This window comes from Ctenopharyngodon idella, chromosome 21 (assembly GCF_019924925.1).
Source record: "Ctenopharyngodon idella isolate HZGC_01 chromosome 21, HZGC01, whole genome shotgun sequence".
Taxonomy (NCBI): domain Eukaryota; kingdom Metazoa; phylum Chordata; class Actinopteri; order Cypriniformes; family Xenocyprididae; genus Ctenopharyngodon; species Ctenopharyngodon idella.
Window position 1 is genome coordinate 18551268 of NC_067240.1, and position 283733 is coordinate 18835000.

Below are 283733 nucleotides of genomic sequence, written 5' to 3' on the forward strand. Positions count from 1 at the left end.
TTCTTTTATGCCAAAAATCATTAGGATATTAAGTAAAGATCATGTTCCATGAAGAGATCTTATAAATTTCCTACCGTAAATATATCAAAAATGTATTTTTGTGAGTGGATATGCATTGCTAAGGACTTCATTTGGACAACTTTAAAGGCGATTTTCTCAATATTTTGATTTTTTTTTTTGCACCCTCAGATTCCAGATATTCAAATAGTTTTGTCCTATCCTAACAAACCATACATCAATAGAAATCTTATTTATTCAGCTTTCAGATTATGTATAAATCTCAATTTAAAAAAATTGACCCTTATTACCTTTTTTTGTGGTCCAGAGTCACAAATGCTCACCAAGGCTGTTTATTTGATTAAAAATACAGTAAAATATTATGTATTATTGGCTTAAATGTCTTCACTGTCACTTTTTATCAATTTAATGTGGCCTTGCTGAATAAAAGTTTTTCTTTAATAAAAAAAAAGAAGAAAAACTTTTGGAACTTTTGAATGATGGTACCAAAATTAAAAATAAAATTAACTGATTTGTTTCAGATTTTATTTTTGATAATGCATTGTCCTTATTAAATTAAAAAAGTGTAATTAATAATTTGACCTTTCACTTTCCTTACAAAGGCTGCCAAAATAAAAATAAAAAGTCAAACATGAAAAAGAAATAGCTAATAATAGTGACAATTTTAAAATGTTAAGTTTTGTGTTCTAGTGTCAAGAAAAGAAACTCCCCAGTTTATGTTGGCACTCAACGCTGTTTTTTATTTGCCGCAAAACATCCTCCCTTTTTATATCTTTTTTTTATTACTTCTCCAGTATGAAAGCACGTCAGAGGCATGTAGGATGAATGAAGTTCATGTAGGCATGTAGTTACACGATGAACATGAGATACAGAGACGAGAACTACAGTACATATCCTGTCTGTGACTCGCACACAGGCAGTTCACTGCAATAACATTTGGCAATGCTTAAAATGAAAGGCACCGATCTCCTCTAAGGGCGTAACAAGTTTAAAACATTTTAAAACAAATTTTGGTAACCACAGGAGAAATCAGAAGAGCCAGTCGGTCAATACACAAACGCTGCATACTCATACTGTGTCATATGGTGTTTTTTTTCAGCAAGGAGATTTGGATGGTAATATTTATGGCCAAATGTCTCCTCTAGCAACACAATGTTGGGCTGCATGTGAAAAGGGAAGAAGCCCAAGCAAATCCTATGTAAAACAACAGCATAGCCTTTGCATGCGCTTTGGCGTTTGTTTTGTAAGTGAAAGCCCCAAGCTCACGCTACCTACAATTAAAAACAAAAGAAACTTTCACACCAAAAATGGACATTATGTGCCCTTATTTGCTGAAGTAAATAAATAAATGTACAGTGATATCATACCTGTTCCCAACAAATAACTCTTTCTGTTCCCGTTGGTCAACACAGTTGTGAATTAAATCAAAAATTCCTTATAAATTACATGTTCTTAGTAAAACTCTTCTAGGTTAAAACGTACCATCTTTGTCCTTTCATACAAGACAATTTCCCAATACTGTTATTTCTTCGGCCTTCTGAAGATTTTGGTAAAGGTGTGTTTCTTGCGGCCCGTGCTGGAACCTTCAGTGTCTTCTCCAGTGGAGCCACTGTCCTCGTCCACCAGGATCTTCTTGCCTGTGATATGAGAGATTCGACTGGATCCCTTTCCTGACGGGCCGTCCTGCTCGAAGGTGTAGTTGAGAGAGCGCATCGAGTCGGCTGAGGTGAGGCTAGACGGCTGAGAGTGGATCTCTCCAAGACTGGCACATTTCTCCATGCCAAAGGTCTTTTTCTGCAGCAGAAGGTTGTCGGTAGAGGAACCACCATTGGTTTTGGACCGCGTACTGTAGAGTGGAGTTGAGGAGCAGAGCTGGGCGTCTCCGGAATGAGACATAGAGAGGGAGGAATCCGATTCCGACCGGTTCAGATCCCTAAATGATGGTACAATGAGAGAGGAGGATTTCAGAATCTACCCATTTAGTTTCAATTTTTAAACTAAGTCAACATGAAAAGGCAGTCACAATCCATTTTACTTCCATATAATGAATCGATTGGATCCCCGATTATGAATCCATACAGAATGGAGCCAAACCTGAATTCAGTTTGCAGTTGATTGTGGTAGACTACTTCCCTTCAGCGTTGGGGAAAGTTATTTTTAAAAGTAATGCATTACAATATTGCGTTACTCCCTGAAAAAGTAACTAATTGCGTTACTTTTTATGAAAATTAATGTTACATTACTTTTGCATTACTTTTTCTCACCTGGGCTGGGCTTTCTTGTTTGTTTTTCAATAACAACAAAAAAAAAGTTATATTTTTTGGCAAATGTAAAGGCCCTTTCACACCAAAATTGAAATCAGTAAGCCTCAGGCTGAAGGAAATGCATATTTACGCCTGTACAGTAGAGGGCGCAGCTCAAACAAACCTTTCAGCTGTGCTGCCATTCTGGATTAAAGAAGAATAGGATACAGGAGAAGGTTCACTCTTATTTCTAAATTTAATCTAAAGTAATTTTTGCTTATTAGTATGGTTGAAGTGGATCATTGAAGGTCAGCAGCAAAGACACTGGTTAATAAAGTGAGATAAAATACATAAAGCATATTTGTGCAATTTAATATAGTTAATTATTACAGGTTTGCGTAAAATTCTGAGATTGCATTTCACTATTGAATAAAATGTTAGCAACTGTTTTTAGAATAGGAAATATTTCAGTTCTTAATTAGTTAAGTATCAATTCATAACAGGGAGGTTGTGTACAACCTACACACATGCCATGTGTGTGCACAGCAAACAGTGTGTTTGTGGTACCCGATGCTTTCAGTACTCTGATTGCTGCGTGAACCAGTGAACCCTGTTGGTGGCAGACCTGAGACCGCCTCCACTGACGTGAAGTATGAGGAACGGTACTGAAGCGCAGCAAAACGTGAGGAAGAGAGGAGTGAGGAAGATAAGACAGAGGGATGAGACAGAGAAGAAGAGAGCGAAGGCACAGGGAGAAACTCCACGTGACCGATGGAGTGGCTGCGAGTCTGCCGCACATAAGGCCGGCCGGGGGGCCGCAGGGGCCCAGCTTCACTCTCGCTGCCCTCTACCAACCTCTGTGAGCTGAGGTTCAGCGTGGGGTCTCCGTGACGCGGCCGCAGGGACACCAGGCTGGGAGCTGAGGAGAGACACACACACAGATGTTTGTCATTCAAATCATCCAGTCTCTGTGAGATACTCTATGTACATGGGAGAGATAATAAAACAATTATATCTTATTGAGATAAGCCTAACCCGTATTGGTGTCTTGGACACCGTGAATCTCAGCTGATTCTCATTTGAAACGGAGTGGAGGCTTGGAACCGGAAACAGCATTCAATATGTCATGACTTAACTAGGGTACTATTACATATGGTATTAAGATGCGTTTGGTCGATCGGATCACAAGTAGACAAGGGAGAAACATACCCGTTTACGTGTTTTAATCCATCTCTTTTGTCCACTTTTAACTAACTGCTTTTGATTGAAAGTACTGATCGCTAAATGTCAATAGATGACGTCATAATGGTGATTTCACTGATTTATATAAATACAGATCAGTGAGTGAGATAAGAATCTAGATAAGGTTTGTCCAAGAAGTTCCTAGATTTGTTGCTAGGCTTTTGAAATGAGTGAGTCGCTAAATCTAGTGACAAAATTGCTAAATTGGCAACACTACTTTCAACCACTTTTAAGATGCGTTTTGGTTGATCGGATCACAAGTGGACGACGCTAAGTACAGGTATAAATGTTTTGAGCTTGTGCACTTTTGACCACTTCCAGAGGTAGTTGAAAATGCATTCGAACGGATTGCTTTCATAGTGTAAACGCTCATGCGTTCGAACTGCCACAAAAGACCACCTACTCTCCGCCTACTGACATAATGCGTAAACTTTATGGTAAGCGCTCTAGCCAGACGGGATTTAAACGAGAGCATCAGCTTTTGTTTCTGCTCCTGATTTCTTTGAGGGGAGGGTTTATGGGCGGGTAAATGTATGAGTTTCTATTAGATCTTTCGATCTAATAGACAAAATAAGCTTGTGCAATTTACATATGAATGCGCACGGATTGAGAGACCATGCTGAGAGAACATTGTGCTTGGTACATTTTTTTTGTCTTCAAACCAAACTTGGGTCTTCAGCCGACAAAGTTTAAATCCCATTTGACTAGCATGCTTCCCATAATGTTTACGCATTAAAGGGTTAGTTAACCCAAAAATGAAATTTCTGTCATTAAGTATGTGACTACAGTGGTTCAACCTTAATGTTATGAAGCGACGAGAATATTTTTTGTGTGCAAAAACTAAACAATAACTGAACTGAAAAATAACTTCATTCAACATTTTTTTTTTTTGGAATGTTTTTGCACACAAAAAGTGTTCTTGTCGCTTCATAACATTAAGGTTGAACCACTGTAGTCACGTTGACTATTTTAACAATGTCTTTACTACTTTTCTGGACCTTGAACGGATAATTTCTTTGCTTTCTATGGGAGATAAAAAACCTCTCGGATTTCATCAAAACATCTTAATTTGTGTTACGAAGATGAACGAAGGTCTTACGGGTGTGGAACGACATGAGGGTGAGTAATTAATGACAGAATTTTCATTTTTGGGTGAACTAACCCTTTAAGTCAGTAGGCAGAGAGTAGACAGTCTTTTGTGGCGGTTCGATCACATGAGAGTCTACACTATGAAGGCGATCAAGTCGAATGCATTTTTGACTACCTCTGAAAGTGGTCAAAAGTGGACAAGCTCAAAGCGTTTTAGAGCCCATTTACACCTGTATTTAGCGTCATCCACTTGTGATCCAATCGACCAAAACGCATCCTAACAGCAGGTGTAAACGGCCTAGAGGATTACATGTGGAACACTAAGCTGTAGTGCTAAATGATATCTGGTATAAAATTACTTATTCTGTTATGATGTTGATGAAGGCCTATCTTTGTTGCAAAAGACTGACCGTAATACAAACACATGACTGAAACACATTTTGAAAGGTTACAGATGGAAGGAGTGTGCGTGATGATGATAAAAGCACATTAACTGTGGTTAATGAAGGAAAACAGAGCTGGAAAGGAAACAGAGCTGATGATGTGGCACAGGAAGTGAACACATAAAAGTGTGAAAGCATTGCAAGACTGCAGTGCAAAGGAGATAAGTGTCCACAAAAACTGTATGATAACAGATACACGGTTTACAGCCTACACAAAAATACTGCCATGGTGCAGCTCTTGGTTAGTTGTATGAATCATTAAAATGTTCAACACGGATAATGACATTATCCAGCTTATTACACGGCTACTTAAGGAATAAATGGACATGAAATATTGTTTGGAGTCAAATTATTTTGTCAGAAGACCATAGAGTGATTTAAAAGACATGAAATTAGCACAGCAAGTAGGACACTGGGTCTCATTCAGCTGTGTATATATAATTCACAACAAGTGTGTAGGCACATGAATTTGTTCTTAACCTCATTGTAATGTTAATGAATTTAGTAGTATTCTAAATGAATGACTGCATGTCCAAGGTTAGTAATTTGCATAAAACATGCACAAATCATTTCTATTTCATCTTAACATTTATAGACCTTATGCGGCAGAGAAACAAGCACGCAGACGCAGCCATCTTTAGAATTTTGTGTTTGAACTTCCGTTTTTGCGGTAGCTCTGTACGTTTCTATGGCATCACTGTTGAAGAATAATTAGAAGGTGAAGTGGATTTACTTATTGTACAGTTAACTAAAGTTATCATGAGCTTTGTAATGTTTGAAGCAGATGTCATAACAACATGTCCTCCAACCAATACGCCCATATAGGTCGTTTGTCACTTCCCTGAAATACGACCCATAGGAGCGTTTACTAAAGTTGCGCCCCTATCGCCCCTATATTTCGCATTTCGTGTAGCTCAATTGGTAGAGCATTGCAATATACAACTATATGCAATCATACGATCGTGGGTTTGATCCCAGGGAAAGCATGTGTTCATAAAGTGTATGCACTATAAATCACTAAGGGTAGGTTTAGGGATGGGGTTGGTGTAGTCGTTAATAAAAAAATGAGTTTTGCTAAATGGAAATAGGACAAATAGTGGGTAAGAGACCATGTAAAAAGTCCACACTCTGCATTTAAATGAACACGCATTTTGATTGGTAAAGGCGGTCATACGTCATTTCATGACGACAGACGTAACACGTCGCTGTCATTATTTTTACGCCAGCTAGAGGGCGCATGACTTTAAAACATAAATATAGGTCGTAATAAGGTGCTTGAAAAAACAACCTATAAGGTCATTTTTTGGAGGAGGACAGTCTCCATAACAAATGTCAGTAGACCGGGAAGATTGTGAAATGAGTGGTTCATTCATAAACCTGTAAGATCTTACCTTCATGCTGTGGAAATACAAACTAAAAGACGGAAAACAATGAGTGCAGCGCTGAAAAGGGGCGGGGCTACATAAGGTCTATAAGGCCACCAAGATTTGTTGCATACATGTGGTTTCAGTTGTTCCTACATTTTTTGGGGGTAAATTTAGAATAAATTTTAGTATGAAATATTGGTAACACTTTATTTTAGGGTCTTTTAACTAGTTGCTTATTAGCATGCATATTACTAGAATATTGGCTACTTATTAGTACTATGTATTAAGCACATATGAATGCCTTATTCTGCATGACCATATTCTACATTCTTAATCCTACCCAATACCTAAACTTAACAACTAGCTTACTAATTTTTAATAAGCTGTAAGTTTATTGAGGGAAGTCGTAGTTAATAGTGAATATGTGTTCCCTGTACTGAAGCGTTACCGAAATATTTTGATCAATCATGATTTGTTAGTGAAAATGTTTGTATGCAGCTTTCATGCACAAATTTGCATGCATAAAAGGTTAGTGAATGAGACCCATTGTCTGCTTGGAACAACAGCCAATACAGTTTAACAGGCAATTTACAAAATGTTTATGCGCAGAATGCTGCCATCGTCCAATCAGAATATTACAAAAAGCCGTCTAATAAGTTTAAATATAGGCTTTGCACCCTGGGCTTAACACTGGGTTAACATTTCTTTTAACCCTAGATTAAAGGCACTTTTAATCCTTTCAAGCATCAGTTAAAATTCTAGCTGACCCCCCAGAGTGAGTTTTTTTAAGGCGACCGTTATTTTAGAACGTTTGCTCTTATTGTTTCCATGGCGACGTGTCATGCTTGTCACGTGACACACCGCAGCCACAATAACACTGTATGACAGATGTATTGCTATTATTTTGTTTTTCTTTTTTTATTTAAAATATTCATAAACTTGCTTACCATGTCATCAACTATCTGATATTCCGATTCTCAAATATGTGTAAGTGAGTGTGTTTTGTCATTTAAAAACCTTTATAAATGATCTTTATCTTGATCTATAATGCGAGATGGGCGCCGCCATCTTAGTTTGCACCGCAGATCAGAGACCTCTCAGTCGGATTTACAGCATGTGAATTCATCAGTTTCTCCCGAAGTACATGCAAGTTAGTAGCTGGTGAACTGGAAGAACAATAAACTTTATAGTTACTTAGGCCCACTATATGTGTCTGATATGAATAAACGCCTGCAAATTATAATTGAATGAACTGTTATTGCTGCTTCCACTGATGTCTAACATCAGTGTGTATTTTACAAACTCTAAATGTATTGTTTTACTGGTGCTTATGTGTATTTAAATGTCTGAAACCTTAAAAAAAAACATTATGTTGTTGAAACACTGCATTGTTGTGATATATGACAAGCGCTGAGCGTGTCCGTCTCTGGCACTACCACAAGGAGGGAGGGGGGTTTTTCGCAATGTTAACACCAAATGTTAAAAATAACCAAAGGTTAACAAATTCAGTGTGAAAAGCCGATATATATACATAATTCAAAAAGAAAGCTTTTCTAGCTTCTGTGCCTACAGAGCATTGCTTTGCAGCATTATTTTCAATATAAAAGTGTGGTCACATTTCAACGTAATTTCACGGGCAAAAAAGATCTTTTGTCAATAGTGTAGCGATGCATGAAGCACAGCTCACACAGCTTTCTTGTGGTCAGCATGGAGAATTCTAGTGAACAATCTGAACCAGTTGTGAAATCGCATGGATTCGTATTTGTAATAAAAGAATTTCGCCCTTGAAAATTCGCCAAACAACAGTAAATGTGACCCCACCTTAACACTGCATGTTAACTTTAGTGCAAATCAGTGCAAACATGGAATCAGTGGCTTCTAATTCATAATAACATCTTTAATAGTACAGTAATGATCACAGTAGACCAAGACAGACGAAGATTTCACCTGCTTTGGTGTTTATCCACAATGAGATGAATATAAACAGCAGCACTGATTCCACATCTGCACTTTAAAAGCCTAATAAAGGGTTAAAGGTGTTTTTTAAGAGATGGATGTAAAATTTCCATCTAGAAGGTCTTAATTGGCCAGTGGGAGGGACACAGAAGTGTTTGCTTAGTGTTAGCATTGGCTGAGAGAATAAAGGGGGTGCTGCCAACCAGAATGTTTCCACAGGGTTTGGCTCTCGGCGGCCACGGGCCAAAGGTCGCTCACTCGCCGATCCATCTGCCAGGCGGCATCTGCGGACATTAGCCAATGATATCACACCACAAAAAGGCAAAGCTCAACGGAAAGCTTAATTGCCATGTATTAGGGTTAGAAAACTACTGACCAGATCATTTTAAAATGGTTATAGAGGTCTGAGAACCTTTAAATTGTGACACAGATGAATATGATCAGATTTAACTCAATGTACCACACTTGTGTGCATGATAAACTCACATTGCAGTGTTCCTGGGGAAAGTATGTCCTCATCCATGTCGTCTAGGTCATCGGAGAGCAGTAGGTGTTGGGGTGTAGCAGAGCGAATGCCCAGGAAAGCAGGGTCCAGGTTGAGGGCAGAGGCCAGAGATGACATGCCAGGGTTATTGACAATGTTATAACCGGTCAGAATCTCAATTTGCTGCCACCGATGGAGCTTTTCTCTCAGAGCAGTGGTCACTTCTCCCAGAGCCTGTCTGCAGAAGTGAGAGAGAAAGAGAGGTGAGGCTTAGTTTGGTTGCTGTACACTCTTTAAAATAAAGGTTCATTATTGGCATTTATGGTTTCATGAAGAACCTTAAAATGTCCATGGAACCTGTCCAATTCACAAAAGAAATAAGGGGCTTTCGCACTGAATAGTTCTAGGAACTCAGTTTTAGGAACTAGCCACTAGAATAGTTCCCCAAGAACTAATTTCTCCCCCAGGCCATGTTTCTGGTTGCATTCGCACCGGGAATAGGAACTCAAAAGCGGCCGACAGCGGTGTCTCTAAGCGTGGCATTTACAAACGCTAAAAACTGGTGAATGGAGGATGCCGTGATCGGAGCTGTGTCATGGGTTTCATGATAACGGAGATTGAGTGTAAACGCATAACTGAACACGACTGAAAGAGCAAAAAGTGGGGCTAAAAGACGAAATCTGCTATGACAACTTTCAGTATTACATATCATAGAGGTGGGGAAAAGAACACAACCCTACAGACAACAGGCACAGTAAATGCCGTTATTGCTGTTTTCCATGTTCATGAAGTAAATATGTTTACACAGCTTTTTAAAATTTCCGTGTGCCGGTGTTTGACCAATCAATGTACATTTATGTCACGGATAGTTCCTATAGTGCTGGTTTAGACCCTACTCTGAAGTAGGAGCTAATTTAGGAGTTCTTAGAACTAAAATCGTTCCTAGTTCCTGCGGTGCGAACACGGCAAAATCCGGGTCCTTCAGCCAATAGTTCTAGGAACTATGAAAAGGTTCCTTCGGTGCAAAAGCCCCTATAGTCTTTATATTGGAAAAAGGTTCTTCAGATTATTAAAAAGTTCTTCACGCTAAGGGGCCGTTCACACAGAGCGTGTTTTTTCCATGGACGTGTTTAACCGTTGCACTTGCATTTTGCATCTTGTACATTCTAAAAACATGCCACACAAGTATAAAAAAAAAAAAAAAAAAAAAAAAAAAGGTTCAACTTTAAAAAAAACGTGAAACTTTTATTGATTATTTTCATGCTCACACGTTACAATTTCCGGTTACAGTCAAACCAAAAATTATTCAGACATTTTTTATATATTTTTACTAGTGGGTGCAGAACACTATAGTGCATTTATGTAAGAGAGGATAGCAAAATAAAGTAAACTGTGACACATTATACCCAAAAATTCTTCATACAGCGGACTACCAGCAAAATTGCTAAAAATTTTGGACCAAAAATTATTCAGACACTTTGACCTGACCATGTTTTGTCAAGTGTTATCTGACATAATTAAGATTCATTTTTTCTGACACAGTTTAACTCTGAGGTCATATTTTATTACCATTTTTTTTTTTAAACTATTCAACTATAGCGAATAAACTGTATTAATGAATGAAATGTTCAACGTGTCTGAATAAATTTTGGTTTGAATCTATACTGTCTGTAACATATTTCCTTTGTGCATCACTGCCATTTTATTATAAAGAATAGGAGAGTATGGATGCGCATTAATTAATAAAGATCTATTTGCTCAAAATGTGGCTTTTGTTAGGTCAGTATACCTCTAATATCATGGCCTTATGTCCGCTTTAAAAGCATCTCTGTGAAGGACAAGAAACCACGCGGTGAAATGGGCTGATGGCGCAATGCGGCTGTGTGCATTGTCCTATTTGCTAAGTTCAAGGGTCCATAAAAAGACTGATACAGTAAAAAGTGCTCAAAAATTGGCTTTTATTAGGGCAGTACATCATATTTTAAGGCCTCATGTCCACTTTCACGAATTTAACTCTGTGGCAGCCAAGAAACTGCGCCGCAAAATGGGCTGATGGCACAACATATGGCTCAGCGTGCATTGTCAAATCATATGCTAAGTTTAATGGTTTATAAAAAAACATTGGTACGATAAAAAGTGATGCAAATTTGGATTTCGTTGTCCCATATAAAATATATTGATAGAGTAAAATGTACTAAATGTTTGTATTTCACAAGATCAAAACATCCTTTATTAAACCACTTTGTTGGATTTAACGCAACATGGTGGAGAAATGCTTATTTTCTTCATTCAATTCTAACAGCACTTATTGTGAGCAGAGCCATAGACATAAAGGACTTTAGATATAAAGGGAGGCTCATGCTTCAAAAAAAATGACAAACATATAAGGAGCTGGATTCAGCCTCACCATTAAAGAGGACATAAGGCCGTGATATCGGAGGTATACTGCCCTAACGAAAGCCAAATTTTGAGTGGAACCTTTATTTTTAAGTGTAGGTTAAAATGCCTCTTTATTTCACCTTGTACACTGCATACAAAAATGGCAAGAGCTTTCTCAAAATGGCGACTCACCTGGCTGACAGGATTTTGTGATCGACATCGTCCAGTGAAGGGCTGTGGGCCAAGTGGAACGTCCCAAAGATAGTTCCTCTCTTCTTCTTGATCTTTTCTGCCTGTTATGGTGGTCACAACTTCATAGTTAACAGCAATACCAGTAATAAGCTAGCTGAACAAACAGATTTAATATTCAGTTAAAGCTTGTAATATGTGAGTATGTGACTTATGTATCTCACCCCTTCTTTAGCCACTGTGAGCTGTCTTTCTGCATTCTGTTTCTTAATGTTGTAGTACTGCACCTCCACCTCGTGTGTGAGCTGCAGCCACTTCTGCAGGGCTTCAGGAGGAGACCAGCCGCTCCTCAACTCCAGCTCCCTCTCAGCCTTCTTCAGAGCCATTCGCACCTAAAACAAACACACACGCTCATAAATATTGGCTGCATTTCAGTGTTTTGAGGAGGGAAGCCTCTTCACCAGTTCCCATGGTGATGGGACACCTGTAAGGTGAATCTGTGAGAGACTGCAAGGTTCTCCATATGTTGCTGATGAATGAATGATGAAAAGAGGCATGTGCCTTAGACATAATCATGCTATTATTTTACTAGGGTTTGGAAGATTGATAGAAAAAAAAAAAGGCGTCCTATTGAAATAAACAAAATGAAATAAATTTAAGGGGAGGTACTACACATATAAATATAACTTTACAATTTTGACTTTCTGCAATATTTTGCAATATAATAATAGCTCATTTTACAATTTGATTTTTATCTTATAAATAAAATTTATACTCCGCTCCATTTATACTCTGATCCACATCGTGCCTAACAACGCTCCTTAGCTGTTATAAATTCAATGTAAACCGAGGCTTCTTGGGGCTTATTGCTTTATTGTAATACTGTACCTGTTCCAGCTCCTGCTCTGCATATGTCTGTCTGCTCAGCTCATTCTCAGTTCCCTCACGCAGTTCTCGCAGTCTCTGAGCCTCCTGCTTGGCTTCGTCAATCTCTCTTTTCATCTGCCGCTCCAGGTTGACCTTCTCCACCTCCACCGAGTGGTGCTCTTCCTGTGCGATCTGCAGCCTGAACACAAACACATTATCAATCTCAATCTGAACCACTGTTAACTCGTTGAGGTTACCCTACAGTTAATAATACTAACAGTTATATTTCCCCTGAGCCACCATCAGGTGGAGCTCTGGAGAACTGAGTAGACATGAAAAGGGAACTGGATCTGCAACACTCTACCACACCTCTTCCTCAAGAAAAAAACAGTTGAACAAGATGTGGCCTGTTCAGTGTGGTAATTCTGTGGCAAAACTTCCTTACAGCTTTACAGGGAAATGCATCCTTATAGCTATACACTGGAAGACCATTTAGAAATTTTAGGACATGGATGACTAAATTTAGTTGTGTTAATGTGGCTAATGTGGTTTCGTGTTGACAAGAAGTCTTCGATTCCATTCAAAATAATTAAAATCTGTTTTGTTTGACATATCTGTGATATCACACAGTGTTATCTTTCCTAGGCTTTCAGCTGATGCACATGATATTCTTCTCTCGTGCTGACGTAGTCCAAGTTCAAACAGGAAGTAAGGTATAAATCAAACTGTCAATGATGTGACAGTGGCCAAGGCAGAAAGTTACACTCACTCATAACTGGGAGCGGGAGCAGAAGATAAATGCAAAGGAAGGAAATGAACAGCAGACAACAACTAGAAAAGAAAAAACAGACAGATAGACAGACAGTCAGTCAGTCAGATAGATAGATAGAAAGACAGACAGACAGATAGACAGACTAACAGACAGACAGATAGATAGATAGATAGATAGATAGATAGATAGATAGACAGACACAGACTAACAGACAGACTAACAGATAGACAGACAGACAAGATAGATAGATAGTAGATAGATAGACTAACAGACAGACAGACAGATACATAGATAGACAGATAGACAGACAGACAGATAGACAGACTAACAGACAGACGTCAGACAGACAGACAGACAAGATAGATAGACAGACAGACAGACAGATAAATAGATAGACAGATAAATAGACAGATAGATAGACAGACAGATAGACAGACTTACAGACAGACAGACAGACAGACAGACAAGATAGATAGATAGTAGATAGATAGACTAACAGATAGACAGACAGACAAATAGATATAGACAGATAGACAGACAGATAGACAGACTAACAGACAGACGTCAGACAGACAGATAAGATAGATAGACAGACAGACAGACAGACTGACAGATAGACAGACAGACAGACAGACACACAGACAAGATAGATAGATAGTAGATAGATAGACTAACAGACAGACAGACAGACAAATAGATATAGACAGATAGACAGACTAACAGACAGACGTCAGACAGACAGATAAGATAGATAGACAGACAGACAGACAGACAGACAGATAGACAGACAGACTAACAGAGAGACTAACAGACAGATAGACAGACAGACAGACAGACAGACAGATAGATAGACTAACAGACAGATAGATACAGACAGATAGACAGACAGGCTAACAGACAGACAGACAGACTTCAGACAGACAGACAGACAAATAGATAAGACAGATAGATAGATAGACAGACAGATAGATAAATAGATAGATAGAGATAGATAGATAGACAGACAGACAGACAGACAGATAGATAGATAGATAGATAGATAGATAGATAGATATAGACGGTTGCATCACAAGGGACAGACGTGGTGAGAACCAAAGTGGAAACGAGGTGTCCTGATCTCTGTTCCAAACGGGATTTAGAGTGAAGGACAGAAATGCCACAAACTCAGATCCATGTGCTGCTCTGTAACACCAGCCATACTTACACAGTGACTTAATCACATTACATTCAACAAACATTCCTCCGCAACAGCTTTTCCTTGAGTAAACTAATATAGATCACCAAACTGCATCTCTCTCCTTATAAGGGCACTGCTTTAAATTAATGCACCGTAAAGAAAAGATGTTTGAATCATGAACTTCTCCGAGACCTCTGACCTCTGAAAAAAGACAGAGACACATTCTCTGTTCTGCCTCAGCGCAGCGGGCGCCAACTGAACTGAGCATGCAGTATGATAGTGCGATTGTCTGAAACACTCTGAGCCGGATTCAGCACAGCACTGCCCGTCCTTTTGCCATTTAAGGAATTTTGAGGGATGCTTGCATCACTCTGAAAAGTCTTTTGACCTGAACAGACAAAGATAGTAGGAAATGAAATCATTTCCACCAGATAGAATGATTCCTCTTTTTGTCTTTAAATAACACATTAGTGTAGATCTGACATTGTTGCATTTTGCATTTATTTCAAGTCCCTTTAGACCTAATAAGCATGTATTCTTAAAGGGTTAGTCCACCTAAAAAATGAAAATTCTGTAATTAATTACTAACCTTCACGTCGTTCCAAACCAGTAAGATCCTTCGTTCATCTTCGGAACACAAATTAAGTTATTTTTAATGAAATCTGAGAGGTATATGACTCCATAGACAGCAATTTAACCAACACTTTCAATGTCCAGAAAGGTACTAAAGACATTGTTAAAATAGTCGAAGTGACTACAGTGGTTCAACCTTAATTTTATGAAGCGACAAGAATGCTTTTTGTGCACAAAAAACAACACAAAAAAAAGAATTTATTCAACAATCTCTTCTCTTCCCTGTCATCATCCTTACGCAGTTGCCACAGTAAGCACAGAGAAAGCTTCTGTGTTTACGTTCGAATGCCGACTCAGTATTGGCCAAAGCTGATCACATGAGCAGCACAACGCGTGTGATGCCGACGCAGGAGCCGGCCAATAATGAGTCAGCGTTCTGACATAGAACCTGGAAGCGCTGAACGTAAACAACGTAAGAAAATGAAACAGAAGAGAAGATATTGTTGAATAAAGTTTGTATTGTTTTTGCACAAAAAAGTATTCTCGTCACTTCATAAAATTAAGGTTGAACCACTGTAGTCACGTCGACGGTTTTAATGATGTCTTTAGTACCCTTCTGGACCTTGAAAGTGTTGATTATCTTGCTGTCTATGGACGAGTCATATACCTCTTGGATTTCATCAAAAATATCTTAATTTGTGTTCCGAAGACGAACAAAGGTCTTACGGGTTTGGAATGACATGAGGGTGAGTAATAAATGACACAATTTTTTATTTTTGGGTGAACTAACCCTTTAATAGTTTCTGTCTTCTGTATGTTAATGTTAGCATTTCAGTGAAGCATTAACTTTTCTTCAAGTATTATTTATCTAATTAAGACTATTTGCCATGGATAACACCAAATATATACCATTTTTGGTCATACAAAAATGTCTGACAGAAGAATTCTGTGAAACACAAATCAGAATCAAGTATTCCAGAGAGCTGTGTAATAAAGTAAACTAAAATAACAAAGTCTAAAGTAATATGCATTAGTGCTCATTAGCGTAACGGAAGGCTGTTGTTTACTAATGTAATATAATGCTCTGATGAATCATGCTATTAGAAGAGTGACGTAGCCTCCTGTGCTGTAAGCTGAATGTGATGCCACTATCCTAACTGGACAAAAACACTAAACAAAGATATTTCACATTCTCAAATCCTCTATCCTGTTTTTTTTTTTGCAGTGTCTGGAACTGTCTAGAATTTCAAATAAAAATAAAAGTTTGAAGACACTAATAAGTATAACTGCTCCAAATTGAAAAACCAGACTAAAATGTATGAGTAATAAACCATAAAGGTATTTTTCAGGTTATTTTCAACCTGATGTCTGGCATGCTGTCAATTACCTCAGACCATGATTAATATTCATCCCTCAGTGTGTATAAACAAATAAGAAATTTCTTTACGGTAACTACAGCAAACAGAATTTATCGTGGAAAAAAAAGGTTTAAAACTAATCACGCTGTTTTGAAAGCATACCCATAATAACTAAGCATGTGTTAGCATGAGACTAGACCTGACAGCATCGCTTAGCAATCCTGTGTGTACAAACTTACTAGCTAAAGAGTGAACCTTGGGTTGTTTCTTTGGCTTGGGGTGTGATATAACTATCCATGAAAGACTGTTTAAAATGCAGTTCTTCCAACTCCACCTACAGGAATTACATTGCTAACTTACAACCAGATATTCCTCCACCTAGAGAAGTAGTCCCGCCTCACAAAGATGATTTAGAAAACATTTTTTTTTCTCAACTGTGCATCATGAAATATGAGCTTGACAGTTCCTCTTTAAAGCCTTCCGGCCTTCTAGCTGCTATTTACTGTAAGTGTACTCAGGACAAAACCGAGTGCTTACTTCTGCTGCAGGTCCAGGAGGCTCTGCTCAGCTCTCTGAAGCCCTTCTAGGTCCTTCATCATCTGGCCCACGTGGTCCCTAGAATTTCGGTTCTGGATGTAGGCGAACCAGCAGCCCCCCACTGCAACCATGATGGACACCACCAGCATCAAGTCCTTCAAGAAACTGTTTTCGCTTGCTGCCAAAAAGAGCAAAAAACAACACTTGAGGAACAACAAAAGGAAAGTTCACCGCAAAATTATAATTCATCCAATATCCATGGACTGTCATATTATATACTTAGTTTAAAATATGTTTTTTTATGATTTGTGCCTTTGGCATGTACACTACAGTTAAAAAGTTTGGGGTCAGTAAGATTTTTTAATGTTTTTGAAAGAAGTATCATGAAGGCTGCACGTAAACTTCTGTCTGTTTGAATATATTTTAAAATGTAATTTATTCTGGGCAAAGCTGAATTTTCAGCATCATTACTCCAGTCTTCAGGGTCACATGATCCTTCAGAAATCATTCTAATATACTGATTTGCTGCTCAAGAAACATTTATTATTATTATCAATGTTGAAAACAGTTGTGCTGCTTGATTTTTTTTTTTTTTTTGTAAAAACTGTAATACATTTTTTCAAGATTCTTTGATGAACAGAAAGTTATATATATATATATATATATATATTTGAATGGTTGTGAATGAATGTACATAGTATTGTAATATACACTAATGAATGACATACTCAAAAGACAGTGATGTCATGTGAGAATTATGACTCTTTTTCAACACACATGCCATCTGTGACCCCAGCTGACCCTGAAATGGCAGGAGCAAATGAATGTTTTCTTTCAAATGCTTATGTCTGTAATCTTTTCTTAACGTCCATTACCAATGTTGTTTTTGAGACCAAAATAAAACAGTTAAAGTATCTGACTGATGAGTCGAGGACGCTTTCATCATGTTGATCAAAAATCCGAAATATATATCCGGAATATTCTTTTAAAAACAGACTGATTTTACCAGGATGTGCAATGTGGACTGACTTGACTTTCCATGAACTAGCAAAATCACAAGCCCAAGAGCATGAGAAAGGTAAATGGAAAAGAGCCAAGGATTTTTTGGCAGGAATAACGTAATACATCAAATCAGGGTCTGCTCAGCCTGATTGTCTTCCTGTCTCTACAACTGCAGCCTAACACATGTGAGGGTTGCACAACACTGTGACATAAAACACACGCACAGATCGCTTTTAACAAGAAGTAGTACGGTAATACAAACAAGTAGTAATCTACTTAGAAAAAGTCCCAAAAGTGATGAAAAGCTCCCAGTTTGGATCTAACCATGCAGGATGTATGAATACACACCAGTATTTCTCTGTCACATCTGTCTTATGCTACGTCTACATTAATCCGGATACATTTGAAAAATGTTTTTTTTTCTCTGCTTTGGCCTTCTGTTCACACTGAGATGGTGTTTTTGTCCTGCGAAAACTGAGCTTTTTGAAGACGCTCTCCCAAGTGGAAAATTCCCTTTGCGTTGTAGTCTGGACTGAGAAAACGGAGGTATTCGAAAAGGGTGATTCATATTTAGTCGTGACGCATATTGTATCCATAGATATCTATGTTTATACAGTTCTTGTGCCTGCTATTAATTTACAGTGTTGTTAAAAATAAATCTTCATATTACATTCCTGCAAAGATGACAGAAAATTGCTGTTCTGCGGCAAAAGGGCAATTGCATTTTAGACCATACATGGAATAGCGGTTTTGAGCGTGACCTATTCACGCCAGTAAGTGGTGGTATATTTTGCAGATAAAATGATTGTGACAGAAGAATAGTGTGAGAACTTTATTATGTCTGGTCTCTCTGTATCATCTCAGTCTGCTTTTATTACGTTTTATGCATGTGCAGTAAGATGATTTAAGCGTTTTCCGACGCTGCAGTGTGGACGAATGAAAATGCTAGTGTGAGCGGAACATTTTTGAAGCAAAACGCTGTTTTTAAATGTATCTGGATTAATATAGATGTAGCCTTAATCTATTTTGCATTGGAGTGCAGAAGTGAGTCCAGAGAGGTGTTCCCCACATCAGCTGGGTAACAGGAGGATTGGATAGATGACTGGATTAGCGAGTGCTATTTCCATCTGCGATTTCGCTGCTCACATCCTGCCCAGGAAAATGGCAGGTGATGGCACAAGTAGCGGTGCCAAAATATTTGTGCAGACGTTGTTGAATCCTTGACGCTCACTCATCTTAACCGGCTTGATTTGGGATCAGGTTAAATTTCCTGTGGGTTTACTGAGGCCGACATATGATAAACTTTCGTCTTGGATTTCCTTTTCAATTATAGCACTAGTGTTTGAATCTCTTTGAATGTATATAAGGGAGTGTTTTGTTTGCACACATAATCTTTGACCAGGTCCAGGGATGTTGGATGGCACAGCGTTCTCATTTCTTCATGTGTAAGTGCTGTGGCTGAAAACTGTACACAGATTTTCCATTAGTGATATAACACCTTGAGCCCCTTTAGTAAGATTGTCTAAAACAGTGAGGAACAGTATAAACAGTGACCGGAGAGGCAAATAACTGCCATAGCTGAGATTATTAAGAAACGAACAAACCAGATTTTGGAACCAGAAGGGATCAACCAATCAGATGACAGAACAAACAATTCACAGACGCACTGGTCTATGTATACACTATATAAAGTGATTACACCAAGTTCCTTCATATTTTTAACCAAAACCATAAAGGCTCCATTTTTTTTTTAAACAATATATTTTTAAACAAATTGTATTTCACGCAGGGAGTCTGACTTGGGTCAGTAAGCTACCACCTAGCAATCACTCAGAGCAAGGGTTTTGAATCTTTTAGATGCCATGTAACTCCAAATAAGATCATTCTTATGGTTAGGGACCTCCATTCTAAAATTTAAAAGGCATCTATATAGTTTCTTGTATAAAGACCAAATTTATACTGTGAATTAATATTATAAATATGTCTAAATATTATTTGGAAAATATTTTGTTTCCATTAAGTTACAATGTAGGGGTGGGTGATATGACCAAATTCTTATTTCACGATATGAGAAATTTTATTTCACAATAACGGTATTTTATCTCATTTCTGTTATTAAAAATAAGAAAAAAGAAGCAAATTACAAAAAATAGGACAAAAACAATGTAACAAAAAAATGAAGTAAACAAATTACATTTTTCAGGTACAATAGGTTTATTTAACATTTATCAAATGTAAAAATAAAATATTGCATACTTAGTCTTCACTGTATGAATTAAATATAAAACTATTCTTATTAAAGCTAAAAAAAAGTTATTCAGTCAAAAGCAGTAAGTTATTTTCTCTTTTGTTTGATACACATTAATGACACAGGGCAGCAGCATTAGGCTGCTGTCACTTTAAGACCAAACGCACGGATCCATTATACTGATACACATCCGGTTTACACCCAACTGTTTACTTTCACTTGAGACATAACCGGCTGTTTTTACATGAATACTCCACACGATGGGTATTTTGACATAACTGCGTGTGTATTCGACCATTTAAGCGCAATTAGATGTGAAAGAGAACCGAATTCGCAATTGCATGCTGAGAGACGTGGATTTCTGTGCTTACGCTGTGTGTCAGTCAGTACGTGCACCGCATTAAGTACTTTTTCACTGCCTATTGTGCTCAATAACTTTTTAACATCGAGCATGTCACAAATTCAATATCGCAGCTTTCTGAGCATTGCACAGAGTTCCTTTTCAGGATATATTGTGCTTATAACTCTTTTTAACATCAAGCATGTCCCGCTCTTTATATTCTCATTAATGCATTTCTTCACTCTGAAATGTCACTAGTGCAATATATTTACATACTGTGACATACACGATATAGCAAAATCTCTAACGATAGACATTTTATTCTGTGGTAACAATATACGTATATCGTCATACCGCCCAGCCCTATTACAATGTTATTACAATGTAATGCTAATTTTCTACTCATAGTACTGTAATATTATAGTACTATATTTATTTATTTATATAATCAGTGACATGCAGACATCGTATGAGCTGAAATTCCAGCAACAAACTCCAGCAACATGCAGTCTTCGACAGCCTTTGGGATTAAGATGGTGCTATTTCTAATGCAGTAAAAAAAACACTTTTCTTGCCACCAGCATCTTCGATACCTTTGACCCTGGCTGAAAGTAGGTTGCTCTAGGTAAAAACATTCACATGAACTATGAATCATATGATGGAATGCCCTCGGCCATTACATCCCCATCAATCTTTCTCTCACCTATTTATTAACAACATCCTTCTCTTTTCTGTTTCACCAGCTGAACTTGAGTATCACGCTGTAATGGCTGACATTAATGGGACATGCCTCTTCTGTCTGGCTCTTGTTCTCCAATAAGGCTGGCTATTTTCAGACGCACAAGATATTTGCTCACGAGAAAAGAAAACAGAATAAACTTTTACTTGATTTAAGCACATAATGAACAAATACTGCAATATGGACTTCATCCAGAAAACCCTCTGCAAACATCAATCCAGAAAAACTTGTTATGCTTTGCAGAACATGTCAATGCTAGTAGTTATCTAAAACATCTAAAACAGGAAGAAGAATCAAGAAAACAGTTCTAACAATTCAGTAGAATTGGTAAGCACTTCAGTCACACTAAAATATAGTCTGCAACAGCTATGAACAATATTGTCCAGAGACAGTAGTGATTATACTATGAATATTTCTGAGTGATGTTGCAAACAACTCATTTCATTTGTTTAAATGAACAGTTTAATTGAAATTAATCAAACTTACCAACTCTTACCAATGAATCAGAACTAATTAATGGACAGTTTGAACTGATTCACAGTAATAAATCAACTTTACTAACTCTTGCCAAAAAATTAGAATTAATTCATTCAAATGGACAGTTTGAACTGATTCACAGAAATGAATCAAACTTACTAAAGGTGTGTTCGACTTCATGCGGTGCTGCGCAGACCGATCTGCAAGATTTGCCACTTGCAGTCGGAGGCGGAATTGAAAATGGAGCCATCAAGTTGGACACTTTCCGCTTTCTGTAGTGACGCTCGAGCAGTGTTTGCGTACTTTATCACAGACGAGGTGGATTAGATGCGATAATTGTCAAATACACAGACATTTCAGACATTTTCATGAGGCAATAGAAACACTTTTCATGTACTTCTTAATACAGCACCATCTGTACAAAAATAAAGTTCAATATAAACCTATACTATTTAAATACCAATAAAGTGGGTCTATATTATTTTTATCAGTGTTATTTTGATAAACATGACACAATATATAAAAACACAGATTTGTGAGCATTAGCAGAATGCGCTGACTCTTGAATCACTCTCGAGGTACTTTGATGTCATACGTTGCAGTGACGTGGCGTCTGCACTGTCTCAAGTCGGACAAATACCGCCGTGATGAACACGATCCTCAATTGGATGGAACTGGAATAAATACTTTGAATGTTGCAATCCTGTCGGACTTATGATAGCTACCTGAATCGTAACAAAGCACTGTTGGCCAGAGGAGAACTGGCCCCCCGACTAAGCCTGGTTTCTCCCAAGGTTTTTTTCTCCATTTAAACACCTGTTTGCCACTTGTCTGCCACCTGATGTCACCTGATGGAGTTTGGGTTCCTTGCCGCTGTCGCCTTTGGCTTGCTTAGTTGGGGACACTTGACATTTGACTTGACATTTGATATTCAACAGTGCTTTGATCTGCCTGCATTGACACTATTCTTTTAAGAGCTGCTGTGCATCCAAATAATGTACCAGTTATCAATGTAAAGCTGCTTTGACACAATCTACATTGTAAAAAGCGCTATATAAATAAAGGTGACTTGACTTGACAAAATTTCTAACCGACACGCACTGCTTCAAGTCAGATACCGATCGATCTTCGCAGCGTGACATGAAGTTGCACACACCTTTTCTATTGCCAATGAAACAGAATTAAGTCATTCAAAAGGACAGTTTAAACTGATTCACAAAAATGAATCGATCTTACCAACTCTTGCCAGTGAATAAGAACTAAGTAATTCAAGTGGACAGGTTAAACTGATTCACATAAATTAACTCTTGCCAATGAATCAGAACTGATTCATTCAAATGGACAGTTTCAACTGATTTACAGAAATGAATCAAACTTATCAACTCTTGCCAATGAATCAGAACTGATTAATTCATATGGACATTTTTAACTGATTCACAGAAATGAAGCGATCTTACTAACTCTTGACAATGAATAAGAACTAATTAATTCAAGTGGACAGGTTGAACTGATTCACATAAATTAATCAGACTTACCAACTCTTGCCAATGAATCAGAACTGATTAATTCATATGGACATTTTTAACTGATTCACAGATATGAAGAACTCTTGCCAACAGAGACTATTAAAACATGTCAAACTCAAAAGTCATGAGACGATTTACGTATAATACAGTAGTCAACATTTGAAGTGGTTAAAAACCTTTCATCAAAGTTGTCCTAAAACCTTCTTCTTAGGACAACTTTGATGAACTTTTTTGATCCACTTCAAATGTTGACAACTATATATAACCACAAATGTATTGTGGATATTCAATAAGCCCAGCGCCACTCACGTGGTGGTCCAAAAAGCACTGTTTCCAGAGCCTTCAGCTGCAGTTTCTGTGCATGACTGCGGTCTGGTATCTTCAGCACAGACAGAAGAAGGGTGGCATTTTTCACTGCAAGTCTATGAATGGAACAGACACTGTGAGTCAGTAAGTGAATGAATGATCTTGATCCGTAAATTCATTTCAGTCCAAAAGCTGAAAAACGTTTTATACAAATTAAGGCAATAGAGATTTCTTACCTGGGCAGAGCTTTGCCACTGATGTCGTTCTTCCTGAAGGAATCAACATACTGAGGTAACTGCACACAGCTGGCAAGCCACTTCTCTGCTTCCTCTACTGACCAGTTATACACTATAAACAAAAAAACCCACAAGTGATGGTAGTGGTTTACATAAACATGGAAGATCAGACATTCTGAATGATGGAAGCTTAAGCCCAAAGTATACTTCAGCCGGCAGCATTCCGCGACAGTCTGCGCATGTGCGAGTGATTTGAGTGCTTGAAAACAAAGCTCACTAGATGCACACATGTCGAACGCATTTTTCAGTGCTCATGGCCAAAATTTGAAAGTCTTGTGTGCGAGACGAAGCGGAACGCAGAAAATGAAGTATTCCCAGGGCTTTAATGTTTTCAGTTCCACGAACAAAGTTTACATGCATTTAAAAATGATGTGAGTTAATGATGGGGCTAACAGGAACGACTTTGTTTACTGCTTTTTTTTAGTGTTGTATAATTGATATAAAATTAAAATAATCTGTGAAAACCTTCAGAGGCCTTCCAGGAGTTCCACATGTCCTCCACTGTGATCAGCAGATCTGCTCTATGGAATCTCTTGTGTTTTCCTTTAGGGTCGTTGTACTTTAAGTCTTCCCTTAGAAACTGTTTGAGGAAACAAAGACTGGATTTTAGCATCTGGTGTAGCAGTTCTCATCTGATATCATTTTCTGATAGGGTCACATGCAGCAGGTATACAATCATGTAAACATGCATAGTTAGGATTGTAAAAATAAACAGGCTGAACTATTTTTAGAGGAGAGGGGAAAATAAAATGAAAATCCAGCACCATGAAAATTGAATCTAAAATTAAACAGTGGTTTTCCAATTACACAGTCACAAGCTAGTCTAGACTTGATTATTTGTGTTTATAGGAGGAGTTTCTTTTTACAGCACTGTCTATTTGCATATATCAACATTTGGCAAGAGTTTAGATGTAAAACCACAGTAAAAAGTTTATTTAGCATATCCAACTTGCAATACTTGTAATGTCTTGAGGTTTTGAGATCCAGTAGTCTTACTGTAGAGCATCAGACAACCTATATAAATGCTGACAGTTTCATGGGTTCAGTCGCCTCACAATAACTGTGACTGTGGTAAAGGTTACACTCACAGGACTGTCTATGGCCTTGGTCAGGCTGCAGTCGGTCAGCAGTAACGCTGTTTACTCAGTGCTCAGATGTGGCATTCTCATGAAAAAGAATCACTTTGTGTGATTCAAAGAGAATACAGAGTGCTTTTTATAGCCTATGTTCGTAAACCATAATCATGGTTAATCACTTTTGAATACCGTGTCAGGTCCATTCAAAGGATATATATATATATATATATATATATATATATAGATAGATAGATAGATAGATATAGGCCTATACACACACACACATTTGGTATACCTATCATTGAGCACATTTACATGCACACCAATACGCTGATATCTACCAAAAATCAGTTCATTAAAATAACCTGATTTACCAGTTTACATGCAAATCAACAACCTGGCAATGCAAGTAAGCCACATTTGCAAGACTAAATAAAAAAAAACAGGTTATTCTCCAGTGGTGACGTCAAAACATAAGCATCCATTAATTTCACCCAGAGTATTCTATTTATTATGTGAGCTCTGAAGTTAAATAAAGCATTAAAAACCCCAGAGTATTTCAAAATGTCAGTGGGAAACTCATTCTCCTCTCAAATTTGACGTTTCTACAACTGTACCACTTGTCCTTTTGGCTACAGAGCTGCATAAGATGAGAACACATTTTTTATATTTCTGGTTGGATCAAACAAATATTTCTCCTCCCCTACTGTGAAACACTTGCTGTGGCTGGACGCGCTTTAATCTGCCGTGTAAGGACACTTTCCTGTCACATATCATGCGCACTTCAATAAGCAGACACGCAGGTTAAGGTGTTTACATGCGGGGCAAAATAGGGGTAATGGGCAACGATCTAGCTGTGTTAAAGTTTATTCTTAAGCCGATTATGACCTTACGCCGATAAAAGAAAACGGTTTAATGCGTTTACATGACCACACATGTTGTTGGCTTATTAAAGGGTTAGTTCACCCAAAAATTCTGTCATTACTCACCCTCATGTCGTTTCACACTCGTATGTCCTTCGTTCATCTTCGGAACACAAATTAAGATATTTTTGATAAAATCTGATAGTTCAGTGAGGCCTCCATTGACAGCAAGATAATTAACACTTTCAAATGCCCAGAAAGCTACTATATTTAAAACAGTTCATGTGACTACAGTGGTTAATGTTATGAAGCGACAAGAAACGAGAATACTTTTCGTGCACCGAAAAAACTAAATAACAACTTTATTCAACAATATCTAGTGATGGCTGATTTCAAAACACTGCTTCATGAAGCTTTACGAATCTTTTGTTTTAAATCAGTGGTTCCGAGCGCCAAAGTCACGTGATTTCAGTAAGCAAGGCTTCGATATGTCATAAGTGTTTCGAAATTTCAATGGTCCACGTGACTTTGGCAATTTGATACATGCTTCGAACCACTGATTCGAAACAAAAGATTCGTAAAGCTTCGAAGCTTCATGAAGCAGTGTTTTGAAATCGCACATCACTAGATATTGTTGAATAAAGTCGTTATTTTGTTTTTTTGGTGCACAAAAAGTATTCTCGTCGCTTCATAACATTCAGGTTGAACCACTGTAGTCACATGAACTGTTTTAAATATGTCTTTAGTAGTTTTCTGGGCATCTGTGAAAGTGTTAATTATCTTGCTGGCAATGGAGGCCTCACTGAGCCATCGGATTTTATCAAAAATATCTTAATTTGTGTTCCAGAGATGAACGAAGGTCTTACGGGTGTGGAACGAGATGAGGGTGAGTAATTAATGACAGAAATTTCATTTTTGGGTGAACTAACCCTTTAAGCATAATCGGTTTAAGAACATGCATGTAAACACACTATGTTTTTTTATTCTGAGCTAATTACATTTTCTAGCCCCTAACCCTAAACTAACCCCTAACACTATCCTTCACAGAAAACTTTTTAATAAAAAATTGTTTAGTATGTTCATTTAGTGATTTGAATTATAAGGACATCGGCATGTCCTCATAATGTAGGGTGGGGTGGGGTGGCCTGAAACCTGAATACACACCACAATATAAGGACTCCTCATAATGTAGGTCAAACCAGTACACCTACACACACATTATTTTTATCTCTACAAATTATGTGAAAATTAACAATTAAAAAGGATAATCTCGCAAAAAAAAAAGACATCTATATATCTCCACCTCAATGTATTTTATCATTCACGTTAGTTGAATGCTATGACAGATGAAAAACCCTATAACATGTGTAACTTGTGCTCCTTATCTCTGCAAAAGCTCTGCAACACACTCAGACTTAAACCAGTACAGCTGCATACCGCAAGCCATGTTATACTTCAATGCACTGCTCTGTTGTACTTCCAAGTCAAGTTTGTCTATTTGTAAAGCGTTTTTCTCAATACATACTTCAAAACAGCTTGACAGAAATCCAAGTCTCCAGTGAGCAAGCCAAAAGCGACTGTGTCTTTTCAAGCAAGCAAACTTAGCACTTGTTTTAACATTGGGCACCATGCACTGTGCAGCTACGTCAATCTCTCAACACAGCAGACCACAAAACCATACATGAATGCTGCAGCCCTCACCCCATCCGTTTCTGTCACGTCCACGCTGCCGTCTGCATCATCGTCCATGTCTTTATGAATGCTGCGGATGGCCTCAAAACTTAGCAGAGCGTTTTCATCCTGGCAAAGTAGCTCATCAATACCACATAGTTCTGAGGAAAGGAAAAAAACAATATATGAGATACGTTTAAGTCCACTTAACCTACACAATTGCTCTGTTACAAAACAGGCTGCTTACAGAGGCATCATTCTAGCTATGTATTCATGTAATCTATCACTTTACTCAATATATGTGTACTTTCATGCTTATAGAGAGCGACAGTGCCCACCCCTTTTTTCAGTGGCTTTGATTACAGAAGTATTTTTTCCTATAGGGATTAGGTGTGGGCGCTAAGACCAAATTCTTACCTCTCAAACTTACAGAAGACAAGTAAACAGTCAGTAATAAAATAAGAACAGAGAAACTACTTACAAGCATTAGGACAACAAACTGCAATAGAGCAAAGACACAAATGAAATAGACCTACCTGAAAAACTTTAAGCACTAGAAATCTGTTCATCTTCGCAACACAAATTAAGAAATTTTTGATGAAATCCATGAGCTTTTTGGTCTCCGATAGACTGCAACGTTATTATCACTTTCAAGGCCCAGAAAGGTAGGTTCTATGTCAGAATGCCAGCTCATTATTGGGTGGCTCCTGCGTCATCATCACATGCAAGCTTTGTGCTGCTCACATGAACAGCGTCGGCCAATACTGAGCCGGCGTTCTGATGTACAACCCGGAAGTGCTGCACTTTGTTTACTACGTGAACAACGTAGGAGACTGACATGGAAAAGAAGAAATTGTTGAATAAATTCGTTATTTTTGTTTGTTTATTGCACACAAAAAGTATTCTCGTCACTTCATAACAGTAAGGTTGAACCACTGTAGTCACATGAACTATTTTAATGATGTCTTTACTACCTTTCTGGGCCTTGAAAGTGGTAATAAGGTTGCAATCTATTAGAGGTCAGAAAGTCTTAATTTGTGTTCCAAAGATGAATGAAGGTCTTACAGATTTGGAACAACATGAGGGTTCATAATTAATGATAGAATTTTCATTTTTGGGTGAACTAACCCTTTAATGACACAGACGACAGCAGGATTATTAGGCTGAATGCACAGATCCAATATACTGTTAAACATGCATTTTCTTTCTCAACTGTTTACGTTCACTTAAGACATAAACGACTACGTTTACAAGGATACTGGCAAAGACGGGCATTTTGACACATAAGTATGTTTATTTAACAGTTCAAACCCAATTAGGTGGCAAAAAAAATTCAGTTCAGTACTCACATGCTTTATGAACAGGGGCTTTATGAGCAGCGGCTTAATGTGCGCGTCTCAGACCGCTCAGAAACAGTCTCTAAGACAGCGTGCGCATTTAGCAAAATGAGTTCTCTTTAGCTGTTTATTGCGCTTCAACAGTTTAAAATCACTTGTTTTTAAACCAAAAGCTTAAAAACGCATGTAAACGAAAAGCTTTCGTGACCACGCAGAACAGCAACATCACGTGAGCGTAACCACAGTAGAGATGACAGTCTAAAATTTCCTCCGGGTAATTGTGTCTACCTGTATATCGCTCACCCCAAATAGGGATTTTTAAAAAGTCTTTGTTAAAGAGTTAAAAGCCACACCAACCACCTAGAAGGTGAATCACAGCATTGCAAAATTTGATTTGAATTGTAAATGACATAAAACTATTGATTTAAAGATGTTGTTGTGTATATAAAAAGCTTATTTTATGTTTATTGCAAAATATTAATATGTACACAAATATTTATGTAGCTTAAGAGATAGTGTGCCTGTCCCAACAACCACACTAGCGGTCTTGGCCTTTTGACAGCACATGCATTTGACAGAAAGCAAGTGTGAAAGAAAAGTGATCATAGCACACTCTAAATCCACACCATCTCTAATAGTGCTTCGAAGTGGTATTTGAGGCTATTTAGTATTTCATCATGTTCAGAAACTCACATGCCCTGAAATCATGCATTGTTGAGGAAAACTCACCAGTGAAATTTAAATGAATGAGATATGACATATAATTTGGTAGTAAAATGTAAATTGTTGCACATTTTATTATTACATTTATTTGCAAATGCTTTTTATCTCTTAATTAGAAGTGCCACAATTAATAAATACATCTTAGGGACTACTGAACAAGTATTTAGAAGTTTTTTTGAAAGTGCAAACTACTTAAAATAAAAATGTGTAAATATAGCTCTCTAAATTTTTTTTTTTTGCATTTTTACAACACTATGTTATAAGTGTGTCCCACTGGGTAATCACAAGTTCTAAACACACACATGTGGTCTTATTGCTAACTTGAACACTTGGGCCAAATACAGGAAATATGTCATGTAAGCAGACAATCTAAACAGCACAAGTGTGGACACTGGGACAGGACCCTGACTCTATTACATCATTTGCAGTGCTTTATGGGAGCGCATGGGCGGGTGCTAAAAAGGTCTTCTGGCATGATTTGCTATTTCAACCCTCTGATTTGTAATTTTTTTTTTTTTTCTTTGACTCTCATGAGTAATGTAGTTTTTCACCTAGAATTTGACTGTTCAATGCAATTATTTAAAAAAAAAAAGTTGAAATAAATAATGAATGGGATTTTTTTCGTAACACGACTGTTGTACTCTTAAATTATCAAACTGTTAGCTAATCAATATGAGGAATAAGGGTCTTATCTAGCGAAATGATCGGTCATTTTCTAAAAAAATTAAAATTTATATACTTTTTAACCACAAATGCTCGTCTTGCACTGCTCTGTGATCCACACGCATGACGTAATCATGTTACAAAGGTCACGCGTGACATAGGCGGAAGTACCAATCCAGTGTCTACAAAGCGAACGTGCAAAGACTAGTCAAACGGCATTTACAAAAAAAAAAAAAAAAAAAAGGTAAGACACTGATATCGGACGATTTTGAAGTTGGAGGAGAAAATTAGATGAAGTTTTTCACCCTACTTCCGCCTACGTCACACGTGACCTTTCAAATTTTTATTTATTTTTTTAGAAAATGACCGATCCTTTCACTAGATAAGACCCTTATTCCTCGCCTGTGATCTGCAATTTGAAATCTGCACTGAAACTGCAATTTGGTCCTTCCACCCGGTGAACCCCACTGAAGTCCACTATATGGACAAAAATACTGTAATGTTTTCCTCAAAAACATCAATTTCTTTTTGACTGAAGAAAGAAAGACATGAACATCTTGGATGACATAGTGGTGAGTAAATTATCAGGAAATTTTCATTCAGAAGTGAACTAATCCTTTAATTGCAGGCAGTTCACTGTGTTTTGGAACATAGCTAATACAGGTGCTGGTCATATAATTAGAATATTGTAAAAAAGTTCATTTTTTTATTGTAAATTATTTTAAAAAATGAAACTTTCATATATTCTAGATTCCCTACATGTAAAGTAAAACATTTCAAAAGGTTTTTTTTTTTTTATTTGTTGATTAGAGCGTACAGCTAATGAAAGTCCAAAATCCAGTATCTCAAAATATTAGAATATTTACATTTGAGTTTCATTAAATGACCATCCCTACAGTATAAATTCCGGGTATCTTTTGTTCTTTGAAACCACACTAATGGGGAAGACTGCTGACTTGGCAATGGTCCAGGAGACAATCATTGACACCCTCCACAAAGAGAGTAAGTCACAGAAGGTCATTACTGAATGGGGTGGCTGTTTACAGAGTGATGTATCAAAGCATATTAAATGCAAAGTTGACTGGAAGGAAGAAATTGGGTAGGCAAAGGTGCACAAGCAACAGGGATGACCGCAAGCTTGAGAATACTGTCAAGTAAAGCCGATTCAAACACTTGGGAGAGCTTCACAATGAGTAGAATGAAGCCGGAGTCAGCGCATCAAGAGTCACCACACTCAGACATCTTCAGGAAAAGGACTACCAAGCCACTTCTGAACCAGAGACAACATCAGAAGCATCTTACCTGGGCTAAGGAGAAAAAGAACTGGACAGTGAACAGTGGCCGAAAGTCCTCTTTTCAGATAAAAGAAAATTTTGCATTTCATGTTGAAATCATGGTCCCAGAGTCTGAAGGAAGACTGGAGAGGCACAGAATCCAAGCTGCTTGAAGTCTAGTGTGAAGTTTCTGAAGTCAATAATGATTTGGGGGGGCCGTGACGTCTGCTGGTGTTGGTCCATTGTGTTTTATCAAGTGCAAAGTCAATGCAGCCATCTTCCAGGAGATTTTGGAGCACTTTATGCTTCCATCTGCTGACAAGCTTTATGGAGATGCTGATTTCCTTTTCCAGCAGGACTTTAGCACCTGCCCACAGTGCAAAAACCACTTCCAGGTGGTTTGCTGACCATGATATTACTGTGCTTTATTGGCCAGCCAATATGCCTGACCTGAATCTATGGGATATTTTCAAGAGAAAGATGAGAAACAGTCGATCCAACAATATACAGATGATCTGAAGGCTCAATAGTGCCTCAGCAGTGCCACAGGCTGATCACTTCCATGCCACACTTCACTGATGCAGTAATTTGTGCTAGGAGCAAGTCATTTGCTGTAATATGTCCTGCCGATCAAGTATTGAGTGCACAAAAGAACATACTTTAAAGAACTTGAACTTTTCTGTTTTGCAAATCCATTTTTTGATTGGTCTTAGGAAATATTCTAATATTTTGAAATACTGGATTTTGGACTTTCATGAGCTGTACGCTCTAATCATCAAAATTTAAAAAAAAAACTTTTGAAATGTTTTACTTTACATGTAGGGAATCTAGAATATATGAAAGTTTCATTTTTAAAAATAATTTATAATAAAAAAATGAACTTTTTGATGATATTCTAATTATATGACCAGCAACTGTATACACCATCATACTACAATGCATTCTGGGTAAACTTGCTCATTTTAAGCACATACAGTTACAGAAAAAAAATAAGTTGGAGCCTTGTATCTATTATAATTGCACAAAAAGGCAAGTTAAAAGCTTTCCTCAAGAGCACATAAATGCCTGAGACAAGAAAAGGCCTATTCAAACACAAATGACTTTGTGATGAAAATGACTTTGAGATTCAGTCCTGTCAGTGAAATTCATGCATCATCCACTCCTACATGGTAAATGGCCACTGTCATTTCACAGCAAAAATGCTAAATGTACTAGTATATTGAGTATGAATATTAATCAAGGCTGAGGAATTGATCACTTAGCAATGATGTATTGCTAAAAACAGGGCCAACAGCGGTGCCTTTGTAAGGGCCCAATGTTTGAGCCCATTGTTACAGGAGAGCTCAATCTGAGGATGACGCTAACACAGCCACGTATGAGCCATAGAGTGACTTTTAAACTATTTTTAGATGGAGACACAGGACAGCTGTTGAGGTATTGTGGATATTGCTGTAATATGGTAGTGGGGTGAGTGTGAATGTCCTGAACTTAACCTTTGTCTCATAGAATTAAAAGACTTCATTATGGAGCAGGTATTAACATAAGAAAAATAAATCGTCACTGTGATTAGATTCAGCGTCTTTTTTTAAATCCAGGGTAATCTGACATTGCACTTCTAAGGATGGATGTAATTAAAATGCTTATGTTATTCGTCCATTAGTGGACTGTGTTCTTTCAGGCAGATCTGTGTTGATACAATGAAATGTTTAACATCGTAAGATCTACATTGCTATTTTTGTCCCCATTTCATAGCCTGCAAAAAGGTAAAACATAGTGTCTGTACAAAACCACTAAACAAGCATGCCACAACCGCGCCCCTTAAAAAAAGGCTTGTCATCACACAAACACATATTTGCACTCACTGGGTTTCTGCATTACTTAGAAACATAATGAGAACTATTTACAAACATTGACATCACATCCAGTTTAGCTTGCTAACTAAACTGAGCTCACCAGACCCAGATCAAACGGTTGCACCTACAACCTGGTACAAGCATAGTTGAGGGTACATAAAAAGATTTACTAATTTAAGATACATGACAGGCAGATTTTTCCATTGATTCAACTGAGAAAAGGGCATCTGATGAGAAAAACAACAAAGTAGAAGGTCTCAGGAATTCCCTGGATGCATTCCCTCCACCCGATTCACTTAAGATATCATCTTTCGGTGTTAGTGTTTATTACTTAGCATCATCTATACTGCTTTCATGAAGATTTAAAATCTCAATGCATCAATGCAAATTTCAAATCATAAGAAGTGGGTATTTACTGTACAAGTAGTTGTTTCTGCGTTAATGTTTGTCTGACATATTAGCTAGATACAGTTCAAATAAGGTTCTGTTCTCATTTCTGTCATCACCAAACTTTTCTGTGAAACACAAAAGGTGAATTTCTGAAGTATTTCCTGTAGCAATCTGGGCCAACTTTAAGACACAAGCCTGCTATTTGCAGATTTTGCAGAACTCTTTTATTAAACCATGTTGTCATGAACCTCACCAATTTGAGAAACTAAATCCAGAAACTATTTTTGTCTAAGAGGCAAACACTATAACTTACAAACAAACATAACCGCTCAGTCAATGACATTAAACATCAGTGTACAATGTGTATTCAACTATGGAAAGCCAATAGGGTCAAAATTCTTTTTTAGAACCATGTTTTAAACTACTTGTAATGAGTTGGATTTTTCAGTTTTAGCTCCAGTAATTTCACAAAGTTATCACAAAATATTGTGATAAATACTGAATATGAGAATTGTTGTTTTATTGCATTTTACCAATTTATAATGAAAGTCGAATGGGTTTGGAATGGCATGAGGTGAGTAAATGATGACAGAGGTTCATTTTTGGGTGAACTTTCCAGGACATATTAAACAGCCAGGACATATTTAAGCAAGCTGCTGTTAGTATTTGATAAAATTCCACAGAGACATTGAAAGTTTTTTAAGACAGTCAATTTCCACCATTTCTTTTATCTCTGGCTACAGCATGTCTTGGTAGGACAATGAGGAAAACAGAGAGGCCTAGGATCAGGAGAGGAGAGGAAAAAAATGAAACGGGGTGATGTTTGGTCTGCTTCACCAGACCTTTAAAAAGATCTGAGAGGACCGTCAGTGTTTGCAGAGCCTTAAGGATTTACAGAGCTGTTGTAAAAAGATCCTTCAGTATCATCCTATGGCCCAGCTGCATGAAGTCATACACGGGTCAGGATCAAATAGGTAATTTACACAATGTACACTACAGGTTTGAATGCTTATACATCATTATACAAATGATACTAACTTTACAATGGTAATGCTGAAAATATTGTAGTTAACATTGATTTTTCTATTTAAAGGAGTATTTTGCATTCAATACCATTTAAGATCAATTGACAGCACAACACATAATGTTGATTACAACAAAATTAATTTTGACTAATTAATTAGCTAGGCTCTTATAATGGAAATGAATGAGGCCAATATGTAAATGTATAAATACTGTCATAACTGTCATACTGAAATAATTTCATTAGTATAGCCTCAAGAAGTAGACAATAGGTGTGTTAAAATTTTAGTGTGAAAAATTGCTTAGTAACCTTTTCTGTGTTAAGTTGTATCCAATTTTGTCCATGTCAACATAACACCTATAAACCCTAAAATTACTGTAAAAATAAAGATTTAAACAGCTTATAGCTCTACATTTAATGTAAATGCTTTTATAAAATTATACGCTTTACATTTATGCTTTCAAATCTTCCAAAAAAAAATAAAAATAAAAAAATAAAAAAATAAATTGCCCCCATTCCCTTCCATTATGTGTGCCTCACTGTAACTTAAATTTTTGGCTTTTTTTTCTTTAATTTTATTTTTTTAAGAAAAGAAGAGTTGCACCGATATGATTTTTTTGGGGCCGATACGATACCGATATTAACAAACAATTATTGGCCGATACCGATATTTGTCACTTCCTCTTTTATTTGAAATTTTGTCATCAAAATAGATATTTTGATCATGTTTTAAATAAGCAAAGTTCAAAAACACCTGCATTAAAATATACTAGCAGGTTTATTGCTGCATCATCAAATAATTTCGAATGAACATCGATTGGATCCGTTTAACATTCAGCAGGCCTACATAAAAACAACAGAACAAAGATACATGAAATAAACAGTGCTAATTTATTTTCAGGTACAGAAATAAATTAAACAAATGTAAAATAGCACTGCATATTCTTCACTGTATGAATTATATACATATTAATCCTTCTTTATTGTAACGGGCTTTATTGTGATTAATCTTCTAATTTGTTTTTGTATACATTTTAATATTTTTTGTAAGTTTAAGCATGTATGAGATCTGCACTATCTCCTTTACTAAGGAGGGACTCTTATTTTGACGGGTGTTCTCGAGAGCACGCAGTTCTTCAGAGTTATTTTGCAGATTTAAAGTTAGTCCGTTTATTAAGCATCCCCCGAAAAGGCATAAGATCTGTATGTATTTGTTAACTGTTAGTTGTAATTCGCTGTATGTTGATGATAATGCAACGGAGAGAGAGAGAGTTTAATGCGCACTTCTTGTGCTCTGTAATGTTTAGCTTTTGTGGTGATTTGTTTGGAGTGAAAATGGACGTAATAAACTTTATAAAACATCAGTAAAGGTTTGGTTATCATTCGGATGGGGTCTGCTACACTTTTGAAAGTTACAGAAGTTATTTAGTCAAGAATAGTGTGTGATTTTTTTGTTATTTGATTAACATTAAAGCACAGACAGCAGCGCTAGGATTACGCAGTCATTATACAGCTCAGTGCCTTCACGCAGTTAATTAATAAACCATCGGTTTGTTATATCGGCCTTTTTCCTCCTACAGCCGATATGCCGATGGTTGTAAATTGAGCAAAAATCGGCCGATACATCGGTGCATCCCTAGTCAAAATATTTTTGTGGTAATCAACATTATGCCCAAACATGGTGGATTGAGCGTAACTCGTATTAAACCTGGAATATCAAATGTAAAGTTTCATTTCGCATTCCAATAAAACATCTCCATAGTGGTCCAACTTCACAGCTCTCGACCTCAAAGGGAGATAACACTGAAAATCTAATTATTCCCACCATTTCCTATAAAAGGAGAAATGTTCTGGGGAATGCATTCCACCAGGCAATGAGATGCTAAGTCCTTCTCTAAAACAGTTGGATAAAGTTAACACAGCCCTGGACCTAATACAGTCAATTCAGAGCCTTTTCCAGATGCATACAAAGAGATCCACCTCAAAGACGTGGAGATGCTCCTTTTGAATTAACCTCAGTCAGGCAGAGGGCCTGGGAAAATAGATGGATGACCTCTGCACCCACTTTAAAGGCAGCTTGATTACAGCATTATCCAAGTGATTTACGGCAAACTAATAACTAGAAGAACAGAAATAGTAACAGAAAACCTCAGCAACTTCCCAGTTTATTGGTAACCCTTGTGATGTATCTGTAAATCTGGAACAGACGAGTAGAACTGAAGGGGTGCTACTAGAAAATGCGAGTCATTCCCAAAGTCAATACTGTGAAAAACCCACCTTACTCAAGTGGGCTTACTTTACGCAATAACCTGCCTGATGGTGAAGGTGCACCACAAGATGAGCATCAGTCTGTTAAAGGGATAGTACGGTCGTCCGCCGGAAGGTAGTAATTTGAATTTATAAAGTTTTAAATATGGATATTTTTCTTACAAAAACTCATCACTTCACTTCAGAAGGCCTTTATTAACCCCCTGGAGTCGTATGGATTACTTTTTTTATGGATGGATGCATTATTTTTGACTTCAAAACACAGCCCCCCCATTCACAACCATTATAAATCTTAGAGGACTAAAGATATTTTTAAACATATCTCTGATTGTGTTCATCTGAAAGAAGATAGTCATATACACCTAGGATGGCTTGAGGGTGAGTAAATCATGAGATAATTCCTATTTTTGGGTGAACTATCCCTTTAAGCGGAAACTGAACATTAGTGTCAAAGCACAAGAGGAGACTTTGATGGACACCAAACCTTGCGAGGGTGACATACACCAGCAGTCTTGCCTCATGGGAGACATTTATGTCACTAAACTAAACCTCCATTCTGCCACATATTTCAGTCAAGTCAATTCTTTCAGTTCTTGGTCAGGACATGTAAGTGCAGCATATGGGTTGTGAAAGATTGGTTTGACATCATCTCCCATGAGGCTCTGATTAAACAAGGGAAGCACTTTATCTTATCTAGCAGCACACATAAGAACGGCGTATCATGCACCATTTCTCAGAGTGAGACATCTCTTTCTACAACAAACACTATGTTCCATTGGGATTATGTAACACATAAAATGCACACTATACAGACACATAAAACTTGGGAAATAACACTGAGTGATCCAACTGAATGATGATTTCCTACCGGATAATCCATTGGCAGACTCTAGGTGGTCTGTCAGGCTGTGCTGATCTGCTGCACTCCTCCATAAGAAACCAAGCCATGCAATGAACATACAGTGTCTGGCAAATCTCAATAGATCCATGCTGAACTTAAAACAGAGAGAGAGAGAGAGCATTTAAGAAAAAAACAGTACTAATCTGCTGTTCAGGAACGCATTATGAAATATTCTGACATAAAAATAAATGTTGGGTATTACAGCTAGTCGTTTTCACATTTATTCCTTTCATATCTATTTTAAGGTTACTAGTATTTATTTTAATAGCTAGTAAATAATCTAAAAGCAACTAGCAGTTTTTTTTTTCTTGAATTTTACTACTACCAACTATTAAGTGCCAGTTCTTATTCAAATAGTGACTCAGTCACAAACTTACTCTTTTGCTGCTACCAATTATTATCCATGTAGTGACAAGTAGGCCTAACTATTCTATTGAATCTGTGGTAAATATTGCTGGTAACTATTCCAGGTTTACTTGTACTTATAGTATATTCATGTGTGCTCCAGTTATTACTAGTAAAAGTTTGGTTACAGTTTATTTTAAGGTGTCCATTTTACAGTGTAACTGTAGAAGTACTGAGTAATAATAATTAACTTCACGTACTTACTATAGGGTTAGGGTTAGGATTAGGGCACAGTTTAGGGTTAGATGCATGTAATTATGTAAAATTTATAGTCATTATTATAGTAACTATATGCAACGTGTAACAAGGACATTGTAAAATAAAGTGTTACCAGAATTTCTTATTGCAATAGTTACCATTCTTATAGTTGTCAAATGTAACGACAACAGTAACAAATACACACTAATAAACTGATAGTGTATATTCAATCTAGTACGGCAGTAAAGGTGGATTAGATACTAGTACCTGTTTGAATGTTTACAATTAACTGAAGAATAGGCCTACATACTAATACCAAACCAGTAAACTGGAAGTGGAATAACCACTAATAATTGTAATACATACTTTCAATAGAGAAAGTCTGGTCACTATATCTCTAATGAAACTTAAAAAAAGATACTTGACTGCTGGATTACTTAGTAATTAAAACAATAAGTACAAGTGACATAAACATAGAAACTTGTTTGTTTAAATGTTACCGTATGTTGCCATATGGCTATAGTTACAGTATATTTGGAGTGTACTGTATGTACATATCACATTTGTTTTGATATATAAAAAATAGCGGCAAATGCGCCTCCTGATACAATCAAGTTACGCCTTTGTGTATTTTGCCGCCTGGCTCATATCTGATGGCATATTAAATAAGCAAAAAAAGTAACACGGGCGCTGTTTTTAAGTTGTCTTCGTGATGCAAATGCACATGCAGCCTATAGCTACTCACTCATCGTGTTATTGTTTTAAAAATTCAGATTACCTGTCAAAATCCGAAGGTTGGGAACTGCTGGAGTCGCTTGTGAAAATCAGATGTAAAAGTTTCGTTTGATCTGACTGACATCCATTAGCTAACCGATATTTGTAGGATATTGTTTTAACTCAGATGAGAAAATGTTGTCGTTTTAACGGTCCAGCAAGTTTAAACAACACTTCAAATATGTTTGACATTCATTTTCCACATCTCCTATTCACAGTCTGCGCAATAACACCACCCACCCCGTCAATAATATCAAATATTGTCAAATGTGTCCATCACTCGTTAATACGCGCTTCGAACAAAACGTCCAAAATGAAGAAAGAGTTGTCCTCCAGATGTATGACACAAAAGTATGTCCCGGCTATATATCAAATTTCGAGGTTCATTACATTGTTTCAAAGTCCTCTGTCCTGTTATCCAAAACCCATCGATGTTAAGAATCCGTTTGGTGTTGCTTTTGGAGGATGTCTAATGGTAAAGCAAAGAGTTTCTTGGGATATAAATTGTCAGGTATTGAGGTTTGGTATAAAAAAAAAACTGAAAGACACAGCCATCTAGTGGTGTGATCCTCAACCATGCAGCTAAAAATGAAGAAACCACTCCCAGTTTTCTTGTCTGTTTACCAATACTCATAACCTCAGTTTGATGTGTTGAAATGTGATATCAGTTTATCCCAGGACTAAAATTATTTGTAGTAAAAATAATCTATAGTTGTTAAGACTTAGTTAGATTTGTTACCTGAATTCAAACTGAATGAATAAAATAAACTTAAAATCTTTGAGTTCACTCTAATGATTGGCTAAAACAACACTAAAATATAAGTGAATTTAACTCAATATGACTTTACAGTACTCATACTTATTGGTTTCAAAACTTAAATGGGTTATGACAATCGGTTTCCACAAATGGTTTGAGTTACCGTAACTATCTATCTATCTATCATGCTTTTTCATAGCCTACAATTCAAAACCTTTTCCATGCAATGATAAAGTCAACGTTTCAAACGATACATACAAGTTTTTTTTGTTTGGTTTTTAGTGCTTTTTGGAACTTGCATTAGTCTCCATCCTCTTTGATAGTATAAAAGAGAGCAGCCTGAACATTATTCACAACATATATTTTTGTTCTCCACAAAAGCAGCTATATTTGGGTTGTAACTACTTGGGTGAATAAATTAAAACAGAAATGTTCATTTTGGGTAACCTATTCCTTTACAACCTATTCCTTTACAACACTATCAGACATTTTGGTGAAAAAAATTTATACAACTAGCTAGCCTATGCTAACTTTTTTTTGCACGGGTCAACAACACCCACGGCTCTGTGTATGATTCAAGTCGATATTCTCACGGCTCCTTAGGTCAGGTAGTTTCAACATGAGTTTGAGGTTGTGATGGTACGGGATTTCCCTGTGAAGCATAAATTATACACTACAAGCGAACGACACGACGCGACAAAACCAGAGCGAAGCTATTATAATCAACGGAGCTGAGAGTGCACTAGAGGGTGGTTGATTTAAGTTGGGAGCGCGCGCGCATGCAGTGTAGACAGACTGTTACGCCCTCTTAAACATTGTCACAGCCACATTTACTTCGGTAAACTTCCTCAAATATGCCGTTAAGCCATTAACTTCCTCTCTAAGGGGTGAACACACTCACGTCCTACAGACCTCAACAACTAACTTCCACAGCAGCGGGATTACGGTCCTCAAGAGCATCTGATATGTTTGGTAAGACATGTTTATTTATTTAATAATAGTCATATATAGTCCTGTGATATATAACCTAGCTTGTTAGACAACATCTTTATGTGTTTAATTTCTGACTTCGCTAATTAAAGATAAATTACTCAGGTGCAGATTTATAATTCAGAACGTGTGATATTATGCTTAATATCCTGTTCTCGCTTTCGACCGCGGCTCGATGATTAAGCAGTGAATTGGGTGTTTTAAATCAGAGAGCAGGAATAGGGGCCACTCCCATAGCGTACCGTTGTATACGAATACATATCAATACAGTATACGCTCATTAATATTAAAACCTGAGGACCTGTCTTCGATTTTAAAGGTAATTCATAATAATGCCAAAGATAACCTGAAGTGATAAGTTTATTTCATGGCACTTTTGACCACTTTCAATTAAATTACAGTTGAGTTGACACTCTGAAAACACATAAAACAGAGTAGAAATGACTAATTACTGCGACAAATTAAATGAATGAAAGCAAAGTTGTTATAACAATGCTTTTAGTGTACAATATAGAAACTTTTCTGAAAGACTGTTCTGTGAAAGTTTGGTTGTGCATGCTGAAACATAACATAGAAAATGAATGGGAAATTATGCAAATTTGAAAAAAAAAAAAAAACAAAGCAAAAAAAAAAGGCAGTTGGGTTTTCCAGAGGGAATGAGGAACTGAGAAACATCCTCATTTTAAGCAATCCAAAAGAGCCATGCAGAAGTTGGGATATTTATCTATTTCAGAACCATATAGCAGCTTTTATTAGGGAAGTCATATTTGCTTTTGCATATTTTACTAACCAACCACTGTCATTCTAGTTACTAAAGATAATAGAATATCTGTGCGAGGATCTTCCACATTCATCTGTCAACCTACACGCAGTTGTAGGCCGTTATTGTCGACTTCTTAATATGAAAATACCATTACAAAACAGCTGAATATCTTGAATGACACAAGGGGCTTACTGAGACGCGCTTTTCTGCTGTGAGTCACTGGAAAGACGGTGACTTGCTGTGTCATAAATTGTGGTGACAGTTCCCATGATAATTTTTTCCCTCATTTTCACATATTTAAGTGTGCAACTATAGATGACTAAGTGTGCAATTACAGTCCATCTGACAGTTACACTTTCAGTTTTAACTGAACTGACTGGGGTTTATGATGAAAGACTCTAAATTCTAGGTTCAGTATAGTGTGCAAAGGATGGATAAATGTAACTCACCACTTCTAGTTTTGATTTCTTTCTGCAATCTATAGCGCAAGTTCCTTTTTCTGCCAAAACTTGTAGCCATTAGGATCGTCTGTTCCTCTGCTGGCTTAGGCCTACACATGATTTGCGTAATTCGGTTCAGTGATAAAGTGCGATAAACTCACATAACACTTGAACAAATACCATAGACAATATTCAGATTAGTGGTCGACCATTATGGGATTTTCCAATGGTTGAATCTTAAAATATTACATTTAGTCAGCTACATTCCTGAACAGTGTTGGGGGTAACGCATTACAAGTAACTTGAGTTATGTAATCAGATTACTTTTTCAAGTAACTAGTAAAGTAACAACCATACTTTTTCAATTTACAACAAAATCCTATTCTATTCTATTCTGCGCACCCTCTACTGTACAGGCATAAATTTGCATTTCCCTTAGCCTGAGGTTTATTCATTTCACTTTTGGTGTGAAAGGACCTTTACATTAGCCAAAAATAGAGCTTTTTTGTTGTTATTAAAAAAACAAACAAGCAAGCCCAGATGAGAAAAAGTAACGCAAAAATAATGTAATGCATTACTTTTCATAAAAAGTAACTAAGTAACACAATTAGTTACTTTTTTAGGGAGTAACGCAATATTATAATGCATTAGTTTTAAAAGTAGTAACTTTCCCCAACACTGCTCCTGAATGTCATCATTGATGACTTGAGCAGTACTCCAAATATGAGTTCAGCATAGTAAAACTAGACACAGTAAAAAAATGTCAATGGCATTCTACTGCACTTGATTTTCTCCATTTTATATAGCACTGAGCACTTCTGCTAAATATGGGTATAGTGATATGACAATGCTGTGTTGTAAATGACAGGACAGACTCCACCCAGACTGAACTGTCAGTGCTGTTTCTTTGAGTTCTTGGTTCACTAACCACATTGGCTAACGCCTTGCAGAGGAGGGTAGGGCTCAGAGTATTTCTCTCTCTGAGCGTCTCTGGAGATTGGGCAGAGTCCGTCTCACTCCTTTCTCCTGGGGTCAAACATCTGCCAGACTCTTGGAATAAGTGAGAAAGTAAGAGAGAACTGAGAGTTTTTGGTCATAACTCCACAGCTCTCAGTTTCTTGTTGATGTGCGAGGACACAAATCGTTCTCAAAATTGCTACAAGCAAGATGGCCAGCATGTCATGATCAAACTATTGTGAAAACAGCTTATCATGACACAAAAATGTTAATTAATAACAGAAAATAACATGAAAACAGCTGTTGAATGATTTTAGAAAGTGCTTTGCTGACGGTACTTCACACTGGCCTCTAGTGTAACGGGTAAAACTCGTCAGTAAATCTACTTTCCAGCTTCTTTTTCCACAAAAACAGCAATTACCCATGTTGCCCTTGCACAGAATTTCCGAAATGTTGAAGAACTATAAATATATGTATTCAATCAGTCCCCTCACATCAAATGTCGACAGCATAAACCGAAACCTGTTTTGAAGTTTTCCAGCATGTACATGTTTATAAAATTTCACATTACGTGTCATATTTCCTACAGAAAGCCATTTGACTCATGACCCAAACTGATCATATTTCCATTGTAAATGACACAAATGGAGGGTAAAAAGAAAGATATGTTGTTTTTGTGCATTTCTGTGGAGATTAATGCATATAATCCCATCAAGTGGGAATTTATTTGTGTTATAATACATACACAGCTTACCGATTGAACTGCAAGGGGAAGTAGAAGGAACTGGAGGAGGCTGACTGTGTATTCAAAACATTGTTTCATAAAGGCCCAAATGACCTCAACACGCTGTGCATTTGCATGAAGAAACAATTAGATGTTCTCGTAACCTTTTTCCTTTGTCCTTCTTTTTGCATGTGTGTAAATGTTTTTTTCCACTAATGCATTCATACATCCTCACTTTTGAAATGTCTATGTTCGCCCATCAATGATCAAAGATTTAAAAAAAAAAAGTTTTATTTCACGCAAAAATGAAAATTCTGTCATTAATTACTCACCCTCATGTCGTTCCACACCCGTAAGACCTTCATTCATCTATGGAACACAAATTAAGATATTTTTCATAAAATCCGATGGTTCAGTGAGGCCTGCATTGCCAGCAAGATAATTAACACTTTCAATGCCCAGAAAGCTACTGAAGACGTATTTAAAACAGTTCATGTGACTACAGTGGTTCAACCTTAATGTTATGAAGCGACAAGAGTACTTTTTGTGTGCCAAAAAAACAAAATAATGACTTTATTCAACAATATCTAGTGATGGGTGATTTCAAAACACTGCTTCATGAAGCTTCGAAGCTTTACAAATCTTTTGTTTCAAATCAGTGGTTCGGAGCGCGTATCAAACTGCCAAAGTCACGCCCCCCAGTGGTGAACCATTGAAATTTCGAAACACTTATGACCTAACGAAGCCTCGTTTACTGAAATCACGTGACTTTGGCAGTTTGATACACGCTCCGAACCACTGATTCGAAACAAAAGATTCAGTGTTTTGAATCCCCATCACTAGATATTGTTGAATAAAGTCGTTATTTTGTTTTTTGGTGCACAAAAAGTATTCTCGTCACTTCATAACATTAAGGTTGAACCACTGTAGTCACATGAACTGTTTTAAATATGTCTTTAGTAGCTTTCTGGGCATTGAAAGTGGTAATTATCTTGCTGTTAATGCAGGCCTCACTGAGCCATCAGATTTTATCAAAAATATCTTAATTTGTGTTCTGAAGATGAACGAAGGTCTTACGGGTGTGGAACGACAAGAGGGTGAGTAATTAATGACAGAATTTTCATTTTTGGGTGAACTAACCCTTTAAGGCCTGTTCACACCAAGATGAATATGAGGTGCGAAAATTTGGAGCGGTAAACATTTTAATTTGAATGAACGATTGTTAATGCGTCTGCAACAGATTTCTTTTACAGAGAGGTGTTCTAATTTCTTGAATAGCAGAGAATGAATTCAGTTATTCAAGTTAACTAAAAATGTAAAAAAACATTTTCTTAACTTTAAATAAAATAAACGTTAACTGAAATAAAATATAAAATAATTAAACTGAGCTAGTTGCCAAAACAACATTTCTCATTTTCATTTAGTTTAACTTGATGTACTAAAATAACTAAAGCTAAAACAAAATAAAAAGTATAAAAACTATATAAAAATACCAAAAAACAATAACTAAAAAACACAACCGAATTAAAACTTTAACTAAAATTGAAATGAAAGCAGAAAATACAAGGGGATCTTTGTAGTCCTAAAATCCACTTTTTTTTTAGCAATGACTCAAAAGAGAAAAAAACAATGGATGTCAGTCTTGTATGAAGGAGAAAAATTCTGGGAAAATGGCCCCCCCGTGCTATGTTATATATGGCGTGTTCCCGCCCCTAATTCACACAGTTGAATGCCATTGGACATTGCGATGCAATGTCGTTTTGTCAATCAGGCGTCAGTATTCTAGTAAAACAGTGTTTCCCCATAGCGTAATCGATGACGCAACGTTGAGAGACCGATATCGAAAGGGAACTAAAATAGTATCATAAGCCACTCTTGTCTCTCTACTCCTTTATTTGGTGTTTTATGATAAACACCATAGCGAATACAAAAGTCTGAATGACTGTTTGAAAACATGTAAATATTGTTTGACTTCCATTCACTGGACCAAATTTTTGTGCCAAACATTCATGTTGGTGTGATCAGGCCTTTAGGCATGACAACATTATAATGTACAGTATAAAAATGTTAATATTAATTTTTAGATTTGCAAAAAATTGCATTAAACAATGTTATACCATGGTCTGTCTGAATACTCGATTCTGATTGGCTGGAAAGTGTGCATTAAAACCGTTTAATGCACAGGTAGTTCCAAGTCAGTTTAATCACCGTTCTATATTAATGCGCTGCTTTCATTGAAGCACACACACAGTAATAATCTAATCACCTGTCCTTCCATCTCTGGCCATCTAAACAGTGTGTCATGTTGTCCTCTAACAGAGAGCATGTGTCTTTTTCTGCAGACTGTTGAAGTCGAGTGGTCACCTTTCTATCATGCAGAGCATCAAGTGTGTGGTGGTGGGGGATGGAGCAGTGGGAAAAACCTGCCTGCTCATCTCGTACACGACTGGCGCGTTCCCCAAAGAGTACATTCCCACTGTGTTCGACAACTATAGCTCCCAAGTCAGCGTGGACAACCGCACTGTCAGCCTCAATCTGTGGGACACAGCGGGCCAGGAGGAGTATGATCGCCTTCGCACGCTGTCCTACCCTCAGACCAACGTCTTCATCATCTGCTTCTCCATCTCCAGCCCCCCGTCCTATGAGAACGTCAAGCACAAGTGGCATCCAGAGGTGACGCACCACTGTCCCAGTGTGCCCATCCTGCTGGTGGGGACCAAGAGCGATCTTCGCAATGACGCGGATGTGCTGAAGAAGCTAAAGGAGCAGAACCAGGCGCCCATCTCACAACAGCAGGGTCACGCTCTGGCTCGCCAAATCCACGCCGTCAAGTACATGGAGTGCTCGGCACTCAGCCAGGACGGCATCAAGGACGTGTTTGCAGACGCAGTGCGTGCCTTCCTCAGTCCTCAGCCTGTGGCTGCCAAGAAGCCCTGTATACTCCTCTGAAAATATAGAGAGCATAGAGGTATTTTAAATGAATTACACACAGGAATGCATAGAAATTGTGGGAATGTTATTGAATGTTTGGAGTAATAGGTTTTCGGTGAACGGTGACCAAGAAACACAGCCTTAATCTGTGAAATTAGAGAAATACAAGATCAACTTAAGTATCAAGTTTTACACTGTATTGAGATCCCTACTGAAGAAGTTTTTTTTTTTTTTTTTTTTTTTTGAAGGGGTGGGGGTTCATAAGACCACTAAACAGTTTGATACCATCTCATGGTATCTCAGGAATACATAAAACAATATACAGGAACTAAACACTTAAATATATTTCAGTGTAAATGGGTTTTAGTTCCTTTTTAATGTTTGGAGACTTAATAATGTTGGTTAATGAAGTTTTTTGTCTTTTATTATTAACAAAAACACAATCTGAGAATATATATATATAGTACTAATTATAGTTTTTATGCCCAAGGCATTTGTTCTATGATTGGGGTGTCCTTGAGGACAGGCCTTTTGTATCATTAGTGACATTATCTATAATATTGTATGAGCCGTTCACACAGAATGCGTTCTTGCTTTTAAAAACGCGAGGCATAGCTGAATGTAAAAGAAAGCAGGGTTGCGCTTTTAAAAGTTGAACTTCCTTTGACATGACATCTGTAAAACACGTGAGATTCTGTAACAGCAAAGACTATAGTGTACCAGTGTCTGCCCAAGTATTTTTCCCATATAGATTTTAAAAAAGTATTCATTAAAAAATAATAAGCCATGAACCAAACCAACTAGCAACAAGGTAAATGTTGTGAAATATTACAAATTTGAATTTGAAGCAAAAAAGTATTTGAAAATCAAGACAATTCATGGCTTTAATGAGGGAAAGAACTACAATCCCACGAAGCATTGCGAATGATGTAATCAAATTCAAACTGTCAGATAAATATAAAGATGTTGATTGTGTATATAGAAACAACATATTTTGCATTTATTGAAAAATATGCATATATGTACAAATATTGAAGTACTTTTAGAGCATATAAGGAAGTGTGTCAAGTCATTCGCAGTTCTTCATGGGAGTGGTGTAGGTATGATGTCAAAGCCCCGCCCCCTGGTTCCCTCGAGATTTTCCTATGGGGTTTTATAATCAATTTATGAGTAAGGTAAACATAATTTGACAATACTTTGACGTTTTCTTCTACAACGCAAATTACACATGCCCATACCGAAAACGCAAACTTTAAGAAGTTGTGCTCATTTTTGAAAACGTACATTTTTAATAAATAACTAGATAAGAAAGTTTGGGATGTGAGTATGTGCAGTTTACATTGTAGAAAAAAATTTCAAAATATCGTCAAGTTATGTTTACCACAGGCTTTATTTTACTCATGAATTGAAAAACCCCATTATAGGAAAATCTCGAAGGAACCAGCGGCGAATTTCTCTTCCAGATCCTTACGTCATACCTACACCACTTGATTTACTTGTCGAGATTCTCTGATTGGTGGAGATTTCTTCGCAGAATCAAGGGTAATGTAATTCCACTGTTGAACACGATTATTTAAAAAGTTTTGTTGGCTTCAACAAAAGCATATACCCTTGATTAACACCTCGCAGCTCACAGTTGGTCTGCCTTTAATGGTTTATAAGTTATCATTCAAAATCAATTCCCCTGTGGAGAAAATCAATGGGATGTTTACTTCCAGAGCCCTACTGTTCAAACGCGTTCTGTGTGAAGCGGCTCCTTAGACATACCTGATCTTGTATGTGCGATGAGGGGGTTGTTGCCTGGCAGCTTGACGGCTTTACTTCCTTGTGGTGTGGAAACTGTCTGGCAGACCCTTCAGGAAACAGAGGTCCCAGCATGCTATGCGTCACATTCAACTCTTCATTCTTTTCTTCCTCAGCGCTCCAGGGTGGGGCTTCAGAACCTTATTAGAAAACAAGGCACTTTCTTCACTTAGTGACTGATTTGGGAACAGCTTGTGTCGTTTTAAATGGCACAATCCTAAATGAGCCATTAATGTAAAGGAAGGAAGCTTTCAGTTGGCCAAAGATTCAGTTCAGTAGATTTCAAGGCTCAGGGATTCATCAACAAACTAAAATGATGTGTTAGGTTCAGATGAATGTATAACTTTACAGTGCCTTCCTATAATGGAGCTTAAATTTAAGATTGTTGTATGTCAAATTTAAAAGCTAAGGGCAAAAGTATACAATACAACTGTTGGTATTTTCATTTCAGCTATAAAAATTATGTTTTTTAATGATGTTTCCATTTTTAAAATGTTATGTTTAGCCCATTGGCATTAGATGAAATGTTAGCTGAAAGTCAAGAAGGTAATATTGTGGCTCATTAAGGACACATGCTGCTTTCTGAAGAGTGCTTGAGTTTCCTTAAAACATTCACAGCAAAAGGACAAACACTTCATTGTGCATGAATCATACGATGATGTTTAAGTCATAACATGTGTTGCTCAATCTGTATGTGTGCTTTTGGCCATTCATGTATGAGAAATCCCACAGTCATGTGAAAGCAATACTTTCTAAAGCATTTAATAATTCAGCTGAGAGTTTTGTGGAAGCAAGAAGAAATACAAATGTATCCACATCACTGACCGTGACTTTGTTTGGCTGACGTGACAATGACGTTCCTCATTCCTTCTAAAAACAGAGGAAATCATTTGCACTTCTACAGACTTTTCCAAAATGTCAATGTCTTGCCTCAGCTTCTCGAATAACTCATTTTATTTATTTTTTTTTTCCAGTTTTTAAAATAACTTTGTCTTATCTGCATTTTTGTTTTACTAAACCAAAGATACCCTGTGGCATCCTTTAAATACTCAAAGGTCTGTTTTGCCTGTCATTTCCCCATGCCAATTTTACATCAAATATTTATCAGTTTGTAATTTATATAACATATATAATTACATTTTGGTTTACAATGCGTTTTAATTCAAATTTTGTATCCCAATAAAATTTAAACAGCTTTATTTTAACATCCTACTACAGTTTTGAATTGTTGTCATTTCAAGCAATGTTACATATGTAATTGTAAATATATTTCTACGATAATTTTGTTACATGATTTTTAAGAATGTTCCTCTACAATTTCAGTGCCAGTTTTGTCCTATGCAGGCTTGTTGTCTACCTTCACTACCATTCAAAAGTTTGGGCTCAGTAAAATGTTTTTGAAAAAAGCATCATTACTGCAGTCTTCAGTGTCACATGATCCTTCAGATATCATTCTAACATGATGATTTGCTGCTTAAGGGTCTGTTTACGACACCGTTTTCAAATAAAAACGGAAAACTTTTGGTTTTGGTTACCTGAAAGCGCAAACTTTTGAAAACGGGTTTCAAAGTGCAAGTTTTTGAAAATGCTACCGCTGTCATCTCCGTGTAAACTGCAAAAACGCGAATGTGTGAAAAGGTCACGTCATGCACATGCGTATTACGTGTTTAGTACATTCACCTTAATTTTCAACGCGGAAGTAAGGTGTTTTCTGTGAATGTGCGAGACTTCCGATTTATTAGCCGCTATTGGGAAATAACGAGAAGAATATAGTGCAGTATGCTAAACTGTAAAAATAAGGTGGAAAGGCATGCGCGTTTGGCGCGAGTGCTCTGTAAAAGAATGCGTATGCGCAGGCGCGTAGTCTTTGTTTACAAAGTGACACCGCCAACTACTTGTCTGGCATGCGTAATACAGCATTTTTAGTCATTTTCGCGGATCCGTGAACGATAACGCTGTCATCTGTACAAAGAAAAAACTTTTCCGTTTTTAGCATGTTTTAAGTGTAAACTTACCCTAAGAAACATTTCTTATCAATGTTGAAAACAGCTGTGCTGCTTATATTTTTTTTATGGAAACCGTGATAAACAAATATTTTGTAATATTATAAATGTCTCTACTGTCACCATTCATAAATTTAATGCGTCCTTATTAAACAAGTTTAATTTATTAAAAAAAAAAAAAAAAACTGATCCCAAACTTTTGAATGGTCTATAAATATCAAATAATTCGCTCATAATACTTTTAGATACAATTGCATTAAATTATTATTATTATTAAAAACATTCAGTCATATTGATTTAAAAGAGGAAGCAGGTATAGTGTATTTAAATACAGTGTGCCAGATCATTTCCCTATCTGAGTTTGATAGTGAACATATAAAGGCAAAATAGAGTGAACCTGATATCTGGTTGTGCTCACACACACACACACACACACACACGCACACTCACAGAGAACCTTTTGCAGTAGGTAGTGATTACAGCAGAGGTGTTCAAGTCAAAGTTCATTGGAAGGTATTTTAAATATAGTGAAATGTCCTTTTCTTTATAATCTATAATTCTACCTGTCCAAGAAAGAAAGTAAAAGCCTTTTTGGCAAACAACAGATTCTGTAAAAAGTACATTTTACCAAAAATGTTATCATGTATTCATCCTCATGTTGTTCCAAATCTGTATGACTCCTTTCTTATCAAAATACATAAAAACTGATACAAAAACTGTTCTTCAAAATATCTTATTTTGTGTTCCACTGAAGAAAGAAAGTCATACTGGTTTGGAAAGACATGAGGTTGAATAAATGATGAGAGAGTTGTCATTTAAGGTCAACTATCCCTTTAATTTTCAGTGAGCTAGATTCTGTTTAAACTAACTTCTTAAAAAGGTCAGTGCTGGCCAGTGAATTTGGACAATCAGGAATGCTTCAGAAGGGATTTCCTTTAGTGCTCTTTAGCTTGCAAGCTTCCTTTATCTGTGAGTAAATAAACAACACTCCCAATTTGGCATCAGAATGATGTTCAGCTGTAACTCTTAGACATCCTATTTCTACCTGCATACTGAACATATCAGACCATATCAAGTTTTATGCACTGATCCTCTCTCAACTAGCAACTATTTCAATGCAACTGTAATATTTGCTATTTTTGTTCAAACTCATTATCGGTGCCTTTCCCTGCATGACCAGAATTTGCCCACTCTCTGCTGCCTAACCGCTCTTATTTGACTGTGAAATTAGCTCCTGGTACCTCTGTTTGTTTTCCAGGTGCTAACAGTGACTCTTTTGTCAGTTTAGCTTCATTCATTTGTTTGCTCATTCCTGTGAAAAGTTTTGACTCGAGCCACACTCACAGCTCCTCTGCTATATGATGACCATCTTCTTCTGACATATCTTAAATTATTTTGAAATGAAGAAGTGAAAATGAATGAAAAAAGTACACTTGTGAACAACATTACACTGCATTTCTTTCTACTCAAATGTAACCATCAAAACTGCAATCTACAACCCCCAAGCTCAAAGGCTCAATGTATCAAAATTATTATAAAATAATTATGGTAACACTTTACAATAAGGTCTCATTTGTTAACATTAGTCCAAGTATTAACTAACATCAGCTAACCGTTAATAATACAGTAGTTCATTGTTCATATGAATTGACAGTGCATTAACTAATGTTAACAAATACAATTTTCTATTTTAAAAATGTAGTAGTAAAAGTTGTAATTAACATTGACTAATATTAAAGCTGTAGAAGTATTGTTTTTAGTTCATGTTAACTAATGTAGTTATCTAATGTTAACAAATGAAACCTTATTGTAAAGCGTTACCATGATTATTATACTGCTGTCAAATCGATTAATCGTGATTAATCGCATCTAACATAAGTTTGTAAATATGTGTGTGTGTGTGTGTGTGTGTGTATATATATATATACACACACACACACACACACATATATGTATGTATGTGTGTATACACACACTTTATATTTACAAACATTTGTTAGATGCGATTAATCACGATTAATCGGTTTGACAGCACTATTGCTATTAAATATTCAATTACTATAAAATATATTAAAATAAATAAAAAGCATTCATTATAAATGCTACAAATGGATTTAGGCATCACAATAAAATTAATATTCCAATACCGATAAACAGAGGCAGACATTAGTGAAATATTTTTACTCTGCTTAAGTACATTTTTCAAGTGTCTGTACTTTATCAGAGTGTTTTTCTTTGGAAAACTTTTACTTCACAAAATTCCAAAGCATAATATTATACTTTTTACTGCACTATGTTTCATATTAAATTTCATTTGATACTCAATTTCATTAGAAATCTAGTACTTTCTTACTTTTACTCAAGTAAAAGTAATAAAAAGTTTTACCTGAGTACAAGTAAAAAGTAAAAAGTACGACATTATGCTTTGGAATGTAGTGAAGTAAAAGTTTTCCAAAGAAATGCATTGATAAAGTACAGATACTTTTTAAATTTACTTGAGTAAAGTAAAAATACTTCACTACTGTCCACCTATATAAAAATCTCTAATATCTCTAATATTGTACCAATGTATCTAGTAAATATGAAAGTGCTAATTACAGAAATGATCCACTTACTTTTCATGGAAATATTTATTTGACACTGATTTAAAAACAGTATTTTGGTACATCATAAAAAGCATTGTTATATATGAAATCATGTTCACAACATCATGCTGAACTCAACCACTGGTGATCTATGAAATATGGGTCACACGTCATAGTGTGCTTTACCAGTTTTCACGTTCAACTAATAGCAACATCATATTTGATATGTTTACTAAGGGCTCATGTTGTTCATGACCAATAACTGCACTATAGAAATATGTACAAAGTTCACAATGCTATTAAGCCACTAAATGCTGTGCAAAAGGCAGTTTACAATGACTTTTCACATGATTTACACTAGCGCTTACAAAGGAAGAGAGAAACGTATGGTGTGACTGAACTGAATGTCCTCCAGTCTGCGTGTATATGCTTGATGTGGCACTTGTGAAACAGCAGCTGCAAAAACCAACTGACACGACATCAAAATCTCCAAAGCTCAATTACTTTTACATTTGAAAATATTTCATAAACAATACGCATTTTTAACTTTACATTGTTTCGAGCGAAGCCAATACTGATCCTGACAACCAATTAGTAAGAGACAGACATACCACTTCACATTTTGGTTTATGAGGAGATTTGAACTAATGACAGTATGAATATTGGATAGATGACTAAAAGTTTTTGAGGACATAATCAGCCATTCCAGTTACACCTGAATAAAATAAATGTAATCGTTTAAAGTATAGTAAACCACTGACAATGATCTGATCAAACACCTGTATTAAATAAAACACTGCATGTGAAGATGTAAACAGTCGTACATGCTTCGATCAGTCAGTCTCGCCCTAGTGTCTCAAGTTTCAAGGAGATGATGCAAGTATTCACTTCCTGTGTCAGAAGCGCTTTCCCTCTGGAGGTGTTGCAACCATCACCTCCTTACCTCCAAAGTCCAAGTAGGCAGTCATGTGGAAGGCCATGTTGGACAGCACCACCAGATACTCACAGCCAGCAAAGAATGAGTAAACTGCCACAGACAGACAACAAGAAATGAATGAACATCAATGTAATTGAAATAGCAAAAGTAATAATTATTGTAATAATATTCTGGCTCAATACATTAACCATAAAACATTACAAATTCAAATAAATTATTTTAAATGATAAAAGTGAATTTTGACATCTGAACGCAATAATGTACAATATGAAAAATTACAGTGTTATTAAACTGTTAGTGTTTTTAAAGATGAACTTAAAATGAATGTTACAAAATAGGAAGATATGCATGCACAATTAAATATCCAATACTGTCTGATACAGATAAATAATCTCAAATATAAAATGACGAATGATTTGGTATGTATATCATATGCATCCCTATTTTAAAGTATATTTCTCCAGCTTTACAGTCTGTGTGATTATAGAAAAGATCAACATAAAGGGCCAGTAAGAGAATTTTTTTATATACACAAGTACTATAAGTACTATATATACATATATACAGAAAAATAACAGCATACTGGTTTTGAATAACATAAAGGTGATTATTTTTGGGTGGACTATTCAAAAACATCAAACAGATAATTCATTATCATTGGTAAGAATTTGTGAGTTTATGCTAAGCATGTAAAATCACCAAAAAGGAACAACTGCTGAGAGGAACATGGGTGGGGTGAATGACAGAATGGCCAAGATGTTGCACTCACTTCCTGCTTCACAGTAGTTGTTGTGCCGCCTGTAGAAATAGAGAGCCAACAGACAGAAGCAACAGTTGAAGAGGAAGAGGCGGCGCTTCAGGCGGTATGACATCATCTCCTGATGTCAGAGAGGGTTTGGGTAGATGCAGTGAAGAAAGAAGAGGAAAAAAGAGAAAGAAGACACACAATGGCATCAGTTCTCTTCTGCAAAGTGATGTGGGGCAAGCAGGTGGGACGAGGTTCTGTGAAAGCACAGAGTACTGCAACCACTTCCCCCGAAACACACAAACACTGCTGCATTCACACAGCAATAGAAATATAAAGATACACTGTGGTCTCTGACACATGAACTCCTTTAATTCTCACCCAGCAGCACAAGCAACACCTTTTATTAGAGCTGTGCTCGTGGTGTCAAGATCACTGGCGTGTTAAGAGTCTATCTAAATAATTACAGCGAGTAAATATATTCGCTGAATGTAAAATGGTCATACACGCTCATTTCATCCAATTAAAAATAGATTGTGTGTATGGATTGTTTAAAAGCTAAACTTAAGCTGCATCTGAAACTGCATAGGGTCTGAAGAGTAGCTACATGATTTAGAACTTACTTTAACTTAGTTAAAAAATAGTATGTTTTATATAGTTTGGACTAGGGCTGTCACTGATGATTATTTTGGTAATTGAGTAATAGAATGATTATTTTGACGATTAATCAAGTAATCTGATATTTATTTTTTTTTTTTTTTTTTTGTGGTGGTAATAAAAAATGACTTAAAAAACATATATAATAACAATGAGGCTATAATATTTGGTTCAAAATAAAAGGGCTTTTCACACTGTGCTTAACCCCAGGTTATCATCGTTCTAAACACCTCTTTTAACACCAGGTAAAGGAACATTTCACACTTGTAATTTAGAAGCGGGGGTTAGCACCGGGGTTATAAAACCCTGCTTCGGAGCACTTGCTTTTGTGGTGTTAACCCCGCATTGCGGTGCCAAACTTGTACAGTGTGAAACGATGCAGTGTTAGAATGTTATGACTAGATGCTTAGCAACGGATAACCAATAGCGTGCCTCATATTCACATGCTTTAGACAGTCACAGAGACACTGCGCATTGTATTTAAACAGTAAATTCAGCGTTTGAGAGGAAAAGTGTCAAATGCGGACTGAAAACGCAACAATTTAAGTGAAGAAGAGACCGTTTCATTCTTACCTTTATAGTCCGAAATGACTATTCAGTATTAACTCGATAGTACAGTCGGAAATATGAGAATGTGCAATGCTAGAGCTATGTAGGTCACATGCTGCGTTTATCCAATCAATGACACTGACAGCGCAAATATGCAAGAACATTAACCCAGGGTTTAGGAATGTACAATGTGAAACGTCATCTTATGAATAACCAGGATTAATTGTTCACCCCGGGTAAATTATGAGCAGTGTGAAACGTGAAGAGAGATAACCCGGGATTCCATTTACCCGGGGTTTACAATGACCCAGGGTGAACTATTTCAAGTGTGAAAAGCCCTAAAGTGCCAGAAGCAAGTAATCATATATAGGGCTTTTCACACTGCGCTTAACCCCGGGTTATCGGCGTTCTAAACATCGCTTTTAACCCCGAGTATAGGAACTTTTTTACACTTGTAATTTAGATGCGAGGTTAGCACCGCTTTTTACCCTAGGTTATATAAGTTTTTGCATATATATATATATATATATATATATATATATATATATATTTGCATATATAAGGTTTTGCAGTGTTAACTCCGCATTGCGGTGCCAAACTTGTACAGTGTGAAACAATGCGTTGTTTGAATGTTACAACTAGATGCTTAGCAACCAATCACGTGCCTTATATTCACTTGCTTTGGGCAGTCATGGAAACACCATGCGATGTATAAACAGTTGTTTCTGTGTATGATAGGAAAATGTCAAACGGGGATGGAAAACGCGTGAAGTGAAGAAGAGACTGTCATTCTTACCTTTATAGCTCGAAAAGTTCATTCAGAAAAAAAAACTTGATATTACAGTCAGCAATGAGGACACACAATGCTAGAAGCTAAACAGGTCACGTGCTGTGTTTGTCCAGTCAGTAACACTGACACCACAAATAAGGACTTTAACCCGGGGTTTAGGAATGTGCAGTGTGAAACGGCAGTTTATGAATACCCAGGATTAACTGTTAACCCCGGGTATAGTATGAGCAGTGTGAAACGTGAATAAAGATAACCCAGGATTCCATTTACCCGGGGTTTACAATGACCCAGGGTGAACTATTTCAAGTGTGAAAAGCCCTATGGTTTTATAGAATAATACACGCGCTTCACGCATGTAAATGTAACAGTTTGTGTAGCGCAGCACTTACTGTGGATGGAGCCGCTCTGAGACGCACGTAACCTACCCGCATGTAAACAAATAAAGCGCTTATATTAAACCCACAGCGCATATATTTATTTAATTGAATCGCAGCCTTTGTACTATTATGAATTCACAAAGGCTGCGATTCAATTAAATAAATATATAGTATGTTTTTAAATGGTTTTAATACGCCATGCAGCCTTAGAAAATGGTTTCATAATGCAGGTCATGGATTCTCGTCCGTGGAATGCGCCACTTCCGGTATTTTCCCGGTTACTCAAAACGGGTAAATAAATCGTAACAGCCATAGTTTGGACATACTACATCAATAACTGTCATTTTTTCTTAAGGCATCAGTTACAGCGCTTCACTGCTATTCGCAACTCCTCTCCCATGGGGTAGTAATGTGTCCATCAGAAGCGCACTTCAGAATCTCGCAGGAATTAGTACGTCATCCGGGTACTTTTCGCTTACTGTTTTATGAATACTTTGAATTTGGACGTACTACACTTTGCACATAAAGTGTTTTTCCTACTATGTAGTAGTAAAGTATGTATATTCAGACACAGGGATAGTGTTTTGTAAGATATATATATTAAATAAATAACACCTAATTTACATTTACCCTAACACTCCATTTCTAACAGGGCTTGCAATATAATTCACTATTTTGTTTTTTTAAAAGGACGAACAGGAAATTTCAACTTAAAACCAGGGCAGGGCAGCTGACATTACACATTTATTTATAGTTTTTATGCATATTACTACAGAAAATTGTATGTGCTTATGAGAAAGGCTTATATCGCCCTCTGCTGGTCTGTTTATAACAGATGTTGGCAAATATGTACAAGTCAAGAATATAGAAAACTCATTACCTCTGCACTAACGGAATAGTTCGCAATCATCGACCACAGCTTGCAGGTGCACAACATGTGGAACAGAGAACTGCCAATAAACACGATGAAGCCGCTCTTATGGAGACCTGTGGACAATATATAAATTAAATTAAATTCAACATAAATTAAATGCTGATCTGAATATACACAACTGTTCAAAAATTTTGAAGAAGTTTATTTTGAAAGAAATTAATACTTTTATTCAGCAAGGATGCAGTAAATTGATTAAAAGTGACAGTAAAGACACTGATAAAGTTACAAAAGAATTTTTTGACTTTTAAACTTTCTATTCATCAAAAGATTACTGCATCCTGAAAAAAAATTCACAGTTTCCACAAAAATATAAAGCAGTACAACTGTTTGCAACATTGATAATTAAATTTTTTTTTTCTTAAATATCAAATCAGCATCTTAGAATGATTTCTGAGGGATTATATTGTCATAATATTTCACAATATTTCTGTTTTCACTGTATTTTTGATCAAATAAATGCAGCCTGGGTGAGCAAAAAGACTTATTTCAAAAACAAATACTATTATGATGTATACTTAAAACTGTGCTTCACAAATTTATTTTTTATCTCATGAATTTTTTTTGCATTACAATACAGAAAGATTTTTTTGGACTAGAATACACAATACAGAGAACTGGGAGGGGAAGAGTGCGCTTTAAATAAAAATTCTAAACGAAAAAAAAAATTAAAAGAAAAAATCAGTTATATTCTGCATGAACAAAAATTTTTTATGGGTCTCAAAAAATATACTCTCATCATACAATTATAACACAGGTAAAACCTGAAGCACTCTTGCATCTCCAACAATTTACAAATATGCCACATTTAACTAATCAATAACAATATAATAAAAACCACATTTTGTGATCCAGCAGGAGCTCTCAGCATCCCTGCATCTGCGTGCGTGTTGAAACAGGACTCAGGGCTTCAGTCCAAAAAAGCACTTACTGTAGGTCTCGGTGGAGGAGACGTAGGTGAGCAGAAGCAGGCCTACATTTTCACTTAAAGCTAAGAGGAATGTGAGGCCACTCAAAAGCTGCTCCGTCAGCCTGCTGGTAAAGCGTCCGCGGTAAAAGCTGAAATAGGCTGCTGCTACCAGGAAGCGTGGGGCAGAATGCAGGCCGATGCTGAAACGCCAGATGTAGCGCTCCGGTGTCAGACTGATGGCTGCGCTGATTGACGGGAGGTAGTTAGGAACCTGTGAAGGATTTTTAAAAGTTCATTATTACAATGTCGCTGCATTTTCTTTTTATGGTCTCTGAAGCTTTTCTTCAGAATTTATAAAAACCTGCTTTTTTCATATTCTCACAAAATGTTTTTCCGCTGCTCTCAGTATGGGTCAAATATATCAGACAAAAAATAATGTGAAAATTAATTTTAAACAAGATTCACTTGAATTAATTAAATGAGACTACAGTTTCATGCAGATTCTGTCTGTTGAATTGTTTGATTACACAGTTGTGACACTGAATTCCTTTGTCATGAAACAGAAATTGCCATAGTTTTTCCTATTGTAATGTATATCTGAGTGAAGCGATTTCTCAAACAAGAAAAAATGTAGGACGGGACTTGATTTTGTCCATCGGAAATCGATTGGATGGTTGTGGTTTGCTGTTGCTGTGATCTCATGTGAGTGACAGGTTGTCCCGCCCTCGCGCCAGTAAACACGTCATCAGAAGAGATGTAAAGAGGGAGGGGACATTATTTTGATTAAAGATTACGAGGGCATGTTATTTTTTTTAAATAATGATATGCATGGATAAATCATTTATAATACTGCAATATTCAATAAAAAAAAAAAGACTTAAGACTTGTCAATTCTGATTTAAAGGGGGCTTAAAACTATATTATAAAATATATATATACACACACACACACACACCTATCAGGCATAACATTATGACCACCTTCCTAATATTGTGTTGGTCCCCCTTTTGCTGCCAAAACAGTCCTGACCCATCGAGGCACAGACTCCTCTAGACCCCTGAAGGTGTGCTGTGGTATCTGGCACCAAGATGTTAGCAGCAGATCCTTTAAGTCCTGTAAGTTGCGAGGTGGGGCCTCCATGGATCGGACTTGTTTGTTCAGCACATCCCACAGATGCTCGATTGGATTGAGATCTGGGGAATTTGGAGGCCAAGTCAACACCTGAAACTCGTTGTTGTGCTCCTCAAACCATTCCTGAACCATTTTTGCTTTGTGGCTGGGCGCATTATCCTGCTGAAAGAAAACGTGATTCATCAGACCAGGCCACCTTCTTCCATTGCTCTGTGGTCCAGTTCTGATGCTCACGTTCCCACTGTTGGTGGTTTTAACGATGGACAGGGGTTGACTGGTCTGCGGCTGCGTATTCTGCACTGTGTATTCTGACACCTTACTATCAGAACCAGCATTAACTTCTTGAGCAATTTGAGCTACAGTAGCTCGTCTGTTGGATCGGACCACACGGGCCAGCCTTCGCTCCCCACGTGCATCAATGAGCCTTGGCCGCCCATGACCCTGTCGCCAGTTCACCACTGTTCCTTCCTTGGACCACTTTTGATAGATACTGACCACTGCAGACCAGGAACACCCCAAAAGAGCTGCAGTTTTGGAGATGCTCTGACCCAGTCATCTAGCCATCACAATTTGACCCTTGTCAAACTCACTCAAATCCTTACATTTACCCATTTTTCTTGCTTCTAACATCAACTTTGAGGACAAAATGTTCACTTACTACTTCACCTGTCAGTGGTCATGATGTTATATAATATATATATATATATATATATATGTATATGTATATATGTAAAGTATTACAAATATAATATTTTACTTAAATTTATATATATATATATATATATATATATATATATATATATATATATATATATATGTAAACTACCGTTGAAGTTTGGGTCAATTTTAAAAAAGCACAAAATAATATTAATATTAGGATATTAGAAAAGCAAAATATATGTGGTCTGAGGACGTGATAATGTAACGTCACATGTCGAGTGAGTATATGTGAGTCTAGCAGTGATGGACTGGTTCTCACCTGGCAGTGTGTGTAGGTAGCATCATTGTAATGGTAGAGTAGAGCCAGCACGATGCAGGCGATGAGGCCGAGCAGCGGCAGACACACTGTGATCACCGCTAACTGCGTGAAAGGCACACGGATTAGAGGCTTGTCTCGATCCACAGATCCGTACGGGACCTGTTGCATCTTCCCTGAACCAGTTACAGCTCCAGATGTGTCAACGGCTACAAACCGATGCTATGCAGTCCATTGCGAGTGCAGTGATGTGTTGACAGTGTCTCTAGACTGTCTAATAATCAGCCGGAGCTGAAGGTGCGGATTTAAAGAGGCTGTGGATCAGGATTTGAAATACATTCTCAGCGACGTTTCGCTCACCTCCGGCTCTCTGTCGTTCGGTTTAATAGCAGACCACCTCTAAATGAAGCGACGTTCAAACCAGTAACGGTACTAAAGTCGTTAATCATTTAATTCGACCAAAAGGTTGTTAAAAAGTGTTAGATAGGTTGTTAGAAGTGTTTAGTGTTAGATTCTCCGAGTGCTATTCTGGATGTCCAAGTGCACTTCGCGAACACTTCCGGTTCCGCGAAGCCAGATTTCAAAATAAAAGTCGTTGTGATGCGGAATTCCTCCCCCACCCCACAGAAATAAAATTTATATTTTAAAACGGACATTCATTTTACAAATTAAAAATTACATTAATTCGCAAACATATTACTCTATTATTTTAAATAATGATTTTCATTTGCTGTTTTTGTAATTTTACAATCTTTACAATCAATTTCTAGACCCGATCCAATGTAAAAAACAAATGACTTTTATTCAACACACAATGCGTATTCTTGTATGTTTCACTGACCACATATATTTAGGGAATGTAGGCCATTCCTTTGGGAAAAATTATCATTACATTGGCTACATTATTTGTCCCTATCATAGGACTGTGTATACAATGAAGCACTGATCCATAATGCTTGCACCAGATGGGGGAAAAAAAACAGACCAGCCTTATGTTCTCGACATCAAATCCACAGTGATATTTCAATCTTAATAATGTAACATGAACAAACCAACCACTGACAAAATTAAGAAAATGTATTGCTAATAGACATCTGATAACATTGCTTCCAAGCAACTGTTTGACAACATGGTGCATCTCTGTATATTTAAAATGGGCCCCTTAATGTGTGTTAAATACAATCCATTAATTTTCTTTTGAAGAAAAAAAAAAAAAAAAAGGGACTCATCCACTGCCCTTTCTTTGAAATGACAAAAACAAAAAAATCTGCCCTCTCTTACTCCAAATAGCACCCTCAAAATCAGTTTCTAGAGAGAGGGCAAAACAGAACATCTGCAAAGTCTGAAGACAAGCAAGAGGTGGGAGTGTGGGAATGTTTAGGGTCTCTTGGCCCAGTCTATTAGAGATGACCTCCAGCTCTCTTCCACAGCATTCACCATTTCTCCGATTCCCACACTTCCTACAGTAGTAGTCAGTCAGGAGTCACTGTCCGAGCCGTTGCTGCTGTCTCGACTGATCTCGATCTGCAGCGAGGGCAGGTTGTCCAGCCGGCTTTTCTTCATCTTGTTGGACTGCTGCTCTTTTTGCTTGATCATTGCTCCCCACACCTTCTGCAGCTGAGAATCATCCTCTTCATCTTCAACTCCGTCAGATTCCTCGTCATCTCGTCGCCTTATTCCTCTTGAGGAAGACGCTCGGGAAGAAGACTTGTCATCGTCTCCACTGTCCTTGTGAGATGGGCCGAGACGGCTCCACAAGCCCCCTGAAAACATAAATAATATTAGTATCAGAAAATAAATGTGAAGAGAACCAAAAGAGTGCAGACTTCACGTGTACCTGTTTTCTTGTCTTTCGAGGACTCTGAGAACAGGCTACGGCTGTCATGTTTGGCTACACCAAGTCGGCTGCGCACGTCAGTCAAAGGCTCTCTCCGAGATACTGCGTTTCTAGAGATGACGGGAGAGACGGAGCGACGTCTCTCCGGAGAGTGTGGTCTCTTGCCTAATCTCTGTCTCACATCTGTGGAGAGTAAAACAAACAAATGCAACATTTTTATATTGTAATAATTTCACAGTTACTCTCCAAATTAATGTAGAAACATCTTAAAAACTGTTTTAAATATTTGTTTACTGGCATCTTTTTATGAATGCTATCAATTTCAACATTTTTTAGCCCTGATTCATTTTTAATTTAAGTGAACTTAAAACAATCTTTACATAAACCCATTATAATAAATGTCATATTTACCTGTGGCCTTTCTACCTGTCTAACAGGTAGGAAGTATACAGAAACTGCATAAATTATAAATTAAATATTGATTAATCCTTATTAAAGCTAGAATTTTCTCTGTTACCTTTGTTCTTTGATCAACATTAAATGACAGACCTCACAGCTACTGGTTTATTAGGCTGCTGTGACTTTAAGTGCTGCCGCTGCTGAACATGCAGATCTGACGCCCATCTCATTTTCTCACAACTCTTTAAGTTCATTTAAGACGTTATATAACTCATTTAAGACTGCTCTTATGAGAATACTCGACAAGACAGGCATTTATGCATAATTATGTGTGTTATTGTTTGTTCAAGCACGAAAGAGAAAAATTAATTGCATGCATTAACGCATTAATTTTGACACCCCTAATATAAATACATCTGAATTATATGTTAATCATTATTGTATTTTACTGATATTATAATGCTTTTAAAGCCAATAAAAAGATTATTGTGCCAATACTAGTAAAATCTGAATGAAATTGAATACAATTTTTCTTTCCTTCCTGTGATAGAGCGGCCCAGAGAGAAGCCACAAGAGTTTACGTTGAATTAAATTCCACATACAGTTTATTGTGTAACCAAAATAACAATATCAAGAATTTTTTTTTTTTTTTTTAAACATAATGTGGGATGTTTTAATATAAACAAGCCCAAAATACACGGGAACTCTTATTTTGAAATGTCTTTGCTTTACTACTTTACTATCAGCTACTCATTCAAAATGATGAGGGAGATAACGTCAGAACGCCAACTCGGTGTCGGCCAGCTCTTGCGTCAGCGTAACACGCATGCGTCGTGCTGCTCATGTGAACATCGTCAGCCAATACAGAGTTGGCGGAAGCCTGCACTGTCTATACAACGTAAACAGCATAGGAGAATGACAGGGAAGAGACGAAATTGTTGAATGAAGTCGTTATTTTTGTTTTGTTTTTGCGCACAAAAAGTATTCTCGTTGCTTCATAACATTAAGGTTGAACCACTGTAGTCACGCTGACTATTTTAACGATGTTTTTACTACTTTTCTGGACCTTGAATGTGGTAATTACATTGCTTTCTATAGGAGATTAAAAAACCCTTGGATTTCATCAAAAATATCTTAATTTGTGTTTCGAAGGTGAACAAAGGTCTTGCGGGTTTGGAACGACATGACGGTAAGTAATTAATGACAGAAATTTCATTTTTGGGTGAACTAACCCTTTAATACTTTTTAAGGGCTCTTGGAAAACCTGTAGATCAGTGGTTCTCAATTAGGGGTTCAAGGCCCACTAGGGGGCCTCAGCAAACTCCCAAGGAAGCTGCAGAATGACTTAAATGTATTTAAAACAAATATATATATATATATATATATATATACACACACAGTGGGTACGGAAAGTATTCAGACCCCCTTAAATTTTTCACTCTTTGTTATATTGCAGCCATTTGCTAAAATCATTTAAGTTCATTTTTTTTCCTCATTAATGTACACACAGAAAAAACACAGAATTGTTGAAATTTTTGCAGATTTATTAAAAAAGAAAAACTGAAATATCACATGGTCCTAAGTATTCAGACGCTTTGCTCAGTATTTAGTAGAAGCACCCTTTTGATCTAATACAGCCATGAGTCTTTTTGGGAAAGATGGAACAAGTTTTTCACACCTGGATTTGGGGATCCTCTGCCATTCCTCCTTGCAGATCCTCTCCAGTTCTGTCAGGTTGGATGGTAAACGTTGGTGGACAGCCATTTTTAGGTCTCTCCAGAGATGCTCAATTGGGTTTAAGTCAGGGCTCTGGCTGGGCCATTCAAGAACAGTCATGGAGTTGTTGTGAAGCCACTCCTTCGTTATTTTAGCTGTGTGCTTAGGGTCATTGTCTTGTTGGAAGGTAAACCTTCGGCCCAGTCTGAGGTCCTGAAGACTCTGGAGAAGGTTTTCGTCCAGGATATCCCTGTACTTGGCCGCATTCATCTTTCCCTCGATTGCAACCAGTCGTCCTGTCCCTGCAGCTGAAAAACACCCCCACAGCATGATGCTGCCACCACCATGCTTCACTGTTGGGACTGTATTGGACAGGTGATGAGCAGTGCCTGGTTTTCTTCACACATACCGCTTAGAATTAAGGCCAAAAAGTTCTATCTTGGTCTCATCAGACCAGAGAATCTTATTTCTCACCATCTTTAGCAAACTCCATGCGGGCTTTCATGTGTCTTGCACTGAGGAGAGGCTTCTGTCGGGCCACTCTGCCATAAAGCCCAGTGCAGTGATGGTTGACTTTCTACAACTTTCTCCCATCTCCCGACTGCATCTCTGGAGCTCAGCCACAGTGATCTTTGGGTTCTTCTTTACCTCTCTCACCAAGGCTCTTCTCCCCCGATAGCTCAGTTTGGCCGGACGGCCAGCTCTAGGAAGGGTTCTGGTCGTCCCAAACGTCTTCCATTTAAGGATTATGGAGGCCACTGTACTCTTAGGAACCTTAAGTGCAGCAGAATTTTGTAACCTTGGCCAGATCTGTGCCTTGCCACAATTCTGTCTCTGAGCTCTTCAGGCAGTTCCTCTGACCTCATGATTCTCATTTGCTCTGACATGCACTGTGAGCTGTAAGGTCTTATATAGACAGGTGTGTGGCTTTCCTAATCAAGTCCAATCAGTATAATCAAACACAGCTGGACTCAAATGAAGGTGTAGAACCATTTCAAGGATGATCAGAAGAAATGGACAGCACCTGAGTTAAATATATGAGTGTCAAAGCAAAGGGTCTGAATACTTAGGACCATGTGATATTTCAGTTTTTCTTTTTTAATAAATCTGCAAAAATGTCAATAATTCTGTTTTTCTGTCAATATGGGGTGCTGTGTGTACATTAATGAGGAAAAAAAATGAACTTAAATGATTTTAGCAAATGGCTGCAATATAACAAAGAGTGAAAAATTTAAGGGGGTCTGAATACTTTCCGTACCCACTGTGTATATATATATATATATTTTACGGGTGGAACGGTTTAGATTTCTCACAGTTCAGTTCGTATCACAGTTTTAGGGTCAGGTTTTGGTACAGGTCGGTATGTGCTATGTTCAGTAAAAAAAATAGGACAATTGTCAAATAAAGATAAAGAAAATAAAAACAAATATTCTAACTACAAGAAACAGGACAAATAAATACATGAGAGCTAAGATATAAATAAAATAAATACTTTACAGGTTTTTCAGGTATCTAACAGCTTTCAGGTACAGAAATTGAATAAAGTAATCAAATATAAAATAACACCATATAAACTTCTTTGAATAATTAAATAAAGATAAAACATTATTTAAGTTACAAAAGCTATTCAGTCAAGAATGATTTCTATATATAAATAAATCTGAAAATAAAACATTAAGATTTTTATGTTTTTTTCATCTCTCAATAACTAACCAGTCTTGCCAGTTGTAGCCACTGGGGGACGTGATCTCGGTTGAGAGAGTCCCTGCCTCTTCTCCTCCAGTAACTGCCTCACATCAATCACTTTGTCTGATGTAGATTTGGACGAGCCTCCTCCTCCTCCTCCTCCTCCTCCTCCACCACCACCAATGCGACTCTTAACACTGCTACTTGTTTCGGTCCGTATGGAGTTCCTAGTGGAAAGTAGAAGGGACAAAATGTGCAATTACTATCAAGACAATCAAACTCATCATGAATCTTTTCAGCACGAAGATAACATTTACATCCAAAGGATAAAACTCAAATCCCAAAATGTAGCAAATGCTTGATCATTTGGACTCAAAAGAAATCTTGACTTACCGGAGACTGCGAAGGTTGGTTTCTACCTCGTCGGCATACATGGTCATCTTCATGCTCTTTTTAGGAGAAGGCGTTGAGATCATTTTCAGTTCCAGATCGTAGTCCATCTCATCTGAATCTGAAGATGCGGGCGACGGGCTTTCTAAGCGATTACGCAGGCCTCCTTCCCCAAGCCGTGGCCCCCGTTCCCTGTCTCCCCGATCGCGGTACTCCACCACTCTATCATCAGCATCCATGTCTTCTTCTCCATCCTCCTCCTCTTCTTCCTCTTCCTCTATAGGCTCTTCTGGCAGATTCACCAGGTCAGCTGATAAAAGAGAAAGAGCTCAACTGACAGACCCAAAAACAAAAAAAACCCCCACAAGACAAGGATGTTTATTATTTAAAAGAGATTTACCAGAGTGTCGATGAGTGTAAGGTGGGGTGTGTCCCATACTGTCTCCAATCAGAGGCTTTTTGGTCTTCAGAATGTCACGCTGGATTCTCCGTGTGTGATACCTCCGTTTCCTACAGAAATAGACAATTCCAGAAAATGATTAAAGGGATAGTTCACATCGTCCATTTAAAAGGCAGTGAATAGTGACCAGCACCAAGCTTTTTAAAAAAGACGCAAAAGTATTACAGAATGATCCCATGCAACATGTGCCATATATTCCAAGTGTTATGGGGGTGTACGATAGGGTTTGGTAAAAAACAAATGTTGATCATGGCCGTTGGTTTCTCTGCTGCACGAGGTGCGTGTTCGTGAGACTGGTATTACCACCACGCAGCTCACTTCCTCTAGCGCAAAAAAAGCACACAAGTTGTGAGAAATCAAGATTAACAAAAAGACAACATGAAATACAATGCCTAGAAATCCCAAAAAAGTATGTGTACTTTCTTCACTGAGTCAAATATCACAGGACCGGATATCTGTTTGTCTGATGACAGTCAGAATGATAGTTGACAGATGTGATGTGATACATTCTTGTTACTACGAACACAATGGATATATTGACCTCAGAGAAGATGGTACATGGGTTGTATTTCATGTTGCGATTTTGTTAATCTTAATTTCTCACAATTAGTGTGCTTTTTCTGGGTGAGACTGAGAAAACTGAGGTGCTAATAGAGTCTCACAAAAAAGCACATTGTGGAGCCATGCAGAGAAGAACAACGGCTACGGCCAAGAATTTCATTAAAGGAACACTCCATTTTTTTGAAAATAGGCTCATTTTTCAACTCCCCTAGAGTTAAACAGTTGAGTTTTACCGTTTTCGAATCCATTCAGCCGATCTCCGGGTCTGGCAGTACCACTTTTAGCATAGCTTAGCATAGTTCATTGAATCTGATTAGACCGTTAGCATCTCGCTCAAAAATGACCAAAGAGTTTCGATATTTTTCCTATTTAAAACTTGACTCTTCTGTAGTTACATCGTGTACTAAGACCGACGGAAAATGCCGTACCATGGGTGCAGCTGCGTAATATCATTGCGCCTGCTGCACCCATGGTACGGCAGCAAAGTTCCTTGATCATTACGCTGGAATGAGAGTATAGTTCCTAGCCATATCGGCCTAGAAAATCGCAACTTTTCATTTTCCGTTGGTCTTAGTACACAATGTAACTACAGAAGAGTCAAGTTTTAAATAGGAAAAATATTGGAACTCTTTGGTCATTTTTGAGCGAGATGCTAACGGTCTAATCAGATTCAATGAACTATGCTAAGCTATGCTAAAAGTGGTACCGCCAGACCCGGAGATCGGCTGAATGGATTCGAAAACGGTAAAACTCAACTGTTTAACTCTAGGGGAGTTGGAAAATGAGCCTATTTTCAAAAAAAGTGGAGTGTTCCTTTAAATAATGCATCAAATTTCTGTTGGTTTTTTACCAAATCCTATCGAATACCCCCAGAACACTTATGGTACACAATATGGCACGTGTTGCATAGGATCATTCTGTGATACTTCTGTTTCTTTTTTTAAACAGCTTGTTGCCGGTCGCTATTCACTGCTATTATACTGATGATCAATTTAATGCGTCCTTGCTAGTGCTGTCAATCGATTAAAAAAAAAAAAAAAAAAAAACTAAATCGCACATTTTTTTCTGTAATTAATTGCTATTAAAAATATTGGAGTTTAATATTTTTATATATTGTAATGCTTTCACAGTTACTCTCCAAATTAATGTAGAAACAACTTAAAGACAGTATATTTTAAATATTTGTTTAATGGCATCTTTTTATGAATGAAGCCCAGTATTACTGATACTGGCACTGATGAAAATTATTTTTTTTAAAACATTAATTATAGACATTCAACCTTACAGTATAACTGAAAGCTATCAATTTCAGCATTTATTAGACTTTAAAAAATAACTTCATTTAAGTGAACTTCACATAAACCCACTATAACAAAAGTCATATTTACCTGTGGCCTGTCTGTATATTTCCTATCTGTCTAACAGGTAGGAAATATACAGAAATTGAACAAAGTTTTCAAACACTTTACAGTCTGCACTGCAGAAATTATAAATTAAATATAGATTAATCCTTATTAAAGCTACAATTTTCTCTGTTACCTTTGTTCTTTGATTAACATTGATTACAGACATCACAGCAACAGGTTTATTAGGCTGCTGTGACTTTAAGAGCTGCCGCTGCCAAACATGATGTGGATCTGACGCACATCTCATTTTCTCACAACTCTTCGTTCATTTAAGATGTTTTAACTCGTGAACTTGATACTGGCGCGTGTCTTTCTGTGCACACGAGTTGCGTGTGTGTCACACAGACGCGACATTCACAGACAGCGCGGCCTCATTTGTCTTGTGTGCCGCTTGAATGGTTTAAAAGCATTTGCGTGAATAAGAGCGTGATCATATAATGTAATGCTAGCCAAATTATAATGGAAAAACGGATGCTGCGTTAATTGTGTTAAATATTTTTAACGCGTTAAACTGAAAAAATGTAATCGCACATGTTAATTTTGAAACCACTAGTCCTTGCTAAATAAAAGTATTTTTTCTAAAAAAACAAAAACAAAACCTTTGAGTAGTATATGTCTATGAAAATCTCTAGCAGCGTTTGTTTGCAGGCAAGTTCTTCTTACCAAGAGTTACTTAGAATGCCTTTCATGCCGCCATAGTTTGGATTCCCATATTTCATGTAGTACCGACTTCTCCTGGCCGCACCCATCTCCTTTTTGTCATCTGAAGGAAAATAACACAGTTAAGAGTGTTAACATGCAGGTATCTTTTTTGCGGTTGTGAACAGCCTGTTCTTTATCAACGTAATCAGCATTAGGGGCTTTCACACTGGGTAGTTATAAAAAATAAGTTAATGTTATACAGCTGTGGTCAGAATTATTGGCATCCTTGGTAAATATGATCAAAGATGACTGTAAAAATAAATCTGCATCATTTATCCTTTTGATTTTTAATTCATAAAATGAGCAAAAATCTAACCTTTCACTGAAGGAAAAGAATTGAAAGTAGAGTGGAAAATACATTATGAAATAAATGTTTTTCTCCAAAACATTTTTTATGAGTAAAATATCTCTGAAGTATATTCCCATTCATATTTACATTTTTTTAGTACACCAGGATGATCATGAACATGAAATTGTCCAGCCATGACTTCCTGTTCCACAGGAGTATAAACAAGAGGAAACACAAAGGCCAATTTCCCATAATCATTCATCACAATGAGAAAAACCAAAGAATATAGTTCTGATGTGCAGCAAAAGATTGTTGAGCTTCACAAAATAGAAAGTGGCTGTAAGAAAATAGCTAAAGCATTGAAAATCCCCATTTCCACTATCAGGGCAATAATTAACAAGTTCCAATCAACTAAAGATGTTACAAATCTGCCTGGAAGAGGACCTGTGTCTAAATCGTCCTAACGCGCAGTGAGGAGGAAAGTTTGAGTGGCCAAAGACTCTCCAAGGATCACAGCTGGAGAATTGCAGAGATTAGTTGAGTCTTGAGTCTCAGAAAGCCTAAAAAAAAATTATCAAACAGCACCTACATCCCCACAAGTTGTTCGGGAGGGTTTCAAGAAAAATCCTCTGCTCTCATCCAGAAACAATCCCCTGCATATTCAGTTGTCAGACAAGATTAGAACTTCAAACGGGACCGGCTTCTATGGTCAGATGAAACTAAAAAAAAAAGAGCTTTTTGGCAGCAAACCCACCAGATGGGTTTGGTGCAGACAGGGTAAAAAGTACCCCATGCCCACGGTTAAATATACTGCTGGATCTTTAATGTTGTGGGCCTATTTTCCTGCTGGAGGTCCTGGACATCTTGTTCAGATACATGGTATCATGGATTCTATCAAATACTAACAGATAAAAATCAAAACCTGACCGCTTCTGCTAGAAATCCAATAATGGGCCGTGGTTGGATCTTCCATCAGGACAATGATCCAAAACAAACATCAAAACCAACACAAAAATGTGTCACTGAGCACAAAATGAAGCTTCTGCCATTGTCGTCACAGTCCCCTGACCTGAACCCTAAAGAAAATGAGTGGAGTGAACTGAAGAGAAGAAGCACCAACATGGAGCTGGAAATCTGAAGGATCTGGAGAGATTCTGCATGAAGGAATGGTCTCTGATCTCTTGTCAGGTGTTCTCCAAACTCATCAGGCATTATAGGTGAAGACTCAGAGCTGTTATCTTGGCAAAAGGAATTTGCAAAAAGTATTGAATAAAGGGCTGCCAATAATTGTGGCCAACGTGTTTTGGAGAAAAACATTTATTTTATATTTAGATTTTCCCCCCACTTTCAATTCTTTTCCGTCAATGAAAGGTTAGATTTTTGAATTTTATGAATTAAAGATCAAAAGGATAAACAATGCAGATTTATTTTTACAGTCATCTTTGATCATATTTATCAAGGGTGCCAATAATTCTGACCACAACTGTATATATAACTGGTCACCAGGGCAGTCCCCAGAGAACTTTCCTGGTTGCATTCGCACCGCCAGTTGGAACTGTGAAGTGACGTAAGCCGTCATTTACATCTTGCCGCTCTAGTTGTTGTACGGGACTTTCATTTACGATCTGTTTAACAGTCCTAACTTGTACATCATTAGATAGAACTGTTATACAAAGAAAGTAAACTGTATACGAAAAAGTATTAGCATTTGCCATGTAGTTCATGCCAATGTTGCTAGTTGAGCAGAAATACATAATCATGTTTCGCTTGGTCCCTTCCAAAGTCGTTTGGATTTCCTATTTAGTGTAAAGGTTGAGAAGTGCCTGGACTACAGCGATGGTCCATCTATCGCTATTTTCCATGTTCGTGGAGTAAATATATAGGCTATAAACTGTGTTTACACAGCTTTTTAAAAATGTCAAGTGCCGGTGTTTTGCTTGTGTTCGGCCAATCAGCGTACACTTACGTCACTGCTAGTTCCTATTGTGCTGGATTAGACCCTACTCTGAAGTAGGAGATAATTTAGTTTTCCCTAAAAGTCGTTCCTAGAATAAAATCTTTCCCAGTTCCGGTGGCGCGAACACGCCAAAAAACAGGTACTTCCGCCATTAGTTATAGGAACTATAAAAAGGTTCCTCTGGTGCGAAAGCCCCTCTCGACTAATGAAGAGCTCTTGACAAAATTCCTTATATTTGTAGGTGACACTCAAGTATGTTTCTCACCTTGGGTGGCAAAGCGCAAGAACAGCTTGTTGCCTTTGAAGGGCTTGGTTGTAGGCCGCAGATCATTCCGGAGGAGAGATTCTCGCTCTGCTTGGGACAGGAGGCTTGTCTAGGATCAAAATATGAAATATAAGGTACATCCCTTCTCAAGAATAAATAAATAAATAAAAAAAATAAATGACAATTACTATTAAGAATCTAACTAAAGGATGTGACCAGTTTACCTCTGCAGGGTCCGGTGTTTTCTTTTCTGTCTCTTCCTCAATGTCGCTAGCTTTACCCTCACTGCCATCACTGCTCCTGCTCTTATCCACTTTCACCACCTCATCTTCATCGTCATCATCTACCTCACCTTCCTCCTCATCCTCCTCCTCCTCATCATCAGAGCCACGGCTTCGCCGAGCTGTTGAGCAACAGTGTGACAGTTTTGTTTTGCAAAACTTGGTGGAACATAGTGTCTATTTCAAGGTGACGAGGTAATGAGAAGACAAACCTTTCTGCGGCTGGACTGGAAGTTCAGAGGGTTTCAAGCAGTCTGTGTTTGTGACCTCTTCTTTGTCTGGTATTCGACTCAAGTTAATGAGAGCTCTGGTTGAAGTGATGTCGTCTAGCCACACCACGTTGCCTGGAAACAGTGTGATTTGACTATGAGCCTCACAATCCAGTCTTAAACAAAACTGTTTCCATTTCAGATTTGGATGCATTCAACATGTATAATTATGAGAGCGGGGTAATAATATCCGTGAGGCTGTACTTACAGGAAGCGTCATCTATCCACTCAATGTGGGCAGGTGGATACTCTTTAAAGTAGCCAAAAACATCCTGAGTGCTCATGTCATCAACTCCACTCATGTGTAGGGCTTCCAGACGCACCTTTGGGATTGCTAAAGAGAGTACACAGTACACAAGAGTGCGAGAGATGAGCTTAAGTTCCTTTAAAAGGATAGTTTACTAAAAATGAGTAAGAGTTTTTTGTTAATTTTTGCCTTCTGCCATAGCTCTCAAATCTTATTTGCATTCCTACACATTCAATGTTGAAAGAGCACTGTGAGGATTTTTTTGGGTTCCACAGAAAAAATCTGAATGGCAAAATTCTGGATTAAACGTTATATTATGTTAAAAATCTATGTACAACTAATTAAAAAAACTTTAACATTAATACTTCTCAGTTCTCACAAATTACAAAAAAATAGCACGAGTACAATTTTTAACAACTAGTTTTAAACTTTTTTTCATAAACTGTCAATATCATAAACACTATTGTAAACTTTTTTAAAAAACATTTTTAAATTGTTTTTAACGTGGGGCAGTTGTGGCCTAACTGTTAGAGCGTCTTGTCTTTTGAGTCTTGTAACCCAAAAATTGTGTATTCGACTCTCAGTACCACCAGGAAATGTAGGTTTCCACTCTCATTACCCACAACTGAGGTGCCCTTGAGCAAAGTACCTAACCCCCAATCACTCCCCAGGCGCTGGAGCAAAAACGGCTGCCCACTGCTCAGGGTGTGTGTGCTCTTGGATGGATGAAATGCAGAGCACAAATTCCAAGTACGACACCATACTTGGCCACACGTCGTATCACATTCATCAAACATTTTAACATGTGAAGGCATTTTGCCATTTTCGCCAGGAGATCCATTATGACATTGCGATTAAACATTACAAGGTCAAAAAAAGAAACGTGCACGGATTAATTATTTACAATAAGATCTATAACATGCATTTAGTAAATGAAAAGGATTAAATTTAATTTCATGTCGACTTTAAATCAATTGTTGTGCTCTAGCTGTTTAAGATTTCTTACCTTTCTTCAACAAATCCCGGTCCAGAATAACGTTCCTCTGGGCCAGATTTTCCTCAGCACTAAAATGAAATCTTCTTGCTCGCTTCTCCTTCTTCTCAATGGCCTCCTGAAAACGTACAAATGTGGTGAACAACAGGTACATTACTAGCACGGCTAATATATTCACACATCCAACTGGCACTTACCTTAGACGTGACATCGATTCCAGTGATAAAGGTGCCAGCCTTATTTTCATAGCGTCGACTGGTGTCCTGTGGAAACAGTTAACGTAACGTTAATCATACAGATATGCATGTGAGCAGCAAATACAGAAGAATGTCTTCACTTGGTACTTTTTGATTCAAGATGGTCACATATCTACAATACAGTTTTGTACGGTCATATACAATCAATATAATTTATCAGTATAGAAATAACTGCACCAAATGAAGTCTGTCAGTCTCAGGAAACTTGGGCCAGAGATTTTACATGACTTTCACAAGTTCCTACGAAAACACAGACTATCCCTATACTTTATGCAAATATTGTATAACCCACCATAAACCCATTACAATAACCTGTTCAGAAGCAGGCTAAGCGCTGCGACGAACCCTCGCTCTGAACCAAACACCGCATTATGATCATCAACGGCCGGCTTCCTACACTACGCGAGGCCGTGGTTTGAAAGAGGCCTACGGACTAACTCACCGGCAACAGCTCCTTTAAACTTCGGCGAACAGGTATGGACTCCAGCTCTCCCTCCTCCACCTCCATGGGTTCCGCTTCCCGAGCATCTCGATCCGAGTCTGATTCGGAGTCTGACTCTGACCGATCGGACGCGCTTTCGGACTTCACAGACACCCGCAGGCTGCGCACCGCCGCCATGTTCACTCAATCTAAAAGCGAGCTAACGGCTAACTCTCAATGAAGTGAATGGAGCCTCGCGCTAGCAGTGCTAACACTGCGCTTGAGCCTCGCGACACACACACACACGCCGCCCAGCAGACGGTCGCTGCTAGAGTGTGACCCGCCCTCTTTCACTAAAGCAAAAGCAGATTATACATGCACTAACATTCATATTTAGGATGTAATGTATTTATATGCGATACACAGAAACAGCATCCTGGGATTAAAGAGTAGAATCGATATATAAGTCTGCTTAGGTTAATTAATCACCTAAACTAAATTACATTTAGTGTCATTAGAAGTCATTTTACAGGTAAGCCCTGCTTGTATATTAAAAGTGCATTCAGAAAAGCTTTTCTGTCACATATTCTCACAAATTGTTAATAGAATGATTTCAGGGACCATCAGGAACTGATATAATAATCAAGTTAATAGATTTTACATCAAAATAAGCCATAAAAAAAAATAATTCATCCACAAACCATGATTTTGTGATGCAACAAGTTTTATTTCTTTGATGAAAAACAGTGACACCCAAAAGTATTTGGATACTTTAAAAAAAAATTATAAATAATTTTAATAAAGCATTTAAACTATATATATATATATATATATATATATATATATATATAAAGAGAGGTCCATCATGGGCCTCAACAGGGTTCTAGGGGGTCTGTGGAAAAGTTCAGAGAAAAATGTAAATAATTGAATCTAGTTCTCTAGTAAAGTTTGTTTGCAGTTTCCATTTTATTTATTTTATTATTATTATTATTATTATTATTTCTACCCTACCTAATGACATTCATACCATTATAAATGTGGCTTAAGCATCCAAATCATTTTTGGGGACACTATGTCCGTACATACTGTCATAGATCAGTTTTCATCACATTGTAAGTCCCTGCCGTACATTGTTAAAAAAAAAAAAAAAGACGTAAGAGTGCATTGTACAGTCAGGAGACCGAGAAGCTACGGCCTGGCTCACAAATAGAACAGAGGCTACAATATAAATCAACACCACTGTAAAATACAGTATTTTATTTAACAAAATCAACATTGCCATACATAAACCTTTACACGTGTAGCAATATAATCATAGAGAAATAAATTAACACAGCTCATTTTGTTAAGCAGGGAAACAAAAAATAATTTGACTAAAGAACAGAATGGAAAAGTCTTTCTTAAAGTGTCACATCTGAGCGATTTTTGTGACAATATAGATTTATTCTACTGCATTTCCTTCCATGAATATACACAATAAATATACACATAAAGTGTGATCAGTGATTTTCTAATATGTACACATAGGCATCAGTCATGGAAGTACCCATTTAAAAATAAGAGTTTAGTACTACAATTTTTTTTTTCTAATAATATATATTACAAATAAACCTTCAGGGGACACAGTAATTTTACATCTCCAAACAATTCTAGGGCATATTTTTTAAGGTATTGCACAAGTTTGAGATTTACAGAGGAAGGCAATGCTGTGCTAACATTTTATTTCTCGAAGACTATAGTTATTGATTTGGTAATGAAATGAATTTGTATAATGAATATCTGCTGTGGTCAGTTTCATCAAGCTATATCCAGTCTGTTAGTCACAGAGCCGGTCAAGTGCAGTTATGTGAGTCTCAAAATACTGTGGAATGTTTCAGGTGCTTGGAATTTTAATTCAAATAAAATGTGTCATTTTATTATTATTGAACTGCTAATCCAGTTTGTAAAAGTATTTTATTAACTCACAAAATATTTGATTATTTTCTTTTAAAGTGAAAGACTTTCTGAAAATGTGCAAAATCAATAAATGTGCCAAGTCAGTACCAGATGACAACCTGCAGATACTAAAGGAGATATGTGCTTCTTCCTGTGATGTTCAGATTGGAGCACAGGATTGAGTGATGTGCCCCTTTTTAATTTCCCTCCTTCCATCCGACAGTGTCTAATCTTCAGTGCTGATCCATTGCTTTTCTAATTAAATGGAGAGTTTATGGTGTTAGTAAATACCAAATAAGAAATATAATTATAACCATAACTTAGATTATGACTTATGAAAGTGATTTTATACTGCCCATTACAGATATACACAGAGGATGTGGTACAAATAACCATCATCCATCACTCCGATGGACCAGATTATACATTTTCAGTCGCACTCTATTTCCATCCATCAGTAAAATAAAGCAGGTGTTTTTAATGTGACTTTGAAAATCACAAGACCTTCTGTGGCAAGAGCTCTTTTAGTTTTACCAAGTCCTGTTTTTTTTTTTTTTTTTTTGTATTCTTTTTATGCATTTTCTTGTATTATTTCCAGTATTTCTGCTGAGAAATATGCTTCTTTTCCAACATCCACTGGGAGTATTGATAGGCTATATTAACCACAATTCATTTTGTGATTCCAGAAGTTTCTTCAGTAAAAATATTTCAGTTTAACATTTTAATTCAGATTAAATTTAAAGTATTTTAATATATTAAAAACCATCCTTCAGCCCTATTGAAAGTTTGCTTAAGCCACTTAGTGGGCCCTGACCTCCTGTTTGAGAACCACTGATTTATTGAAAAATATTCCATGAATTATTCCACTGGAATCCAATAGGAATCTCTTGTTTTTCTTCCACCAAATCTTTACTCATGTGTCTCGTCTGGTCTAATTTTGCAGGGGTGTTTTAAAACCCCCTTTCACTTCTGATTCCTATCACCTTAAAAAAATTAATAAAAAAATCTGTCAAAATGACAAAAAGCATGTTGAACAAAACCATGTAGGCTATCTGTAAATGTTTCAACATTTCATTTTGAAAAAAAAAAAAAAAAAATCAAAACTGGGTCCAGGGACCAACATGGGCCACAGGTCCATGGAAAATTTTAGAGAAAAATGAAATAAAATATTTTAATATTTAAACAATTATTATTATTATATTTTAAAGAAAATTACATTTAAACTAAATCTAAAAAACTAAAATATTGTCTTAAGTATTTAAGATTTCAGAAAAATAAGGTTTAGAAATAACTAATATAGATAATGCTTTAACATTTTTTAATCCATTATTTTGAACTCAATACAACCTCACTTCAAAAACTGGACATCAAGGCAATGTCAAGCAAATTAAAACATAAATATTTGTGTCAGACTATAGTATGCTTTCCTTTCTCCTAATGGATAAAATATATTTCTGAAGAAAATTGTTAGAAAAATATAATTATCATCAACTGAAGTGTACCGAAAATTATAGAAAATAATCTATGTAGATAGATAGAAATTTTACAAAATTAGTAAAAAATGTAAAAAAAGAAAACATTATTACAGCCTTTACTCTTCCAACAAGACTATCCCCCGGTTTCAGAGACAAGGCTTAAGCTAGTCCCAGACTAAAAAGCATGTTTGAGCTGTTTTAACTGAAAGCAACTTACACTGACATATCTTAAATTTAGGGGTGGGACGGTTCGCTGTAAAAAATCGAACCGTTTGGTTCTCCACCCACGGTTCGGCACGCGCTTGCACCGCGGTTCATTCCAAATCTGACGACGCATCTATAATGTGGTTTGTTGAAAACAACGTGCAAAACAGACAGACTGATTCTGCTAACGTATGTTTCAGTCGATGGATATGCATTCTAGTTTCCCAATACGTTACAACAGCGATGATCAAAAGAACATGGACAAAACAGTCACTCGTTGTAAACAAATGTTCAATGACGTGCCGAAAGCTCTATGACCAGTTATTTACGCCGTCATCACCCGAGTATTGATAGCGCGCGACGCGAGCGCAGGTGAGACCTGAACATCTCACGTTGCTATCTGTGTTTAAACTAAACTCATTTAAACCTTGCCAGTTTAAACATTCATCCGTAAGACAGGAAAGAGAACGGGCGCGCGCTGTGAGGAGATTTGTGTGTACTCATCCGAAGCGCGTACATGGAGAGCCGCGTCACAGCGCAAATTCTCTTTCAAGTCTTGCACCTTATTCACACAAAAATTATGACAACATGCCCATCTTAGCGAGTATCCTAACAAACATAGTGGGTTATGTCTTAGGAGAAAAACGAGACAGACAATGCATGTGAATCAGTGTCAGTGAACTGGATCTTTGAATTATGTCTTAAAGAGACAGCAGTCTAATATTCCTGCTCTCTGTGTTTTAATGTTAATCGAACGACAAAGTATGAAGAAATTACTCTTGATTGAATAGCTTTTGTAGCTTCAATAATGTTTCATCTTTATTTAACAATTCAAAGAAGTTTATATGCAGTGTTATTTTATATTTGATTACTTTATTCAATTTCTGTACCTGAAAGCTGTTAGATACCTGAAAAACTGGTAAAGCATTGTTTATTTTATTTGTATCTTAGCTCTCATGTATTTATTTGTGCCGTTTCTTGTAGTTAGATTATTTGTTTTTATTTTCTTTATCTTTATTTGACAATTGTCCTATTTTTTACTGAAAATAGCACATACCGAACTGTACAGAAACCGTGACCCTAAACCGTGATACAAACCGAACTGTGAGAAATCTGAACCGTCCCACCCCTACTTAAAATATGTCAGAGCGATTGTTTTGTCTCAAGTAATGTTTTTTTAAGGCACGTTTATAAAAGCCACTTAAATGCCCTAATTGAACTAAGGCCTAATCCTGACTTAATCTAAGCCCTGTCTGTAAAAACCGGGCCACTATGTGTTAATTATTAATTTCAATAGTAACATACATACTCACAATGATTCTGGTGGTCTTTGACATTCCCTTTGCTAATGTCCCTGTGAAATGAGAGTTCTAAGTTACCTTTCAGTGGTAAAACGTCTCACACTAAAACACACAACCAAATGGAAAAACATGCAGAGGATGACAAAGAATGAAAGAGCAACACCAAAGTCATAAAAGAATAAAGTCTTACAGCAGCGGACTGGCTCAGTCTGTCAAAGCGAAACTTCACATTGGATCTGGGTGAGTTCTTATTCCTAAAATCTTTGAATAGGGAGATATGTAGAAAATTATTCATTAAGCTGTAAATAATACATTCAAAGTTTGAATTTGAGAAAAGAGTCTTGGATACCTGTTGGACTCCGGCACATAATCACTGGCGTTCCTGAACCCTGGCCCTCTGTGCTCACAGAGCCAAATACAGGCGAGAGACTGGGAGATATCTGGAGGCTGCTCTGAACACGAGACAACAGACATAAAGTCGACATGAAATGGAAGTGATTTTGTCTATTGGGGATATTGTTGTGGTTTGCTATTGGGCACATAAATTTAAACAGAAATAATGTGCACAGATAAATCATTTCTAACAAATACTGCAATATTCCAAAAAAATAAGAATTGTCAATTTCTACTTCATGGTGACTTCAGGATACTGAACATGTTAGTCTGCCTGAAGACACATTTACTTACAGGCTCTTTCTCCTCCAGAGTCTCTGGGTCTCCTGCAGCACTACTGAAGCTGCTGGTGCTTGAGGAGGAACGAGAAATATCTGGTTTTCCACTGACCTCCTTCAGCTTGAGAGGCGACCTGTAAAAACCGAGAGAGAAAAGAAAGAATTATTAGCTATTAAGAGTATACATTTACTGAGTACCAGTGGCGAAATATACCTCTCATTGTTTAGGATCTCTGGAGAGCTAGGATTGGACGACGTCTCTGATCTCACTTCCTGTGAGAGATGACCGCTATCTAGACTTCTCTGATCACATAGGACACTAAAATGACAGAACGAAAAACTTTCAAGGGGGGCTCAAGATGACTTAAAATTATTTAAAATAAGCAAAAACAAGCATTAAAATAAGTTAAAACAACAAGATATTTCTTAGTATTTTGTGATTTTTATAATGAATATACATCTTCATATATATATATAATATATATATATATATATCTCTGCGTATTTGTCAGACCTGCGTGTGTGGCGCTCTGACTGTCCGTCCATACTGGTGTGCAGCCGCGGGAACAGCCCTGAGCGTCTCTTCACCGGGCTCTTCAAAGGAGACTTAGCGCTCGACGTCACTGGAGACTGAAAAAAAAAAATATATATATTAATAATAATATAAATATATATATATACATTTTTTTTTTATCAAATGCAGGGTTAAAGGGTTAGTTCACCCAAAAAATGAAAATTCTGTCATTAATTACTCACCCTCGTGCCGTTTTACACCCGTAAGACCTTCGTTGGTCTTCGGAACACAAATTAAGATATTTTTGTTGAAATCCGATGGCTCCGTGAGGCCTACATAGGGAGCAATGACATTTCCTCTCTCAAGATCCATAAAGGTACTAAAAACATATTTAAATCAGTTCATGTGAGTACATTGGTTCAATATTAATATTATAAAGCGACGAGAATATTTTTGGTGCGCCAAAAAAAAAAAAAAAAAACGACTTATGTAGTGATGGCCGATTTCAAAACACTGCTTCAGGAAGCTTCGGAGCGTTATGAATCAGCGTATAATGAATCAGCGTCATGATTCGGATGGCGTGTCAAACCGCCAAACTGCTGAAATCACGTGACTTTGGCGCTCCGAACTGCGGATTCGACACGCTGATTCATTACGCTCCGAAGCTTCCTGAAGCAGTGTTTTGAAATCGGCCATCACTAAATAATTCGGTTTTTTTTTTTTTTTTTTTGGCGCACCAAAAATATTCTCGTCGCTTTATAATATTAATATTGAACCACTGTACTCATATGAACTGATTTAAATATGTTTTTAGTACCTTTATGGATATTGAGAGAGGAAATGTCATTACTCCCTATGTAGGCCTCACGGAGCCATCGGATTTAAACAAAAATATCTCAATTTGCGTTCCGAAGATTAACGAAGGTCTTAGGGGTGTAAAACGGCATGAGGGTGAGTAATAAATCACAGAATTTTCATTTTTGGGTGAACTAACCCTTTAATTAAACAAAACAAGATATATTAAAATAATTAAATTGAACTATAATGTAAAGTCACTTTATTACACTGTGGCTGTTACCATACTAATTCAGCCTATCCAGTTTATTTCATGTGAACAATAAGATGCTCACAGAGTTCTTGGCAGCCTCAGTGTTGCTGTGGGTCAGGCCTACCCCGCTCAGGCTGGTGGGAACGCCTCCTCCCGCCGAAGAACAGCGGCCATGTTTCTGGGAGCCCACCATTGTCTCCATAGAGTGACTGCGCACACGCATCGCCCGCTGAGACAGACAAAAAGACGTCAAAGGGACAGTCTACCCATGCGAATATGATGGTTGATCTTTTTGACGTTATACCTTAATAGACTCCAGTATTCCTCCATGTCCTCCGTTCTCCATCCTCTCTTCATCTGCATTGAGCGGATGACCCAGCATTGTCTGTGTGCGCTTGTGTAACTCATTATGAAGGTTATCTAGCAGTTCTGTTCGTGTTCTTTCCTGTTGCACAAACACAAACCATAACACGTGTTCTATTGTGATCGACTCTTTACATTTGGGGTCCCAGAGGCCCTTATTTGGAACACTACTGTTCAAAAGTTTGGGGTCAGTAAGATAGAAATTAATACTTTTAGTCCACAAGGATGCATAAAATTAATCAAAAGTGACTATAAAGACCTTTATAAGGTTACAAAAGATTTCTATTTCAAATAACTGCTGTTGTTTTGAACTTTTTATTCATCAAAGAATTCTGAAAAATGTGTTTCCATAAAAATACTAAGCAGCACAACTGTTTTCAACATTGATAATATTGAGAAATGTTTATTGAGCAGCAAATCAGTATATTAAAATGATTTCTGAAGGATCATATGACGCTGAAGACTGGAGTAATGATGCTGAAAAATCAGCTTTGCCAACACAAGAATAAATTACATTTTAAAATATATTAAAATAGAAAACTTTTTGATCAAATTAATGCAGCCTTGGTGAGCATAAAAGACTCCTTTCAAAAACATTAACAGACCTTACCAACTGCAAAACTTTTGAATGGTAGTGTACATGTAAACAAATTTATTTATTTGTTTTCCCTTCTAATTCTTGTAGTATGTGAAAATTCACTGTATTTATTCATGTTTTATATTTGAAGTCTCTATGACCCCAAATATAAGTAATGTAACACTTTTAAAGAAGGTCATTTGAAAAGAGTTATCATGCTTGGTTTATAATCAGTTCTTATATGATTAGGAAAAGAAAAGAAGGATCAAGCTATTTAAGTATTTTTCTTCTTAAGCTATTAAAAAATGGCCTTGGGGTCTCTGAGACCCCCAATACAACATAATGATTAAATATTCAGAGATTGTGGCAAAGCAGAAACTTATCAGGCTTCTGCTGTTCATATGTACATCAGGACTATATTGCGGTAATAAAAGGTGCTCTATTGTTTCCTCACCTCAAGCTTGGCAAATCGGTTTGACCTGTAGCATGCCAACTCTGCATTGATCAGCTTGGTCAGCAGAAACTCTCTGAATTCTGGACCCTAAGAGAGAATAGAATGACACAGCAAATATAACAAAGATGCAATAACCATCTTAAAAGACAATGACGTGACAAAATCCTGCCTGCAATAACCAAATGTGACCTTCAGATAAACAATAACACAGCAAACTCTCTGCCCTGCAAAAGATCATTTTCTTAATCAGTATTTGCTTTGCTTTCCCATAAAAATATCACATCATCCTTAAAACGAGATCAATTTAGTTGATTTTCAAAGAATATACTTGGAATTAAGCTTAAAAAAGATAGTCTTTTCTTCAAGTAAACATGTTTAGATATTTTAAATAGAAAACAAGACAAAAATACTGATTAAATACATGTAGGGCCCTATTTTAACGATCTAAGTGCATGGTCTGAAGCGCATGGCGCAGGTCCGCTTTTGGTAGTTTATTGATGGAAAAAATGTTTGGTGTGCCCTTGTGCACCCACCTATAGTTACTTACGCGCCCTTTAAATAACAAAAAATAAAGAAATACTGCGCCATTGACTTTAGACCAGGTTTCAGTTGGTCAATGGCACAGTCGTTTTCAGTTACCTCAAAATAGCAACACGCCAACAATGCGCCTGAACACACCTCGTTTTCAGACCAGCACGCCCATGGGCGAACAGATGGGCGCGAGTGCATTTGCTATTTAAAAAAACGTGAGTGCTGGATGTGAAAACGATAACTGCGTCGGGCTGAAACTAGCAAAAAACACTTGTGTTGCGCCTGGCATTGCATTGTGCCGGGTGTATAATAGGGCCTGTAGTGTGGCAGCTGTAGTGGTGCACTTATTTACCTTTTTGAAGATGGGCGGATTGGGAAGCGGAGGGCCGAACTGTGGCACATCTTCACGAGCTGTGACAGACACCTGCTCCATATAAATACAAATCAACATTCAGTTAGAATTATCACAAATACTGTCCACAATCTGCAAACACACCAGAGACATTTTAAATAACCACATTATCTTTTGCTCAAACATTTTACAGAATAAATTGGTAACACTTAACAATAATGCTTCATTTGTTAACATTAGTTAACATGAGCAATGAAAAATACTTCTAAAGCATTATTTATTCTTAGTTAATGTTAAGCTCAGCATTCACCAATACATTATTAAAATCAAAAGTTGTACCTGTTAAAATTATTTAATGGACCTGAGCTAACTTAAACTAACAATGAACAGATGTATTTTTTAACTAACATTAACAAAGATTAAAGGGTTAGTTCACCCAAAAATGAAAATTCTGTCATTATTTACTCATTTACTCATATTTTGATGAAATATGAGAAATTTCTGTCCCTTCACTGACAGTCCACTCAACTACCACTCTGTCGCTTCAAAATGTTCATAGATCGTAAAACTAATCCATATGAATTGAGCTGTTTAGTCCAAATTTTCTGAAGAGGCATGATGAACAGATTTAATTTAGTCTTTAATTCACATTTAAACATTCATCAACTCACACATCAGTTGTGGTAAATGGAAACTCAAGCATGTTTGCTTGACGTGCGAGAACCAATGAGGTTCATTTTCGTGTGTTACGCAGCACATTTGAGCTTCCACAAGAACCAATGAGGTTCATTCTAATGTTACACCACACGTTTGAGCTTCTGCAAGAACCAATGAGGTTCATTCTTGTGTTACACCACACGTTTGATCTTCTGCAAGAACCAATGAGGTTCATTCTTGTGTTAAGCAGCACATTTGAGCTTCCGCAAGAACAAATGAGGTTCATTCTAATGTTACACCACACATTTGAGTTTCTGCAAGAACAATGAGGTTCATTCTTGTGTGTTACTCAGCACATTTGAGCTTCAGCAAGAACCAATGAGGTTCATTCTCGTGTTACTCAGCACATTTGAGCTTCTGCAAGAACCAATGAGGTTCATTCTCGTGTGTTATGCAGAACGTTTGAGCTTTTGCAAGAACCAATGAGGTTCATTCTCATGTTTCACAGCACGTTTGAGCTTACGCAAGAACAATGAGGTTCATTCTCATGTTTCACAGCACGTTTGAGCTTACGCAAGAACCAGTGAGGTTTGTTCTCATGTGTTACGCAGCACATTTGGGCTTCCGCAAGAACCAGTGAGGTTTGTTCTCATGTGTCAAGCAAGAATGGTTGACCTTCTATTTATGTTTGCTGGTCAATGTTAACATGTGAATAAAAGCCTAAATTCAATCTGTTTATCATATAAAGCCAATTTTCTATAGAAAATTTGGACTAAACCTTAAGATCTCTTTATGAACTTTTTGAAGCGTCAAAGTGGTAGTTGCGTAGACTGTCAATGGAGGGACAGAAATCTCTTGGATTTCATTTAAAATATTTTCAATTGTGCTTCAAAGATGAACAAACGTTTTACATGTTTGGAATGACATGATGGTGAGTAATTAATGACATTTTTATTTTCATTTTTGGATGAACTAAACATTTAATAAATACTGTAACAAATTAATTGCTCATTGTTAGTTAATTATAGTTAATGCATTATGGGACCTTATTGTAAAGTGTTACCAAGAAATTCTGATGACAAACCTTGTATGTGGTGTCATCTGTTCCAGGGTTTTCCACTTGAACCAGAATGTAGGCATGGAGGAAATTGGAAGCGATCATGTCAGGCACAAACGGCGTGGCCTCCTCTTGAAAAACTGCAGCCACAATGTCATTCCCAATATGCCGCTTTCTTTGGACCTATGTGTAGGAAAAAGAAACGTATAATGATCTCTAGGACAGCATACCAATTGTCCCTGGATTTCAATCATAGTCATAATAAGCACCTGCTGCATGTCTCCCTCTGTGTAGGGTAGTTTGGTGGAGATGTGAAACATAAGTTCCTGCCCTCTGAACACAGTGTAGACCGACTGAGACCCCGTCTGACCATGAGACACATCCAAACCTCCTCGAAACCTGAATATATGTCATAGAGTGAAAACTGAGGTAGACTATTAAAAGCACAAGTATTTGTGATGCAGAGAAATCACATGCTGTCCTTTTCAAGCCATTTATATATTTACACATCCTAACTTTTTCAGCCTTTCTTTAATGTTTTTTTTTACCCTTTAAAGTCCTGCAGCTCTACACAGTCTCCCAGCACTCGGAGGAACTCTGTGAAGGCTGGAGTCTCCTCATTGTTCCCAAACAACTGCTCCTCTGAGGTCTGCAGGCAGCAGAGAGTATCAGAAGACATCAGTGAATGGCAAACGATGAAGAAAACAGCAGGAAGCGAAGGCAGAGTGGAAAGATAACGGGACATAATAGATAAAATACTTCACATACGGCAACAACATATTGATTTATTGCTTTGGTGATTCAGATCGAAGCAGCTTGATAAGAAAGCTGTTAAAGTGTCCTTGAGAACCTCAGCCTGATTGGGAACCAGACTGTTTTTTTGATACTTATAATGAACTGCAAGCAAATAACATTCATTTTCTCACCTGCCCAAATTTTTGGTAGATGACGCCAAACTTAAAGGTGTTGCTTAACTCATGTTCATCATAATTCACTATTAATTGAGAGCCCTGCAAAAAAACAAGAATAATCAAAGATAGTTGTCAAACAATTAATATGCTCTTCATCAATACAGCTTTGACAGGCTCCTGTATTTAATTTCACAAAGACTCTCATGCAAAACATGGTTTTTATCTCTTAAACCATCTCACTTTGCTTTATTAAACAATCTGCCAAAACAGTTACAGTCTATTGCAAAACATTCTGGTAATTTTAAAATTTGTAATAGGTTTTTATTTGACAAATTAAATGCTTGGCCAAAAGAAACATTGTGTTTATGGAATATGCAATATTTAATTTCCCTCACAGACTTATTTATAAAAACAAATAAGGATAAACATCATGTAATTATAAAAAGTAAAAAAAATATATATATTTTACACTGAAGTAAAAACAATAATATTGTGAAATATTATTAAAAATTGTTTTCTATTGTAATATTTTATTATTTCTACTGTAATATTTTATGATTATTTATTCCTTTGATGGCAAAGCTGAATTTTTGGCAGCCATTATTCCAAGTCTTCAGTGTCACATGATCCTACAGAAATCATTCTAATATGCTGATTTGCTGCTCAAGAAACATTTCTTATCAATGTTTAAAACACAGTAGAGCTGCTTAATATTTTTGTGGAAACCGTGATATTTTTCAGGATTCTTTGGTGAATAGAAACCAGCAAAATCGGACGAACCGCCTAGGACGAGTTAAAAAAAGTAGCTTTTTTCAAAAAATTCAAAAAGGTGGAAAAATTTTTATGACGGAAAATCACATCTTAGGGTACATTCCAATCGTCTTGAGCCAAGGAATCACAGAAAAAGTTTTTCGTTTCTTGTCCTTACAGTTCAAAAATTATTAGCATAAACGTAAGTCCAAATTTGGACTGTTGGTGGCACTAGAGGGATTAAGTTAGAGACTTCAAATTTGTTGTGGTTAATATTCAAACTATCCTCTATCTCTGTGCCAAATTTCATAATTTTCCCGCAAGCGGTTCTATGGGCTTTGCGGAAGAAGAAGAAGAAGGAAGAATAATAACAAAACTAATGTATGTACCTAGGCATGCTTGCCCCCTAATTATATTACAATATTAATAATAAAAACATAATATTAATCTTGCGCTTACCTTTGGGTATAGCACAGGACTAAATCTCAGACCTACAATGTCTTCACATAGTAGCTATAGTGGGGAAAACAAAGACAAAACAGCCACTTAGTCAACAGTAAGACTTTTATGGTTCACAAATTTAATTCTTCAAAGAGGTCATATCATACATTTCATAAATATTGTAATGATATTTCACTTATAATGTTATTATTTTTTGTGACAAACACACTCCAAAAAATCATATAATGTAGTTTTTAGAAATATTTTCCACCCTCTGTCTGAATCTTACAAATAAATGGTCTGTTTTTTGTGTTGTTGTTAATGTGTCTGTAAGAAATGCCACATTTGCATGCAAAATGAGAAACTCTGGGTTTACTGTCATATCCAATTTATTTTTTTAATATAATATACTTTGACCTCCTCCATCCTTCAATAACAGCCTCGTTGCAAAGCTGCATTTCATAGAGACAGATTCACAAAACAATGGACCCATTTCAGAAACAAGTTGTCATAAAGGGAGATGACACCAAACAATTTTTATATTTGCATGTGCTCTAAAAGCAAAAGAAGAAGTCTGTGATAGAGTTCAACGACTTTCCAAAAGAGGGAAAAAATATAGAGAGATTGATTACAGCAGTCAGAAGAGAGAAAGATGTCAAATTTGTTGTTACTCCCTCAGCTGTTGTGCTTGCAGCAACATTAATTCATTTTTTTTGTCATTTACTGCCAAGGTAATATAAAACAAAGTACAGCGTTATAAATGTGTCTGTATTTTTTAAAATGAAAATATTAAAAACTTGATTAGATTTGCAATGTTGATAACTGTGGAAATGCGTCATCACAGTCTGTGAAAAGGGTCCATGGGGTGAGCAAAATTAATAAGTATATTTAACTTGGATTTTTAGATATATTTACTGGAAAACAAGACAGAAATAATGATTAAGAAAACGATTTTTTTCAGTGCACATACACATCAAACTAACCCTTTAAAGACATTCTGGTAAATAACAGTGCTTACAATTTAGCAATGAAGTTAATCAATAAGACTTTAGGGACTGTCAGGGCGATTTTAAGTGGATAAAAACTGTGAGCCATCACTGCAGGGCACAATCATTACCTTTGCTAACTGAGGGACACTGGGGAGCTCAGTCAAGCCCGCCAAAGAGATCCTGTCATAGACTGTCTTTGATGGTGCCCTAAGCGAGGCAGAATTTGATAGAAAAATGCAATCAAACGTTTCAAAATGTGCCAATCATGTAATTACACATAGAGGGTTTGAAAGGGCTGTTATTACCTGAGAATGATGTGCAGGTACTCTTGCTCCTTCACCTCCTCGTGTCTGAGGGACAGTACGAGGTTGCCATGGTTACTGGCTGTGCAGTAGAAGTTCAGATGTTCCTGAGACCCGCAGATAAGAGAAAGCGGTTTAATTGTGAACAAATCCATTACCAACATAAAGAACACTGCGTTAAATTGCACCGACTGCTGATTATCACAGCTCTGACATTGAATGATCCATTTAAAGTGATCTTACACGAATATTTGCCAAAAGCCTTTGCCTGACGGTCCATTTAAGTATAACACCACTATATTAATGCGAGTTCTCACCCTGCCAATAAAGTGCTTGCGGTACGCACGAATGGCGAAGTTACTCTCCAGTGTGTAGCCAAACTCTCCTAAATTCCTTCCTTCTCCGTCTTCATCATCATAAAAGCCATTCATCCAGTTCGGAATGGCGGCAGGGGCGTCAGGATCTTCAATCCAGTAACCGCCGAACTGAGGCAGGATGACCTGAGGGTATGGCTCACCCCTCTGTAACACCTTTGAAAGAGAAATCAAACGATTAGAAAGAAAATGACGTCTGAAACACACTCCATAGACCTCACATAAAGTGCTTTAAGAAACATTTATTAGTAACAGATTTAAATTGCTGTACCTCCTCTATCCGTGGGTGTGGAATGTAATCATCCTGGAGGGGTAAAAAATATACATATGTAAATATAAGATAATGCTGTAAATGGACATCTTCACAGTGCTTTGGAAAGACTCTTGTGCCATGACAGGAAGTGTGTTATGATGCATATGTTTTGCTCATGCAAACCCATTATATGAGAAATTACATGCAGTCCACACAATGCTTCACAGTCATGCTTACAACAAACATTTTATGTGGCTGTCTGGACAATCTGAATGAACACATGCATCTGAGGGTAGGATTATTTCTTCAGTGGTTGCCTTTGTTGTTATTTTGCCTGGAAGCCATTTAAAAAACGCTAAATCCAGCATTTCATTTTAAACTATATGTATAAAATGGGGTCCAAATGTCTGAGTCCACAAGTAAAAAATGCTTCTATTTATAAATTATAAGCATAATAATTGTTTAAAAATTTGATTAGTGACTTAGAAATAACACAGAATCTGCAACATTTCTTCTTCATTCTACCTCATTCTATTTCTATGCTTTATTTATTTATTTCAAAATCCTAAAAAATGTATGTCCTTTTCAAGACTTTTGGAGCCCACTGTACATATATAATATTGCATACATAGATGAAGAATGGCAACCTCATGCATTGAAAAAACAACAGTTCCGAAACACAGACAAGCACTGAGCTGAGGTGTAACCTTGTAGATTTTTCACACCCTCTGACCTTTACTCTTTGTGGCCTCATTTCCTCCACCTCAGAAACCTGCTAAAAGGTCAGGGTCAAAAGGTTGCAGTGTTAGCAACTGACAGTGGAGGAGTTGTGAGCATAAGAGGCACAGAACGAATCAAAGTCTCATTTGAGGAAAGTCTGTTCACTCAGCGGCTATTTCGGACATCCAAGGCCAAGCCCTATCTACTTTAATGGGGAAATCCAGAAATCTTTATATAAATTATACTATCAAAAGGATTTCACTTACTTCCATCTTGTCTAGCACGTCAAAAAACTGAGTAGACTGTTGAAAAAGAAACAGAGGTCAATTTTTAGGCTAACATATAACGTGGCAAGTATTTCACCCCATATTACAGGTCAACAACAAGTCTCGTAATACCTCATGTATTAATACAGAAAGCTCCGCTCACTGTCAGTTCAGAGTACTCAATATCAAAATCTGCTATTTTAGTTGCTGAGTTTACAATGTGTCAGAAGACCTCACAATAGAAACACAATTTAATATGACAATCTATCTTTGTTATATTCATACACCTGCTTTTGTAGTTGCCGATTTCACACAATGTCAAAGGATCTTGTCTGACCAACCCAAGATAATTATAAACATGCACATATAAAAAAAAATCTAATTTAATCTAACATTTAATGTAATAAATTCAAAAAGGACATTTCGAGGTTCCTCAGGGTTCTGTATTGGTACCCTTAATGTTATATATATATATATATATATATACACACAGTAGGTAATAGTCTAGTTGTTTTTGTGAGGCAAAGTTGGAACATATATCCCCGGTTTCACAGACAAGGCTTAAGCTAGTCTTAGACTAAAATGCATGTTTGAGCTGTTTTAACTTAAAGTAACTTGCTCTGACATATCTTAAAATACTGTATGTCAGAGCCATTGTTTTGTCTCAAGATGCACACCAGTAATGTTTTTTCTAGGATACGTTTATAAAAGCTACTTAAATGCCCTAATTGAACTAAGGACTAATCATGGCTTTGTCTAAGCCTTGTCTGTGAAACCAGGATGTAATTTATGTTCACATCAGAACACAACAAAAATTATTCTCAATATACATGCGACTAGTGTACATTTAGTGCCTTTTTCAAAAACTTCTCCATTCCGATAAAATGTGATGGGCATTTTGAGAGTTTACTCTTTCTTTCTTCCACCTTTGAGGAACATATAGACTACCTAGAGGATGACGTCTGAAGTCATGGTCTACTGAGTAAGCAGGGCACATCACCAGCTACAGGTTTATGCTGGAGTCTTGTCTCCAGGAGAGAGGGAAAATAGACGGTTTTATCTGCATGAACCAAATGAGTCAATAATTGCTGCTTTATAATAAACAATTTATGAAATGTTATCTGGAGGCTTGACTCCATGCCTTTTTGCAGCTGTAAGGTCCCTGAACAAATCCCCTTTTAGTGCTGATTCATAACAGGCCCTGAGAGCAGACGTGCTGCTTACCTTCATGGTGGGAGGGGCGGTTCTGGGGGGCGAGGGAGGGCAGTCTGCCAGGGGCACATTGGAGATAGTCAGCATCTCCTGCTTCCTGCAACACAGTGACATCATCTCCGTCATTCCACATTTTTAAAATAACATTAAAACATCAAATATACAGTCACTAATATACGGAAATACACATAAAATATCTAAATCTACTAATCTTAAAGGTGCGCTCATTATTTTTTCCTCATTAAGATATTTAAATATGAAGAAAAATAATTTTTCGTTATTATTATTTATTTTTATTTTTATAGAGCAATAATTTAACCGCGATTGACTTTACATGATGCTGAATACACACATAAATGCCAGTATAATAGCCATATTGGCTAACAAAACAAATAATACTGAGTGCACTGAATTTTGAATTGAATTTTGTAGGGTGGTCTGCAGTGTCATCTTCACACAGAAAAGATCCTCACTGAAAGCCTTTCTATTGCCTCAGTCTTTGGGAATGCAGCCCTCCTATTTGACCCTCATATGATTTCAAGATCATCAATAAAAAATGGGCCAAAGATGGGCAATCTGTTCTTTAAATGAGCTCTCTTGATAGGGGGCTGACAGGTGGAGGATCTAGAGGCTCCTGCTCAAGATTAATATTCCTTCGCTTTCCACCTTCCTCTTCATAAGTGAGGTACGAATAGAGAAGCAGAAAGAAAGGGGGAGCAAGGGGAGGTTGGAGAGAGAAATGAACAAGGCTCTAAAAATACCCACCCAATCCTTCATAAGTTTTCTGTAAATAGATCCCATAAATCCATCAATATATTCGTATTAGGCAGTAAGTGACATATTGTTCATTATATGCTTGACAAGGTATTTCTCTCACATAGCCTACTCAACACTCACAAAACTAGCCAAATGAATCCAGTATGGATGTACATATAAAATAAAAACTTCTGATAGTTTAGCTCATATTTGGACCAAAAATCTACTTGAAATATACTGAATAATTGGCACCAAATGAAATAAACAACACCTTATCTTCACACCTCTGGATGGATGTGAACAGCTTATTGTCACATTGTCTGTCATTTTAGTCAACATGAAAACGGCTTTCCTGGACAACTCATTAGTTTGTTTGTTCAATCAATCAATCAATCAATCTATCTATCTATCTATCTATCTATCTATCTATCTATCTATCTATCTATCTGTCTATCTATCTATCTATCTATCTATCTATCTATCTATCTATCTATCTATCGAGTCACAGAAGGGCACATTTCCCCTCAAAAATATTCATTAATCATTTTCTGGGAAATTAACTTTGGTCCTGAAATCAAGATGTTACAAATTATGTTGAAATATATTTTACAAATCAATATTTTAAAATGTCAAAATGACTGAATCATGTACAGTACTGACACAAAATATGACTTCTGTACAACACTGAACAATTTGCATACATTAATCATCATTAAGGATTATTTCTATTAATTATATTATTTATAAAATCATGAAGTTATTCAAAACATAAAGTGTGCAGGACATGTAGGCCTAGAATTACTTGAGCTCAAGTTAAACATTCTCCTGGAGTTTCAATTTCCAGCCAAACTTTGTGTTACAGAATCCAAAAACTGATCTGTGAACCATAGTGTTGATTCGACTACAAACTTAAATAATGAACGTTCTGACCTCTCTCTCACACACACACACACACACACACACACACTGGTCCCTCTTCACTACATAGGCTACAGACATATACAACCTAAAATGACGTTCACCCACCACTGGTTGTCCATCTCCGTCAGTCTCTGTCTCTCACACCGTTTGCGGGAGCGGTGGAGGAGTCCGATAAGAGCAGCGGCAGCACGGACACCTGCCCTCCGACAGCGCACTCTGGACCTGAACTCAGACATGGCTAAACCTCAGGTTCAGTCTCAGTCCTAGTCTCCTGTCACATCACACTGACACCAGCTACAGCTGAATCTGCATCGTCACAATCTCCAAAGATGAGGTGCCGTCCTCGCCAGCACAGACTGTATGTGTGCATCCTTCACCGTAAATAACTCTCATTCTCCCCTCTCTCTCTCTCTCTCTCTCCCTCTCTCACCCGCCCTCTCAAATGGCATTTCACTTTGACACCTTATTCTCAATTAAAGAGCTTTGATTGCTTAACCTCTGCTATTCTGCTTTTTTTCTCAAGACATTTCCACTATTTAACACTCTTTTTCTCACCACATATATGTTTACTTAGATATGCTGTTGTGTTTTTTTCTTGCATATTTTTTTCCCTGTTTATCACCTTTCGTTTTATATATCTTGAAAGCTCACAGTATGGAATTATTGCTATTCCAGCTCTTTTCCTCCATTCGATACAGCGATTACATGGTGTGTGTGTGTGTGGATTTTTTTACTGCCCTGTAGGCACATTTTTATCTGTGACAAGACTTTCAATCTCTTTAATGTTGAGTTAACCTTTCTCAATATCTCAAAAGACACCAAATCCTGAACAAAATACCAAAGATTAACTGATATTCCTTAACATTACATTCATATGGTTCCAGATAAGAATTCTAACTTAAGGAATCTTTATTATAATTTGTATAATTGATGTATGTTACTATTATATTTTGAAGCTGTGTTGTTATAGACTCTACAGAAGGATTTTTGAGGGCTATGTTTATACTCACTGCAATTACGAGCCCATTTTCATCATTTAATTTCACCTGCTGTGCAAATCCGCTCCTACTTGTTATGATTTTGAGCAACAAGAGAGCATGTGCGTGTGAGCAAAATGTTTCCGCAACATAAAGAGCATTAAATGCTTCAGGGGATTTGCTATAGTTGAAGGAAATCGCTCTATGATGAGGCATTCAGACTCATCAAGAACTGTGTCACAGACTAATGGCTGCCAGACAGATATTTCAATACAACAAGGGTAACAATATGTAGTGTGCAATATGATGAGCAAATAGGCTCATTCCAAAAACAGTCATGAAACATATCAGCTCTTGAGATGTGGTGAAATGATACTGAATCATATGAGGGATATTGAGGGTGTTATTAGGTAAAAACAGGAGATTTCAGTTGTTTCATGTAAGCAGCCAGACAGAGCTAAAGTGTTATAGAGTGGTTTTCACAGGAGTAACACACTGTGTTGAGGTGGGTGACAGACGCTGAGGTGGGAATGGGTGAGAAGAGGGATGTTGGGCGGGAGTGGAGATGATATTTTCACGTGAGCAAATTATAAAATGCAGCAATTTTTAGGTTTAGATGTCATCAGGATGAAATTTCTGAAAGTGGATTCGTTTTGCATGTCCTTACAGTTTATTTATTTATTACAATTGCTAGGACATTTCTCAGGATTTCTCAATACTTTGGTCACTTTTCAAAACTCTTCACACAGTTCTCATAACCACCTTTCAACTTGGCACAGCAGTTATTTTCACATTTAAAATGCACTAAAAAAGGTCATTCCTCACAAGATTTTCAACCAACAAACTCACTTTGTCACTCATAAATCAATGCCTTAAAAAACATTAACAACAGGCAGCATTATACAATGTTTGCTTTTGTAAAATTTCCTTACAAAACAAGAATGACACTCTCTGCTGCTTATAATTCACTGTAGTTTGTTATATAGTCCATGTTTACATTACAGTACAAAATTATTTCCTAAATTTTCCCTTTTGTATAGATTACATTTTTTCTTTTTAAATTTCAAGGAATGTTTATTTTTCATGCACTAACAGGATTGTGAGCAAAATGATGGACACAGCTAAATATGCTTCAAAATAATGCTTTTGGGCATCGAATAACAAAATATTTTTAATAAAATGTATTGAATATCAAAATTTTCATGTTTTCTTATTGTCATGCTAAGTTTATTTTATGTCAGATATTTCACACAGCCCAAAAAAAAAAGGGAAAAAAAGGATTTGTCACAAATGTTTTAAAAAAACTAATTTAACGCCAAGGTATACCACATTTGTGCAAAGTGCCAGATACAGATTAGAAATTATGCACATTCACAACTGCATCAGATAAACATTAACCTACACATTTCAATATAATGAATATGCCTTTCTCCACTGACGTTCTGAGTTGTTCAAAGCGTTTCTAATGATACTGATTGTTAGAAGGCAGCTGTTTGACTCAAATGGCGAACGGGAACATGGTTTGTGTAACATTAGCAACACATTATTAGCAGCTGTTTGATAATGTAGTCGAGCAAAAGGCTAATCATATTACCGACATTGTAAAAAGCGATACCGATAGACACCATTGTGCAGCGTTTACCTCAGTAAGTTGACCGAGTGGATCTCGTCTGAGCTTGTGCGAGTGAGTGGAGGCGGGGCTAATTAGCATATTCATATATCCGCATATATTATAAGAAGCAAAGGTGTAGAGTTACATTCAAGCTATTTTAAGGCATGAATACATTTTTTTCACAGGAAAAAATGTTTAAATACGTCACTTTGGTGATCAAAGGTGAGTTTTAAGGGATACAATTATTGACTACAGGGGACTGATTTATTTTGTAATATTTTTGTAGTTGGAAATGTGTGAAGAAGTGGACTGTGTCTTTCCATCATCAGAGTTGTTACCACAATTGAAAATACATAAGATGTTCCAGTGAGCCATGATAACTGACAGCTAATGGACAGGAAGATACACAACCAGAGCTGCGTGCTTAGTATTCAAGGCCACTGATCTGCCGGGCGCACACGCGTTGGGAGAACTGGCCCCCTGCTGCCTTCATGTCTGATACACACATGCAATCACAGATAAGATCCTGCAGACTGTCACGGTCATGTTGAGGGGCCGTTTAAATGACACCGTTTTCAACTAAAAACGGAAAAATGCGTTTTGGCCGTTCATTTACACATGTAAATTACAAAAATGTCAATCAATGCTTCAATGCTTCATTTAGTATACGCGGATCTATGAATATGCTTATTAGCCCCGCCTCCACTCACTCGCACGAGCTCAGAGATCCACTCGGTCAACTTACTGAGGTAAATGCTGCACAATGGTATCATTTTTTACATCATCTGACACATAAATTTAATTAATATGATTAGCCTTTTGCTTGACTATGGTATCAAACAGCTGATAATGTGTTGCTAATGTTACACAAACCATGTTCCCGTTCACCATGTCAGAGTCAGACAGCTGCTTTCTGAAAATCATTATCCTTAGAAACACTTTGAACAACTCAGACATCAGTGGAGAAAGTTCATCATAACATCGTAATATACATCATATACCCGCTATATTGCCGCAATATTGCTACCCGATTTTTCATATCAACAGAAAAATATACTGGGAATCGGGATAACCTGGCTTCTTGAGACTCACTTGCTTCAGAGCGGTAATTGTTAATAATGTGCTAAAGCCCGTCGGCACGTTAAGCATATTAAAAACACCACATAGACATATAAACAATATTAAAAACTTGATTTTCACCACAGGGGGACTTTAATTGTTTTGGCGGATCAGTGTGAACGGGGATCGTTTTGACCATGTTGTCGTCTGTATGTGAAAAACGCAAAGGAAAAATATTTCTGTTTTTAGTACATCATTGTCGTGTAAACATAACCTAAGTTTTCATTCATTCCTTGTGTTTATTAAAAGATATTTCTTCGTTCATTCTGCATCACACATCTCTCTTATTGGATTATCTACACAAACGCCTGACACAGTACAAGAGCACTTCATCCTAAAACGTGACAACAGCAGCTGAGATTTCAGTGGGTAAATATCTGAAGTCTACAGGTTTCTGTCTGCCCTTCTCTTCTCAGCAGGGATGCCACACAGTCTGGCATTGGCTTCTCAGTGTAGTTCATGCACGGCCCCCTCCTTTTCATTGCTTCTTTTCATTAAAACCCTACAACATACTGCTCTAGCACAAGCACAAAGGCTAAAGGTATAAGGCTGATCTAGAAGTCTCTCTCTGTGTTGCTTTTGAAGTGTTTTCTGAGCACGTGCCCTCTATTATGACACTGTGGACCAAAACGCATTCAGTTTATCAGCTTGGTAGCAACAGGCAGCTTGTGTTCCCAGAGGCCAGATGAAGTTTGATATTTCATATATCACATCACATGATGCTTAATACAGCTCTTTGTCCCTTCATGACCATTATAAATGGACAAAGAAATATAACTATTTTGATAATATTGGGGTCCACACCAAATGTTTCCCAGAAGACAAATTAATACAATTTACCCTGATCTTCAAATTCAAAAAGTTTTCACCCCCCGGCTCTTAATGCATGTTTCTTTCTGGAGCATCAGTGAATGTTTGAACCTTTTTTAATAGTTGTGTTTGAGTCTCTCAGTTGTCCTCAGTGTGAAAAGATGGATCTCAAAATCATTCAGTCACTGCTGGAAAGGGTTCAAATATGCAAAAAATCCTTGAAAACTGAAGAATCTGCAGGACCTGGAGGATTTTTTCCGAAGAACAGAGCTCAGTTTAACTGCTCAGGACAAACAAGGGACTTGTGAACAACCATCACAAAACAAAAAAAAAAAACAGTCGTAAAACATCAAGGTAACCACACACAGTATTAAGAACCAATGGTTCTCAAACTTTTGAATGGGGTTATTTTAATAAATTCAGCTATTTTTTTTTGTCTTGTGGACTATATGTAAACATCTTTTATGTAAAATATCTTACTCAGGACGTTAAATTAATAAATATCCTGATGCATCCAAGCTTTATAATGGCAGTGAACGGGACCAACGAGTATGAAGTTCAAGAAAGCTCTGCATCTATCCATCATAAACTTACTCCACATCACTCTGAGGGGTTAATAAAGGCCTTCTGAAGGGAAGCGATGCATTTGTGTAAGAAAAATATCCATATTTATTTATAAAAAAAATCTAGCTTCCGCCAGACCTCCTTTCATATTCAATTTACGGAAAAAGCGTAAGCGTTACAGAAGGTGTAGGATGTAGTGTAAGCGTTTTAAACTGCCAGAGGCGTTACAATTTTTTCATAGGTTGAATACAGAAGGCAGTCTGCTTAATATTTTATGGAAGCTAGATATTTTACTTTATAACTAACTTTATAACTTGTTAAATATGAGGGTTTTTTTTTTACACAAACACATCGTTTCACTTCAGAAGGACTTTATTAACCCCCCGGAGCTGTGTGGAGCACGTTTTGCTTTGGATGGATGCACTTCTTGAGCATCATACTCATTGGTCCTGTTCACTGCCAATTTAAAGCTTGAATGCGTCAGGATATTTATTAATATAACTCAGATTGTGTTCATCAGAAAGAAGAAAGTCATATACACCTAGGATGGCTTGAGGGTGAGTAAAGCTTGGAGTAATTTTCATTTTAAAGTGAACTAATCCTTTAAAACCAAATATCATTAGTATGACTAGAGGGTTGTTGTACGACAACGAACCACTGTACTCAAAGTCCCCATGAAATCAAAATGGAAGTTTTGTATGAATATGTTAGACTTATTGTTATCTATAAGCAAGTGTGCTCCAAAACAATGACAAAATTCACATTTAGAAAATATAAGCATTCAAAACTTAGTCTCTCACTTCCGACAACATGGATCAATGATTTTGATGACAGCATACTTTAACTTCTCATCAGATTTTCTGTCCAGTCAAATGCTCTCAAGAATCTACAGCGTCCCGCCCCCAAACAGACTCTGAAGCTGCGGCTATCAGTCACTTGTTCACACATTTACAACCCGAATTCTGGAAATGTTGGGACGTTTTTTAAATTTGAATAAAATGAAAACTAAAAGACATGAGCCAATATTTTATTCACAATAGAAAATAGATAACATAACAAATGTTTAAACTGAAAAATTTTACACTTTTATCCACTAAATGAGCTCATTTCAAATTTGATGCCTGTTACAGAGATACAACAGCACAGAGCGGATTATATGCGCGAGTCGGCGCAGACCACAAAACGTATCGGACTTATTTGAATTCTGCACAGAATGCTATATTTTTAAGCAATATGGAGGAGATTAGGAGGAAACTGCGGTTTTACCAAGTTTAACAGCTCTGGCCAAGCTGTGATATAAACGAAATGCTACTGGCTATTTTAAACACAGAGAGGAGCTGTTCGATATGTCCCGCCCTGTTTCAGTGGAAATTACGTCAACACAATGAATAATGCTATGCATTTCAAGGTACTTCAGTGGGTCTTTAATACTGTAGGCTTTTTGAAATGCACAACCCCTTTGGTACGTGCTGTTTCACCACACCTCCATCTGTTCACTCACTCTCCTCCTGACCTTTTCTCTGGTCTTTACCTCTGTCTTTTTATCTTTTCCGTCTCTGTTGCACCGTGTCTGTCCCCCACTGCTCTGATGTACACTGTCCTGCTTTGATCTGTAGCCGGGAGGCAAGAAACATTTCAAAATAAGACGCATCTGTTGACTTCTGTCAAAAATGAGTTTGCATCTTTTCTAAGGGTAAGAAAGCGAACTTGACGTGTTGCAGTCATCTCAACTGTGACAAGTAGAAAATATAGATGGACAAAGATAGAGAGAGACAAATGAGAGCAACAAAAAGGCATAAAAACAAAGGAAAGCAAATCAAGAGGTAAAATTAGAAAGAAAAATGATATGCGGCACTATATCCACCGACACAGTACTGCAGCAAACACAATAGCTTCTAATTGAAATGCTGTTCATTTACATCAGCTGTCTGTACCAGAGAGGTTGGGACGCTACACTGCACATCCTTCTGTCAGGAAGTGCACAATGCGTGTCCTGATTAACACGCCACTCCACTTAATGATACTATGATGACACACAAAGAGTTTGAATCTAATCATACACAGCTGTTGAAATGCCTTCAGAAGCTCAGGCCAATGCAAGACACTGTCTGCACACGTACAAATACTAAAGACCAGTTTGTGAATATACTTACATTATAAGTCAAGGAAACCTTTTAGATGTAGCAAATTTAGAGTATTTGTATTTTTACAGGTCTTATCCTATTGAGATATTTAAATTTGTTCTGATAAAATTGAATTGAACTCAGGATACAGTACACACTTCCTGATTTTGCTGAGTTAGACGCGTTTCTGGGTCAACATATTTTGTTGATCCTGGAACAACATTCCTATCTGAAAATTTAATCCTAACCATATAGCTACCCCTAAACCTAACCTTACCCATAATGTATCCCTAAAATTAGAGTGAAATAATAGATTAGTAACACTGATGTAGAAGCACCTAACCCTGGTTGTGAGCCTAAACTTGACATAAACTGTAAACTTGTCCCTCAAATCTAATTGGTTGATTGGAATGTTGTTCCAGGATCAACAAAGATGTGGTACATGTTGTACTTGGTGAAATCAGGTTCTGCATACAGTACAGTATAATGTGAATGTAAGGCCCTCTAGTGGTTATATTTTGATAAAAGATGGTGCTGTTAAATATGTTGCATAAATTGTTTTATAGTATTTATTTTCATACTGTATAGACAAACTACGTCCTCATTGTAGCCAACAGGTATTTACATGACCAGGAAAAAATAAGAGGTTTAAAATATTCCATGTGCAGGGGGAAAATCCATTTTGTTTAGATCTGATCAGTCAAATAATGTGGTTGGACATTGGCTGCCACAGGCTGTGCTGCATGTGAAACAGCTAATATTTTGCAATCCGCCATTTAAATGCTATGAAATGAAGAGTACTGCAGAGTTAAGTTCCCTATCGAGGAAAGTCTGTCCACTTGAAGGCCAAATTTGCAACACCTCAGCTATTTCAAGCATCCAAGTCCAACTATCTTGAATGGGGAAATCCTGAAATCTCAAAAATGCTTACACACTGACATTTAAATGACATGTTTCAAATCCTTGTAACTTGTTAAACGTGTATGTTTTTCTTACACAAACGCATCGCTTCGCTTCAGAAGGCCTTTATTAACCCCCCGTAGCCGTGTGAAGTACATTTATGATGGATGGATGCACTTTCTTGAGCTTCATACTCGTTGGTCCTGTTCTCTGCCAATATAAAGCTTGGATGCGTCAGGATATTTATTAATATAACTCTGAATGTGTTCATCAGAAAGAAGAAAGTCATATACACCTAGGATGGCTTGAGGGTGAGTAAAGCTTGGGGTAATTTTCATTTTAAGGTGAACTAATCCTTTAAACAAGGATAAGGACCCTGCTGTAAACCAGTGATTTTGGGATTTTTTGCTACAGTTAAGAAGTCTGATGTGAACCATCATCTAAAACAAAACATATGCTGACCAGTCATGCTTGTCTTTTTTTTTTAGCAGAGCAGGGTTCAGTTTGTGATAAGTCTAATTGCTATTCTTTTAAAACAGTTTTGCAACATGACAATGAGATTTCACAGCAGGAGCTGTCATTACCACTGTTCCTCTTTCACATACTGATTTTGAATTGTTGCTGTCTTTAGCCTAACTGCCTCCAGCAGAAATGAGCTTCAGTCACAATAGGGCCATGTGAAACTGAGGTGTAGAGGGAATGAAACTTAACTAGATCACACACACAATATGCTTGCAAACATACAGGCACACTTAGTGCTGCATGAGTTTTAAAGGTTACTAAAAAAAACAAAATATGAAACAAATCTAAACAACTTATATCCAGAAAATCAAGTTTTTGTCTACACTATAAGCGGTGAAGTTGTGTAACTGTTTTTTCTCTATGAAAAGATCTAAATCTTCCAGCTACGCATTTATTTTTCATCAGATGAGCACAGCTCCTGTAGGGGATGATGGAGGGATAGAGAGAGGAAGAGGAGGAATGAGCAGTGATGTGGAAGAGGCTCTGTCTAAGGACCAGCAGTCAAAGGATAAATAAAGTGTCAAGTGCTCTAAAAGTGAGGATGAACTCTGATTGAATACCAGAAGCTCAGTGAACGCACTTAAAGTAGAGAACAGACTGAAATACAAAGAAATGAAAAAAGGTTTAATTTTATATGAGGCTTGTATATATATATAATGCATTTTAAGTGCTAAAATATCCCTGACGATCACTTGTATGTTCCTGTAATCAATACATTTACATTACATCCTAATATTTACCTGGTTATATCTTTAAAAAGTATAAATAACATTAGTTTAACCCTCTGATGCTGTTCGGTCACTTTTGACCAAAAATGTTTACTTTTTTTAAGATTTTTTCACTTCATCGGAATGGTACGAAACTTGGTAAAGGATTTGCCGCTTGCTATGTGAAAACACAAAAAAATCATGGACATGATTTGAAAAGGTCAAATAGTCCTTAGCGAATAGTAAAAGTCAAACTTGTACTGTTCACAGTCAAAAATGTCTGCATTGGAAACAAATGGTAAGTAATTTTCATCTAGTGGAAACGTTTGGTACTGCGTCCAAACAAAATCTTACTGAAAGCTCATTTTTTGAGATATCAACCTTCAAGATTTACGACAGTTTAAGTTTAAATTTCATTTTCAGGTCTATGCTCAAAAAGTGATTAAGAGGTAATAAATGGATCATAACTATTCCATATATATAATTTAATACCATAAAATCCCCTAAAAATACAAAATATTAAATAAAAACATTATCAAACTAAAATATAGTACATTACTTTTATTAAAAAAGGTCATTTTTGACCGCCACACAAGCAGCACCAGAGGGTTAATTAAATAAAATGTGCAATCAAGACCAAAATCAAAATGCATGCCTGCCTTATAACATTGTATAGGCTAATGCGTGATTTTTTTTTAAGTTGTAACCATGAAGTGTAATTTCTGTGCCACTAGCGTCACAAAACAGAACTGCAAAAACACATTTCATACAGGTTTCCTGAACACTCCCTTGGTCTGTCATTGGTCCAACAAACATATAGTCCCGCCCCCAAACTCCCACCATTGGCTCAGTTAGTGTTTCTGTAGGCTAGTTGAGTTTTGTTTTGAAAGTGCCATAAGTCTGCATATTATTTAAGTATAGTTGCTAGGAAAGGAGAAAGAAGTATACTAAATGAAACACTTTATCTTAGTAGGCTATTATAATTTATTTTAAAGGGGTCATGAAATAAAATTTTCCTTGAGCTTTTGACATGTATAAATAATATAGTATAGTCATACTATAAATCATCATACTATAATCATAGTATCATCATACTATAAAAATATCCTGCAAGTTTCAGAACTGAAAACTTCCTTGTTAATCCAAAAACAGCTTTTATTGTAACCAAGTCCAGATAACAACTTGTAACAAGTGGTACTCACTGCAGAGTCTATGAGGGCCAGCTCCGCCTCTCTGGACATCCAGTGGGGTGGAGGGATAGAACTCTCCACCTCTCTGGATGTCGAATGGGGTGGCAAGATGGAGTTGTGGGTAGGGTTAGGGTAGGATTAGGGTGTGGTTGTACATTTGCTCCTCCTCGCTGGACGTCTAGCGAGGGGGAGCTAACGTAAGCTCCACCCATTTGCTCTGCAGCGAGTACCTTCTCACTTGTACGTTGAAAGACTCTGCAGAAGAAAATCAACGCCTACTTCATTCCAAGGTTAGCCCCGCCCACTGGTGTGTTAGTGAGATGACAAGGAGAGAAGAGCGATACTGGACTAAAAATAACATTACCTTTCAAAGGATCCTAATGCTAGGAATATGGTTATTTATTTTCAACAATGTGAATGTCTCAGTTGAGCTTTATTTATTTGTATTCGGTACATTTCACTGTGGATTCTCTGGTAAATCAGTCACAATTTTGGCGTAGGCTTTGCAAACAGACTTTTACGTTATGGACTCGACAGTAATGCAACAACATGTAAGTAACTGTGTTAATTCTAATGCCTGATCTGATATGTAATGTTTTATGTACAGTCAAATGTTCTTTGTGTGTCAGTAAATCAAACCAGTGACTAAACGGTCAACTTCATGTTGTTTCTCTTAGTAGGAGGAAAACAATCTGTTATTCAAACTGTGAGTAAATTGCAATGAAAGAACGCTCCCTTTACAATCGCTAGAGCTGTCAATCAAACAGTGCAACGAATTCAATGAATCTCTTATTTAAAGGACACTACAATTAGCCTGCCTTTATGATGTATTATACTAGGGGTGTAACGGTACACAAAAATGACGGTTCGGTACGTACCTCGGTTTTGAAGTCACGGTTCGGTACGGGTTCGGTACAGCAGGGTGAGAAAACAAAACAATTTTTTCTCTTTTTTTATTAAACAATGTTTTACTGAACAAACTGTGTTTTTGTCTTTAAATTATAATTAAAAAATTTCTTAAAGATAAAAAAATCTATCTTTGCTAATGCTGTAAACTGTCTATTTATTTTAAGATATAATCATCAACACTCAAATAATAATAAAAATGTATGTATTGTAAGCATGTAAATTACACATAAGGCAGTTTTTGCATTAACTTCTGTTTCTCCAATTCGTTGTTGAATATAATCATTTACACAGTGACTGTCATAACTTGTTTTCATCACGGATTTATTTAGGCCTTACATTAACTAAAAGGTTAAGTAAAATATAATTAATATATAGGCTAATATAGTGCATATACAGTATTTAGTGAAACATTTTATTTCTCTAGCGAACTAACAAGCTGTTGACACTGAATGGCTTTTCTGAGGTAAATGTAATACTACCTGACATATTGTTTACAAACTTTTACTGACATCTTTCCGCGGTTGAAACACTGATTGAGCGATTACACAAGATATGGTACGTTTCAGTAAGTTGTACTGTATCTTTCAACATACCTTCATGTTCATTCTGTAGTAGTGAAGAGGAAGGGATGATCGCGTTCACTCGTGCTCAAGCCACATCAAAAAGCGTCAAAATGGCATTTATTGTTTGAATTTCGTGATAAAATGGACAGAATTTGAAAGATGGCACTTTGTTTCTAATCGAAAGTAACAAAACACAGAGCTTATTGTGATTATTGGTGGTTAATGCTGGTTAAAAGTGGTTAGGCTAAAAAGCATTACTGTTGCGCACCCCCTTTTGGATTGGAGTGTGGATTGCCTGTGACTGACTGACTGTTTAAGTGCATGGACCGAACCGTGACGTCCGTACCGTGACGGTTCGGGACGAATACATGTACCGTTACACCCCTATATTATACATTCATATTTCATAGAAAAAAAGAAAAAAAATTAATAACAATAATAAGAAATCAGAAAACTTTAATATTATTATTATTATTTATTGATATTAATTATTATTATTATTATCAGTTATTTGTGTTTCCTTTTTGTCCCCAGAATATTTCCATTTTTCTTTTCCCATATCATTATTTTTATATTAATTTATTATATTATATTATTAATATATAAAAATAGCAAACAAAAAACTGCTTTACAAAAAATTGTCTTCTCAAACGCACACCATCAGAATAAATGATTATCTTGAGCAACATTTTAAATCATGCTAAATCTACACCTTCAAAATCCAGAAAAAAAAAAAATGCTTTATCTCTTCCTCATGGCTAGGGTAAGGAAGTTGTTCCCTGTTTGGATTTGCAGAGCAGGGAGAACCAGAGTGTGTGACAAGCTTTGCGGTGAGTAACGGATTATACTTTCATCACTGGAAACTGAGCTGAATGACACCCAAAGAAACACCAGCAGCACTGAGCCACTTACTGAAACTGTCAGGATATGCCGTCAGCTTATGTAATACTTCCATAATCCTTTGAAAATGACATGCATTGAATACTTCCCAACCTCCTCTTGTGCAAAGCGAAGCCACATCATATAAACATCACCCAAAGTGCTTTGCTCTGACATTTCAGTATTGTAAAATCACAGTTTGAATGGATCACATTACACACAGATTCTATGCAAAACAAGATGTTAGAGTTTGCTCCTCCTACACAAAAATAACTCTCCTTTTATGAATTATATTTATCTAGTGCCATAAAGACTTTTTATGCTGCTAAGTAACAAGAACCACTATAGAAATATACATATTTTTGCTACATGCATCAAAAAATATCACAAACGCAAATATTCTAAATTGAGAGCTGAACTCACCAGAGTCTCCGAGGCATTTTGAAGGTAACGTGAAGTTAATGAGTCTCCAGTTCTTACCAACAGTTGAAATAATAGTCAGAACGAGAAGCACACACTTGCTACAGATTGCACAACCACACTCTTAGGGTTTAGATGCTCCACAAGTACAAAGCATTACACTTTATCATGAGAGAGAGAGAGAGAGAGAGAGAGGGAGAGTGAAAGAGCAAGATAGAGGTAGGGAGGGAGGGAGGGGAGGGGGATGAAATCCTCCCAGACACCCTAGTATCCCTGTCTGCTTTGTTCACTCATTTTGATTATGCGCCACACACACATACACACACAGAGATATGTCAGCAGGTTTAGGGAAGAAGGAAATAAATGGACTGATGTAACATACATTACACAAACCGCCATGAGCTTCTGAATAAATCATATGGCATCAAAGGTTGAATATTTAACATACTTTAATATTTAATATGACTCGCATCAATCAATTCTGAGCAAAACTAACATCAAGACAATAATAATACACATCGTCGTGACACCAAAACCTCCCATCAGAGATCAGATCTGGCATGCACATCAAGTGCTCTGAGACTAACTTCATGTGTCAAATACACTTGCATGTGTCTGTATTAATATAACGTGACTGACAGGCACGTCAACACAGAGGTACAAAAATACACAGATCATCCCTTGAAGATGTGCTTAAGGTGATAAAAGCAACTCAAACGATCTTGACACCATGTGTGAACTTCAAATGTTGCCATGCGTATTACAATTCAATTCCAAATCATAGCAAATGTAGCGAACAGCTTGTAAATGATGTCCTAGGGCAGGTTGCATAAGTAGGGGTGGGCGAAATGACCAAATTCTTATTTCACAATATGAGAATATTATTTTTCATGATAACGATATATATCACAGACTAGTTATTTTGTGCTATTTTATCTCATTTCTGTTATTAAATATATATATAAAAAATGAGAATAAAACAAATTAAGTTTTTTCAGGCACAATAGGTTTATTTAACATGTAGTTAGAATTAGTACAGAAATGTAATAATCAAATGAAAAAATAAAATATTTCATATTCTTCACTGTATGAATTAAATATAAATGTATTCATATTAAAGTTTAAAAAAATGTTATTCAGTCAAGAGCAGTAAGTTATTTTCTCTTTTGTTTGAATCAAATTAATGACACAGATCAGCAGCATTAGGCTGCTGTCACTTTAAGACCAAACGCACGTTTTACACGATTTACACCCAACTGTTTACTTTCACTTGAGTCATAACCTGCTACATGAATACTCCACGTGATGGGCATTTTGACAAAACTGCGTGTGTATTTGACCATTCAAGCGAAATTAGACCCGAAAGAGAACTGAATTCGTGATTCGTGAGAGAGGCGGCTTTCTGTGAGCATGCTTCAGCTGTGTGTCGGTCAGCGCATACACCGCATTGAGTTCTTTTTCACTGCTTATTGTGCTTAATAACACTTTTTAACATCGAGCGCGTACCAAATTCGCGAGCACCTTCTGAGAGGCAGCTTTCTGTGCGCGCACTTTGGCAGTGTGCCAGTCAGCACGAACACTGCACCGAGTTACTTTTCAGGATATATTGCGCTTAAACGTCAGGCACGTCCTGCTCTTTATATTCTTATATATCGTCATACCACCCAGCCCTACTGCTAAGACTAGTCTTAAAGGCTGATTTATACTTCTGCGTCGAGTGTACGCCGTAGCTACGGCGTAGGCTGTGTGTAGCACGCGTAGCCTACGACGTAGCCTGACGTGCACCTCTTCAAAAATGTAATTCTACGCGGACCGCAAGCGCTGTGATTGGTCTGCTAGAACCCCTCCCTCAGGTCAAAAAACTGGCGTGGAGCAATCGGAGAAGAGCGAGCATTTTCAACTTCCATAGGAATGAAAAACACTCTGTTTCAGGGGACACATGCAGTCAAACTGCAACAAAAGTCGTTACCTATTTGCCGCTTCTCTGCCATTTCTATTTGTAAGCTTCTCTGACAACGTACATGACCAGCTGCTTCTTCTTCGGCTTTTACCTTGATACTCATCATTACCGCGGACACTGCCTACTAGTGGTCTGCATGCACGTTGACGCGGACGACGACGCAGAAGTATAAATGAAAACAGACGCATCGCCTACGGCGCAGAGGCTCTGGCGTAGGTCCGACGCAGAAGTATAAATCAGCCTTTAAAAGCAGGGTTGCCAGGTTTTCACAACAAAATCCACCCAATTGCTAGCCTAAAACTGATTCGGGGATTCAGGAATTGTGATTCCCCTGGTAAAAATCGCGATCCAGGGATAAAATCCACATTTTTGGTGGGGTTCTCCTGGTAAAATTCGCATTCCAGGGGCTAAATATCATGTTATTTGGGGTCGCTTCAACCTGCGGACATGAAAAACAACTTGCGGCGACAGTGTTAAAGTAGCCCAATTCCGTGGGAAAACTGCGGACTTGACAACACTGCTTACAAGTTAGTCATCACATTTTTTAAAGACTGTTCATAACTGTTTTAAGTCAATTACATAAAAATGTAGATTGGTCTAATTTTATACTAAGACCGATTGCCCCTTGACTAACTGCTAGTTGGCCAAAAATAAGACACAGTCTGTCTATGTTTAATGGAAATGTTTATGCAATTGGCCCCCTGATATCAAACTGTGCATAAAACCTATTAATCAATGCCTCAATGAGCATGCAAAGTCCTGTTTAGTTCTGTTTACCCATGGCTGGGGTGTTTTGTGTCGTTTTTCATGAGGAAGAAATACACACTGGCTCTCTTGTTAGCTTATCGTGCATAAACAACACTTGCAAACAGCTAATGCATGTGGTTTGCATTGCATAAGCGCAAGTTTCCCCATCTCACCAGGTCTTATGTGTGAAACATATGTGTGTATGCTCACAAACATTCGTCCACACCCTTCCAAGCAGGACTGAACAGTGGGTGATTGGTTAGATGTGGAGATCCCACCTGTTACCTTTCCACCTGGTTGCTAGCATAATCCATCACATTAGATTGTGGCTCCTAAAGTTAGACAGCATTGCTGAAAATACCAGCCCATGACAGACCTCCATCCAATATTTTCAGTGGTGGTCTTTGCATGGGAGGCTTGTGCACTGGTTTTCCACAAGGCCTCTTAACTAGCTTCCTTCTACAGTCCATCAGTTTCACAAGAAACAACATGTTGGTTGACCAGTGTCAAATGCAAAGCTTTTGCAGTTGAGTATAAACCAAAATTAATCAGCAAATCTAAGATTTGATAATCTTTTTTTAATGAATTATTATCGGTCGATATTGGATATTTAATTGTTCATGCATTTTTTTAATTATTGGCTTGTCAGTATTGGCCAGAAAATGAATATTGGTGAATAAAATAAAACTGTATAAACTTGTATAAACTGAACATTCTTTGAAATTGAGCAATATTTTCTAGGGGTGTAACAATATATTGTGTCACAATAGATCCCAATACAAAATTGCAACAATATCGTATAAATGAAAATTACTGTGTGAGAAAAAATTCAAGTTTTATTGTCAGTACTACATTAAACTACTATATATAATGTTGAATATAATGTATAATAATGCAATGGGGGAATATTTGTAGATCCTGATAATGCCAAATGTCTTATGTTACCAGAAAAAAAGTGGCCTACATTATTTTAAATATATCTAGTCAGTGACAGAGTGAAACATATTCATCTAAAATAAATCTGTGTTTCAGCATTAGAATCATGAATATTTTTATTCTGGTGTCACCACTGTCCTGTGCATTGGGTTACCAGCACCAAGTCCAAGCCTGTTCATTTCCACTCCCAATGTAATACCAAATTTAGCATTTTAATCAACAGTACATTTTTTGTTATACTTTTACCATATGTCTTGAAGTATCGCAATAATATTGTATCATGAGTTCAGTTTTGTGATATGTATCGAATCGTGACATGATGTACTGTTACACCCTAATATTTTCCTGTTTGACTTGAATGCGTTGATGGTGTGATTTTCGTTGTCACTGATGATCTGATTCTTTCGATAGACAATTAACAGTCATAAACTCACGAAGGAAAGAATCATTCTGAAACCATCAGTTTTGTTTACTTTCCCCTCCATTCTGGCCTTTGCAGCATAGACTGTGGTAGAAAATAGTAAAATTACAATAATGAAGTTGCAGAAATTTGTGTCATTCTTCATTATATTTAAAAAAATTAGTCCTTTAGGGTTTGCTAATTCAGATAAATTATATAATACCAGATGGTCTACAGACATTAAAGGACCCTGGTTTTGTCCTTGCCAGTGGGATATCTAAAAATAGATACGTGGTTCACAACATCCTTCAAACACTTACAAATACAATGGAAATATTAATGACCCTTGCCTTTCATCAATTCACCTCAAAGCAAACCATGAATTGGCCCTGTGAAGGCTGATATCAGGCAGAACCGGATCATTTCCATGTGTATGATCTGCAGTCACGACCCTATTCAGGGTTATGCGGTGATACTCTCAAGCAGAGTGAAGCTTCTTTCCACTCTGATGCTCTGAACACTTTACCAAACCACTTCATCAAGGCCTTTCAGGATCTTAAAGCCCTGTTTGTTTGTGTGTGTGAGGATGATAATGCTAGAGTTGCACGTGCACCCATGAATAATAAGCTATGAATGAGCGGATGGTTGGTAAGCAGGTGGAGGACAAATTTGAAAATATGGCAAGACAGGACAGATTAAAGGGTCAGTTCACCCAAAAATGAAAATTCTGTCTTTAATTACTCACCCTCATATCGTTCCACACCCGTAAGACCATCTTAGGAACACAAATGAAGATGTTTTTGATAAAATCCGATGGCTCAGTGAGGCCTCCATTGACAGCGAGTTGATTTACATTTTGTTTTTTTGGTGCACAAAAAGTATTCTCGTCGCTTTATAATATTAATGTTAAACCACTGTAGTCACATGAACTGTTTTAAATATGTCTTTAGTAACTTACTGGGTGTTTGAAAGTGTTAATTATCTTGCTGTCAATGCAGGCCTCACTGAGCCATCAGATTTTATCAAAAATATCTTAATTTGTGTTCCGAAGATGAACGAAGGTCTTACAGGTTTGGAACGGCATGAGGGTGAGTAATTAATGGCAGAATTTTCATTTTTGAGTGAACTAACCCTTTAAACCTTCCATGCTCTTATTAATGATGATCCTGCTGTTACTGGGGAAAAATTGACCCTACATGACAAAACACAAGTTGAGTGTATGTGTATAAGTATTTTACATTGCCTGTGGAGGATGCCACGAATTTCAGGATGAAAAGTTGATGTTAAACTGAAAAAAATCTGTGTTAAAGTGAAAAACAACAGCATGAAACAACAGCACGAAAGGTTTGAAAGTAGGGGTGTAAAAGATTATTACTTGATTATGATTATGATTTATGATTGTGATGCATCTTGAAATATGAAATTGTGCTACGATTTGATACGATCTGATTAGATCAACAGTTAACCACAATTTTGTTGTTCCAAAAGTTAAAAGAACTGTGTTTTGCTAACAAGAATCAGTCAATACTGAAACCACTTTTTCAAAACTCTTCACACATTCAGCGAAGCAGAAGTCTATGCAGACCAAACTGTGAATAATTTTTCATTGCCTTCACACAAAATGCATTCAATGAGCACATTTTCCAAAATCCATGAACACTTTGTCATTCACACTTCACCATCTGCAAAACACTATTTGCAGCACATTTTTTGAATGCTAACATTCGAAGCTTGTTAGCAATTGAAAGACAAAATAGGTCACTTTTTCAAAACTCTCCACACATTTCTCATTACCAACTTTCCGCTTAGCACAGCAGTTGATTTCACATTCAAAATGCATTGCATCTGTCTCAGATCAAATTCTTCCATAACAAAAGCAAAGTTTTTCAGCCAACAAACTTTGTCACTCACAAAAAGAGTAAAGAGTAAAACAAAAAAGTGCAAATTGGCCTGTATGTTCAGAGAGTGTTTGTGTCTAAGTGAGAAAAGGATTCATGTAATTTGTAGTCAATGAATGCATTTTGTGCCAAAGCAATGTTAAATAATCTTCAGTTTAGCCCACATAGACTGCTGTTGTGCTCACTGTGTGAAGAGTTTTGAAAAAGTGATTGAAAAATTTGAATCGTAAAAAAATAAATAAACTGTAAATCAAGCAGATTGATAGTCCGATTCAAATGACTCTTTTGAATCAAATCCGATTCAAATTATTAACCAAACTGAGTTGGTTAATAATTAACATCTGATTTACTCACTGAACCAGAAGTCATAACATTTGTGACCCTGGACCACAAAACCAGTCATAAGTCGCACAGGTATATTTGTAGTAATAGCCAACAATACATTGTATGGGTCAAAATGATCAGTTTTTCTTTTATGCCAAAAATCATTATATATATTAAGTAAAGATCATGTTCCATTAAGATATCTTGTAAATTTCCTACCGTTAATATATCAAAAATTTATTTTTGTGAGTGGATATGCATTGCTAAGGACTTCATTTGAGCAACTTTAAAGGCGATTTTCTCAATATTCACATTTTTCTGCACCCTCAGATTCCAGATTTTCAAATAGTTGTATCTCGACTAAATATTGTCCTATCCTAACAAACCATACATCAATGGAAATCTTATTTATTCAGCTTTCAGATTATGTATAAATCTCAATTTCAAAAAATTGATCCTTATGACTCGTTTTGTGGTCCAGAGTCACATTTGTTCATCTTCAACTCGAAAAGAACCGAGAACTAGTACTTTACAATCCATGACTGGTGGTTCACATGATAAAGTGTTTAAAATACACGTTCACACATAAGAGTTTTGTTGAGATATTGGGAAAACAAATGCAAGGAGAGATATTCCAGTGAATAAATGGGCCACAATGTGAAACAAAAAAGGTTGATCTAAATCCTAAAAGTGGCCAAAAGAAGCATAGTTTATGTCCACTGAAAGACAAAATGGTAAAAAGCCACAAACAGATGCTGCTTTTCGCACAGGAACTAAGCACTTTGGTCAGGCAAACCTTTACACTGCAGTTTTCGTCAGGCCTCTCATTTACCACTTTTCATGAAACAGATAAGAGGATACAGGGCTGTCAGGTTTTATGGGAGATGGAGAGGAAAGAGAGGGGGTCGGCGGTGCAGACAGTACTCACCGAGCTCGAAGGGCGCTAATGGTAGACTTGTCAACCCTGCATTTGAAGAGAAAAGACAAGAAAGCATTTAGGATCAAGGAACAAATGTAGATGGCTGTAATTTGCTCAGCTCAAATGGCAGGACTAAAGGAACAAAAGGGGTTAAAATAGGACATTTCTGTTATGTATCATCCCTGTATGTTTTTCTTGTCACAGATAGGTGTGCTGAATGCTCAATTAATGTTGACATGCAGAAAAGGTCACCCACCAGCACTGACTACCCACAAAACATAACAGGGTTGAGTGTGTGGAAGGGTGTGGCCGTTTATTTTTATCCAGCTTGTTTTCGATATATCTCACACATTTGCGTGTCACACACAGAGTTTCCTTTTATCTTTAGGGTGAAGTTATAGTATTATATAAGGACTTGTCATCTTTAAAGCATTTTCTGATTCACAAAAACATCCCTTATTTCAGTTTTTACCTAATATGTATTATCATATGACAGGTTTTGTCAGGAAAAGCCATATTTTTGTTGTAGATGAGTTAACGGAATATGTCAGGTTTAAAACAAGTTATAATTTTTATACTTTTTTTTTTTTAATCATGCACTTATAAACAGTGATGCACTTATAATGGCCAATCCACAAACATTAAAATACTGTTTCATCAGTAAAGCCACACAACATAAACAATTTGTGTGTTAAAATGATTTTAGTGTGGAGAAATCTTACTAACCTTTCCTGTGTAATGTTATATCCAGCTTTAGAATGAAAATCTTACGCTATAAACCCTAAAACTATTGTAAAAATGCTACAAGTTTTACACATTTTAACAGAAGAATTCATGTAAGCGACTTCAGATTTTTGCTTTTACAAACTAACCCCATTTACTTCCATTGTAAGAAATTAGAGTTTAAATGACGGCATTTTATTGTGTTGAACCTGAAATATTCCTTTAATAGAGGCTATCTTTGACATTTCTAACCATGTGAGTGGTTATGTGCACCAGTCCGTGAGGGCGCTGCTGTCAACTCCCGTTACTGTAAGTAACTGCAATTATTGTGTCTTATTTTCTTTATAATATCAGACTGATTCCCTAAAACACATAATGACAGGGAATGAAACATCCCATTCAGTGAGATGATTTAGTGAGACAATTTGTTCGCCACTTGGTATGACATTTTGCTAAGACATTTTAGGGAGAACTTTAAGTTTTCAAATTCGAGCATATTGAGACTGTGGTTGCCAACTGACCCTCACTGAGTGCCTGTGTGGTTCATATGTCAATGCTATAAAGAAAAAAAGAGACATTTCCAGCTGCTTAAGTGCATATGCCTTGGAGCGTCAGACTTAAAATGAATGTCAAAGTGAGGACTGAGTCAAGATGGAAAACACACAGCTGCATGAGCATGGCTTCTTTCTGGTGCTGTGAAGTAGAGCAATCCATCATCCCATCTTCCACCGTAGCTTTCAGAGCTTAAAGGTGTAAAAATCAGATTAAATGTGTAAGTGTATCTCGTACATGGGTTACTGGGTAGAAAACCAGCACCTCTTATGATTTATGTGTGTGTGTGTGTGACCATCTGTTTGTGTGGGGTTACTGTTGAGGTGTCACTATTAAAAGCATGGTGTGATGGAGACTGGGTGTGGTGGGGATGTGGGTAAATTGTGTGAGAGGAAGGGTGTGGACAAGTGTGTGTGTGTGTGTGTGTGTGTGTGAGCGTGCACATGCAAACTAATTTCCCACAGTAAAAAGCTGACACATAATAAGTTCTCATTTCTTTGTAACACTAGTTAATTAGAACAGCATATGAAATATGGTGAGATGAGATTATATCACATTATCACATTATTGAGACATTTTTGGTGTATTTGCTCTTACAAATAATACAACAGGGGTGGCAATGTTGCTTCATAGCAAGAAAGCAAGATATCTAAACTGAACATGAAACCTAAACCTTACCTTAAGCCTAATACTAAGACTAAATGTAACCCTAAGGCTAATGCTAAGGTTAAACAAACCTAATCCTTAGTCTAATGCTAAAACAAAAAATGATTCACAGCCTAACACTAAGACAAAATCTAGCCTTCAACCTAATGCAAAGCCTAAATCTAACCCTCAGCCTAATTCTAAGAATAAAACTAACTGTAATGCTGAGGCTAAACCTAAACCTACACTTCAGCCTAATGCTAAATGAGCTTAAACGCCAGCCTAACACAAAGCCTAAACATAACTCTCAGTTCAACAGTAAAGCTAAATAAACCTCGTAAATTGCTCTCGTAAATATCGTAAAAAAATGAGTTTCCTAGGTAAAAAATTGCACATGAAGGCCCTCTCATGTTGAAACATGAATGCGATAAGCTCGTAATTACGACTTCAGAAGTGGGAATTATCAAATTTTCTATAGCATGTGAAGGCAGCATAAGTCTAAACCTAAATCTAAGTGTAGATCCTCAGGCTAATGCTAAGGTTAAACCTAAACATTCGGCCTAATGCTAAATGAGCCTAAACTCCAGCCTAACACAAAGCTTAAACATAACTCTCAGTTCAACACTAAGACTAAATAAACCCAATCCTCAGCCTAACGCTAAGCCAAAACCTAATCATCAATCTAACACTAAGCCTAAACCTAAATCTAAGTGTAGATCCTCAGGCTAATGCTAAACAAACATAGCTTAACACTAAGACAAAGTCTAATTCCCAGCCTAACACTAAGCCGAAATCTAACGTTCAGCCTAATTTTTAGGGTAAAACTAACTCTGTGTTTAATGAAGCTAACTTTCAGCCTAATACTAAGAATAAGCGTAACCCTCAGCCTAATGCTAAGACTAAATAAACCCAATCCTCAGCCTAATGCTAAGGCTAAATAAACCCGATCCTCAGGCTAATGCTAAGGCTAAATAAACCAAATCCTCAGCCTAACGCTAAGGCTAAATAAACCCAATCCTCAGCCTAATGCTAAGGCTAAATAAACCCAATCCACAGGCTAATGCTAAGGCTAAATAAACCTAATCCTCAGGCTAATGCTAAGGCTAAATAAACCCAATCCTCAGGCTAATGCTAAGGCTAAATAAACCCAATCCTCAGCCTAAAGTTAAGGCTAAATAAACTCAATCCTCAGCCTAAAGTTAAAGCTAAATAAACCCAATCCTCAGCCTAACGCTAAGGTTAAATAAACCAAATTCTCAGGCTAATGCTAAGGCTAAATAAACCCAATCCTCAGGCTAATGCTAAGGCTAAATAAACCCAATGCTCAGCCTAAAGTTAAGGCTAAATAAACTCAATCCTCAGCCTAAAGTTAAAGCTAAATAAACCCAATCCTCAGCCTAACGCTAAGGTTAAATAAACCCAATCCTCAGCCTAAAGCTAAGGCTATAAACCCAATCCTCAGCCTAATGCTAAGGCTAAATAAACCCAATCCTCAGCCTAATGCTAAGGCTAAATAAACCCAATCCTCAGGCTAATGCTAAGGCTAAATAAACCCAATCCTCAGGCTAATGCTAAGGCTAAATAAACCTAATCCTCAGGCTAATGCTAAAGCTAAATAAACCCAATCCTCAGCCTAAAGTTAAGGCTAAATAAACCCAATCCTCAGCCTAACGCTAAGGTTAAATGAACCAAATTCTCAGGCTAAAGTTAAGGCTAAATAAACCCAATCCTCAGCCTAACGCTAAGGTTAAATGAACCAAATTCTCAGGCTAATGCTAAGGCTAAATAAACCCAATCCTCAGGCTAATGCTAAGGCTAAATAAACCCAATCCTCAGCCTAAAGCTAAGGCTATAAACCCAATATTCAGCCTAATGCTAAGGCTAAATAAACCCAATCCTCAGCCTAATGCTAAGGCTAAATAAGCCCAATCCTCAGGCTAATGCTAAGGTTAAATAAACCCAATCCTCAGGCTAATGCTAAGGCTAAATTAACCCAATCCTCAGCCTAATGCTAAGCTGAACACATACAGTAAGCCTTAGCCTAAGGCTAAACCAAAACCTAATGATCAACATAAAGCTAAGTCTAAATCTAAATGTAGACCCAAGCCTAAATCTAAGAACCCAAGCACCTTTTGAATGTTGTCACACTGTAGTGAACACATCAAACCACAAAAATGGCCAAATGGCATTAAAAACAGGTAAAAATAGCCTTAAAAGGAAACTTCAGGTAGAGATGACATGATATAGAGGAGGAGCAAGGGAGAAAGTAAAACAAGAGTGCTGAAAGCTGTAAAAGCCTCAGTGGAAATCTGAAGCTGTAGCATCATAAATAAAGCATTCACTTGCTCTGACCCCTTATAACCATCGCCTTCATATTCACTGTTTTCCTGTGTGGTGACATACACACACAAAACAAAGAAAACACAACAGCCTGTAATGATAAACATCCATGTACAAAACAAAATCACACACCCTCACTTAAACTATTTAACTCCACACTTACTCACCATGTGTGAGATCAAGGTTTCAAGAGGGAAACGAGAAAGGAAATGTGAAATGCTCACAAATCAGGACAACAGTGAGAAACAATGCTAATGTGCACTCTAATACGTCTACGACTGCTTATAAATGATTTAGCATTATGGAAAATATTCAGCATCGTATATATAGAAGCTCAGCTGGTCTCTGTATTTTTATTCTTGTCTTTACAATATAAGTCATTGGGGTTCAAGTTTTGGACCCCATTGACTTTCATTGTATGGACAAGAAAAAAAGTTTACATGGAATACAGGTGAGATTTCAGATTTAATGTGTCTCTACTGCAACTTTTGAAAAGTCCTAGTCCATACAAGTGAACGGTGAGGAAAACGGACACTTGAACAATGCCCTCTGATACATTTGCATACATGCAGCCATTACTATCAACTATCATGACACTCCTAATATATTCTCCCTTAGATTTGTTATGTCACATAGAACTATTACAAATCAATATTGTGATATTTCCGACTAAATTACAGCACATTCAACTTATAAATCAACGTAAAGTGAGAGTGCAAATGAATGCAGATTAAAAACAGCCCATGCAAGCATGCTGACAACCATAAATAAACACCAGTGAGCACATCACGGACCCTCTCGCACACAGGGCATCTGGCAGACATTTCCACACAGCTGACAGCTGATGCTGTTCCACATGACCAACGTACCATCCGAATCCACCGAAGGATACGCTCCTCTTCCTCCTCAGCATGGTCCCTCTTTATTCACCTCTAACTCCAATTCGTCTTCCTCTCTCTCCTCACCCACTCTCTTGTATCGTCCCTCTGTGCTTGTGTTTCAGTATCTCACAATCACTCTTTCTGTTTCCTCACTCTCTCGTGTGCATCTCTCTCTCTCTTTGAAATGATTTCATTCTCCACCCTGTTTCTCACGCTTTGTGCATGTGTATGTGTATGACAGTTTGGGGTTCTAGCACCTGCTGTGTCACTCCCTCTCACTTCAGCACACAACTCCACACGTTAAGAGTAGAAGAGAGGGTGGTGGAGGAAAAGAGGAGGGGGGAGAGAGGAGTGGCTGAAAGCAATATTTTTTTAATCTCATTCTCTCTAGAGACCCTCTGGGCCTTCTGTCTGTTGGAATATAAAAAATATGAGATATTGCTGCCTGATAAGGCCATAGTGAAAGTGATTTTAAAAATAATACAATAGAACTATATCACAATTTCTTGCCTTTTAATCTGTTATCTGTCTTTACCATTTTTATGCCTGCTGCAACCCAGCAAACTCATCTTGTTCTAAATTAATAATAGGATAGTAGATTGTATAAAGAAGGATTGTGCAAAATGAAGGATGTATTAGAATGAATGGATTATGAACTATTCTGCATTTGTTCTCACAATACAACATTATCATAAAAGGACTGGCAGTGATGTAATAAGTGGCTCTAAACTGTGGCCATCAAGAAAGCAGCAATTGTGCCTAGATTTGCACTAATACGCATTACATTAGCGCCCCCTCCTGGAAAGATTAATTAAGATCAACGCATCTTACAGTTCATTTAAACGGTCAGCCACTGAAAAGTTGAGGCTTTCAAAGGAGATCATTTAAGACGTCAGGCTTTAATTAATTTAGTTGAACATAATGTACTCATTATGATCCCTAAAAAAGAAATTCCGTTCTGGAAATAATTTTTCACACAACTGTTTTAAGAAAACGTGCACTTTAAATGGTCTGTTGTCGTGCATTAACTGTGTCTTTTAAATTAATATACACAAAAAGTATTTAATAGATGTGTATGTCCCAAGGGAAAGAAGAAAGGAAATTCCGCTGCGAGCAGGGTTCGAACCTGCGCGGGGAGACCCCATTGGATTTCAAGTCCAACGCCTTAACCACTCGGCCATCGCAGCTCATTATTAAACCACAAACGTGTGGTATAGAACCTTAGATATTACCGCAACCTCATTTTATTTACTTGGTTGCTTGCTCTTTTAAATGTCTTCCTGTTCTTCACTATTATTTTTTTTCTTGCGTTCGTGAAGAAAAAAAAAAAAAAAAATACTGCAAAATTAACAAACATACATAATGCTAATGTTGTACGAGACGCACTTTTAATAAACCCGGAAGTTAGCATCACATGGTTTCCGCCACATAGGTTAATTTACAAAATAAGTGTAACCAACAAAAGCCGCTAGATGGCGCCGCCAGCAGTGGGAATATGTATTTGAAAAAGATGGCAGTTTGTTTTGTAACTGTTTACTCTTGTTGCTTTAGTCCAATCAAGACTATCTTAGAACAATCGCGTGCTGGTGGGAAAAAAACTGTGAGCCGGTTTAGTTATTTATTTAGCTTTATTATTGTTATTTGGCTTGTGTTTTAGTTGGGTGGCATGATAAACTGCTCTAAGTGCTGCATAAAATAGATCTTGCAGGTAAAGCTGAAAAACAGCACCATTACTCTGTCGAGCAGTATACTAGTGTTCTGATATTTTCAGGGGAAAATAACACGGTATCTTACGTCACGTGGGGATGTAGCTCAGTGGTAGAGCGCATGCTTCGCATGTATGAGGTCCCGGGTTCAATCCCCGGCATCTCCACTTTTTCGGCAATACATTAATAGTAAAATAATGCATTTTTATCTTTATTTTATATTTATAATATATCACCTAGAAAGCGCACAAAGAGCGATCCCTTTATAATCACTAAAAAGCTGTCACTCATCTCAATTCATCACGATCTCACAAAGTTCCACTATCATCAGTGAAGCTGACTGCACAATGAATCTCTTATTTTGCCAACATAATTTATAGACTTTGTTATAAGTTAAATTAAAATGAGAGGATTTGCGAGTGTGCAGAACTCAGCACTGGACAAAAACTCTGGCGTTTTGACCTGTGAGTGGATTCTAACTTAAACACGTCTGATTGGCCATTGTGTTCAAGAAATCAACAGATATGTTTGTGATTGGTTACACTGCTCAACGCTGCAAAACACGTTGTAAATAGAAAAACAGATGCTCTCAAAAACGCAAACACCAAATCTTACACACGACCCACGAACAAAACCTAGTGTGTAAAAAGACATACGTAGATCAAAAATCATTGGAATCACCTGAGCATTTTATATTGACATTAAGAGTATCAACATACTATGCTGGTCATTAGTTAAAATTGGTTATTAGATAGGCATATTAGTTTTGCATTTTGTCCAAAACCCTGATACAGAAACTATTCTGTTCAAAGAAACTACAGGTGCTGCTCATATAATTAGAATATCATCAAAAAGTTGATTTATTTCACTAATTCCATTCAAAAAGTGAAACTTGTATATTATAATCATTCATTACACACAGACTGATATGTTTATTTCTTTTAATTTTGATGATTATAACTGACAACTAAGGAAAATCCCAAATTCAGTATCTCAGAAAATTAGAATATTGTGAAAAGGTTCAATATTGAAGACACCTGGTGCCACACTCTAATCAGCTAATTAACTCAAAACACCTGCAAAGGCCTTTAAATGGTCTCTCAGTCTAGTTCTGTAGGCTACACAATCATGGGGAAGACTGCTGACTTGACAGTTGTCCAAAAGACGACCATTGACACATTGAATATATACATCCTACAACATCATAAAACTATCACACCATCCTAATTGCGAAAAGATTGGTTCCACTGGGGCTCGAACCCAGGACCTTCTGCGTGTAAAGCAGACGTGATAACCGCTACACTATGGAACCAGTATGCATGCGTTTCTCAACCACGTTACTAAAGAAAGATGATTCACGTGAAATTTAATTTAATTTAATCCAACACAGAAGTTAAAAGAATATGTAATCAAATCACGATATTACACGGACAACATGTAGGCATATATCTACTGCAGTGTTTTTAGCAAAACTATTCATAATGCAACGTTATGCGCCTGACCGCTTTAAATTAAGAATGGGTAATCTAAAGGTAGAAAACAAGTGAAATAATATTTTTTCCCTTTCAATTTATTTATTTTAGCAACCAACGCAATGTGTTCATTTGTACGGAGCCCCGCACATGACATGCAAGAAAAAAATTCGTTCCCTCGATTTACTAAAAAGTGCGCACGACTTACTAATTTGTTCCCTCGATTTTATAAATCATGCGCATGATTTATAAATCTCGGGAACGAAATAGTAAAGTGTGCGCACGATTTAGCAAATCGAGGGAACGAATTAGTAAATTGTGCGCACGATTTAGCCTACTATTTTTTCCTGCATGTCATGTCCGGGGCTCCGTACATTTGTGTTTGTTTGATGTCAGAAGCACATATATAAGTAGCAATAGGAGAAAAAAATAATCCGCAGAATCCGCTGCATTCACAGCCGCAGTCGATAAGAAGGGCACAGACCGCTCTCGTCCGCTAGAGACATCAGACTGAACCATCAAACCCACAAGCTTCGAGTCTGTCCATATTATTATGCAGTATATAAACATGGCGGTTTATCAACATGCATCAGCTCGAAAAGATCTATATTTAGATGTCATGTTGTAGATCATATCTTCGGAAGTAAAAGAGGAAAAAGCCTTGTCGCGATTTAGGTTATTATACTAAGGGATTATACAATATAGCTTTCCTGTATGCATAATTTGTATGCATAAAATATCTAACAAAATGCCAAGACCGGGCACTGGAGAAAACTGATTGAACTAACCAAAAGAAAAACATCAGAAAAATATGGGATACAAGGTAGGCGTGCATATCATATTTGTCTCATCCACGCAGCATCATTTCGCTCCACTTTTCTTCAGTGTCTCAATGCATTTAGACGGGGTTTGGGATTCTTTATTAAAAATAACATTGGTGTTGTTTATCCATTAAATGTTCGGAGCATGCATTTAAAAATCAACAAACACAAATCTGAATCAACCACCAGGTACAGAAGATATACCTGAGTTTAGATTATTATTACGGTTTTTATCGCCTATTACTCTGCGTGTTATGTAAAACAGAATGCGGTTTCATTAATCAGGCCTATGCATAGCTTATTTTAAATGGACACCCTCATGTCCCATCCAAACTTACGAAGGCTAGTGTCTTGATAGCCATATTTATTATTTGTACACAATTTTTATGCATTTACAATTAAAGATGGCACAATACAATACAAACACAAAACAACTAGGCTATATGGCAATTCCAGCGTTATGGACATGACGTTTGCAGTCAAAACTTGAAATATAAATTCTCAGAGAATGCATTTAATACCAACATATTGAACCGTCTGTTTAGCCTATATATTCTTAATCCCTTACTAAAGGAGTCCAGACATTAGAAAAATGTCAGTATACAATCGTTTTATATTTTAGATGAGGGAAATATAGCCTACATGCGTTACAAAAAAGTCACTATAAGTTTTGGGGGACAACATTTTTAGGAATTCTGTGAATTACACTGCGCAAAAATACACAAACTTGTGCGTTTCATATAGCAGTTTAAAATCGCAGCTTTCTCCCATAGTCAGGTGAACCAATTGACACTATTGTCACTCGTAATCATGTCAGTTTTATGTTTTGTGTCTAAATGATTGCACGGTTTTCTATGGAAGCCTGTTTTCGCCACTAAATAAAAAAATAAAAACAGTAATTGCGACTTTTTATCTCAGAATTCTTACTTTTTTTCCTCACAATTGCGAGTTATAAAGTCAGAATTGCGAGATATAAACTCGCAACTGCATGATATAAAGTCAGAATTCTGACTTTTTTTTCTCGCAATTCTGACTTTTTTCTCACAATTGCGAATTATAATGTACGGAGCCCCGCACATGACATGCAAGAAAAAAAATTAAATCGTGCGCACGATTTACTAATTCGTTCCCTCGATTTACTAATTCGTTAGCTCGATTTACTAAATTGTGCGCAAGATTTACTAAAACGTGCGCACAATTTACTATTTCATTCCCTCGATTTATAAATCATGCGCATGATTTATAAATCGAGGGAACGAAATAAGAAATCGTACGCACGTTTTAGTAAATCGAGGGAATGAAATAGTACATAATTCTGATATAATCTTGCAATTGCTTGATATAAAGTCACAATTCTGACTTTTTTTTCTCGCAAATCTGACTTTTTCTCGCAATTGCATAATATAAAGTCACAATTCTGACTTTTTTTCTCGCAATTCTGACTTGATAACTCGCAATTGTGAGAAAAAGTCAGAATTCTGAGATATAGTAAACTAGCAATTGCGTGATATAAAGTCACAATTCTGACTTTTGTTTCTGTTTTTGCGAATTCTAAAGTCAGAATTCCAACATGTTCTCCAACCAATACGGTGTTCTGAAATATTCGGTGTCTGAGATTTTCGGTGACACTGGGCGGAGCTTACATGAATATTCATGAGTTTCCTGTTTTGTGTTAAAGCGCCACTGAAAATTTTAGTTGCGCATGATTTATAAATCGAGGGAACAAATTAGTAAATCGTGCGCATGATTTAGCCTACTATTTTTTTCCTGCATGTCATGTCTGGGGCTCCGTAGAGAACTGTTTTCGGTAGCGTAATTGTGTTTCAGCGTCAAATGAAGTTAAGATTCTTTTTTATTAATAACTGTTTATGTATGCTCAATAGTTTGTAGGCTACACTGTGTCATGAGATTAGTGATTACAGCCACTGATTTGCCAGTGGTCTATCGTTAGGATTGGCTAAGAGTAAACGAGCCAACAGCCATCGAGATTGTTTATTTGTTTTAATATAGGCTACTTTGCTTTGATTGTCTTTTAGTTTGTTTGATAAGATAACTTGTATAATAAATGTATATCTGTGGTGGCATAATAAAGTTTCAGCATAACTTCAACCAGACATTATTATTATTAAATAGCAATGAATGTTAGGTTTATGTTATGTTTTTGACATGCATGAATTAATGCATGTAAACCTTCTTTTTCTTTTTCTGCAAAACACACAATGCTCTATATGATTATAAATGTGATAAAATGGTGATATTAGCTTCCCTGCAGCATTTTCACACAGTTTAAGTTCAATTCTACAAGTTTTCCACAACAATTAAAATGTTAAAATTGAATTAGTAGTTAAATTGATCAACTACAAAACTAAAAGTTACTAATGGGAGGTTTATTTACAAATGTTTATATGGAATTGGCAAAAGTATGAGGATTATTATTATGGGGATAATTAGACATACTGCTCTGATTGTTCTGTCATTTCTTAACTGCTTGCTTGTTGGTAAATAATTTCAAAGATACTTTATTAAATCCTAAAGTGCAGTGTTATTTTTTTCATATTATTAGGAAACAATCTCAATCTTTTTTCCCACAAAATTATGCATTTAGTTGACAAAACATCTTAAATGTGAAAAAACTGTGAATCGGGATTCAATTTAACACAGTGGTGATATGGAACTATATGAAATTAAGCTGTGAAATGAGCAAACCTGCAGTATATTCACAATGAAATGTTTTAGTTCTAAGCTTTCCATAACAACTAAAATGTTTAAATTTTAATGACATTTATTTAATGGCTAAAATAACAGACCACATAGTACTTTGCATATCTGTAATATCAAAGATGAAAGTAAATAATGAGAGTTTTTTAATTTTTAATAAAAAAAGAGCAACTGATTCTGTGTTGAAATTTTATTCACTAACAAGAAGTCATGACATATAATTAGCAAAAACACTTTTATTTAAACACACACACATTAACACACTTTACACATCCAGACAAATGAAAGCTTGGTCTGCTCATGTAATACCAGTGATACCAGCCTACTAACACATTCAATCTAAACAATAAAATAAAATGGGATTTACAAAAACAAACAAACAAAAAAAACCTGTATTTTTAAAATTTTACACTGTCATGTTCAAAACAAAGTGAAATATTGCGAGTTTATATCTCAGAATTGTGACTTTATATCACGCAATTGCGAGTTTATATCTCAGAATTGTGACTATAACTCGCAATTGTGAGAAAAAAAGTCAGAATTCTGAGGGAAAAAAAGTCAGAATTGTGAGATATAAACTCGCAATTGCGAGATAAAAAGTCAGAATTCTGAGATAAAAAGTCGCAATAACTGTTTTTATTTCTTTATTTAGTGGCAGAAACGGGCTTCCATAGTTTTCGGCTAGTTTGCACAGTTTAAAGCAAAGTCTTGAGTCAAAAAGATCAAATTTTATTTCAAGTCAAAATTATTGGAATCTTATTATTTTAATTTTGTCAGCTTGATCGTGGGATTGTGATCAATAGGCTATTAATGTTTTAACCAACAGGTAAAAACGCGACATCCCGAGGGAAGTGTCCTGTAGGGGAATTTTACAGTTAAAGACCCAAAAGACCAGATATGGTCTTTTCTCCGCCCCCAATCATAAAATAAGCGTTACCTCCGGTCTCTGGAATTGCCAGCTTCGGCAGAGAGTACCGTTCAGACATAATTTCTATTAAATGGAATATGATACATTTTACGCAGATTTCATTCAAGCCATGATTTAGACATAAATTAGAGATTTAAATGCATTCCAAACACGAAATACTTTCATTCAACCATTCAAAAGTCATCACATTTACATGAATTGTGGGTGTTCTAAAGCATAACTGGTCACAAGTAGCATGTATAGACATTGTATAAAATTTATGCAGTTGAAAGATGTTTGATAAGTCCATTTCAAGTTGTTTGAAACCATTCGATGCAGTTTTAGTTGTAGAAACAGTCTTTGTTGGTTTTTCTGTAAAGTTAGGTCACTCAGAGAAACAGGCCTGCATTGTCTCTGTCTCTTTTGATCTGGAGATCAAAGACTCTTTATCTTCTGATGACCATTTGGTTGCTACAAATAGCTTAAGTTTGTCACCTCTCCTTCAGTCAAGAAGCATGGGTGCAATAAAAGTACCTAGCAGAGGTGGTTCTGTAGACAGACTGGAGCCGAAAATTAGGTTCTCTAAGCTTGGGTTTCTGGAATTATGTTTTGAAAGAATCATCTGAATGATTCATTTGTCTGGTTCATCCACGGTTCCTACACATGGTAAGGATGACCTTTGCATGGAATTGCCCTATAACAGCTTAGGTCACTTCCTTATTGAAAAAATATAACATTTAATATACTTATCATTTATCTGTCAATTCAAATACAAGTGTTTGAGTAGGCTATGCAATCTCAGAAAGATGTTCCCATGCGAAGCTTATCATATCAGTCTGTCTGTCTGTCTATCTATCTATCTTCTCTCTCTCCAATAAGGCTTACTGGACATTCAAACTGATGTTACAGATGTTACAGTACAGGCTACAGTTGCCACATTATAAAATACACTAATTTATGCAATTGTCATAAAATCCATGATTTTTTATGAAATCAAGCAGCACTTCAGCTTCTCATCAGATTTTCTGACCACAAAACCACAAAATGTACCAGACCCATTTGAATTCTGCACAGAATGGTATATTATAAAGCGATATGGAGGAGATTAGGAGGAGAAACGGTTAGAGATTAGAAGGGAACTAAGGTTTTACCAAGCTCAACAGCTCTGCCGAGCTGGGATATAAACAAAACACTATTGGCTATTTAAAAAAAGGGGAGGAGCTGTTTGATATGTCCCGCCCTGTCTTTCTGTTTTATTTGAAATTGCGTCAACACATTGAATTATGCTGGGCGTTCCAAGGCACTTCAGTGGGCCTTTAAACTTCATTTACAAGGTCACATTGTAAAGTGTACAGTTACTAAGCACAGTATCAATTTTGCTTAACACCTTATTACCTTATCAAGCTGTCTGAATCAATAATAGTTTATTGAAACTTGTCTACTTACAGTCCCATAAACATATAGGCATACGTATTTATTATGACTATGTATATATTAGGCCTATAACAGATAGTGAGGGCTTTAAAACTGCTGTAAGCTAAATGAAGGAATAAGCTTTTGCTTTTAAAATGCAAACAAAATGGAAAAGTGCATGCACAGGGTGTTGAGATGTGTTTTCAAAAGTGGAACTTTCAACTTGACACAACGTTTTAAAAAGCAGGCGAGAAACTGAAAAAGCAGACGTGTCAAAGACACGTGTTAAACGCATCGTCTATATGGTTAGATAAAAAAAAAATCTCTTTTATTTTTTCATCACTTCTAGGCTAGTTAGGGCAAACAAAGTGCAAAAATTTATATTAACAGGGGTGCACATCATTTTTTTGGTCTGGTTCTCAAGGGAGCACCTGGAGATGCTTCTTGGTACTTGGTACACTTTACGCAGCACACTTACCCTACAAGTTCTCGTCATTACTTTGTTCCTGATTGCTCTTCTGACTATCTTCTTTTCTCTTGAACATGGTAAATGATGATGATGTTTTTTTATTTTAACATTAATGACACAAACAACAGCAGGAATATTAGGCTGCTGTCACTTTAAGACCGAATGCATGGACCGAATATACAGACACACATCCGGTTTCTTTCTCAACTGTTCACTTATGACACAGCTGAGAGAATACTTCCCAAGACGGGTATTTTGACATAATTTCGTGTGTATTGTTGTAGTACTCAAGACCGGTCTTACTGCAGGGCTATTGAGGCCACACCCCCTGCATGCACTGTGCATTCCCCCAGTCCATAACATACACATTTGATCAAAAATACAGAAAAAACAGTAATATTGTGAAATATAACCACAATTTAAAATAATGGTTTTCTATTTTAATATTTATGTATTTATAAATATTAATATATTTTTATATATATATTTATATATTAAAATATAATTTATTTCTGTGATCAAAGCTGAATTTTCAGCATCATTACTCCAGTCTTCAGTGTCACATGATCCTTCAGAAATCATTCTAATATGATGATTTGATACTCAATCTTTTGTAACAATATACACTACCGGTCAAAATTTTGGGGTCAGTAATTTTTTCCTTTTAGTTTTTGAAAAAAATTATTACTTTTTTTTTTTTCAGCAAGGATGTGTGAAATTGATAAAAAGTGATATTGTCAGAAAAGATTTATATTTTGAATAAATGCTGTTCTTTTTAACCTTTTACTCATCAATGAATCCTGAAAAAAGTATCACAGGTTCCAAAAAAATATTAAGCAACACAACTGTTTCAACACTGATAATAACTGAGTATCAAATCAGTATATTAGAATGATTTCTGAAGGATCATGTGACACTGAAATAAATAACACATAACAATTGCTGCAATAAAAATATTTATTTTACATATTTACTAAATTAAAATTAATTGAATGCGAAAAAGAAATTTCATGTTATGACCAAACAAAATATTTATATTTATGTTTGTATATGATACATTTTATGTAAATATACATTTATATAAATTTCCCAAAATTTCCAATTAATTCCCATAAATTCTCATAAATTCCTGTTAAGTTTCCAAATTGGAATATTTCCAAAATTCCCCAGGTTAAGTTCCCGTGGAAAGTTTCCGGAAATTTACCGGAAACTTTCCGCCCCTTTGCAACCCTAAAAATAAGACATTTCTAAGGCAGTAAATGTGGATCTTTCAAAAGAATTTGAGGAGTGCTAGTCTGGTCTTGTCTTGGTCTCAACCCCCCAAAGTCTTGGTCTTGTCTTGGTCTCGGTTTAGGTAGTCTTGACTACAACACTAATGTGTCCGTTCAAATGCAAGTAAATGTGAAAAAGGAAGTAATTCAGTGTTTGAGCGCTGTCTAAAAAGCGTTTCTCTCTCTCTCTCTCTCTCTCTCTCTCTGCAAGCGCACGCTTTGGGTGTGTGAGGCTGTGTGCACAAATAACAGCACGCAAGTCCTCATTTTCGCCTCTTCTTCCACGTTTAAAATCGCTTGAATGTGTGAACTGGCAAGACAAAACACGTTCAAATGATAAACTTTCACTCTATGACGGTTAAACTTAGCAGTTAATCCGCGAATCACATGCATGCCGAACTGTTGAGCCTGGTCCATACGAATCACGGATCAACGTTGCTATCAAATTATTAATGAACTTATCATCATGACTGCTATCTTATCAGAGATGGAGAAAAATCTTACTCCTGTAAGTAAACGTGTCCCTGTCCCCAAAAATGTTGGTACTCAAAAGCGCTTTCCTCCCTTTTCTGGTGTGCATCATTTATTTTTACCATGCACACCAGTTATGTGCACCCCTGTAAAAAATAAAATAAAATAAAATCTATATTATTTGATGTTTATAACATAAGTGAATCTTCAAAAAGATCAGGGTAACTACCCATCAATAGCAGATTACAAGAGGACAATATTTCTGTTGGTATCTTCTTAACTATTCCGAGATGTGTCTAAAGTCTGCGGCCTTTTGCTTCATATTTCATAGCTTTCCAATAGAGTGGTAGAACTATGACGTCACTTTGTAGGCCAATCAGCAGTTAGCATCATGCTGGTTCCCTCGACATAAACCCAACAGGATTGTCCCATAGGCTTTTGGATTATCGCAAAAAATAAGCTCTGTGTTCAACAAAAGTTTATGATACTTACATGTTTTGTCCATCAAGTTAATTTTCACAGATGAACACAACTTTTATGAATTTTGAAGCCTAAATGCAGTCGCCAGAAGCAAAAAGCTAAAGGTAGGCTATAAGCGAACTATACCACGGTCGCACAATTTCAATGTCACCAACACTAAGCTTCCGACAACTCTTTCAGTCTTTATCTAAAAACATTTTCCCTGAAAGTTTGAATTAGAATAGTTTGTAAGAACACAGTTATAAGTCTAACTAGGCTGTAAAAGTGGACTGAGCTTACCTGTTCGTTGTGAAGTTTAATGTTGCCGACAGCCTTTGTAGTCCCATTTAGCCCCTTGTTAGCAACCATCATTTTCAAGACATGTAACAGCTTAAAAAAAAAATCATGGGTAGGTTAATATTGATATATTTTATGTCGTAGAATAAAATGTGAAAGTATCTTGAGCTTGTGTTAACCATGGACCTTATTTCAGCCATTTAAACAAAAACCCATTCAAAAAACCCATTGAAGTTGGGAAGATGGAGCCGAAAGTGCTAAATTGCTAACTCACTTCCAGGTTTTGGCCTACAAAAATGCGTCATAGTTCCACCACTCTATATGATTGCTGTTGATGAGGAGCTTAATATGATCACGCTATTTGTGCGCGCCGAACCCGAGTGTGCAATTGACTCATCCTCCATTAAAACCATTGGTAATTGGCACATTTACAACATTAACCCTTTTTATTTTTTAGGTTTTTAATGACTTTTTTATTTTATAATGAAAGTGACACCGAGAGTAAAAAACAGGTAATTAGGAAAATCTTGGCGGGGATGCACCAGTGCTAAGCAAATTTCTGGTGAGGCAATAGCCCCAGCAATCCCAGGCCTAGTGCCGCCACTGGACATCACACCCTCGAGGCCCCACACAGCAAAAGTATTCCGCAGCGGATTGGCCGCGGAGGTATCGCGGCTTCCGGAACGTATCCGCGAACGGACCCTTATCGGCGTCCACTTGCGCGCAGTGACGGATCTGCAACGAAGGCGGATCGCGGACCCGCCCGTGGCTCCGCGCTGCATCCACTCCGATTCCACGATTAAAACCTTACCTCCACGGCGGGTCCGTTTGGGACCCGCAAATTGATACAACCGTTACAGTAAAGGCGCATGCACGTCCACGGATCCGACATGGATCCGCTGATTGACAGTAGAATTTACGGCACTGCCCGGAGGCGGAGCTGATCCTCTGGGCAGCACCAAAACGAATGTGACAGTCACGCGGGTTTGGCGACTTGAATGCGGATCCGCCTAGGAGTCTCCTGCTGTGTGGGGCCCCTATATGCTTCAAGTGAAATTGAAGAACAAACTGATGTGATGTCATTTCGACACAAAATCAGGCCAAACTTCGTTTGGAGTTCGTTTTGGGAGTTCGAAACAGCTTGCCAAAGAGAACTTTCCAGAAAAGTTTGCTTCGACTGGTAAACACTGGTACTACCATTAAGTCTGTGGTGGAGACTCTACCTTCTTTCACATGGAATTTTTTTACGCTTCATTTCTCCTGTTCAATCCATGGAGGTCAGACGTCCGCTAGTGAAAACATGAACACACTGGAGAGCTGCTTTATAGTAGAAAATGAAGTTGTATTTCTGATGAAATGAGACACTGACGCTGTTTTTCATGTTTAATAAGGTAAAGCTGATTGATTTTAAGCAATCTGTTGTATAAAGTGCTTTATAAATAAATGTGACGTGACTTTACTAGAGTGCCAAATTGCAGAGCTCGTGCAAACAAACATATCCACGTTGCTATGATCAGATGCTTTTCTTAAGCTTTATTAAAATGCTTGCTGTTTTCTTAATTTTGTTGAGTTTTTAATTTATTGAGAGGAAAGCGCACAGCACATATTTACATATTTATCTAATTGTCACTCTCAACAGTGTGCGTGGCGTCAGATATTTGATAACAGTATATCGCTGCTCACGTATTTCGAACTTCGTTTTTCCCCTAAACGAAGAATAAAAAGAACTTCGCCATGAGTATATCGTGGCCTTTATAGGAATGCCACCCTGGAGGACAAAACAAGGCTTTCCTCCATTGGTCCATTGGTCTCTGCGGCAGTCACATGACTGAAAACTATGAATAGTATCTCTTCAGTACATTATCAAAAGGTGTGATGTAGATGTAACACAGCCATTAGGTTTTTGTGCTTGAACAGAGTTTGCCGCTAAAACAGTAAATGTTCTCACTGTACCATATGACTAAATCAAGGTTTCCGAGGTTGACGCAGAGCCAGAGACAGACAAGACTGTGGAGGGGCTAGCTGAAGGGAACAGGAGCCAGAGTAAGACCCAGAGCCAGGATGGAACTAAAATGGAACTGACCAACAGAGGTGATGACGTGAAAGGTGGAGACCCAGGGTGACACAGAAGGCCTGGAGGGCCAAGGAGGGGCTGCAGGCATGCGTGATCAAGGTGGAGATGGGGGTGGTATGATGGAAGACAATGGCAGAACTGGAGGGAAGGAGGAGCCCAACAGAGCCAGAGGGTTGGAGGCAAAGCTGGAGATCTGGAATTCTGAAACGGAGCCAGAGTGACGATAGACCAAGGCAAAGTCAGAGGGATGAGAGAGCCAGGCAGAGCCTGAGGGATTTCAGACCATTGTGGAGCCAGGTGGAGTTGATGGGTTGAAAGGCCGAGGTGGAGTCTAGGGTTTGGTCCTCAGACCAAGGGGAAGCTGATGACCAAGAAGCTGTTTAAACTGTCTTTTCTAGGCCAACCTCAATGGAACTATCACAATTTATTACACCAATTTACATTTATTAATTTTGCAGACCCTTTTATCCAAAGCGACTTTTAAGTGAGGAATACGTAAAGCGATTCATTGTGAAGAGGCAAATAGACACAAGACGTGCTCAAAATACAAAGTTTCAGACATTGCTTAAGTAGTATATACTAGAATAGGAAGTAGGGCTGAAATCACGCTTAAATGATTTGGCTTAATGCGATTATAAAATCGCAAAGCTGCGATTTTTTTTTTTTTTTTTTTTTTATGCTTGGCTTGTCAATGAACTATGGCTCCAAATGCTAATCCATCTGAAAGCACTGCGAGTTTGAATCGCTTATAATGTGCATTTGAAAAAGCAACACGCGTCAAACATCTTTCCAGACATGAGAAGCATTTATTAACATCTTGTCCAACAAAAGACAACATTTAATAAAGTTTTTACTCCAAACTCACTTCATAACGACAGTTGAGCGTCCTTCTGTGAGATGATGTGGCTTCTTACACAGAATAAGGCAGTCGTGTGTTTATTAGTCATGTTTAATCAATTAAAACGTTTCAATCTTCTGTTTATTCAGCTACAGCGATAGTATGGGATTTCCTGGAATGACGCGTGTTCTACTTCGGCAGCAGGTATTAAGCAAACACTTCTCCCTTTATGGCCTTGGCTGCGAAAGCATCTAGAGGTTTCATATGTACTCCAGACAGCTGAACTGTATTACTAAACTCTTTTAGCTTAAATGTAGGTCAACTGAAGCAAACTTATTACAGCATGTTACATATTTACCACAACAGTTAAAGGTAGAGGCCTATTCAAAACAAAGGCGTAGCTTGATGACGCCAAGTTTGAGCGCGGAATCTTGGGACATGTCACTTTGGAGTTAGTTCCGCTTCCACTTTTCCGGTCATGAGTATGAGGTAACACAGCTCTTTTGATCATATTAGATACATTTGAGTGTGTTGAAAATGTTATAACGTTACTCTGTGCGTTCGCTCGGTGAGACACCTGTTGCACACTGCAGTAAACTAGATTGCTATTAGAATATCATGTTAAATGCTGGATGGCCTGTGTTGATAAATGGCATGCAATTCATTTTAAAATGTATTGTATGATGGAGAAAATGCTGTATTACTGTTACTAAAAATAAAGCTGCATCTGATTATGCTATGTTAGCTACTTCACAAAATAGTGTTTTTCTCTGAGGCATGGTAAGGCATGGTACTCGCAAAAAATCAAGAAAATTAGATTTAAACAATAAGACTAAACGTGTTGAGCTATATAACAATAATTCGTTTACTGTCTATATATATGTTCCCTTGTCTATTAAAAGATGTAAATATTAAAGAGTCTTTGGTAATTCCATGGTTTCTACAAAATAAAACTGTAAACCGAGGATAACGCGGGTATGACGCAATTGACAGGCGACTCCTCACACGTCCCGAAGCCTTGGTTAAAATTGCAATTTTACAAATAGTTGGAAACATTTGGGATATTGTAAGTACTCAAGTGAACAAATATATAACACTGGCCTAGTAGTTTTTGGATATTTTACTGCAAAATTCTTACATATTGCACCTTTAACCCAAGTTTTAACACCTCATAAAATTACATCAATAAAAGCCTATTTTTCAGTTGGGTTCCATATAATAAGCCAATGTGCAATATGTAGACATGCTGTTCAGTTGAAGCGGAGAAATGTTGTACATTCATTTTCTTTTACAAAAGTTGTCTATAGAAACATTTATATTATCTACACAAATCAGCAATTCTCTGGTGTATTGAACATGCTTCCCCCACACTAATTTCTAACATGAACTGTTCCTTTCAGTGAGATTGAGTTTACTAGAACTTCAAAGTAAATATTTGACAGTTTCAAACTATTTTCTAATATGTTTTCAATTCAGCTGAACCTATTAATATGCTTCTATGCAGCTGCCAACTTCTTTTTCTGAGGTCATCCTTTAATTTTCTAATATTTTATGCAATTCATTATCCAGATCCCAGGGGCTGCCATGGATCGTGTTAGCCTACTCTGGCGGTTGAGGCGTCGGGCTCGTCGAGGAGCCCTGTGCATGGCTCTGTTCTGTATGACTATGGCTCTCCTGTACACCTTTTGCGCTGAAAACAGCATACCTGTCACAGATGCCATTTTTGGTGTGAAGGCGAGAACTCGAGCTCAACCAAGAGCGCACTCAATTGTTAAGGTATGTCAAAAAGATTCCTTTCCTCAGTGCCTTCTGCTCTATCAAATCTGCACAATAGAGTGCTGTAGGAATGAGTCCTAAAACAATAAACAAAAATATATATATATTTTTTTTACCCATCTTTTTTTTTTTTTTTTTTTTTTTTTTACATCATCCCAAAGTCAGTCGGTATTTTAAATGTTTTTTTTTTGGTTAAATATACATTTAAATGTACAATTAAAATACATCAACAGTATGCCACTTGTGATTTTTTGATTGTATTTGTCTTTAAAAAGGCGGTTGCTAACAAGTGGCTAAATGGGACTACAGAGATTGTCGGGAACATTAACTCTTTCCCCCCCTATTGACAAGTTTTTCCCGGCAATCCATGTCTTAACTCTTATATGGTTGGGGGCACTGTTACAGTATAGCATCTAGGGATCCAAAAACAAGTGAAGAAGATCTGTGCAAACCAGAAGGATTGGATATTGCTTACGCACAAGTAAGCTAACATGATCAAACATTCAACAACATATAAATAAAAACTGTCTAACATTACCAAATGAAATATCGAATCCACAAAAGAGGTATATGACTGTGCAAGCTTTGGAGGTGTTGATGGACTGGATTTACACAATCTTTGTTTTCATTATCATTCTGAATCCGATCCAGACGAAATCTTTGACAAAAACAAGATTTTCAAAACAAGGTTTTTTGTTATGAAACCTATGAAATGTTGTTTTTTGTTATGAAGCAGAGGCTCTGTACTTTTGATATATTGACTGTTTACATATTCATACAACAAAATTTTCTGAGGTCCATTAAAGTTTTGTGAATATGATCAAAAATGCTGCTGCTGGAAAGAGTTAAACATCATCACGAAGAGAAAAAGTCATCAACACTAGTCTACTTTTACAGCTTTGTGGAATCGCGCTCTTGCAAACTATTCTAACTTAAACTTAAACTTTCCAATTTGTAGATTAAATAAAGTTTGAAAGAGCTCATTTTTGGCAATAATCCAAAAAAATCCTATTGGCTATTGGCCTACAAAATAATGTCATCCCTGCAGCACTCTATTAAGTAAAAAATGATAAATACATTCTTAATAAAAGTGATATTGATCTATCGAAGGTATTGCGGGGAACAGGAGGGTCGAAACCCATGTATACTGACCCTCAAAAGCTCCCAGGTGTCATTCCTGGAGATCCTCAGAAGCCTATTCCCATCCTGTCATCTTCTAACTACACAATGGAGAGCAGTTCTAAAGACCACAGCCTCAGGGGCAAAAGAAGAGAGCGTGGGCTATTTTACTGGCTTTTGGCGCAACCGCTGAGACGTGTTTTAGAGACTATTTTTGGAGGCAGACGGAGAGGAGATATGGGTGCTGCAAGTGGGGATGCTGTTGTTTTTGGGCCTAATGGAGCACTTGGAGAGGTCTGGAATGAGGAGATGTCAAGCACAATGCTGGGAAAAAGGTTGAGGAAGGTGGTGCAGAACTATCAGGTAAGCGAAACTAAGGGTGTACTCACACTAGGCGCTCTGAACCGTGCCCAAGCGCGTTTGACCCCCAAAGCCCGGTTCGTTTGACAAGTGTGATCGCTCCATTCCGTGCCCGGTTCGTTTAGCTGTCCCTGGCCCGCTTGGAAGAGGTGGGCTCTAACCGTGTTGGACAATCGCGTTCGGGCTCGGTTCAAGGCAACGGTGCCTAGTTTGAGTACACCCTAAGAGACATCTAAAAGTCTTTACTATATAAAAACAGTAAAAAACTGCAAGGACTGCTGATCAGCTAGGCATTAAGTCTCTTCAGTTAATCCATTTTTCATTATCCTCTGAGGAAGAAGCTCTACTGCTATCAGTGTATATGATTATATTTATTAAAATCATTAATAGATGTTGCCTTATTGTGTCATGCATCACATGTCCCTGTGCCTGAAGTCCGGAAAATGCTGGATTTGAACTTAGGTTGGTTGCGTCAAAAGCGAACGCTACCCATCTTACTCTCCACACCATCAGATGGGTTTCTTTTGTAATTTTGTCTGGCTCAACCAAACAATGTTAGGTGGAGTTAGTGTAAATAGCCTCTGACAACAAGGTGGGCTATTTGCAGTTGGTGTCCATAGACTCTCTGAGATATAAAACCCTACTACTTACTTAACTTTCCAACTGTTTTATCAGGTGTAATTTCATTAAATCATGAAGATAAATGTGTAATCAAAAACATGTCAAATAAATATATTAGAATGCATATTTTGACATACAAAGAACATTTTTACATATGTATATTTTGGCACTTTTTATCATGTACTGTAAGGTTATACTGACTAATGTATACTATATGGGTCATTGACGAATAAGGTTTTTAAAAGTGTAAAAAAAAACCATAATGGAAATATAATTAATTTTGAAGATTTATTAAGTGTTAACAATGAGATTATGTGGTTTTTATAATCAATTAACACTGCTTTTGTCATTTTTTACAAGATGGACAAAATTTGTCACCAAAAAAGTCATTCGGTTTAACCAAAATTTCAGTTATACCAAATGACACTTTTGGTTATACCGAATGACGATATTTTCAAACAATGCTAACAGTATATCTACCTAGCTAGCTAGTAAGCTTGCTGGCTAGATAGCAAAAGGACAAACATTTTATATTTAGTACAAGTTTTTAAAATTTGACAACATTTTCCATGTTTTATAGCGGTTGTACCGAATGACCTGATGTTATTTGCACTATGTTAATACATGATGTTATAAAATATAATCATGCCAGAATAAAAAATATATACATTTATTACATTTTAAGATATTTTAATTACAAATGAAATGGCTGTATTGGCTTTTGGACGGTTAAACCGAATGACCTTTTGACACTTCAAAATCTTCAAAATACCTTTTATATGTAGCAAAATATAATTAAAGCCTTTGGGATTCAATAAAAAAGATTTAGTTGTACTACCTTACGTACTTTGGATGTCATATCTTTTTTTTTTTTTATTATTATTATTAAGGCCTTTGGACAAAAAAATGACCTGTCACGTCATTGACCCATATACATTTAGTATTATATTACCCACTTTACAATTTTTCACCTTTTTCTATGTGTAAGAAGCAACACCTGAATTTCTTAAAGGCAGTTACAGTGTTATTTCAGGGACTGGTGTCCATTTAGGGGTTTTCATCAAGAGTTGTCACACCTTTTGTTGCATCTTGGGTTTTCAATACCTCATGTTTGTGTCTGATTTGACAAATGATTCAGTTTTGGGAACATTTATAGGTAACATGGTTAATAATAATAATAATAATAATAATAGTAATCAGTTACATTTGTATATAGTGCTTTTCTCTACACTCAAAGCGTTTTACATTTGGAAGGGGGGAATCTCCTCAACCACTATGTTATTATGAAAACATCTATAGAAGACACAGGGGATGTGACTTCTTGGTAAAGTCTGATAGATGAATAACTATGTTTAGCTGTTAAAACAAGCAAACGTAGTTATTCATCTATCAAACTTTACCAAGAAGTCACATCCCCTGTCTTCTATAGATGTTTTTTTTTTTTTTTTACCTTAACTACCTTACTTACTTGTAACAAATGTGATATACCCATCTATCACAGTCTAATTTGTTGTTTTTGTTTTTATTTTAGGCAATGAATAAATATGGAGTTAAGTACCGACCTGAGAGTGCAGCACATCGTTCCAAACTCAGTGGCCCTGAACTTCTCTGTCAAATCAAGGAGATGGTTCAAATTGCAACTTTAACACCAGATATGGAGCCATTTTCTGGGTTTCCCTGGGCTTCTCAGTTACCTCCGCACCAAATAACCACTGACATTGGCCCGTTTAAGACCTGCGCGGTGGTATCATCTGCAGGTTCTCTCAAAAACTCTGGATTAGGAAAGGAAATAGGTAATCCATCATAATTCATAACATAATCTATATCTCTATATCTCTCTTTAACCTAAATTGTTGTATGAAACACCTTTGTTTTACATTGCATTCATGACAGAATTTTTTGTTTTAAATAATCCTATATTGTTTTGCATCTATCAATTTAGAAAAAAAAAAAAAAAAATGTAATCTCTTTTTTTAAGTAATTTACATCACTAGACATTACTATATGGTTATATAATAAAGCATTTTTTAATATATATATATATATATACATATACAGTATATACTTACATATATATGTATATGTATATTTGATATATGTATACATATATGTATGTATGTATGTATATGTATATTTGATACGACATCATTCTTTGATACTATAAAAAATTGGTTGATTTTATGTATGAATGAGGCATTATTAATAAAAAAAAAAATCCTGAAATCTAGATACACATGATGCGGTGATACGGTTCAATGCCGCACCAACAACAGGCTTTGAGAAAGATGTGGGCTCTAAAACAACAGTGCGACTGATCAATTCCCAGGTAAATTGTTTGCTAACTGGTGAAAGGTTAAAATTACATGCTATAACAATCTCTTAAAAAACCATAATGTCTGTTTATTGCATAGGTAATGGCATCTGAAGACCACCATTTCCTCTCCAGTTCTTTGTACAGTGCAGGGATTTTAGTGAGCTGGGACCCTGGCCCTTATTCCTCTGATCTACAGGAGGTAAGACCTCACTATTCCACTTTCTAGCATTTAGCAAACTCGGAAAATTCCAGGAAATTTGCTTAATTAGAAGGTTTCACAACAAAGTCTTAGCTTTAGATGACGTATAGTTTTTTGTACAGCCTGAAGCATGTGACCAATAAGCCACTCCTCGTTAGTATAGTGGTAAGTATCCCCGCCTGTCACGCGGGAGACCGGGGTTCGATTCCCCGACGGGGAGATGCTATGCTTTTTTTCTTGCTAGCACACAGTCATTAATACATTTAGCTGGTACAAATGTTACAGCTGGACAAAATTAGTATCAGAACACCACTTATATAAATATATTTTTCATGACATAATCAAGTCCAGTCTTTCGCATTTTCTTGCTGAATATCCTTTTCCATTCCATTCCATTCCATACATCACAGATTACACAAGTAAAATGGGCTACAAACTATTTCATGTTGACTCTAAAATATACAGTATATTTTTAAATATTTGTAAACATTGCAGATTTCATAAATTCAATTTGGGTAAAATGAAATATTCCTTTTTTTTGTTTTAGTGGTTCAACAAGACAGATTACCCTATATTTAAACAATATCAGCGATATCGTCGCTTACACCCCCAACAGCCATTTTATATTCTACACCCACGGATGGAATGGCAGCTGTGGCAGCGAATACAAGACAATATGGGCGAGACTATACAAAAAAACCCACCCTCATCAGGCCTGCTGGGTAAGTTTTATTACTTTTTTAAAACGAAAAAAAAAAATCTTATCATAAATGGTTAAGAAACCACAAACTATGGCCAAACTGCAGCTAAATTTGGTTGTCAATTCACCTTTTAGTGTTTAATTCTGTACACACAAAGTTCAGTAATTTATGGAAGTGACAACCGTCAACCACATTCTACAACTGAATTAACTCCCAAAAATGCAGGTAGTGACAACCACATTAAAAAAAAATTCTACGCAGTGTGTATGGAATCAAGCTGAACAGCTAGTTGTTAATGACGTATTTAAATGCACATAAGAGATGTGCTTCTCTTCTGTATGTGCAGTGCAAGAAAACCACAGAGAAAGAGTTACGAGAGTTAAGAGTTACTTGCCGCTGTTGCCTCTGGCTTGCTTAGTTGGGGAAACTTGACATTCAACTTGATATTCAACAATGTTTTTGATCTGCCTGCACTGACAACATTCTATGCAAATTGAACTGAGCTGGATGATAACATCACTGTTTTCTCCAGAGCTGATGTATAGATAAATGAGCTAAATTAATAACTAATGATTTTTACAATGGAATAAATCAATACTGAACTTACGTAAGCTAGACAATGACACCATTTTCTTCTAGAGCTGCTGTGCAGCCAAAACTATTTTCCTGCTTTGACACAATCTGCATTGTAAAAAGCACTATATAAATAAAGGTAACTTAACAAGCCTTGACTCATTCAAGTTGCCAAATTGTGCTTAAAAGCAGCGAACAAGAACATGGCAAGCCCATAATAAACCAAAATAAATCCAAATGCTTTATACTGAAAACAAGATATTTTGGTCTTGTTTTCAATATGAACCATTTGGGCCCGCTCCTGCCTACCTGAATAACTCCATTAACTTGATCACTTTATGAGCTAAGCTCAAACAACAAGCCTAAAAAAACAACATGTTATAACATGTGGACATGGCAACACTGCAAGAATGCACTCTGTGAAGCAGCCTACTGAGTAGAGATGAAACAGTATGAAAATTTCATTTCACGATTATAGTAAAATGATCATGGTTATCAATATTATCACAGTATTGTGCTGGAATTGTTCAAGCACTGAAATAATACTGAAATAAAAACCACACACATAAATAAAATTAGTAGCACTATACACTTTTTGTTTGCATAAACATTAAAATAATGTAAGATAATGCCTGGATTTTAAACTAACAAAAATATTGGTTATTGGTTATCTACTAACATGTACTACATGTTCAAATAAAGTTTTAGAATCAGAAAGAGATTTATTGCCAAGTATGTTTTTGCACACACAAGGAATTTGTTTTGGTGATTTGTTTTGGTTTTGGAATTTGTTTTTGACAAGAATAAAAAATTAAAAAAAATTATAAAATGATAAATCTCAAATTTCAGTATATATTTTATCTGCTCCATAAACATTTCTACATCTGGATTAATTCAATTTGTAGAATGCACAATAGCTTATTTTCAACCAAAATTCGGTCAGATTTTCGCTTTGGTCTGAACAAAAACGGCAGACAAGCTGAATGAAAATATAAACTCATTCTCTGACAGTAGATTGCACTTTTGAAAAAGGTTGCAAAAAAAAGAGCTGTTTCTCTGGTAACCTCTGTAAACAAAGCAGCACTGTGCTTATTAACACTACTTTGAAAAGCAAATGCCATCGAACCGTCTGAAGACAATCGGCTCCTCTTAAGGTGATGATACACAGAGCAACTTTTTGAGCAATGTTACCGGGCAATTTTGCCGAGAAATGTTGCTTAGGCACTTTCCCATTGAAAATTGGCAACAAATTGCAATCTTAAGTATCCAGATAGAAATTTGTTGCCCATTCTCAATGGGAAAGTGCCTAAGCAACATCGTTCGACAACATTGCCCAGCAACATTGCTCAAAAAGTTGCCCCGTGTATCATCACCTTTAGAGATACATGAATAGAATTCATTCATACATTCTTTCATTTCATTTCTCTCAGCACTCTGCCTTCCGTCATGCTTTCACACAAAATTAAACCTACACTGCATGCTGCACCTGCATGAGACTGTATCTAATGCTGAACAGTATTTACCATGAGTTTTACAAATCGAGATAATCAAATATGGTTTAAACAATAATTAAAATGCAAAACAGTAATACTAACCATCAGGAATTTTTATCATGGTTTATCGTCAAACCGGTTTCATCCCTACTTCTAAGCATAAACAAAATATGACGCCTCCATCGATGGAGCTTGTGTGTGTTCCTTTAAATGCAAATGAGCTGCTGATCCCGGCCCGCTTTCCAGAAGAGGGCGGAGCTTAACAGCTTGTGCTTCGGTTGCTCAACAACAACAAAGCTGGAGAATCTCACGCAGCCAAAATGACGATTGTCAGTAATGGTGTTCAGCCTTACATTGTTCAAACCGGAGTCAACACTGATGGAGAGACTCAGGAAAAAGTTACAACTTTTATAATGCAGAACGTTTCTGAATGGTTAGTGGATAAATTTATGTAGCTGCTGTGGAGTTGATTCAATTCATCGATTAGCACTGTGCCATCATGTTAATCTTTTGTGAAAATCCAGCGTTGAACTGACCCTCGTTTGTGAAGCAGTCCGGCATAAAATGATGGCACGGCAATAACACTCTACTACAACTCTACCTCTTCTCTAAAGCAGCCCAACATGGCCTCACCCCCTTTGTTGCGTGTTCTTGGGGGCAGGGTTTATGTAAATTTCAGGGTTAGTGATGTCACTAACCCAGGAAGAAGCTCACTGTAGTCCCTACCAGCCGTTTGTTGTAGTCCTTAAACAGAGAATTCTTTAAAAGAAAATATCTCCCTTTGCATTGAGCGTTTTAACTTTTCCGATGTTGTTTATGCTCTAACAGCAGTATTACGCACTAACTAAAGTTAAAAAAGTGAAATCATAATTAACCACCCCTTTAACACGGTGTCATCTATATTTCTGGAGTGCATCATGTTCTGTACACACACGGAACAATAATTTAGGGGATTCACTCCTGTATTTAAATGCGGTTGTCATTCCTGAAACTTTACATTGTGTACCTATATTTTTCCTTCTACCTCCATAGGCACAGTTTTAATGATGTCCCTGTGTGAAGTGGTACATGTGTACGAGTTCCTGCCTTCGCGGCGGAAAACCGAGCTGTGCCACTACTACCAGCGCTTCAGTGATGCTGCCTGCACCCTAGGTGCCTACCACCCATTATTATATGAGAAGAACCTGGTAAAGAGGATGAACCAGGGGTCTGACCATGACATCTATACACATGGCAAGGTCACTCTCCCAGGGTTCACAACATTTAACTGCACTCATAGCTCCAATTCTAACACTCTGTCAAAGACATAATTTGAGGGTAAACTGATTTTCTTGGCACACTTTCAGAATGTAACAGTGAAGCGCATGATTTAGTCTACAACTGCAACAAGTATTCAGTCTGGTCTCTGAGATCAGAAGTCGGCTCACTGGTGGAGAATGAAAAACTAACTCACTTACTTAAAGGAACTTAATTCATATGGACACAAAATGTTGAATATAGTGGCAAGTTCTGTATATGTGTAAACTACTGTCCGTCGTTCCCTAACTAGTCCCATAGTGGTAAATTCATACTGTTTGCTGTTAATAGAAAAAAGATCTCAATACCACATATCTGCCTCTTATGTGAGATGCAAGCACTGACTTTCAAACACTGCCTAATAGGGGTGTAACGGTACACAAATGGTACGTACCTCAGTATTGAAGCTATGGTTCGGTACAGCAGGGGGAAGAAAACTAAAGATAAAGTTTCTTCTCTTTTATTAAACAGTGGTTTATTGAACAAATTCTCCCTCTCTCTTTAAATAAGTTCAATTATAATTAACATTTTCTTAACGATAAAAAAAATCTATCTCAGCTAATGCTGTATATATACAGGGAGCCCTTTCTTGCACATTACTATAATATTAAAGGTTACAATTAACAACAGAGCCCGAACTATTCATTTCAGTTGCTATTTATTTTTAGATATAATAATCAACGCTCAAAAAAAAAAAAAGTAAATTGGACACAAGGCAGGTTTTGCATTAACTTCTAAATCTAATTATAAAATAATTTTTCAATTATTTTTCTATTCTAATTCATTTTTGAAATATAATCATTTACACAGTTACTGTCATAACTTATTTTCATGACAAATTTATTATATATTAAAAAATTAAGACATTAATAACAGCTAATGTAAATATAATTAATATAGTAAAGCTGCAAGCAGCAATGAATGGGCCCTCGCACCCGTGCCACCGCCACCCGGTGGCTTTAGGAGTTCACAGTGTAAAACATGAATTTTCCTGTTGCCTGCAGGTGGCGCTATGACTGTATATGACTGGCATGTAGATGTCTTCAGGCCAGGACTCTAAGGCCGCCACGGACACGCCCTTCAGCCAAAGCTTGAGATCTTCGCAATTTAATGTCGGCCTTTAGATTAGACTGACCAAATATGATGTTTATCTGATAAAATCTATCAGATTTTTAAAATCTTAAAAGTACAATGTCTGGAAATGGCAGAAACTGCAAAAATTTTGCAGAGAAAATTCAAAATATCTCACGTCCTGTTGGGTTTTCAGATTTTGCTCCCAGGGACTTTTTTGTAGGTATTGGGCTGTCACATGTGTCTACCAAATTTCATACTTGTACGTGAAATGTAGCCTGAAGGGCGCTTAATTGAAATTTTGTAGGTGGTGCTATCGAGCCATTTTGCCACACCTAATTCTGAAAACCTTATCAGATGTAAATTTTTCACCACTTCTGATGCGTGTGCAAAGTTTCATGAGTTTTCAAAAATGTGATTCATTTTGAAAAAGAAGAATAATTGACTGAGCAATTACAATAGGGTCCTCACACCATCAGTGCTCGGGCCCTAATAAGCTAATATATTCCATATATTTAGTGAAATGCTCCCATCTAGAGTTAATTTCTCTAGTGAACTAACATGCTGTGGACACTAAATGACTTGCCTGAGGTAAATGTAATGCTACGTGAGATATTATTCTCAAGCCGATTTATTGATGTTTTTCCGCGGTTAAAACACTGGTTGAGAGATTACACGCAAACACAACTATGCATAGATCGTCTGTCTTTTGTCTTTTCCTGTTGTGGCGATTGACAAACATTGTTGCATTACTGCGCGCGACCCCTTCTGGATTGGAATGTGGATCGCCTGTGACTGTATTCGTCATCTGACTGTATGCACCGAACCGTGACGTCCGTACCGTGACCTTTCGGGACAAATACATGTACCGTTACACCCCTACTGCCTAATGTGACACATTAAACGATTAGTTCACTTTCAAATGAAAATTACCTCAAGCTTTACTCACCCTCAAGCCATCCTAGGTGTATATGATTTTTTTCTTTCTGATGAACACAGTCGGAGAAATATTAATAAATATCCTGATGCATCCGAGCTTTATAATGGCAGTAAACGTTACCAAACGAGTATGAGCTGAAGAAAGTGTCTCCATCCACATCCATCCATCATAAACATATTCCACACGGCTCTGGGGGGTAAATAAAGGCCTTGTGAAGCGAAACAATGCATTTGTGTAAAAAAAAAATCCATATTTAACAAGTTATGAAGTAAAATATCTAGCTTCCACCAAACCGCCTTCTGTATTCAAGTTACGAAGAAAGTGTAAACTGGCATCGCGTCAGTTCCACTTTTTCCGTAAGTTTAATAAGGAAAGCGTAGGATGTAGCGTAAGCTTCTTGAACTTCTAGAGTTTTACACTTTCTTTGTAAGTTGAACACGGAAGGCGGTCTGGCGAAAGTTTGATATTTTACTTCATAACTTGTTAAATATGGATATTTTTTTACACAAACGCATCGTTTTGCTTCAGAAGGCCTTTATTAACCCCCCGGAGCTGTGTGGAGCATGATTATGATGGATGGATGTGGATGGAGACACTTTCTTCAGTTTGGTAACGTTTACTGCCATTATAAAGCTCGGATGCGTCAGGATATTTAATATTTCTCAGATTGTGTTCATCAGAAAGAAGAATTCATATACACCTAGGATGACTTGAGTGAGAAATTTTTATTTGAAAGTGAACTAATCCTTTAAAGCACTGATGTCAAAAGAATTGATGAATGTCCTAGCGTTTTACAAGCACACTGAATCTACATCCAGATTATTAGACAAAATAAAGCTCTTTGTTAGAAAGTAGCCAAGATTCTGTCCATAAAAGTGTAGCGCGCAAAGCTCTATGTCCAAAGCCAGCCTGCCGCTTCCATAATGTGCAGGTTTTCGATTTATGCAACTGCAATCCTAACACATCATTCATGCAATATTGTACAATTACTTGCCAGCACACACGTCATTAGCAAAATAATGCTTTAATCAATGTGTTTTATGAAATTTATATTTCAAAGCCTGGAGATCTGTTTGCATTCAGTATTTACACTGTGACACCTTTCCTCTCATAGCACTCTGTAACCAGTCATAGGGCCGTGGAGAATGTCCTTGCATGCTTTACTGAAATTGCACTATCAGACCTTTGATAAACTTGTATTTAGTTGTATTTATGAACTTTGGTGAGAAGGAAAACACAGAAAGTGCATGTTTGTCCTGTTTTAAATTGGTTTGATTTCAATTACAGCCCTTAGAACAAGAAAGCAGATATACTTATGCATTTTGAGGAGGAAAAGGGCATTTATTTTTAGTAGTATTGTTTCTTGAATGTTTATCCAGAATGTGTCAATGTATCTCATCCATTTCTATATACTCAAACACATAGACTACAATATGTAAATACCGAAACACAAATACGGCTTCTAGCGATAGATGCTAGTATGAATCCTGAATGATGTTGGACAGGACCTTAAAGGAACACTCCACTTTTTTTGAAAATAGGCTAACTACAGAAGAGTCAAGTTTTAAATAGGAAAAATATCGAAACTCTTTGTTAATTTTTGAGCGAGATGCTAACGGTCTAATCAGATTCAATGAACTATGCTAAGCTATGCTAAAAGTGGTACCGCCAGACCCGGAGATCGGCTGAATGGATTCGAAAACGGTAAAACTCAACTGTTTAACTCTAGGGGAGTTGGAAAATGAGCCTATTTTCAAAAAAAGTGGAGTGTTTCCTTTAATATTCATATATTATTCATTTAGAAACAGACTTTCTATCTAATAAATAGGCTTTATTTTTGCCTTAAAGTTAACATGAAAATGAAATTGACTTTCTATGCTTCTGATACAACTTTTCAGCCAGCGCAAATGGTTTCATGTTGACTTAACAGTAGAATTGTAAAGTTGTATTGTGAATTGAATTGTTAAAATGTGGAATCATGCCTTTTTTCTCCCTTATAAACCTTATTTATATTGTTCTTAGTTTTTTTCTGACAGAGGAATCTTTATATGTGATTTGTAGCATACAGCAGATTAGTATTATAAATATATTTAGAAATGAAATATAACAGTTAGCATAGAATGTATTTTTGAATGGGTAACAAATAATTGTTAATTTATAAAATGTCTGCAGACTGAACTACTTCAAGTATAATTCAGATGCGTCTCTCGTAAATGAACTTTTTCATGTCCTGCATGGGTAAACCAATTCAAATTAATCAAACTAATCTGGGCTATGCACATGTGAACAACTGTGTCAAATGTATATATGTTTTATTTTTTTATTTGTATTTCATATGCTTCTCTAATGCAATGACAAATTTATTTTTATTTTTCAAGAATCTTCCCTTTAAGCATTCTGTCAGCATTAAGAAATTCTTTAAATTTGATTTACTCTTTGTTAATATAAAAATGCCAAAGTTGTTGTATACATACAACTAATTCTAATGAACAGTGGGACTTGATGGACTGTGATGAAGGTTGTAAAATGAAGCATGACTGAACAAAGCTTTTGTGCTTTTTGGATAGTATGTTGGACGACATCCAATGTCCTTTATATACAGAAGAATGGGAACAGCCACTTCACCTCACTCGCTATTTTAAGTTACTGGAACAGATACAGATTTAGATAAATCCAGATTAATACATGGTCCACAAGTTTGGGCTATTACTGGCTGAACAAGTGGAACATTGCGTGCTCTAAAAAGGCGAGCATGAACTTCTAGTTCTCCGTTAACTTGCTGGTGAAGACACTGTAACGAGACCTGGCTGACAAATCTCATCTTGAATAACATCGAAACATTTAGTGATAATTTTTACTGAAAATCTCTCAACATTGCAATCTTTACATTTGACTGGTTAACACTCACAAGTGTTCTTCCTATGTATAAATAATGTCACCTTAGTATTATTGTTTCAATGTATATACTGTATGCAGCACTGTACAGTAATGTGGTAAAGTCTATAATGTAATGTGATAAATCCTATTAACAGACTTTAACAAAGTTGGTTCTTAAAACGAAGCAATTTATAAAATAGACAATTCTGCCATTTGTATAAAGAATACTTCATGCAATAGTCAAGCACTGTTTTAAGAATATCAAGGAAATTCTATTAAAAGCTGAATAAATTTAAAGCTTCATTAAGACTCAACTTGTACATATTATTAAATTACATTATATTGGCTCCTGGCAAACTTACCAAAATAACCCTGCCTGTCATATTCACTGCAAGATGGCAGTTCACTGCAAGTATTAAAAGACTAATAAAACAACTACTGCTTACACTGTAATTTTGTCACTTTCTTCCAGAGTTTTCAAAATGACAAAAAAACTAATAGGCCCATACAAAATTCATGACTGTCATAGAAAGAAAAAGCTGTAGTCTCCCCGTCGGGGAATCGAACCCCGGTCTCCCGCGTGACAGGCGGGGATACTTACCACTATACTAACGAGGAACTCCATGACACAGCACAGCTGATTGGGCCTGAAATACACAGTGATAACATGATGATAATCATTATAACAGCAAATATATATTTTTTTATGAAATACAATACCATGATTTGTTGAAATTTAGGTCATTTATCTAGTTTAATATTTTATCTATGCTCTCAAAAGAACATGAAAGGCTTATCTATCTACCACAGCTTTACTCACTGTGTAAACGGAACAAAAACAGCTAAATGACTTTTCTAACAGCCATTACATTTTAGCACACAGGAAATTCATGGGAATTAGCTATTTTATTAGTTCTTCACTGTTTGATAGGTTTAACAAAATATACAAATTTGTATACAAACATTACTGAAACAGGCACTATTTACATTATTGTGACAGGTGACTGTATATTCACTTTGTTTTGTACATACTTCCATTTTTTTATTCTGTATATTCTTCAATGTTCACTTAATATTGTACATTTTATGTGTATATGTAGATTTCTGAGTCAGTTTTTTCTTGTAAATGCAAATGTATTTGGCCATATTATTCTGATGTTCGTAAAAGTTTTTTAAAAAGTGCTTCAAAAGCCTATGCTGTAGTAAAATAATATTATTACGGTATTATTACATGTTAATAATATCATATTAAATAGGCAAAAATATTTGCATCTCCCCGTCGGGGAATCGAACCCCGGTCTCCCGCGTGACAGGCGGGGATACTTACCACTATACTAACGAGGAGTGGCTTATTGGTCACATGTTTCAGGCTGTACAAGAACCATAACAAATCTGACTCTTGAGTCTTTATGGATTTTCAATGTCTAGTTAATGAACAATTAGAAGGATTTAATTACCTTTCCTGCACTGTCCAAAGAACTGGAAACAAAATAGTGGACTTCTGATGTCCTTTCCTGTACAATAAACAAACATCATAGTTTTTATGAGCTGTGGTTACGGTTTGTCATTTTAACCTTTTCTCAGTTAGAAAAGGTAAAGAAACAACTAGCAATTAATCACATTCAAATATGAGCAATGCCAAGCAGAGATACAACAATATGAGGATCTATTACACTGAAAATTAATAAGCAACCTGGCTCATTACTAAGTCACTGGCCCTTTTCTTTTATGCAAGCCTGTTTTAATAAATGGTATATAGTTATAAATAAACATATTATAATTTTTTATATTCTAAATATATTTTATATTGCAAGATTAACCACAACACCCCCAAAAAGTTACAATGTTGAATTTACCGTGTAAAGACGCTGTCACATTAGCGATATTTCAGATAGATTTCTCTAGCAAAAGTAAAGCACGGCTCACACAGAAGTTAGTTTCAAGCTAAGCAGCTTTCTGCTGGTCAGCAAGGCGAATTTGCTTGACCAGTCTGAACATGACTGAAACTTTTTCACCCTCATGCTAAACTCCTGAACGCCAGTGAAATGACTGTAGGTGCAACCATATGTTACCTGTAGTAGACATCACAGGGTATTGCGCCAAGTGAGATTCTAAACCGAAGTCAGGAAACATGAAAAGTAAAAAAATAAAATAAAGTAATTTAAAAAACAGAACGCCAGTTTCAATTTCAGAAATCTGGTCAGCTTAATATATAATATTTTTTAAATATATAAAAAAATGTAATTAATGCGTTTTGTTACATCATGTTTCTGGTGCATTTTTTGAGGACTATTGCGCCGCCCAGTGGTCAGTCAGTGCTTTGAAAAATGTAATAGGCCATGATTCTGATTTTATGACAGTTATATTTATTTATTCATTCATTTATTTAAACAACGGTTTTAGTGCTTTTTAAATTAGGGTTTTATGGATTTAAATAGGATCTGCTAAGTTTACGGGATGTCACACGGTGTAAATAGTACTCATTAGTGTGAAATGGCAACAAGGATAATTCTAAAGTCATCTTGAGAGGATGAAAGAATACTTGAAAGTTACGAAGTAGACCTTGATGTGCCTTACAGGTTTGAAATTTGACAGAAAACAGCTTACCTTTCATTAAAATTAAAAGAAAAACAGCTCACCTTATTATAGCCGCGATGGCGTCCTGAAACGGCTCCAATCTGTCGACTGTCGCTGAAATGCAACAATATGATTTTACATGACCTGCAAACGCTCAAAACTGATTATATTGTGGATTTTAAAAAGATTAGCTCTACTAATTATGCTTAATAATATTTCGAAGCATGCTAGCTCAAGAGTGTCAAGACCTTACTACAAATATTAATTACTCATAAACACTTTCACCTGTCGTGCGTTATTAAGTGGGTAGATCATCCAATGTAATAAAACATTTTGCAAAAACTGGTCTTCAAATTTTAGATATACGAACAGTTGTCAACAGTTGGATGACCGCTGGAAGCGTGACGCAGGAAAAAATTGATTCAAGTGCCTTTTGCGCCAATAGTGGCACCAAACAGAATTACATACTGACTGTTTCCATACAAGTCTCCTGAACACTACCACCCCTTGTGCCCTGGAAAACACCGCGCGACTTCAAGTTTTATGTATTTCAACTTATTGTACTTTACAAAAACAGCCATAATACTGAATACATCTCAATTAACATGTTTCCTCACTATTATGTACCAGGGGTTGCTTTTTTTATTTATTACAAATATCTACAAATTAACAGATTTGTAGATATTTTGAGGTCATATATATATATATATATATATATATATATATATATATATATATAAAACTAACGTATAACTTTATCATTTATTTTGTTACTTTTCAAATGTAATTTATGCATAGATTTTATTTTGTCCCATCCCCAGCGTTTAAGCTGAAAAGTATTAAGTCAGTGAAGAACATGTTTCAGATGAAATATGATACGTGATGTGTGAAGAAAACAAAGAAAAATCAAGGTAAACCTTACTTATGAACAGAATTTTTTTTTAATTGTGCATAATGTCCAACAATGTTGTAAATTTGTCAAATTAAGGAACAATGTGAACATATTACATGAGTGTTTGGCATGGTAATTAATATGACAATGTTGATATGTTTGGTCTTGACGGAATAGATCTGCTATGCTGCTGCTGTTATTTCTTCTGCAGAGCAAGTACAGAACTTGCTACTGCCAATACTTACACAACGCTGCTGTGAGCAAGTAAAGTAACATGCTGCAGCTGTATAATATACATGAATTACCTGTAGCAAATCTATAAAGGTGGAGCTGGGGAAGGTGGAGGGTTTCTGAAAGCGCACTGCAACTGCTACAACAAATGCTGACCAAGTATTTGAAGGTTGAGCAGCGAGCACATTGGCTACTGATACAGCAGGAACCAATCAGCTGTGCCCTATAGAGAATGATGGCTGTGTCTGAAATTGCATACTCTCTTGAGTAGCTATTTATTTTGAACAACTACTTCATGACAGCTAAAAAAGTACATTATATATAGTATGAATGTAAACCGGTCATACTACATTTGCCATGCTGCCATTATCATGTGACCTACCAGCGTCAGTTACACCACTTCTCTGTCATTCACAAAATCCTCTCCTGTGGCTTCATGGGATAGTAAAGTGTCCATCATATGTCCACTTCAGAATCTCGCCGGAAAAAGTAGGTCATTCAGGTACTTTTTGCCTAATATTTCATGAGTACTGTGAATGTGACAAACTTATTTTGTCATATACTGTTTTTCGCCTACTTTATATTAGGGAAGTGTGTGATTTTGGATGCAGCCGATGTGATCGCAAGAAGATTGTGTTAAGTACCTATCAGCCTGCGCCATCTAGAGTTTCATGACAGAACTTTATGTTTCCATTAGTGCCGAGATTATGGAAGCTTGTTTCCGCCACTTAAATAAAAAAGGTAATTGCGACTTTTTTCATCTCACAATTCTGACTTTTTGTCTCGCAATTGCGAGTTTTTAAAAGTCAGAATTGCGAGATACTATAAACTCACAATTGCAAGTTATAAAGTCAGAATTGCATGATATAAAGTCGCAATTGCATCTTATAGTCTTTTTTTCTCAAAATTTTGAGTTATAAAGTCAGAATTGTGAGATATAAACTTGCAATTCTGAGAAAAAAGTCAGTCTTTTTTTCCTCAGAATTGGACTTTATAACTCTCAATTATGAGTTGCAATTCTGACATTATAACTGTGAGTTTATATCTTGCAATTCTGACTAACTCAATTGTGAGTTTATATCATGTCTGAGAAGAAAAGTCAGAATTGCGAGATGTACAGGTGCTGGTCATATAATTAGAATATCATAGAATATCAGTCATAATTCTGAGCTAAAAAAAGTTTTTTAATTCAGTGGCATAAACAAGCTTCCATAGATAGCTGCACATTTTCTGTTATAGCAAGTTTTTAGAGTAAACTGATACATTTTAGGTTAATCAGTGAATGACAGACTAAAACCTTTTGGCATTATCTTACTTTTTATTTGTATTGCCTTTGGAAAATGAATGATGCATATATTCATCATAGGATCCTGTAATAAACACAGCACAGTTGATTTTTAATCAACATCAGCCTACTGTTGAAAGCAAGCCCAAAATATAAAACTTCAAACTTTTAATGCTGTAAATGTAAGTATAGTTTAAATTGAGACAAAACATCTACTCTGACTTAGATGCATACATTTAAAATGCAGACACAAATTGAATACATATCATTGAGGATACACTTTGTAACTGCAGTGGCAGATGAACAGTGGCAAAACACCAAGTTGTAGTACTGTAAACACGTGGCCTTACAGTTACACTCTGACTTTTTAATTCATGATTTAACTGGACAGTGAACTCAAATAGTCACGCTGTTCTCAATGTAATCTGGAGACAGGTACGGATAGGGCAACGCCAGCTGGCTGTTCCTGTTTGCGATGTCTTCAGCTATCATCTTCAGCTCTCTCTGGACCTCCTCCACAAGCTTGACGGTTGCACCACTGCAGAAGTACCACTCATTATATTGGCACAAGGGTACCTATAGAGGAAGTAATGGTTAGCTGAACATCACATCTGCATCCTACAGTAAATATAGCGTAAAGTCCATGCAGCGATACTCTGGAGGCCAGTGTTAACACTCACAAAGTCAATGGCAGGCTGTGACAGTAGAGCTAGGACACTTAGGACGTGGCAAGAGGAGTTCACCTCCGGAAGGAAGGAGAAAAGCTCCTCCTCAGACACTGAGTTTTTGGTCTGAGAAGGGGGGCGTGACATGGCAGCTGGAGTGTTCGGTATCCAAAGGTTAAAATCCAGCTAAACGTGGAGACGGGAAAATGAGTTAAGTACATTTGAATTTAAGTTGACATAAAATGCTGTTCCGGAGAACCTCTGTCCATTTATTAATAAGTGAACATATACCTGAGAGAAGTTCACAGCTGCATGAAGTGCTGAGCAGGAGAAGATCATCATGGTAACAAACTTGCACATTTCGGATGCGGTCTGAAATGACTGTGGAACTCCTGGAGAACATGATATGAAGGTAAAGATCATTTTATCCATTGTACATCTCTATGAAGAATAAATGGAGTAGATAGATAGTAAAAGTGTTCATGATAAAGAATCTTTAAAAAATCTAATTTAAAATATTTTAGGTTCTTAGAAGCCAAATCTTTGTATTCATGTTGGTTTCATATGATTTTGAACATTTATAAATTTAATTAAATTTAATGACTCTAATGTGGTGTAACCATCAAGTAAAACATAATAAAATATTTTCCTTATACCTTGAATACATGTGAGTTTACACATCTTAATTATTATTATTAATAAAAAACATATTATAAGTATATAAGCTATACATTTCATATACCATGAATTATTTATTCATAAAAATTATTATATTTTTGGAGTCGTACCACATGACATCTTACAACCTGAACTAATAAAAAGGTCAAATTATCTGATGTTTTTGAGACATTTGCAAAGAAAAAAACAATAAAAGATTATTACATACCTTACTTAAGGTTTTCTTTTCCAGAATTTCATTCTCATGAGGCTTTTTTTCTTCTTTCAAGACAGAATCACCCTGACATTTTTTGTACTTTACAACCCAGTTATTAATTCATAAATGACAATTTAGAAACTGAAGTAAGCTTGACTAAAAAGGTCAAATTATCTAATATTTTAAGAGATCTTTCTTAAGAAATAATAATAATAAAAGATCATTCCAAACTACTTAACTAACAAACTACTTTCTTTTTTAAGAATTTAATCTTAATGACACTTTTTGTCTTCATTATGATATCAGTACAGAATCTGCCTGACATTTTTGACTTTATGCCCCCCAAAATATCCAAAATTATTTTTATTTGAGAAATTTAAAACATGCTCATCATAAAAGAGGTGTGATCAAGTTATTGTATGTATGAATTGCATTTTTAATGTAATAATAATTTCTTGAATATATTAAAGGGTTAATTCACCCAAAAATTAAATTTTTGTCATTAATTACTCACCCTCATGTCGTTCCAAACCCATAAGACCTTCGTTCATCTTTGGAACACAAATTAAGATCTTTTTGATGAAATCCGAGAGGTTTTTTATCTTCCATAGAAAGCAACGTAATTACCGTATTCAAGGTCCAGAGAAGTAGTAAAGACATCGTTAAAATAGTCAGCGTTACTACAGTGGTTCAACCTTAAAGGATTAGTTCACTTTGAAATGAAAATTAGCCCAACCTTTACTCATCCTCAAGCGATCCTAGGTCTTCTTCTTCCTTTCTTATTTCTGATAAACACAGTTGCAGAAATATTAATAAATATCCTGACGCATCCAAGCTTTATAATACTGTAAAAGGCGGTCTGGCGGAAGCTCGATACTTGACTTCATTACGTTTAAATATGAATATTTTTTTTAAACAAACGCATCGCTTCGCTTCAGAAGGCCTTTATTAACACCCCGGAGTCATGTGGAGTACGTTTATGATGGATGGATGTGAATGGAAGCACTTTGTTCAGCTCATACTCATTGAACCCTATCACTGCCATTATAAAGCTCGGATGCGTCAGGATATTTATTAATATTTCTCCAATTGTCTTCGTCAGAAACAAGAAAGTCATATACACCTAGGATGGCTTGAGGGTGAGTAAAGGTTGGGCTAATTTTCATTTCAAAGTGAACTAATCAGCATTCGGATTTCATCAAAAATATCTTAATTTGTATTCTGAAGATGAACGAAGTTCTTACGGGTTTGGAACGACATGAGGGTGAGTAATTAATGACAGAAATTTCATTTTAGGGTGAACTATCCCTTTAAAACCAGTGTATCTATTCTGGTATGTTACAGGCAATGTCTGTATTTGGTATCTTAAAGGTGACTGAGGGTCTGACCCATGTGAGGAATACAGTAACAGTGTTTTCTCATTTAGCCTGGTTTAAAGAATTGTCAGTTTAATCTTTATTCTTATTCAATTTATTCTGCTGTTCTCATGTTAGCTGTATGAGACATGTAAGGCAACTGTGTCTAAGGTCATGAAGGTCAACAACACATTACATGTATCCACTAATGCATATGCATACTTAGCATGTGTAATTCTTTTTAGGATTTATAGCACCATTGATCACTATACTGTATGTTAAACTATGACAGTGAATTGTGTAGAAGTTTATATCAGAGCTCTGTGTGGACGTAGTTTTCATGTTCAGTTCGAGTGACCTGACAAAACTCAGCCTTGAAAGAAAAAGATATTGCCTATGTTTTATCTAATTGTGCTTGCAGGGGTTATTTATTATTATTAGAGGCATGTGACCATGCCAAAGGAATAGTCTCCAGGAAAGTTCAACAGGTTAGTTCGAGGCTGGATCCTCTTACTGTTTTTCTACGGCCTGTGAAGTGTGGGGAACTTTGCCTTCAGTAAACTCTTGTCAACTTGACTCATATCGGTCTCTTTTTGTGGTCTAACTGTCATTCCCATACAAACCTATGTGAGTGAGGCCGAGGAATCCCTCTGTGAAGATCTCTCTAATCCAGTTCTGTAGTTCACAGTCATGCTGCACGTCCTCATCGTTACAGTAATACAAACGAATCCAGCCTGCAACAAACCTGAATGGAAATGCAAATCATGTGCTCACTTCAAACCTAAAGACGCAGATTCAGATAATGCTGAATGCTGATGATGTACCTGTGTAGAGCGTCCCAGACCCTGAGAGCATCTTGTGCGTAATAGCAGATAGGTAGTGCATCCAGGCCTCTCTCTCTAATGTCATCTGGCACACACATTGAGCTGTAGCGGAGGCGTTGTGTTCCTCTAACAATCAGCAGTGGAATTGCCTCCAGGCCACAGGCTATTGACTATAGAAAACCGAAACAAAAACTGTGTAAAATAAAACTAAATCAGGAGGTAAAAAAATAGATTCTCTCTTTTACTCCCTTCACAGAGTAAATGGTAGATAATAAACACACCAACCTTGTCAAAAACACCTTTTGAGGCCAGAAGAGTGGCTCTAGCCTGAATGTTAATCTGAAGCGTACTGCGGATATGAGGCATCAGGAGCTGAAAAACAAAAGGCACAAGTTATAGGTTTAGCTAAAGAAATCAAACATTCACTCTCAAGTGCAATCATGTTGAGGACCAACTTTTTAAAGCATCAAAATTATCAATGAACCACAGAAGCCCCGGATTAAGGTGAAATAAAATCTATTTTAGATAAAATGTCAAAATTATGACATAAGTTGAAATGATGGCGAAAAGTCATATGGAAGCCCATTGCTGCCACATAAGAAAAAAATCATGCTTTGATAAACCATAATTATGAGATACTAAGTCATAATTATGAAATGAAAAGACGAAATTATGACATTCTAAATCACAATTATAAGAGTAAATCGCAATAATCGCAATAATGAGAGTAATAAGTCTAAATTAGCATAAAAAGTCCAAATCATGACATAAATAGTCATAATCATTACATAAAAAAGTCACACTTTTCGTGACATGACATTTTATTGCATAATTTTGCCAAAGCATGATATTTGTTTAGCATTGTGGCAGAAATGGGCTTCCATATAATTATGAAATAAAAGTTTACAAAAAATGATATTTTTTTTTGTGTTAAATTATGGATTTCATCTCATAACTTTGACTTTTTATGTCATAATTTTGACTTTGTAATCTCATAATTATGACTTAGTATCTCATAATTGACTTTTTAGGCAATAATTATGACTTTTATATCATAATTACGATTTATCAAAGCATGATTTTCTTGCCTATGTGGTGGAAATGGGCTTCCATATTTTTCCTTAAAAAAAAAAGCTTCTGTAAATAACTCTTCTGCAGAGAAGATGAAAACATTTGTACTGTATCTTTAGGTTGAGCACAGTCTGTTTCTACCTGGTGTAGAGGATGAATCTCCGGCAGCTGTCTGAGCGTGGCGGTACAGCACACCTCTCCTAAAAGATGAGTGCGCAAGAAATGGGAAAGTAGTTGATGGACCAAAAAATCTGAATTACGGACCCACATCTTTGCTAACAGCCAATCCGGTGCAGCATCAGACGGCAAGAAAACAGGATTCTGTGGACCAGGAGCCTGTTGAAGCTGAAATATTAAGTTTAAGATTTCAGCTTTCAATAAAATTCAGTCAAAAGAGTTTGCTGACTATTACAATATAAAACCATACTTGTATGGCAATAGGCTTTAGTTCTCCGTGTCTGTTGTAATGCAGCAAACATAAAGGAGCAGACAAGTAGGTCTGTTTCCCATTGACAATATTAGCAGGCAGCTGATCAAGCACTTCATAATCCAGAAGATACACATGTCCTCTCTGTGGAAAATACAAGTTATAAACAACAACAATTGTTACAAAGTCATAAATACAGATGCCCCCAAATTCACACAAACACACCTCCATCTCCTGCTCCAATGATGAGTCCTCTGGTAGAAAAGGTCTGACCATCTCTGAAGTGATAGACAGGTTAGGTGGCAGGTTATGGATCTTTCTGATATACAAAGGGTTGCAACCATTGAGGCACTGATATCCAAAGAACGCATCTTCGTGCCAGTGAGCCTGAACATATCCTACGAGAAAAATGAGAGATAAAAAAAAAAAAAAGAAAAATTCATATTTATTTTTGCATTTACCTCTGATTTGTTTTATGTATTGTAAAATGCAAATTATTTGTTTGCCATACCAGCAACTGTGTTCTCCCTTCCATTGAAAAGGAAGAATGTCTCAAGTTCCTGTAGGCTGCCCCAAGATGTTCTTCTTTCAATAAAACCCTTTATGTAGTGCACATTGTTAACTGGGCTGACAGAAAAAACAGAGTGACAATATCCCACTGTCAATTTTAGTTCAGATGACATAAGAATTAATTCATTAATATCAAACTAGTTTGTAGTGAAGCTTTAATAAAGTGAAACCATACCGTTTACGGATGTAAGTCAAGTTGAGTCCTAGAGATGTCACACTGGACATGTCTACACAGTGAGGACCACCTTCAACAAATGTGCCCCACCTACAGATAAAAAAACAAAGAACTTCTTTATTAACTAATAAAAAAGATGAAAGGACAAGTACAGCTGCACGATTAATTGTTGAAAGATCGCAATCTCGATTTAAACACCTACGCGATCACACAATAACTGACAGTGATTCGCATGTGTCTATTAAAACTTTTGAAAAAATCACACCAGAACGTTCAAATTTGTGTTCGCGCTGCCGTTGACCCAGATAGAGCATAGAGCAGTTATGATGTATGGGCAGTGTTAGGGGTAACACATTACAAGTAACTTCAGTCATGTAATCAGATTACTTTTTCAAGTAACGCGTTACTTTTAAATTTACAATAAAATATCTAAGATACTTTTTCAAATAAGTAACTTAAGTTACTTTGTTTTCACATTTATTGACTGACAGTTCTTCTGTCCCCATGTTGTGAGAAATCGAGAGTAAGTGCAGAGGCATTGTGTGTTAACATGATGGTTATTGTAGTTCTAGACTAAATCATCTCACTTGCACAAAAACAGAGTCAGTATTTATCAAAATGAATAAAAACGGTGAAATGCAATCTCAGAATATTGCACAAACCTGCAATAATTAAATATATTGAATTAAACTAATATACTTTATGTATTTAATCTCACTTTATTAACCAATGTCTTTGCTGCTGACCTTCAATGATCCAATTCAACCATACTAATAAGCAAAAAATGACTTTAGGAAAACATCACATTTGTGATCAGCCTGAGGCTTATTCATTTCACTTTTGGGGTGAAAGGGCCTTTACATTTGCCAAAAATAGAACATTTTTGTTATTAAAAAACAAACAAGCAAGCCCAGCCCATGTGAGAATAAGTAACGCAAAAGTAATGTAACGCAACTAAGTAAAAAGTAAGCAACACTAAGTAACACAATTAGATACTTTTTTTAGGGAGTAACGCAATACTGTAACGCATTACTTTTCATACAAAGTAACTAAGTAATGCAATTAGTTACTTTTTTTAGGGAGTAACGCAATATTGTAATGCATTACTTTTAAAAGTAACTTTCCTCAACACTGTGTATAGGTATGAAACAGCTTCAAAAACAGTCTTTTTAACCACACAGTATCGTTATTTCTGCGTTGTAAATTTTCAAATTATCAAAAAAAAAAGTTCAGTTATAGATCGGATATAAACACTGTTGTCTATGGAAGCGATTATAATAGAGCAAACCACATTTTGAAGTAACTTGGTGCTTCAAATAACGACTGTATTGATTACATCATTGCGTTACTAGGTGGTGACAAGTGATTGTAAAAAAATTTATTTGCCATTGAATCATTCTGTCAAGAGATTTGTTCAAAAAGGCTGATTTATCCAGTAAGGAAACAAGCAAAGTATTTATGAGTGAGTCGTTGAATCATTCATTCAAAATGATTTTTAAAAAATAATTCATTCAACTTAATTGAACATTTTAAATATAATGCAGCAATTAACATTTTGTCAGAACCTCTGGTAAATTACATGTTATTTTGTTTAGTTGTCTGTTCAGAATCATGGGAGATATTCTCTATTTGAAACAAAAAAATCGGGATTCTTAATTTATTCAGCTCTAACTGATGTATAAAAAAATGTTTTACCTGATTAACTGTTGTTTATGTTGGAGATCCCTCTCCCTGTGATCGGTTAGGATTGCTAATGTTTCCGCCTTTTTCAGACACGCTAAAAGCATTGTGGGAAAGATTGAGAGAATTTGCTATGAGGTAAAGAAAATAAATAAATAAAGAAAGAAAATAAACAGAAACAGCTCACCTTTCTCGTTCCGAAGCTCAACATAACCATCTGCCGTCCTTATCCATTTATGACAAGGAAAAACCTCCATCTCGGGATCCTCAGCACTCCGTCTCACCTGCACATCCTGACAGTGCCAGTCCAGGTCTGGAAAGCCAGGCTGCGCCTCAAGACGGAGTCTCAACAGAACCACTACGCCAACTTCCTCTTTAGGCTTGATGACAACTGTACAGGCCTGTCTCAAAAAGATAAACAGGAAATTTGCATGCATTCATGCTAGATTCATTTTCTATGGGGTCACAGTCCGAAAGAGCGCTGCCATAGTGAATGACTCTGTTAACAGTCAGCTGATATATTACAGTGCACAACATAAATGAGTACACCCCCTCTGAACAAATACAAAAGATGTAATTTCTTTATGATCACTAATACAATTCATGGAAAGATGGCAAAACTAAAATGTATTAAACATATACATAATAAAAACTGAGAAATATGTCATTAAAGAGTTAGTTCACCCAAAAATGAAAATAATGTCATTTATTACTCACCCTCATGTCGTTCCACACCCGTAAGGCCTTCATTCATCTTCGGAACACAAATTAAGATATTTTTGGTTAAATCCGATGGCTCAGTGAGGCCTGCATTCAAAGCAATGACATTTCCTCTTTCAAGATCCATAAAGCTACTAAAAACATATTTAAAACAGTTCATGTGAGTTCAGTGGTTCTGCCTTAATATTATAAAGCGACGAGAATACTTTTTGTGCGCCAAAAAAACAAAATAACGACTTTTCTACAATATAGTGATGGGCCGATTTCAAAACACTGCTTCGGAGCTTTGCGAATCGAATCAGTGACTCTGAACCTCCTATCGAACGGCTAAACTGCTGAAATCACGTGACTTTGGTACTCCGACACACTGATTCGATTCACAAAGCTCCAAAGCAGTGTTTTGAAATCGGCCCATCACTATATTGTTGAAAAGTCATTATTTTGTTTTTTTGGCGCACAAAAAATATTTTCGTCGCTTTATAATATTAAGGTAGAACCACTGAACTCACATGAACTGTTTTAAATATGTTTTTAGTAGCTTTATGGATCTTGAGAGAGGAAATGTCATTGCTGTGAATGCAGGCCTCCCTGAGCCATCGGATTTAACCAAAATATCTTAATTTGTGTTCCGAAGATGAATAAAGGTCTTACGGGTGTGGAATGACATGAGGGTGAGTAATAAATGACATTATTTTCAATTTTTGGGTGAACTAACCCTTTAATAGCCATAAAATAAGTAAATTAGCCAATTTTGTTTAAATTAAGGATTGCAGAAATGAGTACACCCTAGATTTAATTCAACAAATATAATATAATATAATATTTTAATAATATAATAGTAAATATTCTAGTACTTAGGATGCCCTCCATAACTTTGAATATACTGCTCTGACCCTTCTTGGCACGGAGTGTACAAGTTCATGACAAATTGTCACATCTGTCCTGTTTAACTCCTGGATGATGAGCTCCTTAAATGCCCTGGGGCCGTATTCACAAAACATTTTATCTTACCACTAAGAGTTCTCCTAAATCGCAGTAAAAGTTGCTAAGAGTTTTCTCTTAAAACCTACTCACAAAGCTGCTGAGACCAACTTTTACTAAGGAGTAGACAGAAGTCTTAAGCTGAGTAAGGGCGGGGTTGACCTCGTTGCTATGGATGATGTCAACACGCTTACTAACTATGCCCACAGTGATTGGCTGATGGGGGAGGAGTCTCTGTCACCGATCTAATCATAGAAATATTGTAGAATGAGGTATCATGTTTCCAAATTAAAATAAAGGTTTTAAAATACAAATGTTGCCCTATTCAAAAAGTTTTTTGTTTAATAAAAATGTTGCTATATTCAAATAAAGGTTTTAAAATGTACGCTAAGTGTCACTAAATAAACTAGTATATGTTCAGTTAATTGTCAGCCTCTTACATGTCTGCATCTCGAGAGATTCAGAATTCAAGCGACAAATTATGTTTTATAAACAAAGTTTGGGGGAGGAGCGCATTCAAATGGTCTATCTAATCAGCTCGAGTGGAGGTATATATAGCCTACACAGACGAGAACCGACTCACCTATAGTTACCTCGACAGTTTTCTGCATCCCCGCAACCCCGTTCCTTCCTCACTCTCGGCTGCGATACGAGGCAGAACTCTGGGTTTGGGCTAAATTCCAAGCTCGGAGCCCTCCATCCCCTTGGACAGTATGCCAAATACACTTATTATATTTTTTTTTACTCTATTGAATCATTTGTAAGTATGAACTGCCAGAGGTTATTTTTTTTTTTAATTATTATTAAATATTTATTTTTGGTGTCTGATCGTAAATTCAAATTTATAAATCAAAATATGTATTGCATTTATGAAGAAAAGGTTAAGCACCCAAGGCTCTATTGCTATTGCCTAATGGTGTACAGTGTCTTTGGGTGCATTAGGATTGTTTGCGATTTGGTCTTAGTGACTTAGTCCTCTTGACTGCTCCTAACGTTTCACAGATTTAGGAGCTAGTTTTAGTGCTAGAATGCTTTGTGAAATACTCTTAGAACAAAAATGTAGGACTGACACGCCTATTATTTTTAGGAATTTCTCCTAAATCGGCAAGTTAGGAGCTACTTTTAGCCTTAAGATGTTTTGTGAATACGGCCCCTGATCTTTAATGGGGAGTGTTGCTCAACTCATCTCTACAGAATATCCCACAGGTGCTCAGGAGTGTTAAGATTGAGTGCAATACATTTCTACAGAAGATTTTTCACCTTGGGAGAATGCATATTCTCATTGTCATGTTGAAAAAATGCCCAACAATGCAAGGGACGAGGAAAGGGTAACATATTCTGTTTCAAGTTTGTGTATTAAATTACACAGTGGTGTGGGAATTCATGACAGCATTGATAAAGCACAACTCCCTTATATAAGAGCTTTACTACCACTGAACTTTACTGTGGGAACCAGGCACTTCTCACTGTACTCCTCCTCTAGCAACACCATAACATTTTGTATGCTGTTAGATCCAAAATGATTGATTGTGTAGTCTACGTGATACGCAGGTATACGCCATATACCCACTAGGAATGTTCAAGGATTTCCATATATCCACTTAAAAAAGCGTGAGGATACGTAACCATCCAATAAATCACAAAATATGATTTGTGGTTTGTTGCTTTTGACATGAAACAAAGTCTCATATTTCTCAAAGTCTCAAGTTTCATATTTTGCCCATTTTACTTCGGAATAAAAAAAAACTGCTGGCGTAGAATTCTTAAACCCAGGACACCTGGCACCTGTGCCCAATCCTGCAAGAGCAAGAACAAAAACAGAACTCCACACACAACCCCCCAGTTAGCAAACAGACAGCCATTTTTATTCCCGCAGCCAGGTGTTCTTAACTACAAGCGGATGTCCACCGATAACGAACAAAACAAACAACAAGATCGTAACAGACGTTAATAACAGCTTGTAAACAATGTCACATAACGTCACATTTACCTCAGAACAAACATATTCAGTGACCATAAACTCGTTAGTCAGCTAGAAAAATGAACTCTAGGGAGGAGCATTTAGCTAAATATATACACCATATTACATATTAACTATAATTTTTTATGTTCTTCAATAGCCTCTATATTATGCATGTTTGAATAAATCCGTCAAGTTGACAGCCACCATTTAAATGTTTATATTTCAAAAAACAAATTGGAGTAGAAATAAATTTAATGTTAGTAGGCCTATTATAACTTTATTATTATAAAAAATTTCCTTAAGTGTAATTTAAGTTTGTATACAAATCAGTTCATTTTAACCTTCAATAACCAACTGATTCCCATGTATATTTTACAGCATTAGTTGAGATTTTTTTTCTTGAGAAAATTTGCCATGTACTGTACCTGATATACAGTATATCCAAAATAACTGATATCGAATCGAATTGCAAGTTAGTGAATTGAAATGCATAACTATGATGACAGACTGGCAGGAATTGGTGCAAAACAGAAAACAAAGTCCAGACAGGGTGATATTGTGACATACTGATAAGCTTCATCTTTCCATTATTGACACACTCTAAAAAATTGCTGAGTTGGGTTGAAAATGGACAAACCCAGCGACTGGGTTGTTTTAACCCAGCAGTTGGGTTAAATGCCCAACCTGCTGGGTAGTTTTATTTAACCCAACTATTGTTTAAAAATGACTATATGGCTGGCTTAAAATGAACTCAAAATAGGTTGGAATTTGAAAATCAGACACATAATTATAGAGGCAACAATAATAATCAAAAGGTGAACATTTATTACTAAACGATTTAATAAATGTTTATTGTTTAACTATTATATTTAATATTAATAAATGTTAATTTCCAACATATTTTGGGTTCATTTTAAGCAAGCAATACAGCAATTTTTACACAATAGTTGGGTTAAATAAAACTACCCAGCAGGTTGGGCAAACCGCTGGGTTTGTCCATTTTCAACCCAACCTGGGTTGTTTTTAACCAAACATTTTTTAGAGAGTAATAATAGTTGCAACTTGCACTCTTAAATGTGCATTGAAACTTGCCAGCTGATAAAATATGCTCCAGGGACCATATTCATACAACATCTCAGGCTATCTTAAGTGGCTGAGTTAGATGAGGATTGACACTAAACAGCAGAAAATCAGTCCAGAGTCTCTTCAGCTATAAATGCCATTGGCTGGTAAAGTCTTTTGTTGATTATAATAAATTGACATGTTGATAAAACACACATAAGCAGTCTTTCAGAATGCTCTCAATTACATGTAGCCTAGATCAGATGCATACTACATGCACTAGTGAGTGTGGCGGTGCTTATGGGGTGTCGCTCTGGGACAGGTAAGTATGAGGCTGGGAGGGAAAAATCACAGTATACTCAGTACAAAAAACTAGACTACACCACTGGTGCAGCCTTAATTTGGTCTCATGAGACCAGAGTATTGATTCCCAGAATCTATATTTTGTAAATATGGGCTTTGGATATGGCTAACTGACTTTATTGTGCTTTGGCTACAGTAGGTAGTTCCAGTGAGAACAACAACCATGCATGTCATTTCTGCAGGCTGCATCTTACTCTGTGAGATAAACAGCCACTCTTTTCATAGCTTTTGCTGGCTCTGAGACACTTGCTTGGTATTTCTCCTGCTCTTTGTCTAGCGAAAAAATCCCTCATCACTAAATGAAAGCTTAAAATGAAGGCCTGATTATTTCAGGGGCCTTGTCACAAGTCCATTGTTTTTGAATTTCTGTGTTACTTTTGCTATATTTTCACACTTAAAACAATGATTTGGTAATCCTCTTGTCCTCTTTTGTGCTAAGAAATAAGTCTCCTGACAGTTCTCTCCCAAGTGGTTCCATTGTTGTCAGCATTAAGTCTGAGAATGATTCAGTGGGCTATATAACACTTTTAATTGTCAAGAAATTACTTCTCTTTAAATGTTTTGGTTCAACATACTTGCCTGTTGATCAAACATTGTCTTAAACTTACACCAGAAATGTTTTATTTCATTTTATTTAGTAACTTTTAGGAGGGTGTACTCATTTTTGCTACACAGCATTTTATCACCTTAATAAGAAAATCTTATTTTCCTGAATAATTTTGACATGCTTCTTTGGTAATTGATTAAGCAGACTTGCTGGAACGTTATATCTCTAAAGAACCCTAACATGTCTTCTAAGTAATTGAGTAATTGCTGACTTTCAGAAGTTTCAGAGGGGGTGTACCAGAGATGTTCACGAGTCTTTTATATAAAGTCCGAGTCAAGTCTGAAGTCTTTATCACTTGAGTCAAGTCTGGAGACTTTTTTTCACAAGTCCAAGTCGAGTCATTAAAAAAAAAAAAAAAGAATTCTCATACTCAAATCCTTTTTTTTTTTTTTATCCTAGTTATATTATATAGACAAAATAATATGATCTTTCTATCATCTGTTTTGTTTGAAATTAAGGTCCTATGATGTAAGGGATAATGTACATCCAGCTTGTTACTTTATATTCCATTACAATGTACAAAACAATCATCCTGGCAACATGAGTAGTCATTTTTAATACATTATTAATAATTAACATACTAGAAACTAATAGTATTAGATGTCTATGCACCTGTGCATCCTCGTTCATAGCTCCTCAGGAAGTTTTTTCACTCCTCGTTCCTCACCTCCTCGCGGTGGATTTATAGAATTAAAAAAAAAAAAAAAAAAAAAAAAAGGTTTCCATGTCACAGGCTGGAGGATGGAGCAGCAAAGAAATAAGGAAGCATCCATTGGAGTTTTGAGAAGCACCCAGGGAAGCATATATGAGGGAGAAGGGCTTCCAGAAGCCGTGGAAAATATTACGCTACGCTCCAAATAAAGCACTCAGAAAGAAGTATCTATTAGAAAATTACTTATCGCGAGAGGAAAATTACTCATCGCGAGAGTTTTAGTCGCATAACATCGGTTAATGGAAACGCGTCATATCGCAATAGTTTTTTATCGACATTTAGAAAATATCGCAAAAGTTTTGCGCAAATCTGTAATGGAAACGTATAGTCATTATCAGAAAATATCAAACCTTGGAATGTTTGAATGTCAATAGAAAACTGTACGCATGCTGATTGCGATACGTTAAAATATGAGCTTTAAGTAATAAATGGATTAACATGTTCATCAGTGATTGTTTATCAAGAGCAGAGACACGTTTATGTGCATTTTGTTTGTGATTTCACCGGAACGAATAGAGTCTGCGGCCGCAACATCGATAGATTGAAGCGCTCGTCCGTGTGAAGACTGCGCACTGTGCACGAGCACAAAGAGAAAACTGTTGCGCCACTGTTAACAGCGGTAACGAGCACTCAACGTGATTTCAAAAACGACACATCCCAGCGCCAGATCGCCTATTATTTAACACAAACGAACGAATTGTTAATAAACTAGAGATGTTTCTTTTGTATTATTATACATCTGTGCCGCGAGATGTTTCAAAAAGTGGTGGGGACAATATCGACCCTGGCAAAAAGTGGTGGGGACATGTCCCACCCGCAAATTACGCCTATGGAAGCAGGTATTATAAAACCATTCAAACACAACACAAATTCTTTATTTATTATATCATTAGTTAAGGGTAAAAGACTTGAGTTGTTTTTAAAATATTCACAAGTGTTTTGTGTCGAGTCAAGTCTGAAGTCATTTCAGGTCGAGTCCGAGTCAAGTCTGAAGTCTATTAAAAATAAACTCAGAGTCGGAGTCACTAACTCGAGTGCCCATCTCATTTATGTTGTGCACTGTATATGCTAGGCATATCTAGTCGGGTTAAGAATGGGTTAAAGTGCCTCAGCATGTACTGGAGTGACCTGTAGCTGTTAGATACTATATGTTTTTTAGATTATTTACATTTAGGCATTCAGCAGATGCTTTTATCTAAACCTACTTACAACAAAAAGAATTTGTCAAAGAGCCAATGTTATTCGTAATATACAATGCCAGGTTTATTAGACATTTAGATTAGAAAGCAAGCTGCAGAAGAGGATGCAGAGAAAAAAAGAGAAGTTTTTTTTGTGCGGTGTGTGTGAATGTATGTGTGTAAATGCATTGGACACCCCTAAGGGTGTTGCTAAACATTGTTACATTGTCTGTGCTTAGTATGTTACCGTACAAAAGACAGTAAAAAGAAACTAATGCTTTTATTTATCAAGGATACATTAAATTAATCAAAAGTGACAGTAAAGAGATGATTTATATTTCAAATAAATGCTGTTTTTTTGAACTTTCAAAAAAATCCTTAAAAAAATGTGTTTACTGTTTTCATCATTGATAATAAAAAGAAATGTTTTCTTGAGCAGCACATTAGCATATTAAGATGATTTCAGAAGGATCATGTGACTGAAGACTGTAGTAATGATGCTGAAAAATCAGCTTTGGTCACAGGAATAAATAACATTTTAAAATATATTCAAACAGTTAAATTGTAATAATATTTCACAATTTTGCTGTTTTACCATATTTAAAAATATATATCAAACTTTTGAACAGAAGTGTACATAATTATTTAATGTTTATTGTGTCATAATATTATTTACAACTACTTTTGTATTTGATATTAAAGAGACTATTTAGTTTTGGACATAAATAGGCACAATGTTTATGCGGTTCAAAAAGAATATACCTCCATGAAAGTAAAAGCCAAATACTGTCCCTTAATAACTAATTAAATTTTGAAACTGTATGGGCTTATGTTCTTATGATTGCATCGTATTTGTAACTGTTAAACCTGTACTGTTAACTTTCTTAAAGGGTTAGTTCACCCAAAAATGAAATTTCTGTCATTAATTACTCACCCTCATGTCGTTCCACACCAGTGAGACATTCGTTCATCTTCAGAACACAAATTAAGATATCTTTGATGAAATTCAAGAGGTTTCTCCCATTGAAAGCAACGAAATGACCACATTCAAGGTCCAGAAAAGTAGTAAAGACATGGTTAAAATAGTCAACGTGACTACAGTGGTTCAACCTTAATGTTATGAAGAGACGAGAATACTTTTTGTGCGCAAAAACAAAACAAAAAGCAGTTGACGCAGTGAACACAGTGCAGCGCTTCCAGGTTCTACGCCAAAACACTGACTTATTATTGGTCGGCTCCTGCGTCAGCATCACACGCATGCGTCGTGGTGCTCACATGAACAGCCTCGGCCAATAATGAGCGCCGTTTGTACGTAAACATGGAAGCGCCGCACTGCGTTCACTGCGCCAACTGCGTAGAAGACTGACATGGAAGAGGAAAAATTGTTGAATAAAGTCGTTATTTTTGTTTTGTTTTTGCACAAAGTATTCTCGTCGCTTTATAAAATTAAGGTTGTACCACTGTAGTCACGCTGACTATTTTAACAATATCTTTAGTACTTCTCTGGACCTTGAATGTGGTAATTTCGTTGCTTTCTATGGGAGATACAACTTCTTGAATTTCATCAAAAATATCTTAATTTGCGTTCCGAAGATAAACAAAGGTCTTGCGGGTTTGGAACAACATGAGGATGAGTAATTAATGACAGAAATTTCATTTTTTGGTGAACTAACCCTTTAATTTCATCTTCAGAGCCATGTGACCTCTTCTCACAAAAGGCGAATATCTTACTGAGTCTGGTAAGAGATGCTGTTCCACTCTTACTGGAGGGCTCTCGCACAGAGTACCAACCAAAGAGATCCAAACGCTGCCATACGTTCCTGAGAGAGAAGATGCTGAGGTTCGAATGGTCACATGAAAGCCATCCATTTCCAGCATAGAGTTCCCAAGCATTAAAAGGTGCACCTATGAATGGAAATCATTTGAGTTGCCAGACCTTTACAATGTTGAAATAAATGCATAGCTTCCATGAAATCACAAGGACTCAAGATGACATTTTAAATAAAAATTAGAAGGGAACATAGCAAAATAATGTGCAAATGAAGAAGGAAACACAAACAAATTGGAATGCAGAAGCAGGGGCGTGAAAGGAAAACAACAGGAAAATGATTTTTTGTGGACGTGTAAGGAATATTCAAATGTTATTCAATGATAGGAAAGGTTAATTTCCAACTAGCAGTGAGTTTGATACAAGAGACAATTAATACTTGAATAAATGATTTTTAAAAACAGCAGGCAAAAAAGGCATAATCGTTTATGCAGGTGCATGAATCACAAAGACCTCACTGTAGCATATGTTTACTTTCTGACATGTAGTATGCTACATAATGTTAATAAATCAACACTTTTTAATCTCTTATCGTGATCTTTAGAGGATGGTAACACTATTAGCTATGTTCGTTATTTGCAAATATTTGCATATAGATGTGACAAAAACGGCATTCCATATTTGAATTGTAAATACCATACATCATTTGCCAAAATAAAACAAATACATTCCATCTAAAAACTAAAGAAACATCAAAACGACATAATTCACACCTTTTCTAATCTTTTAAAAAGTTTAAACGTTATTTGATATCACCGATTTAATGCACTTTTAAGTAAATCTCATTAGATTATAGCGACGTTTAGTGCTTTTCTTCTAATCAGTGCAATATTTTTCACGCGGGGTAACATGACACGATCAGTACAAAAAACAACAACACGAAAGACAGTGAATGTGCATGTAAAATTGCATGAACTTACCGTCCCAATACTTTAGCTGAAGATCTGAGCCGAGCGCACTGATGGCACTCAGTTTAGCTCTCACATTATCTCACCTCAACCAATCGCGTACGTGAGAGGCTAGGCGCGCGCTCTTCCGGATGTCCTTGGTGTTTATGGTTATTATAATTCGGAGTTGCGTGTCCTAAAGTGGCGTGTGAAACGTTGTGTAGTTATTGTAGTCTGCATAAGCTAGCTAACCTTTACTCTGAAGTTCAATTTACATGCAGTGTAAGTGGATCACCAAATAATTATATTCGTGCAATACTTATTTCTTACAAATGAGGTCCAAATATAAGGGATGCATTTTATTATAACAACTAGTGTGTATACAATATAGTTGATTTGATGAGTGTAAAAGTATTAAACAAAACAGATGTTCCCTGACCGGGAATCGAACCCGGGCCGCGGCGGTGAGAGCGCCGAATCCTAACCACTAGACCACCAGGGACATGTATGTACAACTAAACACTAGGACTGATGTAGTCTCTCTACAATTCTTGCGCGTTCAAACGAATCAAACGATTTTCAAACAATGTGACTTTTTTTATATAGCGATAGATGTTTGTTTTGCCGGTTTTAAATAATGAAATCATATTTGAGTTACTGTCTTTACTTTAATTAACATATTTGGGAAACACCGTGAGCGTAGATAAAAGTTTTACGACTAATAAATGTGCTTTCTCGAGATTATGAAAATGTTTTGTGATCCCAAGATACACTTTATTAAAATCTGAATGCATGGACTATGTGGACTGAAGTATTCCAGTTTGTCTTAGAAATCATGTGATGCATAATTATGAAAAGGCTGCTGACAAGCTTATTATTAGCTCATTCGTTGTACGGTGACAAATTACAATAAAGAAAAGTTTTAGAACCAGTATTTACCCCAAAACTGCAATAAAACAAAAACCAAACAAGCCAATAAATTACATATTACACATTCGATATATAAGACACATTCGATTGTATAATTTCATAGTATTGTAATGTGACTAGAAAACCACAAGACCTCGTGGCGCAACGGTAGCGCGTCTGACTCCAGATCAGAAGGTTGCGTGTTCAAATCACGTCGGGGTCAATACTTTTTTTTTTTTTCTTAATTAACTTCTCAAAAAAATTCGATGCCTTTAGAAAGTAAAAGTAAGTTATTTTTTAAAAATTCTGTACATTTAATTTTCATTACACCATATGATAATAATAATCAGAGTATCTCACACATGTACACAGAGTGTTTCTTTCAAAATAACCAACATTTAATAAATATGTGGTTTTTATGTAACAAAAAGTATGTTACAACAAAAGCATCAAAAAGTGACACGTGATGAGACTGACTGGTCCAATGTTACTAGACTTTTATTATGAAAGTATGTTGAGGACTGTGAGTTTATCCACATAGAGATCAAAAAGTCTTTCATATTTAAAGACAGGAATAGCTACAGTTTGGAGAAACGTATGTGCCAAACCCCTAACTCTATCTTACACCCTTCACAACTTTCAAAGAACTTTGGAGATGCCCCTTATCTTTCGGCACACCCATTACTCTGACCTGCAGATACACACTTAATATTTGGACCACATTTGTCAATATGCAATTCATAAGTTCATAATAAAAGGCATACAGCGAAATGAGATTGTCTTTGAAAGTTTAACTCGAGAAACATGTCTAAACTTCCTTTGAACTCCTGCAGTCAAAAGAGAACAAAACAAAAAGTGGTAATTCTGTGTAACAGTTGACTTCCTCTTCCAACAAGCATAGTTTCCTGTGTGATAATCAGACTTGTTTGGACACATTTGCAATGCCACACATGCATTAACACATACAAAAATAATAATAAAAAAGACAACCACAATACAGTCATTAGACTGACATTATTAGCAACACCATAGCATCATCTATACAAAAAACATCTAAAGTAAATTTAATCGAAAAACGACTTACAATACATCATTAAAACTAGATTTTAAAACATTTACGAAACTCTTGCCATAAGCATCAATAGTGCTTGTGGCTCTGTTTTGTCATCCTACATGTTGTTAATTCAAGTAGAGGCTTTGCGTGCTCATAAAATGCACAATGTTTATTGCTTCCAAGTATTCCCAGGTTGTATCCACAGATGGCCTTTTAATTTTGGATTAACTTCACTATTTTTGTGTTGTTCAGAAATAAGAAATCAGGCTTGTTGTAATTTGGCGGGTTGGCCAGAGGGTCATAACCTAAGCGACTTAACATCGGAGCAAGGTTGGCCATATCATTCACCACATCAGCAGGGATCTTGCCCACCCATTTAGACAGAGCCTCCGTATTCACTGGCTTGACTACTTGATCAGTTGACAGTTCCACCCTGGAAAGGAATAAAAGAGACAATGAACAATCATATATTTATTAAGGAACACTGTAGTTAGGATTATGGCAGACAAGGCCTAGTCTAAAATATTATGAAATTAAAATAAGCTGCCTTCTAGAGAGTAAGTGCAGTACGAATTGACAATTAAAATTCAACTTATTCCAGTGGAAGTTAACGTCTACCATTAGTTCCGTTAATACAGGACTGTGACCAAATTAGTGCTCACCAGAGGTCTTTGAAAATGCTTTCTGATCAAACAAACGCCCTATATACCCCTAATATATTTGTTTTACAGCTCGTGTTACAATGCAGTGGTATATTTACACAGAGAACGCTAAATCCAGCTCTTGACAAGGAAATGTAAACCTGTATGTCTGACCCATAGTCTGAAAAAGCCATAGATGTTAAAAGGAAATGGTGAATGGAAATTATTAACAGGTGTCAGACTCAAATAGAACAAAGGTGTTTTTCTTTTACTTAGATTTTTAATGCCATATCAGTATCAAATACAGAGCCCAACACATGGCATGTGGGGGAAAAAACATATTGTGGCCACAAATTAGTTGCTTTGTTTTAGGTAAATTGTGGCTGTGTTGTACTAATTCCTTCATTTTAAGGCTGGAATACACTATTTTTTACTTACTTTTGTCCATATTTACAGCCTGGAGGAGTCGACACTATTCGCCTGCAGGTTTTCTAGCTGCAGACTATGATTCTGTCTAGTCGTGTTTGATATTTTGAGCTGGTTTTAGAACACATACTTTTCATTTGTCATGCATCTCAACAATGAGGGACATGTTTTTGTGTGAGTTTGTTGTGTTCGGAACAACTTGAATGTCTGGTAGTGTGTGATTCTCAGTTATTTAGTGCATGGTACTCAGTGTTTTAAAATCTGTTCAGATTTTAAAAATCGTGTAGCATATTACAGCCTTTAGGGTTAGTTTACCTAAAAATGAATTTCTGTCATTAATTACTCACCCTCATGTCGTTCCACACCCGTAAGACCTTCGTTCATCTTCAGAACACAAATTAAGATATTTTTGATAAAATCCAATAGCTCAGTGAGGCCTGCATTGACAGCAAGATAATTAACACTTTCAATACCCAGAAAACTACTAAAGAGTAAAGACCTATTTAAAACAGTTCATGTGACTACAGTGGTTCAACCTTAAATGTTATGAAGTGACGGGAATACTTTTTGTGCACCAAAAAAACAAAATAACTTTATTCAACAATATCTAGTGATGGGTGATTTCAAAACACTGCTTTATGAAGCTTCGAAGCTTCAGTGATTCGGAACATGAAATTCACGTGTTTTCAGTAAACAAGGCTTTAAGTCAAGTCATAAGTGTTTTGAAATTTCAATGGTTCACCACTGGGGGGTGTGACTTTGGCAGTTTGATTCACAATCCAAACCACTGATTCGGAACAAAAGATTTGTAAAGCTTCATGAAGCAGTGTTTTGAAATCACCCATCACTAGATATTGTTGAATACATTTTTTTTTTTTTTTTTTTTTGTCACACAAAAAGTATTCTCGTTGCTTCATAATATTGAGGTTGAACCACTGTAGTCACATGAACTGTTTTAAATATATCTTTAGTACCTTTCTGGGCATCTGTGAAAGTGTTATTTATCTTGCTGGGAATGGATACCTTCCTGAACCATCAGATTTTATCAAAAATATCTTAATTTGTGTTCCGGAGATGAACGAAGGTCTTACGGGTGTGGAATGACATGAGGGTGAGTAATTAATGACAGAATTTTCATTTTTAGGTAAACTAACCCTAAAGGCTGCAATATGCTACATGAACGAATTAGTTCAACGTGCCAAGATTAAACTAAAACGAGGGAATAAATTAATAAAATGTGGCCACAAATTAATAAGTCATGGGAAGGAATTCTATTTTTCCTTGCATGTGTGGGGCTCCATAATCAAAGGTTGTATTCATGGCCAAAAAAAACAAAAAAACAAAACGTCTCGGGTTACGTCTGTAACCCTGGTTCACTGAATAGGGAACGAGACGCTGCGTTGAATCGCATTGGGATCACCTCTGCGTGATTCCGTCTTGAAGCACTCGTGAAATCGAACCAATAGTGTGACGGGACGTCAGAGCGGGTGACGTCACGGACCAGGAAACTATAAAGCACTCCTGAGAACAAAGAACGCCAGCTTCTGATGTGGATGAAGCAGACGCTCACAGGTGCGCAGGGAGTATGGCTGAGCAACGCAGCGTCTCGTTCCCTATTCAGGGAACCAGGGTTACAGACGTAACCCGAGACGTTCCCTTTCATGGGAACATCGACGCTGCGTTAAATCGCATTGGGAACCCTATCCCAACTAGGCCATAAGACCAAGTGCCTGTCCTGTTAATTTTAGGACGAGAGCACCGCGGACCCCGGAGTGGAGCCCAAGTGAAGGTTGTAAAACCTAATAAAGGTGTGCTGAGATGACCACCCAGCCGCATCACAGATCTCGCTGATGGGAACTCCCGAGAACAAAGCTTTTGAAGCAGCCATACCTCTGGTGGAGTGTGCCCGGACAGCCAAAGGTGAAGGCTGTCCGGACGTTTCATAGGCAAGAGAGATGGCCTCGACCACCCACTTGCTCATTCTCTGCTTAGACGCTGGGCCCCCTTTCTTAGGGGACCCGTAACAGACAAATAATTGATCGGTCTTGCGCCACAGGGCAGCTCTGTGGACGTAAGTGTCTAAAGCCCTCACCGGGGATAGCAGATTTAGTTTCTCCTGATCCGCATCTGAAAAGGGTGGAGGACAAAAGGCCTGCAGAACAATGGGCCCCGGGACATTGGTGGGGACCTTGGGTATATACCCCGGTCTATGATGCAGGAAAGCCTTGACCATTCCAGGTGCAAATTCCAAGCATGAAGGAGCAACAGAAAGTGCTTGTAGATCTCCAATTCTTTTGAGAGACGATATAGCCAACAGAAATATAGTTTTCAGAGTGAGGAACTTTTCGGATACTTCCTCTAAGGGTTCAAAGGGAGCCGCAGCCAACCCTTCCAATACAATAGCCAAGTCCCAGGATGGAGTTCTTGTACGCACAGCAGGCCTTAGCCTCTGGGTACCACGGAGAAAACGTATGACTAGGGGGTTCTTTCCCACAGAAATGCCCCCCAAAGGTGCATGATAGGCGGAAATAGCTGCAATATAAACCTTCAATGTAGAAGGGGATAAGCCATCCGAGAATTTTTCTTGGAGAAATTGCAGTACATGACTGATGGATGAGTGGAACGGGTCCACCTGAGATCGGCTACACCAAGTAGCAAACAGCTTCCATTTATATGCATAAAGTTTTCTCGTGGACGGAGCTCTGGAGTGGAGTTTGGTCTCCACAACCTCAGTTGAGAGACCGGATTCTATGAGCTCGGCCCCCTCAGAGGCCAAGCCCACAGTTTCCACAACTCCGGGCGGGGGTGAACTATCGTGCCGCCTGCTTGAGACAGGAGGTCCTGCCTGATTGGAATCTCCATGGGGGAGCTTTCTAATAGGGACACTAGATCCGAGAACCATATTCAGGTCGGCCAGAACGGGGCTATTAATATGAGACGGACCCTGTCCCGGCGAACCCTCTCCAGAACTCCTGGGAGCAGAGCAATCGGGGGAAATGTGTACAGACGCAGCCTCGGCCACGCCTGTACCATGGCATCCAACCCCAGCGGGGCTGGATGGGTCAGGGAATACCACAACGGGCAATGAGAGGTCTCTTTCGAGGCAAATAGATCGACTTCTGCACGACCAAATTTTTTCCAAATGAGCTCCACCACCTCGGGGTGGAGTCTCCACTCCCCGGGCCTCGGCCCCTGTCTCGACAGGATGTCTGCCCCCACATTTTGATGCCGTGGATATAAGCTGCTCTCAGAGAGAGAAGCTTCCCCTGGGACCACAGGAGGATCTGATGGGCTAACTTGCACAGCTGGCGAGACCTCAGACCCCCCTGATGATTGATGTAGGAAACCACCGACATGTTGTCTGTGCGAACTAACACATGGTGGCCCCAAAGGTCTGGGAGGAAGTATTTGAGTGCTCGAAATACCTCCATCATTTCCAGCCGATTTATGTGCCAGGAACGATGATGGTCCTCCCAAAGACCCTGAGCGTAGCGACCACTTATAATCGCCCCCCAGCCCGTGAGAGAAGCGTCCGTCGTTAGCATTATGCAACGACAAGGAGCTCCCAGCACAGGACCCTGGGACAGGAACCAAGGCTTCTTCCACATGACTAAGGCACGAAGGCATCGCCGCGTGACCTTGATCATGCGGAAAGGGTTTCCCCTCGGAGAAAACCCCTTGGTCCTGAGCCACCACTGTAGGGGTCTCATGTGCAGCAGGCCAAAAGGTATCACGTTGGAGGCAGCTGCCATCAGACCCAACAGTCTCTGAAACTGTTTCACAGTGAGTGACTGGCCTAATTTCACCCCTTTCACGGCTGAGAGAATGGCATTCACCCGAGCAGGAGACAGACGTGCCTGCATCCCAGACTACTCCTAGATAATTGGTCGTTTGTGCTGGAAGAAGTACGCTCTTCTTGGCATTGAGTCTCAGCCCTAACCTTCTCATTTGTGACAGAACTACATCTCGATGTTGAACTGCTTGTTGCTCTGACTGAGCTAGAATCAACCAATCGTCGATATAATTTAGTACACGGATGCCCTGGAGTCTCAGGGGAGCCAGAGCTGCATCCACGCACTTCGTGAAGGTGCGGGGTGAAAGAGACAGGCCGAACGGAAGAACCTTGTATTGGTAAGCTTCGCCCCCGAAAGCAAACCTGAGGAACTTCCAATGCGAAGGATGGATTGACACATGAAAGTAAGCGTCTTTCAGATCTATTGTCACAAACCAGTCCCCGGACCTGATCTGTGTAGTGATCTGTTTGAGTGTAAGCATCTTGAACTTGAGCTTTTGCACTGAACGATTTAACATGCGCAAAACTAGAATAGGACACAACCCTCCATCCTTCTTCGGAACGATGAAGTAACGGCTGTAAAACCCTGACTGCTTGCTGGGAGGAGGAACCCTTTCTAAAGCTCCTTTTTGCAAGAGTGTCATAACTTCTTGTTCCATAACCAGAGACTGCTCCGGACCCACCGCTGTAGGAAGGACCCCTTTGAACTGAGGCGGGCGAAACCCGAACTGTATTTTGTAACCCTTTTCTATTGTGAGCAGCACCCATCGAGAAATATTGGGAAGACGTTTCCATTCTTCTAGAAATTCTACTAAGGGAACCAGCCTCTCGAGGCTGGCCTCTGGTGTTATTTGAGCACCTGATTCGGCGCCCTGAAGCGGCGCACCGGCAGGGAACAGCCGAATCAGACGCTGGTCGACCCTCCTCGGAGGGTCGGTGGGGACCGCTGCGCCCTGAAGCACACGAGGTGGCAGGGTTGGCAGAACGGCCCCCTGAGGGCACCGAAGAGGGGTTAACTTTATAGATCTTAATACAGGACCCTCTTCGGAGGGGGCTGCCCTCAGAAGTCCTGTGCCCCTGGCGTCAGGACTTCTTCGAAGCCTTCCTAGGGATAATGACAGTCCGCAGATCTGTCTTACCTTTGGAAGGCTTCGACTGCGTCGCCCGCCCCGGTCCCCAAGATCTTTGCGGGGGAGCACGGGTGGCGACACTTTGTTTTTGCTGCGCTCTATGCGCAGATGAGGAGCTGGTAGATGGCCGAGGCTGCTCCCGCTCAGCAGCGTCGGCGGGGAGAGAGCAGCGAGGGAGGAACTTTTGAAAGGCCGCTGACTGTTTTTTGGCCTCCTGGAACCGCTCGACGACCGAGGTGACAGAATCGCCGAAGAGGCCCAGGGGAGACAGAGGCGAATCCAGCAGCACGCCTTTATCTCTTTCTCTGATGTCAGAAAGATTTAGCCATAAGTGCCTCTTCGTGGCCACCAGGGCTGCCATAGAACGGCCGATTGTTTTTGCCGTCTCCTTGGTGGCCCGGAGAGCTAGATCGGTGGCCTTTCGCAGTTCCTGGATGGTCTCAAAGCTCGCCTCACCGCTCTCGTCAATTTCCCCCAGCAGGTCAGCCTGGTAGGCTTGCAGGATTGACATTGTGTGTAAACAGGCTGCAGCCTGACCTGCTGAGGCATAAGCTTTGCCCACCAAGGCCGATGTTGTACGTAATGGCCTGGTGGGCAGCGTCGGGGATTTAAGGGACGACGCGGACTCAGGCGAGAGATAGCCCGCGAGCGTCTTTTCAACCCGGGGTATCGTCCTATAACCATATTGTTTCAGCCCCACGATGTTAGAATATATAGATGTCTGGGGGCTGTAAACTCTATATTGAGCCGGCTTCTGCCATGGCAATCCCCGACGCTGAGGCTGTGACCGGGCGGGCAAAAAGCGCTCATCTAACTTGCTCTTTTGCTGCATTTCAGGTCTTTCGGCTGGCCAGTCGATATTTAATTTGACCACCGCCCGCGTCACAACCTCCAACAGCTCCTCATACGCTGGAGATGAGGATGGCGAGACCTCCTCTCCAGCCTCGACGCTCATCACATCCAACTTCTCAGAGCTGGATAGATGAAGCGCCGGTGCCTCTCTCCTGGGGGAAGAAACCGCAGCGCGTGCTTCCACAACCAGGGGAGAGACACTGGGTCTGGCAGGTGAGGGCCGAGATAAGGCTGGGCCCGTCTCTAACCCCTCCACCAGATCCATTTGTGAACCCCAGGAATGAAGCCGTCGCTGTGCCTCAGCAGCAGCGGGACCCGATCCCTGGGGAACACTCGCCGCGGCGCCTTCTTTCTCTTTGTCGAAGAACGCCCGGCGTGAACGGAGTATACGGAGCGTTAGCTTCTCACAATGCACGCAGACAGCTCCCTCGAGAGCTGCCTGGGCATGCACCACTCCAAAGCAAGCAACACACATCTCGTGTGTATCCCCGCCCGTGATGAAGCGAGGGCAGGGAGGAACACACTTGACAAACTGCTGCTTGCTTGTCGCCATAATAAGTGTCTTATCTTATACATATATATTTATACTATAAGTGCTTGGTGGAAACGAAAAACTGCTCTTGTCCTCGGACAAAGAGATATTCGTTTTCTGTATATATAGCGGACAGACAACACCAAATAAGACATACAAAAACACAGAGCGCTGCTGAAGACACAGAAGCTGGCGTTCTTTGTTCTCAGGAGTGCTTTATAGTTTCCTGGTCCGTGACGTCACCCGCTCTGACGTCCCGTTACACTATTGGTTCGATTTCACGAGTGCTTCAAGACGTAATCACGCAGAGGTGATCCCAATGCGATTCAACGCAGCGTCGATGTTCCCATGAAAGGGAACCCCATAAACATTATATTATACACATATATAAAAACTTTCCCAGGTGAACCCGTTTTAAAACACCCATTACAGTTTTTCTCAATTGCTAACACACTATAATTTCCCAAACCATTCTTTCAGTTCTAGAAACAAAGACTAGTTTCTCAAAACATTTAACACATTTCACCTGTTTTCACACACGTTCCAATTTCTCAATGTTTTCTGCAAAACCCTACACAAAATGCCCTCATTTTGCACAGGTTTAACCGTGTTCTCATTCAGAAAACAAACACATAATATAACCAGTGTTGGGGAAAGTTACTTTCAAAAGTAATGCATTACAATATTGCGTTACTCCCTAAAAAATTAACTAATTGCGTTAGTTACTTTTTATGGAAAGTAATGGGTTACGTTACTTTTGCGTTACTATTTCTCATCTGGGCTGTTTGTTTGTTTGTTTTTATAACAACAGAAAAAGGTCTATTTTTGGCAATTGTAAAGGCCCTTTCACCCCAAAAGTGAAATGAATAAGCCTCAGGCTGAAGGAAATGCAAATTCATGCCTGTACAGTAGAGGGAGCAGCTCAAACAAACAAGCCTTTCAGCTGCGCTGCCATTCTGGAATACATAGAATAGGAAATGTATGCTCATATTTAGTCTAGAATAACCATCACATTTACACAGTGCACAAAACAGCTCTGCACTTACAGTACTCTCAATTTCACTCAACATGGGGACAGGAGAGCTGTCAGTTAATAAATGGAAAAAAAGTAACTTGCGTTACTTATTTGAAAAAGTAACTCATATTTTGTTGTAAATTTAAAAGTAATGCATTACTTTACTAGTTACTTGATGAAAGTAATCTGATTACGTCACTCGCGTTACTTGTAATGCATTACCCTCAACAACTGAATATAACTACCTCAAGTATCATACTGTGAACTCAAGTAGCACACATTTATCCATGTGTAAACATTGAGTAGCAAAACTGATGACACACCAATCAGAATATCAGGATAATATAAATAGGGCCACAAGTGATTATGTGCTTTGGAAAATGAATCCTAGTGGTGGGAGACAAAGAGAAAGAGGAAGAGGAGAGGAAAAGAAGGGGACAGGGTCAAAGGACATTTATTCCTGATGAAATACAAAGCACTATAGTTGACCATGTTCTTGTGTAGGAATGACCATGAGGTAAGTTGGTCTACAGGCTCATCTACAGGGTTTTTACGCATACAGTATCATTACAGTACACAGTAGCAGTACTTTACCCCTCAAACTCATAATTGTCAAATAGATTTGTAGCAAAGTACTTCTTACATTTCGTATTTTTGCAGAACTGAGAGCTGACTGCCGAGAGGAGGGAGAGAAAGTCTTTTGTCAGAAGACAAAAGGTGCGCCCCAATTCACATACTTATGCACTATGACGTTCTATGACATTTTTAAGTATAAATAGTGCAAATAGTGTGTTCACACTGAAAATTCCAAAAAGAAAAAAGTACACTTTAAATACCCGGATGATGCACTAAATTAACGAAAAAAATGAAGTGTGGAATGTTGGACACTTTAATTACGTTGTGGAGGGCAAGGGGGTATCAGACTCCATTGTTAAATGACAAATTAACCTTATACAATTCATGCACTACATGGATGAGTACATAGTGCATAAGTACATAGTGTATAAGTCCATAGTGTATTTATGTGTCGTTTTGGATGCAACTAAAGAAACTGTTATAGTATGGTAATGCTGAATTTATTTATTTATTTATTTATTTTTATTGTACTGTAATTGACACTATACTGTATTGCAATTCCATGTTCATGTTCAATTCTTTGGTATTTTAACTAGCAAGATCTTTTTACAGTAGTGTAATGAAAATAAACTTTTTTTTAAAGCTTGATACTTGATTGTTGATTTTTGATGTATCTGCATTTATGTTGTACACTTTAATAAACATTGAGCTGTAAAATGATACCTAATTGCCAAAAGAAGGTTTTGGTAACTGTTGTGAATTGATCTCACTAGTGTGTAAGATTATGTTGTAGTGTGTGTGTTTTTGAGGGCATGAGTTTGCTTTTTCAGCAAGATTGAATGGTTTTGAGTGGAGAGCTTAATTTTGACCTGAAAATAGGAAGTGTGGGGAATTTGGTGAAGGGGATTTGTGTTTACAGTTTCGAGAATAGGAGGCACAATTTCAAGAAATGTGTTTAAGCAATCGAGAAACCTGTAATGAAATTTCTGTATAAAGCCATTCTGATGTTGGTTATCAGTTAATCTTTAAAAACACTAACAACACTGTTAAATGTAATCTTCAGAAAATCTCCAAAATTAATATCCATTTTTCATACGTCCATTCTAACATTGGGATGCTTAAATTCACTATTAGCTTTTAAAACAATTAAAAAGGATAGTTCACCCAAACATTTTTTTGTCATTTACTAACCCTCGTGTTGTTCCAAACCCATAAGACCTTCGTTCATCTTCGGAACACAAATTAAGACATTTTTGATGAAATCCAAGGTTTTTTTTTTTTTTAATCCCCCATAGAAAGCAACATAATTACCGTATTGGCTGACGCTGTTCACGTGAGCACCATGATGTATGCGTGTGAAGCTGACGCAATACTGAGCCAGCGTTTGGACATAAACACGGAAGCGCTGTGTTCAAGTCTGACAGTGTAGAGAAGAAATTATTGAATAAAGTCGTTATTTTTTAGGGCTGGGACTAGTGTTGTCACGGTACCAAAATTCCAGTAGTCGGTACCAATACCATAAAAATTTTACGGTTCTCGGTACCAATTTCGGTACCACAGGAAAATCTGTTGGAACTATTTTATGTAGCCTATTTTAAAAACATATTAAATATGGTAATCATACATATAAATATCTGGAGCGTGTGTGTATGTTTGTGTGTGTGTATATATATATATATATATATATATATATATATATATATATATATATATATATATATATATATACACACACACACCTCAATGAAATAAATTTTGAAATATAAAAAAAATAAATAAAAAAAAATCCTCAAACATCCATTTTGTAACAGACGTGCATTTATTTGAGCTATTCCTTCAATGAAACGACACACTACAGCCTGTAAAACTATGAAATAAATATCGGTAAATAATGGTAACCTAAATAATAAGAAAGTTAAATTATTATTATTTTTTTTAAAAATCATTTTTTATTTCTGCACAAAGATGCGTCATATAGCCTACCGCTCTGCTCTTTGAGAGGGATGTGGGACATGAGCAGGAAAGAGGTAATTTCTCTTTAATAATATCTTCATGTTATCTCCCGATGTTACAAGGAACTAACACTTGTTGTAAAAGGTCTGAAGAGCGAGTTTTATCTTCACACATTCAGGCTATATTTGATATAGCGCTGCCAGGTAAAGCGAAAGTAAAAATTACCAGCGTGTGTGAAAAGCGCTATACAAATAAACTTGACGCGCCTTATAAAGTCTGATAACAAGCACAAACTGTGTTAAATAGAAATTGACGTGCAAGCAAAAAGGTTTCTGTCCTACGGTGTTTTTCTACTTTACCACAGTAAAGAATGCGAATAGCCTATAATAGGCCTAAAAACGAACGAAAGGAAGAAACGTTATAATCCCCTGTGTAAGTGAAGATTTGGGAAAAGAAACAGAGATTCCATGTTCAGTGGAATAACTATGGAATATTGTTAAATTCTCTGCTAATCGGGTGACCAGATCGTGATTCGCAAAACAGAATACAAAGCTTAAATTTATGGACTCACGTACCTCTCTCATTCGGCATGAACCAAAATGTTTCCATGGCTGCGATGTCACATTTAATTGCTAACCTATTATTTCTTTTGTAAACAAAGCTTTGTGCTTCACTCGTGTCATATTCAAGTAAATACTGACACAGTCCTATCAGTGGGTACCGAATATACCCGGATTCTCGGTACTACCGGTACTACAGAAATGGTGGTATCGTCACATTTTCAAAATTTCAGTACCGACTTGGTACCGAAGTACCGGTACTTTTGACAACACTAGCTGGGACGATACACTGATTCTCAATCGATACAATGAATCTGGATCGATCCTGATATTTTCTCTCTCTAATCGATTTTGAGCTCAGTTTTAACAGCAGATGGCGCTCTTAACCGCACACTGTCAAACAATCATGAAGAAGACTGCTGGACAGCGCTCGTGTGTTCGGCTGAGTCATGTAAGTGGTTAAATATACTTGCACCTCAGCTCAGAATGCTTTTATGATGCGAGATTTGTAATTCGCTTCAACCTTTTCGAACTTTATGAATGATTATTTTAGGTTTAAGTGGTGTGTGTAAAGGAACTGGAAGCAGGCATTGTACGAGTGTTTCTAAAGCACGTATAGTAGTGCCATCTGCTGTTTAAAAACGAAGCTCAGAATCGATTCGAGAGAGAATCGCGATACATCGGAAAATCGCTCCAGATTCTTCGTATCACGAATCGAGATTCGATGTATTGTCCCAGCCCTATTATTTTTGTTTTGTTTTTGCGCACAAAAAGTATTCTCATCGCTTCATAACTTTAAGGTTGAACCACTGTACTCACGTTGACAATTTAAAGATGTCTTTAATACCTTTCTGGACCTTGAATGACTTACGTTGCTTTCTGTGAGGGATCCAGAAAACCTTGGATTTCATAAAAAATATCTCAATTTGTGTTCCGAAGATGAACAAAGGTCTTACAGGTTTGGAACGACACGAGGGTGGGTAATTAATGAAAGAAATTTCATTTTTGGGTGAACAAACTTGAATGCAACAAAAATCTCTCAAGAGTGTGACAGAAAATATATCAAAGCACCAAACTCACTTACTTTGACAATGAAACTCCTCCAGCTTTCCCAATAAGCTGTTCGTGGTGCAGCACGGCGGTGTCCCACGGCAGATCCAGGAACTGAAGCAGCATGCGCATGACCTGCTCGGGGTGCAGCACCAGCTGCTCGTAGTGCACGGGCAGACAGTTGCCATCCGCTGCAGCCAGGCACTGGTCATACATCACCTCCACCGCCCGGTTCCACTTCACCAAACAGTCCCGATAGCTCGTCAAGTCAAACCCAGTGATAGTCACCTTGCGGGAAATCATAGAGTGTACGGTTGCCCTGCCATCGCGAAGCATAAGAATAAACTTCGCTTTTGGGAAGAGCTTGGAGAGGTAGGAGAGGGACTTCAGAGCGAACGGGTCCTTATTGCAGAGCCTCGGAGCGGGCTCGCCGTGCCCCACTATGATCTCCAACAGGAAGGCACGTACAGCAGAGTCCAGGACCTCACCGGTGACGCCAGCCTCATCGAGACGGAGCCGCTCACGTGCGGAGTGACTCCAGGAGGCTTGCATGGCTAACAGCCGGGGGATGACACGGGTCTCCTCTCCGCACCGAACGTGAGGGTGGGCGTCCAACATAGCCCGCATTAGTGTGGTCCCGCTACGAGGGACTCCACCAATAAAAATAAGAGGGGTTTCCTCATTGTACTCCTCAGGGAGTTGTAACGGGTCACTTAGGTTTCTGCCACCGTGTAGATTTACTGCCCACCCATGATGTGCCGATCGAGAACGGGCATTGGGACAATCTATTGTGCTGAGGCCAAGATAAAACACCGTGATGGAGCTGATGACCACACAGATCAGGAGAATGTTGCATGTTTGTTTTCTCATGACTTATAGTTAGGGGAGAATGCGGTCTGTGGTCATAAAAAAAAAAAAAAGAATGAGACCAGCAAAATTGGAAAAACAGACTTCACAGAAAGAAGCGGGAAAAAGGTCAGGGTGGATCTTGGAAAGACAGAGCGAATGCTTTCCAGAAAGGGTCACGGTGAAAAAATGTAGAACGGCAGCTTAGGTAAAACAGTTTTTGGGGGAGGGAAGAGATTTTTTTTCCCCAGCCAGCAGCTCTTCAGGCCCTTGCTTGGGGCTTCAATAAACTCAGACTTGGTAAGTCAAGCCTTATGTTCTCTGTCAGCACCATTGTGCCTGTAGAAAGGAGAAGGAAAAACGCTTTCAAAACCAGATTTTGCCAGGTCTGTTTCAGCATTGGCTAATATTGTGCATCTCACGTTACATTAAATGCCACATCTAATACCATTACAGTAAAACATTACCGTAATAGTATTAGACAATTAGAGTTAGGCAATTTGTAACTCAAGAGCTACGCTTGAATTGCCAGCATTAACGCGACAAAGGAAATGTAACTAGAAAAACAAGGTAATGCTGTGGAAAGAATGTCGTGTGTATCTTGACAATCTTTTAGGTGTCGTATGTAGTTTAAGATCGTGAAGATTCTCAGTTATCCAGGCCAAAGTAGAGTAATCTAGCACAGTGGTTCTCAACCTTTTTGACTCAATATTCAATGCTGTAATGATGACAACACTACTTCTTCACTGACAGAAACGAGCATCGATAGATCAAAATACTGTTTTTGTAACAAATATGAATAAGAAATAAATTTGACTTTGCTCATCTTTATTTTTAATGGTTAACCAGAACCAATCTATAAGAACATCTAGTTTCCCCTTTGCTTGCATAGATGCGGTTTGGTTACACTGTTACCTCCATGTGTAGTAGATCACACTTCCTACCTGTTTTTGAGTGCCTACAGCACCTTTCATACCCATGAACTTAAAACTTTGGCAAAACAAGCACATGATAACACCTATAAGCACTAAAACATCCTGTTGTGGGCAGCATCTGTGGTTGCTTTGAGTGCAAAGTGTAACAAATAACACCTATGCACAGGAAACTCCTAAACAACACCTGATATCTTAAAAACAAATAATTCATCATTATCCATATGAGAGCAAATGCAGTAAACAGAATGTACGTGAATAAGTAAACAACTATTAAGAATTTTAACATAAAAAGTGTTTTAAATAGTGTATTTTCTTGTTACTTTGGTTGTTTGCTGTCTGGTGGTCTTCATCATTCAAGAGAGACTGCGTCTGAAAACGCATTCTACCTCGGCAACATTTTCAAGAGCCTTCAACACTGAACCACATTTTTGGGTATCCCAGCAGAATTCGAATTACCAAAATGTTTATAAAGGCGTGCTGGCGCGTGCGTTGGGTCCGTGATATCAGATCGCTGCAGATTTGTGAGAAACGTGAGCGCACGTACTGCAATAAAGCAACAAGTCGACAGAGCTGTATCGTGCAATATGTAGTCGGTTCGTCAGATTATGATTCATGCATAGTTGAAACAAAGCTGAACGCATTTTTTCCACTTGAATAAAATTCGTTTGCTCATAATTATAGCTGCGTTCACTTGGATGCTGTAGATGTGACACGAAGACACGTTTAAAATGGTCGTAAGGGAAACCAAAGACTGAATCTACCTGAGATCAAAGTTATTCGCCAGCACGACTGACTGGCGGCCTGCAACAAGGAAACTATGCGCTCACGACACGTAAAATATCAAAACAACTCATTGGTTTAAATAGTTCAGCAAAACTGAGCGTGTCGTGTCTTACCGTACAGAAAGTACAACTCCTCGAATCCTACATTCTCCAGAATCACGTCTCTCTGATGAAATGCAGACGCGAAGATCGTGTAAAGGGAGCTATGAAGCTCTAACGTTGAGAGAGACAGTCTTACACCGCGAGCACATTTCTCGCGAATTTCTGTCTATGTGAGGAATGATTCCAGCGAAAACCTGAATTACAAGTAGAGGTTTTAAATTCATACCAGTTACCACAGCGCTATAGAGGAACTCTCAAATTTCATTGGTTACAGCAAACGTCTATTGCCAATCAGATGGTTTTCATTGGCTTTCTCTATATGACATGGCATTGCTGTCATAAATCAAACTCCTGTCGACGTCTATCAGTCTCTTTTCTCCTCAGTGGAATTATGTCAATGAGAATATATATTTCAATCAATAAAATCATACATATGGTCGTCAGATTTATTAAAAAATAACGACTGTTATTGTCACTTTACTCCTGTTGTTTGTGGGGAGCTGAAATGAGTCTATTTACGATAAAATAGACGATAAAAACGTCTATTTACGATTCGATTGTGAGACAATTAAATTACAAAAGCATCACATTAAGCAACTTTATGGATAAAAGTCTTGTTATAAGAGCTCAGTAGAAACTTGCAGTCACACAGACATCTCATATTCACACAGGTTGACAAATGATAAACGGCCGGGTTTGCTTTGTTAAGTCACTCTCAGTTCGCACCTTAAATGGTCAATAATACAACATGATAATAAACCAAATTAAAGAGAAACAGTACAGGAAGGATTTTAAAGAGGAAGTGAGATTGTCTTGACTCCAGAAGATTACATACTTCCCCTCTGAAAGATCAATGCAACTACAAATGGGTTTGAAAAAAAAAATGCTGACAAAGTGTTTTTTTTTTTGTGGTTTTTTGTTTTTATCATAAGCCTGTACAATATATACATTAGGTTACATAAATACACACTTTTATAGACATCACTTTTGGCTCTAAATTTACCCATGGCTGACATTTTTATTAAAATGTTATAAAGAATATATTTTATAATAATATAATGATGATCAAAAGTATACTGAAGTATTAGCACTGTCAACAAATCTGAAATCAGTTTCTTGCGTGTTTGGGAATGAAAGCATTTAAAAAAATTCCATGGCTGATGCTACTGGTCTGTCTCCATCACAGGGTCGGCAGATGCATCGCCTTCTTTCTGGGGGTCACCAGGCAGGATGTCTGTGACTTTCTGTATCAGTTCATCGATCTGTTCTTCTGTCAGTCTTTCTTCACTCTCCTCTACCATCTGTAAAGGTTAGGTCATATACATATTAGAAAAAAGTGATATTATTATTGACTTAAATTTGTTATTGACCTAACTTATTAACTTAAAATCTCAGGGGGTACTTCACGTAAAAGCATTAGGCCAAAGAAGTTTGGCTGACAAAAAAGTTGGGGAATCCCCACAATACATGTAAATATGAAATGACTTGAATTTTTACACTTTAATGTGTTTGTAAGACAAAAATAGTTGGGGAATCCCTGCAATGCAAGTAAATATGAAATGACAAAAGACAAAATCCTTCCAAAGACAGTAATACATGGTTAAATGACTGAGTGATAATTCAAATAATAATTGAATATTTTTCTAGTATTTTATTTTATTTTATTTTTTTTTACTAATAATCAAACAAGAAATATATTTTTAAAATGTAAATATGTGGTCTTTGCTCTATATTTAACATTGATATATTTTATTTCTGCCCAATTTTCCTTTTTTTTTTTCGTTTTATCTAACCATTTTTCTGTACATATGACTTGGGCGGCGAGTATGAGCGGTGCTCTAACGTCTCGCGTGAATTCATGTAAGAAAACATCTTTTTTTCCCCCATTGTTGGTCGTGTTTGCAGCTTGGTCAAATATCTTGTAGTTTGTGCACCTTATCGCCGTTTTGTTTTGTAGTATGAGCTCTGCTAAGACAAGAAAATGACAGAAGACAAGAAAACAAGAAAACTTGTTGTGTAGTGTGAGCACCATGGCAATTCATGTAGTCTCGTAGTTCTGTAGTGTGAGCTTGCTTTTAAGTGTTGTGAACTAAAGACTACAATGATAACTCAAAATGTCCACCCTGAACCTCTGAATCAGCCAATAGTGAGCCTGCAAGGGTGAAGTCACAGCAGCATGACACCAATCATTCAATGTAATTATAATAAAAATTTAATTTTTAATATTTAAAAAAATTGCTTTGCATTGTGCAAAATGATCAGAAATATGTTTTAATGCTGTGGAATCCTTTTGTTTTAATACGTCTCCACATTCACAGTTGGAGCAATGATGCAAACATGAGTTCCATCAATGGCGCCAACAACTCTTGGAAAGCCTTCAATCCTCATAAAATTGGCCTGCTTTTGCCGCATGGTTTGACGGTAAGTTGGAAAGTCAATGAACTGCTATATAGTAGTGGCCAAAAGTGATGTTGGGACTACAAAAATTAACATCTTCACCCTTTTTTCCCCAAATATTATTAAAAAAAAGTGTTTAAAAGCATATTGCCTAGTTGTGCTTGGAGTCAACTGATTTATTTGTGATGACGCAATGAAACATGACAAATTGTGCGGGCATAATTTTTGGCCAGGCTGTCAAACAAAAAAAATTCTGAACACATGCTAAAACAAGAGAGGACCAATAAAATATTAGTAACTGATTATGCTGTAGCAAATAGAACTATATAGATATAGAAAGACGGTTCACTCATTTTAGTTATGAATGGGAAAAACTGCAACACGCAATATGGTGGAATATGTCCCACCTTCTAAATAAAGGAGCCAATTGCTGATTGATAAAGTAATTGCATTACTGCAGCTGCCGTTAGAAGCTCCGGTTCCCATAAAAACCTGAGACTCGCGCTTAGGACTGCACATGCGCATTGGCTGGTCTAGCCTGAAAAATAAGCTTTTTAAAACGCTATTCGAGCATGACATACAACATTTATGGGACAGTTCATGTAAGATTTTGTTGCTGATTTGAACTATATGTTATTTAATTGTACTCTGAGCGGCTTTATATATATGGCCCCAGATTACATGTAATGAGCTACAACCCAGCACTGGTCATATATAGGTTATACATCTAACATCCAGCGCTGGACATTCAGAAAACAGACTTTTCTTCTTGCAATCCATTCCATTAGCTTATTACAGGGGCACAGATAAGGCCTGGGGCTTCAGGGTACCAGTACCAATAATACTCCTAATATTACATTATTACATAAAATATTCCCCAGAATTGTGTGTCAAGGATGAATAAATTCTGTTTATCTGAAAATATATTTACTACTTCAATTTTATTGTTTTTTGTTTGTTATATTCTTGTATGCTTATTGTTCCTTTAAAGGGATAGTCCACCCAAAAATGAAAATTATCCCATGATTTACTCCTTTCAGCTGAACACAATCTGAGATATATTAAATAATATTCTCGCTCTTCCAAGCTTTATAATGGAAGTGAATGGTGCTCCTGATTTTGAAGCCAAAAAAAGTGCATCCATCCATCATAAAAGTAATCCACACGACTCCAGGGGGTTAATAATGGCCTTCTGAAGTGAAGCAATGCGTTTTTTTTGTAAGAAAAATATCCATATTAAAAACTTAATAAACTAAAATAACTAGCTTCCAGCAGACGACCTATGCAAATTGAGTTACGGCAGAAGAGTAATCCCTGACCAAAGCATGATGCATTGATAAACTCGGAACACTGGTCACGAATTAGAAGTCTAAAAAGAGAATTTAAATTTTTGGGTGAACTATCCCTTTAAGTTTAATTTCTAACCAAATATCTGAATATTTGCTTATAAACTATAATTAAAAAATTTGGAGTCAATAAGATTTTTTTTTAATGAATGAATGAATGAATGGTATATTTATATAGCGCATTTCCTATGTACAACTGTATCCCCAAAGCGCTTTACAATCATATCAGGGGGTTTCTCCTTAAACACCACCAGTGTGCAGCATCCACTTGGATGATGCGACGGCAGCCACAGTACAACGGCGCCAGTGCGCTCACCACACACCAGCTGTAGGTGGAGAGGAGAGAGAGTGATAGAGCCAATTCAATGGACGGGGATTATTAGGAGGCCATGACTGGTAAGGGCCAATGGAGGGAATTTGGCCAGGACAAGGCTGCATTTATATGGTCAAATACATATACAGTAAAAACAGTAATATTGTGAAATATTACACTTTGACATAGCAGCTTTTACTCCAGTCCTCAATGTCGCATGGTTCTTTTAATGAATAGAAAATTCAAAAGAAAAGCATTTATTTGAAATAGAAATCCATTTTTACATTATAAATTTTGATTAAATTAATGTGAACTTTTTGAATAAAAGTATTAATTTGTAATTAAAAGTATTAATTGATCCCAAACCTTTGAATGGCATTGTACATTCTTAATATTTTTCAAGAAATTGTCTGTAAAGAAAGAGAAAGGTTATAAAAAGAGTCTCACCAGCTGGATCTCAACAGCAGTCTGGGGTCTGTGGTTAAGAAGCTGCAGCTTTTCAGCTCTTTAAACAGGAACAGAAAAAGAAACAGCAGTCTGTTAATTTTTGGCTAAAAAAAAGCAGGTTCAATAATAATAGACTTATTATCAAGTGCAAAAAAACAACTCAGATGTGTACTGTAGTCTCAAACATCACATAATACAAATCTTCATAATGATGCAACTCAAACTCTAAAAAATACAAAGTGGTTGTAATACACTGTATTTAATGTGACAAGGTCTATGCTTGTCACCATAGACCTGATCTATAGGTCTATTAAACACATACTAGGGCTGGGTATTAAAAAAAAAAAAAAAATAGATTTCTCGATTTTAATCAATTCTCATTTTTACGAACCGATATCGATTCTTAAATCCCAAGAATCGATTAGTCTAGTCTGTTTTCAGTTGATGAATGAACAGAACATGTAGCGCACCTCCCATCCAATAAATCACAATAATCTTTGTGCTTTGTTGCTTTTGATATGAAGCAAAGTCTCTGATTTCAAATGACATCCATCTTATTATGAGATTCAAAAAATAAATGCCGTTTTGGCGCTGTTAAATGTGGCGTGACAGATCGCTTTAGCGCCTCAGTTAAAGAGAAGCGGCAGCACGGAGCGCATGTGAACATCCTCTCCGCTTTAACACCAGTTACAGTGGAAAATAAACATGACTAAACATCTGAAGGTATGTTAAAATATACAGTACAACTTACTGAAATCCGTATCATGTCTCATGTAATAGCTCAATCAGTGTTTCAACCTCAGAAAGACGTCAATAAAACTGTTGTAAACAATTTCACGTAACGTCACATTTACCTCAGAAAAAACATATTCAGTGACCCTAAACTCGTTAGTCAGCTAGAAAAATGAACACTAGAGTCAGCATTCTGATAAATATAGTTAAGCACCGTTACATATTCATTATAATTTTTAATGTTCTTCAATATTTAATGCATGTTTGAATAAATCAGTTATGACAGCAACAATTTAAATGTTTATATTTCAAAAAAACGAATTGGAGTAGAAATATGATTATGTAATTCTAAACTTTAGTTATTATAAAAAACATCATTGAGTGCAATTTAAGTGTTTGTATATAAATAAGTTAATTAGAAATAAGTTAATTTTAACAATATTATAGTAATGTAGTACCAACTGACTCACATGTGTAGTTTAGTTAAGAGATTTTTTTCCTCTATAAAATTTGCCATGTACTGTACCTGATATACTACATCCAAAATAATCGATATCGAATCGAAATTGTAATCGAATTGAAAGCATGTGAATAGAAATCAAATTGAATCGTGAAAATTGTGTCAATACCCAGCCCTAATCCATACAAATGTCTAAAGCAAATGTTTGAAAAAAAGAACAAAAAAAGACAGCATAATACTACAGTGTTTACTGAAACTAACTTAGTGAGCTTGTGAGGCAGCATGGCAGCGAGGAACTCCTTCACATTCTCTGGATTCTGATGAACACACGGTGTATTGGAGAGGTACTTCAGGGTCTATTGAGGCATATACATCAAATGTTAAGGGCATGAGTGAGCAACCCTTTCTGAAGATTTTGAAGAAAACAATCTCACAAAGATGGAACTACAAATATCATCTTTCCTTTGGGGATGTTTAAAGTCAAAGACAAGCACCTCATACATGATGGTGTTGAGATTCTGCTGCCCGGTGCTGTGCTTATTTTTAACAGTCTCCTTTCTTTTTTCTTTAAGGTCTGTCAGGAGCTGATAGACCTGGCGAAGAAGAGGGCATTTGTACAGACAGGAATAAACTGAACAACAAAGATTCTACTTGAAATCTACAACATGCATTTCTGATACACAACTTTAAAAGTAGGATAGGCAATTTTTTTATAAACATTTTTTGTTATACTGGGTGAAACTCTCTTCACATCCTGATATGAATCAATAATAGAAATGGTCTAAATATTCAAATATTTTGATCAACTTTGTAAGTCTCAGGACCAAAAAATGTTCGTCCAATCATTGCATTCGGATACGATGTCCTATCTGCCTGTCAACATATGTATTTCCATACCTCTGTACACCCTGCTCACGCATACATCACACGTCACCAGCGCGGCTATGCAGAGCTGTAGACAGACAGTCGCAGAGCGCCGCAAACAAACAGCAGGTGCTTTTACAGTTCCTCCTGAACTAAAACAAGGAACTCATGCTGCGTTCACACATGCCGTAAGAGCTCTGTAAGTTGTTTACGTGCTTCGGGACATGAGGTAATTTAACAGCATCTCTCGTCTTACAACGCTTTGCAGACTCTGTGCTGTGTGCGTTCATGTGTTTTGAAGGAGGCATGGCTTTGGAGACGCTCTGAAGGGAGGGTGGGATGTCATGTTTTCAAAGCTAGCTCGCTATTGCTAGCCACTCTGAAATTGCCTACCCTGCCTTTAAATGTACAACACACAACTGGGTCAAACTTGAATCTAAAAAGGTTTAACGCACACTGACCTCATAATTGCTCAGCATTGCAGCATTGGCATCCCTCCTACAAAACAAAATGTTTAAATTAGGAAACACAATAACTTGTGTTGAATGACCTAAAATGGTTTTCTAACAGCAGTTATAATAGACCTTTGGTATGGAAGCTTGTTTCTGCCACGGAATAAAAAATAAAAAAAGGTTACTGCAATTTTTTAACCTCACAATTTCGATCATCATTTTTTTTTCTTTTAGTTGCGAGTTTATATCTCACAATTCAGACTTTTTCTAATTGCAACACCGAGTTTATATTTTGTGATTCTGAGGGAAAAAAAGGAAGAATTGAGTTATAAACTCAGAATTGCGAGTTATAAAGTTAGAACTGTGATATATAAATTCGCAATGATAAAAAAAAGTTGCATTTACCTTTTTTTTTTTTTTTTTAAATTCTGTGGCGAAAACAAGCTTCAATAATTTGGAACACTGCAAAAACACAACTGCATTTTATTTATATGTGTCTGAGCAGTGGTAAGCTCCAAACTAAGGCACTATCTTTACTATATTAAAAAAAATAAATAAATAAATAAAAAAAAATTACACTGTCAATAAATAGTGGCAGGGGTGTCCAAAGTTGGCCCTGGAGGGCCACTGTCCTTCAAAGTTTAGCTCCAACTTGCCTCAACACACCTGTCTGGATGTTTTTAGTATGCCTAGTAAGACCTTCATTAGCTGGTTCAGGTGTGTGTCATTGGTGTTGGAGCTGAACTCTTCAGTGGGTCTCCAGGGGCAGGATTGGACACCCCTGGTTTGGGTAGTTCAGATGGTGACAGGAACTGGGCTGTTTTTAGTGGACACCAGTTATCAAGGGAACAGAGTTTAAGTGTAACCTTGTTCGTTAGTACAACATCTTGTCACGGTAACTTTGCGATGCTTTAACACTAACTTTATAACGAATACTAATATTCTTATTTTTTAGCAGTTTTCAGTGTGTGCTGCTCTCAAATCCCTATAACCTCTACGAGTTTTACTTCACTTGGATTAGTAGTTTTTGTTGGTCTATTCATGTTGACTATTTGTTGTGAGTTTCCCAAACCCCTCTCGATATTATATAAATACGGCCGTATTCAACACGTATTCTGAAGACTATACATAGTCTTACACCCAAACGATTTTATAATCAATTACTGGTGATTATATATTGTATTTCAGACATATCAGCTAGATAGAGCAGCTCTTAATCAAGTTTATCCGTGCTTTATGGCTGTAACTACTGTACATCATGTGCAGAGTTTACGGTCATCAACAGAGTGACCACGTGAGCCGCATATAATAAATTCATTATAAATCTTAAAAATTATTTTTCTAATCAGAGCGCCAGATATTATTATTTTCAACAAAAGATCAACTATTAAATGGTTTGAGTTTGACTTTTTTAAACGTGTAGAAATAAATTAGATCGCTTACACTTCCATCCTGCTTGCCTTGTTGGTTCGACAACTAAAAACGATCCGGCGAGAAAACGAAGCTTTCTGTTAAACGTTCCCACCCAGTTGTCACGTTCAAATTTGTTTCTATGCTTAAAGGGATAGTTCACCCAAAAATGAATATTATGTCATCATTCACTCGCCCTCAAGTTGTTCCAAACCTGTAAGAATTTCTGTGCTCTGCTGTACACAAAGGAAGATATTTTGAAGGAAGTTTGTAACCAGGACGCTTTGGGGCACCATTGACTTCCATAGTAGGAAAAAAATACTATGGAAGTCAATGGTGCCCCAGAATTAATCAGTTTCTCACATTCTTCAAAATATGTTCCTTTGTGTTCAACAGAACAAAGAAATTGATACAGGTTTGGAACAACCTGAGGTTGAGTAAATGATGACAGAATTTAAATTTTTGGGTCCCTTTAAGTATTAAATATTTTTGACGAGATTTTAATAAAAACAAAATGAATTGCAACAAAATGAATCCCTTAAACCTATCAATAAATCATGATATTTTTGAAATGCTATAGAAAAAAAAAAATTGTTAAAAATGTAATATCTTTAAGTCTCAACATATATTGTGTAGGTCAACGCACAGAAATCATTCGGGTTAGAGGAAGTAAGCTGTTTCCTGTTTGGAAAAATGCAAGTTTGACATAAAGGAAGATGAACTACAATAGAGCACTTTGATGAATTTATTTAAAATATAATCATATATATGAATCTAAATATATAATATATTTTTATATGAAGAATAGTTAGATTCATTCTTATTTGTGTAACTTCTCGGTTAAATGAAATAGGGGCATAGCGCCATCCACCATTACAAAACTGTAAATGCAAGCTCTTTAGGGAAGCGGTTCTATTGGTTCTTCAGGCTTCGATGCAGTTGTGTTGATTTGTTTCCTAAAATGAATGACAGCGCTCGAAAAATGGCGCTTAAGATTTTGGTTGGTTCGCGAGCACCTAATTAGCATATTATGGGTGGGGCTTTCGTATTCCCAAAATAAACGAGGAAGAAATGCATGTCGCAACCTGCTGGATGTACAGGCTCTTACAGTAATTCATTCTCATGAATCGCACTGAATTGATCCTTCAATTATCTGACATTTCCTCTTTCAGTTTTAATAATATTTAATAATAATTAGTTTTCCGTTTGTTCATCGCACATAAAGACTGCTTGAGAGTCGAGACTGTTACAATGGCAAGTTCAGAGGTAAAGATCGCTCATCTCTCTAAAGTTTGTCCGATTTAGTGCGTTTCTTGTGTCACAGGCTTTCCAAACCTGTCAGTAACAGCGAGCGGCGAGAGCTTACCGTAATGTTTATGTTTTTATTTTGTGTTGAACAGGGAAATAAACTATGGGGTGGTCGTTTTGTGGGAAACACCGACCCTGTAATGGAAAAGTTCAACTCGTCAATCTCGTACGACCAGCGCATGTGGGAGGCTGATATTAAAGGGAGTAAAGCATATGTCAAAGCCTTACAGAAAGCAGGTCTGGTCACCCAAAACGAGATGGAACAGATCCTTACAGGCCTTGACAAGGTGATTTTACTACTTATCACACTACATAATTCATAAACCTGTCTGGTTGCTTCCAGGTTATATGTGTGTTATTTTACAGTGTCATCTTTCTCATGAAACTTCATGAACCACCGTGCACTATGGTACTGCTTTGTAAATATTCACCAGAATACTGTACCATAGTCCACACCAAAGCTTAATACATCACAGACAAAAATATGCCCTGACACAGACATCACCATGTTCACACAACAATAGACATGTGACAATGCTGATGACATCTATTGTAAACTTCATTGAAGCTACAGTCATTCAACGTCTGGTATTTTGTTCTGGCAACATGATAACGAGACAACTGGGGCTAGTTGTCACACATTTAATGCAGTGAATATTTCGTTTTTGAATATCATGTATAAGTACATTACAAAAAAAAGCTATTGTAAATTTTCACTGTTATTGACCAGGAAAAAAGTGACAGTTCATTGGAGACACAATAGAGTACCTTTTTTTTAGGCCAACCCGGAAGTTAGCGGCGCACGGGTTCCCTCGATCGAAAGCCTATGCATTTTTCCCATAGACTTTTGGAAAATCGCAAAAAATAAGCTGTGTGTTTAAGAAAGGGTTATGACACGTACACATTTTGTCTATCAAGATAATTTTTACAAGTTAATACAACATTAATACATTTTGAAGCCTAAATAAAGTCGTCAGATATAAAAAGCTAACCGTAGGCTATAACGGACTACAGCACACCATGGTCGCGGATCAACGTCACCACCACCAAACTTCCACAAACTTTATTTATAAAATAACTTTATTTAAAAAGACTTTGGGGCGATGGAACCGGAAGTCCTAAAATGCTAACTCGCTTCCCGGTTTTGCCTACAAAAACACGTCATCCCTGAGGTACTCTATTGATCATGTGAACATGGCCTGGTATTTAAATAGTAAAACAATTATAACAGCAAAAATCTAAAAGGTAATGTACAAAACCATTAAATTATTATTTTGACCAACAGTCACTGTAATTAATGTATTGTATAAATTTAAAGCACATAATAATTGAAAGTTTACCCTGATGTAATCTATTATTGTTCAGAGAGTAACCCTTCAGATTAAATCTATATAGTTCTTATCTCTATATAATATAGACATTTTATTCACCTTATTTTTCAATACAGAAGTAAGTTATGAATGTGAATATGAAGGTTCAAGACTTCTGATTCGTTAGCCACTCTAAGTAAATAACTAGAAGAATAACAAAGTGCAGTAAATGGTAAAACTATTTACACTACAAAACTGTGTGTTTATAATAAATTAAAATAATATGATAAAAAAGTTTGCAATATCAAGCAGCACTGCTTTTGTACATCTAAAATAACTTAAAATGGATGGCACTGGAAGCCTCGCACATTCAATTTAAAAATGGTTGCACCTGCTATTAAATTAAAAATAAGGTTGATATTTTACCCTTAAAGTTAAACAAATTTGGAAGATTTTGGTATTTTAGTTTGAAGAATAAAAAAAAAAGACAAAAATATTCTAATTTAAAAGGATAGTTCACCCAAAAATTCTGTCATTAATTATTCACCCTCAAGTAGGTCCAAACCTGTATGAATTTCTTTGTTCAGCTGAACACAAAGGAAGATATTTGGAAGAATGGTTTTAACCAAACAGATCTTGCCCCCTTTGACTACCATAGTATTTTTTTTCCAAGTATGGTAGTAAATGGGGGGCGAGATCTGTTTAGTTACTGACATTTTTCCAAATATCTTCCTTTGTGTTCAGCTGAACAAAGAAATTCATACAGGTTTGGAACTACTTGAGGGTGTGTATGACAGAATTTTCATTTTTGGGTGAACTATCCCTTTAAAGGGTTAGTTCACCCAAAAATGCAAATAATGTCATTTATTACTCACCCTCATGTCGTTCTACAGCCGTAAGACCTTCGTTCATCTTCATAACACAAATTAAGATATTGTTGATGAAATCCGATGGCTCAGTGAGGCCTCCATTGCCAGCAATGTTACTGCACCTCTCAAGATCCATAAAGGTACTAAAAACATATTTAAAACAGTTCATGTGACTACAGTGGTTCTATCTTAATATTATAAAGCGACAAGAATACTTTTTGTGCGCCAAAAAAACAAAATAATGACTTTTCAACAATATCTATATGGGCTGATCTCAAAACACTGCTTCAGAGCTTTACGAATTGAATCAGTGGATCGGAGTGCCAAAGTCACGTGATTTCAGCAGTTTAGCCGTTTGATAGGAGATCCGAATCACTGATTCAACTCAAAAGATTCATAAAGCTCAGAAGCTTCATGAAGCAGAGTTTTGAAATCGGCCCATATAGATATAGTTGAAAATTCATTATTTTTTTTTATTTTTTTTGGTGCACAAAAAGTATTCTTATCGCTTTATAATATAACGATAGAACCACTGAAGTCACATGAACTGTTTCAAATATGTTTTTAGTACCTTTATGGATCTTAAGAGGTTCGGTGACATTGCTGGCAATGGAGTCCTCACTGAGCCGTTGGATTTCATCAACAATATCTTAATTTGTGTTCCGAAGATGAACGAAGGTCTTACGGTTGTGGAACGACATGAGGGTGAGTAATTAATGACATTATTTTCATTTTTGGGTGAACTAACCCTTTAAGACAGCATTTGAAACCAGCATAATATGGGGCAGCATAACAACTGCTAGAGAAAACACGCACATTTATTTAATTGGATTTTTAATTCAACATCAAAAAAGATATAGCATTAGTGACACCTAGCACTGTTTCCCCTATATGGCTGTAAATAAATATTGTAAATTTCAGTAAAAAACAAATGATAAGAAATCAAAAAGAGTTATCAGACATTTTACTTCATTGTCACTGACTGTTCACAGATTTTTAAAAATATCTTTATCAGGTTTTTGATGAGTGGTCCAAAGGCGAGTTCAAGATCAAACCAGGAGATGAGGATATTCACACAGCCAATGAACGCAGACTAAAGGTCAAAAGAAAACACTCTACTAAGAAGATACTTAAGAAGATAAAGATTTTATCAACATACCATGTGGTGTAGTTTATAATTCTTTATAATGAAAATAATAATATTCAGTCAATGTACATGTCTTCTTTTAAAGGAACTTATTGGCGATCCAGCTGGAAAGCTTCACACAGGCAGGAGCAGAAATGATCAGGTTTGGCTTGGACCGAATTTGGTCACATGATATTTCCTATACAGGCATGGCTTTAACTGAACAGTTTTCATTTGTTGGATAAAGGTTGCAACAGATATGCGGCTCTGGCTACGGGACGCTATTACTACTCTGAAAGAACTAGCTTTGCAGCTCATCAACACTATGGTGGAAAGAGCTGCTGCGTAAGAATGCTTAATAATTTAGATACCTGTAGAGATCTGACTAATGTACAATTACCAAACACACCTTCCTTTGTCCAATCAGAGAGATTGACATCCTCTGCCCTGGATACACTCACATGCAGAGGGCCCAGCCAATCAGATGGAGTCACTGGATTCTCAGGTGCATTTCAAAGAAGAATTCAGTCTTAAAGGGATAGTTCACCCAAAAATTGAAATTCTGTCATCATTTACTCACCCTCAACTTATTCCAAACCTGTATTAATTTCTTTCTTCTGCTGAACACACAAAAAAAGATATTTTGAAGAATATGGTTAACCAAACAGTTGATGGACCCCCATTGACCTCCATTGTATGGAAAAAAAATACTATGGGGCCCATCGTTTGGTTACCGACATTCTTCAAAATATTTTCTTTTGTGTTCAGCAGATGAAAGAAATGTATACATGTTTGGAAGAACTTAAGGGTGAGTAAATGATGACAGAAGGCAAAGCTACAGTAAAGTGTCAAGTGTTGTGACTTTGTACATAAGGACTTCATCCTGTTGATACATATGTATGGTCACAATTATTCATTGTTCATCATTTCTTGCAGTCATGCAGTGGCGATAAGCAGAGATGTTGAGCGGCTGGAGGACATCAGAAAACGTGTTAATGTGATGCCCCTAGGAAGGTTAGTTTTGTGTTTATACAGTACACTACTGTAATACTGTACTGTTTAAACAGTAAGTGTCTTATCTGTGAGTATCTTATGCTCACCAAGGCTGCATTATTTGATCAAAAACATGCTGATTTGGTTCTCAGGAAACATTTCTTATTATTATAAATGGTAAAAAAGCAGTTGTGCTACTTTATATTTTTGTGGAAACATTCTTTGATGAATAGAAAGTTCAAAAGAACAGCATTTATTTGAAATACAAATCTTTTGTAACCATATAAATGTATTTACTGACACTTTAGTGCATCATTTTTAATGCATCCTTGCTGAGCAAAAGTATTTAGTTCTTTCAAACAAAAACAGAACACACTTCACACTTTCATTGTATTAAATAGATCTTTTTGAGATACATTGAAATATGATATATATATTTGCCTTGCAGTGGAGCTATTGCTGGGAATCCCTTCAACATTGATAGAGAACTTCTTCGTCAAGGTTGACGTAATTTTATGAATTTGATTTCTTGTTATTCGTGTTTTCATATTAAATATTTATGCAAGTTCATTTCTTTTCCTATATAATTAATGATTCGTGAAGTATGTTCCTGTGATATATGTTTGTGTATACAGGTCAAACTGGTCACCTGTTTGAATTTTTCCATCTGATTTATAATTTTTTTTTTTTTTTTAATCACTCCCCAGAGCTAAATTTTGACAGGATCAGCATTAACAGCATGGACGCTACTGGACAGAGGGATTTTGTTGGTATGTATAATCATGCTTCAAAAATCATCTAAGAGTAAGTAAGTAACAGACATCAGCGTCTCTTGTAATAAAAGGGACTGTTCACCTAAAATGAAAATTTTGTAATCATTTACTGACCCTCATGTCTTTTCCTATATGACCTTAATTCATCTGTGAAACATAAAAGAAGATATTTTGAAAAATGTCTGTTTTTTGTTTGCTTGTTTTTGTTTTGTTTTGTTTTATTTTTGTTTGTTTTTTTTGGTCCATACAACGGTCAATGGTCACCAAAACTTTGGTTACCAGCATTCTTCAAAATATCTTTTATGTTCCACAGAAGAAAGAATTCATCCAGATTTAGAACAACATGAGGATGAGTAAATGATGCCAGAATTTTCATTTTTGGGAAAACTATCACTTTAACTGAATGTGTTTGTGTATGTTTTTGGACAGTGGAGTTTCTCTTCTGGGGATCAATGTGTCTCACACACCTCAGCAAGATGGCAGAGGATCTGATTTTGTACAGTACCAAGGAATTCTCCTTCATCACTCTGACTGATGCATACAGGTGAGGACAGCACATGATCCATAATGGGAAGTGACAGCAGTGGTTAATCTTGAAAACAGAATACAAAAATCATTAAAGGGGTGGTTGATTATGATTTCACTTTTTCAACTTTAGTTAGTGTGTAATGTTGCTGTTAGAGCATAAACAATATGTGCAAAGTGACGATGCTCAAAGTTCAATGCAAAGGGAGATATTTTCTTTTAAAGAATTCTCTGTTTAAGGACTACAACAAACGGCTGGTAGAGACAAGTTTTTTCCCGGGTTGGTGACATCACTAACCCTAAAACTTATATAAGCCCTGCCCTGGAGAACACGCAACAAAGGGGGTGAGGCAATGTTGGGCTGCTTTAGAGAAGAGGAAGAGTTGTTGTAGTAGAGTGTTGTTGCCATGCCGTCATTTTCCGCCCAACTGCTTCACAAACGAGGGTCAATTCAACGCTAGATTTGCACAAAAGATTAACATGGCGGCACTTGCTAGTTGATGACTTGAATCAGCTCCACAGCAACTACATAAATTTATCCACTAGTCTCTCCATCAGTGTCAGACAAACAATGTAAGGCTGAACACGGATATTGACAATCGTCATTTTGGCTGCGTGAGATTCTCCAGCTTTGTTGTTGTTGAGCAACCGAAGCGTGAGCTGTTAAAGCTCCGCCCTCTTTTGAAAAGCAGCCGGGAGCAGCTGCTCATTTGCATTTAAAGGAACACACAAAAACGTTGTGTTTTTGCTCGTACCCAAATAGGGGCAAATTTGACAAGCTATGATAAATGATCTGTGGGGTATTTTGAGCTGAAACTTCACAGACACATTCTGGGGACACCAGAGACGCATATTACATCTTGTAAAAGGGGCATTATAGGTCCCCTTTAAAAACTACACTCATCTGGCTGTGCATGTGCTAGAGCTGCACGATTCTAGATAAATTGAGTGTCGTGATTTTATTGTTTAAATTAGAGGTCACGATTCTGAAAAGAAAACTAAACAAAACAGTCTATTTAAAAAATATATTTAATTAATTTGAAGTAATTAAAAAAAAAATTGGTTTGAATGAATTATTGCTGAATTATTGCTTATAAGGACTTGCTCATAAAGGCTTCGCTTGTTTCATTACTGGATGAATCAGCGTTTTTGAACCAATCTCTTTCATGAATGATTCAGTGACACACATTTTTTAACAGTCATTTGTCGCCACCTACTGGCGTAACGGCGATCTTTATTTCAAGCGTCAAGTTTCAAAAGTGATTTACTCTGTTTTGATTGCTTCCATAGACATCAGTGTTTATATCCGAACTATAAACTAGGGATGCACCGATACCAAGCTCATGTACTTGTACTCGTACTCGTAAAAATACCCCCGATACCAAAGACCGATACCTCACGTGACGTAACTGACAGAATTTTCTGTGAACAGATACACTGACGGCAGCAGCAGAAACAATGTCAGCCTCAGGGGTGTGGAAATACTTCAAAATTAATGATGACAACCCACATATTGCGAACTGCATGCTTTCAATCACAATTCGTTATCGATTAGTGAAGGCGAGATAGGCGGAATCGCGCTGAATGACACAGACTAGAAGCGCTCTCTCTTTCTTGCGCGCGATCCCAGTTCTCTCAGACAGCGCGCGATAAGTTCTCTTTGCGCCTGAATGGTCAAATGCACACATAGTTATCAAAATGTCCATCGTGTGGAGTATCTCACGTAAATACAGTCGGTTAAGGCTTAAGTGGACGTAAACATTTGGGTGAAAAGAGGATATGTGTCAGTATCCATGGATTCGGTCTTAAAGGGACCGTAGCCTATATTTGTCATTAATGTTAATAAAACAACAAAATATGTTAAATAAATGTATACATGGTAAATAAACCTACTGTATCTGAAAAAACAAGTTTATTTAATTTTTATCTCTATAGTATTTGTTGTATTGTTTGTAATTTGTTTGTAAATTTCTTTTTATATAACAACAATCATATATATTAGTAATTATGCCCTTTGAAGTTTATTGGACACTGTGAATTTTTTGTTCTTTAAGTTTGTGACAAGCACATAAAAATTATTACTTTTTTCATGAGAGTAATAATAAAGAAGCTGTCCTTTATTCATTAGTCTTACTGTGTTGTGCTTGGAAAACTGCAATATCACCAAAAAAAAAAAAAAAAAGAGAGAGAGAAAGAGAAATTAATAAACATATAGGCATCGGTATCAGCGAGTACTAGAAAAAAAGTATCGGTACTCGTACTCGGGCCTTAAAAAATGGTATCGGTGCATCCCTACTATAAACTTAAATGCCAGTATTTCTAATAAGACTGTTTGTGAAGCTGTTTCATACCTATACATGACAACTGCAGACTCCAACGCAGATCTGAATGTTCGCTGTGATCGTACTTGTCAAAGGTTTAATAGACACATGTTTCATGAGCAGCAAATCAGCATATTAGAATGATTTCTGAAAGATCGTGCGACACTAAAGACTGGAGTAATGATACTGAAAATTCAGCTTTGCCTTTTTTTTTTTTTTTTGCAACCTTGGTGAACATAAGACTTTTTTCAAAAGCATAAAAAAAAAAAAATGCAGATTTAAATGTGGCTGAATTTGACTTTGCAAAGTCTCTTTTTGTCTTGAAGAAAACAGTTATTAACCTACAACAATTTGCCTAGTGGTTTGAACTCAAGAATGTGTCTTGTGTGAAGGCCCCATAATACCCCATAATGTCACAGCAGACAGAGATCATTAATTTGAAGCCCTTGGGTTAACGGCATTTCTTCTTACATGTTCTGCATTATTTTTACCCCGCTTGCCACGTATGCACATTTTCATCATGAAACTGGCTTGTGCTTAAGGCAGAATCGCAAATTAATGGGTCTTGATTCGGATGACTTTTATGGTACAGTTGCACAGAAATGTCAGTGACGTACACATGTACGTGCTCCTGCCATTACACACTTTCCATTGTAAGAGGAAATCAATTTTCTTCTCATACTATAATTTTATGGCCTGTGAAATGTTTGGTCTGTTAACATTAACTGATTTATCTTTATTAACCACATGCTGGCTGCTGCACAGGTGGTACTGACCTTAGTTAACTAGTAAATGTTTGCTCATAAATAATTATTACCTATTTATTAACACAAATACCATGTTAGGTAAAGCTGACTATCTGTTTTGGAGTGCAGGATTCAAACAGGTTGTCTTAATTGGTGAATGACACTCAACACAGTGGCCTTGGGACACAGATACTGTGAACACGAGCTGGCTGATGTGTGCTGAGGGATTCACTCCACTTCTGCTTTGTATGTGTGCCTAATGTGTGTAGTTAATCAGAGCTGTTGTGTTTATGTTTGTGAGAGCAGCACTGGGAGCAGTTTAATGCCTCAGAAGAAGAACGCAGACAGCCTGGAGCTCATCCGCAGCAAAGCAGGACGAGTGTTTGGCAGAGTAAGATACTACACTGACTAATGGAGCCAACACAAAACACGAGTACTGGCCTACAGAGATAATCACGTCATTAAAATAACTGGTCTTATGATTAAGATCAATCTATGGGAAATTTAATAAATAGCTCAAGGGCTGTCAATTTAATGTTATTAATTTAGGGATGCACAATATAATCGTACCTTATAGGTTATTGGATCATAGATATGTAATAGCACATGCTTATTTCTCTTATTTCTGAATTTAGATTACGTTCGCTGTCATCTAACTCTCACTTAATCTTCAAAAACATTAATAATTTAGTAACATTGTTAAATATCATCTTTATTATGAATAAGGTCAAAATGATTATTAATTTTTCATAAAAGTAAATAGTAATATTTAAAATATTATTTAATAAAATTAATAAATATTAACACTCAAATTTACAATTAAAATTTTTTACAACAAAAACCATCAGGATTTATCTCAAAATGGTTATTCATTTTTCATATTGTACATTATAATGTTGTGATGCCTAAATTCACTTCAAAAGGGATCGTATTTAATATAGATAAAATCATATTTTAATATTGGCAATTTATTGTTATGGGCTGTAACATGAAAATAATTATCGGCCAGAATTTTCATAACAGTGCATATATTTTTATATTTACTAATATTTAAAATATTAATAAAATTGAACATATTACTTTTACTTTTAATATTATAATATTTAAAATATTATTTAATAAAATTAATAAATATTAACACTCAAATTTGCAATTAACAATTTTTACAACAAAAAACATCAGGCTTTATCTCAAAATGATTATTCATTTTTCATATTGTACATTATAATGTTGTGATGCCTAAATTCACTTCAAAAGGAATTATATTTAATAAAGGTAAAATCTTATTTTAATAATGGCAATTTATCGTTATGTGCCAAAACATGAAAATAATTATTGGCCAGAATTTTCATAATAGTGCATAATATTAATTATGAAGAAAGTAATATTACAAATATTTAAAATATTATTTAATAAAATTAATAAATATTAACACTCAAATGTACAATTAACAATTTTTACAACAAAAACCATCAGGCTTTATATCAAAATTATTATTCATTTATCATATTGTACATTATAATGTTGTGATGCCTAAATTAACTTCAAAAGGAATTATATTGAATAAAGATAAAATCATATTTTAATATTGGCATATTTCATAACAGTACATGCATCCCTAGATTAATTATGAAGAAAGTAATATTACAAATACTTAAAAGATTTATAAAATTAAAAAAAAAAAATTTAAAAGTAAAATTTATAAATATTAACACTCAAATTTACGATTCACAATTCTTACAACAAAAAAACGTCAGGCTTTATCTAATTTAATTTTCATTGTAATACAGTGTGCAGGGTTTCTGATGACTCTCAAAGGCTTACCCAGCACATACAACAAAGACCTACAGGTATGTTCATAACAGGCAGAAAATGAGATTATTTTGCTTTCAACCATCTTCTGATTATACATTTTATCACTGCAGGAGGATAAGGAGGCCATGTTCGACACGTATGATACAGCATGCGCTGTGCTGCAGGTGGCGACAGGCGTCATTTCAACTCTAAAGGTGAGAGACAGGTTATACTACAAGTTTATGTTGTTTCGTTATGGACAGTGGCAAACAAAAACAAAACCTCGGTTAAATAACAAGTAGGTGAAATGCTGAAAAAGATGCAAACTTGTTGGGCATGTATCCATTGTCAGTCTGCACTTTGACCAATGTTAGGAATTGTTGTTTTATTTCCTGACTTTTCCATTCCTCAGGTCAACCAAGTAACAATGGAATCGGCCCTCAGCCCAGATATGCTGGCCACTGATCTTGCCTACCACCTGGTCAGAAAGGGAGTGAGTCCATCAATCCATCTACTTACAGTATATAGCTTTTGCGTTTCAATTGAGCTGAATGAAATCTGATATATATACATATATATCAAAGGTGCCTTTCAGAGAGGCCCACAGTTGTGCTGGAAAAGCCGTCTATATTGCTGAGACTAAAAACATCAGTCTATCTGAACTCACTGTAGAGGACCTTCAAACTGTCAGGTCAGCAGGCACATTCAAATGATTATGGCTTATAGAAGCATATGAAATGTTTTTATTTTTACTCTTTATTTATTTGTTTCTCTCTTTCTCTCCAGCCCTTTTTTTGACAAGGATGTTTCTTCAGTGTGGGACTACATCAGAAGTGTTGAACAGTACACCGCACCCGGTGGCACGGCGAGAAGTAGCATTACAGCTCAAATCGAGCACTTTAGAACCTGGTTACAGGCTCAAAAACAGTAACCCTATTCTCAAGGTCAGCAGCAGGTGCTCTTTCTTCAAAAATGAATTTGGCATGTTATGCCTGCTATTATCTCATGTCATCACAGATTCAGTTGAAGTCAAGGGTTTGTCTGCGTGTTACATATAAGTTCCAGTGGTTCAAAATGAGGATTTTATATGACTAACAACATGTACAATGAAATATGGTTGCACTTGAATAAATAATTTGTGCAGTCACTTCATTTTAAGTTTTATTAACATGGATGGAAACTTACATAATATACAACTTACACTTCACATGCCCTGCATATGTGCACAATTCAAGTTTAATCATCAAAGCATTGCTGTATTAAACAATAAATTTACAGGGTTTTCCAGGAAACATCTGAGAATTTTAAAAGTTGGCATTTCGAGGCCTGGAAAATCATGAAAATGTTACAGTAATGGAAAAGTCATTGAAATTTACATAGTGAATTCATCTTAGTGGAGGTTCAGAAAGCTTCAAATGAGCCACATTCAAATCCCAAATATAGACTTTTATACACTTTTATAGTTAATGTTACAATGACAAATTGAACCCCCCTTTTAAAAATACTTCAAATGCAGTAATCATGAACAATCAAGTCATGGAAAATGGATGAGAATCCATGAAAGTCAAATAAAGCTGTCACTTCTAAAGGAGAGTGAATGTAGACATGAAAGAGATAGTTGTGAACACAGAAAATAATAACAAAATAATAATATTGTCAGATTTCTCAACCTTAACATGGTGGAAAGATCCATTCCAGTAGCTGCAGTTCAGTGCTTTAAAGATTGATTAGCTTTACTTTGTACAGAACCTCCTGTGTTAAAAGACACGCATTCTCTACCATTCAGTGAAAACACCTTTGTTGTCCAAAAACACAAAAGAGGCACAGAAACAGGGTGATTAGATTGGGCAGGACACACAGACTGTGAGATGGCACAGACGTGTAAACAACTCGTCCATTCAGATTCTGCACAGGACGGAATATTCCAGTCATTGGTTTTTCTGTTGCGAATAACAGCTGTTTATACATTGACGTCAGCTAAAGTGGAAAAAGAAAGATGGCCAAAAAGGATCAGTACATTTGAATTGAAATCTACCACTAGTGAACTCAAACTTTCTATAATTATATGAGATCTTCTAAGTATTTCCTGAGATATTGGTGATTCTATTTAGATGACTAACATCTAGATCTCAGTCTGGTTTATGCCAAAAAGTCTATCTGTACCTGAGTTTTGCTTATGGGCAGAGTCTGTTGGAAGACCGTCCACACAACAGCCTGGTCACAACTTGGTGTGGTCAGGGAACCATAGTACCGATAGTAGCTCAGTTTATTGGCTTGAGGGACGATGTCAGTCAGTCTAAAGTCTTCAATTTCACTGCTGTTCCCTTTTGATAAAATTGCATAATGTGTAATCAAAATGCAGACCAACAAAACATGTTAAATAGATAAACTAATCAAAAAAGAGAAATTCAGTTTCCAAAAAAAGACTATGTAGTCCTTCTTTAAAGTACTCACCTTCATGTCGGACTTTTCCTAAAGCCTCTATAACTCTGTCAAGCTTTTTATTTTGCCCTGAAGACACCTAAAGGGGGATGACAAAAGTCTGTGTTTAATGAACTATGTCGATAATAACTAAAGGGATATTTCACCCAAAATTGCTGCAATATGAATGGTGAGGACTGACAAATATGCAGCATAAAATGATATAAAAAAGTAGTCCATATGGCTCCTGCACTATATTTATGAAGCTATTTGAAAACATTGTATGAGGTCAAAGTGAAACTAAATCTCACTAAATCTTCACTAGCACTTCACAATTCATGAACGAATTGAGTCAGATCTTTTAAGCTGATCCAGTTCACAAAACCGTTTTGAATGATTTGTTCATGTGTTAGACTGATTTTGTTTTGTTCCTCACACTAAAGCCTTCAAAAGTCTTGTTGTATGGATCACATTTATGATACTTTCTATGACATTTTTTCTTCTTGAAAACCCCAGTCTTCATTCACTTTCATTAACAGTAATTTTTCATTATTATTCAAAAATCTCCTTTTGAGTTTCATGGAAGAATGATATATGAAAATGAAAATGTTGAATGTAAATGTTTTTTACATTTTGGGTGCAGGGTTATTAGTTAAAGGGATAGTTCACCCAAAAATGAAAATGATCCCATAGTTTACTCACCCTCAAGCCATCCTAGGCATAAATGACTTTCTTCTTTTAGCCAAACACTATCGGAGTTATATTAAAAAATATCCTGGCTTTTCCAAGCTTTATTATGGGAGTGAATGGTACAATTTTTTTTAAGCCCAAAAAAGCACGTACGTTCATCATAAAAGTAATCCATACAGCTCCAGGGGGTTAATAAAGGCCTTCTGAAATGAAGCGATGCGTTTTTGTAAGAAAAATATCCATAATAATTTTATAAACTGTAATCTAGCTTCTGGTAATTGCAATCCACACGTTCACGAGAGAGTCGAGTTCCAGCTGTGATGGAATTTTTTTAATTAATCATAACTAACATTCTTTTTCCTTGCAGGAATAACATTTATATGCTTTTGAAACCTAAATGTCCTCAAACCTTGGGCCTAAGTCAGTGTGTGTCTGAATCATGTCCAAATATAAGAAAAGGGAAATGAAACTTAGGGACAGCTAGACAACCATCTAAATATAATAGCCCCATGATATTGAGTAACCAACGAACTAATAAACACATGATTTGGGCAGATCTTGCTTTACCTAGAAACAGAAGGGTTTGACATATGAAGAACCAATCATATTGTAGAATGCTTTGCCATGCTCCTATTCTATATAAACTGTTGTATTCTTTTCGCTTGTGGGATTTGATACGAGGTCCTCCGGCCGTGATTAAAGCATATTCTAAGGCATAGTCTGGAGTCTGTTTGGTTTTTAGGCTGCGCAGCAGACTAGACACAAGAGAATCTTACTTTCATACTCAAGTGATAGTGTTTAGTGGAGCACTAAAGATCTTATTCCCAAGTGATAGTGCTCAAAAAGGGTTGAGACATCGACCGACTCGAACAGGTATTGAAGTATGCTTAGTAGAGTATAAATTCATAGATGTCTGGGACACCCGGTTTAACTTAAGTCAGGTGCGTAGGGGAAAATCTACCACACGGCGTAGGATGTAGGATGTGTTATGATGGATGGATGCACTTTTTTGGGCTTCAAAAAAAAAAGCCCAATTATAAAGCTTGGAAGATACCGGATATTTTTAATATAACTCTGATTGGCTGAAAGAAGAAAGACATATACACCTAGGATGGCTTGAGGGTGAGTAAATCATGGGATAATTTTTATTTTTGAGTGAACTATTCCTTTAACTAAAACCAAAACCATAAAAAGTTAATTTAAAATAAAATAAAGTAAACTTCAGCTGAAATAAAATAAAGTTTTAAACGTAACTTAAAGATTATTGCCATGGCATCATTTCTCATTTTCATTTAGTTTAATTTCATGTACTAAAATAACTAGGTAACACTTTAGTTTAGGGTCCAATTCTCACTATTAACTAGTTGTTTATTAGCATGCATATTACTAGCATGCATTACTAATGCATGACCATATTCTACATCCCTTAATCCAACCCAATACCTAGACTTAACAACTTGAACTCAGCAACTTAACAGTAATTCTGTCAAGACAACTCTGAGTGTTTGGCATGGTAATGGATGTGACAATGTTGATATATTTGGTCTTGGTGGAATAGATCTGCTACGCTGCTGCTGCTGCTGCAGAGCAAGTAAGACATGCTGCTGCTGTACAATATAGCGTACGTGAATTACCTGTAGCAGATCTATACAGGTGGAGCTGGGGAAGGTGGAGGGTTTCTGAAAGCATGCTGCAACTGCTACAACAAATGCTGACCAAGTATTTGAAGGTTAAGCAGCAAGCTCATTGGCTACTGATACAACAGGAACCATTTAGCTGTGCCCTATAGAGAATGATGTGATTGCAAGCAGGTTGTGTTAAGGACCTATAAGCCTGCGCCATCTAGAGGTTCATGACAGAACTTTTTGGCAAAAGTCGTAGTTACAGTAATAGTTAATAGTAAGAATTGGACCCTAATCTAAAATGTGACCAATATGTCTTTGAATAAAAAAACAGAAAATATAAAAATTCAAAATATTAACAAAAACTATAATTTTATCTCAATGATAATAAAATAACACTGGGTGAACTATCCCAAGAGCTTGTGTTCAGATGATTTCCTCACAAATATTAGTATTTATTTAATTAGTATAATTAGTATGAGACAAAATATCACAAAGGCATCAGTACCTCAAAAAAGAAGGCAAGTGCTGCCACCCCTGTAGAGTCATTTAGAGCCTCTTTCAAGTTGTTGTACTTTTCTTTAATGTGAACAATATGGAGCTGGGAGGCAAAATACATCATTAATACCCATCATAAATTAACTTGAAAAAAATAATAGGCTTTGTATGCATTTGATCCTCCATATGTCATTGACTGTGACATGGACTCTCACCTCCATGGGATAATGCTCCCCGTCCACAGAGTGCTCTGAGCCCTGGCCATCGTCCTCTCCCCAGTGCAGGTGGAACTGGACAGCCTTGTATATGCCTGACAGACCCCCACCACGGAGCCGCACAAATTGAGGCAGAGTAAAGTAAGCTGGAAAGAAACAGAGAGCATGTTATTATAATTAACTGTATGATTACACTATTTAAAAGGTAACAGAATTCAAACGAAATCATTTAAAGTCAATTGAATAGAATTTTACTGAACTGAAGTTTAAGTCACCATGAAATCAAAATGGACAATTCTTGTTTTTTTATGGAATATTGCGGTATTTATTATCAGATTACAGCAATAGCAAACCGCAAACATCCAATCAATTCCCGATGGACAAAATCAAGCCCCGCCCTACATTTTTCGAGAAGCAGTTTCACTTGGATATACATCACAATAGGAAAGATTATCCTAACTTCCATTTCATGCCCACTTTTAAAGGATATTTCATCCAAAACTTTGTTCCATAACACATTCATTCATCTTTGAAACACAAATTTGATTTCTATCCCTCCATTCAAAGTCCAATCCACCAAAACTTTCACAATAAAAAAAAAGTTTATGAAGACATCATAAAAGTAATCCATATGAATTGAGTGGTTTAAGTGTTCTGAAGATACACAAATGCTTTATATGATGAACAGATTTAGTTTTTATTTACATTTTATAAACACTGATAAATGCACGTAGATAGAGCACATCAAATATGGTAAACGGAAGCTCAAATGAAGTTTGTTGAAGTAAAGATTTGGTTGTGTGGATTTTCAATGGATGGACAAAAATGATAAAAGATTATTAAAAACATCTTCATTTGTGTTTTGAAGACGAAATAAATGAGAACAGAATTTACATTTTTAGGTGAACTGTGCCTTTAAATATCAGTTCCATCTACCTGAATGTCCATGATTTTCCACACTCATGTTGAAAATGTTCTCGTGGCCCTCGAAGATAAAACTGGTCAATTTTGAGTCATGTTTCACTTTGCTTGTGACGATATTGATGGGCGATTGTCTCTGACCTCCACAATTAGGAAAATAATTTTTCCATTCTGAAGGCCCTGAATGACACAAATGGAAAACACATTGTTCTCACTGTATACATTCAACTGTATAAAAAACTGTGAACAAGGACTTTGCTTTAACGATGACAATGCAAAAACTTGAGGTTCTCACCTTTACATGCGTCATGACAGGAAAACTGGCTCTGGTAGCACCACTCACCTGGAACAGAGAAAACAACATGATGTAACTGGTTCCATGGACCACTATTGGAAAGTATTTAGATCTGTGACTCGAAGCCAAGGTTCAGAGCGGTCTTAAGAACCAGTTATGATGGTGGTCATTAACTAACAAATTTGTTTATTTTGCGGCCATATAAAGCCATGCTTTGATTCACAAAGTTTTTCCTGATAATCAGTGAGCCATCTAACTGAGTCCCCCTCCTGATCACCAGGTTTGATCGAGTGCAGAACATGTGCTTGAATGCAAGGGCACCTTAAGTGTTTTCATATTACCCACTGTCCACCTGTGCACTTTCATCCCATTCAGCTTAGTTTGCACAAAAAGGAAAATTCTGTTATCATTTACTCATTGCAAACCTGTATAACTTTCTTTCTTTGTGAAACACAAAAGAAGATATTTTGTCCATACAATGAAAATCAATGGGGGCCAATGTTTTTTTTTCTTTTTTTTTCAATATCTCATTTTCTCCACAGAAGAAATAAGTCATACAGGTTTGGATTTGAAACAACATGATGAGTAAATGATGACAGAATTAAAATTTTTGAGTGAACTGTCCCTTTAAAACAGGGTTATTTTAAGCTTGGCATTAGAATTTTTTGTTTCAAAGTATAGTTATTTTTCATTGCAGTGAACAATGTTGCATATAAAACTGTTGCATTTAGAATGTGATGCTGGGTGTAAAGCATGAGAATGACTTTGGGTATACAACAGAAAATAAATAAATAAATAAATAAATAAATAAATAGAGAAGTTGTTCTGCAGCTGCCGTGGTTACATGTATTACATCTTCATCTTTCCTGTAAGTACAAGCGTGTTAAATCATAAGGAGACGGTGAACTTTGAAGAGGTCATAAACGATATGCACAAGGTGACCCTGTGTTAAAAAATAACCTGTCTGGATTCAATAACCCAAGATGCACTGTGCTACAGGCTAGATTAACCAGTGACAGAGCAAAATCACTGACAGTCAGAGTAAATGTGCAGCAAAACATTACAACTTGAACTTGACATGTGCAAGTATTATATGAAATCCCTCATTCACAAAAAAAAAAAAAAAAAAAGATTTAAAGGATGTTCACTTTCAAATGAAAATTAGCCCAAGCTTTACTGACCCTCAAGCCATCCTAGGTGTATATGACTTTCTTCTTTCTGATGAACATAATCGGAGAAATATTAATAAATATCCTGACGCATCTGAGATTTATAATGCCACTGAACAGGTTTCAATGAGTATGAGCTGAAGAAAGTGCTTCCATCCACATCCATCCATCATAAACATACTCCACACCGCTCTGGGGGGTTAATAAAGGCCTTCTGAAGCAAAGCAATGCGTTTGTGTAAAAAAAAAAAAAAATCCATATTTAACAAGTTATGAAGTAAATTATCTAGCTTCCGCCAGACAGCCTTCCGTATTCAACATACGAAGAAAGTGTAAAACTCTTGCAATTCAAAAAGCTTATGCTACATCCTACGCTTTCCCTATTCAACTTATATGGAAAAAGTGTAACTGATGCGACGCCAGTTTACACTTTCTTTGTAGCTTGAATACGGAAGGTGGTCTGGCGGAAGCTAGATATTTTACTTCATAACTTGTTAAATATGGATATTTTTTTTTACACAAACAGATTTCTTCACTTCAGAAGGCCTTCATTAACTCCCCGGAGCCGTGTGGAGTATGTTTATGATGGATAGATGTGGATGGAGACACTTTCTTCAGCTCATACTCGTGACCCCTGTTCACTGCTATTAAAGCTCGGACGCATAAGGATATTAATTAATATTTCTCCAATTGTGATCATCAGAAAGAAGAAAGCCATATACACCTAGGATGGCTTGAGGGTGGGTAAAGCTTGGGCTAATTTTCATTTGAAAGTGAACTAATCCTTTAATATAATTATCTGCAAGTGAGTTTACTACTATACCTAAAAATGCACAAAAATGCACGTCCATACCAACAAAAACACAAACTAAATATAGTACAGTTTACATCTGCCTTTACTTTTTGATCATAATTATTTTTAAAATACTGCATAGCCTAACTTAATGAATGACCCACAATTTTCAAATAATTCTGACATCCCTGTTTTTTTTTTTTTTTTTTTTTCAATTTAAAGGCAAAGGCTAATACAAGAGAACACAATATTGTATTTGATATAGTATATGTGCAAAACAAAGAGGGCGGGTAGACAAGACACAAAGAAATTAACTATTTTAGAGTCCAAGAATGCAATGCATTCCACTCAAAGTACAAGGAGCAGGAGAATGAGAGGCTGTGATTTCAACTAAAATTCTACCAGACAGTTGGTAGAGGTGTTTATACATAGGAACTGCTGATTATTGTTTTGTACCAACAATACAAACATTTACAACAATTTTCCCACAGTGGTTAAGCAATCTCAAATCAACAGCTTTCAGTTGACTTTCATGGCACATAATTTTGTGCAGTATGATAGGTCTAGTATCTACAGTAGGCTATATGGCTTTGTTTTAAAAATAAGTTATTTTATTATATTAATAATTTTTATATGTAGGCCTATACGATGTGTAAATAGCCTACTACAGTGCAAAGGTTCATACTAGGCTATCTTTTCTATATAGCCCCGAATGTAAATTAGTTAATTAACGTTGACTCTGTTATTTATGGGTCATTAATAGACAAGCCACATGTCATATTTCAAAAGTTTGCCGGTATTAGCCTAATTAGCAACTTCTTCTTGCGGGCAGCCGCCTTTACTTACAGTCATTTTCACGGGATCGCGCCCGTTCTGTTCCACGCGCCCAGCCTTCTCTTATTTAAAACTGCTGCGGGTAAGTTTTACCGAGCAGCTCCCTCCGACAAACTTCGCCATCCTCTTTCACTTTTGCTGCGAACTGTTTATTCGCTCATGGGGAAAGTCTGTTCACCTGCTAGAAGGCAAAATGGTGAAGGGATGGAGATTATGTCTATGTTTGCGCCGTTCAGGTACGAATCGCAACATAAAATGCTCTCCGACTCCTTAGCTATAACTATCGACTGACAAAGCCTTCAATTTTACCCGGTGACGACTATTATTTTAGAAAATCTTGTTAACCAAATAAAATGACTGGGAAACGCTAAATAGACGCATGTTTACTAGTGGTCTCAGACTTCTGGACTGCTGTACAGCGAAATTATACCGCATTATTGGTAATATCGTGTTGATGTTTTAGCATATTGATGACTATTTAAGTCGGTGGTTCCCAAATGTTTTTAGACTACAATTTTTTTAATAGGCTAGTATAATTTAGTACTAATGTACAACAGAACTATAATTATAAATAGGCCTATGTATTATTTTATCAACAACTCACAAGTCTAAAGTGTAGAATCAGTAACGTTCCGGTTAATTTAGAATCGGATATGTTAAGGAGACAGTTGTGTTCTCATAACAGCTATGGACAATTCGCATTTGTCCACAAATCGGACATCATTGCTGGCGCTGTGTTCATTGCGTGTAGACAGGTCTATCTGATGAAAACGAAAATGGGTTTCCAGACTGTCTGGGTTGCTAACTGTTGTTGTAAATTTTCCATTTTATCATATTTTTGGAGCCCTAAATGAATTCTGTTTCAAATAATTGTATAAAATGTATACAGTAGGGCCTACACAAATGGTACTCAAAATAAAAGTTACTGAATATTGCATTTTAAAAATTTTATTCTAAAAACTGCATCAAAAAATATTAACATTATTTAAAAAGATATTATTTCTATGCAAGATGGAGAAAGAAATGTTAGTTGCATTTTGTCAGGCCAAAATTCAGCATCTTCTGTTTTTCATAGAGCAGTCATTCAGTCAACATTCAGATTCAGAGACAGAAACATCCAGAGACAACCAGCCAGACAGATGGATGGATGGATGGATAGACAGAGAGAAAGACAGACATACATACAGACAAACATTAGATAGATAGATAGATAGATAGATAGATGACAGATAGATAGATATTCTACCTTACCTGAGCAGAGCTTTAGAGCCAACAGAACAGATGAGAGAGAAAGAATGGATGTCATGACTACAAAACCAATACAACTCTCACTGCTTTGTGTGACAAGAACCATTTTTATACAGTGAGGGAAAGGAAGGAGGGGAGAGGGAAAATTTTACAGGTAAGCGGTGAAATGACAGGTGTAGGGCAGCAAACTAGGGCATTTGAGGCCCTTGATAAGGACATTAACTCTCACAATACAACCTATGGCCAGTTAAACCTGGTGAAATTTTTCCTGAGCTCTGGCTAAGTGAATTCGCTCTATCATACAGCCTGCAGGGGGCACCAGCGCCAAACAAAACATGTTTATTATTCCTGTTGGGCATGTAGTTAAGCACAATGTAAAGTTTGTCTTTGAGGGCACACACACTTCAAACCCTCTGCAACACACATATGAGTAGAGATTAATGCTAGCTTCTTTGAGCGACATATATCCATGGAGGAAACCATCTCAGTCCCTCTAGGTGACTCTGAGACTAATTAAGCATGTGGGGTGTCAGAAAATGATTGGACGTTTTGACTCAAGTGACTCTTTTGAGAATGATGAGGAACAGTGCGGCCTGTCTTGTTAACCACGTCTTGTTGCTTTGACACGGAAATCAGTTAGCACGACAAAGCTGTCTAATTAGAGATAAGGGAAAACAACAATGCCGCTATCATAAATCACCCCAGCCTTTTTTCCGACATAATGAACGCACTCCTTCTCTTTCTCATTCTTTGCCTCTTGCGATGCTGTCTTGGTCTTTTAAAGATGGGAAGCATGTGCTGTAAATTAAATTAATGTTAGCCTCCTCTCAATCATTCATCATTCCAATAAAATGACTGGAGCTGTTGTACTGCATCGTTAAAACGGAGAGACCTATTAAAAAGTCATTAAAGTCAACTCAGCATGAAGGTCTGCCCTGTTGAGCTTTAGCCATGCAGCCAAGATAGAACGACTCCATTTTATGGACATCATATAGCACAGACGTGTGATTATGAGTGAATGAAGTGGAAGGTAAACAGTAGGCAGCAAAAGGCAGTAGAGAATTAGAGAAAGGGCTTAAAGATACTGTAGTGGCCCCCATATTTATAATAGCCCACTAAGAGTGAAAGATCAGGACTGTGATGCCTTATTTACTCGTGACTCATTGTGGAGAATCATTACTAGAGACATCTAAAGTAAAGGTGATGATACACGGGGCAACTTTTTGAGCAATGTTGCCGAGCGATGTTGCTTGGGCACTTTCCCATTTAGAATGGACAACAAATTTCGATCATAAAGGGATAGTTCACCCAAAAATGAAAATTATTTCATCATTTACTCACCCTCAAGTTGTTCCAAACTTGTAAAAATTTCTTTGTTCTGTTGAACACAAAGGAAGATATTTTGAAGAAAGTTTGTAACCAAGCCGCTTTGGGGCACCATTGACTTCCATAGTAGAAAAAAAAATACTATGGAAGTCAATGGTGCCCCAGAACTGTTCAGTTTCCCACATTCTTTAAAATATCTTCCTTTAAAGGGATAGTTCACCCAAAAATGAAAATTTGATGTTTATCTGCTTACCCCCAGGGCATCCAAGATGTAGGTGACTTTGTTCCTTCAGTAGAACACAAATGATTTTTAACTCCAATCGTTGCGGTCTGTCAGTCGTATAAAGCTTGTCAATGGGAACTCCATCTATAAGAGTCAAAAAAACACGCACAGACAAATCCAAATTAAACCTTGCGGCTCGTGACGACACATTGATGTCCTAAGACACGAAAATATTGGTTTGTGCGAGAAACCGAACAGTATTTGTATCATTTTTCACCTCTAAAACACCACTGTCCAACTGCCCTGCATATCCGGTTGGTGAGGTCTAAAAACGCGTTCTGATGACGGAAGTGATGTCTCGTGCTTATACTTCAATGAGTGCGAGAGATCACTTCCGTTGTCAGAGTGCGTTCAGACCTCACCAACCGGATGCTCAAGGCAGTTGGACATAGTGGTGTTTTAGAGGTAAAAAATGATATAAATACTGTTCAGGTTTCTCGCACAAACCGATCGTTTCATGTCTTAGGACATCAATGTGTCGTCACGAGCCGCAGGGTTTAATTTGGATTTGTCTGTGCATGTTTTTTTGACTCTTATAGAGAGAGTTCCCATTGACATGCATTATACGACTAACAGACCGCGACGGTTGGAGTTAAAAATCATCATTTGTGTTCTACTGAAGAAACAAAGTCACCTACATCTTGGTTGCCCTGGGGGTAAGCAGATAAACATCAAATTTTCATTTTTGGGTGAACTATCCCTTTAAGTATCCAGATAGAAATTTGTTGCCCATTCTTAATGGGAAAAAGTCCACGTAACATTGCTCAAAAAGTTGCCCCTTAAAGGGACTTTCATTGTATTTGTGTTCTACATACCATACCTAAACTCACACAAGCTGCTTTACTGTGTTAATGAGGACATCATATCCAACTTTTTCCTAACAAAGCCTACTGCGTTTTAGATTATGGAAGGCACTTCTGGTTTGGGGAAATTCCACTCAAAAAGACTGAAACAAATCATAAGGTTGCGCTACAAATAATCTGGTAACACTTTACAATAAATTTTATTAGTTAAAGGATTAGTTCACTTTCAAATGAAAATTACCCCAAGCTTTACTGACCCTCAAGCCATCCTAGGTGTATATGACTTTCTTCTTTCTGATGAACAATTAATAAATATCCTGATGCATCCGAGCTTTATAATGGCACTGAACAGGGGTCACGAGTATGAGCTGAAGAAAGTGCTTACATCCACATCCATTACACCTGTACAAATTTCCTTCATGTTCTATTTTGAGACGTCAGGAATATAACGTAACGCTTGGAATTAATGTGACATGGTATAACAAGAATATCTAATTCCTTTAATTCTGTATAATATGATATATCCTATGAATAATTGAAATGCACTAAGAATCTCTCATTTTTCTCCCTGAATCCTCACATCTTTTTCCCAGTTTGTTTTCACACGGATGCTTTAAAATGAATTTTCACTTCTAATCCCTATTAGCAGTGTTTTCTGGACTGTTTCTAAAGCAAGTAAATCAAATATTTATTGTTTGTCAAAGTATTATCACTCAATGTTCCAGTTAATGAACATTTTTTGATTAAGGCAACGTATGTTACATAATACAGACATATATTGCTACAGTGATATTTAACGTGTCCGTAATATTGCTGTGAAAATAATCAAGCTTTTGAGGTTATTCATGGTCTGTTGTAGTAATTTGTTAAAGCTTTTACACTTTTACATTTTCTTTTAATATTCAATGGTTGAAGGGTGAGTAGAATAATGTCATCTGGTTGTACCCAGTTTTTGTAAAAGCTTATTACTGCGTTCACATAGCGAACCTTTCGCTTATTGTTTACAGTTTAATGGAAGGTACTCCCATAATTCGTGCAAAGTGTCATGGTAAAAAGGTGGATAGACACGATGGTTTTTAATATGGAGGTAATGAAATTCACTATTTTTGATATACACAAACCTGTTGAAATCAGTAGATTTAAAGTAAAACATTGTTTGGCCAATGTTTCATTATATTTGTAAGGATTTTTTTTATTATTATTTGGCTCTCACAAGTATAGTCAAACTTATACATGTGCACATACAATTCACACATGTAATGTTTGTGATCAGTCTGTACTGAACAAACTACTGGGTATACAGAAAAAAATGTGATTTCTGAGAAACGCTGAGCACAAACACACTTGTAGCCAATCAGCAGTAAGGGGCGTGTCCATTCACGAAGGGGGAGGTGCCATGTGTTGCATAGCGTGTTTGTGAATTTGGGGGCGGAGCTTTAAAGATAGGGGTGTAATCATTTTGGGAAGGGGTGTGTTTGTTTTGGTGATTTCAAATATCAACAGTGTTTTTCAGAAATCACTTACTGCACCTTTAAAGTGACTTCTGTGTGATCTGTGCTTAAAGGGATAGTTCACCCAAAAATGAAAATTCTGTCATTATTTACTCACCCTCAGTTTATTCCAAACCTGTATACATTTGCTTCTTCTGTTGAAAACAAACAAATATATTTTGAATAAAGTTTTTAACCAGGCTGCTTTGGGGCACCATTGACTTCCATAGTAGGAAAAAAAAATAGTAGGGTGAATTCAGGGTAATTGGGACACTTTTTGTCATTGAGATAACTGGGAAAAAGTGTCCCAACCAACCTGAATTCAGTCACTGGTGCCCCAGAACTGTTCAGTTTCCCATACTCTTCAAAATATCTTCCTTTGTGTTCAGCAGAAGAAAGAAATTCAGACAGGTTTGGAACAACTTGAGGGTGAGTAAATGATGACAGAATTTTCATTTTTGGGTGAACTATCCTTTTAATACATCAATACACTGCTGACAACAGACAATGGATCTTTTTCTTGCCAGCGAAATGTCAGAAATTTTGCTAATGTGACCACACCTTAAATGTAGATTTTTTTTGCACATTTGTGCCTAATGAGGTTTCTCAAATTTGATGGTAAACTGCCATTTCACTGCAAATGGCAGATCAGTTTGTAATTAGGAACTCTAGCAGAGGTTACTTTGCATGCGCTTTGGCATTTTACAGCATATTTGACAAACATTGTACTTAATTCTGATACATTGACTCTGTCTAAACCGTAAACCCTGCTGCTTTTCTGCATCACTGACCAGTCAGTCAATGACAAATTTTCTAATATCACATATAGTCTAAAACGAATTCAAGTAAGCTTTGGACATATTTGATGATACTTATTTCTCAGTAATAAAAAAAAAGGATATTTATTTACTTATTTCAGCCACTTCATGACAGCTTTTAATCTTTCATTATTTAAATGCATCGGATACAGCAAAGGATACACTATGCCTCCTTCAAACCAACTAGAAATGACCGTAGATAGGATGTTATGCAAACACAGTCGGATGTGCCTCAGTGCCTTTCTATCCCTGTATGCAGCATTTTTCAGATTTGTAATGCTGCCACTGTATTATTCCAGCCTGGAGGGTTTAAAATGTTGCACTTGTTGTATTTTTGCTACCAAATTCTGAAGGAATAAGAAAAATATATTAAAAAATATATATTAATTAAATATAATAAATAATAAAATATTCTAATCTTGGTCTCTAGAGATTTTGTTTCTATCAAGTTTAAGCCTTTAATGATGGTCCTGAAAGGTGTTGAACAGTAGGGGGTGCTGTGGCTTTTCTGATAAGGAGCAGACCATACAGTATGATAAGATTTCTTTTGATGTCCATCTCCCCCTTCAAATCTGAATAAAAATTAAATAAATAAAAGTTCTTGCAGCTTCAGTTTCATAGGAGTGACATCATTCAGATGACATGAGTCAGTGCATTTCCTAATTGGAAAAAAGCTTAAGACCAGTACCAGGTTCATTATGTGATTCCATCTTAAGTCCTTTAATAAACAATTAACTGTGCAATAGAGTGGTTAATTTGATAAGAGGATGATAAACATTTTCATTTGTTTGGGTCGCCATTCATCAGGATCCCACAGGGAGCCGCGGCAGAATGCAGAACGAGTGATTTTCAAGGATCCCAAGAGGTCAGACATCAATCAGAGGCAAAGCTGAGCTACTCCGTGAAAGCGGCCTAATTGGTATACAGTAAGATCACCTGAAAGTGCTGCTGGCAATTCATAGTCTTCATTTTTAAAATAAAAGAGATTTGTATTAATTTCAAGCTCAGCTGCGTCTTGGAAATGGAACAGTTATTGGTTACACTTCGCTGAGAGTCGTCGGGCATATAGGCTTTCTGTTTTGTGTTAGAAGGTCTGATTACCTCCTTAGATGTTTTAATCCACTTTGAATGAGCCATGAGGAAGAACGAGAACAGCCGGTGTCCTGACAAATCGTAGGTGCCCGTGTGCAGTAAGGATCCAAATCAATCTTAATTGAAACAAAAGCATCTTGATATTATTATCCACATTGAAATATGTCTGCGATTTAAATTAACAATCAACAGCTCCTTAATAGTTATTAGGATCATTAGCATCAATACGCACCTGGCAAATATAATTACCTAGCAAATGTGAAATGTTTTTTTCTCAGTGCTTGTTCTAAGATCAGATTCTGTATACACATGCGCAAGGCAGTATCATGTCAGTACTTGAAAGGACAAAACAGTAGGCTACCTGACTTTGTTTTCAAAGCAGAGTATTACCAGAATGCTATTCCGTCTTGCTCTCTCAGTCCCACACAGTCACCTCTCGTAATAGCTCCCTGGAACAAAATAAACAAGCCACCACATGGCCTCTGCCAGGGTCATAATATCATTTCCAATGGGTAAATGTTTTTCATCCCCCTAGTTCTGCTGTGAGGTACTTAAATAAAACATTTCTTTCAAAATATTAATGTTTCATTGCTCCTTTCCCCCCATTCCAGCATCATCTCCAACCTGAGGTTGAAAAGCTTTCAACTTTATAGAGGGCAAGGATACCTCATGGAGGAAGGCCCATTTTTTTTACGTGCCTGAATTTATTAATGACCACCGGTGATTTGGCATTCTGAGGCAGAGTAAGAATGTTCATAGCTGAATCCTACGGAGATTCCTTCAGTTGTAAACTTTGGTTACCTGTGAGGAGAGAGTCCTGCTTGGGAATATTCCTGCCAGTTACAATGAATTACCAAGAATTTTAAGTTGTTTGTTTTCAAAGCAGCTTCTTCAGACTTTGAAGGGATAGTTCATCCAAAAATTAAAATTATCCCATGATTTACTCACCTTCAAGCCATCCTAGGTGTATACGACTATCTTCTTTTAGATGAACACAATCGAAGATATATTTAAAAATATCCTTAGTCCTCCAAGGTTTATAATGGTTGTGAATGGAGGGCCGTGTTTTGAAGCCAAAAATAATGGATCCTTCCATTAAAAAAAAAAAAAAAAAAAAGTAATTCATACGACTCCAGGGGGTTAATAAAGGCCTTTGAAGCAAAGCGATGAAGAAAAATATCCATATTTAAAACTTTATAAATTGAAATAACTGCTTCCGGCAGAAGACCGTACGCAGAATGCGCAAGTCGACTTGTGCCAAATGAGTAACCCTCTGACATGATGTATGATGCAGGATGTAAAAGTATTGTAAGCTTAGACGCCTCTCGCGGTTCAAACAAGTAGGGCTGTGCAACAAACTAAAGCTCCTCTTCTCTTATATCGAAATCCTCAGACATTTCTCTTTAAAAATAATCATTTAGACTTATAATCCGTGACCGGTGATTTGTTTTGCTCTATCCTCTGCGCCTCCGCATTCGTTATGCGTCAGGTCAAAGGATACTCTTCCGACACAAATCGACTTGCGCATTCTGCGTACGGTCGTCCGCCGGAAGCTAGTTATTTAAATTTATAAAGTTTTAAACATGGATATTTTTCTTACAAAAATGCATCACTTCGCTTCAGAAGACCTTTATTAACCCTTGGAGTTGTATGGATTACTTTTTTTTTATGAATGGATGCATTATTTTTGGCTTCAAAATAATGGCCCCCCCCCATTCACAACCATTATAAACCTTGGGGGACTAAGGATATTTTTTAATATATCTCCAATTGTGTTCGTCTGAAAGAAGATAGTCATATACACCTAGGATGGCTTGAGGGTGAGTAAATCATGGGATGATTTTCACTATCCCTTTAACGTTTTGCACATGAAGGCACACCTTACACCCTTTAAACTGTCAAGTTTAAATGAGGGACCATTTTGTGTTCCTCAGAAGTGCATCAAATATTGTATAGAGCGTAACAGTCAGGGTCTGGAAATAAATTTCCATTCATTTTGTCCAAAGGGGAATTGATTTTTAGCGATAACTTATAAACCATTAAAGACAGACCTTTACTCTGAGCTTTATATTTATTCATTGTTTTTAGTTTTTTTTTTTATTCAATGGTATAATTCACAGAGCTTCATGGGATGGTTTCTCTCATTGAAGTGTTGAGTAAAACTGTCAACTTGTACCTTTGTCCTGATTTTCAAATACTTTTTTGTTTCAAATCAAACTTGTCATGTTGTGATTCACATCATAGGTACAGTAGTTGTTTTGGTTCAAAGCTTATTACTCTTTAAAAAAGACCTTTTTTCAAATCCAAAAATGAATGAGAAAAATACAAAGGCAAAACTACTTTATATTTGCAGCCCCACCCATTTTTAAAACTTATTGGACTGAAGTACTTCTTGTGTATATTAATCATCACATAGACTTTGAGAAACTGTTTTATGAAGTTACAAATTCAAAAGCAAATCATCAAAGTTCCACAAGGAAAATAATAAAAAGTATATACAGGGTATAGCATACAAAAGTATATAAAAGCAGCACCATGACAGGTGTAGACTTGCCATGTTTTCAGTGGCATACGCTGTAAAAAGCTGTATAAAGCCCCTAGATCACTTATAATTTTCCACAGCTCATGTTATCTGGATTTTTTTGTCTACTGAAATTTCTTGGAAAGATATTCTTGCAGTGTTTCATCAGCAGAACAACCAAAAAACATATTAAATAACAGTATAATCCACTGAAGAGACATATGTCTATCCATCACAGCCTCGCTTTCATTGCCGTAAAAAAATGCAAAGATGGCGCTAGTGTGTCTATAGCACTCTTCAGCTGCTGAACACAAACCGAAAGAAGAAGAACCATTCTGATTGACGCCGCTATGTGATGTGATTGCATCATTTTCTCATTTTGTGTGGACAGACAAGTAGGAATCATACAATGACACGCCTGGTTAGGACACAATGTTAAAGCATGGTTCATAAAGAAACCGATAACAGTCTTCAGAGTTAAGTTTTTCATAGAACTGCCCTTTTTGAAACTGTAACTATGGGTTCTTCAGAGGGTTCTTTCAGTGTGGTTGTGATGTAAGGAACACCAAATGGTGCCTGAAGTATCTTTTCTTTTTTACACTGTCCCGACTGAGTACTTCTCAATGATTGATTCACTTTATAACATTCCTATTCATTATCAACTTCAAAATTGATTGATCAATTTGTTATTGTTCTCCAACAATGGATTGCATATACACCAATTTCTTGAAGCCAATGCCATCAGGGCATGAACAGCGCAGCACAATCCATCAACCTTACAGAGGAACACCTATCCCATCATACCTTTCACCCTCCCAATCTGACGGAGCTATAGGCCTACATATTCCTCATACCTATTCACCCCTGCCATTATTAATTGAGTGTCATGTACAACAGTCAATATTCTTAATATCAATTTTACTGCTTGGCAGTCTGTGACAAAACATGTGCTGAGGGTTTGAGATGCTAATTTAAAAGCTGCTAGTGGATTGATTGTGTGATCACGCATGGTTATTCCATACTTGTAAGAGCGGTGTGCGGAGACGTGTGGCGTGGAGCCGTGTCTCTTGCGATCGTACATTTCAGAGTGCTGATTAAATGTGCCGTCACTGAATGGTACATCTCAGCTTCATCACCCTGTGGGGGAGGACCGGAGGAGGGTGTGCTTCATGATGATTCAGGATGCGAATGAGGCCTGGAAGTCGAAAATATGGAAGATGTTCGCAAACTGGCATTGGTAAAGAGAATGTCTTTTTAACAGTTCAAAAAAACTCCGGTATGTTCAGAAGTTCTGTAAAATGCATATTTGAATGTGCTCTTTGGCTTTTTGGTGTCACTTTCAATTCAGAAAAACTATATTAAACAGCTATTTCATAACAGAAACATTTAAGAAGAGCAAATAATGGGCTGCAAACCCACACGTTTCAGCAAAGCATGCCTTCTTTAGGGTTTTCTTTTTAACAGTGTTTGGAAAGGACATAGACCTAATGAGGATGACACTTTGAGTATTTGAACTTAGTGTTCAATATCATTTTAAAATGCACTCTCATTAAAACTAAACCCCCACAATCAAAAACTAAAATCCACTGTGGCATTTACTGTGTATCTCGAGGAACTCTTAACTTTTCCACTGATTAAACACACACTAATAACCTTTATAAGTACCACTCCAACATATAATTAACTATAAGAAATAAATTGCTGTTTTAGTCTTAGAAGGAAAGATCAGAGATATTGTGAATCATTGCCTTTTCTGGTAAACCCAATCAGCCTCACTTTATCACAGTTAATGTATTATCCGTTCCAGAAGGAAAGAGAATTAAAGGGATTGTTCATTCAACACCCCCCCCCCAAACCCTTTAAAAAAACGATGGTTTAAATAAAATGCTTTCAGCGCCCAAGTCCGACCCCCGAAAGTTCCGGAACTTTGAAAAAGTACTACCTAGCAAGCAGGTACTTTCTGAAGGGCAATTTTTTACCCGGAACTTCATTTAGACCCTGGTTTCTGCGATCGAAACCACCCAAAAGTTCCTTGTTCCTGGGGAAAGTTCCTGCGGTGGAAACACGGCTATACAGCGCCATAAAGCGGTGTGTTCACCAAATGCTCTTCTGAAAACACCTTGCTGTAGACGCTTGGGAGTGCTTCAAGCAGAATGTGACAGTTGGTCAGTTTGGTATTTGTCCCACCTCTCCTCCACTGTGACTGTACAGCTGGGTAAAAAGTGACAGTGATGAGCACTGTGTTTTACCCAAAGTTGAACATTCTTCAACTTTCTCTGACTGGTAAAAAATAGACGCTCTCCCATTGAAAACCAATGGAAAAATACGGTAGCCTCAGGAAAAAACGCTTTGGTGGACATACAACCTAAAAGTGGTCCAAATACCTTGTGTAGGCTACTAAGTCTTCTAAAGTCATAAGATAGCTTCACATACGATACAGTCATGATGACTTTACCAATTGGCAATTGGCTCTTTTGTGGGGCAGTTGTGGTCTAATGGTTAATGGTTAGAGAGTCGGACTTGTAACCTGAAGGTTGCGGGTTCGAGTCTCAGTACCGCCAGGAAATGTAGGTAGGGGGAGTGAATGAATAGCGCTCTCTTCCACTCTCATTACCCACAACTGAGGTGCCCTTGAGCAAGCACACCCAACCCCCAATCACTCCCTGGGTGCTGCAGCAAAAATGACTGCCCACTGCTCTGGGTATTTGTTCACTACTGTGTGTGTGTGTGCACTTGGATGGGTGAAATGCAGATCACAAGTTCCAAATACAGGATGCCACACATCATGTCACTTATTTAGAAGGTGGGACTTATCAAGCCATTTTGCGCGTTGCACTCTCTCCCATTCATAATAATATGTGTGCACTGTCTTTCTATATATAAGTCTTTGATTACACCCAACACTGCCTTTAAGCATGTCACATCCCTGCCTCAGCTATAACCGCATATATCGGTTACCCTTGTCTGTTATCTTAACAATATCCTGGTTGCCAAAAAATCTCATGGGCATCCATCACTCTGGCCTGTTTATATATCTTGCAGTGGCGAGATCCCATAGAAAGCTGATGCCACCAAGGTCTTTTACCCAAATTGAATTCTGTCCTGGATCAAAGGTCAGCTTTTCGTCTTCTCACCCCTCTCTCTGTGAGATTGCTCTGCGTATTGGTGAGGCAGCGAGTGGCTCTGTACTGAAGCTGATGGGGGCAGAAGAGAAATAGAAGGTCATGGACACAAACGCAGAGTAGCAATCTTGTTTCTCCAGCTCAGTTTACTCGCTCTCCAGTTAGTGAGAGACACACATCCTACTATCCGTTTATTTGTCTAAGTGTGTGTGTAACGTGCACAAATCTGTATGGGAGATAGAGAACATGTGAAAATGGCAGTTCCATCAAGGCAATGCAATGTGCAATTCCCCAGTACAGATTAAAGTCAAAGAAGTTATTCCCAGTCTGAATGCAGGGGGCTGACAGACAGCTCAGACCTGAGTGAAAGAAGATTACAACAGTCTTCTAAAATGAAGGTGACCTCGATTTCATAGATCTGTGGACATTTACCATTCTGAGTGACCAGACAGTCGATACCTTCATATGAGGGACAGCCAGAGCGGGTGTGTGTGTGTGTGTGTGTGTGTGAGGATGTAATTAACATCCACAGTGATACGGGGAGGTCAGACTCTAATAGACTCTGACCACGAGTCTCATTGTGAGGGATGCCGCTAGCTGAGATTTAACTAAATGCAAGACAGCTCTGAGACTAGCAGCTGATTGGAAATAAATGAGAGAGTTGAATTAAGACAAGGCAAAGGTGGATTAGCCAGAGCTTCTTAATGAACACTGTGATAAAGTGAATAAAACAACTGTGGTTGATTAAAGGAGAGAGACAGCACATCTGAACTGGGCCTTTCCAGTAATTGGCGGTGTCAAACTCACAAGGTCATGTCATAAACAAGTTACTGCCATAGATTTGTATTTCTTTTTTTTCCTGCTTTTTTTTTTTACTGAAGGAATCAGTATTTTTGAATTAATCTTTTAAGTGAACAAATCATTGACTGAAGACTCGCCCCTTTGAAACAAGTAACTGCTTTCAAAGACACAATAAGATTTGAGTGCGAACTGTGAAGGTTAATTTCAATGCTGGAACAATTACAGTCAGTTCAAGGAAAACTTGCTGTTTTAAATCTGTATGAGATTCAACGAACTAAACATTTAAATCGTACAACGTAGAAGGGGCATGTAAGTCAGCCTAAATCACAAAAAGAAGATAAAAGTGGTGAAAGGATTATGAATGATCATGAATTACTGATGGCCATACACAATTAAAATGATGCAAGGACATTATTGACCATCTTAATTTATTTCTATAGCATGATAGTAATGATCAGTGGTTCCAACAATCATATAATTTGTGTTTTCTATCAGCTATTTAGAATTACCAATAATAGTTTTGAGAATAATTCACTCTTTGGATGCGAAATGATCATGCAAAAAAGGTCTGATTCAGTTTGATTCATTTGGACAGTTCAAGTGAAATGGTAACAATAAGTACACTCTAAAAAATAATGTGTTGGCTCAACAAAAAAAAAAAAAAAATAACTCAACAGTTTGCATTAATTTTTTTGAGTCAATTTACGTTCAACCAACAAGCTACATTGAGTTAGAGAAACATAATAATTTGTAGCATAAACACAAATTTTTAAGTTGATTAAAAAAAATCAAGTCGCTCCAACTACCAGAGTTGTAGCCCTGGAACTAATTAATCTTATCTATTTCAGTTCAAACCCACAGCTATATCATAGCACATGCTAAATGTAACTTATTTAGCATGTATATTTAATAAACGAGTAAAATATTACTTGTCACTGACATTAGCGCAGTCATTGCTTGTAGAGTCAATGTCGTGTTTACCTTCATGTATCTACTCTTCAGCACAATGATAACCACAAAAACTTCAGCATTACAGAAACTTTTTTAAATGCCAAACATAACAGCATTAAACACTAACAGGTCTTTTCCTTCATTAAAAACAAATAAATTAACATTTAATTTCAACAAATTTATTCTCCTTATCCAGTCCTATGCAAAGCATGCTGGGAGCTAGCCTCAACTGCCTAATTTCTGAAGTTATCAAGACAATTTAATTAAGTTACTGCAACCTAATTTTTAAAAAAGCCAATTAACGCAGAAATGTGAGTTTAAATTACAGACAATATTAAGTTGATGTAATTATCAACATTATTATGCCAACAGAACTCTCAACAAATTAATGTTTGCAACTTAAAAGGTTTAATTAATACAATAAATTAGAATTTTTATCTTGTAACCGGTCCCCTGATATGTTTTGTTTGTCAATTGTGATGAAAACGCTTATGGTTCATTTTCTGGTATCTGGCTTTTCTGGTAGATTTTTAAATAATTTTCAAACTAGTTTTAATGATTGAAACCAATTAAACACAAAAATAGATGTACATGGCATGGTTATGTAAATTGCAAAAAGCATTACTGAACAAAATTGGTAAACAAATTTGAATAAGTATTTTTGGTTAACTGATTCAAACGATTTGCATAACTGCTTATTAGCTTATAAAAAAAGATAAGATTTGTTGTTGATACCTTTTGTACATTAAATACAGATTAAACCACTAATGTCTGTAAAGTGTTCTGAAGGAAAAACTGTTTAGGGTATTCATGTTAGCCATGATTTCCCTAGTTTAAACCACAGTCATATTTTATTCACAAAAGATACATAGAATAAACATTACGCTACTCGCTGAGTGAAAAAAAAAAAAAACACACGTTTCATTTCATTCTCAAAAAGAAAAAAGAAAAAAACAACAACAATAAAACAGGTAAAGAATTCCTTACAAAGCCCACACATGTTTGGCCTTTACATAGATTGGAAATCTTCAGCACGTAACAAATAGCCCACCTGAGGAAGATAATGGTCTACCATTATGTCTGAGGAGGAGCTTGAGGATTTTAAAGCCTTTGCTATGAATGCTGCAGTGTTTAGTTGTCTGCATCATTGCTTGTGTATAATTGCCTTTAAGTGGCATCATTAAGAGATTGTGAAAAAGACAGTGAGGCTGTTTGGAGACAACATCCTCAGCAAAATCACATTATCATTTTACACAGTGCTGTCAATCCACAAGGACACCACACTTGACAAGAATATTTATTGGCAGTGTGTGTTGCAACAGAGCTTGCTTTGTGCAAAACCACTGCATTAAGAAAAGTGGGCCATTTTCTTGTAAGTGGTCTCTCTGACTCCTTGTGCTATAGGAACAAGATCTACTCATCTTTTCTGAAATTTGGCTCCCCTCCTGCAATGAATTATAGGATATGCACATGAAAAAAATCTATTGTAACAACATTGTACAGATTGTACAATAGCAAGAACTCTATATTTTCTGACTTCATGCTAAAATAATTGGCCTTCTGTATACATTTGGAATATCAACTAGCCTGTTAGTTTTAAGTTCATTCTCAAACACATCTGTGGAGTCTCATGTCATAAATTCTGATGTTCCTCAGACGGTAGCATGCAAACCTATCAGGCACACAGTTTCACAGCCCTGTCAAAACACGAGTTTCTCCGTTATCACAACAAAGTCATAATCACATCACCAGCTGCAGAGACACAGTGACACACATGTCAGACAGTTTGCTAAACTCAGACCTCAATCCATAGAAGTTAATTAAATGGGTATTAACCAAATACACCAGTCTTTAAAGAAGACATGATGCTTTTCAAAGAAACTGGCAGGTGGAGAATTAATACTTAAATGGACAAACCTCATTAAAATTGACCTGTCCTTGTACCCACACGATTATGAGTGTGATAGCTCTACAACAGTTTAATAAACAAGAATTAACTTACATTTTCGATACAATATTGCCAGTAGTTTTGTCTATATTTGCTCTGTCCGCAAAAATAGTTCCAAACAAAAGCAATGTCTCTAAGCAACACACAGTAGTGGTGTTCCTGAATGAATCAGTGTTTTTGAATGAATCTGCTGACTGAATGATTCAATGATTCACACATAAAAAAAATGTACTTCTTTTTTAAATTAATTGTTTTTAAACGATCATTTGAATCTTTTTTCTATATTCTATATAGAATTACTTTTTTTCTTTTTATGATAATCTTTTACACTCTGATGTATGTCACAATACAGAGGAAAATTTGTCGGTATTTCCATTGCATCACGACTTGTAGCTTCAGGGCGCAGCGGTTCCCAACGAGTCATTATCCCAGTGTCTGCCCGGAAACGTAGTGGCAGGAGAGTCGCAACCTCTGAAGTGAGGTTATTAGAGAGGTCAGTTCAGTTGTTCCCTGTCGGGTATACGCTTCAGGGCATCGAGCTGACTACTTGAAGTACACCAGAGACCAGTCTCGAGAGACTGGTACCCTTAGTAGACTATCTGGCAGTGTGGGAACTTTTGCCAAACGTGTCACAGTGGGTCCTGTTCACGGGAAAGAAAGGATACAGAATTCAGTTTTGTTCTCGTCCTCCTCATTTCAATGGGTTCTGCCCACTACGGTGGGTCCTGACCAGGCTCTGGTTATGGACCAAGAGGTGAAAACAGGGGGTCTGCACAGACAGGGGCTAAGCCCGGGGAATGGAGACTTCAACCCGATGTGGTGGGTTTCATATGGAAGAGGTACAGCCAAGCGGAAGTGGTAATATTTGTGTCTCAGGAAACGACACACTGACCGCTGTGGTTCTTTCTAATGCCATGGTGCAGACATGGACGAAGCTACGTCAGTGCGCTTTCCCCTGTAACGCTCTGCTCCCGGGAGTTCTGGAGAGATCCGGGAGGGTGCTCGTCTGTTGTTAGTGGCTCCTCTTTGGCCAACTCAAGTTTGGTTCTTGGACCTGTTTTCCCTCCTAGATGGCTCCCCTTCAGTGATTCCGATCAGGAGGGACCTTCTATCTCAGGCGGGGGGTTCAATATTTCACCCCCGCCCAGAGTTATGGAAGCTGTGAGTGTGGACCCTGAGGGGGCCCAACTCATAGAGGCTGGTCTCTCAACTGATGTTGTTGAGACAATTCTTCACTCCAGAGCTCCCTCCACAATCAAACTTTATGCTTTTAAATGGAGATTGTTCTTTTCATGGTGCAAGATTCATCATTTAGACCCAGTTAACTGCCCAGTTGGTACAGTGCTGGAGTTTCTGCAAGAACGTTTCTCTGCAGGGTTCTAAGCTAAAGGTGTATGTGGCAGCCAAAGCTGCTTACCATGCTCTTTTATGCGGTGTAACTTTGGGAAGGGACCCATTAGTATCTTGTTTCCTACGTGGCACTTTGAGGCTTGCAGCCCACACAAGGGTTCCGGCATGGGATTTGACCTTAGTACTCGAGAGCCTTTTGGCTGCTTCCTTTGAGCCTATCGAGGAGGTTTAAGAAAAGTTTCTCACCCTAAAGGCTTTATTTTTGTTGGTCATTACATGTCTCAAAAGAATTGGAGATTTACAAGCCCTTTCGGTTTCCCCTTCGTGTTTGGAGTTTGCACCTACTATGGTGAAGGCTTTTCTTCGGGTCACCCAGAAAGGGGTACCCAGCATCTAAGCAGACAATGAGCAAGTGGGTAGTTGAGGCTATCTCTCTTGCTTTTGAATTGGTCAGCCTTCTCCTTTGGCAGTTCAGGCCCATTCTACTAGGAGTATGGCAGCTTCAAAAGGCTTGCTTTCTGGGGCTTCTCTTCACGACATATGTGCAGCGGCAGGCTGGTCCTCTCCGCACACATTCGTCAGGTTTTATGACCTTGACCTGGGCTCCACTCCAGGCTCCCAGGTGCTGAATTCTTAGTTGTGCTCCAAACAGGATTCACACTAGACAAGCACTGGTCAGCATGGTATAGTGGGTATTAACGTTCCCATAGTGTCGTAAACTTATGACGCTGCGCGAGTTCCCTTGAAAGGGAATGCCTCGGTTACGACTGTAAATTTGGTTCTCTGAAGAGGGAACGAGACGCTGCATCACCCCGCCATACTTCTGGGGCGCCTGTGACCGACTTGCTTCAGCCTATCAGAAGCTGACATTGTTTGGTTCAAGTGTGCTTGGTCCTGACGTAACCCTCCTATAATGTTCCGTCACACCATTGGACTGATTTCACACATGCTTCAAGATGCAATCACGCAGTTGATTGCATCTTGAGACACAGTGTCATAAACTTACGAAGCAGTGTCTCAATCCCTCTTCAGGGGACCAACATTACATTCGTAACCAAGGCATTTTCCTTAGTTCCCTGTCTGGTATTGTCAGCGTTTGCATTTCATGTGGTTGAGTTATTCTGTTCTCCTGCATTTTCTTAGTGGTATCTTAAATAAAGACTATTTGTTCCAGCCACAGTTGCTGACAATAACATTGTATACATATATTATGTTTTATAGGCTGTCAATACGTCTACTGTATATTGAATGTTTCAAAATGTATATGTAAAGGTCACATACAAACATCTATACTTCAGTGACCATTATTTCTCAGATAAGTCTTGAAAGCACAGCACTGGAGAAATTAAACATACCAGGGCGCTTATGTAGGACTTTAAAGATTTCCTACACAAACTTGTTCTTACCTGATCCCCACATTCACTTTTCCAGCAGGAATTGACCTAATAATGAAGCATTTTCAAGGAGTTTCTGGTGGAATCCAAGTAATATTCTATGTAAAGGGAGAAACTCCTTTGAGACACTGTTAGATATCGGAGAGAGAGAGATTTGCCTTATTAGCCTCAATCACAGAAAGAATTGTCAAATGTCCTTGAGTAGCAACTTCACAGGCTGCCTGATGTGACAGAGAATTACAGCGAGACCAAAAGAATGAGAAACAAAGAGAGAGCAATAAAGAGAGACAAAGTTGATGGAGAAAGAACTCAGTTCCTTTCTTTACTCTCCTATACTGAGGAGAGGCCAGGCTCCCTAATGGATCCCTGTCAGCATCAGACACTTCAACATCTTCAGTCAAGCACAGTGAAAGACAACTCCCCTGACTCCATAAAGAGCCTTTCCGTGTCACTCGCCTGCTTCTTCCCAAGTCAGATTGTGTTAGGTCAGTTTCGGACAGTCCATAAACTTACCTAATGCTGCCAGCTGTACAAAAATTCATCTGTATCAGTCCAAATTTAGTGTGACCGTTTGTCCATTCACAGGATTGCATTGTCAAAACGTCTGGATGGATGCCAAATGCAAATAATTCACTAAATCTTTCTAAATGAATACTCCCAAAATCAGCATAACAGATTTTTTTTTCTTTTAAAACCACTGAAAATATGAACTCAGTATAGAAAGTGTGGTGAATTAATTGGGCCATTTTAACAGCAGTGGCACAGAGCCTAAACTACCAGCAAAGCAGACACTGACAAGAGGCCAGTGAAGGCTTTTGAAGAGCAGATCAAAGCGGTGAGTCTTTGATGATCCCGCATGGCTGGGCTAAGGAGGAGCTGCTGTTAAGAACTGGACCCCCCCCTCAACCAAATCAGAAGCAAGTACTCATCTTAACCTTCGGTCTTCACTCCTTTATCACATCAACAGGTGCTTCCATGCAGCCTTCAAAAGAGCAATGCACAAAACACCTCACTGAAAAGTAATAGCAGTGCATAATTTGAGGATGTCACTGTTATATGTCTTGTGGAAGGTCACATTATGTATTTCTTGGATTCTGTGAAAGTATTTGAATTATAACTATGGAGATCTGGAATCTTTCTGGAAAATTTGAGCAAACCTCTCTTCTAAAGCATGCACAACGCTTGCCTAAAAAACTGTGTTAAGTATAAAGTGAACAAATGGCTTGCAAGTTATTAAAGATGTGTAGAACATATCTCTGTAACCCAGACACCTGCAAACAATCTGCCTAAATAGACAATGCTGCAGGCAGGAAATAGATTGGGAGTAAAAAAAGAAAACAGATGAGTGTTGTGAAAGTTTAAAATAAGAACTTACATTCTGACATACAAAGTCACACTTTTGAGATATTAAAAAAAAAAAAAAAAAAAAAAAAAAAAAAAAAAAGTTGCACTGTAAGATATAAAGGCAGACTTTTTGAAATACAAATATAAAGAAATATAAAAAATAAAGTTGCAATTGTGAGAAATAAATAAAGTCAAGTTTGGGGTCAGTAAGATTTTTTTTAGAAAGAAATTTATATTTTTATTCAGCAAGAATGCATTAAATTAATCTAGTGACAATAAATAAATGAAATGAATAAAAGCTGTTCTTTCGAGCTTTCTATTATATCGAAGAATCTTAAGAGAAGTGTATCATGGCCTTCACAAAAAATATTAAGCAGTACAACTGTTTTCAACATTGATAATAATAAGAAATGCACCAAATCAGCATATTAGAATGATTTCTGAAAAATCATGTGACACTGAAGACTAATGACGCTGAAAATTCAACTTTTCCATTACAGGAATTAATTACATTTTAAAATATATTAAAACAGAAAACACTTGGATTAAATTTCACAATATTACTGTTTTTACTGTATTTTTTATTATTAAATAAATGCCTCTTACCAACCCAAAACTTTTAAACAGTAGTGTAGGCCTATATGAGGCATAAGAGATAGGCCTATAAAACCACAATTACAAGAAATAAAGTCGTAATTAAAGTCACATTTACCTTTTTACTCTGAGTCTGAAACAGTCCATAGTGCTGTGATTAAATTTGCGTGTGGCAAACACATCTCCCAGAAGTCACCTCATCAGCGAGAGAGTGGTCACAGCACATTAGCAGAATGTGTGGTGTGATCTTGTTGGCCGTGGTCGGTGCTCCGCGGGGTACTTGTGTTTAACATTCCCCTCGTGTTTTCCCCATGACCCTACTGAGGGCACTCGTCTCCACTCCTGCAAAGAGGAAGGTTAAAGCTCACCTATTCCCTCACTGCTGCCGACCTACTTTCTCTTCGCTACTGTTTGCCCCTTCTATCTCTTTGTGCAGCCAAGCATCGACCTTCCCGATGGCAGGTCATTACTTTTTCCTCAGGTTTCTGTTTCCATTTCAATTCCTGCTGTAACGTCCCGTTGTTTTGTCTATGAATTCGATAGCGAGTTGTTGAAAGAGGTCGAGAAGCTATATCAGGCCGTGTTTGTAGATGATTTTGGTTGGAATCGCGTGCGCTTCACGCGTTAAATATTAACAGGTCCGTTGACACGTGCTAACATGACACGAGTATGTCTGGAGATTCTGTCTAGTTGCTGGAGCACCACAGAGCAATTTACAAGGTCATCCAGGAGCGGGACCTGCTGTACCTCTCTCAAATCTAACATATTTGCTTCTTTGCATTTTGGATCTATGACATGCTGCTTTTTTTTATTTTTTTTTATTTAAAAACACATTAAAATGCAATTCATGAATAGAATACATCTCTTATATGACATGCTTTCTGAGTTCTGAATTAAAATAAATTAAGTACATTTTAAGACATTAAGTAAAAGTGAAATGAGAAATGAAAATCTTGACAATATTTTCATTTTTTAAAGGGAAAAAAATCACTGATTCACTGCTCAGCGAATCTAAATAATTTTACAAAAAATGTCTCATTTTAACATTAGTTAATGCATTAACAAAGACGAACTAACAATACACAATATATTTTTACAGCATTTATTAAGCTTTATAAATATAGGTATACAGGTGCTGGTCATATAATTAGAATATCATCAAAAAGTTGATTTATTTCACTAATTCCATTCAAAAAGTGAAACTTGCATACTATTTTCATTCATTACACACAGACTGATATATTTCAAATATTTATTTCTTTTAATTTTGATGATTATAACTGACAACTAAGGAAAATCCCAAATTCAGTATCTCAGAAAATTTGAATATTGTGAAAAGGTTCAATATTGAAGACACCTGATGCCACACTCTAATTAGCTAATTAACTCAAAACACCTGCAAAGGCCTTCAAATGGTCTCTCAGTCTAGTTCTGTAGGCTACACAATCATGGGGAAGACTGCTGACTTGACAGTTGTCCAAAAGACGACCATTGACACCTTGCACAAGGAGGGAAAGACACAAAAAGTCATTGCAAAAGAGGCTGGCTGTTCACAGAGCTCTGTGTCCAAGCACATTAATAGAGAGGCGAAGGGAAGGAAAAGATGTGGTAGAGAAAAGTGTACAAGCAATAGGGATAACCGCACCCTGGAGAGGATTGTGAAACAAAACCAATTCAAAAATGTGGGGGAGATTCACAAAGAGTGGACTGCAGCTGGAGTCAGTGCTTCAAGAACCACTACGCACAGACGTATGCAAGACATGGGTTTCAGCTGTCGCATTCCTTGTGTCAAGCCACTCTTGAACAACAGACAGCGTCAGAAGCGTCTCGCCTGGGCTAAAGACAAAAAGGACTGGACTGCTGCTGAGTGGTCCAAAGTTATGTTCTCTGATGAAAGTAAATTTTGCATTTCCTTTGGAAATCAGGGTCCCAGAATCTGGAGGAAGAGAGAAGAGGCACACAGTCCACGTTGCTTGAGATCCAGTGTAAAGTTTCCACAGTCAGTGATGGTTTGGGGTGCCATGTCATCTGCTGGTGTTGGTCCACTGTGTTTTCTGAGGTCCAAGGTCAACGCAGCCATATACCAGGAAGTTTTAGAGCACTTCATGCTTCCTGCTGCTGACCAACTTTATGGAGATGCAGATTTCATTTTCCAACAGGACTTGGCACCTGCACACAGTGCCAAAGCTACCAGTACCTGGTTTAAGGACCATGGTATCCCTGTTCTTAATTGGCCAGCAAACTCATCTGACCTTAAGCCCTTAGAAAATCTATGGGGTATTGTGAAGAGGAAGATGCGATATGCCAGACCCAACAATGCAGAAGAGCTGAAGGCCACTATCAGAGCAACCTGGGCTCTTATAACACCTGAGCAGTGCCACAGACTGATCGACTCCATGCCACACCGCATTGCTGCAGTAATTCAGGCAAAAGGAGCCCCAACTAAGTATTGAGTGCTGTACATGCTCATACTTTTCATGTTCATACTTTTCAGTTGGACAAGATTTCTAAAAATCCTTTCTTTGTATTGGTCTTAAGTAATATTCTAATTTTCTGAGATACTGAATTTGGGATTTTCCTTAGTTGTCAGTTATAATCATCAAAATTAAAAGAAATAAACATTTGAAATATATCAGTCTGTGTGTAATGAATGAATATAATATACAAGTTTCACTTTTTGAATGGAATTAGTGAAATAAATCAACTTTTTGATGATATTCTATTTATATGACCAGCACCTGTAAATATTCATGTTCATGTTCACAGTGCAGTTACCAATGTTAACAAATATGATTTTTGACAACTTAAAAATGATTGGTAAATGTTGAGATTAACATTAATAAAGATTAATAAATGTTGTAGAAGTATTGTTAATTTTTAGTTCATGTTATCTAAATGTTAACAAATGAAACCTTATTGTAAATTATTACCGAAAAAGCACTTTGTCCTCAAATCAAAGTCATGTGGTGCAACCAACATGCAGGGGAAAAACAAAACAGGAAATTATATCATAGAGAGGAACTTTAAAGAGCCTCATGACTGTGTGTAAAGGTCAATAAGTCTCCTAAAATATTAAATAATTTGCAATTTTTGACAAGCCAAGGTTAGAGTGTAAAATATCATGTGGTGCGACTCCCAAAAAATAATAGTAAGGTAATAAAACATTGTAAAATATTTAAGAATCATTAATGGTGGTTACACATTTTTAAAGTTATTAAACTGAAACATGAAATCAACATGAATGCAAAGACTACATTTCTAAGAACTCGGCATATGTGTGTTTAAAACTCATTTTTTATTTGTCATTGACTCTTTTAAGTTTAGTTGGTGGCCTGCAGTTAATTAATAATTCAGATAACTCAATTAAAGAATTTTTACATATCTATTCCACAAATATTCCATTAACCCACTGTTTTTTTTTACCAGTTCTCCTGTGTGCTCTCTTCTTCTGATGTAGTCTGTAAATTCAACTTCAAAGACATGAAAGGGATTATAAAATGCTGCTTGTTTGTTATTGTGTTCTCTCTTTAATACTATAAGCACTTGTGCATGTGCTCTCTTTCTAATTCTACACACCTGAGACTAATACAACCTCGTTAAACCAATAAAACTGTACGATTATGGCCTTTATCTGTCTATTCCATATTGCCGTTTGTTGAATGCCATTTTGTCATGCGCCATCCTCCAAATTGGAGGTTGTCTCTAAAAACAGGCATTTTGCAAAAGGACAAAACTCCCCAGAGCACCTAAATTTGTCTGTTGGTACCTAGACAGCCGTAGCTATAGATCTCAGGTCATTCAGACAGGGAGAAGTGTCATTGTCTCTTACAATCACCGGCTAATTGAAAGGCGTCTCAGTGCCTGTGTGTCATAGGCTGGCGCACCGCCACGGACATTGAAGGCTTTGTGTTGCAGTGCCGAGAAAATCCATAGCTAAAGGCATTCCTCCCTCTGTAGAGAGGTCTTCAATGATTATATGTTTGACTTCCTAATGCTTTTGACACTTTGCCATGTGTTTGCTGTAATTGCTTTATTCCTCAGGGTTCTACAGGTCGACTTTTGAAGTCCAGATATTGGCATCGTGCTTCATGTGAACGTATCTCAAGGGTCTAAGGGTCCCTGCTTTGTGCAGCTCCTCATCTCGTACTTTTAATTGAATTAAATATTTTAATTGAGTCATTTTGTGAGATTTATGCAGTTTTTAATGTTCAGATCCAGCATTTAATTTTGCTTATTAGCACTGTGCTGAAGTTTCCATGCAAATGCGTGTAACTCAGTCACTCCTACTAGCCACTTTGGCGGATTTAATTTTTTATATAATATATACATTTTTCAATTGTAGTCTTTTAAAAAGGCATCTGAAATAAACTAAGTGCAATGTAGTGCAAAACATATTGAATTTTCGATACATATCAATACTGAAATATCTGAAATGCTTCCAGTAATCATTTTCCACAGAATAGATACACAATGCCAGCTGCGCTTTCTCATTTCTCATCGATCATGCCATTTTTAGTATTTAACTAAAAATATTCAATGGCTAAATTACAGCCTATGTACATTCAATTTGACATCTGTTGGTATTTTAAGCATTAAATGAGGTAAATTCCATTTTGGGTTGACACATGACAACTTACCAGTGTATAAAGATATAAGTCGACTCCTTTTCTTTGCTCCACTGCTGCTGAGAGGCCGCCATCTTGTTTGAATTTTTTCAGAAATCTCCAAGCTGGTCACATGATCGGCTCGGCTGCTAGCATTCGGATTGGAGGATCTCAGAAAATTGCCCACGACCTATCTAAAGTATCCAGATAGAAATTTGTTGCTTATTCTCAATGGGAAAGTGCCCACGCAACATTGCTCGGCAACATTGCTCAAAAAGTTGCCCCGTGTATCATCACCTTAAAGGATTAGTCCACTTTCAAATAAAAATTTTCTGATAATTTACTCACCCCCATGTCATCCAAGGTGTCCATGTCCTTCTTTCTTCAGTCGAAAAGAAATTAAGGTTTTTGATGAAAACATTCCAGGATTATTCTCCTTATAGTGGACTTCAATTGGCCCCAAACGGTTGAAGGTCAAAATTACAGTTTCAGTGCAGCTTCAAAGGGCTTTAAATGATACCAGACGAGGAATAAGCGTCTTATCTAGTGAAACGATCAGTCATTTTCTAAAAAAAATAAAAAATTATATACGTTTTAACAATAGACGCTCGTCTTGAACTAGCTCTCTTCTTTTTTTTTCTCTATTAGAATTCCGGCAGTGTAGATGCTGCTAAGTGTATTACTGCCCTCCACAGGTCAAAGTTTGAACTAATTGTTATATACTTGCACTAGCATATTGTATATGACAGTTTAGTTCAATATTACAGTGGTTCAATATTAATATTATAAAGCGACGAGAATATTTTTGGTGTTTTTAGTACATTAATGGATCTTGAGAGAGGAAATGTCATTGCTGGCTATGGAGGCCTCACCGAGCCATCGGATTTCAACAAAAATATCTTAATTTGTGTTCCGAAGATTAATGAAGGTCTTACGGATGTGGAACGGCATGAGGGTGAGTAATTAATGACAGAATTTTCATTTTTGGGTGAACTAACCCTTTAATTTTTGGGTAGAATTTTATTAGTTACTTCCTGCCACATCCGATCCCAAACTAGCTTGACTGCCTGATGTTTCATGTCATATTTCAGGGAGTAAACAGACACAGCCGTCCATTTTCTTGCATTTTTTCGGTTTTGATTCCACTCATGTTTGCCGATGGATCAGGCCTTGACCTAATTAGAGGTGATTTCGCAAGAACAATAGAGAGCTGAACTGTTTTCTGTTGACTGGGGTTTTTACATCACTGTCACTTTGATCACTGACTCAAATTGTGTACAATGAAATGCTGTCAAGTTGTGGTCAAAAGGGAATTGGCCTGTGAAAGTGCTTAACGTTAATTTCTACCACACTGGTGTTTTAAACATCATTGTCTGCTTGTCATCACTTCACGGAGAAATGGGCTTGCTATTCCAATGAGATCTCCTCTCAGTATAGGAGCACAAGATTACAAGCATAGATTTGAGGGAAGGTAATTGAGCTGATTATCTTAAAGTGGGGAATATCAAATGTCCTATTTAATACTCAGTGGTATTTTTATCCATCTATAGTTCTTCTTGCTGAAAAATGATTCAGACAACCTTATATCAAGTATAAATTAATGTACCAGAAAGCTCTGCATAACTCCCTATTGTATTTCATTGGGGGTTTCACTCTTCACAACTATGTAGGCGTTTTTCACGTCGCTGACGTTCATTGATTGTGCAGAACTCAATGTCAGCTGAGAGCTGAAGACCTTGTTTCTCAAACTTCAGGCTCGTACATATCATTCTCAGCTTTGCTTGTCTCACCTGTAACCATAATACGACATAATGCAGTTGATGTCTTCCTAGCTCCAGGGGAAAGGGAAGTGAACTAAAAAGATTTAAAATACTGAGAAGTAGTGCAACCACTAGCAAATCTGACTTTTGCACATGCATTACAATGCATTGTTCTTATACCTGCAGCTCATCCCCGGTGAACATACAGTTCTAATAGAGTGCAACAGTGTCCGTCGACTTTTCAGTTAGCATTCATTTTTCCTGGGACTTATAAGCCATAAACCAAACCACTCAGCTACAAGGTGAATCACAACATTACAAACTTTGATTTGAAGCAGAAAAGTATTATATGTGACCCGTGCTGACAAAATGAGTCGCAATGAGCAAATTTTCAAAAATGAGGTATTGTTATCCTCACATTCTCTATTAAAAAACATATCTATAGGAAAAATATATACAGTATATTCAACTTTTTTTCCCATGATTCCACAATTGTTTGATTAACATTAATGAAACAGACAGCCTATATGTTAAGACCTACTACTAAACAGATTTAATATGTTACACATGAGATGTTTTTCCCCAACAGTTAACCAAACGTTCACTTAAGACATAATAGATAATGTTTGCATGAATACTCGCCAAGAGAGATTTTTTAAAATACTATAATTTTGTGTATATGTGTATATCAGGATCACGCGCTGTCTGAGGCGTCTTTGTGTGCGTGCTTCGCCTCTGTCAGTCACCGCGAGTAAAATGGTTTTGTTTACATCAGCATGAGTTTGAAAGTCACATTTCATTGGTTCAGACTAAAGCCATCAATAATCCGCTATGAATATTCACAAAGTTGGAATGCTGCACTTGAAAACTTGTGCTGAGGGGAAGTGCCAGTACTCGAGAAGCGAGCAGAGGAAAAAAGCATTTTTAATAGTCAAAAGAAAGGTACTCCTCTCAGAAAACATACAAATAAAGATACTTTTAGATGTTTAATTGCTATTTGGAGCATTGAGATCGCTAGACGAGGGCTTAATGAACTCATTTTTGTGAAAACGACCAAATTTTCGACCAAAATTGACATTTTTTCACTTGTTTTGCCTGAAATTAGCCCATACGCGTTCCGACTCATTTTGGCAGCACAGGTCTCACACACACACACACACACATATATATACATATATACAGGTGCTGGTCATATAATTACAATATCATCAAAAAGTTGATTTATTTCACTAATTCCATTCAAAAAGTGAAACTTGTATATTATATTCATTCATTACACACAGATCGATATATTTCAAATGTTTATTTCTTTTAATTTTGATGATTATAACTGACAACTAAGGAAAATCCCAAATTCAGTATCTCAGAAAATTAGAATATTACTTAAGACCAATACAAAGAAAGGATTTTTAGAAATCTTGGCCAACTGAAAAGTATGAACATGAAAAGTATGAGCATGTACAGCACTCAATACTTAGTTGGGGCTCCTTTTGCCTGAATTACTGCAGCAATGCGGTGTGGCATGGAGTCGATCAGTCTGTGGCACTGCTCAGGTGTTATAAGAGCCCAGATTGCTCTGATAGTGGCCTTCAGCTCTTCTGCATTGTTGGGTCTGGCATATCGCATCTTCCTCTTCACAATACCCCATAGATTCAGGTCAGACGAGTTTGCTGCCCAATTAAGAACAGGGATACCATGGTCCTTAAACCAGGTACTGGTAGCTTTGGCACTGTGTGCAGGTGCCAAGTCCTGTTGGAAAATGAAATCTGCATCTCCATAAAGTTGGTCAGCAGCAGGAAGCATGAAGTGCCCTAAAACTTCCTGGTATATGGCTGCGTTGACCTTGGACCTCAGAAAACACAGTGGACCAACACCAGCAGATGACATGGCACCCCAAACCATCACTGACTGTGGAAACTTTACACTGGACCTCAAGCAACGCGGATTGTGTGCCTCTCCTCTCTTCCTCCAGACTCTGGGACCCTGATTTCCAAAGGAAATGCAAAATTTACTTTTATCAGAGAACATAACTTTGGACCACTCAGCAGCAGTCCAGTCCTTTTTGTCTTTAGCCCAGGCGAGGCGCTTCTGACGCTGTCTGTTGTTCAAGAGTGGCAGCTGAAACCCATGTCTTGCATACGTCTGTGCGTGGTGGTTCTTGAAGCACTGACTCCAGCTGCAGTCCACTCTTTGTGAATCTCCCCCACATTTTTGAATGGGTTTTGTTTCACAATCCTCTCCAGGGTGTGGTTATCCCTATTGCTTGTACACTTTTTTCTACCACATCTTTTCCTTCCCTTCGCCTCTCTATTAATGTGCTTGGACACAGAGCTCTGTGAACAGCCAGCCTCTTTTGCAATGACCTTTTGTGTCTTGCCCTCCTTGTGCAAGGTGTCAATGGTCGTCTTTTGGACAACTGTCAAGTCAGCAGTCTTCCCCATGATTGTGTAGCCTACAGAACTAGACTGAGAGACCATTTGAAGGCCTTTGCAGGTGTTTTGAGTTAATTAGCTGATTAGAGTGTGGCACCAGGTGTCTTCAATATTGAACCTTTTCACAATATTCTAATTTTCTGAGATACTGAATTTGGGATTTTCCTTAGTTGTCAGTTATAATCATCAAAATTAAAAGAAATAAACATTTGAAATATATCAGTCTGTGTGTAATGAATGAATATAATATACAAGTTTCACTTTTTGAATGGAATTAGTGAAAAAAATCAACTTTTTGATGATATTCTAATTATATGACCAGCATATATATATATATATATATGCCTACAATACAAGAAGTTTGATAGAGTAGAGACACTGAGGCTTTGTCCGAAATCGCATACTCTCTTAGTTCTTTCGAATTAGTAATTACTTCGTGACCATTAAAAAAGTATGTTCTATAAAGTATGTAGAATGAATGTATCTGGGCGTACTTCATCTGTCATGTTGTTGTTGTCATATGACCTATCAGCGTCAGTTGCGTCGCTTCACTGCCGTTCACAAATCCTCTCCCATGGACTCACAGGATAGTAAAGTGTCCGGTGGATGTACACTTCAGAATCTCGCCAGAAGAAGAAGGTCATCTAGGTATTTTCACCTACTGTTTTATTATGAATACTGCGAGTTCAGACATACTACTCTTTTCACATACTGTTTTTCACCTACTAAATAGTAGGGAAGTTTCTGATGCATATCATTCACAGAGCTTCATGGAGTGGGTGTTCTTTTGGTGCGGTTTGCTTGTTTTGTTGGAGATTTTGCATAAGCATGGGTAATAGTTTTTCAGCAGGAATTCTGCTGTTAAACATGATTATTAAAAAAATAAGTTGAAATCATGCATCTGAAGGATTCAACAAAAGCATATAACAACCTCGTAAATCACAGCCAGCAGGTCTGTCTTTAAAGGTTTATTTGTTATCGTTAAAAGTCAATTTTCTATGAAGAAAATAAATGAGATTACTACTTCCAGAACTTGCCTGATGCACTCTATTATAGTTTCTGCATTTTCAAATTTCTCATAACAATGATACACGCAATGGCTAGGAAAGTTTAAGCTTGGTTAATACTCCTTTTTTTCATTATATAACACAGAGCATTGCATGTCCACTTCGAATGGAAAAAAAAATTACATATGTGTTTAAATTGAACAGAGGAGCAGAGCATAATCGCATAATTGGACCTGTTCCTCATGCAAAGCTATTTAAATGGGTTCCGATGACTTGCAACTTTTAAGTAATTTTTTAAAATATTTTTTTTTGGAGCTTGGCAGCAGTGGTGGAATTTACAACAGTTTGGGTGGGGCAATCTATCCACTACACACATTAGTATATTAAACCTACACAGCAAAACATCCAGTGTTAAATTAACACTTCCAGTGTCACCCAGTGTTTATATAATCTGGTGTGGATTATATAAACACTGGCAATGTTAATTTAACACTAACAGTGTTCATTTAACACTGGAGGTTTTACTGTGTACATTACTAAAACTTACTGAAATACCAAAAATGACTAATTTCAAACAGTAAATCAAACAAATGTTTAGTTTTATGAAGGAAATTGTAGTGATCACCCCTTCAGTGCTATGGGGTAGTTGCCAGGGCTTAATGCTATAATTAATTTATTCTGAATTTAGCATTATTATGCTAAATGCAACCAAGAGTGTCAGTTTCTGTAACTATTTCCTCCATTATGCTTCAATGACCAACTTATCTAAAATGAAATGATCCTTTTGGGCCTAAACACTGCCTTTATGCATTTCAGATAAAGAATTTTAACACTCCAGACACGTAGAGTTCATGACCCTGAATATGTTATTGGTGGAATATTTAGGTTGTTTCATTTTGAGGTTCATGGTCTGTGAGTCCTTAAGAATCAGAAGATCCCCTTAATGTGTTTTACATTTCCAGCCTGCTGCTTAGCAGAAAATGAAATTCAAGGAACCTTCTCAGATGGTTTAGTTGATCCATGCAGAATCCCCCCCAAAAAACATACATGGATAAATCCTGGTTTTTGATCACCTAAGCACAGCTGCCCAAACTCCTAATCCAATGGCGTTAAAGCAGATGAATCTCTGGGCCGACGGCAGAGACTTGAGTGGACATGAGGGTTTTCTCTACGCTACTGTGATCGTGTGTAGTCATGAGTGACCCTACATTTGCATCTCCAAATGATGCTCATAACGGATGGTGAGGCACAAACAGAGCGCATGTGCAACCCAAGCTTTCGTCCTTTTATCAATTTTGGAGCCACATTTTTGGGAGAAATCCACTGAAATGGTTTGTCAATACTGCAATATTAGAGACATGAAAAAGCAGAAGAGGTTTGCAGAAGAGAAAGAATCGTTAATGGGTTGGAGGGGGAATATATTTTCTCCAGAACCAAACACCATGAGAGAGCCATCATTCCAGTGAGCTGACAGATGAGGAGGATGGTTCATTTGTATGGTACATCATTTAGCAATTTGCCCTCTGACAACAAACCGAATCGTATTTCATATTTCTTGTCGGCCTCCAAGTTCCTCTGGCAATTTAATTATCTTTGTTGAATTTCTGTTGATGGTTCATTTATTTTAGAAAAATTAGAGGTGTGAGTAATGAAGCAGAAGTTGCATGCCAAAAATATCCATGCACATCAATATGCACACCTGTAGCGGCTGCCATAAAGATATCTTAGAGGAAACTTTAAGTATGTCTGTATCAGTTGCAAAATGTGGTAAATTTGGCCTAAGGACATCATTATGCATGTGAATTACAATATAAAACATCTGACAGGCCAAATGCACCCTCAGGACGAACCAAGTGGCCATTATGCGAGGAAAAGAAATCAAGCTAATAACAATGCATCTGTGCACAGTTCCATTGGTCAGGTCTGAAAATGGAAGATTTTGAATTGCAAATAATATCAGATCAATAATGCTTATTAAGTAAATACACAGCTGGTGAGCTTGAATATATTAGCATAATTTCAGCTGGCACATCTGTATATGTGTGCGTGCGCATTTGTGATTTTCTATTAGAGAGGAAAGAGAGAAAGAGGTAGAAATAGTAAGTGTGTGTCTGCATCTATGTGCCTGCATGTGCGTGACTGTATGTGTGTCAGTGTGTGTAACTTAAGGCTGCCATGGTGCCCCAGGGCACTGTCTGGACCGCTGACGACCAGGCTGACATGGACAGGACTGGAGCATCTAGTCTGCTGCACGACAGGTAACGCTAATGAATAATCTTGACGAGTCTCTGAGGCTAAGAGATTGATTCACGCTGATTCATAACGCTCCGAAGCTTCCTGAAGCAGTGTTTTGAAATCGGCCATAAGTCGTTATTTTGTTTTTTTGGTGCACCAAAAATATTCTCATCGCTTTATAATATTAATTGAACCACTGTACTCACATGAACTGATTTAAATATGTTTATAGTACATTAATGGATCTTGAGAGAGGAAATGTCATTGCTGGCTATGCAGGCCTCACTGAGCCATCGGATTTCAACAAAAATATCTTAATTTGTGTTCCGAAGATGAATGAAGGTCTTACGGGTGTGGAACGGCATGAGGGTGAGTAATTAATGACAGAATTTCATTTTTGGGTGAACTAACCCTTTAAACCTACCCATACCACCAAACCTGTCCCTAACCGAGGTGGTAAAGATTCAGATTCGTCACAGATTACATTGTCATGTAGTTGAGATTGTAATTAATTATAATTATGTAATTATGTAAATTGTAATTATGTAATTGGGTCATGGACGAATAAGGTTTTTAAAAGTGTCAAAAAAATATAATGGAGATAAATAATTTTGAAGTTGTATTAAGTGTTAACAATGAGATTATGTGGTTTTTATGATCAATTAACACTGTTTTTGTCATTTATTAAAAGATGGACAAAATTTGTCACCAAAAAAGTCATTTGGTTTAACCCAGGGGTGGGGAACGTTGATCCTGGAGGGCTATTGTCCTGCAGAGTTTAGCTCCAACCCTAATTAAACACACCTGAAGCTAATCAAGGTCTTCAGGATTACTAAAGTTACAGGCAGGTGAGTTTTTTTTTTCAGGGTTGGAGCTAAACTCCAATGGCCCTTCAGGATCAACGTTCCCCACCCCTGGTTTAACCAAAATTTCGGTTTTACCGAATGACGCTTTTGGTTATACCGAATGACAATATTTTCAAACAGTGCTAACAGGCTGATATCTGGCTAGATAGCAAAAGGACAATCAAACATTTTATATTTAGTACAAGTTTTTAAAATATTACATTTTCCATGTTTATAGCGGTTGTACCAAATTACCTGATGTTTCGGGACATGCGTATGAGCAAGTCAAAACATGAATTTTTCAAATAGTTAAGAGAGAGTTAGTTATTTTGCTTCACGACCATGTGGTCTTTTGCAGGTGTCTGAATGATGTCACATCCTGTCACATGATATTGACAACATGACTTGATCCAAAATGGTCCCTTTATATTGGTTACTTCAAATGACATCAATGAAATTCATTCTTCCAGACATTTTTTCTCATAACAAAGCAATGACTTCTATACATAATTTTAATACCATTTTGCACTATGTTGATATATGATATTATAAAATCATGCCAGAATAAAAATATATACATTTATTACATTTTAAGATATTTTAATCACAAATGAGATGGCTGTATTGGCCTTTGGACAGTTAAACCGATTGACATTTTGACACAAAATCTTTAAAATACCTTTATATGTAGCAAAATATAATTAAAACCTTTTGGATTCAATAAAAGATATCAAGTTGTAATACCTTACATACTTTGGATGTCATATCTTTGTTTTTTATTATTGTTAAGGCCTTTGGACAAAAAAAATGACCCGTCACGTCATTGACCCAATTAATATTTTCCAGATTTATACAACAGTAATTTCAAGTAACCGCAAGTAATTGTGTTCAACAGTAACATCACATTGTCGTTAGCACACAACTGTGTAAGAAGTTTTCTGTGTTTTCTGGTAGGAGACCGTTGATTCTGTTTTGTCTTCGTTTGAATTTTTTTTTTTTTTTTTGGTGGAGCAAAAACAGAAGTAAAAGTGTGGTTGGGGCAAGCAGGGCAAGGCCGAGAGCTGTGGGAACGGAGCAAGGCCGGCCTTGAGTCTCACGGAGGAGCTCCGGAAGGATAAAAGGAGGAGTGACGAAAGTGAAGGACGAGAGAGGACCAGTTTGTTTTAGTTTAAGTGACAGTCGTCCATGAGGGGCTGAGGCTTTACTTTCGTTTTGTTATTTGTTTTTTATGATTAAAGTTATGTTGATCGTTCGCCGGTTCCCGCCTACTTTCCTGAACATTTAACTTTGCTACATTCATCACATTAGAGTAAATTTTGTGGGCAAAAAAATTGCAATGTCAGTAGTATAGCAGTATATGAAGCACAGCTCACTCAAAAGTCACTTCCAAACCAAGCAAATTCATGTGACCAACTTGAATCCGTCGCAAAATATGCGTGAGGACATCTTTTGCCCTGATGCAAAATTCCAGATCACTTGGATATTCTTGAATATATTATTTCACCTGTTAGAAATTTGCCGAACAATGGTAATGTGACAGCACCATAACAATATATTGTAAGTTACTCAATAGCCTATTCTTGTTTATTGAACTGTTTTATAAAAGCAAATGTTCATTCATTCTGAACAATAAACTAAAAGCTGCAAAATAGAAAAATTCAGACATTTGTATCAGTTTTAAACCCTCAGATTATAGAAGAAATGAACACCTCTCGAAGTCATTTTAGACCTGTCAGAGTCTTTTGATATCATGCTTGCACTATTACACTGTATTGTTGCATGCTGGTTACAGTAGCCTATACAATACTTAAAAAGACCACACTCAAAATAATGACTTTTGTACTTTAAAAGCAATTCTCTTCCACATTTAAGCATCTTATCTGAAAATGACTGTTATGTGTGATTGTTAGGTGTTTCCAACAATTAACAATTAGTGAACCTCAACCTCAATTAAAACATTTGTCCTCAGGTGACCATTTGTAAAACGTGTGTTTTAGTAGAATAATTAAAAGTAGTATCTTATGACTTCTTCATATTAATTTAGAGGATCTGTGAATAGGCAATAGAAAGATGTCCAAATGTGCTTTTATCCAATCACAGCTCGCAGAGATACCATCACTTAAGTGGTTCAGTCCAGCTCTTTTTCAATTGCACACTTAACTTCAGCTTCAAACCTGCAATACTGTTGAGTGAATTGTTCATGAATAGATAATGCAATGAGAATTAACACTGTTTTCGTGCAACTCATTGTTGTGGACTGTAGCCAATTTAATGAAGGTTGAGTGTATGCCGTAACATCAATTTACCACCATTCTGCTCAAGAGCGGACCTGATAATTACACTGGTGTTTCAGGCCTCGGCTTTTAGTGAAATATTTTAATAAGCACAGTTTTGCATCACACTGTTTCGCATTTCATTAGCAGTGGCCCTGTTCTCCCATCTGCCATTCTCCGCTTCTCAATTTAGCTCCATGTTCCGTGGAACATTCCGGCATTAGCATAATGGGAGAACTGTTGCACTTTAAGAATGGCACAAATACCAGCGGGCATAACAAATAGACCGTACGAACGCAGCAATGATGGGTTAGCGGGAGATTTGATGAACGCACTCTGATATCTTGTTTTTCCAGCAAAGTCATTAACAAGAAAAATATTAGGCAGTGGAATATCACAGTGAAGTGTGATTTTGAGAAAGGTCCTGTGTTTGTGTAAGTGACAAATGAGTTAGGAAGTGGGCACACAACATAAGCCCACCGCTAACTTTGAATTTGGCCTTTAAAATACACAACGTATCCACAGACTAATGATGCCCAAGGCCTAATAATGTTTCAGAGGAAACTGAATCTCTTTGCTCCTAATGCTTAAAAGAATCTAAATGCTCTAATCTCAGCATCTAAAGATAAATGATAACCAGAAGTGTCATGTGCATTTAAATTGCATGCGCCATCAGATTTTTAAGGAAAGTGGTTTTATGCACCATCAAAAATTTTGGGCTCAGTAAGTTTTTTTTTTTTTTGGAAGAAAATAATACTTTTATTTAGCAAGGATGCAATTAATTGATCAAAAGTGACAGTTAAGACAATTACAATGCTACAAAAGATTGAATTTTCTATTCATCAAATACACCGATCAGGCATACTATTACGACCACCTTCCTAATATTGTGTTGGTCCCCCTTTTGCTGCCAAATCAGCCCTGACCCGTCGAGGAATGGACTCCACTAGACCCCTGAAGGTGTGTTGTGGTATCTGTCACCAAGATGTTAGCAGCAGATCCTTTAAGTCCTGTAAGTTGCGAGGTGGATCGGACTTGTTCCTACAGATGATCTGGGGAATTAGGAGGTCAAGTCAACACATCAATACGCATCAAACTGCGATACACTGTGTATTCTGACACCTTTCTATCAGAACCAGCATTAACTTCTTGAGCAATTTGAGCTACAGTAGCTCGTCTGTTGGATTGGACCACACGGGGCAGCCTTCACTCCCCATGTGATTCAGTGAGCCTTGACCACCCATGACCCTGTCGCCGGTTCACCACTGTTCCTTCCTTGGACCACTTTTGATAGATACTGACCACTGCAGACCAGGAACACCCCACAAGAGCTGCAGTTTTGGAGATGCTCTGACCCAGTCGTCTAGCCATCACAATTTAGCCCTTGTCAGACTCGCTCAAATCCTTACACTTGCCCATTTTACTGCTTCTAAAACATCAACTTTGAGGACAAAATGTTCACTTGCTGCCTAATATATCCCACCCACTAACAGGTGCCGTGATGAAGAGATAATCAGCATTATTCACTTCACCTGCCAGTGGTCATAATGTTATGCCTGATCGTTGTATGTCTGTCATGGAGTCACCAGGCTCTCTCACCACCATGCAACGATTCCAATCACCTGAACACCTGCGCTTAATCAGCACACCTTCATCAGCTCCAGCACAAAAACACACATCTCAGCTTAGTTGCTCTTTGGCCTCAATTTGGATACAGACTCTCCAGTGATTTCCAGTATTCCAGTGAGTTATCTCCAGTTCTCCTGTGAACAATCTCCACTGAGTTTACCTGTTATCTCCTGTTGTTGTTCCCTGAGTTGTTCTCCTACTCCTGCATTACCATCCTGAGTTACATTCTCCATTCAGCTGCTGAGGTGTGTGCTTCCCAGCCATCTCTTCCTCTACTTCTGACAATTCCAGTTTATTCACCCATCTGCACTGTGCTCCAGTCCATCCATTATTCCCTGCACCTGCCTGTGTTTACCCTGCTGTGTGACCAAATAAAGTGTTGGATTTTAACTTTTTTTTTGTCCAGCGTGTATTTTCAGACAATATCATGGTTTCCACAAAAATATTAAAGGGGTGGTTGATTATGATTTCACTTTTTTAACTTTAGTTAGTGTGTAATGTTGCTGTTAGAGCATAAACAACACCTGCAAAGTTACAATGCTCAAAAGTTCAAAGCAAAGCAAGATATTTTCTTTTAAAGAATTCTCTGTTTAAGGACTACAACAAACAGCTGGTAGGGACTACAACAAGCTTCTTCCCAGGTTGGTGACATCACTAACCTTAAAATTTACATAAACCCTGCCATGTTACTGCATTACAGTACGTAACACAAATGCAATAGCACGTCATAAAAGCAAGATGACAACATGACAAGTTATAACCATAATTAAACTAAACTATACCTGTTCTATCTTCATGCAGCATATATTCTCTAGCTCTGTAGGCATCTAACAGTGTCTACACAAGCGATTTATAAGCTGTGTCCCAATTCAGGGGCTGCGCACTTCGGAGTGCATGAAAGGGGTGGGGCTTTGGAGTGGAAGGTTGCCAGGTCTGCGCAACAAAACCATCCAAAAAGTAGCGTAATCACAGAACAAGTGTAAAAGTATCCCAATCCCAGACATGGCAACAATGAGCCGAGCGTCATTACATGGCTAGCGGCCTGTGTGACAGACAGCTGACAGTTGACGTTTATGTGTGCATTTTAAAGTTTTATAACTTTCTATTGGGTTTTGACATGCTTCACTGCCGGCGACGACGGGACACTGGACCAAAATATGTATGGTTAAACTATGTAATGTTAGTTTTATATCGTTAGCAACTGAAGACAAAATTTGAATGGACCATAGATCTGTTTTGTACGTTCAAATATTGTATGGTTTGATTTGAGCATGTGAGTTAATTTCTTTTACTCTTCCCCCTTTTTGAAAATGCTTTTTAATGTAAAAACATTTAATTTACATGAAATGATTGTATATGTTGTATATGTTTAATGTTTCATGTAAAATTGTAAGTTCCATAAAATAAATAAACAATGAACAGAACAATTCTCTTTTATTTACACATGTGAACATATGTAATAATAATAATAATAATAATAATAATAATTAACAGAAATTACTCCGGCTCATTTACAAATAAATTACATTACAAATATAATGTATACAAATGCATTTCTTTTTTAACCCTCTCCGTTTCCCCGTGGAATGAAGCTCGATCTCAAGGCATTTCGCGGTCTACACTATCCCACGTCAGTTTTTCATAAATACAATATTTGTCTCTGAGATGGAGTGCAGTTGAATAAAATCCTAAAGTAGCCTACTGTACTTTAAATTTAGACTTAAATACAGAGTAAATGTATAAATATGAATGTATATATTTTCACAGTTAACGTTTCATTTAACATAAAAAACAAACAAGGTTAACTAGTTGCTAACGATATAAAACTAACATTACATAGTTTAACCATACATATTTTGGTCCAGTGTCCCGTCGTCGCCGGCAGTGAAGCATGTCAAAACCCAATAGAAAGTCATAAAACTTTAAAATGCACACACAAACGTCAACTGTCAGCTGTCTGTCACACAGGCGCTAGCCATGTAACGACGCTCGGCTCATTGTTGCCATGTCTGGGATTGGGATACTTTTACACTTGTGCTGTGATTACGCTACTTTTGGGATGGTTTTGTTGCGCAGACCTGGCAACCTTCCACTCCAAAGCCCCACCCCTTTCATGCACTCCGAAGTGCGCAGCCCCTGAATTGGGACACAGCTATAGATTATCATGACAGAATATGCTAATCAATGACTTTAAGATAGTTAACTCCACATCAGCTACATAAATTCATCAAATAACCATTCAGAAACGTCCTGTTCCATTTTACATGTTGTCACTTCTTCTTGAGTCTCTCCATCATTGTCTGACTCCGTTTTGAACAGTTTCTAACATTTTTAAATGAGTCTGCATGAGGTAATTGGCGCTGCTAACACAAGCTCTTGAAACTCCGCCCTCTTCTTGAGAGCAGCAGCTCATTTGCATTTAAAGGGACACAAACAAAAATAGAGTGTTTTTTGTTCACCCTCAACATGTAACAAATTTAACAACGCTAAAAAAAAATAAAAAAAAAAATCTGTGGGGTATTTTGAGCTAAAACTTCACACACACACTCATCAGAGACTTATTTTACATCTTGTAAAAGTGCCATTATATGACCCCTTTAAAGGGATAGTTCACCCAAAAATGAAAATTACCCCATGATTTACTCACCCTCAAGCCATCCTAGGTGTATATAACATTCTTCTTTCAGACGAATACATTCGTTATATTAAATAATGTCCAGGGTAATCCATGCTTTACAATGGGAATGGATGGTGGCCCAAAATTTGAAGTCCAAAAAATTGCACCCATCCATTATAAAAGAAGTCCACATGGCTTCTGTTGTGTTAATAAAGGCCTTCTGAAGCGAAGCAATGCATTTGCAGTGAGCTCCAGTGACGAACACGGAAGTGCAGAGGAGACAGCAAAACAAAACACCGGTCACAAATTAAAAGGACAAAACTAGGATTTGTAAAGAAAAATGTCGGAGGATTTCGATATAAGCCAAGAGGAGACTGAGTTTTTTGCCCAGCCATATTTGTTTGAACCGGATATACTGACCAGGAACTCCGGGAGATGGAGGAGGCTGCAGGAGCAGCAGCACAAACAACACAATTGAGACGGGGAGCTTATGACCGCTTATTTACACTGCACAGCGGCGTCCGTCAAAAAAAGTGCTATCTTTAGCCGCTTCTGAATTGTGCCGCAGCGCGGCTGGTGTAAACACAAGCATTGGCTACAGTGGCTGCGGATCAGCTCCGGTAGCCGCGTCGCAGCCGTAATGAGCCGCCGTGGTGTTGCTCTTGTGGGATATGCGAATACCAACAGAGGTTGAGAGTGTTTGCTGCCACGAATGGGTGATTGGAATGCCACCTTTAGAAGTTTTTGATGTTGCTGGTGAGAGGACGGAGCGCTGCTGTGTAACACAATATGAAGGCTTTCTGCCTTTATTGAGCCAAAGTGTACTCGAAGTAGTATTCTCCTTACCTCATATAAAACTGGAGGCGTCGACCAAGGCCTGAAGGACCTGGTAGTACACAGTCTGTGGAGTAAGTTTTTTTTTGTGTGTAAATATTATGTTGTTAAAAGTGTGGGCTAGCTGTATTCACTCTATGCATTTGTACAGTCAGGTTTGTGGCATACCGAGTTGTGCTAATTTTAAATTGCATGTAGAGATTAAAAAAACAAAAAACAAAAACAAATAAAAAAACTTTACAACAGTTACATGAGCGATTACTTAAAAACTTCATATAGCAATCATATTACAGTATTTGTTGAATATATACCTCATTTGGCTGAAACATCAGCGCAGGCGTAGGCACAGCTGACGATTTCAGAAGTCATCTTGTACTTCAACTCTTCTCTGCCTTGTAATCCTCGGAGAGGAAATGTTGACTGCATAGCATGCATTTATATAATTTATATAAATGTTAATGGTGCATCTCCCTTTGATGTCGACGCACATAATCTCAAAACTTTAGCTTTGTTGAAGCAACCCGGATATTCACAAGAAATCACCATTTTAACACTAAATAAAATGTAGAGTATAGCTCAAACAATTCGCGTGGATTTCCTTTGCTGTACACAACTTGGTTCTCGCAAGACTAGCATATTCTCTCCGGAGCTCACGCTGCGCCTACGTCATAAGCTGGGACGCCACTCTCTCGTGAGCGCGTGTATGACAGTTAGCGGAAGCTAGAGATTACAGGTTATAAAGTTTTAAATATGGATATTTTTCTTACACAAACGCATCGCTTCGCTTCAGAAGACCTTTATTAACCCACTGGAACCGTGTGGACTTCTTTTATAATGGATGGGTGCAATTTTTTCTGTCTTTAGAATTTGGGCCACCATCCACTCCCATTATAAAGCATGGATTAGCTTGGACATTATTTAATATAACTCTGATTGTATTCGTCTGAAAGAAGAATGTCATATACACCTAGGATGGCTTGAGGGTGAGTAAATCATGGGATAATTTTCATTTTTGGGTGAACTATCACATTAAGCAGTGCAACTGTTTTCAACATTGATAAATGTTTTTTTGAGCAGCAAATCAGCATATTAGAATGATTTCTGAAGGATCATGTGACACTGAAGACTGGAGTAATGATGTTGAAAATTCAGCTTTGCCATCACAGGAATAAACTACATTTTAAAATATATTACAACAGAAAATACCATTAATACCATTTTTTTTTTTAATCAAATAAATGCAGTCTTGGCAAGCTGCATATATAATAGAGCAATGCGTGTTTATCATATGATTCAACACTAATGAATGTATTCTATACATTCAAAAGCAAGCAAATAAATGAGTGTTTTTTATTTAATAAATGTATGAGTTGGATTAAGCTCTTGTGAAATTGCAGACATTTCTGGAAGGATGAGTCTCAAAGTGTGATTTCCCTGTTCTTACAGAGCTGCCCAGGATTTTAAATTGTTTTGCAGATTACAGGAGCGTAGCCCTAGGAGCACATTTTATTAATATTTATGTGCACATTAATCTGCGGGAGCAGCTGTTTGACCTCCTCTCAATGAGTCATACATAATAGATGTTGGATTGGGAGATGCCACTATCCGGAGGGAGTCCTGGGCACAGTTTGCTATGTGAAGATCAGTACGGCCTGTGTGACTTTTTATAAAAAGCTACAGGATTAAGTCTCCTGACTGAACTGACTAAAGTGCTCACAGTTGGTGACATCTCCCTGTTTTACACGAGACACTGACATGTGTGGGCCATGTTAATCAAGGGACGAATATGCCAAGGAATCTTTTTGGTTTATCACATTCCAAGCGGAATAAGTTCCTAAAATTCAGTTAACCTATTTTTTGTTGTGTTGAGTTGGGGAAGATGCCCACTGTCACAAGTAAACATCAATTAACAGATCTGCCAGATTGTTTCGCATAGCCTTGGAGGCACTTGCTACAGTTTAGCAGTTTCTTAATTACTATTTGTCCTCAGAGGGGAATTGTTTGAATAGCTTCACGTAGTGCGACAAGATCGGTTAATTGTTGTGCGCGGTTGTATTCTTGGCCTCCTCCGTGAGTGGAAGAGAAGCAGTAGGGTATCACAAACCCAAAGGTCACTTCATCAATGCAGTTTCATGATACACTTCTTACATTGAGATATTTGAACAAATTAAAGAAAACTAAAATTGCGCCACAGGAGATTATGTAATCTGATCTAATCATCAGCATTGACATTTAATGTTGATTAATATAAAACAACACAATTATATGGCTATTTATTCAGCAGATGCATTTGTAAAGAGCAGCTTAAAAAGAATAAACAAGCAATTTAACATAAAGAAGCATTATGTTGAAATTATGAAATGAAATTTTGGAATTCAATCTTATTGAATATGAAAAACATTAACTGCATTTTTAATTGTGTTATATGTTCTGTTAAATAAAAAATAGCTTTAATGTAAAAAGTATAAAAATTAAATAAAAAATTAATAAACTTTATTTAAAAAATATTATTGTTAAATTTTAAATTGCCAGTAGACCTGTTGTTCTGTCGTCGTTTTCTACATTTTCTGTTGCAAAAAAACACAAAACATTTAAAATATGGTTTTCGTAAATATTACATACACTAATAAATTAAGAGCAACTTGAAACAGTTCATCATTTACTCACTGTCACATCTGTTTTTGGCTTAGGTTCACATTGATGTTTTCATGTCTTTTATTTTGTAACTTGTTACAGTCATGTTTCCTGTTTCACATCATGTGATTCCCTGTCAGTGTTGCCAAGTCTGTGTTTTTCCCGTGGAATTGGGCTACTTTAACACTGTTGCTGCGGGTTGAAGCAACCCCAAATAACATGATATTTAGCCCCTGGAATGCAAATTTTATAAGGGGAACCCTGCCAAAAACACGGATTTTACCCCCTGGAACAAGATTGGGCTAGGTTTGGGTTAGTTTTGAGCAGTGATTGGGTGGGTTTTGTTGTAAAAAAAAAAACCTGGCAACCCTGTTCCCTGTTTCCCTGCCATGTGGTTCCTTGAAGTGTGTTCACTGCACATTGAAATTACCGTAATTACGAGATTTCAACTTGTAAAAAGCATTCACGTCCTCATAGAACTCGTAATTACAACTTGTAAGCTGTGAATTTTCGGAGAGCTCCTACTTGTACCACATGACTGCTGTACCACCTGACCACTGCAGATTCATTTCACCGTTGATATAGAAAAGCATAATTCCCAGTCCGATGACGTGAACAGCTCTGAATAGAACATCACGTTGTCATCTCGAGACTTTTCGAGTAATTACAACATGCCGTAAAAGCAGCATTATGCCGCCTTCACATGCTCTCGGAATTATCGTACAAGTTTCCTAGGTACAAATTGCACATGAACTCCCTCCCATTTTGAAACTTGAATGTGTTGAGCTCGTAATCATGACTTCAGAAGTGGAAATTATCAAATTTCCAATAGCACTAGAAGGCAGCGTTAGTTCATGTGTCATGTTTTATTGTCTTGTTAGGTGACTATTAGTCTTCTCATTGGTTCATTGTGTTGATTACTTTCAGGTGTGTCTTGTTATTTCATTAGTCCTCATTTTTTTCCTTTGTGATTTTCGTGTACAGACGACAACACTGTCAAAACGATCCCTTTTCACACAGATCCCCAAAAACGACTAAAAATGCTGTATTATGATGCCAGGCCAGTAGTTGGCGACGTCACTTTGTAAAAATGTCCCTAAAGACTGTACACGTAATACACATGCGCATGACGTCACCTTGATGTCAAATTCATGTTTTTGCTGTTTACACGGGAAACAATAACGGTATAGTTTTCAAAAACTTGCACTTTGAAACCCGTTTTCAGAAGTTTGCATTTTCAGGCCCCCAAAACGTTGTTACCATGTAAATGAACGGCCAAAACTCATAAAAAGTTTTCCGATTTTAGTTGAAAACAGATGGATGAGAGATGAAAGAATAGTGATAGTAACTGTCCAGCTTCAAATAGAAAAGGGCATAAAACTACCATAAAACTCATCCATATACAATTTATATACTACACTCCAAGCCTTAAAGCCATATGATAGCTTTGTGTGAAGAATAGACCCAAATTCATGTCAATAGCAGCAGCCCGCCCCACATTTTGAGTACCACTGATGTATCTGATGATTTCCAGTGTTACTTCATGTAACAGCAGGTTTGGATGGACCCAAAAGTGAGATCTCTTCACCCTGTGGCTTTTTTCTTTGAAGCGAACAAGGTTAAATGTGGTTGCATTGCATTGCTGTTCAATCTGTTATAAAACTAGCATCTGTTGCTTCACTGAACACATGCTGCCGATACATCAAACATGCTCTTCAGCAAAGGAAGACCTTCAAAGATACACAGTCGTCTCCCTTTAATCTCTCTCTCTCTCTCTTATAGGCTCACATTCTCTCACTTGTGAGAACCGAGAACCTGTCCACTTAATAGATCCTAACCTTAAACCAACACTTTGTAGCAGTTTAATAAAGGGAAAAAAATCAGTCAAGCTCCTCATTATATAGCACTATACCATTAAAATATTATAAAAATTCATAAAAGCAATTATGTATGAAACATTGATTTTTTAGCACAGAAACACCAGAAGCAACATGTATAAAATGTTGCATCTGTTGCAAACATTTCATCAGACAAACCTATTTCATCTTTTTGCAGATAAGATGATTATATATTGTATTTTAGTGTTGAATTACATCGCTTTGAATTCAAAGCGTGCCGCAGGAGTGGATTTTGCCAAAAGGAACGATTTCAGGAGATGAAAGAGAACTGATTGACGTCATATTGGTTTGATTGGTTTTTTCCTGCAAAATTGCTTTGAATGCACCCAGATCTTTTCCACTTCTCAACTGTTAAAAATGTAACACAGCTAAGCATGAATAGAACATTAAGCTTGGCACATCACTTTTATATAGAGATGCATACTGAAGATGTTTAGTAGGCTTAGATTATTCATCCTGATTGCTCTGGTTAACTTACATGTGCAGATGTTGACAGATGCCACTGATGCGCACACACACAGACACACACACACACACATATATATATATATATATACATATACATACACATATGACACTGAACTGACTGGGATTAAACAAGGCTTTATATTAGGCGTTCAACAATTAAATGATTTAGGGTGTGAAATACCATTAGGAGAATCCCGTGAGCATTGAGATCTTCTTCTTTGACTCCTGAGTCGGAGCTGATGTCGTGTTAACTCTCAGAGCAGATGGGCCGCATGCAGATGAACTCTGACACATGGAGAACTCTCACAAGTGTTCCCTTCCAACCCTAGTCACACCGTTACACTCCCAGAATGCTCTGTGTGTGATGAGGACGATTAAGACCAACTGTTCTCATTACTGAGTCACAGAAAAAAAGAAAAGTGATAATTACTTATAAAAATTTGCCGTGCCGCCTCAGGGCGTGTATGGATTACAGTCACAGAGGGACCGCTGAAATCCAAGTCGCATCCAGAAATTGTGCAGCAGAATGTCAGAGCTTCTGTCTGATCCAAAACCCATAGCCGGGTCATGTGATATGACAATGATCCAAAAGATCTGAGACAAGAAAAAAACAAAAAAAACAAGAGAAATAATCTTTGCGAAGTGTCTCTGACTCATTGAAATGCTGACCTAGAAAAGCATTATACATTATATAGCTCATGTGAAGCTCTATAAACAGATCTTGGTAAAGGATATTGGCTCAAAGAAAGTTTCACTTGTTGTTAAATAGAATGAATCACTTCCTTTTTCCATCAATAACCTCGACTAATTAAACCATTTCTTAAATAAAATTGTATGAATATGTTTGAATACTGTTGCGTTGCTTTCAGCTATTCTGCACAGATGGGCTATCCCTGTTTTCATTCTGGCAATAATACACATTTTGTGCACTAGTTTTTGTGCATATATAGGAAATATTACTGCACTTTTATTAAGGTAAGGGAGTAATGTGCGTCCCCTTGTGGCCGTGGCATATTTGAATTTTATATTAGATGGTTAAAGCCCCCCTGTGGTGAAAATTAAGCTTTTAATGTTGTTTATTTTATGTATTTGCTTAAACTGCAGTGAACCAAAGACAGTCTCAAAAACGCGGTTTGAAATCGCTGGTGTTTAAGACGTTACAAACTACCTTGTAACCAATCACGTCAAAGTGTGATCGTCAACGAGTGGATCTCTGAACTGGTGTGAGTGGGTGGAGGCGGGGCTAATTTGCATATTCATAGAATCAATATACTAAATGAGGCAAGGGTGTAGTTTTTTTCAAGAGGAAAAATCTTTTAAATATGTCATTTTGGTGATTAAAGATGAGTTTTAACTTAAGGGATAAAATTATCGACTACAGAGGGACTTTAATAAGTGTATATTAGTGAGAACAAACACAGGTATAATAAAGTTAGTAAAAGATCTTCTAAAATAGGAAATCCTAAAATATTATTAAGCAGTTGGGGTTTTCTTCTCTTTTCCCTTAAGCCACAGAGCTTGATGTCAGCCTAAATATTGTCTTTTCTCATACGCCTTTAATCCTTTTAGCAGTAGTGATAGAGGTAGATTACGGGATATTTTGGGATATTTTTTCTTTGCAGACAGAGGAAAATTCTATGTAAAAAATATATATTTTATCAAATCTATTTTTTTTTTATATTATTATATATTTATATACAATTTAGCATAGAAATATAGTATAATAAATATAAAAAAACCCTTAAAAGTACATTTTATATATATAGCCTATATATGTATATATATATATATATATATATATATATATATATATATATATATATATATATAAGTAGTTAGTGGTTTGAATAGATTATGGATAAGAATAACTTCAATAAGCTGGTAGATGTCAGTCTCAATGGCAGCTACTTTTACTTTGCATTGTTTGAGAATCTGTAAAATAATAGACTTTGATCTAATATTTACCTTTATATGCATCAAACCTTTTACTTCAGTCATATTATTGAGTGTTTCAGTAGTTTGTCCTCTACCACTCTCCTATATTTCTTTGTCTTTGGATGTGTAATTTTGCAATATAAGCAATGTGATTTGTCATCTCAATTGCATATTCATAGATCTGGATATGAGAGTAGCCAGTTATCCTTAATGCATACATCACAGAGGAGAATTTACAGAAGTAGTCAGATTTTATGCATTAGAATGATGAAAATCAGAGCTCGTTATCTCCAGCAATGATCCAGGTAAGTCCTCTCACACAGCGGCATCAGGAGAGATATTGTTAGATTACAGATGTGGACATGGAGAATTGTCATGTGAAGCAGTGTGTATTGCCGTTGATGCAAGTAGAGGCAGTTTTCTAAACCCTGTACACACAAACGCCAGGGGTGTGTACTATTCAGAATTGAATTGAGAATGAAAATGTTATTCTCTTTCTTAATTTAAAAATGATTTGAATTAGGGGTGTAACGATACCCTCGTGTCACAATTCGATACATATCACGATACTGAACTCCCAATATGATATTATTGCGATACTCCAAGACATATGGTAAAAGGATAACAAAAAATGTTGATTAAAATGCTAAATTTGGTATTACATTGAGAGTGGAAATGAACAGGCTTGGACTTGGTGCTGGTAACCCAATGCACAGGACAACGGTGACACCAGAATAAAAATATTCATGATTCTAACGCTGAAACACAGATTTATTTTATATGAATATGTTTCACTCTGTCACTGACTAGATATATTTAAAATAATGTAGGCCACTTTTTACTGGTAATATAAGACATTTGGCATTATCAGGACCCACAAATATCCCCCCATTGCATTATTATACATTATATTCAACATTATATATAGTAGTTTAATGTAGTACTGACACTAAAACTCTGTAAACTTGTATTTTTTTCTCACACAGTATTTTTCATTTTGGGTGAACTATGCACAACATATTGTCACTATCCACAATACAATATTGTTGCATTTTTGTATTGCAATATATTGTGAGATGGTATATTGTTACACCCCTAATATAATATAACTTAATATTAGCCTTAATATTAATATTAGTATATCAATAATCACACTGTCACAGAGACAAACTCCGTGGTTCCCTCCTCCGGCCATTGGAGGGAGCCATCACCAGAATACTAACACACACACTTACACTTGCACTACATTTCCCATAAGCCCGTACCTTGGACTGATTACACCACCAGCTGTAACCCATAACCCGGACTATAAAAGACTGCCACTCACCTCAGTGCACCGCGAAGTCTTGTTTTGCCTTGGTGAACATTTCTGAGCGTTTATACCCTGTCTGATTGCCTGTTACTGACTACGTGTGACCCTGTTTCTCGACCCTTGCTGCCTGCCCTCGATCCTTGCCTGATTTCTGTTCTGTGAGTGATATCTGCCTGTCCTGACCCTTTGCCTGTTATTTGACCACGATACTGCCTGCCTCTGTTATTCCTGTTTGACCCTGCCTGTACGACCACTCGGTTTAATAAAGCATGCAAATGGATCCCAGTCTTAGTGACGATTCGTTACACACACATTCATTTAATAAATTAACTTTCATTTTATGGACTATGGTGGAACAACACTTCATTTCCTAGAATACTTTAATTTACTTAATTTAATATATAGTACATAAATTCATATATTGATGTCAGTAATTATATGTAATACTTATTTTATGTAATATTTATATGTAAGCAATAAGGTACGAGAGGCTGTGCTGTATCCGCTTCGCGTCGTGCCTAACAATCCCTTCAGCCGTGACTTATTCACGATACAGCACTAGCCTCGAGTACCTTATTGCTTTTATAAAATGGTTACCACACATTACAAATATTAAAGCCAAAAAAAAATGTATCAATGCAACTTTCATGAAGTAAAATCACTTAAAGCTTTCCTTCCGCCGGAAAAAATAGTCCCTGATCATGAACAGCAACAGAAGTTACATTATTACGCCATTAGATGGCGGCAAAGACTGTCTTTATGAGTGATTCACTCAGTCGCAAAGACTTTTATATTGAAAAGTCTGAATTGTTGTGAACACGGAACAAGACGCAACTGAAAAATGCTTTGACTAGCGCTGTCAGTCACGGGAAAACCCCTTAACTAAAAGGACAAGATATTGCAGCAGACTTTTAAACAGATTTTTTATTATGAACATAGGACTGACCTGAAGGAAAATGCTAAATCTGAATGCAGGTAATACACTCGCTCACTCGCTCACTCTTTCTCACAATACTCTTCTACATAATAAAGTAAGCTTCAATGAACAAAATCAATTGAGAACATACAGTTTACGTTGCTAAGAGTGGTTTCTAAGGGTGTTGTGTAGTGATACACAGAACCGTTGGGTGAAGCGGTCATAGCTGTCACGATCACTGTCTGTTCCTGTCAGTTCCTGGACTCCACTTCCCATAATCCTCCCTTCCAATCACATGCACCAATCACCAATTGCCACACACACCTGCAGATCATTACCTGGACTATTTAAGACACACACACACACGCACCCTTTGCGAAGTCTTGATTTGCCCCGGTGATCATTTCTAAGCGTTTTCTTGTGGACTGTTTCCTGGTTTCCGATTGGACTGTTTATCTCTTGTGATTCTCTGCTGCCTGCCTTGATCCTTGCCTGTTTACTGGACTGTGTTTGTTTGCCGCCTGCCCTGATCTCTGCCTGCTTCCTGATACCGTTTGTCTGCCGCCTGCCTCGACCATTGCCTGTTCCCGTTTACGTCTCTGCCTCTGCCCTTACCTGTGTATACACTATTCTTAATAAAAGCTGCAAATGGATCTCCATGCTGTCGACCCATCATTACAGAAGACTTCGCCAAAACAACGATCCAGCAGCTTTCCTGATGAACACTGGTCTGGTAGGAACTTTGCATTGTTGTTATTAGGGCTCAAGCAGGGCTCACGATCGCTGGAGGAATATGTTGTGGAATATCTGGACATTGCGTATCATTCAGACTTGCCGGACTGTGCGCTGATAGACTTTTTCTGTGAGGGCATTAATCAGCCACTCAAGTCCCAGCTCATTTCGTGAGGGACCCCGTTCATCTCTAAGCCAGTTTCTGGATTGCGCTTTATTGACTGTAGGCTCTCCGTTTACTGTGGGTGTCGTGGGGAAATATGACACCTCGCTGAATCATGTAATGGCCGCCGCGCCAGATGACACTCACAAAATGGCGGCCACCATAATAACAACACCAAGTCAAGTCACAGTTGACCTCTGTGAGCCAAGTCACGTCTCCTCTGATCTTCCAGAACAACGTCACGTCCCCGCCGTTCTTCTAGAGTCACGTTCCGTCTCTGGATCTGTTCGAGAACGGAGGGGGTTGCGTTCCAGTATGGCTGATCCACCGCTGACTTCAGTACGAGCGGCTGGCATTCCTAAGCCTCCGCCGGTTGCTACGCACTCAAGCTCGCCGGTTGCTACGCACTCAAGCTCGCCGGTTGCTACGCACTCAAGCTCGCCGGGTGCTACGCACTCAAGCTCGCCGGTTGCTACGCACTCAAACTCTCTGGATGCTATGGACAAGATGGCCGCTTTGCCAGTGCCCACGGGCAAGATGGCCGCCCCGCCAGTGTCTGGCAACATAGGGGTCGTTCCAGCCAGTGAGTCCACTCCAGAACCAGCTCCAGCCCGTGAGTCTGCTTCAACCGGTGAGCCCGCTGCAGCGCCCACAGAGGAGGTAGGCACAGAGCCACCTGCCTCAACCACGTAAACGGAGGAGGAGGAAGAAGAAGGCTTCCTCCATCCCTCAAGGCCCGGAGGCCTTCCCAGAGCCTGCTATAGGCCCGGAGGCCGTCCCAGAGGCCGCTCCAGTCCGTGAATCAGTCCCAGAGCAGCCCGCTCTTCCTGATACGGCCACGGAGGCCGTCACCGAGCTCCTCGCCCTGCCGGCGCCACCCGAGCTCCTCGCCCTGCCGGCGCCACCCGAGCTCCTCGCCCTGCCGGCGCCACCCGAGCTCCTCGCCCTGCCGGCGCCACCCGAGCTCCTTACCCACAAAACCGCCACGGCCTCCGTTGAATTCCCCAAGAACTTTTTTGGGGGGGGGCCATATACCTGAGGGTGGGGAGCTTGCGGGTGGGGACCCTGCACGGCCGCGATCATCAGCGGCCTCCGAACTGCTTGAGCTTGCGGGTGGGGACCTTACACGACCACGGCCTTCTACTGCCTGTGAACTGCCGTGGTCGCCCAAGCCACCTGACCCGCCGTGGCTGCCCGTGGCACCTGACCCGCCGTGGCTGCCCGTGGCACCTGACCCGCCGTGGCTGCCCGTGGCACCTGACCCGCCGTGGCTGCCCGTGGCACCTGACCCGCCGTGGCTGCCCGTGGCACCTGACCCCCCGTGGCTGCCCGAGTTCCTGGACCTGCATTGGAGACCCCGTTCCCGTCTGCCAACAGGTCTCCAATGTACCCACCCCCCCTCCCTATCTGTACCATTTACGCCGCGAGGACGCGCCTTCCGGAAGGGGGGCGTTATGTCACGATCACTGTCTGTTCCTGTCAGTTCCTGGACTCCACTTCCCATAATCCTCCCTTCCAATCACATGCACCAATCACCAATTGCCACACACACCTGCAGATCATTACCTGGACTATTTAAGACACACACACACACACACCCTTTGCGAAGTCTTGATTTGCCCCGGTGATCATTTCTAAGCGTTTTCTTGTGGACTGTTTCCTGGTTTCCGATTGGACTGTTTATCTCTTGTGATTCTCTGCTGCCTGCCTTGATCCTTGCCTGTTTACTGGACTGTGTTTGTTTGCCGCCTGCCCTGATCTCTGCCTGCTTCCTGATACCGTTTGTCTGCTGCCTGCCTCGACCATTGCCTGTTCCCGTTTACGTCTCTGCCTCTGCCCTTACCTGTGTATACACTATTCTTAATAAAAGCTGCAAATGGATCTCCATGCTGTCGACCCATCATTACAATAGCCTTGTTTTATCATGAATAAAACAAAGCTATTGTCCAATCAGAATCAAGGACAGGAACTAACCGTTTTATAATATGTAATATTTTGTAGTATTTCAATATTTTATAGTATTAATATTACAATTGAACAGATTGATGAATTGTAACATTACTGTAATATTACTGTAATATTGTAATATTACTGTTGCTGTTCACGGTCAGGGACTATTTTTTTAGGCGGAGAATCAAGGACAGGAACTTACTGTTTTATAATATGTAATATTTTGTAGTATTTCAATATTTTATAGTATTAATATTACAATTCAACTTCCTGTGGTTGTATCCAATTAAATTCAGATTCCAACTTCTGAACTGAAACCAAACCAGTTTGACACACACGCATGCACGCACGCGTATATGTGGTTTATGGTGACACTCCATAAGCGCAATGATTTTTATGCTGTCTTTCTGCAAATCTTTCTGCATTTTTAGATTTTCAAAAAACATCACTTAGTATGATTTATAAGCTGTTTTCCTCATGGGGACCAAAAAAATAAAAAAATAAAAAATTTCCCCACAAGAACAAGAATTTTGGATATTGCCATCTTTGTGGGGCAATTTTGTCCCATAACTTAGGGTATACCTGAACGACACACACACACACACACACACACACACACACACACACACACACACACACACACACACACACACAGAGAGACAGTTTTGTATCATTTTTCATGGATGGCTGGACACCTTCCAGTCACACTGAGCCGGCTCTAGTGAACAGACAAACCTCCTGAAGATCAAAGTACAAATACCAAGAGAAAATGTTGTGGTTAAAGATCTCATACTGACAAATAGAGATTGAAACTAATTAAATGTACTACATGTACTACTTCATCTTTAAGAGCTGTCCATGGTCCTGAAAATTGGATCTGCTTTCTGTTGTTTTTTAGGCTATATTCCAATAATTTTTTTTTAAATTTTTAAAAAGTTTTAGAGTATGAACTAAAATCAGCCAGGCAATAATTGTTTTTACAGTTATTCAAAGTAATTAAAATGCCCATATAATGCTCATTTTCCCTATCTAATCCATTCTTGATGAATAAAATCCATCCATCCCTTTTCTAAAGTAAATAAGGTACTTGCATGTTCCGCTCAACACTATGCGTGGTTTCAGCAGTAGGTCCAAATAAAGATAAAATCATGCCACATCCGCTGGATTAAACCATGACAATGCTTTAATCTGATTATAATAAAACCTGCGCCTATCACATCTGTCATAATCAACGTCAGCTCGTGCCAACCCAGAGTTCACATACAGTTTTAAAGAGGACTGATTTGACTATCCTCCCTAGATTTTCATCTCTCACACTTTTGCCTTTATTCCTTTTTCTTTTTTCAGTTCAAAGCCCTTAAGCCATCCCAAACCTCTATCCTTGAGAGGCTTACTGTTGGGCTAGCGCATGAATACAGATACTAGTGAGGTCATATTAGGCAGGCACACACTTAAACAGAATTTCAATCACACTCTCATATTTCGAAGTTCGAAGCTCTTTGATTTTTTGCTCTTCACAGTGGTCAGACAATGAGGTTTGTTTTTGAAAAATGTTATGTCTGATTGAAAGATTACGCAGAGCATTCACAGCGCCATCCGTGCCGCAAACTTCAATATTCACTTTTAAGTTACAGAGAAACTTCAAACTGTAGCTATAAGATGGAAAAAAGGCCTTTGAAGCCTGAAGTCTTGATGGTGTATTGCAATGGCTCCGCTCAAACCAAATGCCCTTCTTCAAACAGGAATAAATGAAAGAAATTCATTCATTAAATCAACAGCAGGATATCCAACAGAATAAATAAGGATGAACAGAGAGTTACTGTAAAAGTGAAGTTTCTTCTCCCAATCCTCTTTCTCTGGCTCCATCTTGAGTGAGATGAACTTTGAGGACTTGCATTTATCATACACATATATAGTTTTTAGGCTACAACTCAAAAAATGTAGGAAGAGACTTGATTTTTTCCATTGGGAATTGATTGAATGGTTGTGGTTTGTTATTGGTCGATCTCATGTGAGTGACAGTTAGCCCCGCCCTCACGCCAGTGAACATCATCATAGAAGAGAAAAGATGTCGCTGTAAGAGGGAAGGGAAGTTATTTTGATTAAAAATTATGAGGGCACATGAATAAAGAAAAAATGTATACAGATAAATCATTTAAAATAAATACTGCAATATTCCATAAAAACTAAGAGTTGTCAATTTTGATTTCATGGTGACTTTAAGAAACAAGCTGTCTCATAATGAAAAATGCGATATGCAGAGCAGCGGAATGGAAATAACATCTCAAGATGCGTTTTAAAGTTAAAGGTCTTTTAAGTTAACGTGTCTTAAAAATACGTCCCTCATGCAGAAGACGCTAAAAAAGCAGGATGTCAGCTGTCAAAGTTTAGCTAGGGGGGCTTCTTGCCCCAGTAGTGGTGTAAGATGGCCTCTTTGAGTAATTTTACATTTTGTGCTATGACAACTACATTAGGAAATGTTTCTGTTCATTCCCTTAATAACACAGTGGCTGATCCAGCATCATCCTGCTAAACTTGTATCTAAATATGCTACAACTTAAAAAGTAAATGCACATTGTTCTTGAAGGGGGCATCTTCCCCCATCTCAAAACGAATATACAAGTACAAAGCATACAAACTAAAACTAATTTTTAAAATTTACAATTCTTTTATTCCAATTTCAATACCACAGCTAAAGCTACTAGCCTAAATAATAAAAACGTAAAACATTATTAAAAGACAACAGTCAGTAATACAATAAGAACAAATAATCAAATTACAAGCAAAAGCACAAATAAATGCAATATAACAAAGATACAAATGAAATAAACAGTGCTTTTAGGGTTTTTCAGGCAGGTCTGACAGTAGTTTTCAGGTACAGAAATTTAATAAAGTAAGCAAATGTAAAATAACACTGCATAGTCTGTATAAATTAAACATCCTTATTAATTAATCTTTATTAAAGTTATTCAGTTAAGAGCAGTGAGTTATTTTTCTTTGTCCTTTGTTGTTTGGTTAACATTAAAAACACAGATAGCAGCAGGAATATTAGGCTGCTGTCACTTTAAGACCTAATGCACGGATCTAATATACTGATACTGAACACATGCGTTTACTTTCTCAACTGTTTATGTTCACTTAAGACATAACCGACTGTGTTTACTAGGATACTTGCTATTTTTTAACAGATTTTTTTGTGAATTTGTCCGCTCAAGTGCAAGAAGACTTGAAAGAGAGCTCAGATTAGTATTCGTGCGCAGCTGATTATTATTGCCTTTCTGGGCACGCTTCGGATGTGTGCGCACAAAACTTTCCACACAGCGTGTGGAACAGAAATGTGCTCCCTTTCGCGTTGCCAAGTCTTAAACTTTAGTGATGCAGTGCTGGCCCGTCAACTGTCCCGAGCATCGTTCACATTTGTTCACATTCATGCTTATTGTTAGAATTCATAAAAATGTTACTGGCCAACTGGTGAGTGACACCGTTTCATAAACCCACCAATGGCGATTTTTACTCACATTTGGCACTTGGCAAGTGTAAATTTTAGGCCCTGCATACAAATATAAATATAATATAGACCGATCAGGCATAATATTATGACCACTGCAGGTGAAGTGAATAACACTGATTATCTCTTCATCACGGCACCTGTTAGTGGGTGGGATATATTAGGCAGCAAGTGAACATTTTGTCCTCAAAGTTGATGTGTTAGAAGCAGGAAAAATGGGCAAGTGTAAGGATTTGAGTGAGTTTGACAAGGGCCAAATTGTGATAGCTAGACGACTAGGTCAGAGCATCTCCAAAACTGCAGCTCTTTTGGGGTGTTCCCGGTCTGCAGTGGTCAGTATCTATCAAAAGTGGTCCAAGGAAGGAACAGTGGTGAACCGGCGACAGGGTCATGGGCGGCCAAGGCTCATTGATGCACGTGGGGAGTGAAGGCTGGCTCATGTGGTCCGATCCAACAGACGAGCTACTGTAGCTCAAATTGCTCAAGAAGTTAATGCTGGTTCTGATAGAAAGGTGTCAGAATACAGAGTGCATCGCAGTTTGTTGCGTATGGGGCTGCATAGCCGCAGACCAGTCAGGGTGCCCATGCTGACCCCTGTCCACCGCCGAAAGTGCCAACAGTGGGCATGTAAGCATCAGAACTGGACCACGGAGCAATGGAAGGTCTGATGAATCACGTTTTCTTTTACATCATGTGGATGGCCGGGTGCGTGTGCGTCGCTTACCTGGGGAACACATGGCACCAGGATGCACTATGGGAAGAAGGCAAGCCGGCGGAGGCAGTGTGATGCTTTGGGCAATGTTCTGCTGGGAAACCTTGGGTCCTGCCATCCATGTGGATGTTACACTTACCACCGACCTAAGCATTGTTGCAGACCATGTACACCCTTTCATGGAAACAGTATTCCCTGGTGGCTGTGGTCTCTTTCAGCAGGATAATGTGCCCTGCTACAAAGCAAAAACGGTCCAGGAATGGTTTGAGGAGCACAACAACGAGTTTGAGGTGTTGACTTGGCCTCCAAATTCCCCAGATCTCAATCCAATCAAGCATCTGTGGGATGTGCTGAACAAACAAGTCCGATCCATGGAGGCTCCACCTCACAACTTACAGGACTTAAAGGATCTGCTGCTAACATCTTGGTGCCAGATACCACAGCACACCTTCAGGGGTCTAGTGGAGTCCATGCCTTGATGGGTCAGGACTGTTTTGGCTGCAAAAAAGGGGACCAACAAAATATTAGGAAGGTGGTCATAATGTTATGCCTGATTGGTGTACATATAATATAATGAAATAGAAATAATAAAAGTACAAATAGCATACATGAAATAAATGAGTCAAGAAATAATTTCAGATTGAATAAACTTTTCGCCATTATTCATTTGTACACAGACAGAAAGAGAAAGAGTTGGGAATATATTTATTTATTCTGAGACCTGTCACCCCAGCAGAGAAAGTGTTGCGTGTTGCTCACAGTACCGTAAGTGTACAGAGTTTCAATGTAGGGGCTCAAGACTCATGGGAAAGAATAACGTGGACAAGATGTCAGACTGCAAGATGTGTCTGTATGATAAATGCGGCCCAGCTCGATTTTCATGTATCACTATGGCTCATGGTACATTCACATGCTAGTTTAGCATCCGGGAACTAGGTCAGAATGGAAAAGGAAGAGCACACGTGGATGTCTGTGCATCTGCAAAGCCCGTTCTTGGTCTCCTAACAGGCACGTCATGATGTTCGAGCTGTTTGAGGTCATGAAAATTCCCTCTGGCTGAAGCTCTGATCCATAGTCCCTCCACCTCATCACCTCACGTGTTCTACTCAGGATCTAAATCCATTCTGATCTGCTTTAATCACGTAAAACTGTTGTGTATTTATGAATATTACTGTTTACCTCCACAGATTATGACTGAACGGACCAGTGTGTTTATTGAGAGAATTATTCCTGGTTATTTTTTTTTCTTCCAAAAATTCTATTTCCTTTGAGCAGCTCAGTTCAAAGTCTCTCCTCTAGCCATGCCATCTGGCCATGTTGTTTATGTAACCCTCTGGACACACACACACACACACACACACACACACACACACACACACACACACACGGTCAGTCTTAATATAGGCCAGCTTTCCATGTCTGCAGCAGGGGGATTAACATTGGAACTGGACTTTCATATCTCCTCATTTTACCGAATCCACACTGAGCTGCCAAGTGGTGGAGTCTACTATGATGTTCTCAAATGCAGCAGCATCGGTTACATGTTCATCCCTCCTCACAGCGATGAGAGGAGAATGTGAGACGAGATCTGATTGGTGGTTTACTTAACCATCAGGCATGTAACCCAGCAGCTATTTAGATACAGAGATTGATGCTAATTTCCCTCAAAATGAATGGAGAGCAATGAAAATCAAATATAACATCTGGCTATGTTTAGAATTGAATAAATGGGTAGAGTATGGTATATTGATAGTAGATTCAGCATGATTTAAGATTTTTATTTAAAATGTGTGTGAATACAATTACTAATGGGACATTATGTGTGCCAATATGAAATCTGACTAAAATTCTCTCAGTTTAGCCTCAATATAGATGCTGTACCTGGGTACCATTTCTTTATATATATAAACTGTTAAAAACAGTTTAAGATGGCGTATATTACAATGGAGGACATATCAACTTCCCAAAAGGACTTCATGTTAAGTGCCTATACTTTAAAAAAAAAACAAAAAAAACAAAACATATAAATTGTATCTACCTTTTAAATGCTCATATATCAACTATATTATATATCTATGTGATGTAACTGATCACCATTTCTTTTAAGATAATCATACCCATTTTTAAACACCTTTTTGCCTTCACTAGTTTTAAAGGGGTCATGAACTGAAAAATCATATTTTCCTTGAGTTTTGATATATAAGAGGTCATTGTACTATAAGAATATCCTGTAAGTTTCAGAACTGAAAACATCCTTGTTAGTCCAAAAACAGCTTTTAATGTTACCAAGCCCAGCGAATGACTCATCCTGGAATGTGCCTATTTATGACGTAATAGATAGGTGATAGACCGCCTCACCATTGCAACTTTGGCCCCGCCCACTGGCGTTAGTGAGATGAGGAAGAGAGGAGAGCACAGGATCACTCACTGGACTAAAAATAATACCTTCCAAAGGATCCTAATGCTAGAAATGTGGATATTTTATTTATTTTCAACTATGTGAATGTCTCAGTTGAGCATTATTTATTTTTATGCGGTACATTTCACTGTGGATTCTCTGGTAAATCAGTCGCAATTTTTGAGCAGGCTTTGCAAACGGACTTTTATGATATGGACTCGACAATAATGTGACAACATGTTGTTTCTCTTGTTTCTCTGAAAATATGTTATTTAAACTGTGATTAAATTATAAATAGAAAGTGATTAAAGAACACTCCCTTTGCAATCGCTGGAGCTGTCAATCAAACAGCGCAAGTTTATCAGTGACTAAGTTCGCGCCAAAACTCCCGTAATAATCAATGAATCTCTCATTTACAGTGTGTTTGCACTGTTAGTTATGAAAGCATTCATTAGCGTGCAGAAATCGAGTTACAATGATGAGATCGCTGCATTCATGTGCTCACTGTGATCGGCTACATGCTCATCACTGCAACCTTTCATGCCACAATCTAAATATAATGCCATAGATCTGAATATAATCAACACTTTACACTATTAGTTAACCTTGAGAGCTGTAATAGTAAAAACATGCTAAAAGAGAGAATAATACTTGGCTATTTCATATGCAAAGATGTTAGCCAATCACAGCAGTGGGCATTTACACTGAAGTCTCACAGCAGACACGCCCCTTAAAACAGAGCGTTTAAATCAGAGGGCTAAAATCAGGGTAGGAAAAATGGGAAAAAAATTCTAAATTATGACAATTTTTGATGTAAAATCGTACTAACAGTATAAGTGCACCATAGGAAACATTTTAAAATAGTAAAACAGTGCAGTTCATGACCCCAGTACATGGTCATGTGGTGTGACAAATTACTTTGTAAAAATACAAATATTCCATAAATAACCGTACGCATACATACACAAATATGTATATGAAATATTTAAAATAGTTTTAACATTAAAGGACATGTCAACTTCCCAAAAGGACTTTATGTTAAAAAATATGTGAAGTTGTACGCAAAATAAGTCGAAAAACATTTTAAACAGTAGTATGTTACATTCCAGTCACATGACTTCATCATTTTGTATGTATTTAAATGACATCCATTTGCAGGTTTTAGCAATCTGACCATACAATATGTCAATAAAGTGATGTTAAAAATCACAGCTGATGAACTTCTGGTTCATTCATCACATTGAAGGTCAAGTGAAGTGCATTGCATTAAGTGATGAAGTATTCCACACAGTTTGCTCAGATTATATGATATAGTGCACATTTTGACTAATGTAGTAGGTCATATGTGCTCTGTGTATGCAGAAAATTTGCATACTGTGCACAGCAGGCATATATGTACTATTTTACTGGAGAAATAATACCAGTACTGTCTATTCTCAAATGCCTGCTTTTAGGAAGAGCAATAAATCAATCCCTGTCACTTTCAGTGAACTAAACTCCTAAACTATGAGCTGTCTGTCATGCACAGATGTCAGCAAGGGAACATAATGTACGTGGAGGTCTGCAGATTTGCCTTCAACCCACAGGCGCCCCATGATCATGAGAAGTTTAGAGGCGATCAGGAGGAGTTCATTGACTCATCAGACCTGAAGTTCAGCCAAAAAGAAATCTGTTGCCAGACATAACATTCAAATATACCCTCAGAGAAGGAATGCAATGTTTTTTCCTCATTGTTTTTTTCTATGCTACACTGTAAAAAATAAATCCTTAAAAAAGTACTGGCAGCTCATTAACCGGATATTATCCAGTAATTTTATGGACATTTCCGTTAACCCTAAATCACAACAAAATGAAGTGCAAAATTCTAAATACAGGTAAAACACCTGTAAAAAAATAAATACAGAAAATTCAGTTAAATTAATACACTCTTATAAAAAAAGAAAAAAAAAAAAACCTTTAATGATTAATCATGATATTTTTTAAGAAAGAAAAGACTTTTTATTTTGAAAAACAGGTTTTGAAACTTCTTGAAAAACATTGATTAACTTTTTACTTTTATTCTATTGTTACACCACTTGACATTTTATTGACGAGTCATTAAATATAAAAATATGTAAAATGGTATAAAAAGTTCAAAACCAACACAAACACACAGATTACATTTTTAAGAACCAGACATGTGCATTTTAATCTAGATTTTTAAAAGATTTCTCCTTTTCATATCTCATTTTTATGTGCCATTAAATCAATTTGATTATTGCTTCATGCTTTTTATCATTACTATATCCATAGCCATACCTGTATTAACGCTGCTGCACTGTATTTGTTAGGCACCTGAGATGACAGAGAAACCAAATCAATACATTAGAGTTAGCATTAACAGCACTGACCGTTGAACAAATATTGCTCTCAAATGATACACTGTGAGTGTATCACGTTCTAAACTGAAAAATTTAGCCATAAAATCCTGTGCAACATTAATGAGCTTCTCTTCTTACCACCGTCTCCAAGGAGACATTGTGATACCGGACTCAAAATGTCATATGCTGCACCTTAGCACAAAGGGTCACTATAAATAACAGTGTTGAAGTTGTGGGATCCATTCGTGTCACTACAACACACTGAACAAACCCACCAACAGCACATCTTTTAAGCTAACCTTCACTGAAAAAAAAGATTTTTGCTGCTTGTTCAAATTACTTAATTAAAATGAGCTAAATCAACACAATTGCTATACATTTTGTCCTAACTTAATTTGATTGTGTTCAATCCACTTACATATATATAAATATCTTAGTTGTGTGACATTAAAATATATGAAATTTAATTGGATGAATGAATATATGAAATTGAATGCTTGAATCATTTAAAATTCATTTTGAGTCTACTTAAAGGGCTAGTTCACCCAAAAATGAAATTTCTGTAATTAATTACTCACCCTCATGTCGTTCCACACTTGTAAGACCTTCGTTCATCTTCGGAACACAAATTAAGATATTTTTGATGAAATCTGTGGGTATCTGATCCACACATAGGCAGCAACGTCATTGCACCTTTTGACGTCCAGAAAGGTAATTGAAAACATGGTTAAACCAGTCAACGTGACTACAGTGGTTCAACCTTAATGTTATGAAGCAACGAGAATACTTTTTGTGTGCAAAAACAAAACAAAAATAACAACTTTATTCAACAATTCGATCCTTTGTCATATGTAGTGAACTCAGTGCAGGCTTCCTTGTTTATGTCCGAATGCCGGCTCATTATTGGCCGGATCCTGTGTCGGCATCACATGCATGCGTTGTGCTGCTCACGTGTTCAGCTTCGGCTAATACTGAGTTGGCGTTCGGACATAAACAAGGAAGCCAGCACTGAGTTCACTATGTATGACAACGGTTTAAATGTTGAATAAAGTCGTTATTTTTGTTTTGTTTTTGCGCACAAAAAGTATTCTCATAACATTAAGGTTGAACCACTGTAGTCTAAGTCACATTAGCCACGTTTCCACCGAAATTACCCAGAACAATTTGTCCCAGGAACTTTTTTCCCAGGAACTCTTTTTCCCCCAGACCTACTGCTAGCTGCGTTTCCATAGCGTTCTAAAGTATTGTGAAGATAGTCCGGTGACGTAGGACTGCATGACTTTCCAGTTCCTGCTAGATTTTGTCCTCCGCATATAAGCTTAATAAAGCCTGAACCTCATCGTCAGTCCATCTATCATATTTTTTAAACTCCATTGTTGGTTCGAATAGCAAACAATTCCTACTGCACGCACCGCGACAGATTTAAAAAAAAAATGATGGTTGAAATAAAATGCTGCGTGAACTCAACCAATCAGCATGCTCAGTGCCCAAGTCCCACCCCCGAAAGTTCGGGAACTTTGAAAAAGTACTACCTAGCAAGCAGGTACTTTCAGAGGGGGATTTTTTTTTTACCCGGAACTTCATTTAGACCCTGGTTCCTGCGAAACACACCGGGTACCACCCCAAAGTTCCTAGTTCCTGGGGAAAGT

General features: G+C 37.2%; 11 protein-coding genes, 1 long non-coding RNA gene and 8 other non-coding genes across 38 annotated transcripts; 6 read left to right on the top strand and 14 right to left on the bottom strand.

Moving 5' to 3' along the window:
• Nucleotides 1-731: 731 nt before the first annotated feature.
• On the bottom strand, nt 732-39618 carry stim1b (stromal interaction molecule 1b). 3 transcript variants are annotated; one of them, XM_051878914.1, is made up of 14 exons: nt 39053-39616; nt 37639-37760; nt 27269-27399; nt 24094-24208; nt 23569-23680; nt 23336-23448; nt 16695-16872; nt 12299-12476; nt 11635-11802; nt 11414-11514; nt 8845-9080; nt 8562-8642; nt 3117-3180; nt 732-1951 (listed from the first exon to the last, which is right to left on the bottom strand). In XM_051878914.1, exons 2-14 carry the CDS (start codon nt 37757-37759, stop codon nt 1540-1542), a joined length of 2010 nt encoding a protein of 669 aa, XP_051734874.1. In that variant the 5' UTR covers nt 37760; nt 39053-39616; the 3' UTR covers nt 732-1539. The 3 variants fall into 3 exon arrangements, with proteins under 3 accessions (XP_051734874.1, XP_051734873.1, XP_051734875.1); XM_051878913.1 differs by having other exon boundaries at nt 37639-37765; nt 39053-39615; XM_051878915.1 differs by lacking the exon at nt 8562-8642 and having other exon boundaries at nt 37639-37765; nt 39053-39618.
• A 910-nt stretch (nt 39619-40528) lies between these two features.
• Nucleotides 40529-49625, top strand: rhogb (ras homolog family member Gb). Its single transcript, XM_051878918.1, has 2 exons — nt 40529-40777; nt 46022-49625. Exon 2 carries the CDS (start codon nt 46053-46055, stop codon nt 46626-46628), a length of 576 nt encoding a protein of 191 aa, XP_051734878.1. The 5' UTR covers nt 40529-40777; nt 46022-46052; the 3' UTR covers nt 46629-49625.
• LOC127504372 (uncharacterized) lies at nt 41143-44033 on the bottom strand. Its single transcript, XR_007927353.1, has 2 exons — nt 41658-44033; nt 41143-41624 (listed from the first exon to the last, which is right to left on the bottom strand). It is a non-coding gene; the product is annotated as an uncharacterized LOC127504372 (long non-coding RNA).
• A 3402-nt stretch (nt 49626-53027) lies between the features above and the next one.
• On the bottom strand, nt 53028-61589 carry pgap2 (post-GPI attachment to proteins 2). Its single transcript, XM_051876690.1, has 5 exons — nt 61008-61589; nt 58919-59168; nt 57937-58043; nt 54708-54816; nt 53028-54028 (listed from the first exon to the last, which is right to left on the bottom strand). Exons 1-5 carry the CDS (start codon nt 61173-61175, stop codon nt 53898-53900), a joined length of 765 nt encoding a protein of 254 aa, XP_051732650.1. The 5' UTR covers nt 61176-61589; the 3' UTR covers nt 53028-53897.
• Nucleotides 61590-61787: 198 nt separating this feature from the next.
• ncbp3 (nuclear cap binding subunit 3) lies at nt 61788-75492 on the bottom strand. The gene is made up of 13 exons (XM_051876651.1): nt 75163-75492; nt 74661-74726; nt 74476-74581; nt 73431-73556; nt 73166-73297; nt 72897-73075; nt 72673-72781; nt 70123-70222; nt 67433-67542; nt 67036-67342; nt 66670-66869; nt 62842-63024; nt 61788-62767 (listed from the first exon to the last, which is right to left on the bottom strand). Exons 1-13 carry the CDS (start codon nt 75337-75339, stop codon nt 62481-62483), a joined length of 2082 nt encoding a protein of 693 aa, XP_051732611.1. The 5' UTR covers nt 75340-75492; the 3' UTR covers nt 61788-62480.
• An 875-nt stretch (nt 75493-76367) lies between these two features.
• On the bottom strand, nt 76368-150670 carry rap1gap2b (RAP1 GTPase activating protein 2b). 12 transcript variants are annotated; one of them, XM_051876643.1, is made up of 26 exons: nt 150653-150670; nt 131803-131892; nt 114664-114699; nt 92511-92595; nt 91287-91322; nt 91034-91075; nt 90319-90351; nt 89991-90203; nt 89677-89780; nt 89500-89578; nt 88401-88454; nt 87207-87290; nt 86829-86929; nt 86550-86679; nt 86308-86463; nt 84567-84638; nt 83684-83770; nt 82594-82734; nt 82372-82518; nt 81242-81357; nt 80942-81046; nt 80744-80861; nt 80406-80508; nt 80247-80317; nt 80069-80109; nt 76368-77331 (listed from the first exon to the last, which is right to left on the bottom strand). In XM_051876643.1, the coding sequence occupies exons 2-25, from the start codon at nt 131847-131849 to the stop codon at nt 80101-80103; spliced, it is 2169 nt and encodes a 722-aa protein (XP_051732603.1). In that variant the 5' UTR covers nt 131850-131892; nt 150653-150670; the 3' UTR covers nt 76368-77331; nt 80069-80100. The 12 variants fall into 12 exon arrangements, with proteins under 12 accessions (XP_051732603.1, XP_051732604.1, XP_051732605.1 ...); XM_051876644.1 differs by lacking the exons at nt 131803-131892; nt 150653-150670 and adding an exon at nt 119784-120070; XM_051876645.1 differs by lacking the exons at nt 91034-91075; nt 150653-150670.
• trnas-uga (transfer RNA serine (anticodon UGA)) lies at nt 120901-120982 on the bottom strand. Its single transcript has one exon. It is a non-coding gene; the product is annotated as a tRNA-Ser (tRNA).
• Nucleotides 121597-121668, top strand: trnaa-cgc (transfer RNA alanine (anticodon CGC)). The gene has a single exon. It is a non-coding gene; the product is annotated as a tRNA-Ala (tRNA).
• Nucleotides 122741-122813, bottom strand: trnav-uac (transfer RNA valine (anticodon UAC)). The gene has a single exon. It is a non-coding gene; the product is annotated as a tRNA-Val (tRNA).
• Nucleotides 123387-147279, top strand: st6gal1 (ST6 beta-galactosamide alpha-2,6-sialyltranferase 1). Of its 4 annotated transcripts, none has more exons than XM_051876666.1 (9): nt 123392-123796; nt 134861-134915; nt 136281-136487; nt 137598-137969; nt 140119-140380; nt 140816-140913; nt 140999-141100; nt 141648-141822; nt 144900-147278. In XM_051876666.1, exons 2-9 carry the CDS (start codon nt 134874-134876, stop codon nt 145175-145177), a joined length of 1536 nt encoding a protein of 511 aa, XP_051732626.1. In that variant the 5' UTR covers nt 123392-123796; nt 134861-134873; the 3' UTR covers nt 145178-147278. The 4 variants fall into 4 exon arrangements, with proteins under 4 accessions (XP_051732629.1, XP_051732626.1, XP_051732628.1 ...); XM_051876667.1 differs by lacking the exon at nt 123392-123796 and adding an exon at nt 133391-134170; XM_051876669.1 differs by lacking the exon at nt 137598-137969 and having other exon boundaries at nt 123387-123796; nt 144900-147279.
• On the top strand, nt 141249-141320 carry trnad-guc (transfer RNA aspartic acid (anticodon GUC)). The gene has a single exon. It is a non-coding gene; the product is annotated as a tRNA-Asp (tRNA).
• On the bottom strand, nt 150598-150669 carry trnad-guc (transfer RNA aspartic acid (anticodon GUC)). The gene has a single exon. It is a non-coding gene; the product is annotated as a tRNA-Asp (tRNA).
• Nucleotides 150671-151323: 653 nt separating the features above from the next.
• Nucleotides 151324-151395, bottom strand: trnad-guc (transfer RNA aspartic acid (anticodon GUC)). The gene has a single exon. It is a non-coding gene; the product is annotated as a tRNA-Asp (tRNA).
• Nucleotides 151396-155049: 3654 nt separating this feature from the next.
• Nucleotides 155050-173158, bottom strand: zgc:152891 (uncharacterized protein LOC767741 homolog). 3 transcript variants are annotated; one of them, XM_051876654.1, is made up of 15 exons: nt 173012-173158; nt 171995-172168; nt 162865-163078; nt 162693-162774; nt 160998-161087; nt 160764-160879; nt 160478-160650; nt 160253-160396; nt 159967-160170; nt 159040-159126; nt 158755-158924; nt 158554-158675; nt 155993-156093; nt 155717-155887; nt 155050-155612 (listed from the first exon to the last, which is right to left on the bottom strand). In XM_051876654.1, exons 2-15 carry the CDS (start codon nt 172154-172156, stop codon nt 155433-155435), a joined length of 2016 nt encoding a protein of 671 aa, XP_051732614.1. In that variant the 5' UTR covers nt 172157-172168; nt 173012-173158; the 3' UTR covers nt 155050-155432. The 3 variants fall into 3 exon arrangements, with proteins under 3 accessions (XP_051732614.1, XP_051732616.1, XP_051732615.1); XM_051876656.1 differs by having other exon boundaries at nt 162865-163082; nt 173012-173157; XM_051876655.1 differs by lacking the exons at nt 171995-172168; nt 173012-173158 and adding an exon at nt 168986-169018.
• A 250-nt stretch (nt 173159-173408) lies between these two features.
• Nucleotides 173409-173480, bottom strand: trnae-cuc (transfer RNA glutamic acid (anticodon CUC)). The gene has a single exon. It is a non-coding gene; the product is annotated as a tRNA-Glu (tRNA).
• Nucleotides 173481-174038: 558 nt separating this feature from the next.
• trnaw-cca (transfer RNA tryptophan (anticodon CCA)) lies at nt 174039-174110 on the top strand. The gene has a single exon. It is a non-coding gene; the product is annotated as a tRNA-Trp (tRNA).
• Nucleotides 174111-174367: 257 nt separating this feature from the next.
• tpst1l (tyrosylprotein sulfotransferase 1, like) lies at nt 174368-188339 on the bottom strand. Its single transcript, XM_051876680.1, has 2 exons — nt 187504-188339; nt 174368-175374 (listed from the first exon to the last, which is right to left on the bottom strand). Exons 1-2 carry the CDS (start codon nt 188337-188339, stop codon nt 175155-175157), a joined length of 1056 nt encoding a protein of 351 aa, XP_051732640.1. The 3' UTR covers nt 174368-175154.
• On the bottom strand, nt 188280-198779 carry crcp (calcitonin gene-related peptide-receptor component protein). The gene is made up of 7 exons (XM_051876691.1): nt 198589-198779; nt 197155-197191; nt 196324-196422; nt 196091-196185; nt 194638-194695; nt 190147-191435; nt 188280-188654 (listed from the first exon to the last, which is right to left on the bottom strand). Exons 1-6 carry the CDS (start codon nt 198594-198596, stop codon nt 191298-191300), a joined length of 435 nt encoding a protein of 144 aa, XP_051732651.1. The 5' UTR covers nt 198597-198779; the 3' UTR covers nt 188280-188654; nt 190147-191297.
• A 795-nt stretch (nt 198780-199574) lies between these two features.
• asl (argininosuccinate lyase) lies at nt 199575-211467 on the top strand. Its single transcript, XM_051876676.1, has 16 exons — nt 199575-199821; nt 199956-200150; nt 203058-203141; nt 203275-203331; nt 203416-203513; nt 203596-203673; nt 204105-204182; nt 204610-204662; nt 204869-204931; nt 205364-205478; nt 208833-208917; nt 210317-210376; nt 210452-210535; nt 210733-210813; nt 210905-211011; nt 211107-211467. The coding sequence occupies exons 1-16, from the start codon at nt 199807-199809 to the stop codon at nt 211249-211251; spliced, it is 1398 nt and encodes a 465-aa protein (XP_051732636.1). The 5' UTR covers nt 199575-199806; the 3' UTR covers nt 211252-211467.
• Nucleotide 211468: 1 nt separating this feature from the next.
• ca4c (carbonic anhydrase IV c) lies at nt 211469-221127 on the bottom strand. The gene is made up of 8 exons (XM_051876683.1): nt 221029-221127; nt 216983-217030; nt 216703-216867; nt 215767-215912; nt 215562-215654; nt 212775-212841; nt 212484-212644; nt 211469-212297 (listed from the first exon to the last, which is right to left on the bottom strand). Exons 1-8 carry the CDS (start codon nt 221081-221083, stop codon nt 212103-212105), a joined length of 930 nt encoding a protein of 309 aa, XP_051732643.1. The 5' UTR covers nt 221084-221127; the 3' UTR covers nt 211469-212102.
• Between the last annotated feature and the right edge of the window lie 62606 nt (nt 221128-283733).

Bases quoted from the DNA above. Each gene is read 5' to 3' on its own strand.
- stim1b (XM_051878914.1), bottom strand. From the start codon at position 37,759: ATGGATCTATTGAGATTTGCCAGACACTGTATGTTCATTGCATGGCTT. The intron at 11,803-12,298 runs GTACAGTATTAC...TGTTTGTTTTAG, and splicing joins CAGAGCAGGAGCTGGAACAG to GTGCGAATGGCTCTGAAGAA. The intron at 1,952-3,116 runs GTTGGTAGAGGG...ACCATCATTTAG, and splicing joins CTGAACCTCAGCTCACAGAG to GGATCTGAACCGGTCGGAAT.
- rhogb (XM_051878918.1), top strand. From the start codon at position 46,053: ATGCAGAGCATCAAGTGTGTGGTGGTGGGGGATGGAGCAGTGGGAAAA.
- pgap2 (XM_051876690.1), bottom strand. From the start codon at position 61,175: ATGCAACAGGTCCCGTACGGATCTGTGGATCGAGACAAGCCTCTAATC. The intron at 54,817-57,936 runs GTAATGAGTTTT...CTCTGACATCAG, and splicing joins ACTATTCCGTTAGTGCAGAG to GAGATGATGTCATACCGCCT. The intron at 54,029-54,707 runs GTGAGTGCAACA...TGTCTGTGGCAG, and splicing joins CAACTACTGTGAAGCAGGAA to TTTACTCATTCTTTGCTGGC.
- ncbp3 (XM_051876651.1), bottom strand. From the start codon at position 75,339: ATGGCGGCGGTGCGCAGCCTGCGGGTGTCTGTGAAGTCCGAAAGCGCG. The intron at 74,727-75,162 runs GTGAGTTAGTCC...CTGTTTCCACAG, and splicing joins GTTTAAAGGAGCTGTTGCCG to GACACCAGTCGACGCTATGA. The intron at 74,582-74,660 runs GTAAGTGCCAGT...GTACGTTTTCAG, and splicing joins GAATCGATGTCACGTCTAAG to GAGGCCATTGAGAAGAAGGA.
- rap1gap2b (XM_051876639.1), bottom strand. From the start codon at position 94,411: ATGTCTGAGTTCAGGTCCAGAGTGCGCTGTCGGAGGGCAGGTGTCCGT. The intron at 83,771-84,566 runs GTAAATAAGTGC...ATTCTCTCTTAG, and splicing joins ATCCGCCCATCTTCAAAAAG to GGTCCAGAATTCAGAGAGTT. The intron at 80,862-80,941 runs GTATATTTCGCC...CGGTTTTTACAG, and splicing joins GAGATCCTAAACAATGAGAG to GTCGCCTCTCAAGCTGAAGG.
- st6gal1 (XM_051876666.1), top strand. From the start codon at position 134,874: ATGGGATTTCCTGGAATGACGCGTGTTCTACTTCGGCAGCAG. The intron at 137,970-140,118 runs GTAAGCGAAACT...TTTTTATTTTAG, and splicing joins AGGTGGTGCAGAACTATCAG to GCAATGAATAAATATGGAGT. The intron at 141,823-144,899 runs GTAAGTTTTATT...CTACCTCCATAG, and splicing joins ACCCTCATCAGGCCTGCTGG to GCACAGTTTTAATGATGTCC.
- zgc:152891 (XM_051876654.1), bottom strand. From the start codon at position 172,156: ATGCTTGGGAACTCTATGCTGGAAATGGATGGCTTTCATGTGACCATT. The intron at 160,651-160,763 runs GTATGGCAAACA...TTTTTCTCGTAG, and splicing joins AAGGGAGAACACAGTTGCTG to GATATGTTCAGGCTCACTGG. The intron at 155,613-155,716 runs GTGAGTGTTAAC...CTTCCTCTATAG, and splicing joins CACAGCCTGCCATTGACTTT to GTACCCTTGTGCCAATATAA.
- tpst1l (XM_051876680.1), bottom strand. From the start codon at position 188,339: ATGAGAAAACAAACATGCAACATTCTCCTGATCTGTGTGGTCATCAGC. The intron at 175,375-187,503 runs GTAAGTGAGTTT...ATTCCTTTCCAG, and splicing joins GGAGGAGTTTCATTGTCAAA to GGTGGAACTGTCAACTGATC.
- crcp (XM_051876691.1), bottom strand. The intron at 196,186-196,323 runs GTGCTTGTCTTT...ATGCCTCAATAG, and splicing joins TCAACACCATCATGTATGAG to ACCCTGAAGTACCTCTCCAA. The intron at 194,696-196,090 runs GTTAGTTTCAGT...TCCTGTTTAAAG, and splicing joins CTGCCTCACAAGCTCACTAA to AGCTGAAAAGCTGCAGCTTC.
- asl (XM_051876676.1), top strand. The intron at 200,151-203,057 runs GTGATTTTACTA...TATCTTTATCAG, and splicing joins TCCTTACAGGCCTTGACAAG to GTTTTTGATGAGTGGTCCAA. The intron at 204,932-205,363 runs GTATGTATAATC...GTTTTTGGACAG, and splicing joins TGGACAGAGGGATTTTGTTG to TGGAGTTTCTCTTCTGGGGA.
- ca4c (XM_051876683.1), bottom strand. From the start codon at position 221,083: ATGACATCCATTCTTTCTCTCTCATCTGTTCTGTTGGCTCTAAAGCTC. The intron at 212,842-215,561 runs GTACTGATGCCT...ATCCCCCTTTAG, and splicing joins CACTTGCCTTCTTTTTTGAG to GTGTCTTCAGGGCAAAATAA. The intron at 212,645-212,774 runs GTGAGTACTTTA...TTTTATCAAAAG, and splicing joins AGGAAAAGTCCGACATGAAG to GGAACAGCAGTGAAATTGAA.